Below are 278,153 nucleotides of genomic sequence, written 5' to 3'. Positions count from 1 at the left end.
AAAGAATAGCAGTAGCTGGAGTATGTTGTACTTAGAACATCCTTCAAACCTTCCATTCTGCCTTTTTAAAATGATAAAACACATTAACTTCTAATACCCTTTTGAAGCCTGTCCCAATTGATTCAGGTGATCTCTGTGAAGTGATATTGTGTTCTATCATTGTTGGGAACTGACGGCAGCCATTCACAGAGCGGCGGGGACCAGGCAGGAAGCGAAAAGCTCACGCTCTTGCCGCCTTCGCCGCTCTGCAGCAACAAGGGAGGCAGCTGTCCAGCAGGAGCGTGGAAAGCTCCAGACGAGACCATGCCGGACCACTGGCATTTAAAAAAAGGTATGGGGGGCTGCCTACCATCAGACGCACCTACGTATAGAGGAGGAAAACCCAAGAAGAAAAAATTCTGAACCCAATTTTTTTTTTTTCGTGGTTTTTCCTCCTCTACACGTCAGGTATGTCTTATATGCCGAAAAATACGGTATGTTGCTTAGTATCCTCTTTGTTTTGGCATTAGTGGCTTAAACAGTGCTGCTTTTTTTTTTGTAAATGATAGGTGCTGACCAGTTTAAGGTTTAGGAATCTGAAAATGTTTTCCTAGAAGTGAATGTGAGATAAATGTTTAAATTAGAATATATATTTTTTTAAAGACCAGTCTTATCTTTAGATCTTCAAACTAGATTCATTTCTTTTGCAAAGAGAGCTGCCCAGTTCTGTGAGGTGCTATTCTCAGCCAGACTTCCAGTCAGGATTAAAGCAGGGCAAGAGACAGACTTGTCCTGGAACGGAACATGCGGCTCTCTGGATTGTGTTGGCAATAAAGATTGGGTTTCCTGGATCAAGATTTGATATTCAGTGAGAATCTGCTGAGTAAAAGGATGTATATGTCTAAAAATGGAAAGTATATCTTGCTCACTAGTCAATCTGTGAAGCAAAGGTACATAATAACCAAGTGAAATATTGGGAAAGGGAAGTATACAAAGAGGCCTTCCTATGCAGATAGGCTGAAGTAGTAGTAAATTAGAAGTCATATAAAAATGGAAATTAGAAGTCTATGACTTAAACAGCAAGGCAGCTGGCAAAGTAATGGGAGAGTTAGCTGAATTTCTAGGAAGGAACAATCATTAACTTAGAAACCAGTATGCTGAAAGAGGATATAAATGTGATTGCAGCGACTGGATCATTAATAGGATTAAAGAGGTGTTTGTTCCTGGATCTACTTTTCAGAAAGGACATTCTCCATTTTTTTTTAAAGAACAAATTCCACTGTGGCTCTTCATCTAGCTATTTTCGAGGCTCCTAGTAAGGGCTTCAGTATTTACTAATTCTGGTTGATCCAATAGCTGCCATTCTTTAACCAAAGATATTAGTTAAGACTTTAGTTTGCTCATATATATTTCTCCATGGGCAGCAAGGTCACCGAAACAGCTGATTTAGGACCAGCATTCCTGCACTCCCTTTAATCAGTTGATTCTAGCTTTCATCCATTTTCAACTTTTCACGTTCCATTTAAAAACTGAGTTCAGTATAGCTGATTTGTTAATATGCTGGAACTGAATATAGGATTTGAAAGGTGTTCTGACTGCAACAGAAAGACACCTACAACTACTATGTCCAATGTAATATATATCCCATACCAAAATAGTTTTTGTAGTTTAAATCTAATAAGTTTTTAAGGATTCAAATTAATAAAAGAGGAGACACAGTATTTAGAATTATTTATTTATAAAAATTAATGTAATGTACTTTAAAAAATAGAGAATTAGAATAAAATAGTTAATTTATCTATGTTGGTAGGGAGGTGGGGTAATAGCCGGTGATGTTATAAGGAGATAAGAGAGTAATGTAATCCCATTTTGGGAAACATGTTCTCCTAAGTCTGAGGTTTGTCCCAATTAGAAGTTAATTAATGTAATGTGATTAAAAGTTAACAGTCATACTATTAAATCCAATTACTGAAGTAGTAAATCTTAATTAATAAGTTGGAATATAGAAGTAGTGTCCATTTATGATATTGTGCAAATGATTTTCAATAGTTTCATATTCAATGTATAGGGCTGTCACATAAATGACTGCTAAATGCACTCGTATGTCACTCAGGCCTGCAAAATTAGAGAATTGAAATGTAAGGAATATCTCGAAAGGAATCAGAAATTCCTGACTGACATTTCTAAGCTGGACAGTGAATAACTAATACTTAAGAGCCCCTTTTACACAGCCACATAGTGATTCTCCCGTGGCAAATGCACTGAAGCCCATAGGTATTGAATGGGCTCTGGTGCATTTGCTGCAGGAGAATTGGTACTGCAGTTTTGGAAAATGAGCTCTTAATGAGCAGAAGAAGCATTCTGGAAAGGACTTCCACTCTGACAGGCATACCAATAACAGTACAAGACAGAACAAGAGTGCCACAAACTTCAAAATATCCAGCTGGTACAAATAAAGTGTTGAATCACCTTGTAACGGAATTCTTCCTAAGCACCAGTAAGTCTACCCCTAATACATGAAACCTACCAAATTAAGCAGCAGTGTTCATAAGTACTTAAGAGTAGCCACATGGGGACAGACTGAAGGTCCATCAAGCCCAGTGTCCTGTTTCCAACAGTGGCTAACCCAGGTCATAAATACCTGGCAAGATCCCAAGGAGAAAAATAGATTTTATTTTGCTTAGCCTAGGAATAAGCAGTGGATTTCTCCAAACCATTTTAATAAATATCCAAACCTTTTTTAAACCCTGCTAACCTAACTACTTTTACCGCATTCTCTCTGGCAATGAATTCCATAGTTTAATTATAGTTGAGTGAAGAAATATTTCCTCTGGTTTGTTTTAAATCTACTACATAGTGGCGTCATCACATGCCCTCTAGTCTAGTCTTATATTTTTGGAAAGAGTAAACAAGCAATTCACATGTACCCTTTCCACTTCACTCAGCATCCTGTAGACTTCCATCACATCTTCCCTGAGCCGTCTCTTCCCCAGGCCAAAGAGCCCCAGCTGCTCTAGCCCTTCCTCAGAGGGAAGTCATCCCATCCTTCCAATCACTCCTTTTGCCCCTCTCTGCACCTCCTAATTCCACCACACCTTCCCTGAGACACAGTGACAAGAATTGCACACATGACTTGAAGTTGGCATCACAACACTGATGAATTGTGCTGCTGACCACTATCAGGCGCCAATCAACACAGTTCCAAGGGAATTCCCTGCAGTTACATCCTCCAGCTTCTGTGGATTTGATAATCAGATTACTGAGCCTGTGTCAGAAAAACTCCTCTCACTGACCAGTGTTGTAACCAGGGGTGGGTCTCAGGAGGCCTGGGCCCCCCCACAGTCAGGGTCAGGCCCCCTTCAACAATATGGCAGCCAGTACTTGGCTGGCAGGGTTGTTTCCATACTTAGATATTAGGCTTCTATCATTTTTGTATCTACTTACATTTTAAAAAATAAAACTCTTGAAACTCTAGATAGTTTGGTTCAATAGCTATTCTGAAAATATAGAACTTACAGATCAGAGACACAAATAGCAAGTGAAAGATGTGGCTACATGTAGGCTTCTCATTTGAGCTATATAAGCTTATGCTAACACCATTGATGTCAAAGCAGAGAAAGTTTAGAAAGTACCATATATACACTGTTAACATATTGATCTGTCCATCCTGCAGATGGCGATATTTCTCTACAATGAGTTTGCTGAAAAAATTGGACTTACAGTTAACCATGGTGAAAATGGGGGAAGGAAATTTATTTGCGATTTAAAGGGAATGTTTTTAGATTTAACTCAGGTCTTTTCTGCAGTAGATCAAGGCAAGTATCTAATGTTTTTCTAAACCTAGAGAAGGAAACCTGACAAGTACATGATACTTGAATATAACTATGGCAATTCCTGCCCTAAGGAGATTTCTGGTTATTTGGAAGCAGACGGAATATATTGATTATAGAATATAAAGTGGTTAACAGCTAGGATGGCAGAGCTCATTTAGGAGCCCTTTAGCCAAACCATGGTAAAAATGTGCAGTTACTATGGATTTTACCATACAGTAGCTGAAAATTGAACGCAGCACCTATTGGGGGTGCTTGCAGCTCAGATTAATATACAGGATGTTCAAAGGCCTTCTCTTCATCTAGGGATACAGAAAAGGCCGGATCTTTCATGGCTTTTGTTAAATATAACATATGAAAAGCCAATCTGGTATTATTGGAAAAATGTCTCTGAGCAACAAACCCTGTTTGTTGCATACTAACTATATAAGGGAGACAGTTTTATTTGGCATGTCTTCCAAAGCCAAATATCTTCCAAAAATAATCAACTTTTACTGATTCTGACAGGAGTTGCCATTCAGCAAATAATGTATAATTGGAAAAGATTGAATTATAGTTTTTGGTGAAGATCAGTGTGTCATATTTATAAAATGGAAAGAGCATTAGCTGTTCAAAAAGGATATTTTAATAAATTTCAGGATGTGTGGGGGCCATTAATAAATTATTGTAATGAATAGATATCATTTATCCCTGATTAACATAAATGAAAGAATGGGGAGGGGGAGGTTGATTTTCATAATTTGTTATGAAAGGAAGGAAATAATTTATTATATTATATTATATGTAATATTTGATATTAGTATGGTGGGAGGGAGGGGAATAAATCTTATTTAATGAGGAAATTTGTGGAATTGCAAGTGATGTATTAAATTAATTGTTGTTACTTTCTGTGCACTTGATGTAAAATATAAAATGAATAAATAATTTTTTTTAAAAAACCAACTATTTGTTTAAGAATGACTCGGCACTATAAATTACCTCTTCCCTCTCTACGTCAAGTTTGGAGGAAATCACTCTTTGAATCCACCTTCGAGTTTCAAGGCCCCAAAATTTGGAACTGCCTCCCGACTTGCTTATGTCAGATCGCCTCCTATCTTCAATTTAGGAGAGTGCTAAAAATGCGTTTGTTTTCATTATAGTCTTGCCGCGATTCATAACCTTATTAATCTTATGTAAGCTGCAATGATTCCCAGTTGACATTTGTGGGGTAGAAGAAACAATATGGTTTGGTATGGTATTTAGCAGGTGGTAAGTGGTCTACATCAACTCTGCGTTAGCACATGGATAGTGCAGCGTGTTAACTGCCAAATACCTTCACCACTTCCCTGAAACAAAAACCACTTAACACCCAGTTTATCAAGTGATAACTGCTGCTCTAGCAATTAACATGGAGTAATTATGCGCTCCGATGTCTATTCAGAAAAGGATTTCCTTCCAATCTCTCCTGCCTATATTAGATCGGTGAGGAATAAAGCTGTTTTAATTAAGGATTGGCTTATGGAGGAGCAACCAAGGTGTCTGTGGAGGATCTTGTTATTAATGACCTCTGCCTTCCTGGCTAGAAGACCATTCCCTTATGTAGGAAAAATAAACAGGAAGGTATTGCAATTATACTTAAGGAATTTATTGAATTCTCTGTATTGGAGTTGGCGCAAGTAGGGGATTTGGAGGTTTTATCATGTCAGCTTTCAGACTTATCCTTGACAGATTGTCTCACTTGCACTCTTTTTTTATGTGGCTCCAGAGAAGTGGTCCACTATTAAAAAAAAAAAATGATTTCAATGACTTTGTTTTTAGACGTTCTCTTTCAGTTGCTCACTGCTTGCTAATAGGCAACATTAACCTGTATTTAGAAAATAGGAAAGATAATCTGGTCAAGAACTTGTTACTTTTTCTCCAGCAATATAAATTATATATGTCCTCCATTCTCATCAACACATTCAAAAGGTCATCATCAATTTAGTAGTCTTCTCCTCAAAAAAGATGCGGGTTTCTCTGTCTCTCAGATGTGGTCTGGTCCCCCACCTTGTGGTCAGATTATTATGTGTTCACATTTAATTTGAATTGGCAATGAGAGATGAAATGTAATCCAGTAATAAGGACGTAAAGCTTATACCAGAGGATTCATAAATGAATCCGCTTTTTGGGCTCAACATGATTCTTCTTTTACCTTGTTTGAGACTGATTTTTATTCTTCCTGGGACTTGTTCAGTTTAAAAGTATTGGATGAAAGAGCTCCAAGATGATTAAAAGCTAAGCTGGTTTTGAAGTGAGGAGTAAGATGCCTAGAATGTGCTTAGCGTAAGCATAAGGGAGATGAAGCGAGAGAAAGTGTGGGATTATTAATATAAAATAAAAGAGAAGCATAGGCTATATTCTAATTTGATAGGTAAGAGTGTGCTTGATACAAGAGAATTTAGACTAGTTTCAAGCCTGACAGATGTTTCTGATTGTAGAGGCAACCAAATAATTCAAGGAGTATATAACAATTGAATTTTGGATTAGTTTGGGGAATTTTATTATCAAGCAAAATTCAAGGAAACATTCTGAATAATAAATATTAAATATGCAAATAATAAGCAAAAACCACAATCATATGTAGTTAAATAAATTTGGGTGAAAGTGCTCAGCATCTGTCTTCTGCAATAGATCCGCACAGAGATCAATTAAGGACCATCGTTGCACCTTTCCTGTCCCTTTGGTTGCTTCAAACACAGCAACCCTCACTTCTCAAGTGCACAGTTCTTCTAAATTAATCCCAAAAAAGGAACACTTATCTGAAATCAAATGGTAGTAATGAGGACAGCATGGCTCTGCAGGAGTTATAACCACCAGTGCATCTCAAAGTGCTCCAAAACTCTTATTTGAAGCAACCAAGGGGACAGGAAAGGTGCGACGATGGTCCTTGATTGATCTCTGTGCAGCTCTTTGCAGGAGACACAGGTACTGAGCACTTTCACACAATTTTATTTAACTGCATATGGGGCTCCTTTTACGAAGCCGCGTTAGCAGCTTTATCGCACGTGACTTTTTATCATGTGCTAACCCCTGCGCCAGCTAAGCAGGCGGTAGCGGCTAGCGCGTCCGGCAGTTTAGCGCGTGCTATTACGTGCGTTAAATCGCTAACGTGGCTTCGTAAAAGGAGCCCGTGATTGTGGTTTTTGTGTACTATTTGTATATTTAGTATTTCTTCCGATTTTTGCCTTGAAGTTTGTTTGATAATCTAATCATAGATGTTCGTCTCAAGAAATTCATCCTTCTGATTTTTTGGGCATCTCACTTTTGTTCAAAAGTGAGAAATTTAAGAGGTACCCTTGTTCAATCTTCTGAATGTAACTCTCATACACTTCCACCTCCGCGGTTTCGACACTCGTGATTTCACATATTCGTGATTTTTTGTGGGGAGGGGGCAAACTCCCCCCTCCCATAGTTTAGCACATTCCCGCCTCTCTCCAGCCTTCTTCCCGGCATCCCGGCCTTACCTGGTGGTCTAGCGGGCTTTCGGGGCTGAAGCGATCTTCCTATGTTCCTTCCCCGTGTAGATCGCCAGTAGGATATGGCTGCTGTGAGCTTCCGTCGTAGTCTTGAGAGACTACGGGAACTCACGGCATCAACCCCAACCTGCTACTTGTGCCAGCGTCAGCTCTTCCTCTGACGGAGGAAGGGAAGGGGTGGATGGGGGCAGAGGAGAGGGCGGGGAAGGGGCACCACTGCCAGGGCGCCTCTCACCCTCCGTACGCTATTGCTTACATCCAGCATTCTGTTTATCTCAGCACTCCACTCTCTCCCCAGTACGAAATATTAAAGGAAACCAATAGTTAGAATGGCAGCACAATACACATTAAAATACCTTAATAGGATGAGGTTTAAACATAGCAGAAATTGAAATTAAAGTAAGAACGTCAGTCCATTTTTAGTTAAGATTTTCAGTGGAAGGTTATTTATTTTTTTTTTGTTTTATAAATCTTTATTCATTTTCTTATGTTACAACAAGTGTTTCAAATAAATTCATTATAAACTTGAATAATCACACTTGATTAACTTACAGATTAATATCAGATTTAAAATTTCTTTAGAAAATCAATATTTTATAAAGTTATAATATTATGTAAGAAATCTAAATTAATATAATGAATATAATAATCTCCCCTCCCTCTCTCCCTCCCTATCAATATTGAATGAGAAATCTTTATTCATTTTCATGTTACATCAACAATATAAATTCATACTAATATTTCAGAAAACTAAATTTATATAATTCTTAGTTAATATAATAATATCCCATCCCCTCCCCCCTCCCTTCTATTCAGTAATACATGAATAAAATTTTTAAATGTTATTTTATCCATATTTCATATTATAAATCTAGTATTAATATATTATATAATATTTAGAGATATGATCTCTTTTTCTTCTAATCAAATTCTATACATGGGAAAATTAATCATTCTTTACAATATTCAGTTAATGGTCTCCATATTTTTTGAAATTTATCTACATGTCCTTTTTGTGTTGCTATAGTGAGCTCCATTTTGTATATATGACATACAGAATTCCACCAGAATGTATAATTTAATCTGTCATGTTTTTTCCAATTGAATGTGATTTGTTGTATTGCTATTCCAGTTAAAATAAAAAGAAGTTTGTTATTACTTGATGATATTTGACTTTTTGCTCTCATAGTTGTTCCAAATAATATTTATTCCAAATAAAGGTTATTTATTAATGCGTTTCTTAGGTTATACTGTAGTGGAATATACAGTAATAGTATAATGGGTACGCCTCATGTCAAAATGATTGACAGCTGTCAAAGATAAGGATCGACCAATCAGCGTTCACTTCTGACTACTTACAGTATCTGACTGGGAGTTAGGAAACCCGATCTGGATTATGATTTCATGACAATGTAGAACTGTCTCTGTGAAACCATGACTAAAGTCACTAGAAAAAAAGAAAGAAGAGATTTTAATGAATTCTGTTAGAGCACAAAATTTGTCATCTAGCAGGAGGTTCGAAAATCACAGATTAGATAACTCACTAAGCACGGAACTCATTAATTCAGGTTTGATATTTTGGACCCACGGCTTGAACGTCAGCCATTCTCAACATTTTGGATCTGCGAATTTAGTCATGTGTTTCCCTGAAGTTGTGGGTTCAATCCTAGCACTTGCCCAAGGCCCCATAGTTAGATTGTGAGCCTGCTGGGACAGATAGGGAACAATGCCTAGAGCACCTGATTAGAAAAACAAAGTTGTAAACTGCAGAGACACCAATTGTGGATATGTTGCAGTATATCAAGAGCTGAAAATAAATAGATAACTAAATACGAACAGACCTTGTTGACATTTCTGTCTTATTATAGCAGCGGTACCACCTGTATGTATAGAAACTTTTAGACATACAGAATTCAGGCACCAAAAATCATCATAGAAACATAGAAAAAAGCAGCAGAAAAGGGCTATAGCCCACCAAGTCTGCCCATTCCAAGTATCCCCTCCCCTGAATTTACTCCCTTAAAGATCCCACGTGAGTATCCCATTTTCTCTTAAAATCCGTCACGCTGCTGGCCTTTATCACCTGAAGTGGGAGTCTGTTCCAATGATCCACCACTCTTTCGGTGAAGAAGTACTTCCTGGAGTCGCCATGAAACTTCCCTCCCCTGATTTTCAGCGGATGCCCTCTGGTGGTCGAGGGTCCCATGAGCCAGAAGATATCATCTTCTGACTCGATGCGTCCCGTGATGTACTTATATGTTTCAATCATATCTCCCCGTTCTCTTCTTTCCTCAATACTTTAAATATTTTAGTTATTTTATACTTAATACTTTAAATAGTTGAGATACAGATACTCATCCTTATCAACGCGGGTGGGGGAAGGCACTCCGACATAGACCTATGTTTCACCAATAAGGGGGAATTCCTTGATAAAGCCCTTATAGGCGAAACATAGGTCTGTGTCGGAGTGCCTACCCTCACCCGCGTTGATAAAGATGAGTATCTGTTTCTCAAGGTCGGGGGAACAAAAGATAAGGGTAGAAAATGGATTAGGATTACCCTTATCTTTTGTTCCCCCGACCTTGAAAAAGAGATTTGAAACGCGTTGGGAAGGGGAACCGATAAGGATTTAAGATAAGTGATGCACTTTTAAATCTATTTAATAAATTATAAATAAGTTATAAAAGCTCAAAATAAATAAGAATATAATAATAATATCTATCCAATAGTGGGGAATAATGAAGAATCCCATTACCACTGACTCTGTTTGAGTAGGTGGAATCAGAATTCCCATTGGATAAGAATTGTTTGCACTGAGTGGAAGTTGTGATTGGTATTTCTGTTTAAGTAAAAGTAGTGAGTCAATTGTAGTTATTATAGCAGCAACAGAAATGAAAACGCCATGTGAGAAAATAGATGGATTTCAGATTGCAATCTTCCCCTCTGTCTGACTTCTGCATATAATGTTCCCCCCTCCCCCCCAGGCCTGGAAGTGAGACAGGAAGGTGGAAGGGTTTGAACCCGTGTCCTCAGGAAATTTTCAGAACTTCTGACTGGGCCTTGGTCCTAGTTAGACAGACCTGGAAGAAGCTGCAAGCTTCCTGACAGACTGCAAGTTCACAGCAGCAGCCAGTTGGCAGGCGCTCCCTTGCTAATCTGGGATTTCTATGCAAGGAAGTGAACACCCTGATCAAGTGGCAGCTGTGCACAAAAGCTGGGAAACGTACGGATTGATCCCTTGAGAGCTCTGAAGTGCAACTGCTGTTGAGCTCAGTACAGAGACTCCAGATGTTAGACTAATGTCACCCTCTGCCCAGGTTGCGAGGCCACAGTATTGCACTCCCCTTAGGGTCTTAGGTCACTGATGCATTCTGTGCTGGGTGCTCTAATACCCAAGTGCTAGGGATGGTCCCCTTTCTGGGGGTTCTGAGGCTACTGTGTCACCCTCTGCTCAGGGCTTTGAGGGCATTGATGCATTCTCAGCTGGGTGACAGATGCTCCCCTTTGTTGGGGTTCTAAGGATGCTGTATCCCCCTCTACTGAAGGCTCTGTGGTTGGAGTACCATCCTTTGCCATAGCTCTGATGCTCTGTGCCACAGTCTGCTGCACAGTCGGTGACTATATGTAAAGTACCTTGGCAATTGGACCAATGGCATGCTTTCCATCCCTTATAGGTATTAATATTCAGGGCCCCTTCTTTCTCCTCCCACAACTAGTCAGGGGAAGGGGTTTGTAAATGATCTGGCACTCTGGGGGGAGAGATGTCTTGGTTTTCATTGTTGATTCTGCATCATAATTCAATCTTGACTATTTCCTGGTTGAGTTTATGAGGCAGTAGAGGGGAAGTCATCATCTCATGGCACACGCTGCATTTCTATTCACTGATGGCCTCCCTCCCACATGCTATATTAATGCCAACGGTGATAAGTGCTTTGCCCAATCTACAAATGAGGCCTTGCAGCAATGGAAGGGTGGGCAAGTGGTAACAGGAAGGGGCGGGGGGGGGGGGGCTAGTGGTTAGAGCTACAGCCTCAGCACCCAGAGGTTGTGGGTTCAAATCCCATGCTGCTCCTTGTGACCCTGGGCAAGTCACTCAATCCTCAATTGCCCCAGGTACATTAGATAGGTTGAGAGCCCACCAGGGCAGATAAGGAAAGTGCTTGAGTACCTGAATGTAAACCAGTAATGGAGGGAGGGAGACAACAAAGGTAGGGGGGAATGATTTTATTTCTGAATTTAGTGATTCAATTATGTCAATTTTGAGAATTTACATCTGCTGTCAGTGTGCTTTGTGTAGTTTAATTTTGTGGTTAACCATTATGTGTTGTTAATAAGATTATATTGTGTATCTGTGAAAAATGAATGGAAAAAATAGTGTTACAATTAGTACTATTATGGCGGGCAGGGTCTGGGTTGGAGATTGAGTAGAGATGGGCGAGGTCCGGCCCATGACTTAGCCCAGTGTTCTTCAACCGCCGGTCCGCGGACCGATGCCGGTCCACAAAATAATTATTTTATTTCTGTTGATCCATAGGTGTAAAAAGGTTGAAGAACACTGGTCTAGCCCATGATCACATGAAAAGATAGAGGTGCAGCACACAACTTCATAAAATTATTATATTCCTCTACCTCACCTCCCAAAATTATTCACCCCTCTCCATAGGGGAAGAGAATACTCAAAACCTAAAACAGAACTCCCCCCAACCACCCAAATTACCCATACTAAATCTGTAAGCAAAAACTCCTCCAGATACGATCACAAGCTATGCCTTTTCCCACGTTGAAGGGCAGTCAGTTAATACATCTGCCAATTTGGTGCCACAGGTTGATTCCAGTGAGCTGCAATCACGATGCGTGCAGCCGTGAGAGCTTATTTACAAAAGCTGGACTCTCCCTGTTCCGAATCTAGCTCATGCCAAGACAAAAAAGCGCATGAGGCCATGAGGTGTAGGCACTTCCTAACCCAATATCCTGGAAAGTTCCCCAAAGACTTTGCCCCCAAAACCCACAACCAGCACACAAGCCCACCATATGTGGAGGTAGGACCCCCACCTCCCCACATCCTATCTTCCCCTTCCCAGGGGCAGGGACAAGGGCAATGACAAAACTCACGGGGACGAGGCGGGGAAATTGAGTTCCTGCGGCAACAGGGAGAAATGTGTCCCCATGTCATTCTCTACTGGGAACACACCTAGTCCCATTTTTGAAGCCTTTTCACATGCTAACCTTTGTATATCAAACATTGCCAGTAAATCTCACTAATTGGAGCAGGGCTCTCTTGGCATCTCTGGTTTGTACCAGAGGCAATGGAAGGTGAAAATGGCTTGCCCAACTTCCCTGGTTCTCAGTCCATTGCTCCAGAGCTGCCAAGTTAGCCAATAGCCAGTTCCAAGAGGGTTAATTTTTGGCTAGTCCTGTTTTTGCATTTACATTCCCAATTCAGTGGGCTGTTTTTAGTCCCTGATTCTATCTATTGAAATTCATGCTACAGGTTCAATAATGCACCAGGAAAAGGTTGTCAGAAATCCAGGACTAGTCTATAATCTCCCTCTGGAATCTACTTCTTGGAACTTGGCAGCTCTCCAGCTCTAACCATTAAACCACTCCATTTGAAGCATGTGCTTGCCTAGTTCCCAGGTTCACTCACAAACTATTACTGTTACCACACCCTCAACTGGTGTCTGTATTTTTCCCTTCTGCTTCTAAGATGAAATATTTGTGTATGGGGGGGGGGGGGGGGAGCAGCTTATTAAAGAAATGACAATTTTGCATGAGGTAAAACTCTTTATAGTTTATAAATCTTTCCTTTTGTCTAAGTCTTAATAATAATATTGTCATTTATAGCTAAAGAGACATTTGATCAAGAAACAGTTTTATTTTACTTTTGTGATTATGATAAACATGCCGAGGGCCTCAAAATAGCACCTGGCGTGCCGCGAGTTTGAGACCACTGAGTTAAGGGGAATGATTAATCTGCTGGCTGGGTTGGAGGGCAGAGGGGAGAACAGGACAATCAAGCCATTGTGACATCACTGATGAGGTTGGCTCTTATTGGTGGAATGAGGCATTATGACATCACAATCTTGGCTCTGCTTCCCAAAGACAAACAGGATGTCATGGATACAGTTAAGGAGTGGTCTCAAACTCAAACCCTTTGCAGGGCCACATTTTGGATTTGTAGGTGCTTGGATAGCCTCAGAAAAAAATAGTTAAATGTCTTATTAAAGAAATGACAATTTTGCATGAGGTAAAACTCTTAATAGTTTATAAATCTTTCCTTTTGGCTAAGTCTTAATAATAATATTGTCATTTATAGCTAAAGAAACATCTGATCAAGAAACGGTTTTATTTTACTTTTCTGATTATGATATACATAATCAAGGGCCTCAAAATAGTACCTGGCGGGCTGCGAGTTTGGCAAAGTGCAAAGTCTATTGAGATCTCAGTCATGTTTTATGTGATACTCGTATGTGAGCAGCCTAAAAAGCCATGTACATAGCTTTCTTCTTTTTTTTTTTTTTTTTTTAGTATATTTATATATTCAATTTTTTAGCCTGTCCTCCCAAAGGCGCTCTGAATGGGTTACGCATCAGCATTTTCACTGTGCTGGCCACTGGCGTAGTGAGGGGAGGAGGCACCTCCCCCCCAAGCGCACTTCTCTCTGCCCCCTGCTCCTTCTGCACTCCCACGCCACACTTGCGCCCTCCCTACCTACTCCGTATCTCTTTAAATCTTCACCAGCACAAGCAGCTTCTCCAATCTGCTGCTCGCACGGGAGTTGCCTTTCCCTCTGAAGTCATTTCTTGGCCCCATGACCTGGAAGTGATTTCGGAGGGAACCAGGCTAGCACGAGGAGGAGACTAGAGTAGTTGCTGGTGAAGATTTTAATGAGATAGCGAGGGGGTTGGTGGTGTGGGGAAGGGAGGGCATGAACATGGCAAAGGGAGCCAGAGAGGTGCCATTGTCCAAACAAGACAGTGCCCAGGGCAGTCCATCCCCTTTTACTATGAAACTGGCCCTGGCAGACTCACAATCTATCTAATGTACCTAGGGCATTGGAGGATTAGGTGACTTGCCCAGGGTCACACGGAGCAGAGTAGGGTTTGAACCCACAACCTCAGGGTGCTCTGGCTGTAGCTGTACCTACTACACCAAACTTTTCTCCCAGCAAATCAATGAAGAATAGGGAGTCGGATGAAGGGTAGGGACAGAATTCTTTCACTTTTCAGGTGCTGGAAATGTTCTTCCTCTCCATCCTCTGCTAGGGTTGATGCTTGACTCTACACTAATCCTGGATTTACCCAGTCGTTTGCATGGACTTGTAGCTCAGATGGAATTCAAATATTTAATACATCATATGTATCATTTTCCATTTATGATTTCCAGTCATGTTAGTTGTTTGTTTGTTTGATTTCAAAAACTTTTTTAGAAGGACTTTTTTTTTTTTTTTTTTCCTTAGTTCCCTTTTCATAAAAGGGAACTAGTCTTGCCAGCATAAAATAGATTTGATTGTGTCATTGATTTCTTAAGAAAATCAGAGCTTCAAATCTCGGTGTGCTCTGGGTAAAACTAAACCGGATTAGCCTGTTAAGAAATGGTGGCAGATGCCCACCCCCTAATTACAGCCTTGGATAGGGTTTTCCCCGTTATCCATAGAAATCAGCTTGTGAGCCTGAAAGGCGGGGGGAATGCCAAAAGCAGCCCATTTCCATTGAGCATGCCCAGACCTTATCCCCTATTATGGGCACATTTGCTAGAATGTTGGGGCAGATATTCAGCTGTTGGATGGTAAGTGTTATACTCACAGCTGATAGCGTTATTTCTAGGATTACCAGATTTTTTCTTCAAAAACAGAGGGCATGTAGCTCTGCCCTGTTCTGCCCACAGCCTCGCCCCCATTCCGCCTACAACCCCGGTCCCACACAAACCTCGTCTCTTTGGGGCAATGTCTGGAGGGTCTCTACACATGTGCGCATGCGTCTGATATCATCGTATCACATCCATGCATGCTTAGAGGTCCTCCATACGCGGCCCCGAACTCACTTTTCAAAACCCGGACAAACTGCTGGGTTTTGAAAACCCATATGGACACCCAGACAGTCCTCTAAAAAGAGGACGTGCCCAGGTAAATCCAAACATCTGGTAACCCTAATTATTCAAAACCAGGACCTGTGTGGGTTTCAGTTTTGAATATCTGGGTTTTTTTTAACCCAGTTAAGATAGATAGCTATTGAATTTTATGGAGCCTATGAGTAGAGTTATCATATGACTCCAGAAAAAGGAGGACGGATTGAGACATCCATGTTTTACTTCCATTGCATAGCACTTGGACTTCTTGCAGTGATAATTGAACCTTTCCCAGGACCAAACAGACGTTCGGAGCTAGACCTGTTTTAGAAGTGTCTAAATGCCAAAAAGGTACCCAAACTATCTAGATGACCACTGGAGGGATTAATTAATGATCCCCAACACTCCCCCAGTGACCACTGGCCCCCTCCCATCCCCAAAGATCTGAATAAAACAGTACTTACCTGTCTCTAGAACAGTAACACCTGGAATGGGAAAGCCTAGTAGAGCAGAAAGCAGGTGTCTGAAGTAAGTAACCTGGTGGGTGATGTAGTGAATTATAGAGAGGGGGACCCAGGCCTATATCCACTCTATGGTAGAAAGTGTGAGCCCACCAAAACCCTACTATACTGCCTTATAGGTGCCACCTGGAGATATAAGGGCTACTGGGGTGGCAGACAGGTGGGTATAGTGGCAGGCAGGTGGGTATAGTAGTTTTTCAGGGACTTTTGGAGGGCTTACCATATTTATAAGGGGGTTATGGAGAGATGTATACCTGTTACCTTTATGTAAAGTTCACAGCAGTGCCCTCTGTACTGTCCTCTACAGTGCCCCACTGATCTGCTGGCATGTCTGTGAGGCCAGTGTGGTCCAAATGGTGGACCCGCCTATATCCAAATGGCTTGGGTTTGGATGTTTAGAACATGGACACTTTTGTGTTCAAAAATAGCCAAAAATGTTAGGTGTCTTAAGATTGGACATCCTGATGGCCAAGATGTCTAAATAGGCAATTACCAATAATAATAAAAAAAAAAGATGGACGTTTGGTGATTTTTTAAATGAATGTTTTTTGTACACACTTCTCAGGATGTCCAAATTGGACTCAGATGCACTGTTGAAAATGCTCCTCCATGTCCAGCTTATTCTTGCTGTACACCACCACACCCGTACTATGCCACTGCACAAGATTGTCCCATTTCTCTTTAATTTCTCTTTAAGCCCAGAAGCCCTTAACATTTGGTATGTGTCATTTAACACACAGGTAATACTCATTCTGTTCTTCCAACAGTTGGACATCATGATGGCTGAAGGTTTGGAACAATGTCAAGACAAGAGGGCTTTGTATATCGTTTGTGAGTTCATGACGAGATTCATCTCAGGTAGTCTTCCATTGACAGTCATTGCCATGTGGATCTGATGCTGTGATTGTGAAGTCACTAGACAAAATGGAACTTCAGGCAAGGGCTGCCTTTAGGCCACTTTTGTGTGACACTCCCACTTTGTATGGCATCAACGGCAATCGCCTTCTTTGCCTATCATTTGCAACAGCCCTGATTATGATCCTTTGGCTAGCTTGATAATGTGTAGACCCCTCTTTACGATAGCATCATAGCGGTTTACAAAAATAAAACTGAAAAGGAAAACAACTCCATTATCATAAGGAAAGATAAAGAATAAGAAACTTAAAAATATAACATAAAAAAACAGAATATAAAAGACACAATTTTAAATATAATGCATGGAAGGAATCTGCCTGTTGCAGCTACTTTATTCATTGTTAATATCTTGGACTGTGTGTGTCAGACTTGCTTAGAATGACCTTTTCTTCTTACACAAGTGACGCTCGGCATGCTTGACTTGGTCCAAAGCCAGTGCTGTGATTTCCACCCAAGCAGAACACAATAACATAGGAGATTTGGAATTAACAGGTGATTTTTATTTTTTTATTTTTACAAACTCTGTATCTGAATGAAATTTACCTTGAGCAACTATGATACATAGAAACATAGAAACATAGAAATAGACGGCAGATAAGGGCCACGGCCCATCCAGTCTGCCCACCCCAATGACCCTCCCCTACCTTTCTCTGTGAATAGCTCCCACGTGTCTATCCCATTTGGCCTTAAAATCAGGCACGCTGCTGGCCTCAATCACCTGAAGTGGAAGACTATTCCAGCGATCAACCACCCTTTCAGTGAAAAAGAATTTCCTGGTGTCCCCGTGCAGTTTCCCGCCCCTGATAAAGCATGAGCGTAAACCAAATAAATACTATTACTATTTAACATTTCTAAAGTGCCAATGGACATACGCAGCGCTGTACATCAACACATTTAAGAGACGGTCCCTGCTCATTAGAGCTTACAATCTAAATTAACAGACAACAGGACAAGTAGGGGCTTAGGGAGTTTCTCAGGGTGCTTAGGGTAAGGGGGACCAGGCACATCGAAAAACTGGATAACTGCAGGAAGTATGATGCCAGCCGCGGAAGCCTAAGGGAATATATAACCCAGCTTCACGGAGAGAACATCTTTGAACTCATCAAAGAGACCAACTGATTTATCCACCAAAATTCAAATCTGTGACCAACGGGATTTCCCACTATAATTCAAATTGGGGACTAATGGACTTTCCTGCCTCATTCATGTCAAGCTCCAACCAATCGAGTTGGAGGACCCACCATATATATATATAAAGACAAACTGCAGACCTCACAGTATACCCTGATGAAAGCCACAGCATGGTGGGTGAAACGTTGGTTCTACCTGACCAGACGCGGTGAAACATTTCAATTGAGCCAATGTACCCTGGGGTTAATAGAAATGTCTTTCTAGATGGCTGCCTAGTGTATTTTTGGATCATAGTCAAATGCGCACAAGACAAATGCGTGCGAACAATTGCACGAAGACATTTGAGCGCAAGACAACTGAGTGCGAAGACATCTGAGCGCAAGACAAATGAGTGCGAAGACATCTGAGCGCAAGACAAGAGGCTAGGTAACCATAGTGATTAAAAATGCTCTTGCAAAACACAGTCTCGTATGACAATGATGTATCTTACATCCTTTTGACAACGTCTTGCACGTGATTGTGTTAGCACGTAAGACAACAGCACGCAGGATTTTATAGTGTAAGGTAAATGGGCGTCGTTGCATGTACACATGTGTTGTAGTTCGCTGCGCACAATTGTCCTGAGCTAAGTTATCTTGCGCTCAATTGTCATTGCGCTCAATTGTTTTGCGCTCAATTGTCGTTGAGCTCAATTGTCTTGCGCTCAATTGTTGTTGCGCTCAATTGTCTTACGCTCGATTGTCTTACACTCAATTGTCATTGCGCTCAATTGTCGTTGCGCTCAATTGTCTTGCGCTCAATTGTCGTTGCGCTCAATTGTCTTGCGCTCAATTGTCATGCGATCACTTGTCTGTGTGCAATTGTCTGCGCGCTTTTGTCTTGCACGCATTTGACTTGACACCGTATTTTTAGTTAGTCATTTATTTTATTCTTTTTCTATCCCGTTCTTCCCGAAGAGCTCAGAAGAGGTTACAGGTTAACATCCATAATATACAATTAACAGGTTACAATTTGCCATAGCTGCAGTACGAGCTTTTTCGATACAAGTTTTTATCCTAAAGCGACACATACTGAGGATCTAGTACCAATATACATTTCTTTGCGATTCATCGGTCGTGGGCAGGGAAGTTAGGTGATGAGGTCTGGTTTTATTGCTTTCCAGGAGTCCTTCAAGGGATCTGACCTGTGAGGGCAGTTGATGCCAGTGGCTTGGCATGAAGTGGGAGTAGGAACGTCGTTTGGCGGTTTCCAGTTGAAAGGCACAACCCAAATGTGGTATCTCCTACTATATAAACAGATTTGTATTTTAATTGGAACCAGGGCCAGGATTGGTGGACATCAAGAGGCCAATAAGCAGCTTCTATCAGATTTTTTTTTAATCCCATCCACTCAAGAACTCAGCCAACTCCAGTTATAAACCCATCCAAAAAAACCCAACAACAAACTAAGGTATAGGCAGCGGAACGCTTTTTTGTTTGGGGGGGGCCACTTCTCCACTGAGATTCAAAAGGGTGGAGAGGATTACCTGTATCTTCTGCCATCCAGCAAAAGATGGTTCTCTCTCTATGCACTCTTAACTACTTCCGTTACTGTTAATATATTGACTCTAGTATACTAGCTCAGGTTTAACATAAGAACATAAGCAAAGCCTTCGCTGGGTCAGACCTGAGGTCCATTGCGCCCAGCAGCCCGCTTGCATGGCGGCCCAACAAGTCCAGGACCTGTGCAGTAATCCTCTATCTATACCCTTCTATCCCCTTTTCCAGCAGGAAATTGTCCAATCCTTTCTTAAACCCCAGCACCGTACTCTGCCCTATTACGTCCTCTGGAAGCGCATTCCAGGTGTCCACCACACGTTGGGTAAAGAAGTTTATCACCACCAGTTTATATATTATCTGGCCTACGAGGCTAACAATTAGGCTCAAAGGCTTTCCCATAGTAATTAGCATCAGTGGCTGAGAAAGAACTGTAAAAGCCAAAGACAGGATTTCAACATAGTCAAAGGAGTTACTTCTTGTGACATAGCTATTGGGGGACTTTGTAGGCCTGCCCCCCCCCCAACACACACACTTTGGGCTTGCCCAAGCCCTGCCAGCTGCTGCCTGAACCCCACCCCCAATACTGCCTCAGCAGTGAGGAAGTTGGCGATGTGCTTTCCAGTTTGTGATGGGCCAGCACTCCTCACACACGCTCAGTTTATGCACGAAGTAAGCCCTGCATGAGGAATGCTGGTGTTGGCAACTGGAAAGCACACCACTGACCTCCTCACTGCTGAGACAGCACTAAAAGTGGGGGTTTGAGCTCTTTGGCTGATGGAGCTTGGGCATCCTCGCCAGCAAAGGTAAGCATTTTAATGTGGGGAGAGCAGATAAGAAATCTTTGGACCCACCAGTCTCCCCCCAGGCTCCCCCTTCAAAAACTGGACTGCTGGCTACACCCCTGATTCCTTCTACCACTAATTCCTCCTTCTGATTATATTAGATCACTCCCAACTCCCCCCCCCCCGCCCTCTTTCTAGTAGCCAGCAGGGATCTTTTCCAGATAAGCCCCGCCAAAAAGTTAACCCCCGCCACAGTTTTAGCTAACACCATGCTAAGTGAATATTTGGGGAAAGTGATATACAAGGGGGGGCGGAGCCCCCCTTGAAACCCCCCCAAGTCATTATTCAAATCATGTGAATAATTTCCTTGGAGGGCTTCAATAGTTTAATAATTTATAAGGTGGCGGTGCTTAAGTTTTCGCCCGTGCAATTTTTGCATTAGTGGCGGGGCTTATCTGGAAAAGACCCGCCAGAATGTCCAGCTAGTCAAATATGTGTATGCTTGCCTATTGCTGAGGTCACACAAGAGATATTATCCCATTGGTTAAGACAGTGGCCCTGTGAATCTGAGCAATCCTCCTTGACTGCTAGATTCTCAAGTGCCCAACAACATAGCAGATTTTCTTCTTATTGTCTGGATGTAATTGCTCACACTTTTTTTTTCCACTGGTAGCTCCAGGTGAGTTACATTTTGGTAGAGTAGTCATTTCCCAGTCCCCAGAGGGCTTACAATCTAAAAGCCTCATTTACTAACCTGTATTAATGCACATTATTTAATACAAGGCCCATTATTCTTAATGAGTCCTATTTACTAACTAAGCATATCATTCACATTAAAGTGCAGAGGAGAGGGGCAAGAAGCTTGCACTGCCGCTGCTTTATTTCGTGCATTAATATGTGGATGCAACTTAGTAAATTGATACCCTTAGTTGTTTTTTTTTTTATACATGAGGCAATGGAGGATGAAATGACTTGCCCAAAGGTCTCATGAAGTATTAGTGGGACCAGTGTTTTAGCATATTCATAAATTAAATGATCCAGAAAAGACATCAACAAGCAAATTGATGAGATTTGCAGATGACACAAAAATATTCAAAGTAATTAACTTTAAAGCACTGCAGACTGGAGATCTAGCCATAGGCACCTAAATAGTAGAAAAAATATAATGTGGACAACTAAAGCGATGTGTTTGGGGAAAACCAGGTCCTTATTATGTAATGCTGGATTCAATTTTTGGAGTCATCACCCAGGAAAAGGACCTTGACATCACTGTGGATAACATGCCGGAAAGTCATTCTTAGTATAGTGTGCAATATCAATCAAAAAATAAATAAAACGTTAGGGATTATTCAGAAAGGAAAAGAGAACAAAGCAGAGAATATTATTGTAATGCCACATAATAGATTCATGAAGGGGCATTTTCAAAACATATGTCTAAGAGTGATTTGGATGTATGGCGCTGGACATCCAAAGTCAGCAGTAAAAAAATGCCCATTTTGAAGGACAAACCACCATACGTCGAGATATATATATATTTTAAATCCTCTAGCTGGTTGTCCAGGCCATTGGGATGCCCAGATCGTCAGGATATCACATTTTCGACCAAAATTTCATCCAAGTCCCAAACGGCCAGAACAAGACCATTTGGACATGGGAGGGGCCAGTCCTATAATGGACTGGCCACCCAAACATGGCAACAGAGCTGTGGGGCACCTTAGAGGGCACTGCTGTGAACATCACATAAAGGGTGCCAGATACACTCACCAGAACTCCCTTATAGGTCATGGTAAGCCCCTCAAAACACTCCCAAAGCCCACCTGTCAGCAATCCCAATAGCCTTAATGGTTGCAGGTGGCACCTATATGGCAGTACAGTACGGTTTTGGCGGGTACACATTTTCTACCATAAATGTAGTAGTTAGAGTGGCTTATGGGCCTGGGTCCTCCTCTCTATGCTTCACTAGCCCAACCACAAGGCTACTTAAGATACCTGTGTGCAGCTCTACTAGGCTTCCCCATACCTGATGCGGCTGATTTAGAGACAGGTATGTACCTTTTTGTTCTCATTTTTGTGTGGTGGAAGGGGGGTCAGTGAGCACTGGGGGAGTATGGGGGTGTCTTACCTTGATGCATGCAGTAGTCATCTGGTCAGTTTGGGTACCTTTGTGGCACGTAGACCCTTCTAAAACAGGTCTAGTTCTTAACATATAAGTTACTTGCAAGATATCTTGCAAAATGTTTTATTATCGCTGTTAGATGTCCATGGCTAACCTACCCTTGACACTGCCCAAAGCACACACAGAACATAGAAACATAATGGAAGATAAAGGCCAAATGGCTCATCCAGTCTGCCCATCCACAGTAACCATTATCTCTTACTCTCTTTAAGAGATCCCACATGCCTTTCTTAGACTTTCTTGATTCAGACAGTCTCTGTCTCCACCACCTCTTCCAAGAGACTGTTCCATGCATCTACCGGTACCACCCTTTCTGTAAAAAAGTATTTCATTAGATTACTCCTGAGCCTATCACCTCTTAACTTCATCCTATGCCCTCTCATTCCAGAGCTTCATTTCAAATGAAAGAGACTCGACTCATACGCATTTACATCACGAAGGTATTTAAACATCTCTGTCATATCTCCCCTCTCCCACCTTTCCTCCAAAGTATACAGATTGAAATCTTTAAGTCTGTCGTCATACGCCTTAAGAACGTAGATCACACACCATTTTCATAGCCTCCCTCTGACTCCATCCTTTTTATATCTTTTTGAAGGTGCAGCCTCCAGAATTGTACACAATATTCTAAATGAGGTCTCACCAAAGGCATCAATACCTCCTTTTTCCTACTGGCCATACCTAGCATCCTTCTAGCTTTCGCCATCACCTTTTCAGTCTGTTTGGCCACCTTAAGATCATCAAATATATCACACCCAAGTCCCACTATTCTGTTGTGCACATAAGTTTTTCACCCCTAAACTGTACCGTTCCCGTGGGTTTTTGCAGCCCAAATGCATGACCTTGCATTTCTTAGCATTGAATTTTAGCTGAGAAATTTCAGACCATTCTTCAAGCTTCGCCAGCACTTTCTTCATGTTATTCACACCATCCAGCGTGTCCACTCTATTGCAGATTTTGGTATCATCCGCAAAGAGGCAAATCTTACCCGACAACCCTTCAGCAATATCATTTATATAAATGTTAAAAAGAACAGGCCCAAGAACAGACCCTTGAGGCACACCACTGGTAACATCCCTTTCCTCAGAGCGATCTCCATTGATCACTACCCTTTGTCGCCTTCCACTCAACCAGTTCTTGACCTAGCGGGTCACTTTGGGACCCATCCCGAGGGCACCCAGTTTATTTATTAGACATCTGTGTGGAACACTGTCAAAGGCTTTGCTAAAATCTAAGTACAACACATCTAGCGCACATCCTCAATTCTCTGGTCACCCAGTCAAAGAAATTGATCAGATATGTCTGACAAGACCTACCTCTAGTGAATCCATGTTACCTCCAGTCCTGTAATCCACAGGATTCCGGAAACTTCACCATTCTCTGTTTTAAAAGCGTTTCTATTAATTTACTTACCACAGAAGTCACCCTTAACACGCCCCCCCACCATTCCCATCTTGTGCTCTGAATGTACAGAAGCTATAATACCTTGCTAGACATACAAAAAGACAATTTCGATTATCGGCACTCGGACATCTTGGCAATTAGGGCGTCCAAGTGCTGATTTAGACTGCTTTTTGGACGTTTATATTTTTGATTATGAGCCTGATAGGGAATGATAATTTGAGTGTTCTGTGCAGTTCTGGTCATCCCATCATATGCAGAGGAGCTGGAACAGGCTGCCTAGTGGTTGGTTAGTGCAGCAGCCAAAGAACCAGGGGAAGCCAGGTTCAGATGCCACTGATAACCAATGAGATCTTAGGTGAATCATTTAACCTGTCATTGCTTCACTTACAAGACTAGACTGTCAGCCCTGTAGGGACAGGAAAATACCTCCTTTGCCTGAAAGTAACTTGCTTTGAGCGACAACTGAAAAAGGTATGAGCTCAGGGGGGTGGGGGGGGAGATTTCATGGGGACACCAGGAAATACTTCTTCACCGAAAGGGTAATTGATAAATGGAATGGTCTTCCACGCCAGGTAGTTGAGGCCAGTACAACGCTCGACTTCAAGGGACGATGGGACCGTCAGGTGGGATCGCTCCAGAGGAATGCTTAAAAGACGGTTTCTCCAGAAGGGAGGGTTCTTGAGCGGGCAGACTTGATGGGCCGTCGGCCCGTTTCTGCCGTCATACTCTATGTTTCTATGAGCTAAACCCGGGGCTAGCGTTAAATATATTGGACCCAGGGCAGGAATTTGGAAGGGATTTGTAAAGCCCACTATCAGGTTTTGCCCTCCCCCCCCCCCCCCGAGGCATGGAAGTCCAGGTTAGCTGCCCTGATTGTCACACCTAATGCCAGCCCCAGCTAAATCCAAAGGTATAGAGAAGGGCAACCAAAATGGTGAAGGCCCGGAATGGCTCCTTATTAAGAAAATCTGGATATGAGGATATGATATATGTTTATAAAACCAGAATGGGCTAGAAAAATAAGTGGGGAGAGTTATTTACTGGTTTTGTTTGAGGTAGGTATTGTCGGGTGATTCTGATCAATTTCTTTCGCTTTGGCCAGAGAGTTGGATCAAGGGAGAGCACTAGATGTTGTGTTAGATTTCAGAATAGTCTGACATGATTCCACATAGGCAACTTATAAATAAACTGAGGATCAGTAGCATAGTAAGAGGGGGGGGGCAGTCCGCCCCAGGCACAGTCTTGCTAAGGATGCGGCACTCCTCCTCCTCTCCACACCTCCCCTTGCCACATGTTCGCACCCCTTGCCTTCCCCCGTACCTTTTTTTACTTCCCCGGCGTGAGGTTGCTGCCCACGTCAGCACTGGCGCTCTGTCTGATGTCACTTCCGGGCCTCGCGCCTAAGAAGTGACATCAAAGGGCGAGCTGACACCGACGTGGGCACGCTGCTCACCCTGAAGAAATCAAAAAGTTATGGAGGAAGGGCGGGCGGGGGAGGGACACCACTGCCCCGGCGCCAGTCACCCTTACTATGCCACTGCAGAGGACCCTCGATATGGGCACTAAAGCATTGACCTGATTAGAAATTGCTTGAGTAGTAGATGACAAAAGTAGTGGTAAATGAGGTTTACTTTGAGGATCATGGTGCTGCCAGTGGTGTGCCACAGGGATTGCTCTTTGTTTCCTTTCAGTACTTTTGTTATCGATATTGTGAAAAGGCTCGGTGAAGAACATAAGAATAGCCTTACTGGGTCAGACCAATGGTCCATCAAGCCTAGTAGCCCATTCTCATGGTGGCCTAGTACTTGGCCAAAACCCAAGGAATAGCAACATTCCAGCATCTCAAAGAATAGCAACATTCCAGAGCTGAGATTGTGATGTCATAATGCCTCTTCCACAGTGCCTCAGAGCCAACCTCATCAGTGATGTTACAATGGCTTGATTGTCCTTACTTGGCACATGTAAATCGACTGGCCACTGTCAGAGAAACGATGCTGTAATAGTAATTATAGTAACTTAAATACCACAGAAGCCAAAAAAGATGGTTCAGTGTGGTTTACAGTAAGATCAACCTAGTAAGTTCCAGGGAAAATACATCTTTTGTCCTTGTATTTGAAACCTGGCTTCCCTGGTCCTGAGTGTACTGTGTTAATCTAGGGCTAGCTTAATCAGTAGGCAAGGCCTGGGTGGCAACCTAGGGCAGTAGCTTCTGGGGAGTGGCAAGAAACAGCTGCAGTCAAAACAAAACAAGGGAGCAACGCAAGCTCATTGAATAATCAGCACTTTTTTTTTTACCTGCAGGGAATGAGGGCAATTTGGAAATTACCCTCATTACACATATGCATATATAAACAAAGTTTAATATTTAAACATAGGATGTCTAATTATACATTTGTACAGGATTATTGTGGATGGTGTGGTGTGGGGATAACATGACTGTTGAGTTTAATTGGCAAAATCTCAGGGGAGAGGGGATCTAGGGGCTGGAAATTAATTGAAAGGGGGTATAAGGATGAAGAAACCCTGTGCTAACCATTAGTCTTCCCCTCCTCTCAACAAGATGGCCTTTTGGTAAATGACTGCAAATATTTGATGGAATTTTCTTCCTTATGCATGGCCTGAAGAGGAATCTCTAACCATTCTGGTGAAATAATTGTCATTGCCTGATATTGGGGAGAAGAAAGAACAATATTAGCTTACATGGCTGTTCAAAGACTGTCACGTCTTATATCACTTTAAAATTGTGTGTCTATATGTGTGCTTAGCCCAAATAGACAATAAATATGGATGCCACCTAGTGGCCGGACTTAACAACACACACCTGGTGGTGCTCAGCATTTGCTTACCGCTGCTGGTGTTAACACCTGGAAATTCAATGCCAGGTCATATCTAGGCTCTGCCATTGAATTTCTGAGTTTACAGAGCCAGAAAAGACATAACTGGTTAAGTGCAGCATTTTGCACCTCCTCAGCTATGAAGAACTGCATAAAAATAGGACTGCGTTATATGTGATCGTATTTATGTGGTTATCTTAAATGGTTAAGTGCTAAAACTAGTCACTTAGGCCCAGATTTTATATAGGGCGCTGATAGGCAGCCACCAATCACATGATGGCACCCTATAGAGAATCTCACCTCCATGAAAAATAGGCACCGGAAATATAGGCCAGGGTTTTCTGGGCCTACATTTCTAGCACCTATCTTTGTTGTGAATCGTGCCTACGTAGGCGCTTTACAGTACCTAATGCCAATTCTGGTGTTAGCCACGCCTATAGTGGCGTTAAGTACCATAAAGTGCCTGATTCTGGCACCTTTAATTTAGGTACTATAATTTGACCATTTATTGCCATTTTAAATGGCGTTTCTTGATTAATTTAGGCACCAGTAGGGCGCCTACCAGCACCTGTGTTTTGGTGCTGTTTTATACTGTCTCAGTGCCAACTCTACCCGGAACATCTACTCTAAAAATAGTCGGTTTTGGCTTGGGCACTTAGCAGGCATTTTTAGCAGCACTGTCCATTTAAATGCCGAAAATGTCTAGTTAGGCTTCGCGAAACCATTTAAATGGTTAGGAGCCTTTCCTAGCAGATGAAATTTTGAATATCGAGCCCTAGGGACTTGATGAATTGCGGATCCAAAAAGAAATTGTTTTTGTGCTAGTCTGGCAAGGTCCTCCTCCAGTGTCATCCCTGTGATTGTTTTCAATGTGTTCAGCCATCTGATTGCAGGTAACCCTCTTCAACTGGTTCCTTTGATCTTCAGAAACACGATGTCCTTCTCCAGTGATCTCTCTTCTAATGGTGTGGCCAAAATAAGACAGTCGTAACTTCATCAATTAGATTTCGAGTGACATAGCCGGTTTGATCTCTTACAGAATCAATTTGTTAGTTCTTCTGGCAGTCCACGGCACGCCTAAAATCCTTCTCCAGCACCAAAGCTCAAATAATTGCAGGCAGACCATAGGAAATTGGAAGACTGGGTGTCCAAGAAGCAGATGAAATTTAATGTGGACAAATGCAAAGTGCTGCACATTGGAAAGAATAACCTAAATCATAGTTACCAGATGTTAGGGTCCACCTTGGGGGTTAACGCCCAAGAAAAGGATTGGGATGTTATTGTATACAATACGATGAAACCATCCGCCCAATGTGTGGCGGCGGCCATAAAAGCAAGCAAGATGCTAGTTATAATTTAAAAAGGGATGGTTAACAAGATTAAGAATGTTATAATGCCTCTGTATCGCTCTATGGTGTGACCTCAATGGAGTATTGGGTTCAATTCTGGTCTCCTTATCTCAAAAAAGATATAGTGGCATTAGAAAAGATTCAAAGAAGAGTGACCAAGATGATAAAGGGGATGGAACTCCACTCGTATGAGGAAAGACTAAAAAGTTTAGGGCTCTTCAGCTTGGAAAAGAGACGGCTGAGAGGAGATATGATTGAAGTCTACAAAATCTTGAGTGGAGTAGAACGTGTACAAGTGGATCGATTTTTCATTCCATCAAAAAAAAAACAAAAAACTAGGGGACACTCGATAAAGATACAGGGAAATACTTTAAAAACCAATAGGAGGAAATTTTTTTCCACTCAGAGAATAGTTAAGCTCTGGAACGCGTTGCCAGAGGATATGGTAAGAGCGAATAGCGTAGCTGGTTTTAAGAAATGTTTGGACAATTTCCTGGAGGAAAAGTCCATAGTCTGTTATTGAGAAAGACATGGGGGAAGCCACTGCTTGCCCTGGATCAGTAGCATGGAATGTTGCTACTCTTTGGGGTTCCGGAATCTTTTATTACTCTTTGGGATTCCGGAATCTTGCTATTCTTTAGGATTCTGAATGGAATGTTGCTACACTCTGGGTGCTTGATGGACCTTTGGTCTGGCCCAGTAATCACTATTCTTGAGTCAACCTTCTTTCTGTCTTGTTTCCATATTTACAAAAGCGCTAGATGGTACTGGTGGTGAATCTTGCACTAGTGTTGCACGTGTCATGTGAAGGATCAAAGTGTGTGTGAAGCTGCTGCTTCTGTTGTACCAGTCCTGTAGTGAGGCAGTGTGTGTATGGATCTTGCACTGTTACCGCCTGTGCTGTTCTCGGCTTATGATGAGGGATGAGGGGAGGGGCCGACGCTTGCACTGTGGCTAATCTTTGAAATAAGAGAAGACTCTGCTTTCTGTTATGTCACTGTTAAGCCCGCCACTAATTGCAGATTCTTATACATAGGAAGCTCTGTTTGATGCTGCAGCCACTCCCTAATCTAGGGCGTTTATTACTCACTTAGTCACTGGACTGTTGCTGCATGTGAGGTTTACTGAAATTCCAGTTCTATTCATCATGCTTCGTTGGGGGGGAGGGGAAAGGAAATCCATTTTTAACTCTATCTCCCCCCCTGCTATGTGCTGACACACATTAATAGCTGTCTGGCTCAAAGATAAGCCTTGAGTATCCTGTGAGTGGTATGGTGGGGGGAAATGGTGGCGCTTTCTTGCTTTCTCTTTCAAAGACAGTTTCAGCATATGTAAAATTTGTCTCTCTCCATCTCAGCTGTCATCAGTTTTAAGATAAATGGTACTGTGAGGATCCATGAAATCTGGGTTTTAAGATGTAACTATTGCATTTGTAATTCATGATATTTGTATAAAACCTGTTTGTTATATTTTCTGTATGTTACTTTTGTAATGCCGCTTAGGAATATGCGGTTGATAAATTTTTTTAATAAATAAAGCCAGCATGCACAGAGTCCCATCATCCTCCTTCCCTTCTCTTAACCGGAACTGGATTTCAGACTCTGTGTTTAAGGTTCAGATATTGTGTAAAGGTCTTTCACTCACAACTCCATTAATAGCACTGGCTCCTACTACATATCAATTCTAGTACTGACACAAAGAAATGGGTTGGCAGATAAAGGCCAAATGGCCCATCAAGTCTGCCCATCCACAACATCTACTATCTCCTCCTCTCTCTATAGGCTAGGGCTCTTAACACCTGCATTGTGAGGTCATGGAGCTTTATGGTTATAGGCTACGGCTCTTAACACTTGCATTATGAGGTCATAGAACTTTATTGTTATAGAAACATAGAAACATGATGGTAGATAAAGGCCAAATGGCCCATCAAGTCTGCCCATCCACAGCATCTGCTATCTCCTCCTCTCCCTAAGAGACCCCACATGCCTTTCCCATGCTAGCTTGAATTCAGTCTTTGTCTCCACCACTCCCACAGGTAGACTATTCCATGCATCTATCACCCTTTCTGTAAAGAAGTATTTTCTTAGATTACTCCTATCGCCTCTTAATCCTACGCCTTCTCCTTCCTGAGTTTTCCTTCATGTAAAAAAGACTCACCTCCTCAGTGGCGCAGTAAAGGTGAGCGGCGCCCCTCCCCGCCCCCTCCTGCTATGTGCTATGTGCCCCCAAACCTTTTTTTAAATTCTCTGGCATGAGCAGCATGCCCAGGTCGGTGTCATCTCGCCCTTTGACGTTACTTCCTAGGTGCGGGTCCCGGAAGTGATGTCAGAGAAAGCGCCAATGCCAACACGGGCAGCAACCTTGTGCCGGGGAAGCAAAAAAGACTCAGGGGAAGGCAAAGGACGCGTGTGCGTGGCAAGGAGAGGAGCAGGGTTGTGGGGGGAGGGGGGGCAGAGAGGAAGAGGGGTGTCATGCCCGGGGTGGACCCCCCCAGCACCCCACTGCACCTCCTACACATTAATGCCAGGGAGAAATTTAAACATCTCTATCATACATATCCCCTCTTTCCCATCTTTCTTCCATATGATTTATGACAAAGACCATTAACCAATTTTGTAGCGGCCCTCTGGACTGACTCCATCCTATTTATATCCAAATGGGGCCTCACCGGAGACTTATACAATGGTACTATCACCTCCTGTTTCCAACTGGCCATTCCTCTCCTTATGCACAAGAGCATCCTCCTGGCTTTGACCGTTCCCTTTTCTATCTGTTTTGCCAGCTTAAGGTCATCAGACACAATCACCCCAAGTCCCGCTCTGCTTTCAGACACAGAAGTACTTCGCCCCACCCAAGTGCAAGGCCTTGCAATTCTTTTAGCATTAAATCTTAGTTGCCAATTACTGGACCATTCGTCACGCTTCGCTAGATTCTACCTCATCATGTCTACCCTATTACAGAGTTTGGCATCATCTGCAAAAAGACAAACTTTGCTAGACAGTCCTTCCGCAATATCACTCACAAAGTTGTTAAAAAGAGCCGGCCCAAGGACAGATCCCTGTCAATGCACCTAAGTCCTAACCTGCACTATCCGTCCTGCTTGTTATTCTAGTATTCTCACCACCACCATCACCACCACCACCACCACCACCACCACACACATACATACAAACCTGCCAAGTCATCTCATGTTTGCCCACTGATTATTTCAGGATAATTCCTGCTATTCCAGTGCTGAGACCCCATGCAAAGATCTGCTAATACCCTACTCCTGGTCTGCATGCCTTTTGGGTGCACCTAAGGTATCAGATGTACACAGAATCCCCTAAACGTAATCTTTTCCTTGTCCTGACTTTTAAATATGCAAAATCCTTGATCAAGTTTTGCATATCTCTTCCTCCCTATTCATGTTAATGTATTTACTTGTTTTAGCTCGATAACCTCTACGGAAAGCAGCAATGCATGCCCACAACATGTAGTGGGCTAGTCAACAAGAAGAAGAATGAATCATTAAATAAAAATGAGAAGAATTACTAGTATAGGCAGTCCCCAAGTTAAGAACGAGTTACGTTTTTAAAGCTGCTCTTAAGTCGGATTTGTATTTAACTCAGAACTTGTAGATTTTAAGATTCTTGCTGCTTACCTCTGCTCCCAGCTGACAAAAGGGCCAACTGTCCCTAACCAGTGTTCCCTCTAAGGTACTTCACACACTAGCGCCCAATCGAAATATACCCAATCACTCTTTCTAGGATACTGGAGCTCTTTTAAGAGCCATTTAAGAGCTCCAGCGGTATTTGAAAGGCTAAGTTATCTAGCTTTCACTCTTTGCTCTGGCAGTATCCCCGACCCTGAGGAAGTAATGAAACGCATTGGTGGGGGCTGATGCAACAACATTTCATTTACAATGATATAAAATAAAATAAATAAATAAGTTAATGATTTTGATGAAGCTGAAAGAAAGAAAAAGATGCAAGAATTGCTTATCTCCAAGGATTAATGAGGAGTGCTGCCACACTGAGCCCGCTGCTTGGGTGGCGTTCTGAGTATCCTAGAAAGAGTGATTGGGTACAGTTCAATTGAGTGCTAATGTGTGAAGTATTGGTGAATCATCATATCATATATTATTGCCAGAAATTATTTGTGACTCTTCTAAGGTACAGCATGCACAACTACACACTGATCTTAATGTGGCCATGCATTATTCCTGAATCTGCTACAGGAGAAGTGTAGGAATCTATGCCATTGGAAATACTGCTCAGTGAAATCAAACAAAGCCGCAACCGCGTTCTTAAGTACGAGTCATACTTAAGTCAGGCATCTGTAACTCGGGGACTGCCTGTATTGCATTGCTTAGCAGCGTAAGAATACAGAAGGATGAATTCCAATTTAGTTTACCTAAAAAATGATCAATCACTGATTTCCTTTGGTTCTACAACTGGTTCAGCTTCTTGTGCTGTAATCAGAGAAGTGATCTCCCTTCACAGTTACTGGATCAAAGATCTGAGAACACCCTCCTGACAGACAGACACTGGAGTGCGAGGTTGCCTCCCTGCGCAGGCGGAGCGACAGCAAGCTTAAGGCTAAATGCTACCGGAAAATGTTTAGCTGTGATTCATGGTATTTTTACTCTGGAAAAATAATTACCGCTTTAAATGACTTTTGCAAAATGTAATCTCTTCTTAGTTGATAGAATCGGTTCTTTGAAAGAATTCTGTGTCAGTTAACAGGAGCAATTTCTTTTCATATCTGGCCAAACTGCGTTCCTACTCCCACTTCATACCAAGCCATTGGAATCAATTGCTCCCACAGATCAGATCCCTTGAAGGTCTCCTGAACTTTAGGAAAGCAATATAAACATACCTCTTCACCTAACTCCCCTGCCTGCAGCATATACTGGCATAAAATACACATCTTTGTCTTTGTACATCCCCAAAATGGATTACAAAGAAACAAACAGTATATTGGTACTAGATCTTCAGTATATGTCATGTTAGGATTAAAAAAAAAACAAACTTGTATTTTTTATTTTTTTTTAATCTTTATTGATTTTCAAACTTTGACAGTGCAATACAATTAATTGAACATAAAATACTACATAAAACGCACTATTAACTACACAAATAATACATAAAACAATCATTTTCTCCCACCCTCCTCCCAATTATTAATACAATATGACATATAATGTGATTACAGTATTATACTTAAGTAATTTTAATCCTCAAAATACATTTCCCTCCCCCCACCCACCCACCCTGGTTATTTTTTATTACATAGGACTTTTTGGACCTCAGTTCGTTTACAAAAACTAGACAGTTCTAAGTCTAATAGATGCTGGCATTGTCGTATTAATATAATAATAATAATAATAACTTTATTTTTGTATACCGCAATACCACAAAACAGTTCAGAGCGGTTTACAGGAGAAGAGACTGTACATTTACAGCGAAGATGCAGAGTCAGATTAACCAGGGTAAAGTAACCAGTAAAAGTAACAATTAAAATTAAAAAGTAAGATAGGGACTTTGGATCATCTATTATATTTTTGTCCATTGATACTTAATTTCTGGAGGTCAATTTGGGGACAAATAAATCTTATTCTTGAGTCATCTATTCCCTTAACTTATGAAGCCATAATTTGTGGTACGTTACTGCACGTTAAGCCTACTTTGGATAAATATAAAAGCCGTCTTTTCTCGATCATGATGGGAACAGCCATCCAAATGGTCACACATAACTGGAAGAGCCACGACAAAATAAATTACACATTTTGGTGGGCAAATGTGTGTACCACATATATATATGAGAGAATGAATGTGGAATGTATGGGGTTTAGTAGTTCATTTAATAAAGTGTGGAGCCCATTGACTACATTTGTTACCTCGCAATAAGGGTCATATATCTCTCCTTTTCTTAGATTTCCTTAAAACAAACTTGTATTGAAAAATCTTGCATGGTAACTATGGCAAACTGTTACCTGTACATCACGTATGTATTCATAATCTCCTCCACACAAGCACCTTTGTCACAAAACCAGGAAGCAGCCAGGAGCTTTTCCAGGCTCATGCCTAGAACAAGGCTGTGTGGAAGTCTGTAGTTTTGATTTCTTAAGCTATCAGCTGCCTTGCCCTCTCTTCATGCAGAACTGGCTGTCGCACCAGAGCAGAAGCGTTTCGATCTATTCCAGAGCAGTAAAACAGTTCATGGAAATGTGTCACTGATGCAAACTGCCCTGTAGAGCTAGGCTTTACTGGGAAGAGAACCGGGCCTTTCTTTTTCTCTGTAATTTGCGGTTTGGTTTCTGTTGGGAGCAGTACAGTAGTTCCCCTTTGGATGGGGTGATGGTGTGCCAAACTTCAGCTGAGTCAGCCAGGGACACTCCCCAACAGGCTGAGCCGGCACTAGAGTGTGTGTGTGGGGGGGGGGGGGGAGGGATAAACTCAGCAATGTGTTTAGCGTGCAGTATTTTGCACTTGTTTAAATTGCATATACTGTACATTACATTTATTGTTTCATATTTGGCCGCATCCAGAATCTACAGACATAAAACAACTTCTTGTCTAAAAACACTTATGATGTGTAGTGCTGTGCGCTGAATTTATTTTCCTTTCTGCGAGCACATTCTTCCGGAGCTTTCTAGAAAAGTATGCAAGTCCTTCGCTGCTCAATCACAGTCGTTCCAACTTTTTGTGGTCCTCTGGGTCCCCTCAGTTTTGTGTTGTTTTTTTGCTCTTTGAGACTGCTGGATGTGTTTTCTCTCTTTCCTTCACATCCCATTACTGTTTCAACACAGAAGGATGATCTAACCAAACCGTATCGACCCTTCCCAGATCCCGACACATACTATAGCTATCAACCTTGTAATCTCCCTTGGAATGCCTAGGCTAATTTCTTGTTGTAAACCGCCTAGAACTGAAAGGTATTGGCGGGATAGAAGACATCAATGTAATGTAATGTAATATAGATGGTATTTGGAGAGTATATTCTCCACGGTTTCTTGTAGGGGGTAGAACTTCATTCAATCAATCCCAGTGTTTCTCAAACTGTGTGCCCCAAAGAGATTCCAGGTGTGCTACAAGAGATTCCAGAATTTTGCTTTATTTTTAAAAATTCCCTTCATAAGTATACACTAGAATAGATAGAAACATAGAAACATAGAAGATGATGGCAGAAAAGGGCTATAGCCCATCAAGTCTGCCCACCCTACTGACCCATCCTCTTAAGTCTATACCTAGCGACCGATATTCCAGTTTGACCCTCGTAGGGATCCCACATAGGTATCCCATTTATTCTTAAAGACCAGCACGCTGCTGGCCTCAATCACCTGCGCTGGAAGCTCATTCCAACGGTCAACCACTCTTTCTGTGAAGAAATACTTCCTGATGTCGCCATGAAATTTCCCGCCTCTGAGTTTGAGCGGATGCCCTCTAGTGGCAGAGGGTCCCATGAGAAAGAAGATATCATCTTCCACCTCGATACGTCCTGGAAGATGATATCTTCTTTTTCAGGGGACCCTCTGCCACTAGAGGGCATCCGCTCAAACTCAGAGGCGGGAAATTTCATGGCGACATCAGGAAGTATTTCTTCACAGAAAGAGTGGTTGACCGTTGAACATCAAATACACAAGAGTCTATCAATGTTAGGAGCGTCTGTGTGCGTAAGGATACAACCGCCCAGACAAGCATCATTCTTTGACGTGATTGGTCCTTGAAAACGGCAAGTAATTTTAGTTTTATTTTTTTACGCAGTTGTTATCCTAACTTGAGCAACAAAGCAATCAAGGCTTTGTTACCATTTGTATCTTCTTATGTTTGTGTACTTAGATTTTCAGCTCTGACAGAAATGAAATGGAAAAGAACGACTGCAGATGGTGGATGATGAAATGCGTGTTTGCTTGTCGACTATCGAGATGTTTTGAGTTTAATTTGCACTCAAAAACAAGCCTATCCATCGCATTGAATAGCAATAGTTTGTTGCAATTACCCATTCACACATAGCTTAAAGAACTTTAAATGAATAACTCTCAAATTTAATATTTTGTTGATTTTACAATTTTATAATTTCAATTATAATGTGATACGAAAAACATTTGCTCTGTTTAGTGTGCAAGAGACACTGATCTATCCTAAGGCCATTTTAGTTTTTCGAGTTACTTTCCTGTTTAAACACAACATAGACATCTATTTCCCATCTATTGACAGTGTTTGATGTTGTTTTCTTCCCTTCCCCTCTTGTTTTTGTTTACTGAAGACAACCCCTTAGCTCTGGAGACCCACCTGAGTGCTTCGCTGCTTCTCTTAGTTCTCTGAACAAGCAGTTCACCAACCATACATAAGAACATAAGAAGTTGCCTCCACTGGGTCAGACCAGAGGTCCATCTTGCCCAGCGGTCCGCTCCCGCGGCGGCCCATCAGGTCCGCGACCTGTGAAGTGGTTTCTGACCACTTCTATAACCTACCTCTAGTTTCATCCGTACCCCTCTATCCCCTTATCCTCCAGGAACCTATCCAAACCTTCCTTGAACCCCTTTACAGAGTTCTGGCCTATCACATCCTCCGGAAGTGCGTTCCATGTGTCCACCACCCTCTGGATAAAAAAGAACCTCCTAGCATTTATTCTAAACCTGTCCCCTTTCAATTTCTCCGAGTGACCCCTAGTGCTTGTGGCACCCCACAGTTTGAAGAATCTGTCCTTCTTCACTTTCTCTATGCCCTTTAGGATTTTGAAGGTTTCTATCATGTCCCCTCTAAGTCTCCTCTTCTCCAGGGAGAACAGCCCTAGCATTTTTAACCTGTCAGCGTATGAAAAATTTTCCATACCTCTTATCAGTTTAGTCACCCTCCTCTGCACTCCCTCGAGTACCGCCATGTCCTTCTTGAGGTACGGTGACCAGTATTGGACACAGTATTCCAGGTGCGGGCGCACCATTGCGCGATACAGCGGCATGATGACTTCCTTCGTCCTGGTTGTGATACCCTTTTTGATGATGCCCAGCATTCTGTTTGCTTTCTTGGAGGCTGTCGCACACTGTGCCGATGGTTTCAGTGATGTGTCGACCATCACCCCCAGGTCACTCCTTTCTTCCCTTCAGAGTTGTTCATTCCCCACTCAAAGGTATGATATACTGGAGGGGCTGCAGAAGAGTGAGAGTTACTGCAAATGAACATGAAAGGCTTCAGTGTCTTTCTAGAACGCTCTGGGAAAATCCAGGGACGATGGGACAGACAGGTGGGGTCGCTCCAGAGGAATGTTAAAAAGATGGATTCTCGAAGGAGGGAGGGTTCTTGAGTGGGCAGACTTGTTGGGCCATCGGCCCTTTTCTGCCGTAATACTCTATGTGTCTATGAGCACAACCATGTGACACACGTATGTGTCTGGTGAACAGATGTCTTTAGAGAACAAAACTACAGCTAAGCAATTTTACTGGTTTAGGATATGCAGTGCACTAGGTGCTGGGGGTTAGAAAATCATGTGTGATCCACAGATGTATGGTTTTCTTACTCCACTTGGCGTGGATCTGATCAGGACTGGGACATTACTTCAGCAAAATAATTCGCCCAACAGCTTCTGCAAGCTTATCTCAGTCGCTTTATTTTCTTGCGTACAAAGTTTTCTGGACTCCTAACAAGATGTATATGGCTGGCATTAGGGACTCCAATAAGTGCTGGCACTGTGCTTCGGAATTAGGGGACCTTCATCATATGATTTACGCTTGTTCTATCCTTCAGGACTTTTGGACACAAATATGGCGTCTTATTCAATGCATTCTCCCTATTTCATCGGGATTCTCCTTTGATATCTTGCTTTATAGAGCGTTAGCTGTGTCGGATCCCCTCTCCACCAGTCAACAAGCTCTTCTCAATATCTTAATTGCTTTAACTATTCAAATGATTCTGCACAACTGGAAGTCCGCAGATTTGCTTAATGTTGTTTTCTGGTGGAACACAGTTCTCATGATTCATTCCTATGAACTAAAAGCTGCTGAATTTACAAACCGATTGCAGCGTGTCTCCAAGATATGGGATCCTATCCGACACTACTCTCCTTAACCGTTGTCTTTCCTCTAATTTCTTTTGATCTAGTTCAGTCCAACTTTCTCTCTCCTTTTCTTCTCTAACCATTATTATAGGTTGGCATGGGATGTCCACCCCGTATTTCTCTCATTCATTTCCCCTTGTTCTTTACTTAATACTCTTTACTCACTCCTGCTTCATTACGGTCCCTCTTTTCCATTTTCTACTTGATCTACCTCTCTCTCCTCTTCCTCTCTTAACCTCCCTCTTTTCTCTCTTTTTCCTCTCCAGGTTCTACAGTGGGTTCTTTCGAGCCTCCAGGTTTTCTTGTGTTTTCTCTTTTTTGCAATGAATCTTATTAACACCATATCATATGTATTCTGTATTATGTATCCTACTGTTATCTGGTTGGTTCGGTTGAACCTCATTGCTCATTTGTTCATTATGCTCTTTTTTTTTCTTTTTGTATCTCTGTTTTGGTTACTCAAAATTCAATAAATATATTTGAAATCATGTGTGAAACTGTATATTTATGTGGATAACATACCACGTCTTCTCCTAGTGGGTGGTGATGGGGGTTGATGCTCCACTGAAAATGAACAAATGTTTTGCTCTAATTTTAAATGACAAAGCTTAAATTAAATTCTCCAAAAAACCAAAATCCCCTGGAAATACTATGAATCAGAAAACCCTTCATTATGTTGAATAGCCTTTAATTAGACTTGACAGCATTGTACTTTCACAGTCTTTTACAATATTTCATGCAGGGCGGAGGAGAGGGTACTTTGGCAAAAAAAAAAAGTTTCAAGAAAAGAGGTAGGATCATCACTAGAAAAATGGCCAGTGCTCTAGAAAATGTGGGGGTGTCTTTCGCTTTCAATGAAACAGATAGGGTTGCCAACTGGATCCAGATTCACCTAGCATGGTTAATCCAGTCCCGGGTTTACCTTGCTGCATGCAAGGACTTGTAACTCTGATTGATTTCTCCACTGTAGTCTCTTACGAAAGCAAGACTACAATTCCCTGCGTGCCCTGAGGTAAACCCAAGACTGGATCAACCTGTTGGGTGAAGCTGGATCCAGTTTATCAATCTTAGAAACAGACAACGTGGCTGCTCAAACCCACTCAGAGCAGTGGGTGGGCTATATGGCACCTCTCCTCTCACTTTGGATTTGGGCCCAGACAGTCAGGAGTGCTGGGGGGAGGGCAGTACCAACATCTCTGCTACCTACTGGCCCATCCATGTTAATCTCAGTCCTGGCTAAACCACTGGTCTAGTTAAAACACAGTCTGCTCAGGTTTTCTCCTTCGACCCCAGCCCTTCTCCAATCACGTGCTGTCCCTCAACCCCATTCCAGTCGGTGTTTACCCCAACCAACCTCTCCTACGAGTCAGTATCTGCAATCCAGGCTCCACATCCTCCATCGCTTCTAAACTACCTTTCCTTCCACATCAAGCCTTCATCACCTTCTCGTTTCTTGTGGCACTGTGTAGTGTCTAAATTCCCATGCGGTTCTCACAATCCTGAGAGATGCACAAGAGTTTGGGACCACACATCTCAAATTCGCTGAGAGCTGTGCAGTTCTTGAAGGAAACGGAACAGCTGTGCAGATTCAGCACCAGTATCGCATGCCTCAAGAGAAATAAGAGAGGAATAAGAGAGTCAGGAAGACATGTGTATGCTTGGCCTTTCAGTGAAGAACCTGCCCTACCATGTACAGATTAAGCTGGGATTCTAGATTTCAACATTAAAACTGGGTAAGCAAATCTCAGCAATGATGAAAAAATTCTGTTGTTGTTTTTTTTTACCTGTATTTATTGAATCAGGTTACCGTATTTCCTTAAAAACAGAAACCTGCCTCTGGTAGTCTGAGGTTGAAACTGAGCTACTGTAAAAGATTATAGTGTGACGTGCCAGGTTTGGCACTTCTCAGACTTCAGCTTATTCAAAACAATGTCGCCCATAGAGAATGTCACGGTGACAGAATTTGTCACTGTCTCCATCCCCACAGATAACCGCGGGAAACCATCCCCATGTCATTCTTTAAGGAGAGAGGGAAGAATCAGAGTATGAATGGGTCCAGCCACTGACCCTCAAGCCTTGCATTGAAGAATGCTGGTGTAGAAGGACTGAGATAGACACTGCAAAATGATACAGGATGGTTAGAACATAAGACATTGAAATACTGGTCCATCAAGCCCAGTATCCTATTTCCAACAGTGGCCAGTTCAGGTCATAAGCACCTAGCAGAAACCCAGATAGTATCAACATTCCAGAGCTGAGATTGTGATGTCATAAAGCCTCATTCCACCAATGCCTAAGAGCCAACCCCATCAGTGATGTCACAATGGCTTCATTATCCTACACTTGGCTCACATAAGAATCAGAGTATGAATGAACCCAGCCACTGACCCTCAAGCCTTGAATTGAAGAATGCTGGTGTAGAAGGACTGAGGTTGAGATAGACACTACAGAATGACAGGGGATGGTTTCCTGTGGTTATCCACGGGGATGGTGAAAAATTCTGTCACCATGTCGTGAACACTTTTGCAATCATATTCTGCTCAGGTTCCAAGAACAAAATTGACTCCCTGATAGTAGGACCCAGTTTAAAGGTCTATCTTATTCGATAGCATTCAAGGCACTGTGTGGCCTGGTTCTAGGACACCTGGAAGATCTATTGGTATCTCAGAGACCAGGCAGAGCTTTGTACTGTGCTACAGATTTCTGTGTTTTCCCTCTTTAAGGAGCCCTGACCTTTGGAATCTTTGAATGATATTTCATCATTTCTAAACCATTTGACCTTCAGGAAACTTATAACTCCCTATCCCTATTGATTTCATGGTAGACCACTTGATTTGTGCAACAGTAAAGGTCAACACGAAACATAAGATGGTACCGGTTTATTAGATTAAAGTATATATGTCTTAGCTAAAATTTTCTATTCTCAGTTTAATGCCTTTCAAAAGAAAACTGTACTTAAAATATGTTGGAAATAAACATAATTCAACAGAATGCAATACAACATTATTTAGCATATCAAGAAACCTAATAAAAGTAAACAGCTAACAAATATAGGCCCCCCCTTTTGCTAAGCCGTGATAGAGGTGTCTACCGCAGCCCAGGGCGCTAAACGCTCCGATGCTTATAGGAATTCTATAAGCATCGGAGTAGCGTTGGAAAATTTAGTGCTCCAGGCCGTGGTAGAAACCTCTATCATGGCTTAGTAAAAAAAAAAAAAAAAGGGGGGGGGGAGAGAGGTAAAATATAAATAAACCTCACTCAACCCCAAACTAACTACGTATAAGAATCCACCAGCATTATATGTATCTCCTCCTGCCATGGGTTTCACAATAGTAACATAAGAATAGCCCTACTGGGTCAGACCAGTGGTGCATCAAGCCCAGTTCTCATGGTGGCCAATCCAGGTTACTAGTACCTGGCCAAAACCCAAAGAGTAAATGACAGCATTTTTGGACTAATCCGATCATTTTATCTCTAAGACTCCTGAAGCAGGCCTTCTCGGCCGAAACGTGTACATGTCGGGTCATTGAGTTTTTTGGATTAATAAAAGGACATTTCCACTCATTTCTTTGCATCATTGAGTTTGTGGATTTGGCTCTAATCACTGCGCTCTCTCCTAGGCAGGGTGTTTGTTGTAGCCGAACTGAACACACTTCAAGCATAATCAGGTCAGGGCAAAGGATGATGCCTGAAGATAAAAATGAATCAGAGATGACATTAACTTCGCCCCGCCTTTGTCTGTTTTATATTTTGTCTGTTTAAACCGTATACAATTAAAACTGTGTATGTAAATTGTGGGCCGCTTTGGACTAAGGTGGGTTATAAATGTTCTAAATAAATAAATTACAGTGGTGGGGAGAAAGATAACAGAAAATTTGACTTTCTCACCACCAGAACTAATTTTGGCAAATCTTCTTATGAATGTGTTGAAGTGTCTGATCATTTGAATTTCCAGAAGTCTTACAGAATAGTTCTGGATTTCCCTTTCAGCAGCTGGATCAGGAGATCATTAAGGCACAGAGGAGAGGCCTAGTGGTTTGTGTGGCAGCCTGAGAGCCTGGGGAATTGGGTTCAATTCCCAATACAGCTCCTTGTGATTCTGGGCAAGTCACCTCCACAACTCTCCATTGACTCAGGTACAAAATAAGTACCTTTATATGATATGTTATCCATTTCAATTGTAACCACAGAAAGACACTATATCAAGCCCTATTCCTTAATAAAATAGTCTGGTCCCAAACTGGAAATCAATGTCTTGCTTTACTTTGTGATGACATAATAACAAAGTAAATGACAGACGATAAAGGACTAGATTCACTACGGGCACGGATTGGATCCGATCCGTGAGTGATCCAATCCGTGTCCTGGAGGCTGATTCACGAATTGCCCTCATGCAGATGAGGGCGATCAGAATCACGCCCCCAACCGACTGCCGGGATTGCTCTCTAGCGATCCCGACACACGTGCAGATCATCTGTAGATGGTCTGCGCATGCGCTGGCCCTCCGTGCCCGGCAGAGCAGCAAAAAAAATCTTTTTTTTTTCTACTTTTTTGCGAGCCCGTGGTTTTAACCCGCGGGTTAAAACCACGGGCTCGCAGTGCAGGGAAGGGCAGGAGAGTCGGGGTGGCAGGAGAGATTTGAGGCAAGAGCAGGAGATCAGGACTGACAGGAGCAGGAGATAGGGGCAGAAAGGAGCAGGAGATCGGGGCTGACAGGAGCAAGAGATCGGGACAGAGAGCAGGGTGGCCAGAGCAGGAGAATCGGGATAGAGAGCAGGGTTTTTACACAAGCGACCGGTCCTGAGCAGTCGCTTGTTTTTGGATCAGCCAGCCCACTCAGTGTGCCTGCTTTTTGTTAGTGAATCACGGCCCTTCCTACTTTGCACGCCGTTTCCCCTCATTTGCATGTGCGGATCGGAATCGGATCGGAGGTGATCGGCCATGAGGTTAGTGAATCGGGTCAGAGGGAAATCAGGTCGCAAATTGATCGGTTCACGATCGGTTTGCTTAGTGAATCTAGCCCAAAGATCAGTATGGCCCACCTCATCTGAGGTGCGCACATGGACTGTCTAATTAGATTTACAGTTCCTATTATTTTCTTTTAGCTTTTAGCTATTCTTAACCTCTTTATTGCTGCTGCTTTGTCAATATAACTTTCATCTTCACATTTCCTTCATTTGAAAATAATATCCCCTTAAGCTTAATGTCTTTTCTAAGAGGGTCCCAAGAAATGTGCTGGCATAGCTTGCGGTATATCGTCTTACACAGTCCTGTGCCATTTTTTCTTTGTTTTGGGTTTTGCTTCTTCCTGGCTTTTGCTTCAGGTGATAGTTAATGGAAGATGTAAGCTGTATGTTTTAAAATGACACTTTGCAGCTGAAAAACTTCAGAAAAATGATAAAAGGTCTTCAGCTATCGCATCTAAAGAATGAATCATTGAGTGAAATATTCCCTGTTCCTCGGCTACCGGCTTTCCAAGTCTCAGGCTAAAATGTGTTGCAAGCCCAGATTAAATGTGGTAGTATTTAGGGCGTTTTTATTTTGCAGGCCTTGAGCTAATTTTTTCATTTGCAGAAAAAAAATTAACACAATACAATGCAACTTCTTGTATCCCGCAATTTTCTACATGGAATCAAGGCAGCTCCCAGCATGGGAATTTTACATTAATGACTCATGGTCTAGAGATAAGCAAAGGGTAAAGACAGAGAAGAAGTCCATGAACAGCATATATAGGCATTACAAGGGGACTAGGTATGTCTTTAACTTTATTCCCGAAGTGACAGTGTGAGGTGGGTTGCCACTCATACCATGAGACCTCTCTAGTTAATGCTTTCATGCCCATTCGGTGCCCATGATACACCATCTCTAAAAAAAAAAAAAAAAGTTTAAAAAAACAGTTAACAATGCTGGACACATGCTAACAGGCAATATACTGCACAATGCTATAACACATTTTGTGGTAGCCTGTTTTATTCATGTGCTAACCCCTAAATTCTGTATATAGCGCATAAACCATTGGCGTCAATCGAGAAAGCGCTTAGTGCAATTCTATAAAGGGCACTTGCTATATATAGAATGACGGCATGCCCATTTAGGTCAATGAAAAGCAGACCTAACTATCTGTGCCTAAGTTGTATGCCAATCAGGCGTATTCTGGACCTGTTGGGCTGCCGCGTGAGCGGACTGCTGGGCACGATGAACCTCAGGTTTGACCCAGCGGAGGCATTGCTTATGTTCTTATAACAGTGTGCCTCACTATGATGATGGCAGATAAAGACCCAAATGGTCCATCTGGTCTGCCCAACCTGATTCAAGCTAAAAATTTGTTGCTCGTTGGTTATCCTTCTTCTGCTTAGCTATTTCTGGGCAAGAATCCAAAGCTCTGCCCGGTACTGTGCTTAGGTTCCAACTACTGAAGTCTCCGTCAAAACTCCCTCCAGTCCATCTACACCCTCCCAGCCATTGAAGCCCTCCCCAGCCCACCTCCCCCACATGATCCACCTATGTTCCTCCCCTGGCCATGCCCCCTTTTGAGATTCTCACACTAGAAGTGACCTGCACCACTTTATAGAATGCGCTTAGAAAGTTGGGCGCAAAACGTCTAATTAGTACCAATTATCAACAATTATTAAGTGTTAATTGCCAATTATCAGCGCTGATTAGCTTGCTAAACAAGTTGTGTGTGCAACTTAGGTTCTCGCTGTGCAGAGTATGGGCCTCAGCATGCATTAGGGCTTAACACTCTTGCTACACCACAGGCCTGGAGCAGACTGCCTGAGTCGGCGCATCAAGCTCCATCCCTGGCGGTATTCAAATCCAGGCTAAAAGCCTACCTTTGCGAGGTGGCTTTAAGCTCCTAACCCCCCACTTCTTCTAAAGCACCCATGCCTAAGGTTACCGGATTTTCCATTCGGAAAATCTGGACCGCTAGAACCTCCCCCTAGGCCTGCCCATCTCCGCCCTGTAAAGCCCTAATCCTGCCCTAGCTCCTTCCTCCTGCTGCCTGCTCTTGTCCTGAACCAATGCGTGGCATCTGCACATGTGCAAACTTTCTCCCTGCCCGACGCGACTTGAGGAGGCTTTTCAAAACCCGGACAAAGTGCCGGGTTTTGAAAAGCCATCCGGATCCCCCGGATATGTCCTCAAAAGGAGAACATGTCCGAGGAAATCTGGACGTCTGGTAACCCTACCCATGCCTTAGAAACTCCCTAAACCCCTACTTGTCCTGTTTGTCTGTTTGATTAGACTGTAAGCTCAGCTGAGCAGGGACTGTCTCTTGAATGTTTTAACATACAAGTTTATTTAAAATTTGTTAAATTGCCTATACATAGTTTCTATGGAATTCTCTTCCTATATATATACGATCTGAACACAATTTACAGAAATTTAAAAATAGTTTAAAATGTTTCTTTTTTTAAAGAATAGTGCTTAACAAGATGTCTGTGCAAATTCACACTGTTGGCAAATGAATGGCAGTAATTGATAGCACCCAATAATTAGAGCTAATTGGCTCATTACTCAATTAAATTCCATGTGTAAATTGGGCACACCCACTTTTGAGCACTATGGGGCTCATAATCAAAAAAATATAAACGTGCAAAAAGCATCCTAAATCAGCACTTGGACATCTCAATCACTGGAACATCCAAGTGCCGATAATCAAAACCGCCTTTCTGGATGTCTGGCGAGGAGTCTGGACCTGGAGGGAAGCTGCTGGGCAAGGAAAAAAAAGGGACAGCTGCTACTGGAGAGGGAGAAGGAGAGATGCTGCTGGGAGGGGAGGAGGGAAAGGAGTCTGGGAAGCTGCTGGGCAAGGGAAAAAAAGGGACAGCTGCTACTGGACCTGGAGGGAAGGAGAAGGAGAGATGCTGCTGGGAGGGGAGGAGGGAAAGGAGTCTGGGAAGCTGCTGGGCAAGGGAAAAAAAGGGACAGCTGCTACTGGACCTGGAGGGAAGGAGAAGGAGAGATGCTGCTGGGAGGGGAGGAGGGAAAGGAGTCTGGGAAGCTGCTGGGCAAGGGAAAAAAAGGGACAGCTGCTACTGGACCTGGAGGGAAGGAGAAGGAGAGATGCTGCTGGGAGGGGAGGAGGGACAGCTGCTACTGGACCTGGAGCGAAGCTGCTGTGTCCAGATCTCGAGAAGGGTGTGGTGGAGACATGTTAGGGACAAGCTTTGGGCATGTACAAGCGCAGGTTAGACTTGGACATCTTGAAGCGATAACTGAATGTTTTGCAAGACGTCCTGGATGAAACTTAGATGTTAGGAGCTAGACATAACATAACATACTTATAAACCGCAAAACCGTAAGTGCTACAAAGGTGCCCAAACTGACCAGATGACCACTGCATGCATCAAGGTAAGACACTCCCACACTCCCCCAGTGCTCTCTGATCCCCTTCCACCACACAAAAATGAGAACAAAAAGGTACCTGGCTCTGGAACAGCAGCATCTGATATAGGGAAGCCTAATGGAGCATCAGGTGTGTAGAGTTACCTGGTGGGTGGGCTAGTGAACCATAGAGAGGAAGACCCAGGTTCATAAGGCACTCTAACCACAACATCTATGGTATTAAGTATGAGCCCATCAAAACCCACCCAGTCCCTACTATACTGCCATCTAGGTGCCACCTGCAGCCATAAGGGCTATTGGGATGGTAGGCAGGTGGGTATAGTAGGTTTTCAGGACATTGGGTGTGTGGGGGGGGGGGGGAGGACAGCATCAATTATAAGGGGGTTATGGTGAGATATACTTCTGACACCCTTTATGTGAAGTTCACAGCAGTGCCCTCTAAGGTGCCCCACAGTTCTGATGGGATGTCTATGTGGCAAATCCATTACTATACTGGTCCCTCCCATGTACAAATGGTCTGGATTAGGACATTTTGAAGATGGAAGTTTTTGTGTTTGTAAGTGGCCAAAAAGATTAGATGACCTAAAGGCCAAGATGTTCAAATAGGTCATTTAAAAAAAAAAAAAAAAATTGAACATCTGGTGATTTCAAAAATGAATATTTTATCGCTCCGATGGTTATTTTACAGGACACATCCAAAGTCGGATGGACACACTATCGAAAATGCCCCTCTATGTATAGAATCCAGGCGATACTGTACAGTGAAACCAGACAAGGAGCTCAGTTTGCATTTTCTACTTGAATTCCTTCTTTCTTCAGTACAGAAGTCCCTGGATTTTTTTTTTTTCTGTCACTATTAAATACCAACCTATCACTCCACTGAGCTCCTTTTTCCATTAGCAAGTTATACAGATAACAGCCAGGAGTTATGGAGCATCAACACACAGCGACTCAACTTTTCAGAAACTTACCACTGGAACACCCTTTGAAGACATTGTTACACAGTGTTTACATATCAATACCGGTGCATTTAAAGTTAGGCAAACAGCTCTCTAAGGCAGCCAGTGAGGATTTATTTACAGTAACATTATGGATGGCTTTTTGATCCTTAAACGTTTGGAGATGGGTTCAGTCTAATCTTTTAAAAAATTATGTACTGAAGTTAGTCCATGAAATGTGCAAAGAATCCAGCCTTCTATTTTACTGCTCAGGTGTTCTCATTAAAAGTTCGTTGCACCATTACAAGGTTTATTGCAGAAGTGCAGCCATAAATCATTGGTCACAGCTTGCATAACGAAATTCCAATCCTGGGCCCTCTCTGTACAAATGAAGCTGAATGAGTCCAAAACAAAACTACTCTGGCTTGGCCCAAAATTAGATCACTTACCCACGCTCATTCCACTACCTTCTGGTCCCACACTGCAGATCGAATTCTCAAGCAAAGTTTTGGACATCATTATTGACTCTACACTTTCCTTTAATGATCATCTCAATTCTCTGGTAAAAAACTGTTTTTTTAGTCTTCACATGTTGAGGAAAGTGAGATCCTGCTTCCGCCAACAACATTTTGCAGTCCTTGTACAATCAATCATTCTTTCTAGACTGGACTATTATAATTCCATCTATCTAAGTCTAACCAAGAAAAATCTTCAAAGACTTCAGCAGATCCAGAACACTGCGGCTAGGTTGATCTTCGCAAAAAGCAAATTCGATAATGTTTCCCCACTTCTGTCAAAACTTCACTGGCTTCCGGTGATTTCTAGGATTCACTTTAAATGTACCTGCCTAATTTTCAAGATCCTACATGGCATTCTTCCTCCCCTAATCCCACTATCCTGGAATTCTTTGAGACCTGACACTACCAGATCCGCCCACATACTCAAACTACCTTTCCCCCTCGTTAAAAGGCGTCATGTATGCAGGTAAATTAGGGAAATCCCTTTTCTTCAAATTCACTGAGCTTTGGAATAACCTCCCTGCCCCGCTGCGGATGCGGAACCTAGGCTCATTCCAATTATTCCGAAAGCATCTGAAAACCTGTCTTATCTCCAAAATGTAAAGCTACCTATTTAAAATGTAAAGCTAGCTATCCTCTCCATAACCTCTAATTTCTTATGTCCTTCCCTCATTTATTGAATTACCTGTAAACCGTGCCGAGCTCTATCTTTATGGAGATGATGCAGTATACAAACTTAAGGTTTAGTTTAGTCATTGAATGGCCAAACTGAATAGGAAGACGGTCAAATCTAATGCCCACATTTGCAGGGGAAGCACAGTTGGATCTACAAAATGTGATTTGTCCTGCAATGACCTGTGTGATAGTGTGCAGAGAACAAGTGAATTGTGATTATACAGGAACAGGCGTGATATTGTACAGAAAGCCTGCCAGTCATGGTGGCAAGAGGTGTCAAAGCTTCTGAGGGCAAGGAGAGGCAGTGTTACTAAGCTGTGGTAGCGTTTTTAGCGCGCGCTAACCCCCGCGCTACACGGAGAAACTAACGTCAGCTCAATGGAGGCGTTAGCATCTAGCGTGGCAATTTAGCGCACACTAAAACCGCTAGCGCAGCTTAGTGAAAGGAGCCCTGAGTATCCTGGACCCCTGAGGATGAAATGTTATTCAAAACACGGACTGTGTCGGGTCCTGTTTTCTTACAAATGAGAATCATCTTTTGGAAAACAACATTTCATTGGCCTCATTAAAGTCCCTGTATCCTGTACATCATCTCTGCAGTCCTTCTTTTGGTTCTGTGGTTCGACTTTCACTGCAGACCCGTTGGATTCTTCTTTGCTTTGTCTTTTTACCACTGACCACTACGAGTAGCACCTCCTTTTCTAGTGAATTCACCCTTCTCACATGTCTAAAAATAGGCTAGTGTCTGTCTGATAATCTTGCCTTCCAGGGACAACTCTGGGTTTGTATGATCAAGAACATCTTTGTTGGTGATCCTAGCTGTCCACTGGGATCTGTAGAAGGGTTCATAGACAACCCCGCGAAAGACAAAGGTGCGTGCCGACAACTGAGCGCAAGACGGAGGCGTGCGCCGAAGAAAATTACAGTTTTTAGGGGATCCAACGGGGGGGGTTTTGTTGGGGAGCCCCTCCAGTTTACTTAATAGAGATCGCGCCGGCGTTATGGGGGGTTTGGGGGGTTGTAACCGTCCACATTTTACTGTAAACTTAACTTTTTCCCTAAAAACAGGGAAAAAGTGAAGTTTTCGGTAAAATGTGGGGGGTTACAACCCCCCAAACCCCCACAACGCGGCGCAATCTCTATTAAGTAAAGTGTGGGGGTTTTTTCCCCCCCATGCCCTCCCGTCGGAGCCCTAAAAACAGTAATTTTGTGTGGCGCGCGCCCCCACGCTGCGCTCAATTGTCTGGGCGCGCCTTTGTCCCTGCGCGCTTTTGACCTGACACCCCGTAGAAGTCTTCTGCAGCACCACAGCTCGAAGGCGTTGATTTCTATTCTATCTTCTTTCTTGAGGGTCCATATCATGCAGCCATATGTGGCGATTGGGAACACAATGGCACGGAGACATCCTTGCGGTGTCATATTTGGTCCACGCTCATCACGGCTGCACGCCTCGGTGCTCATGGATGCTTGATCTCTTTTGTAGAACCGCTTGCATAGTGTTGCGTGATGATTCAGCCGGCCAGGGTTTACAAGAACCAAGGATGGTCCCAATGTGATAATGTGCAGGACTACAGTGAGTCATGGTGCATGTGACAGCAAAGAGAAAACAAAAAACAAACAAACAACCAACTCTGTGGAGCAACTATAATCCTGAAATGGACTTTAATAAAGACACAAAGTTCCAAATGCACATCAAAACATTCCACAGAAAGATGTGCAAATCAGCGGACTAGGTCCTATAGGGTTTTATGTGGATTATTTCATCTTTCTGTGGAATGTTTTGATGTGCATTTGGAACTTTGTGTCTTTATTAAAGTCCACTTTGTTGCTCCACAGAGTTTTTTTTTTTGTTGTTGTTTTCTCTTGGATTTTCTTCTCTGTGGATTTTTGGGGTCAATTTCCTTTGGCTTGCACATGACAGCAAATGCAGGGTACAGATCGCAGGGAACTTGTGACAGCGTGCAAGGCTGAAGAAAACCAAAACCAAAACCCCCCAGCCTGACAGCATGGGCTATATAGCAAGTTACATAGTAACATAGTAACATAGTAGATGACGGCAGATAAAGACCCGAATGGCCCATCCAGTCTGCCCAACCTGATTCAATTTAAATTTTTTTTTTTTTTTTTTTTTTCTTCTTAGCTATTTCTGGGCAAGAATCCAAAGCTTTACCCGGTACTGTGCTTGGGTTCCAACTGCCGAAATCTCTGTCAAGACTTACTCCAGCCCATCCACACCCTCCCAGCCATTGAAGCCCTCCCCTGCCCATCCTCCACCAAACGGCCATACACAGACACAGACCGTGCAAGTCTGCCCAGTAACTGGCCTTAGTTCAATCTTTAATATTATTTTCTGATTCTAAATCTTCTGTGTTCATCCCACGCTTCTTTGAACTCAGTCACAGTTTTACTCTCCACCACCTCTCTCGGGAGCGCATTCGGAAATCCACTTTGGTACAAGTGCACCGCGCTCACGTATACCTGGTGCGCGTGCAATCTTGGGGGAAAAAAAAAAAGCCTGGGTTCGTGTCAAATGCCCCCTGGATCCATGCCCTGGGCATGGGCTCTCCCACGGCTGAAAGCTCGGCAGAGCGATGCAGAGGGAAGACGCGAGACGCGCATGAAAGGAGAGGAAAGAGACAGCAGAGAGAGAGAGAGGAAGAGGGCGTGGCTTGCGCAGCCACTAGTTGCACGGACTAGCAGCTCCTTCCTGGTGGCCCTGCCATTGGCTCAGGTAGCGCGAGCTGGGCAGGAGACGGAGCCCCGTTCCAATCCCGGCCCCCCCTCCCCCTCCCCGCCCTGGGGCTCCTGCTGTGAACTTTGCCGGAGCCGAGTGTGGGCAGCAGCTCCGAGGGAGCCAACATGTGCGAGATGGCCAGCTTCCTGCATGTGGGGGACATTGTGTCGCTTTACGCCGAGGGCTCGGTCAGCGGCTTCATCAGCACCCTGGGGTGAGTCCTGGCGGGGGAGGGAGTTATGGGTTTGGGGGGGGGGATGCTGGGGAGGGAGGGGGGGTTTGGCGCTTTGAAACGGTTTACCTGCTAAGGAAGTGAATTCTCTGTGCCGTGTGCGGATGCAAGTGGCTTCTACGAAAAGGCTGGACTTAAGTTCAGCTGCTGATCCCGGTCTAACAAGCATAGGATGCGGATCCTGTTTTGGTTTTCCAACTTGAATGCTGCTTTATGCATTCTGCAGGGAAACCAAAGACTGGGTTAAGGGCTTCTGGAGTTAGGCTGGGTGTAAAGTATACTTCCAGTGGGAACATATGGGTATGCATAGCATCAATCTGGTTTTCTTTAGGGAAGTAGTAATTAAAGGCAGGAGTAGACTCAGATTAGAAAATCTACAGCAGCCAGCACATATGTTCAATAAACAGGATCCCTGCTCCTAAGAGCTTAGAATAAGAATGTTCAGTTAAGCCTCTGCTCGTGAGTTAGAAAACTGAGCAAGAAAGCTGCTAAGCTAAGACAGTGTCGTTACTTACCTGTAACGTAGGTTCTCCGTGGACAGCAGGATATGTGGCGGACTCATCCTGCTTGTCCTAGGAAAATGACGATTAGAGGTTTCATATAAGCAAATCTCTGCATAAGTCCATATCAGATGAAGGTGGCTCTGCTTGTGGAGAGATTATGAGGAAGTGGCCCAGGGCCTGGTCCTCGCTGAGTGCATTTGGTAGATCTCCAATAGTTGAATGCTGTGGAGTGTGTGACTAGGGTCTCTCATCTGGGCTGTAGAGCACAGGATCCAAGGGAAGCTAGATCCCCCATCAAATGGCTTCCGTGTTCTCCATATGTCTGGTCTCCAGCTCTGTGCTGTTGCCTTTGAGCATCAGTGAAAACGGTCTTCTCCATAGGTCCTATCTTTCATACGTACAGGGCCATAACATCACGGCAGATGGAGTTCTAGTTACTTGTGACATGGATTGGCCGCTGTTGGAAGTAGGATACTGGGCTAGATGGACCACTGATCTGACACTAGTGTAGCTATTTTATGGTTTTAGGACCAGGTCAAAGGTTATAGCTACTAATTAATTCTATAGCGCATGTACGCAGTGCATACTTTCTCTGTCCCTAGCAGGGTCACAATTTTAGGTTTTTGAGCCTGGGGCAATGGAGGGTTAGATGATTTGCTCAGGGCCACAAGGAATTGAACCCGGTTCACTAGGATTAGAGAATGACACGGTGACAAAATTCATCACCGTCCCCGCCCCCGCGGATAACCGCAGGAAATAAACCCATGTCATTTTCTAGTGTCTATTTCAACCTCAGTCCTTCTACACCAGCATTCTTCAAAGCAAAGCCTGCGGGTCAGTGGTTGTGGCCATTCATACTCTGATTCTTATGGGAGCCAAGGATAATGAAGCCATTGTGACATCACTGATGTGATTAGCTCTTAGGCACTGGTGGAATGAGGCATTATGACATCACAATATCTGCTCTGGATACCAGAGACTGTCATTCTGTAGTGTCTGTTTCAACCTCAGTCCTTCTACACCAGCATTCTTCAAAGCAAAGCTTGCGGGTCAGTGGTTGTGGCCATTCGTACTCTGATTCTTATGTGAGCCAAGGATAATGAAGCCATTGTGACATCACTGATGTGATTGGCTCTTAGGCACTGGTGGAATGAGGCATTATGACATCACAATATCTGCTCTGGATACCAGAGACTGTCATTCTGTAGTGTCTGTTTCAACCTCAGTCCTTCTACACCAGCGTTCTTCAAAGCAAAGCTTGCGGGTCAGTGGTTGTGGCCATTCATACTCTGATTCTTCCCTCTCTCCTTAAAGAATGACATGAAGATGGATTCCCGCGGTTATCCGCGGGGATGGGAATGGTGATGAATTTTGTCACCGTGTCATTCTCTAACTAGGATCTCAGTCTACTGCATTAACCATTAAGTTAGGTCCCAAAACAAGCCGGGAAGTCACTTTTCTTATACAGTTTTGAAATGGCACAACTTTTGTCTCAAAATTGAACTTTGCGAAACTACTAAAAGGGAAAAACGCCAGAGAAATGATTATGCGGAAAAAAAATGTTTTGTAAAGCATGCTAGAGAAGAGACACCCGATGTTTAAATTTAAATCTTGGCGCTAGGGCCCCGAAGCACTCTCTGCACTGGGTTTTTTTTTGACTCTTATAAAATTGGACTCCTGTGGAGTCTTGTGTCTCTTATAAAATTGGACAAGGGAAGGGTGTGGACCTCGGGCAAGGACAGACATAGTATGAAAGGCCGCTGAAAAGTTCTCAGCCCAACCAAGAAGAGAATGATGTGGAACCATGAAACTTACAAGTTATTCCACACTTTCCTTGACACTTTTCGTTTCAGCGGACCCTCGTAGCAGGATGTAGCTTTCTATGAGCGAATATATGAGAAAGGATATGATAGAGACTTACAAGATTATGAAGGGCATAGAGAAAGAGAGAGAGAAAGGGAGACAGAGAGAGAAAGAGATAGAAAGAAAGAGAGAGAGAAAGGGAGAGAGACAGAAATAGAAATAGAGAGAGATTGATAGAGAAAGATTGGAGAAACTGGGACTCTTTTCCCTGGAGAAGAGGAGAGTTAAAGGGGATATGATAGAGACTTACAAGATCATGAAGGGCATAGAGAGAGTAGGGAGGGACAGATTCTTCAAACTTTCAAAAAATAAAAGAACAAGAGGGCATTTGGAAAAGTTGAAAGGGGTCAGATTCAAAACAAATGCTAGGAAGTTCTTCTTTACCCAACGTGTGGTGGACACCTGGAATGCGCTTCCAGAGGACGTAATAGGGCAGAGTAACGATACTGGGGTTTAAGAAAGGATTGGACAATTTCCTGTTGGAGAAGGGGATAGAAGGGTATAGATAGAGGATGACTGCACAGGTCCTGGACCTGTTGGACCACCGCGTGAGCGGGCTGCCGGGCACGATGGACCTCAGGTCTGACCCAGTGGAGGCATTGCTTATGTTCTTAAGGAGTTTGTATAGGCTGGCCCTGTGGTTTAGGTATCCAATTCAGTATAATCTCTGACAGCTGGGCCAGGGATGTTGCAATATTCATAGGGAGGGGATTGGGTGAGGGATTCCTGGTCATTATTAAGGGCAACTCCTGCTGGCTGGATTTAGAGCCCATGATTAAGGTTACCATATGGCTCCAGAAAAAAGGGGACGGATTGAGACATCCGGGTTTTACTTCCATTGAAAGCAACCAAGATGTTTCAATCTGTTCTCCTTACTTCCATTGCTTTCAATGGAAGTAAAACCCAATCCCCTCCCCTCCCCAAGGGCTATGAATATTGCAACATCCCTGGCCCAGCTGTCAGAGGAGTTGCCCTTGTAAACCGTGCTGAGCTCTACGCTTGCGGAGATGGCGCGGTATAGTTTAGTCTGCGTTTTATTAAAAAGGAACCCTTAATTGGCTAATGAGTTCTTAACCATCAATAATTAGATGCTAACAACCAATTATTGATGTTAATTGGCACCAATTAGGATTTGCACGTGCATCTGACTGCCCACTATTCTATAATACTGGGTACCTAAATCGCATAGTGTATAAGCTAAAAGGGGTGTGGTCATTGGCAGGGGCATGGGTGGGTCATGAGCATTCTAAAACGTCGCATGCAGTGTTATAGAACAGTATTTCTCAACTTGTCCCTGGGGGTGTCCCCTTGCCAGTCAGGTTTTCAGGCTATCCATAACGAATATGCATACACTTGATTTGCATACACTGCTGCCATTATATGCAAATTTCTTTCATGCATAATCATTGTGGATATCCTGAAAACCTGACTGGCAAGGGGGGTACTCCAGGACCGAGTTGAGAAATATTGCTATAGAATATTGGGTTGCTGCACCCAACTTAGGCATCAGGATTTACACCAGGTTTTAGCAGACTTTCGCCCGGTCCCAATATTTTTCCACTGCCTATTCTGAGTGCCCTTTATATAATTCCCCATTTGTCATCTTTTGCTAATTTTTTGACCCAAGGAAGAAGATGTTGCCTTTGAAAGCTAGTCCAAAAATACCATTTTAAGTCAGTCCAATAGAAAAGGTATCATTTTGTCCTTATTTTGACTTGGTTTATTTCTCTTTATTGCCAAATTCTTTTCTTTTTTTTTTTTTAAAATCTTTATTCATTTTTAAAACATATACAATAAGTGAAATACAGAGTAAATTAATCTTTTTACAATATAGACATCACTTAAAATTTTTCAAATATTCATGCTTATTAATACCCTCCCCTCCCCCCACCAAAACTTTCCAACCATTTTTCCAACCTTATTTACCTCCCACCCCCTCCCTGGATGTGCTTATTATCAAATAACAAACCATAACTATAGAGATTCTACAAAGGACATAAATGGGCCGCAAATTAATTTAAAATTTTCATTATTCCCTAATATAGCAGCATTCATTTTCTCATATTTATATATTAGACATAAACTTGCCCACCAAAATGTAAAGTTGAGACGATCCCAGTTTTTCCAGTTTCGTGTAATCAATTGTATAGCTGTACTTGTCATAATTAAAAAGAGACGCCTTTTATGTTTATCTAGGGGATCTCTGATATGCAAAATAGTACCACAAATTATTATTTCATAAGTTAAAGGAATCTCAGAATTTAAAATATTATTAATATGTCCCCAAATTGATTTCCCAAAAAATCAGAATTCTAGGGCAGTAAAACAATAGATGGTCTAGGTGACAGTGCCAGCATCTATTAGATCTAGAATTATCTAATTTATTCAACCTAACTGGGGTCCAAAAAGAACGATGTAACAAAAAGAACCAAGTTTGTTTCATAGATGCTGACGCTGTACACCTCATCCTCCAAATTCCTAAAAACTCTAGTGAGGGTCTAAGTGATTTTTTTTTCTGTGGTACACTAGGGAGCAGAAGTGGAAGCCTGAGCTGGGGGATTCTTTCTAACCCTGGCCTCTGATGTAGCAAAGCAGAATGTTAACTGCTGTGGAGGAGCCTAAGCTGAGACCAAGACTCAGGTTTGTAGCTTGGCAGGGCAGAGCACCAGCTGCTGCAGAAAATGTTCTTGCTGTGGGGTTTGATGTAACTTTTTTTTGAGGTGAGAATGGGAGTCTTTCCTCTTTATGGAGAACAGTTTACTGCCCTGGAAAGCAGTTAGAGGGGGTTCTGATTAGAGAATGACACGGTGACAAAATTCATCACCGTTCCCGTCCCTGCGGATAACCGCAGGAAATAAACCCATGTCATTTTCTAGTGTCTATTTCAACCTCGGTCCTTCTACACCAGCATTCTTCAAAGCAAAGCTTGCGGGTCAGTGGTTGTGGCCATTCATACTCTAATTCTTATGGGAGCCAAGGATAATGAAGCCATTGTGACATCACTGATGTGATTGGCTCTTAGGCACTGGTGGAATGAGGCATTATGACATCACAATATCTACTCTGGATACCAGAGACTTGTCATTCTTTAGTGTCTGTTTCAACCTCGGTCCTTCTACACCAGCATTCTTCAAAGCAAAGCTTGCAGTCAGTGGTTGTGGCCATTCATACTCTGATTCTTATGTGAGCCAAGGATAATGAAGCCATTGTGCCATTGTGACATCACTGATGTGATTGGCTCTTAGGCACTGGTGGAATGAGGAATTATGACATCACAATATCTGCTCTGGATACCAGAGACTGTCATTCTGTAGTGTCTGTTTCAACCTCGGTCCTTCTACACCAGCATTCTTCAAAGCAAAGCTTGTGGGTCAGTGGTTGTGGCCATTCATACTCTGATTCTTCCCTCTTTCCTTAAAGAATGACATGAAGATGGTTTCCTGCGATTATCCGCGGGGACGGGAACGGTGATGAATTTTGTCACCGTGTCATTCTCTAGTTCTGATGCTTTCAGTTACCTCCCTCCCCCACCCGTCTAATCCATCCCTGCAGTACACTGGACATTTCAGGACAGAACAACATCCAAGGAAGTGTCTGGCTTAAATTGACATGGTTAGAAGTTTTGCTGACTATGTTGAAGAACAGAAGCTATGCCCCCCCCCCTCCCCTGTCCCCATAGCAGCCCGCCCACATCACTTTCTCAAGTAAAGGCGGCACTCACTTTGCTTTCCTTGAGATGCCGGGCCTTTTATTCTCTGGAATTGATCTTGTGACTCTGTGCCAACGTTTCCTCCCCTAAATGCAAATGTCGCCTTGTGTTTAGTGGCTGGACACAGTAGGGCTGTGTCTCTAGTGCCTGTTTTGAACCCTGCAGCTGATGTGGGAGAAATTGTTCCCATTTGCCCACTGCAGTGAGCATTCTTTGGTGGCTGAGGCCTGAAGTGAGGGAACAACCGTTTCTGAACACATCTACAGTGTGTGTGTGTGTGTGGTAGAACGATTTCCATGTTGCTATGAGAGTGTGCGGTGTCTCGTTTGTATAGCATTTGTGACTGACTGTCTGTCTCTGGGAAAAGGTGGCTAAAGTAATGGATCCAAAACATCGAGAATGTCTGATTTTCATATCATGGGTCTGTAAGCCGTCTGAAAAAATTACATTTGAACTGTACATTTTTTTTGTATTTGCACCTAGAAGGATAAGGTTTGGACTGTTGAATTACAAATCATTTGCTGTAACAGCATTCATTAAAATCTCCTTTTTTTTGTTTCTGGAGATTTGTCACCGTTTCCTATTTATTTATTCATTCATTCATTCAATTTTCTATACTGTTCTCCCAGGGGAGCTCAAAACGGTTTACATTAATTTATTTAAGGACGCAAGCATTTTTCCCTGTCTGTCCCGGCAGGCTCACAATCTATCAAATGTACCTGGGTCAATAGGGGGATTAAGTGACTTGCCCAGGGTCACAAGAAGCAGCAGGGTTTGAACCCACAACCTCAGGGTGCTGAGGCTGTAGCTTTAACCACTGTGATACTCTAGAAATTAAAATGTAGTAAAATTGAGCCAAGTATAGCAGGACAATCAAGCCATTGTGACATCACTGCTGAGGTTGGCTCTTAGGCATTGGTGGAATGAGGCATTATGATGTCACAATACCAGCTCTGGTTATCAGAGGCTGAAACTTGTCACACTATTTACTTATTCAATATTCTATCCCGTTCTCCCAGGGGAGCTCAGAACGGTTTACATGAATTTATTCAGGTACTCAAGCATTTTTCCCTGTCTGTCCTGATGGGCTCACAATCTATCTAATGTACCTGGGGCAATGGGGGGATTAAGTGACTTGCCCAGGGTCACAAGGAGCAGTGTGGGTTTGAACCAACAACCCCAGGGTGCTGAGGCTGTAGCTTTAACCACTGTGCCACACTCTACCCCCCTCCCCTATGCAGCTATGGACAAACATATAGAAGGCAATTTTCAAGTGCCATGCACCCGGGTTAATACACTGTATGAAAATTGGCCACCCTGACTGTGAGAACAAGTCCACATGGGGATCACCATTCATACCTGTACCTGTGGGAAGCCAGGTGGGCTCAAACATGGGGCTGGTGCGGGGAGGCAACAGGATATAGTTGTTCCTTTGCATTTTCAAAGTATCTGCCCAGGTGCAAATCTCTGTGGGTGCTTTTTTCTAAGCGGTATTCAAAGGGAATTAGTGCAAAAGTACCTGAGCACCTCTTAACTGTCTGCATCGTTTTGGAAATAGCTCTTATAAGAGAATTCTATAAAACAGTTAGTAACACGTTCACACTGATTATATAGAAACATAGAAGATGACGGCAGAAAAGGGCTACAGCCCATCAAGTCTGCCCACTCTGCTTACCCACCCCCTGTCTATGCCCTAATGACCCAATTTCCTTATCTTGACCCTCGTAGGGATCTCACATGGGTATCCCATTTATTCTTAAAGTCTGGCACGCTGTCTGCCTCGATCACCTGCACTGGAAGCTTGTTCCAATGATCAACCACTCTCTCTGTGGTGTCGCCATGACATTTTCCGCCCCTGAGTTTGAGCGGGTGCCCTCTTGTGGCCGAGGGTCCCTTGAGAAAGAAAATATCATCTTCCACTTCGACACGTCCCGTGAGGTACTTAAATGTTTCGATCATGTCTCCCCTCTCCCTACGTTCCTCGAGAGTGTAGAGCTGCAATTTGTTCAGTCTCTCTTCGTACGAGAGACCCTTGAGCCCCGAGATCATCCTGGTGGCCGTCCGCTGAACCGATTCAATTCTGCGCACATCTTTACTGTAATGTGGCCTCCAGAATTGCACACAGTACTCCAGATGAGGTCTCACCATGGCCCTGTACAACGGCATTAGGACTTCAGGCTTTCGGCTGACGAAACTTCTGTTGATACAACCCAATATCTGCCTTGCCTTTGATGAAGCCTTTTCCACATAAATAATTAGAATAATGGCACCTAGGGACTTGATTCAGTAAATGATGCTGAAAAAAAAAATGCAGACTGAATGCTATTCTACAAATGACACTCCGAGGGGGAGATGCTCAGAAGCTTGCTCTGCAAGTAAGACCGGATGTAGCCAGTCTTACATGCAAGGTAGATCGGCCTCTGATGCACAAAACGACTCTCAAGAGGGGGGGGGGGGGGAGAGGTTTGGGGCTTTTGCCAATCACATTATTAGCAGCCACGGGGAATCCTATGCAAATGCATTACAAGGAGCTCATTAGTATTAAAATGAGCACTCCTTGTAATGAACAGCAGGGAATGTCCACCTCTTTCCATGCAAAATTTTCCAGCAGGCCCAGAGCTGCTGGTAGTTGCTAGAGCTTGTTGTGTGTGCATGTCCTGCGCCTAATAGTTGCATTCTGACTAGGGTTTTCAAATGTCTAGATTTGCCTGGACATGTCCTCTTTTCAGAGGACTGTCCGGACATCTGAACAGCTTTTCAAAACTCGGCACTTCGCCCGGGTTTTGTAAAGCTGGTAAGATTGGGGCTGAGTTTGGTGTGCATCTGCGCATGTGTGAATGCAACGCGGTGATGTCACACGCTTGGGCGCGATGTCGTCACGTCACATCTGCGAATGCGCAGATGCATTCCAGACCCGGCCCAAAGAGATGAAGTTTGCGTGGGGCTGGGGTTGGAAGGCAGAACGGGATGGGGGCGGATCCAGGGGCAGAATGGGGCGGGGCCACGTGTCCTCCTTTACCAGATGCGATATCTGGTAACCCTAATTCTGACTATAGGCGCAGGACGCACACACACATAAGAAAAGCACAACAGCTGTGTCCAAATTGTGTGTGAAACAAACAAACAAAAAAAAAAAACCCCTCAAAAAAGAAAATAGATTTGCTGGCGAGCTCCGGTGAACAGGAGCTATTTTGGGCCTATGGACAAGAGCTCAGTTCTTGTGCACAGGTGCCAGTTCCTCCCTCTTTCACCATATATAGTAACTTAGACAATGTCATCACATTAACCATGTGTTTGCTGCCGCTGGTGGGGACCTCGAAGATCCCTTTGAAAAAGATCTGGAAGCCTCGTCTCACAGGGCTTCTGATGCTGACTCCACATTTCTCTGGAGCCTCTCAGCTCTGTCTGTATCCAGAACTGAATACACTTCTCCCTCCGTATTCGCGGTGATTAGTTGCAGAGCCGGACCGCGAATATTTAAAAAACCGCAAATAATATTCAGGCCGGTTCTGCCCCTAACCACCGCTTCCCCCCGATTATTTTAAGCCTTGAAAGCTCCCCCCTTAAGCCTTACCTGGTGGTCTAGTGGGTTTTCGGGGCAGGAGCGATCTTCCCACGCTCCTGCCCCGTGCAGATCGCTCACAGGAAATGGCTGCCTTGAGCTCCTGTAGTCTCTCGAGCCATTTCCTGTGAGCGATCTGCACGGGGCAGGAGCGTGGGAAGATCGCTCCTGCCTGAAAACCCGCTAGACCACCAGGTAAGGCTTAAGGGGGGACTTTCAAGGCTTAAAATAGTCAGGGGAAGTGGTGGTAATCTTCCGTTATTATCGAAACTAACGGAAAAAATCGTTCACACTCAACTATCTGAATTTATCGAAAAAACTCACGCCTTACATCCCTGTCAAACTGGTTTTCGCTCATCACATTCAACGGAACTGTCTCTGCTAGGCCTCATCTCAACCATACACTATTATCATGAACACCAAAAATCCGTCCTTCTTATATCTCTCGACCTCTCAGCAGCCTTTGATACCATCGACCATTCTCTCCTTTTAAATAGACTCAAAGACTGTGGTATCACCGGATCTGCACTATCATGGTTCACGTCTTATTTCACAGAACGCAGTTTTAAAGTTCATGCAATGAATGAAACTTCGATTTCTTTAGCTCAAATCTATGGTGTTCCACAAGGTTCCATTCTATCACCATTACTATTTAATATCTTTCTATCTCCTCTTTTAAGTCTAGCTCAATCTATTGGATTTACGATCTTCGCCTATGCAGATGACATTCAGCTTCTTCATCCAATCAACACTTCCAACACTTCTGACATAAAAGATATTAACAATAAACTGGATTCCATAAACGACTGGCTCTACTCTAACAAACTTTCCCTCAATGTCAACAAAACCTGTGGCCTCTTATTCTCAACCAAGAATACTGAATCTTTACCGGAAAAAATAGCTATTAAATCAGTTCCAATTCAAATGGAAACAAAAATAAAACTTTTAGGGGTCATTATTGACAAAGATTTATCATTTCATGATCACATCAGTTCTACAATAAAAACCTGTTTCTATAAACTCCGTATCATTCGTTCATTAACTTCAATCTTGCAGATCGAATCAATTACAATTCTGGTTCATTCTCTGATCATTTCTCACCTAGACTATTGTAATTCCCTTCTTAACGGTCTTCCCCAAAAAGAAATCCGATGTCTCCAATTGATTCAAAATACAGCTATAAAACTCATTTATAAACTGGGTAAATACGATCATGTCACTCCAATTCTGAAAGATGCCCACTGGCTTCCTGTGGCCCACCGAATTACATATAAAATTATTCTCTTGACCTTTAAAATAAAATCCTCTCATCTGCCTTCATTTCTACATAAACTCCTCATACTCCAATGTTCATCTCGTACTCTGAGATCCACAAATCAAAATCTCCTTCTGATCCCCTCTATTAAAAACTTTTACTACACACGGAAAATAAATTTTTCTGTCTCTGCTCCAATGCTATGGAACTCTTTACCACAACCTCTTCGCGACGAACAACAACTGGATAAATTTAAGATAGGCCTAAAGACTTTTCTATTTCGCGATGCATTTATTTCAGTTTAGTATCTACTTCTCGGTTATTTTCAAATTATTTAACCTTCAAAAATTATTTCTGAAAGACTTTTTCCCCACCCAAATGTTTTTTTCCCATTCCCTCTTTCTCCCTTTTCTCTTAATAATGTAACTTTACCCTTCCACAAACCTCTTCCCTCACAATCAAGTTTGTCTTGTTTATGTTTTAATATACACTGTTTGTACTTCTAAATATTGAATATATTAACTCCCCTTTCTTATCTATATTTTTTATTGTAATGTAAACCGGCCAGATATTTATTTGATGGTCGGTATATTAAAACCTAATAAACTTGAAACTTAGAACCGGCCCGAATATTATTTGCGGTTTTTTAAATATTCGCAGGCCGGCTCTGCCCTTAACTACCGCGAATACGGAGGGGGAAATGTATTCAGTTCTGGATACAGACAGAGCTGAGAGGCTCCGGAGAAATGTGGAGTCAGCATCAAAAGCCCTGTGAGACGAGGCTTCCAGATCTTTTTCAAAGGGACCTTCGAGGTCCCCACCAGCGGCAGCAAACACATGGTTAATGTGATGACATTGTCTAAGTTACTATATTCTTGACATAGTGTACTCGTCCCCTTAGCCAGTACTGAGCAAATGTCCCAGCAGTGTGTTATGAGGTTCTCTGTTGCTATGTGTTCTGTACTTTGTGATGGCTTTTTTCCCACAGTTTACCAATAGCCTTTCAAAGCCACTGGAAAATTTGTATTGTAAAAGCATGAAATGTGTTTACAGGTTGCTGCATAAAAAAAGCCCAAACAAAGGGACTGAGTTAGCACAAGCTTGAATCTTATGGGCAACGGCGCCAACCAAGCGTCCGTTGCTTGGAAGCTTAAAACGTGTCCTAACTCATTCCCTTTGTGTGGGCAGTAGCATGTGTCTGGTATATACACGGGAGCTTTAAGGGCTGAAAATTTAAATGGAAGGATGCTACTGAAGGTACTGTGACATGCTTTTACATACATGTGCACATTACATAATGGTCTAGATTCAGTAAATTGCGATCAATAATCAGTGTCGAAAAAAAAAAAAAATCATTGCACTCAAAGATAAGCACCCATTATAGAAATTAGCGCTGCGAGGAAGATTCTCAAAACTTATCGTGCCCTTAACGATGGTCGCTCAACCGGTTCCAGCCGGTTTAGCGTGCATGTATTTTCAAAACGGCTCACTGCGGTCTTTTCCGAGCTCCCTGGCGGACTCCGACTCTGCCATGCAAATGTATTACAACCAGGTCAAAAATATTAAAATGGTCGTAAAATGGGCTCATCGATATTCAAAGGAGCACTCTGGGCGATTCTCTATCATCGCCGTGTGATTCGCCAAGCGCGGTGTCAGCTTTTGGCGACCAAAAATCACCGACGGGTCCGGGGGTGCCAGTATTGTGAAAAGTGCATCTCAGGCGTGTGTTTCTGACAGTGGCTCATGATAAAATTTCAAACAATAGGAGTCTAATTTCAATAAACCCTATACACTTCTCCCTCCGTATTCGCTGTGCTAGGGGATTAACAGACCCGCAAATACAGAAAAACCGCAAATAACTTTTTTCATATGTTATTCGCTGTTTTCTATTAAAACCCACCATGAATATGGTGAAACCGTGAATAATGCACTGGCTGCCATTCGAATCCAGGGTCCTATTTAAGTTCTCTTGCATCTGCTACAAAACCGTATCAGGTATGTCACCTGACTATCTTTACCCCCACTTCAACCTGAACTATAATAATAAGAGCTCCCGCAGAATAACTATGTTTGCTTTCCCCTCACTGAAAGCATGTCATCTTAAAAGATTCCTTGAACGAACCTTCTCTTTTCAAGCGGCCAAACTAAACTCATGGCTCGCCCAAATTACACTTGATGCCTCTTCATACCTCCACTTTAGAAAAAAGCTCAAAACTCTACTTTTCAATGGACCAAATCTTTAATGCTCCCCTCTTCCGCCTTAACGCTCCCCCTCTCCACATTAGAAAACAGATCGAAAACTCTTCTTTGCATCAGACCAAATCCTTAACTCTCCCCTCCCTCCCTCAACACGGCCCACCTTTCTTTACTTTTTCCCCCTCCTCCCCCCCAAGATCCCTGCCCCCTCCCTCTCATACAATATGCTTTGTTCCCCCCTCTCATAAATTCAATTGTACTCTCTTACAGTACATACCTTATGTGCTCTGTATTAGCCCTTCCTTCACTTAAATTGTCAATGTAAACTAGTTTTGACCCTTTCATTGACTTGTTATGTTCTTCTTTTTTCAACTGCACTGTATGTAACTCTTCTATTTGTTGTGAACCGCCTATTTGTTGTGGCGGTATACAAAAATGAAATTATTATTATTGTTATAATATGGTGAGAGACCTGGCCTGTTCCTGAAGGAGAGGCAAAACACGGTAAAGAAAGTGCTGGGAATCGGCGATTTCTCTATGCAAGCTGACGTAATTTGGGGGGGGGGAGGAGCCAGCAAGCTAAAAACCACAAATCATCGAAACCGCGATTGCTGAAACCGCGAATATGGAGGGAGAAGTGACCACTCAGAATCTCTATATTTTTTATAGTATAGGATATACTTCAATAAACATTATTTAAATTTCTATGTGTAACCATGTGTTTCTAAATGTATGAAGTGTTCAGTACCACTGAAGGGGTTTAAGGCAGCATGTTTATCACACGAGTAAATTACTCCACAATGGGAACAAGCCAACTTAATCTCTCGATTATCCAAACAAAAGACCTGTATAAATGATTATCTCCAATCGTTGTTAGATTCTTAAGTTACTGTGCTCTCAGATGCCTGCGCTGTAAAATCATGAACGATTTTCTCTACAGCCTCTGCAGGAAAGAGGTATCTTTCATCGAGCTCAGTGCCTCTAATCAAAAAAGTGCTAATGCTTTGTGCTTAGAACTTATATAAAGTGCTATTGTGCAGAATTAATAACTGAAACTGGCACTTATCTCTTTATAACTTTAGTGCCAGTGTCGTTGTTGTAGCAATATGAAACTCTTAAGAACATAAGAACATAAGCAATGCCTCTGCTGGGTCAGACCTGAGGTCCATCATGCCCAGCAGTCCGCTAACGCGGCAGCCCAACAGGTCCAGGACCTGTGCAGAAATCCTCTATTTATACCCTTCTATCCTCTTTTCCAGCAGGAAACTGTCCAATCCTTTCTTAAATCCCAGTACCGTACTCTGCCCTATTACATTCTCTGGAAGCGCATTCCAGGTGTCCACCACACGTTGGGTAAAGAAGAACTTCCTAGCATTTGTTTTGAATCTGTCCCCTTTCAACTTTTTCAGATGCCCTCTTGTTCTTTTATTTTTTGAAAGTGTGAAGAATCTGTCCCTCTCTACTCTCTCTATGCCCTTCATGATCTTATAAGTCTCTATCATATCCCCTCTAAGTCTCCTCTTCTCCAGGGAAAAGAGACCCAGTTTCTCTTGCTGCCCAACGGGGACTCGTTTCACCTATTGGCGGCTTCTTCAGGGGTCTACTTTATAGCTACAACAAAATCAGATAATATGATAATTAATGTTATTTAAAACATATCAAAGATAATTTATGAAACTCTACATGGTTACTCACTGTGCAGCCATGCTCTGGCTGAAAAGCAAAATGGCGCTGTCAACTATCAGACGCCAACGCATGCGCTTAAAAGCACTCGATGTAATTGCTCTCGTTGTTAAAAATCTAAGCGCATGTGTATTGAAATGTGTTGATTCGCTTGGGGGCTTCATGACAATGAAGCCGATGGCACAGTGCGCAGCGGCCGCTAAAAGAGCAAATAGAATGCTAGGTATAATCAAGAAGGGTATTACTACCAGAACGAACGAAGTTATCCTGCCATTGTATCGGGCAATGGTGCGTCTGCATTTGGAGTACTGCGTCCAATATTGGTCGCCGTATCTTAAGAAGGATATGACGTTACTCGAGAGGGTTCAGAGGAGAGCGACACGTTTGATAAAAGGGATACGCTGAGAGATTGGAGAAACTGGGTCTCTTTTCCCTGGAGAAGAGGAGACTCAGAGGGAATATGATAAGAGACTAACAAAATCATGAAGGGCATAGAGAGAGTAGAGAGGGACGGATTCTTCAAACTTTCAAAAAATATAAGAACAAGAGGGCATTCGGAAAAGTTGAAAGGGGACAGATTCAAAACAAATGCTAGGAAGTTCTTCTTTACCCAACGTGTGGTGGACTCCTGGAATGCGCTTCCAGAGGACGTAATAGGGCAGAGTACAATACTGGGGTTCAAGAAAGGATTGGACAATTTCCTGCTGGAGAAGGGGATAGAAGGGTATAGATAGAGGATTACTGCACAGATCCTGGACCTGTTGGGCCACCGCTTGAGCGGGCTGCTGGGCACGATGGACCACAGGTCTGACCCAGCGGAGGCATTGCTTATGTCCTTATGTTATTACAAAATTTGAATCAAAGCAGAAATACTGTTGAAACATAAAATTGGAAAAAAGGAAATAAACCAGAAAAATGAACTAGAAAAAAGAACCCCAAACTATGGTAGTGTTCAAACCTCTTGGTTTCAAAGTGCCTAATCTGAATATCCAACGTGTCTCCCGTTGGAGAAGACTTCTTTGGCTATCACCACCCCGGATGTTCTGTGTCTGCTTGTCAATGCAAAAACATCTCAATTCTGAAACTTTGTGTTGTAATTGTCTGCAATGTTCTGCTAGTGGTCATATGTTATGCTCACTGTTTATGTAGGGGTAAGGGGACTCGGAAGTGTCATGATAGACCTCAGTAACAACTAGCAGCGGCTCGTATGCAGCTGGAATGGTACTGAACACTTCATATGTTTAGAAACACGAGCTTGCGTATAGAAATCTAAAATAAAATAATGTTCATGATAAAAATTTACAAGATTCATATGAATTATATTAGTTTTGGGGGAGGGGGTTTGGGGGGACCAAAAGCACGTTTCTTGAGCGCGTGTATTATAGGTGTGACTTATGTATTTCTGGCTGTGGCTCATGATAAAATTTGACATTAAAAAATTTCAAGATTCACTTCTCCCTCCAAATCCGCAGGTTTAGTACCTGCAGATTCAGTTATTCGCGTTTTTTTGCCCCGGATCTCTCCCTAGTTTTTATGGCTGAATCACTGCCTCCCGGACCTCCCCAGACCTTACCTGGTGGTCTAGTGGTGACGCGGGCCAGGAGCGATCTTCCTATGCTTCTGCCCCGTGGCAGAGCCGTCATCAAAAATGGCTTCTGTGAGGTCCCGTTGTAGTCTCGTGAGTCCAAAGGAACTCATGGCAGCCATTTTTAATGCCGGCTCTGCACGGGGCAAAAGCATAGGAAGATCGCTCCTGGCCCGCGTCACCACTAGACCACCAGGTAAGGTCTGGGGAGGTCCGGGATGCAGGAGGGAGGCGGGGGTGGGTCAGAGTCAGCCCTAAAAGTTATCCGCGGTTTTTCAATATTCATGGGCCAGCTCTGCCCCTAACCCCCGTGTATACGGAGGGAGAAGTGTAGTAGTTTTATTTATTTATTTATTTATTTTTTTTTGGGGGGGGGAATCAAAAGCATGCTTCTTGAGTACGCGTAATAAAGGCATGTCTTACCCGCGACGCTTGCACCTCCCCTCCCTTCCCCTGAATCCAATAGCGCTGGCTTGCCTATGGTGTTGCTTTTTTGGCGCATGCACACATGTAAGCCTCTTTTTGTGGTGCATGTGCCGGTCGCTATCACCAGCGACTCATCGCATGTAAATTTAGCAAACCTCATTTGCATGTATGGTTTTTTTTTGAGAATGACTCATCTGTCGAGGAGTGTGTGGCGCAGTGGTTGGATCTACAGCCTCAGCACCCTGGGGTTGTGGGTTCAAACCCCGCGCTGCTCCTTGTGACCCTGGGCAAGTCACTTAATCCTCCATAGCCCCAGGTACGTTAAATAGATTGTGAGCCCACCGGGACAGATAGGGAAAATGCTTGAGTACCTGATTGTAAAAACCGCTTAGATAACCTTGATAGACGGTATATAAAATCCTAATTAAAAAATAAATAAATAAATAATCGTTACAATAATGGCTGTGACAGCGGCCTGTCGGGTTTTACCTTGAATATTAGAGAACCTAGCCCTGAGTGCCGATTTTGGTGCCCTGCTGAAACCAAATATAATTCCTGGCACCCAATGGGTGCACAGCCTCGGTATTCTATAACACTGCATGCAAATTTTAGGAACAGCCTTAAACCACCCGTGCAGTTCCCACACTATAGGATTTGGGTGCCCATTGTTATGGAACAGCGCAGAACGAGATGTGCGTGCGAATTCAAATGGGTGCCAGTTAGCACCCAATAATTGGCTAATTTACTCCCCCTTTCACGAAGCCACTTAAGGCTTTTTTATTGCCGGCCGTGGCGGTATTAGCACCGATGCTCATAGGAATTCTATGAGCTTCAGAGCTAAGACCGCCACGGCTAGTGACAGAAAAAAGCCTAACACAGTTTTGTAAAAGGAGCCCTTAGTTGGCTCACAACTTGGATCGGTGCCCAAATATCAGCGCACAATTTTGGGCACCAAATATAGAATCCGGAGGAATGTTATGACCACGACAGTGATCAAGTGCCATCAAGTCGAGCATGATTCCCGAAGACCATATATATAGGTCTTCTGTCTTCTGTCAATATACACGAACACCCACAGTCGTTTCATCAGGATTTAACTTTCTTCTTTTCAAAGTGCTCTGCAGGGGTTAGCGCTCTGGAAACAAAGAGCTCTCTGTTACTGGCTCTTCCTGTACTGAATTTTTGGAGCAGGCTTTTTCCCGGGGCTCTGTTTCCACGAACAAAAAAATCTTCTACAAGTACCTATCCTTTCAATCTTGTTTCACAGTTTATTTAATTTACAGCGGAAAAGGCACCCTCCCCCCCTTCTCCCTGCACAAGGAATACAGAACTATTTATTTGTCACAATATCCCCGAGATAAAAATGTTATTTGTAAATGACATCAGATGCTGCTGGTCAGGAATGAGGTGTGTTGGCAGAGCCATGTGTGAGCGGTCTTGGTACTGGAATAGCCGGGGGTACTTTGGTGTCGGGATTAGTAGTGCTGTGTGTGGGAGGTTGTCAACATAGCAATAGAATATGGCAGGACTCCGGTGCCTTGTCAGAACTATGTGGAGGCATCTTGGTACTGCAGCAGCAGGGGGTGTTGCAGAGCAAGATTAAGGTACACTGGTAAAGCTGTGTAGGTGGTGGTGGGGGGGATGGTCTCAGTACAGGAAAATAAGGGAGTCCTGCGTGGCAAGATTGAGGTGCATTGGCATAGCTGTGTGTTGGAAGGTCTCAGGACTAAACTAGCAGGGGATGCTGCCAGTCAGGTTTAAGGGGCACCGGTAGGGCTGTGTGGGGTTTATAATCATGACTCAGACAATATCATAATTTGCCTAGAACAGCAGGCCTGGGAGAGGCACCTTCGTCAGTATTACCAGCCGCTGTGTCATGCTGGCAGCGAACGGGGGTGGGGGGACTTCAAATTAAAAATGCCCTGCGCTGCCAGGAGAGCTTTACCCAGCCCTGTGGTTGAACAGTCATGTTGGAAATCCAGACCTCTGGGCTGCGTCTGAGTGTGCTTTTCCAGATTATATGTTTCAAGTTTGCTTAACCACTTTTTTTTTTCAGTTTTAGTTTCAAAAGGGTTTATTCCAAACATCTGTAGAAACCCCCCCCAAAAAAAAAACTTTAGTTGGTGGTTAACCACCAGCAAAGACTGCTTTGCTGATGGAGGTGTGGAATTTGCTTGTATGTTAGAAGCAGTTAGTGTATTAAGCTGATATCTGATATCGAAAGCAAAAAAGGAAGGTTGATTTTCATAAGTTGATGTCACTGTGCAGTATTCTCTGAAAGGCTTAAAGAGCTGTGCCTGAGGTACCAGGGAAGGCTAGTGGCAAGTGGGGGCTCCAAGCTTGTCCTGTCTATTAGAAAAGGCAAGACTTGGTTTGGCTGTGGCCGTGATCCTCAGAAGGTTCAGGAGCAGGAACTTCCTGCTATCATTAAGAAGGAACTGAAGGATTCACAAGGAGCAGATAAAGAAAGCAAAGTCTAGTAACATTGCAGATGATGGGGTGGTTTGTTTATAGGGTTACCATATGGCTCCAGAAAAAGGAGGACGGATTGAGCCATCCGGGTTTTACTTCCACTGACAGTAAAGGAAGTAAAACCCGGATGTCTCAAGCCGCCCTCCTTTTTCTGGAGCCATATCGCAACCCTAGAAAACCAGCAGGTTACAACTTCCCAGAACCCACCTGGGTCAATGCTGACAGGTTAGTGGTGGCGTTGTTCTGTCCATCAAGACTATGGAGCTCATTTTAGGAGGCTTATTTATGATTTCCAAGAGGAAGTTCTGACATTTACAGGTGGAAACCATCCAGGCGTAACTGGTGATTTCAGAGAGGGCTTACAGAAATTTGCATGTGGATGTCCATGTAGCAATTGCAGGGTGGGGGAGAGGTTTGGGCATGGCCTGGATGGATCAAAAGTCAACAAACGTATGCGCTATTTCATAATTAACTAACTAACCCTCTCCTTTACAAAGCCGCGCTAGTGTTTTTAGCGCCAGTCACCGCGGTAACAGCTGCGACGCTCATAAAAATTCCTATGAGCATCCGAGCTGTTACCGTGGAGGTTAGTGCTAAAAACGCTAGTGCGGCTTCGCAAAGGAGGGGGGAATAAATGTATAAAATAATATTTCTATGTGGGGATGTACAGCTGATCCCTTTCAGATTTTTAAAAAGTTCCAGATAGTTTTTTATAGGAGGGAGGTATCCTCCTAAATCCCCCGTTGTTTATTTCCCCTTGAAAACTGAAAATTAATATAGATTGAGGCTTCTGTAGCTATTATTATTATTACTTAATAATTGGGATTTATTAACCACCTTTTCATGAAGAGATTCACCCAAAGCAATTTTTTTAAACAGCATTTCTATGTATAAGAATTGCCGCTGCTATACTGGGTCAGACCAATGGGCCATATAGTCCAGTATCCTGTTTCCAATCCAGGTCAAAAGCCCCTGGCAAGGAGTATCCAGGTCAAAAGTCCCTGGCTATTGATATCAGGGCAAGCAGTGGCTTCCCCATGTCTGTCTTAATAGGAAACTATGGGCTTTTCCTCCAGGCACTTATCCAAACCTTTTTTTAAACCCAGCTACGCTAACCATTTTTACAGCATCCTCTGGCAATGAGTTCCAGAGCTTAACTACTTGTTCAGTGATAAAGTATTTCCTCCTATTTGTTTTGAAACCATTTCTATGTAACTTCATTGAGTATCCCCCTAGTGCTTGTAATTTTTATATAAGAATATAACATAAAAGACGCCAGAATGGGACAATTTTGGCCTTCAATTAGGGTTACCATATGGCTCCAGAATAAGGAGGATGGATTGAGACATCCGGGTTTTACTTCCATTGCTTTCAATTAGAAGTAAAGCCCAGGTGTCTCTATTTGTCCTCCTTACTTCCGTTGCTTTCAGTAGAAGTAAAACCCAGATGTCTCAATCCGTCCTCCTTATTCTGGAGCCATATGGTAACCCTATCTATGGAACACCTGTTGTTTTCCACGCCAGATGGACACAACATATGGGTTTGGGGATGCAGAACCCAAGGTGAGAGGAGTTAGGAGCTGAAAGCGCTCTCAGAGAGATGGGTTTTTAACTGGGCCTTGAACACTGCCAGAGACGGAGCCCGTCGTAGGGATTCGGGCAGCTTGTTCCAAGTAGTTTTATTTATTTTTTTTTTTTATCCCTAGTGGGCTCACAATCAAAGGTGTTTTTTTGTACCTGGGTCAGAAGGAGCTGAAGTGGGAATTGAACCCACTTTGCCAAGATTGCAGCCCACTTCACTAACCATTAGGCTACTCATACACTATTTTGAATAGTGGAGGGCTATTATTCTGTGCTGTTCCTGCAGTATGGGAACTTTTCACTACAGCACCAGCAGGGCTGTGGAGTCAGAGTCATGGGTACCAGAAACTGAGGAGTCAGAGTCGAAGGATATATCTACCGACTCCACAGCCCTGAGCACCAGTGCTTTGAGCATTGGGGCCCTGGAAAAGGAGTAATATGCTGTTGCAAATGAACACATTTGTATGGCTGGGAGGTAGCCTTAGCAGCATAGACCAGAACAACTGGTAGGACTGGATAGATTAAGTGGTCTTTATCTACTGTTATCTGCATTAGAGGAGGAGGTGTTCCTTCTGCTCCTAATCACCAGTTCATACCTGAATCATCCAGAGTGATAACCCTGGTAAGGGGATTCTAGAACATAGGAACTGGAATGCCAGGGGGCAAATCCAGAAATGATCTAGAGCAGTGGTTCTTAACCCAGCCAAGTTTTCAGGGATATCCACCATGAATATGGACGAGAGCTATATATATCCAGTGCATGCAGATCTATGTAATGTATTCATGGTGGAAATCCTGAAAACCAAAGCAGTTATGAGCAGTGGCATAGTAAGAGGGGGTCGGGGAGGACTGCTCCAGGCGCTGTCTTGGTGATGGCACCGGCACCCCTCTGCCTCCCCCCCCCCTTGCCACACTCGCACCCTCCCTTGTACTGGCCCTGGAAGGGAGGAAATACATTTTTCTGGTAATGTTTGAGAAAAACCTGTTCCTTGTTAAAGTCTCTTTGTGTCTGATTCAAAGTACTGAATCAATTTACAGTAGTTTCAAAGGACTTCCATTCCTGGGGAATTCTGAAATTCCGTTCTAGAATCCTGAACATAAGGTCATTGACTTTACCATGTTAAAGTAGATTTTTTTTCTGATTTAATTCAATGAAATTATGGAACAATTTACCAGGAGACGCAAATTCAGAAGTAAATTGAAGCTGCTGGTGGGTGTGATTACAGAGCCACAAGCTCAGTATGTAGGAACAATCAAAAGAGCAAATAGAATGCTAGGAATTATTCAGAAAGGGATGGAAAATAAAATGGAGAATATTATAAGGCATCATGGACTGATAAGGAGACAACCTCACCTTGATCATTAATTGTACTTCTGGTTGCCTTATCTTAAAGATATAGCAGAATTAGAAAAGGTTCTGAGAACAGCAACCAAAGTGAATGGGGGCTCTTGTATGAGGAAAGGATCAGTGGGTTAGGGCTCTTCAGCTTGGAGAAGAGTTGCCCGAGAGAATATGATAGAGGTCTATAAAGTCATGGGTGGGCTGGAATTGGTTGAAAGGGAGTGTTTGTGTGCCCTTTCAAATTGTAAAAGAGCTGGGGGCCATGCCATGAAGCTAAGTGCTAGAGATTTAAAACCGATTTAAGAAATGATATGGATGTGTTTCTAGAGGACAGATCCATTGCTGTTCCATTAGGATCTGTTGGGTATTTAATAATAATAATTATAATAACTTTATTCTTATATCCCGCCTGTAATCTTGCGACTTCTAGGCGGTTTACAATAAAAGAAACTGTAAATACAATCAAGAGAAGTTTTTCATACAGCGAATTAGAGAGTATAGCAGTGTATATCTCGTACAACTACTTAAAGAGAATAGCATTGTACTTCTGATAACATTGGTAATGTTAACGTCAGTTTGTGTGTTGCAAGGCCAGGAAGCGCCAAGTTGTTTACACAGAAGTAGAAATATTCCGTAAGTTCATATAGTGTTCATGTTTAGTGATTAGGGGTTTGGGGTTAACAGTTGCAAGTTCAGGTGTGTGGTGATGTTACGAGGGGGGTTGATGTTCCGGTTCGTTACCTAGGTATTTCAAGAATAGGTAAGTTTTTAGGTGTTTTCTGAATTCTTCATAGTTGTTTGTGTGCGCAATTAGTTTTTCTAGGTCTTTACCCCATATGGCAGCTTGATATGATAGCAGTTGTTGATGGTGTCTCTTATATTTGCACCCTCTAGCCGGTGGGGAGATAAATTTCATGTGTGTTTTTCTTTCATGTTTGTTGGTTGGGAATGAGAAGAGGTCTGTAATGTATTTATTTCAAGTGACCCAGATCAGTCAGTCAGAGACATGAAGCTGAGTTCAATGGCTCATTGGTCTGACTCAGAATGGCATTTCTTATCCCTTAAGAGTTTGTTATTTTTGGTTCTAGGAGTTTTCTTTTGCTCCTTTGGCTTCCAGCTCAGTCAGAACCAGGGCTGGGATCTGCCCCGTTGAGCTTTTATCTGTAATTAGTCTAGGATTCCCCCTCCCCCTCCTTCTGTATCTCTTTCCTAATGCAGTGTTTCTCATTTCTACTCTGGCTACTCTAGTGAGATATTGAGCTGAGGACCATATAGGACCATGAGGACCTTCTGGAAACTCCCCCACCTCATTCTATAACTGGTCACCTGAATTTATAAAATGGTAGCACTTATGTGTGAGATCATGGTACTTTTAAAATGAATCGGAGGAAATATTTTTTTCACTCAAAGAATAGTTAAGTTCTGGAACTCGCTGCCTGAAGATGTGGTAACAGTGTGTGTCTGGGTTTAACAAATGTTTGGCAAGTTCCTGGAGGAAAAGTCCATAGTATCCTATTGAGACAGACATGGGGGAAGCCTCTGCTTGCCCTGGATCAGTAGTATGGAATCTTGCTACTCTCTGGGGTTCTGGAATGTTTGGCCACTGCTGAGCTCTTTGTGGAGGATGGGATAGAAAAGAAAATGAATAAATAAAAGAGAATATATTTGGAATTGCTTATAACCTTGATACCTCCCAATGAAGTTTGAAGGTGGGCTGGTGGGTTTGGATGTCATTGATACACACTGGTCAGTAGTGTCAAGGCCCCTTATGGGAAGATATTTGGCAGCTCTCCTTCAGCTCATTAGAATTAGAGATCAGCGCCCTAAACTGTGCTTCTCCTTTGGGGTTTTGAAGCCCAAATGCATGACTCTGCATTTTTTAGCATTAAATCATATCTGCCAAATCCTGGACTATTCTTCAAACTTTGCTGGATCCCTCCTCAAGTTATCACACTATCAAAAGGTATCTATCCTATTGCAACATTTGGTATCAAAATCTTTTGGGTTGTTTCTTTTTTTTAATTTATATCCTTTTACAATTCAACATCAAGCAATACAGTCTTGAAAAGAGATCAAAATATCCAAAAATGAGAACATTTTAACATATATACTAGGAAATTCAATCAACTATTCAGTCCACAAAATTTGGAATCAAGAAAGAAAATAAATTTCAATTAATTTGAACAAGATTATACAGATATAGAGTAACGACAATGGATACCCTCCTACATCCAGTAGACAGGTCATTCATCCAAAAAACCAACCCTTCTTTTGGCCCTAAAAAATCTAATAACTGTTTGGGCTCAAAGAAAAGGAAATTTTTTTGGGGGGGATGTTTCTTAGGTTGCTCCAGTAAAGGCCAATCTTCAAGAGATCCAGTTTTCGTTCAGCACCAATGTGTCTGCTAAAAATCGGCCCAGCAGGATAAAATGGAATAAAACAGAGACCAGAGTTAAAAATAATTCCAGAGCTTGCCATCACTGCTTCTGAAGTGGTTCTCGTTACATGAGAGAATTGATGTTGAGGATAGCAAACACTAGAGAGCAGAGCTCTAGGGGAGAACATTGACACCCAAGAATGGAGAGCGCCAGGCAAAAAACATTAGGTGGAATATGCTGATGGTCAAGGATGGAAAATGCTAGATGGGAGCAGGGGGCTCTAGTCTAGTCTAATGTCCAACAGTCTAATATTCAAGAGTGGAGAACCTAGATGGGAGTGCATTAAATGGGGAACACTGGTACCCAAAGATAAACGATGGCAGATGGAGAGAACTGACACTCAAGAAGGGAGAACATTAGATACAATATGATAGAAGTCTATAAATAGGGTTACCAATTTGTGAAGACAAAAAAGAGAGGACACATGACCCCATCCATACTCCACCCACAGCCCCGCCCACACTGTCCAGTGCCCCCTCCCCCACCTTTCACCCATTTCCTTGATCCCCCTTCCCTGTACCCTTTTAGTGCTTCTCTTTCTCCCTCCCTCCAACCCTCCTGCCCCACAGGTCCTTTTCTGTCCTTTCAACCTGTGAGTGATTCTTTCTTTTTCCTTCCAACCCCCAACCCCCTCCCCTGTGAGTGCCCCCTCTCTCTTTTCCTCCAACCTCCTCTCCTGCTGTTTCTATCTCTCCCCTCCCATCCAGAACTATCCTACTCCATGCTCTTTTCTCCAGCACTCTTCTTTCCATAATGCTTCTCCAGCCCTCCCTCTTTGCTGTTTCTTCCTTTATAGAATTATACTTAGCACTGATTTTGTCTGCCACCGAATTTCCAGTGCCATTTATACAATTTCCCACTATATAGATAGTTCCACTAAAAATTTACACACAGGGGTTTATATGTTTGGGGTAATTGTATTATATGCAGATGCCATTCGGTGAGAGCTTATTCTGTAATGGTATTTGGGTGCTCAGATTCCATTATAGAATACTATCACAAACTGGTATCGGGTTGCCTAAATCCTAGGTGCCCGCTGTTATACCAGCTGTTCATAAGAGTTTCCGTACTGGGACAGACCGAAAGTCCATCAAGCCCTGTATCCTGTTTTCAACAATGGCTAATGCAGATCACAAGTACCTGGCAAGGTCCCACAAGTACCTGTCAAGATCCCAAAAGAGTAAAACAGATTTTATGCTGCTTATCCTTGAAATAAGCAATGGATTTCCCCAAGTCCATCTTAATAATGGATTATGGGCTTTTCTTTTAGGAAATTATCCAAATCTTTTTTAAACCTTGCTAAGCTAACTGCTTTCACCACATTCTGTGGCAACAAATTCCAGAGCTGAGTGAAGAAATATTTTCTCTGGGTTGTTTTAGATCTACTACTTCGTAGCTTCATTGCCTGCCCGTAGTCCTAGTATTTTTGGAAAGAATAAAGAAGCAATTCACATCTACCTGTTCCATTCCACTATTTTATAGAACTGTGCTATGTCTCCCCTGAGCTATCTCTTCTCCAAGCTGAAGAGCCCTGGTCGCTTTAGCCTTTCCTCATAGGGAAGTCATCCCATCCCCTTTATCATTTTCCTTGCCTTTTATCTTTTTTAAGTTGTGCTGACCAGAACTGCACACTGCTGTAACTGTGGGTGCCTAAAATAGGGCTAGGGCATCCGTGTCTTACAGTGATTCATAAGTGTAAGCCCAGCCAGTGTTCTTGTGAATGCCCCCTTTGCAATTCCATGCTGTGCCACTTACGTGTTTTAAGCGTATGATTCCCACGAAAGGGGCTGTTTTTCAGTACATTTACATGCGGAAATCGCATGTACGTGTGAGCACCTGGTTGTAGAATTGCCCTTTCACAGCCAGTGTTAAACATATAAGCTCTCTTGAATAGTGACACAAAACGCTTTTACCGCCGTGCTCTTTCTCCTGCTGATGATGTAAACTTGTAGGCTTCAGCTGATGTCTGAGCCGGCCAGCTGGAACTGCTCCTGTGTGTCATGTGCTGAAAATATGGTGAGCCAAGAACACCTTCTTCAACTGATCAAATGACTGTTCCAGAACAAAATTAATGAGAATATTAATGAGCCCCTACCTTACTCACTTACCTATCCTCTCAATTCAAATTGCACAAGTCTAATAAGAATACTCGAAAAACTTGCTTGTTTATGTATCCAGCTCCAAAAGCTTGTTGATATAAGAGATTTTTAGAAAAGACATTTGCATTCCAGGCAGGAAAAATGAATTCCTTGTATTCCTCAAGCACAGTCTTTATAATCTTTTAGAAAGTTGTTGAAAACTTACTTGTTTGATCATTTTGTAACTTGATTATTTTGTGCTATATTTCCCTGATATATATATGTTCACTGATTGTACAGTCTTCTTTGATGTGAACCGCCCAGAACTATGTGGTGGGGCGGTACACAAGAATAAAGTTATTATTATTATTGTTATAACTAGTCTTTATGCCCGTTACATTAATGGGTGCTAGAATAGATGTGTCTGTCTGTCTTTCTTTCTTTCTGTCTCTCTCTCTCTCCTTGGCTGCTTTCTCTCTGTCTGTCTGTTTTTCTTTCTGTCTCTCTCTCTCTCCTTGACCGCTGTCTGTCTGTCTGTCTCTCTGATCCCCTGTCTGTCTGCCATTCTTTCTGTCTGTGTCTCTCCCTGGCCCCATGTCTGTCTTTCTTTATTTCTCTCTCTCTCCTTGGCCACTGTCTGTCTGTCATTTTTTCTGTGTGTCTCTCTCTCCTTGTCCGCTGTCTGTTTTTTTTTTCTTTCTATCTCTCTCCCTGGCCCCCTGTTCTTCTGTGTGTGTCTTTCACTCCCACCTACCTGTCTTTCAGTGTGTGTGTCTCTATTTCTGTCTGTCTGTCAACATCCCTGCCCACTGCCTGTCTGTTTATCGTGCCTCTTCTTCCACCTACCTTTTTTTTTATCGCGTTTTATCACGTTGTATTGTATACAGTGGAAAGGGCAACCGGCACACAGTAACTGCTGCTGGATAAAGTAAATCGTCATGTGCGCACGCTCCAAACGTGCGCACGTGCCAGACGGTTTAATATTTCTTTGCCGCAGGCCATGGAGCTATGGATCACGGAGGCAGGGATCACTCAGGTAGGAGTGCGCAAGCGCGCTTAGGGTTTTATTATTAGTGATAGCTTAATATTTTAATGGAGACTAAAGACTAAATGCAGTCCTTTGACGGAGGTGGAATCTACCAAAGGTTAGCAGTGTTTTAGAGGTGTAAGTGTTTATTGCTAAGTATGTGTCCAAACCCTAGGAATTCAGAACTGAGCCAGAAGCCTTAGGGATTCACTTTCCTGCAATATGCAGCACCTTGTGGAATAAACTCTAGAAAACCAGGGGGAGACCTACTGTGGATGGACCCTGCAAGTAATTGGGAAGTTGCTCTCAGTGCTAGGGATATGCTGCATACCCTGAGCAGCGGAAAAGCACTCGTGTAAGGATGTCCATGCTTTTCCTCATGATGTTAGAATTAGCTTAACCATTGGGCAGATGAGGTGGGAGTGGTGGTGGTAACATGTCCGGGGTTCCGGATGGCTTTTCAAAACCCGGCACTTTGTCCAGGTTTTGAAAAGCTTCCCGACAAAATCGCATCAGGAAGGGGCATCCGCGCTTGTGCGGACGCAACGTGGTGATGTCATACGTGAGTACACATGATGTCATTGCGTCGTATCTGTGCACGTGTGGATGCCATCTGGGGATGGGGCGGGGGGGGCGGAAGAGGACATGATAAAGACCTAGAACAATTGCTTTCGCCCACTACTTATGGGGAATTTAGGAAACGTCTAAACCCCCCCCCCCCACTTGTTCCTAAAGCATCTAGACAACTGATTGATCCTCTCTTCTCTCTCCCATCTATAGCGATTAACTTGTCCTTTTGATCAATATCTTAACAATGAATTTCCTGTCCTATTAATTCTCTTTCTTCCTCCCCTCTTAAAGTCAATTTCAATTTGTAATCTTTGCTTAATCTTCTGTAAACCGCATAGAACTTCACGGTATTGCGGTATATAAGCTGTTATTATTATTATTATTATTATGATATAGGCAGAACTGGGTGGTCCTGGGGGAGTGGCCATGGGTCTAGATTTTCCCAAAGGGAAATCTGGTAATCCTACCCTTGCATCTGCCTTGCATAATAGTATGGGCACATATCTCATATAAGACTGTGCACTAGTCTTCCTCTTTCTCTCCCTCTTCTGCTGGCAATAATTCTTTCTCATAAAATTGTACATTCATGACATAAGGGAGATTTTTTCTTATACAAAGCTGCTCTCTTCCTCTTGCTGTTAAGTACTTCTATCTCACATAAAGTTGTGTCCTTAGGTCTCTCTCATGTTCTTAGGTAATTTTTTCTCACATAAAGCTGTGCTGTTATGTCGGTCTTCTTGAGCTTGCCAAAGAGGGATGGGCATTGTGTACACAGAGCTGAACAGGCACGGAATGCTTGTTTGAAATCAGGCCTTTAGTAGCAGGTGGATTTAAGGGGTGGAGACACTTCAGGTAAATGGAAGGAAAGCATGTGGAGGAACGGCCTGTTGATAAATGATGATAGATAAGAGGTTGAAGGAGACACTTAATTTCTTCACTTAACCCAGCCCAGACCCTGCCAGATAAAGTTCCTATGCAGTCGGTGTAAAATACTTTGGCTGAGGCCAAGACCGGTGTGGTCTAGGTATGTAGACACTGCCAGGCAAAAATGTGATCAGGATAAACAGAAAGATGTGATGCAGTTTATTATATCCAATGATAATGTAGATGGACAGATGACTCCTACCCTGCCTACAAATTTACAGAACAGACGATTGCACTGCTACTTTTACCTCCAATAAGGGGTTGCAGAAGAATGTCTTGGTTGAAGGGGTCAAACAAGCCAATCTATGACTCCTGCCCCTGAGCTCTCTAATTGCTGATGCTGTGTTGGGCAAAATGTTGGAAGGGCCACGGCCCCAGTGACCCACCCTATTCTGCTCCATTGCATGCTGGGACATATGGTCCGGCTTTTCTTTGTTGACCCAGCCATTTCCTCTTGCTTCTTTGGGCTTCCAGCTCAGTTGGAGCCAGAGCCTGAATTTAGCGCCGTGAGCTGTCATTTGCATCTACCTAAAAATATTTCCCTTGTTTATATGCCTCCTTGCTCCCTCCCCCAACAATATTCCTAATCTGGTAACTGCAGTGATGAGTCTCAGCTGGGAGCCACATGTGAGAGCTGTTTTAGATCCCCGTAATTTGGAGCCCTAAATTCAGCTACTAGATATCACCCTTGAGTGATGACCATGACTTCTTCCTCCTCTCACAGTAGGGTTATCATATAACTTCAGAAAAAGGAGGACAGATTGAAACATCTGGGTTTTACTTCTGTTGCTTTCAGGATTTTCCCAATGAATATGCATGAGATCTATTAGCATACGATGAAAACAGTGCAGGCAAATATATCTCATGCATATTCATTGGGGAAAACCTGACTGGATTGCGGCCCTTGAGGACTGACATGTGACACCCCTGCTATACAGCAACCTAGCTGACCTGGAGAGCAGAAGACCTAATTGGGGACTGAAAAAAAGGATCTTTTACAGAGAAAGGAGCAACATCGTCAAATGTTGAATCAACCAATTTGCTTTTTCTTATTGAAATGAGAACTACTTTTTCATGCTGTATAAAAGCAGGGCAGACTCAGGTTCTCCTGCAAAAGAGTCAGCTAGTCAACCCACTTGCTGAACTCAGCTAGCATATATAAACCCCCCTCCCCTCCTTTTACAAAACCACAAAAGCGGTTTTTAGCACAGGCTGGCGTGCTGAATGTTCTGCGCTGCTCCTGACGCTCACAGGAACTCTGAGCGTCGGGAGCAACGCAGAGCATTCAGCGTGCCAGCTGGCGCTAAAAACATACCACAAAAAGAAAAAAGGAGGTTACAAATTATCCAAAATACCGCAATCAAACTAATTTACAATGCAAAAAAATTTGACCACGTCACCCCTCTGCTGATAGACTCTCATTGGCTTCCTATTATCCATCGAATTACGTTCAAAATATTACTGCTAGTTTTCAAATCTATGACCTATAATGAACCCCAGTTCATTACTAGAATGCTCATTCCATACAACGTTTCACGGACCCTCCGATCAGCTTCAAACAATCTATTAACAGTTCCATCCCTGAAAATAATTGGAACTAGAAGACAAGACATGTTTTCAATTATTGCCCCTTTTTTGTGGAACTCTATGCCCCAGTACATAAGAGACATAAAGGACCTCTTTTCTTTTAAAAGAGCTTTAAAAACTTATCTTTTCAAGGATGCTTTTAATATATGACCCCCAGACTTAGAATTTTTTGTCCCTAGGCTTGACATCCTACAATTTTTTTTTTTCCCCTTCCTTGAGTTATTTTCCCTTTAATGTATTTTTTCTTCTACAAACATATTGTAACTTTCCCCCCCAATCCTCACGATTCATGTATGTTAACCCAGTATGTTTTTATTTAAAGTCATTGTATTTGTCTTTCTATTTTATTTGAATTGTACATCGCTTAGATATTCAATAAGCGATTTATCAAGCACTAATAAAACTTGAAACTTGTAACAGGGGAGGTTTGTTAGAAATCTGATCTGGAAATACTGTAATATATCAATGTATAGAAATTTGTTGCCCATGCTGTAGGGGTGAGCTCCACACTGTTATGCACCCTTCACCCATCAAAACAAAATAGAGTGGCCTGATGGTTCCAGGTCAGTGGGCACAAGTTGAACTAGTCCTGGTTTTGACACATGCACTTACAGACTTGTCATCCTGGTTGATTTAAAGAAAAATTAAGATGATAATTCCATTCATGCTGTGGAGGTGAAACTAGAACTGGCTAATTTCTACTTCTGACATGGTTATTTTCACAGTCCCTTTTCAGAGAGATCTGCGACAGCTTTGGAAACGTGGGCTGAATGATGCTTGCCTCTAGAGAGAATTAGCATGGAAGGATTGTGTCTTGCTGGGAAATGGCCTTCCAGCTCTGCCAAACTGACTCTGTCTTGTGGAACCTCTTTCTGAAAAAGGAGAGATGAATGTTCAAGATTAAATGTTAGATAGTTTTTAAAGGATTTCACGAGCTCCAGGTGCCCTTCTATTAGCGAGGAGCCTGAGGCAGAGGAGGGGGAGGAGAAATTCCTTTTATGAAATAATTATTGCACATCAGACAGGACAGAGGCGTGAAGCCTCTGATATTTATAACATGCTATTTCCTTGCATTTGTATAAATATTCTGCCTGGGAAGGTTGAAAACTGGCACAATGGGAAATGGAAACTATGTGTTTCTCCATCTGTACAGAGCTTCAGCCTTGACTTGGAGTGATTGACGTCTCCAGAGGTACAAGGGAGTTAAAGCTCAGACTCTGCTAAGCTTGCTACTGACCTGACCAGCAGCTCAGAGAGACTGCCCTGACTTGGAGCGACAGTCATCTTTGAGGGCATGCATTGATTCTCATTCCAGCTCAGTGCTGGACAGTCACAGGCCTACCTGTAGCCTGTTATCACAGTGGCCAATCCAGGTCCCTAGTACCTGGCCAAAACCCAAAGAGTAGCAACATTCCAGCATCTTAAAGAATAGCAAGATTCCGGAACCCCAATGAGAGCAACATTCCAGAGCTGAGATTGTGATGTCATAATGCCTCAGAGCCAACCTCATCAGTGATGTTACAGTGGCTTAATTGTCCTACACTTGGTTCACGTAAGAACATAAGAATAGCCTTACTGGGTCAGACCAATGGTCCATCAAGCCCAGTAGACCATTCTTACAGTGGCCAATCCAGGTCCCTAGTACCTGGCCAAAACCCAAAGAGTAGCAACATTCCAGCATCTCAAAGAATAGCCAGATTCTGGAACCCCAATGAGAGCAACATTCCAGAGCTGAGATTGTGATGTCATAATGCCTCATTCCACAGTGCCTCAGAGCCAACCTCATCAGTGATGCTACAGTGGCTTAACTGTCCTATACTTGGCTCATAAAAGAACATAAGTATAGCCATACTGGGTCAGACCAATGGTCCATCAATCCCAGTAGCCCGTTCTCATGGTAGCCAATCCAGCTACCGATCCAGGGCAAGCAGTGACTTGCCCCATGTCTTTCTTAATAACAGACTATGAACTGTTCCTCCAGGAAATTGTCCAAACCTTTTTTAAAACCAGCTACAGTATCCGCTCTTACCACAACCTCTGGCAATGCGTTCCAGAGCTTAACTATTCTCTGAGTGAAAAAAATATGTCCTCCTATTGGTTTTAAAAGTATTTCCCTGTAACTTCATCGAGCGTCCTCTAATCTTTGCAAATTTTGATGGAGTGAAAAGTCGATCCACTTGTACCTGTTGTACTCCACTCAGGATTTTGTAGACTTCAATCATATCTCCCCTCTGCCGTCTCTTTTCCAAGCTGAAGAGCCCTAACCTTTATAGTCTTTATTTTTATGAGAAGAGTTCCTTCCTCTTTATCATCTTGGTTGCTCTTCTTTGAACCTTTCCTAGTGCCGCTATACCTTTCTTAAGATAAGGAGACCAGAGCTGAATGCAGTACTCTAGGTCAGTGGTTCCCAACTCTGCCTGGAGGACCATGAATATGCATGAGAGAGATTTGCATATAATGGAGGTGACAGGCATGCAGATCTGTTCCATGCATATTCATTAGGGTTATCCTGAAAACCTGACTGGCTGGTGGTCCTCCAGGACAGCGTAGGGAACCACTGCTCTAGGTGAAGTCTCATCATGGAACGATACAGAGGCATTATAACACTCTTGGTCTTGCTAACCATCTATATTTTAATAATTCCTAGCATTTTGTTTGCTTTTTTGGCAGCCACCACACATTGGACGTAAGGTTTCATTATATTGTCTACAATGACACCCAGATCCTTTTCTTGGGCGCTAACCCCCAAGCTGGACCCTAGCATCTGGTAAATGTGATTTGGGTTATTAATCCCAATGTGCATAACTTTACATTTGTCCACATTAAATTTCATCTGCCACACGGAAGCCCTGTCTTCCGATTTCCTAAGGTCTGCCTGCAACTTTTCACAATCCGCATGCATTTTAACAACTTTGAATAGTTTAGTGCCATCTGCAAATTTAATCACCTCACTTATCGTTCCAATTTCCAGATCATTTATAAATAAGTTAAATAGCACCGATCCCAGTACAGACCCCTGTGGCACTCCACTGTTTACTCTCCTCCATGGTGAAAAATGATCATTTAACCCTACCCTCTGTTGTACTATCTGATAACCAATTTCTAATCCACAACTGAACTTTGCCACCTATCCCATGACTCTTCAATTTTCTCAGGAGCTTCTCATGAGGAATTTTGTGAAAAGTTTTCTGAAAAATCTAGATGCATTACATCAGCTGACTCACCTTTATCCACATGTTTATTCATACCTTCAAAGAAGTCAAGCAAATTGGTGAGGCAAGATCTCCCTCAGCTGAACTCATGCTGACTCTCTCATTGAATCATGTTTGTCTTCGTGCTACAGTAAAATAAACAATGTTACAATAGTCTAATACAGATAAAACCAAAGATTGCACTAACATTTGAAAAGCATAATCATGGAACCAAGCCCTCAATGAGCGCAACTTCCAAAGTCCGAGACTCTCTCCTTGAGCATCGTATCAACCTGTGTCCTCATAGTCAAATTTCTCTCCAAACGGATTCCTAGTATTTTTATAGTAGAAAGAATAGTTTAGTTGGAGTAGCAAAAAAGACTTTTGGTTTTCCTTATTTAACTTCAGCTTGAATTGTTTCATCCATTCTTCAACTGCCAACATCACACTGTCTAGATCAGGGGTGGGCAACTCCAGTCCTCGAGGGCCGGAATCCAGTCGGGTTTTCAGGATTTCCCCAATGAATGAATAAGCTGTCTGGAAGTGGAATGAAAAGAAAATAGCGGGGGTCTTAACTAGCTAGAAATGGCTCCTGGAAGGAGTGGCCTAGGGGGTTAAAGCTGCTGTCTGTCAATCCCAGCCCTGCTCCCTGTGACTCCTCCCTTACCCCACGTATCGCAGTTAGATTGTAAGTCTGCCGGGACAGAACGAGAAAATGCTTAAAGAGTCTCTGATTACTATTCAAAGTATTGTAAACTGCTTTGGGTGAATCGTAACCTGTTAACTTTATATATGTTTAACCTGCAACCCGTCCTGAGCTCTTTCAGGAAAGCGGGATAGAAAACGAAAGAGATAAATAAACAGACACGTTGCAGGTGATGCTGTTTATTAGCTCAACCTGCCACATTTGTAACCTGCATTTGAGTGTTACACCTCCTTTGCCAGGGCACCGCGTCACGAGATCTACAAAATTGCTGGGGATAGGGGAGGATTCTGAAGGCTGCCAAGGAGGAATGGGAATCTGTGTGCAGTGTGTGCAGTGGTGCAGTGTGTGTGCAGTGGTGATGGGGGTGAGGGTGGAGATAGGCTAGCCTCCTGGAAACTGGTAATGTTGGATTTATGTCTTTTCCTAAGCAGACACCCAAGTCTTGGAGAAAGTATAAATTCCAGTGTCCACATTTCTCCACATCTTATTCTCCAAGAGATTTCTTGCAATTTTTCAATGTAGGATTTTTCTTGCTGCAATCCGCGCTGAATCAATTGGAAAAATTGTTTATTGTGAGCTTCTATACCGCTGCCAATGACTGGGGAGTCAATTCAGAGCGATTTGCATGAGCTTCTGTAGAGGTGTTACAATGCAGAGTTACAAAGAGCTTATGAGAGGTGTTACAATACCTGGGCTCTATACAGAGTTACAGGGGCTTTTGTAGCGGTGTTACAATACAGAGTTAATAAGACCGGCATAATTATGGCCTAATCTATCATCCTACTTATGTTATTGGCACGTCGATTGTCCTTCTTATTTGCATATGTTCGTACCAAATCAATCGTCCTGCCTATTGTGGAATATAAAACATTTTAGCATAGCATATCAAATGTGTAATAAGGAATGCATGTCTGCATTGCTGTCCTGCCTAGACCCTTCCTTTTCCCTGCCCTTCTTACACCCCCTTGCCATTTAGATGCAGTGGTCTCCCCCATGTAGGCCCCTGTTCTGAAATGATATGTAAACGCCTGGGCCATTCACACATGTTTAAGTGCTGTCATTTAGATCTGGGGAAGCCTCTAAAATATCCACCCTAGGCATCTATGTGGTTTTATAACATAGGCTGCTTATAAAACCACCCTCATAGCTTCTACATCTGGCAGGGAAAGATGTAAAAGTTCCAATATTCATAGCTTTTACTTGTACAATAGAAGGACGGGGCCTATGTATATCTACTATATTATAGTACTGCTGAATATATGAATAATTTGAAAAGTCTAACCCCCCTCCCCACACTTTTACTAATCCCTCCCTTCCCACCACCCCCTGGGTCCACCAAATGCCCTCCCATCCAGCATCTCTTCATTCGTTTTAAAATCAGCTGCTCCATGGGACCCACATGGGCCGGGACGTGTATACCCTTCTCCCCGCCGGGTTCCAAAGCCCCCCTTACCTGTAAAAATGCAAGGAGGTCACTGACGTGACAGTGATTCTCTATCACTGCCCGTGACTGCCTTAGCACTGTTCGTTTATCGTGGTCCGTCCCCCTCTGATGCAACTTACTGTCTCCGCTTGGGTAGACCGTGGCCGAGGAACAGCACTGAGGAGGCTGCAGGTCACGTTAGAGGGCCACTGCTGCACCAGCGACCTCCTTGTATTTTTACAGGCGAGGGGGGTTTTGGAACCAGGCAGAGAGAAGGGAAGGATGGGATGCCATAGGGGGCCTCTGGAGCTGAGGGGCCCAGGGCAGCTTCCCTTCCCCCCCCCTAAGGCTGGCCCTAGGCACAGAATTCAGCTTCATGTTTGTAGCATGTTTTACTGTAGAGAATAAAAGGAGCAGTAGAGAAGGTCAGGAGGTCATTCAGACTCCAAAGTGGCTCCAGGTAGACTTCAAAACCAGTTAGAAAAGCCCCAACATGTTTCGGTGTTACAGTACCTGCAATATAGGCAAATATCAAAGGGAAAATACAGTAATAGGGAATGCCTGTCTGTATTTCTGTCTGATAACCATATCTATCCACCTCTTAAAGTCAACCACTTCAAAAGAGCCCTTGAAGTAATGAAAAACCAACTTTTTAAGCACGTAGCAGCATGTCCAATTGGATTCTCAATAAAACTGCCTCACTGCTCCTTTTATTCTCCACACGTGTTTTGCGGTTGGCTGTCGCCTCTTCCTTTTTGTGACTTGTTTTACTGTTCCAGGTTAGTGGACGATCGCTGTGTGGTGGAACCAGCGGCTGGAGATTTGGATAACCCCCCCAAGAAGTTCCGAGGTACATTTCCTTTTTCTTTTGGAGTCACCTGGAGGATAAGGTTGGCCAGATTCCTGAAGGGCAGATGTGATTTAAAGAGTTGGAAGGCTGGCAATTTTATTAAATCAATTTGAACCACCAGTCAGGAAGATTCTGCAGTGATTAACAATAAAACTGTACAAGGAATGCCTGCTTGTTTTATTTTAACTGTATTAAAAATAATAGCTTGTGCAAAGAACAAATCAATCATGTAAGGGTAGTAGGAAAAATCACCATCAAAAAATAACAAAGGCTCCAAAAGGGACTCACCTACTATAATTGTCAATCAAAAATACTTTAACACATTAATCACTTCATCATAGCCATTCAATAAGAGCAAAACCAGAGGGTAGGAAGAGCTTCAGATTTGGTTCATAGACAAAATCGCGCAGGACAACGGCGTGCCGACAACTGAGCACAGACAACTGAGCGCAAGGTTGACGGCGCGGAGAAGAAAAGCACTATTTTAAAGGGTTCTGATGGGGGGTGTTGGTGGGGAACCCCCCTATTTTACTTAACAGACATCGAGCTGGCGTTGTGGGGGGTTTGGGGGGTTGTAACCCCCCTCATTATACTTGAAACCAAACTTTTTGCCTGTTTTTTAGGGAAAAAGTTCAGTTTTAAGTATAATGTGGGGGGTTACAACCCTCCAAACCCCCCACAACGCCAGCGCAATGTCTGTTAAGTAAAGTGGGGGGGTTCCCCCCCCAAACCCCCCCCATCGGAGCCCTTTAAAATAGTGCTTTTCTTCAGCGCACTGTCAACCTTGCGCTCAGTTGTCTGCGCTCAGTTGTTGGCGCGCCATTGTCTCGCACAATTTAGTCCCGTCACCTCAGATTTACAACAGGAGTCATATAGAGAAATTCTCCAAAACTCCCTTTCTCAGTCACCGGAACAAAAACCTACCCTCCGGCGCTCCAGAATTTTCAAAATGGATTCAAAGGAATCTCCAGTTCTTCAAACATGCTCTTTCGTGCTTCTACTTTTGCTGTATATTGGCAGCGCTTGCTCAAAAGTTTTCGAACGATTTGCTGACACTTAACCAAAAACCTGCAAAAACAGTCACTTTCAAATAGTACTTGCTGTGGTCAGTTAAACATTCAAACCCGCATCCCCGGAGTTTCTTATAAATCTCCACAGACTCCGACGCTGACAGCCCAACGTGTGCTGCCGAAGGAGCAGTCGTCTTGCCTGGGAACTGGCCCGTTCATCGGAGGGACCCCGAGACCTTTGGGAGCAGCTGTCGGGTCTGATGATGATGGCGGTTGGCTGTTTGATGCAGCTGATGCACCGAGATGATAGTGGCGGTTGCCCGGCTGATTCGGAGTGCATCTGATCCAAATGACAAGCCTGCATTTTGGCACTCAAGACTGCATCCTGTGAAACCTCATGGCCGAAATATTGTGTGGTGGGCGGGCTTCATACTTCAGGGCTCAGCTTTCGCTCCTTGACATGTCATCTTTACGAACTTCTAACATCAGATCCTATTGCCTGACTGGAATTTACTTTATTTTTTAAATTTATATTTTATTGAAGAAATCCAGTAAATATACAATAATATAATACAATAAAATAGTCATTACATTTAAATTCACCAAATTAATTTCCATCAAATGTCTTTCATTTCTTCAAAATATATTTCCAAATTACCCATTACATCTCTCAATACCCTCCCCCTATTTCCTACCCCTTCCCTTCCCCCTATTTACCTCTCCCCCCTTTCCCTCCCATTATTTTTAATTATAACATTGTAATAAATGAATTAAACAAAATACAATTCAAATAAGTCCACATATATTACTATCATCTCCCTATTCCCACCCCGACTTTATTTTATGTATATTTTTTTTAATTCTAATTTTTAATTTTAATTTAATTTACTCACTGAATACTTGTTGGGATGTACATATCTTGTCTCTATCTCTTATCATTATCTTTTCTATCTGAATATGTTTAATGGATTTCCTTTCAGTATTCAATTGTTACATTGTAAACCGTTTAGGAGCGATATATCAAAAATCTTAATAAACATAAACATTTTGTGGCCTCAGTCGCCACTGCGTCAGAGAGATCAACACGTTTTTTTAGAAACCGGTCCCCCGGGTTAATTCAAGAATCCTTTAGCAACAGCAAATCAACCTTTTCTACTTACTTTTAACGTCCGCTCTATATATTCCTGGCTTCTCATCGTCAAAAATTTGAGTAACCTGCTACACATCCTGGCATCAACAGTAGGAGGGGCCAAACACTCCAACCTGCTGAATAAAACTTTATTGACTCTCCTGCCACCTGCAGTCAGACACCACACATCATACAATGCATAGAGCTATTTCTCCGTATCAAAAATAATTTCTCTATATGACTCCTGTTGTAAATCTGAGGCCTTTCCCACCCTCTGGTCTTGCTCTTATTTGAACGGCTATGATGAAGTGATTAATGTGCTAAAGTACTTTTGATTGACAATTATAGTAGGTGAGCCCCTTTTGAAGCCATTGTTTGATGGTTAAAAACAATAGCACCATAAAGTAAAGACTCTAATTTTGTACAAACATGAGAATGCAAGTAATAACGTCAAAAGCCTACCCAGAAAGCTTTAGCTAGGGAAGATGGCATTTGTTAAGACAAAAGAATGTTTGCTGCCTTGAAGATCCCACATGTTCAGACAAGCTTCCATCATCATCTTCAAAGCCCGAGCAATTCTTGTGATGCCGTTCCAGATTAGCAACTAGGCCTTGCATTTTTCGTACTGTTTGCATTTTGCATACATGCTTGTTTTACACGTAGGTACAGGAACTTCATTAAACTATTTCCAAATGGGGGCTCTTTATAGCCCACTGTCATAATAGGATTTTAATCCTACAATTTCTTTAGTAGTTCTCAGCAGAACTCAGACTTTGTGGTTATCAGATAATTCTTCTGATACTTTAGTGTAGGTAAATTCCGGTCCTCGAGAGCTGGAGCCAGGTCAGGTTTTCAGGATATCCACTGCATCTCAAGAAGGCAGTGCATGTAAATCCATCTCATACATATTCATTGTGGATATGCTGAAAACCTGACCTGGCTCCGGTTTTTGAGGACTGGAATTGCCTACCCCTGGTATAGTGTTACCATATGGCTCCAGGAAAAGGAGGGGATGGCTTGAGTCATTCAGGTTTACTTCCATTGCTTTCAAGGAAGTAAAGTCCAGAGGTCTCAATCCGTCCTCCCTTTTCTGGAGCCATATGGTAACCCTACTTTAGTGCCTTCTGAATTAATTATGGATGATATCAAAATTCCTACTGTTACAGAACTACATTATTTGGAAGTACAGTAATTATTGATTCAGCAGATTTATTTTTCAAGCTCAGATTATTGAGAAGATTGAAAGATTGACTCACCAATTTCAGGATTGTTGTTCGGGTTTTTATTCTACCTTTATTTGATTATTTCAATTCCTTATACCTGGGTTTTTCCAGTTGTGTATTTAGGGCCCTTCAAATGCTTGAAACGCTGCAGCTTGCGTGCTGCATGGACTGCCAAAACAGTCATATATTTCCTTTAAATTGAAAGAGCTTCACTGGCTTCCTCCAATTGTTTGGTGTGTGAAATTTAAATTTTCTTTAATTCTCAAGGCTCTGAACAGTGAAGCACCTATCAGTTTGGCGTCCTTTGTAAAGCTATATCACCCTTATGTACGTCACAATCACCTCCTAAATTCCTGTCAGAGGTCCTCTTTTTTTTTTTTTAATTGTCAGACTGTGTACCTGTGGTTCTTCAATTGTTTATATAGGTGATACAGTCTTATGAAATTCATTTACATTTGAGATTAGACAAATTATTTCTATCATTCAACTCAGGAAACATTTGAAGACTTATTTTTCTGCAAAGGCTTTTTGGTACCTTACGGAGTCCAAATCCTTTCAGAATCCAGCTGGGTTGGCTATCTCTGCATAATTCAGGGGGCGTCCAACCTTGGCCCTCACCAGGTCAGGTTTTCAGGATTTCCCAAATACCAGTAAATATGCATGAGATCTATTTGCATACAAAGGAAGCAGTGCATTCAAATGGATCTCATGCAAATTCATTGGGGAAAATCTGTCTGGAATGAGGCCCTCGAGGACTGATGTTGGACAACCCTGGTGTAGTTAAAATATTGGTTGAAAATGCCTTTTATTTGTACTTGTTGTTATGTCTTTGCTAGACTTTAGTCCATTTTATGATGGTGTATGTCTATATGGAATATGTAGGGTTACTAGATGTCCAGATTTCCCTGGACATGTCCTCTTTTTGAGAAATCCGGGCTGCTTTTTAATTTTGCAACTTATGTCCTAGTGGCGTAGCAAGGGTGAGAGGCATCCAGGGTGGTGGCACCCCTCCACCCGCTTTTGTCTCCATCCGCCCTGCTCCTTCCCTGATCCCCCTGCCGCACACATGTCTCCTTCCCTTCCCTTCCCTTGTACCTCTAGTTGTTCATCGCTACGAGCAACAAGAACTTCGACGTGCCCCTTGCGACCCCGTTGGCTCTCCCTCTGACGTCACTTCCTATGCATGGCGCCCGGAAGTGATGTCAGCGGGAGAGACGACACGGTTTCGAGGAGCATGTTGAAGCTGTTGCTCATGGCGGTGAACAACTAGAGGTACGGGGAAGAGAAGGTGGTGCACGTGTGGCGAGTGGAAGAGTGGGATAGAGGGGTATAGATAGAGGATTACTGCACAGGTCCTAGACCTGTTGGGCCACCGCGTGAGCGGACTGCTGGACCTCAGGTCTGACCCAGCAGAGGCATTGCTTATGTTCTTATGAATTGGGAGCCAGTGTGAGGCGAGGTTTGCCTCGGTGATGTGGTCATGTTTTCTTAGTGAATAGATTAGTCTCAGGGCTGTGTTTTGTACTGTTTGTAGTTGTTTATCATTGTTGCAGGGCAGGGGAGATATAGGATGTTGAAGTAGTCAAGGAGACCTAGGACTAGGGACTGGACCATGAGCTGGAATTGTTTTCTGTCGAAGAATTTTCGAACTTGCCTTAGGTTTCTCATGACCGCGAATGATTTCTGTATTGTTTTGTTGATTTGTGGTTGCATGGTGCAGCATCTGTCTATCGTCATTCCCAGAAGTTTTAAAGTGGGTTGAATGTGATATGTGATTGAGTTTATTGCTAGGTTTGTTATGGTTGGGATTTTTTTTTTTTTTGAGAAGTTTGAATTTTGTTTTGTCTGGGTTCAGTTTTAGTTTGTGGTCTTTCATCCATGTTGCCACTGTTTCTAGAGTTCTGTGTAGTGTGTCTGTCATGATGGCTGATCAAAAGGAAGGAGAATGGTGAAGTCGCCTGCATAGCTATAGGAGGTTAAGCCTATTTTGTCTAGGAAGGTGCTGAGGGATGCAATGTAGAGATTGAAGAGTGTTGTAAGCTTGAAATCTTTTGGTAGTCCTAAGAGCTTTCTCCTATTCACACCACGTCCCTTTATGTGAAAAAAAGGTTGTTGACCACTGCTCTAGAAGTTCCCTGAATCAGGAAAATTGCTGAAAACTTCCTTTTCACTTCTCTACCTCTTTCTTTTATTTGTTTGATCTTCCTATGCTTTGTGTAAGCTCCTTCCTACTCCTTTTCTCCCCACTGCTTTCCTGAGATTCAGCTCCTGCCCTCACATGTTGAGAACGAGATAGGGAGTGTTGTTCAGACCCATCCTGCACACACAGTTAATGCCACCAGCTGGTGCTATAACGACCAGATGTATATTTGTGTGTGTGCATGCACATGGGCGTGTTTGGCCCTGCCTTCGTTGTGGTGGAATCCTAGCTGCAAATCCCAGAGCACTCAGGAAAATTACTTTGGAAGATGGGTTTCCAGCTATATCTGTGTTATCGAGGAAAAGCTGTCAGTCCTGGTTTTGCCTATCTGTAGACTGAAGTTCCTGTTTTTCTAAGGGGAAATATGATATAAATAGTCACATTTTGAGTAGGGTTTCAATAAATATAGAACACTAGTCTTTAAGCCTGTTACATTAATAGATGCTAGAATAGATCTGTCTGTCTGTCTGTGTTTCTTTATCTCTCTCTCTTTGGCCGCTGTCTGTATCCTTCTGTCCCCCCCCCCCCCCCGAGCAAAGCTGTCTGCCCCCAGGACACACCTCCCCCTGAAAGCATCCCCCTTTCCCTCTCCCTAACTGTCTCTCCATGGTCCTCTTCTGTCGTCCCCCCCAGAGCAAAGCTGTCTGTCCCCAGCACACCTCCCCCAAAGCAGCCCCCTTTCCCTCTCCCTATCTCTCCATGGCCCCTTCTGTCTCTCCCCAGCACACCCCTCCCCCACAAAGCAGCCCCCTTTCCCTCTCCCTGTCTCTCCATGGCCCCTTCTGTCTTCCCCCCAGAGCAAAGCTGTCTCTCCCCAGCACACCTCCCCACAAAGCAGCCCCCTTTCCCTCTCCCTGTCTCTCCATTGCCCCTTCTGTCTTCCCCCTGCCCCCTCCGAGCACAGCTGTGTGTCCCAAGCACACCCCTACCCCCCAAAGCAGCCCCCTTTCCCTCTTCCTGTCTTCCCCCTCCCCCCCTCCGAGCACACCTGTCTGTCCCAAGCACACCCCTCCCCCCAAAGCAGCCTCCTTTCCCTTTCCCCCTGCCCCCCCCCCTGTGTTGGCCCCATTCTTACCCTCTCTCCATTCCGGCATCTTCTGGCATGCTCCTCTTCAAAGCAGCCTGCGATCGTGGTGGACGACTTTAGCGAACCTAGCAGGCCGCTCTCCAACTCGGTAGCACGTTCCCTCTGACGCGATCCCGTGCGGCTGTAAGGGAATGTGACAAAATACTACTTATGATTTCTATAGTGCTGCTAGATATACTTTTCATGAGAGGGTGTTAGACACCTGGATCAGACTTTTAGTGCCAAAACAGTGGCAGAATTCATGCATGAATGCAAAGATACAAAAGGATGGCAATGGCCAAAAGAGGATGAAGACCGCAGATAAAATAAGGCCTATGACAGCAGAGAAAGCAGGCATATATATATATATATATGTAGTGCACCCCGAGGTTGTAGGTTTGAACCCTGCTCTGCTCCTTGTGACCCTGGGCAAGTCACTTAATCCCTCATTGCCCCAGGTACATTAGATAGATTGTGAGCCCACCCGGACAGACAGTGAAAAATGCTTGAGTACCTGAGTAATTTGTAATCCGCATGGAATTGTAGGATATGCGGCATATAAATGATAGAAAATAAAAAGATTCCCAATATTTTTTTTGCCTGCAAATTTCTCCTTTTGTTGGATTCGCAGCTCAGTCAGAACCAGCATCTATTGGGTTCAGTACCATGTGCCGTGGCCATATGATTACCTTCCAAACTCCACTGAGCTATCACAGTAACGGTCCTCAGCCAGTGATCCCAAACAACAGAGCCCCCTCTCCCCCCCGAACTCAGCCAGTGCAGTTCATACCACTAGGAGTCACATTTCTGGAATGCGTTAAACTGTGCACCCCTCTGTGCACTGGCTGGTCTTGCAGAAACTTGTCTTTTCGAGTCAAACCCACATCCCGCAAACGGCAGCACCACAGCAGCCGCCTGACCCGTCCCGCAGAAAATTCTGTATACATTTGCTGCCATAAGCATAGTTTTGGGTTGGCATGGAAGGGCAGAGCCCTCCCATACATTGCGGGCACTAATGTTGAGTCGGTTCCCTCTCCCCACTGCCAGCATGATTTTCTCACCATTTGCCCACCTCTCCCTCCTCAAAGTAAGCTGGCAAATTGCACCTGTGATTTCCAACGTAGACATAAGTCATCTGGAGGATTCGAACAGTATATTGTACAATATAGGGCCCCTTCTATTAAACTGCGCTAGCAGTTTGTAGTTCGGAGAGCCACGCTAAATGGCCCGCGCTGCTCCCGACGCTCATAGAGTTCCTATGAGCGTCGGGAGCAGCGCGGGCCGTTCAGCGTGGCTCTCTGCGCTAAAAACTGTTAGCGCAGTTTAACAGAAGTGGGGGTTAGTTTATATTACATCATATTAGTATCAGAAACCATAAAATGCCAATATTTGTACAGTTTCTGCAATTGAATCCTCCCAGAACAAATATGAACAGTAAAATTACCCTTGGACAAACATTTGACTTCATGAGTTGCATTTGGAAGACAGGAATCCAGCATTCAGCGTTATCTTCCCACACCCTGCATTTCCCATGAAAGACCTTATTTCCTTCCAGTTGGAATGCAAACATGGATCTAACAGCATGTATTGGAAATAATTCTTTAGAATATGAATCACCTCCCTTTTCCCCTTGACTCATTCTCTTTCCGTCTCACCAGCTCACTTATTCCAGAAATATTTCAGCATTTTCTTCCCCTTTCTTTAAATATTTTTGTTGATTCATTTATTCAATGTACTAAACGTATGCACGCCAAAATTTTGTAAGAATTGATTATTAGTTTTGCCCTTTGATTCTGCACATCCAGGATGGGGGTGGGTATGTAATTAATTTATTATTTGATTGCAAGGTTGTTTATCTTGATCATTTGCATTATATTAAGTGTTTTTTACACTTTTAGGAAGGTTGGGTGGGGAGGGGGAGGGGGTTATGGATTTATTGTATCATTTGAAGGAATTGAGTGCTGTCTATTGTGTTAATTTTGCACTTTGTGCTGGTTTTAAAATGAATAAAGATTTAACAACAAAAAAAAGAAAAGAAAAAGAATGGCATTCCAGGCATCTGTCACCCCTCTCTGTGGAAAAGTACTTCCTGATGATACTCCTAAGTTGTTCTTCTTACAACCTCAGTTCATGTCCTGCTCCATCTCTCTAAAGCTGTTGTTGCCCCCTAATTTAAGACAGTTGAGTCCTTGATATAATTTCAGACAGCTACAGATTATGTGTGTTGAAAATCACTCCAACTCATCCACCCAGGACAGCACTGATTTTCCATACACATCAGGAACTGCTAAAATTAGACGTATCCTCCTTTTGGAGACCAAAGCAGTCAGACCTGTCCCACCAGAGAAAGGAGCAGAGGATTTTACTTCCTGGTTTCAAAAATAAATGGATAATACCGTACCATCTTAGACCTACGGGGCATGAACCAATTTCTTCTGTAAGAAAAGTTCAAGACTTTTTGCCTTGGACACTAGAGAATGACCCATCCCTGCGGGAACTCATTTTCCTGCCCCATCCTGGGACTGTTTGCCAAGTCTCTTCCCTGAAGAAGCCCTTTCTGGAAACGTCAATCGCTCCTCCTAAACTTACTTGCTCCACTTCATCACTGACGCTGAAACCGTGGATTGAAGACAAAGTTTTATTTTATTTTTCTTTCCAGCTTATGATTTATCTTTAATCTTATCTATTGTTTTGCCTTTTGTCTTTGTTTTGTTCTATTTCTATCATTTAAATTTCTCCAGAATTCTACTGTTCAACGGCTCCCCCTTCTGCTTCTATTCCTTTCTCTCCTCTCTTCTACCTTCCAAAGTATTTAGATCAATGCTGTCTTGTTAAAATGTTTATTTTATTTTTATTTATTTTTCCTCTAACTCTACTTTTCACTTCTCTATTACCCTCCAGGTACTTTAGTTAGATTGTGAGCCTTCGGGACAGTAAGGGAATTTTTCAAGTACCTTTCTTATTTCTAATCTTAATGTATATTTTCTGTAAACCGCTTAGAACCTAACGGATGTAGCGGTATATAAGAAATAAAAAAATAAATTACATTACATTCTTTTCCTGCCCCATTCCTGCAAACTCTGCCTTCAAGTGTTCGAGGCTTGTGCGGTTAAAGTACAGCTTACAGGATAGGGACAGCGGCAAAACTCACGGGGGTGGGGTAGGGAAATTGAGTTCCTATGGGGATGGGGGAAAATGTGTCTCAGTGTCATTCTCTATTGGACACCTTAATATGCCTTATAAACAAAGGAGCAGAGGATATTACTTCCTGGTTAAAAAAAATAAAAAAAACCATGGATAATACCATACTATCCTAGACCTATAGGGCATAAACAAATTTCCTATGTAGGAAAAGTTCAAGACTTTTACCTTGGACACTAGAGAATGACAGAGGGACACATTTTCCCCCATCCCCGCGGGAATTCATTTTCCCGTCCTGGAGAGTTCTTTTCCTGTCCCTGCTCCATTCCTGCAACCTCTGTCCTCATGTGCACCATCCGTCCGGCCAACTAAAACAGATAGGGAGGGTGTCTGGGCTAGAGGAGGTCCAGCTGAGCTAGGGGGTAGGGTTCCAACTGGGCTAGGGAGTGGGGGGGGGTCTATCTGGGTTGGGGGGTAGGAGTCTGGCAGCCGCCCTACCTTTTGGAGGGTGGGGAATGTCATAGAAACATAGAAACAGGAGAGACTGACATCCCTCCTGCCGATGATGTTTTCGGGGAGTGTCCAGCAGGAGGGATTAGGCATCCCTCCTACTGGCGTTGTTTTATTGTTTTCGGGGTTCTTGGGGTGGTGTCTAGTAGGAAGGATTGGGCATCCCTTCTGCCAGCGAACCTTGTGGGCAGCTTTGGGAGTGTCCGGTAGAAGGGATTGGGCATCCTTTCTGCTGGTGACCTGTGGGGGTGGGTGGGGGACAGGTTCCCTAATTCTCTAACCGGCGCTTAAGACAGATGCCGGTTAGAGAATCGTGGTGTTAGGCGAAAGACTTCTACGCCTGAAAGGTCTTGTTTTGGGCATTTGGGTCTTGGGCAATATTTTTGGTCGGGAATATGTTGCAAAGATAGACGTAGTGGTGGTCTGGGCGATTAAACACCTGGACATAGAAGTAGGCCATTCTCGAAAAAGCCACATTTTGGATGTTTTTTTCAAGAGTAGACATTTTCTACTGCTGACTTTGTGCGACTAGCGCCTTAGTCCAAAGAAGGCTTGGACGTTTTTTTTAAATTATGTGTTTACCTGAGTCTAATCCCTCTAAGGATTGGCCATGTGAGTGACAAGTTTTTTTGTTTTTTTTTAGTGACAAGTTCTAAAATTTTTTATAATGTAATCAACAAGTTCTAAAAATCAACAATTTTCTAGATTTGCAAGTATTTTTATGAGCCACCATGTAAACTCTGTGAGTGATACTCCTTGAAAGTATGAGCAATTGCTCATGTTATCAAATTAGAGGGAACACAGCTCTGAAGTAGAACAACAAACCCTCCTGGTGCCTGGGATTTTGAACATCCTTGTCCTGCACTTTGGAAAATGTTAGCAGTTGGATGCCAAGCCAGGGAACTTTGTGAGCTATGAGTGGTTTTCCCTGTTTCTGTCTGTCAAGGAAGTAAGTGCTGAAAAGTATATTTGAATATTATCGGAGCTTGTATTTACAGCTTACTTAAGCCTCTTAACACAGAAGGTCAAGTGCTAAGTCCGCAATTAACTTCCTACTGAGCTGTCAAGTGACTCCATTCCTGGAGGGAGACTTCAGGACAGTTCTTGTTTTCCAACCTTCTTCTGATGCATTCTGGTTCCTGAAAGTCTGATTTCACGTGGAAGAAACTGGACTTCAAATCTTACATTGCACTGGAATGCAATTTAAAAACAAATCTCCTGCCAGAAATGAATTTAGCTGGCAACTCTGTCTTCATGATATTGAAATAATTGATTCTGAAATCCTCACTAGTATTGAATTAGTGTACTCGGAGGCACGGAGAAACCATTGCTTCATTAGCTGCAGAGCTGCCAAGTGATCTTTACATAGAGAGCTACTCCTCCACCTTTATGACCATCTCTGTCCTTCCTAAAAAGATTATATCCCGGTATGTTTGCATCCCATCCATGTGATTCACTGAACCATGTCTCTGTGATAGCAACAATATCTAGATCTGCCTCTAATATCAGGGCTTGCAGATCATGAACTTTGTTGCTTAGACTGCGAGCATTTGTGGTCATCGCTTTCCAGCTATTTTTCAGCGATAATCTCCTTCTTCGTATGGATTTTTGTGTCGTTTCACTTTCCGTTGCAATACTAAGAAATGAGTTGCTGATATTGCTTATGTTGCAGCCTTTACTACTATCACATCTTTTCTTTTGCCGGGGGTGGTCTTTATAATTGTCCTTCGTACATACACCACCCCCACCTTCTAGTTTAAATGCCTGGAAAAATATTGTCTAAATTTCTCTGCAAGGTTTCTTTTTCCTGCTGTAGTAATATGTAGCCCATCAGTGCAATATAGCTTCTTGTCCTTCCATGTATTTCCCCATCCTCCTATGTACCTGAAGCCTTCTTGATGACACCAGGCTCTGAGCCATCTATTAAAGTCCTCTGTGTTTTTCACTCTTTGCTCTCCTTTTCCATATGCAGGCAGTATTTCAGAAAAAGCTAAAGCACCAAGCTCCCGAAAAGCTTTCTGTGCTGCAAGTGTGGAGTTGTTGGCCAGGTCATTTGTTCCCAGATGGATAACAACATCAGTGTTAAAATCCTTAGTTTCTTCCTTAACTATAGTCAGTATTTGCCTGGAACTCCTGGTAGCTGAGGATCCTGGAAAATAGTGAAATGTCTTCCAGGATCCTCAGCTACCAGGAGTTCCAGGCAAATACTGACTATAGTTAAGGAAGAAACTAAGGATTTTAACACTGATGTTGTTATCCATCTGGGAACAAATGACCTGGCCAACAACTCCACACTTGCAGCACAGAAAGCTTTTCGGGAGCTTGGTGAGGGCGTGAAACCTTTTGTAAAGACTTTAGCTTTTTCTGAAATACTGCCTGCATATGGAAAAGGAGAGCAAAGAGTGAAAAACACAGAGGACTTTAATAGATGGCTCAGAGCCTGGTGTCATCAAGAAGGCTTCAGGTACATAGGAGGATGGGGAAATACATGGAAGGACAAGAAGCTATATTGCACTGATGGGCTACATATTACTACAGCAGGAAAAAGAAACCTTGCAGAGAAATTTAGACAATATTTTTCCAGGCATTTAAACTAGAAGGTGGGGGTGGTGTATGTACGAAGGACAATTATAAAGACCACCCCCGGCAAAAGAAAAGATGTGATAGTAGTAAAGGCTGCAACATAAGCAATATCAGCAACTCATTTCTTAGTATTGCAACGGAAAGTGAAACGACACAAAAATCCATACGAAGAAGGAGATTATCGCTGAAAAATAGCTGGAAAGCGATGACCACAAATGCTCGCAGTCTAAGCAACAAAGTTCATGATCTGCAAGCCCTGATATTAGAGGCAGATCTAGATATTGTTGCTATCACAGAGACATGGTTCAGTGAATCACATAGATGGGATGCAAACATACCGGGATATAATCTTTTTAGGAAGGACAGAGATGGTCATAAAGGTGGAGGAGTAGCTCTCTATGTAAAGATCAATATCCAAGCGACCGAAATGCAAGGGACCTGGGGAGAGGAAGAAGCGATATGGATTGCTCTGAAAAGAGAAGATGGAACTTCTATCTACGTGGGTGTAGTCTACAGACCTCCGACTCAATCGCAGCAAATTGATAAGGATCTGATTGTGGATATCCAAAAGTTTGGAAGGAAAGAGGAGGTTCTGCTGTTGGGAGATTTCAACCTGCCGGATGTGGACTGGAATGTTCCGTCTGCGGAATCGGAAAGAAGTAGGGAGATTGTGGATGCCTTTCAAGAGGCTCTGCTCAGACAAATGGTGACGGAACCCACAAGGGAAAAAGCGATATTGGATCTGGTCCTCACAAATGGAGAGAGTATCTCTAATGTTCGAGTGGGTGCTCACCTGGGTAGTAGCGATCATCAAACGGTTTGGTTTGATATAACGGCTAAAGTGGAGAGCGGCCGCACGATACTTAAAGTCCTAGATTTAAAACGTACGGACTTTAATGCAATGGGAAAGTACCTGAAGAAAGAGCTGTTAGGATGGGAGGACATAAGAGAAGTGGAAAGACAGTGGTCTAAGCTGAAAGGAGCGATAAAAATGGCTACGGACCTTTATGTGAAGAAAATCAATAAAAACAAAAGAAAAAGGAAGCCGATATGGTTCTCCAACCTAGTGGCTGAGAAAATAAAGGCGAAAGAGTTGGCGGTCATGAAATATAAAAAAACCCAAGAAGAGGAGAGCAGAAAGGACTACAGGGTGAAACTGAAAGAAGCCAAGAGAGAGATACGTTTGGCGAAGGCACAGGCGGAAGAACAAATGGCTAAAAATGTAAAAAAGGGAGATAAAAATTTTTTCAGATATATTAGTGAAAGGAGGAAGATAAAAAATGGAATTGCTAGGCTAAAAGATGCTGGGAACAAATATGTGGAGAGTGATGAGGAGAAAGCAAATGTGCTAAACAAATACTTCTGTTCTGTGTTCACAGAAGAAAATCCTGGAGAAGGACCGAGATTGTCCGGCAAAGTTACACGAGAAAATGGAGTAGATTCTGCGCCGTTCACGGAGGAGGGTGTTTATGAGCAACTTGAAAAACTGAAGGTGGACAAAGCGATGGGACCAGACGGGATCCATCCCAGGATACTAAGGGAACTCAGAGAGGTTCTGGCGAGTCCTATTAAAGACTTGTTCAACAAATCTCTGGAGACGGGAGTGATTCCTGGGGATTGGAGGAGAGCGGATGTGGTCCCTATTCATAAAAGTGGTCACAGGGATGAAGCAGGAAACTACAGGCCGGTGAGCCTCACTTCAGTTGTTGGAAAAATAATGGAAGTGTTGCTGAAAGAAAGGATAGTGTATTTCCTTGAATCTAATGGGTTACAGGATCCGAGGCAACATGGCTTTACAAAAGGTAAATCGTGCCAAACGAACCTGATTGAATTTTTTGATTGGGTGACCAGAGAGCTGGATCGAGGACATATGCTAGATGTAATTTATTTGGATTTCAGCAAAGCCTTTGATACAGTTCCTCATAGGAGGCTGTTGAACAAACTTGAAGGGCTAAAGTTAGGACCCAAAGTGGTGAACTGGGTCAGAAACTGGCTGTCGGACAGACGCCAGAGGGTGGTGGTTAATGGAAGTCGCTCGAAGGAAGGAAAGGTGACTAGTGGAGTCCCTCAGGGTTCGGTGCTGGGGCCAATCCTGTTCAATATGTATGTAAGTGACATTGCTGAAGGGTTAGAAGGAAAAGTGTGCCTTTTTGCAGATGATACCAAGATTTGTAACAGAGTAGACACCGAAGAGGGAGTGGAAAATATGAAAAAGGATCTGCAAAAGTTAGAGGAATGGTCTAATGCCTGGCAACTAAAATTCAATGCAAAGAAATGCAGAGTAATGCATTTGGGGATTAATAATAGGAAGGAACCGTATATGCTGGGAGGAGAGAAGCTGATATGCACGGAAGGGGAGAGGGACCTCGGGGTGATAGTGTCCGAAGATCTAAAGGCGAAAAAACAGTGTGACAAGGCAGTGGCTGCTGCCAGAAGGATTCTGGGCTGTATAAAGAGAGGCGTAGTCAGTAGAAGAAAGAAGGTGTTGATGCCCCTGTACAGGTCATTGGTGAGGCCCCACTTGGAGTATTGTGTTCAGTTTTGGAGACCGTATCTGGCGAAAGACGTAAGAAGACTTGAGGCGGTCCAGAGGAGGGCGACGAAAATGATAGGAGGCTTGCACCAGAAGACATATGAGGAGAGACTGGAAGCCCTGAATATGTATACCCTAGAGGAAAGGAGAGACAGGGGAGATATGATTCAGACGTTCAAATACTTAAAGGGTATTAACGTAGAACAAAATCTTTTCCAGAGAAAGGAAAATGGTAAAACCAGAGGACATAATTTGAGGTTGAGGGGTGGTAGATTCAGGGGCAATGTTAGGAAATTCTACTTTACGGAGAGGGTGGTGGATGCCTGGAATGCGCTCCCGGGAGAGGTGGTGGAGAGTAAAACTGTGACTGAGTTCAAAGAAGCGTGGGATGAACACAGAAGATTTAGAATCAGAAAATAATATTAAAGATTGAACTAGGCCAGTTACTGGGCAGACTTGTACGGTCTGTGTCTGTGTATGGCCGTTTGGAGGAGGATGGGCAGGGGAGGGCTTCAATGGCTGGGAGGGTGTAGATGGGCTGGAGTAAGTCTTAACAGAGATTTCGGCAGTTGGAACCCAAGCACAGTACCGGGTAAAGCTTTGGATTCTCGCCCAGAAATAGCTAAGAAGAAAAAAAAAAAAAAAAAAATTTAAATTGAATCAGGTTGGGCAGACTGGATGGACCATTCGGGTCTTTATCTGCCGTCATCTACTATGTTACTATGTTACTATGACTCCATTCCTGGAGAGAGACTTAAGGCCAGTTCTGCATTCTAGAATGTGCATTGCTTTACAAGCTGCAGTACTGAAACATCTCTGCTCATTGTTATTTTGGAGTCGTATTTAAATTTAACTGATGGACAGATCTACAGATGGAACCGAGATGTGGAGCTATCCACCAAAATAGAAACACAAGAAAAAGAAACCTTTTCTTCTTAGTAGATCTCACATTCACTAAAGCTGTGGAAATAGTGCTGAAAATGGAAATGTCAGAGAAAGGAATAAATTACCCGAGTTTGTCCGTCAAGCCTCTTCCCTTGTTTAAAAGCAGACTCAAAACCCACCTTTTGGATATAGCTTTCAATCCTTAACCCTACTCCTCTGCCCTCCAACCCAGCCAGTTGATTAACCGTTCCCCTTAACTGTATCCATGACATCCTGTTTGTCTTTGGGAAGCAGAGCTGAGATTGTGATGTCACAATGCCTCATTCCACCAATAAGAGCCAACCTCATCTGTGATGTCACAATGGCTTCATTGTCCTGTACATCGGTTGAGTTATATGAACTCACCACCTTAATCTTTTCTCAATACTTTGCACTTCGCTGATTGACCAGTTTCACTTCTGTGTAAATCGCCTAGAAGTCAATTGATTATTAGCAGTATAGAAGAATAAAGTTATTATTATTATAAAAGATGACTATAAAACAGCCAGTTATCAATGTGATCCAGGGAGCAATTTCTATAAGATAATGGGACACTTGGTTCCTGTTATAAGATGCATGAGTAAGGACTCTGTGTGCCAGGCGCATCCCCAGGTCATGAAATGGAGCATCATAAGTTATGGTGTGCCAAACTTTCCAAGTTGAGCCATTGTTTGGAACATAGATACAAGTCTGCTTTGCCAGACTGATCAAAGGGTTGGCTACTAGAGTCAATATGCAGCAGTTTCCTTATCTATGAAATTAGGATGGGTTTGATTTGTTTGTATGATGACATGTAGCCTGATGGTGGTTCGTACTTTGATATTAGTATTTACAGATCACTAATATGCCCCAGAAGGAGTTCAATGCGATTTACAGTTTAGAAGAGCTTGGCCTTATACAGGGATTACATGATTTCTTTAGGGGTCATGACACAGATTTGTGTTTGTGTAAGCATATGATTATGGCATATGGTTTGGAGAGATTGGTGTAGTCTTGATATTATAGGTTGTCTCTTTTCTGATATTATGGAGATGTGGCTTGTTTCTTGTTTGGTTTTCCGGTGGTCGTAGTCTGTTGTTTGAGGTTTGGGGGGAAGGGGGGGGTTAACATATTTTCCAAATTTTGGTAGGAGGAGGTGTTGCTTAATTGTGCTGGTAAAGGATTCCACCATTTTGCTGCCAGGTATGGGAAGGTTGTTTCACCACATTCTCCAGCAACAAATTCCAGAGTTTAATTACACATTGGGTGAAGAAATATTTTCTCCGGTTTGTTTTAAATCTACTACTTAGTAGCTTCATCGCACGTCTTTTAGTCCTAGTATTTTTGGAAAGAGTAAACAAGCGTTTCACATCTACCCTTTCTACTCCACTCAGTATTTTATAGACCTCTATCATATCACCTCCAGGCCATCTCTTCTCCAAGCTGAACAGCCCCAGCCGCTTCAGCCTCTCCTCATAGGGAAGTTGTCCCAAACCTTTTATCATTTTCGTCGCCCTTCTCTGTACCTTTTCTAGTTCCACTACATCCTTTTTGAGATACAGCAACCAGAACTGCACACAGTATTCGAGGTGCGGCAGTACCATAGAGCGATACAAGGGCATTATAACATTTGCATCTTTGTTTTCCATTCCTTTCCTGATAATTCCTAACATTCTGTTGGCTTTCTTAGAATATAATGGGGGCGTTAGCATTTAGCTAATCTTTAGCGTGCGCTAAATTGGTTATCACGCCTTCGTTAAAGGACCCCTATGTTTTAGGTTTAACAATTTTAACACAGAAAATTGCTAGGTAATAACACTAAAATGTTGGTAACATCAACATATCTTAAGATATAAAATGTTTAATATTAGTACATAAATATAATGGCTAAATAAATACATAAAATTTCTCATTGAAATTCAAAGTGGTTGCTGAGAAAATGACAAAAATATATATATATATTTTTGCTCCATCTGTATATTGTATTATTTCCCTTCTAGAATTGTAGATAGATCGGTTATGAATTGTTTTAAATTCATAAATAAATAGCCAAAATAAAGGGACAGCATCCCATAGAAGGCAGAAAAAGTTTTCGGGTAATCCAGGTGGACGGGGATAATATTTGTTTAAAATATTTGCAGTGAACATATTAAAAACAGTTGCTAGAGGCACTTTTCCAGAATGCCAGAAGAACCTGCAGAACAGTATCTGGAGCCAAACCAAAATGTGATAAGCCACGACCTCATATGCTTTAAGGCACTAGTGAGATTGGATTAAAGAATGACACAGGAACAAATCTGTCCCTGTCTCCGCGGGAACGCATTTTCCTGTCCTGTCCTGACGAGTTCTTTTCCCGTCCCTGGCCCATTCCTGCAAGCTCTGTCCTCAACTGCACAAGCCTCAAACACTTTAAAATTATAAGTGACAACATTCTAGAGCTCAGATTGTGATGTCATAATGCCTCATTCCACCAATGCCTAAGCTCTTCCCTCATTTGCACAAGCTTCAAACACTTTCAGATCATAAGTAGCAACATTCTAGAGCTCAGATTGTGATGTCATAATGTCTCATTCCACCAATGCCTAAGCTCTGTCCTCATCTGCACAAGCCTCAAACACATTAAAATCCTAAGTAGCAACATTCTAGAGCTCAGATTGTGATGTCATAATGCCTCATTCCACCAATGCCTAAGCTCTGTCCTCATCTGCACAAGCCTCAAACACTTTAAAATAGTAACATAGTAAAGGTGGATTTTTATAAGGCATTTGACAAAGTACCTTATGAAAGACTTCTAAGGAAATTAGAAAGTCATGGGATAGGAGGTAATGTCCTATTATGGATTAAAAACTGCTTCAAAGATAGAAAACAAAGAATAGGGTTAAATGGTCAATATTCTGAAATACCAGAATTATATCCATAAGCTTTCCTTATAGCAGTAACAGTGAATAAATATATCACATAAGAACATAAGATTTGCCGCTGCTGGGTCAGACCAGTGGTCCATCGTGCCCAGCAGTCCGCTCACGCGGCGGCCCTCTGGTCAAAGACCAGCGCCCCAACTGAGACTAGCCCTACCTGCATACGTTCTGGTTCAGCAGGAACTTGTCTAACTTTGTCTTGAATCCCTGGAGGGTGTTCTCCCCAGAATTGGACTGCTCACCAGCATATGAACAGATGGTAGTGGGTAAGGGCTGCAAACCATATTTTGGGCAAAATTGAAAACCAAGATTTCTTTTAGTATTCCAAATGCACCAGAACATTTTTCATCCCAGTGGTACAAACTCAGATTGCGAGCCCTCCAGGGACTGCAAAATACCTACGGTACCTGAATGGCCACTGCTTCCCTCCCTTTCAGGCAGCATATAAGACATTAAATTAAAATAAATTTAATTACATTGGTCATGGAACATATTTGGCATGCGCTCAGTTATGTCATGTGCTGTCTAGTAAATAAGGAAGAATGAACAAGTCCAAACAATACTCTATCCAAAAACAAGAACAAAGCAGAAAACAAAAAAAGCACTTGTTTTTCTTGAACTGTGTCAGAGATCATCGACTTACTTGACAAGAGAACTTATGAGCCCCAAATTAGTAGGGATGAGCTGATGTTCGTAGCAGTATCGAAAATGTCAACATGTCCCAAGCAGAAAAAGCACTTTTTTTTTTTTTTTTTTGCCAATAAGAGTGTGGCCTCTTTTCACAGAAAGAGCGCGTGCCCTTTCCTGACAGTGTGCCAGTGTTCAAACTGGCAAGCATGAATGCAAACCATCATGCATACTACTACTATTTATTATTTCTAAAGCGCTGAAAGGCGTACGCAGAACTGTAATAATAATAATTTATACCGCCATACCCGAAAGTTCTAGACGGTTCACAACAATCAAGCACAGTACATACAATGCAATATATACAATGCAAATGCATACATCAAATTAAAAACTTCTGAAGATTCAGCAAAATAAAATGCTAACTATATAAGGAAATACAAACAATTTAAAATAGGATAAAAAGTTGGGTTAAGAGAATGAACAACATTAACGGCTCCTTTTACGAAGGCGCGTTAGCGGTTTAACGCGCGTAATAGCGCACGCTAAACCGCCGGCCGCTCTAGCCGCTACCGCCTTCTCATGAGCAGGCAGTAGTTTTCGCGGCCAGGGCGGGGGTTAGCGCGTGATTAAAAGTCGCCTGCGCTAAAGCCGCTAGCGCGGCTTTGTAAAAGGAGCCCTAAGATTCTAGCCTAATAAATAATTGTGTTTTTATCTGTTTTCTAAAGAGGAAGCTTCTAAAACAATTTTTGCAAGCCATATATTCATTTTGGCCGCCTGAAAGGAAAAGGTTCTCTCAAGGAACCTTTTATAATGGCAGAGTTTTATTGAAGGCTATGCGAACAGGTGCACTCTTCGGGAGCTCTTATTAGAATAATTCAAGGTAAAATGAGGGATGAGATAACCTAGAAGCATGCCATAAACTGTTTTAAAGCAGATACATGAGAACTTGAATAATATTCTGGATTCAAATGGCAACCAATGGATATGCTCCCTTTTTTAAGACCAAAAATGAGGCGAACAGCCGTATTCTGAAAGACTCTCAGTTTATTGAGATTTTTTTGAAAGCACCCAAATATATGATGTTACAGTAGTCTAAAATACTTAAAATAGAGGACTGGACTAACAAACGAAAAGAAGCTTCGTCGAAGTACTTCTTGATGGTACGAAGCTTCCAGAGCACTGAGATACCTTTCTTAAATATTAAATCGGAATGTTTTTCCAAAGTGAGGTGTTTATCCAGAGTTGCTCCCGATATTTTTAAGGACTGTTCGATGTTATAATCCAACCCATTCACATGTATCATTGTATCTTTAATTTTGTCACTGGAAGTTACTAAAAAAATTTTACACCCAAATCAAACAGGTTTTAGACAATATCACTCTACTGAACATTCGCTGATTGGCATGTCTACTTCCATACTTTACTACTTAGATCATCATACATCTGTTCTTCTGATTTCAATAGATCTTTCATCAGCATTTGACACAATTGACCACAATCTTTTAATAGATAGACTTCAATCCATAGGTATTACGGACCAGGTCCTTCTTTGGTTTAAATCCTATTTTGAAAATCGTTCAACTGTGTCTTTTTTTTTTTTTTTTTTTAGTTCAATCATCTTTATTAGCATTTTAAAGTATACATCAGTCAGAACAATACAACTTCTGAAAGTTTCTCGGCATCATACGGTATTCCGCAGGGTTCCATTCTTTCCCCTCTTTTGTTTAATATTTTTCTCGCACCTCTCATGACTCTTTGTCAATCCATTGGTTTTACCGCATTTGTTTATGCGGATGATATCCAGTTTTTACACCCGCTGGATCCCAATAGCTCCTCTGAAACATCAGCAATTAATGAGAAACTTGAGCAGATGCATCAATGGCTTGACACCAACAGATTAGCCCTTAACATTAATAAATCAAATATTATGCTCTTCCCCTGGAAAGATAGTTATAAACTTATCTTTCCAATTTCTATTAAAGGCATCACCCTAAAGTTGATAAATAGAATTAGGATTCTAGGGGTTATCTTCGATGATAAATTAACCTACCATGACCATATTAGTAGCGTTGTTAAATCAACTTTTTACAAACTTTGCCAAATCCATTCGGTATCAAAATTCTTATGTCCAAAGTCTTTGAATATATTAATTCAGTCCTTGGTTATTTCAAAAATCGATTACTGTAATGCCCTATTTAAGGGAATGGCTCAAAGGGAAATCAGACGTTTGCAGATCATCCAGAACGCTTCTATTAAACTTATTATGAAAGCCAAGAAATTTGATCATGTGACTCCTCTACTTAAAAAAGCACACTGGCTTCCTGTTGCACATCGCATAATGTACAAATTAAGTTTGCTTACCTTTAAATCTCTGATATCTAAAACCCCAGCTTTCATTTACAAATCATTGATTCCTTATACCGCCACCTAAATTCAGGATGAATGGTTAAAGAATCAGGTCCTTAGTGATCATTGTTATCAGTGCTAATTTTCGGTGCCATATACAGTACAGAATTCGGTCCTAAATCTTAGGCTTATGCAAAGGCGAGAGTGATATTCCCATCCACTCTGTTGTAATGATATGTACATGATTGATTTCTGATATGCTGGTTATTGATTGACTTTTTAGGCTAGATTCACTAAGCCCACCGATCAACTTCCGACCACTTAGCGACCCCTTTACGACCCGATTTCCCTCTGACCTGATTCACTAACCTCTGTCCCAATCATCCTCTGATCTGCGCATGCAAATGAGGGGGAACGGCATTCAAATATAGGCAGGAAGCAATTCACTAAAATAAAAAAGCAACACCGACTGGGCAGATTGATCCAGCAATAAGCGACTGCTGAGGACCAACTGCCCTGCCTTCTGCCACCCTGCTCTCTGCCCTGCTTCTCTGCTTTCAGCCCCGATCTCCTGCCTGCCCCGAATGAATCTCCTGCTGTCACCCCGAATCTCTCCTGCCGCCCCGACTCTCCTGCCCTTCCCCGCACTGCAAGCCCATGGTTTTAACCCGTGGACTTAAAGCGGGTTAAAACCACAGGCTCCCCCAAAAGTTCAAAACAGTTAAAAAAAAAATTCTCAGTCGGGCTCGGAGGGCCAACGCATGCGCAGACCATCTACAGATGGTCTGCACATGCGTTGAGATCGCTATAGAGCGATCCAGGCAGGCGGCTGGGGGTGTGATTCTGATCGCCCTCATTTGCATAAGGGTGATTCGTGATCCGATCCGTGCCCTTAGTGAATCTAGCCCTTTAAATAGGCTATTGTTCAGACCTCCTTTCTTTCTTTTTCATATTTAAGTGTGGGATATATTTGCTTTTCTTTGGTTTCAATGTTCTGTAGAGGTATGGATTTATACAAGCGCTGAAAGTGCTAAGGACCCAGACTTGAAAGGAATTTTCTCCCACTTTAGGGTTGTCTATTAGTGCTACTTCAAAGAGGCATCCTGAAGCACTTTGGCCCATCACTCTCATCCTTCCTTTTCAGGTTTCAAGGCCTCTCCCTTCAACTATTTCAGTTCCAAGGGAGGATTCCTACCTCCACTTTTTTATCCTGCCTATGGGCACCTAAATCTTAATTGTAGCCCTGGCCTTATGAATTTCTGCTTAGTCACAAGAACCAAGATGACTATTCAGAGATAATGAACACGATCCTATATACAGTGGCTTGTGAAGTCTAGCGTTGAAATACGAGCAGCTAAATTCTAGTTTATGCAAACTCATCTAGATCAGAGGTTGCAAAACCTACTCTGGGGTTTTCCAGATATCTAGAATGTATTTACATGGGATAGATTTGCTTACAATGGACACAGTATATACAGATCTATCTCATGTATATGAAAACCCAAGTGGCTGAAAACCCCAAACCGGTTTGCAGAGCCCTGATCTAAGTCATGCTGTCGATCCAGGAAGAGGGGGGGGGGGGTACAACCGACGCACGAAAATATCAAAGCCATTACAGAGGCTTTCAAACCCAGTGTGGATCCTTTTGGGAATAATACACTCAGAGAAGTTCTTGCTAAACCTGTCCACCCTGCTGCACCCGTCACCTAACTGTTGAAAGATGAAATAAGTGAGCATAAAGAATCTCATTTAGCCCTCACAGCAGTTTAAAGCATCTCAGTTTTTTGCCCCGTTGTGATGCCAAATTGCCAGTTCGTCTTACTTGTGCATTTTCATGCTGGGGAAAATGGTTCAAAGGGATTTCCGTGGTTACTGTAACCCGTTCTGAGCTCTGAGGAAAACGGGGTACAAAATGAATTAAATAAATGGGTGTTTAGCTGTAAAACACCACCCCCTGAAACATGACCTCTAGTGTACGTATAAAGCAGTGGTCTGAAACTCGCGGCCCGCCAGGTACTATTTTGAGGCCCTCGGTATGTTTGTCACAATTACAAAAGTAAAATAAAACCGTTTCTTGATCATATGTCTCTTTAGCTATAAATGACAATATTATTATTAAGACTTAGCCAAAAGGAAAGATTTATATATATATAAAGAGTTTTACCTCATGCAAAATTGTCATTTCTTTAATAAGACATTAACTATTTTTTTCTGAGGCCCTCCAAGTACCTACAAATCCAAAATGTGGCCCTGCAAAGGTTTGAGTTTGAGACCACTGGCCTATAAGAAGAGAATATGCAAATGTTAAGAGCCTTAGCCAATAGGGAGAGGAGGAGATAGTGGATGCTCTGGATGGGCCATTTGGCCTTTATCTGCCATCATGTTACAATGTTTCTATAATCATAAAGTTCTATGACATCACAATGCAGGTGTAAAGAGCCTTAGCCTAGAGCAGTGGGTTCAAACCTGCGCCAGGCACTATTTTGAGGCCCTCGGTATGTTTATCATAATCACAAAAGTAAAATAAAACAGTTTCTTGATCATATGTCTCTTTAGCTATAAATGACAACATTGTTAATAAGACTTAGCAAAAAGTAAAGATTTATAAACTATAAAGAGTTTTACCTCATGCAAAATAGTCATTTCTTTAATAAGACATTAACTATTTTTTTCTGAGGCCCTCCAAGTACCTCCAAATCCAAAATGTGGCCCTGCAAAGGGTTTGAGTTTGAGACCACTGGTATACAGAGAAAAAAGCACATGTTTTGTCCATAGGCCACATATTCGAGGGTAAATCAAAAAGTAAAGGCAAAATACATTTAACGGTTTTAATAGAAGTAACTGTGCGCAATAGAACATATCACTTTTCCACATTGTCTCCATGCAAAACGATGCATTTGTTGTATCATTCAACTAGCTTTTGCATTCCTGCGGAGAAGTAGTTTTTCGACTGCTCCCGAAAGCCAGGTGAGCACTGCTTCCTTTACGTCATCATGTTTTGTCTTTTGCTCTCCGGGTTGCAGTGATGCGCCCGTGTCTCGTCGCCGATGACAATTCTCTCCAGAATACTCGGATCTTCTTCATACCGTCTCAGGAACCGGGTTACGACCTCCACACGCTGTTGCTTGTGCAGAATCAGTAAGCCGTTTGGGAATCCATCGTGTACAGACTTCCCTTTATCCCAAGTCGTCATGCCGTATAGCAAACGCAGATCCACAGCTGATATTCAAGTTTGCGGCCAAGTGAGACGCCATTATCCGTCGGTCTTCTCTAATCAAGGCATCCATCCTGTTTAATGCACTCCTGTGTGCGATGTTCATGGGCGACCAGAACAACCTTCGTCAGTAACACCTGTTCTTCCCGCTTTAAACCTTTTTTACGCACTCCGTTGATTCATGGTGTTATCTCCCTACTGAGACAATATCCGACGGTGAATTTCCACGGGTCTCACTCCCTCTGCCCGAAGAAAGAGCACTACTGCACGTTGTTCTTCGATGGTGCAATCTTGCAATGCAGCGTCCATGTTTCTGACCTCTCGTCTGCCAGACGACTAAAGACCGAGCGCTGCACTGTACGTGGACAAACTATCCAACAGGCAATGTATGAGTACATATGTTGCATTTTGGTTATCGCGTAATTTAACAATTGTTTCAAGTTTAATAAAATCTTTGATTAATTGCTTAATCACATTTCTAAGCGATGAACATTTTAAAAATATTACAGTCTTTGGGAAACAATACAGTACGTTAACAATTTTACATCCAAACGGACTAAAAGACATACTTAACAAACAGTACACACAAGGAAAACGGAGAATGAAATACAAATTCCTTAAAGAAAAGTGAGACAATTAGGGTAAAAAACAAAAGGCAGGGATAACAAAAAAAAACAAAAAAAAACAAAAAACAACAAACTCTATAAGATAGGATTTTTTTAACCAGCAGATTGTTAACTAATTATCAAAAGCATTCTTAAAAAGAAAAGTTTTTAGATTACTCTTAAATTTCTCCAGATTGCGTTCTTCCCTTAAATAAATAGGGAGAGAATTCCAAATTTGAGGTGCAGTGACTGAAAAAATGAATTGCCGTCTTGTATTAACAACCCTAAGAGACGGAATCGTCAATAGATTTTGTTCATTAGATCTCAGCGTTCTAATTGGAATATACGGGATTAATAATTTATAAATGAATGCTGGAGTTTTATAAAATAGGGTTTTAAAAGTAAGTATGCATAATTTATATGTTATCCGGTGAGCTATAGGTAGCCAATGCGCTTTCCTAAGAAAAGGAGTTACATGGTCAAATTTCCTAATTTTAGTTATAAGTTTAATGGAGGCATTTTGAATAATTTGTAAACGTTTTATTTCGTTCAGAGAAATGCCCTTAAAAAGGGCATTACAATAATCAAGTTTAGAGATAACCAAAGAATGAATGAGAATATTAAGAGATTTTGAACATAAGAATTGTGAGAGTGAACGAATTTGACGCAGCCTGTAAAAGGTAGTTTTAACAATATTACTAATGTGGTCATGGAAGGTCTTTAATTTTTGATGTGCCCTCGTATTTCCAATGAGAAAAAAGAGGGATGGGATTAGGGAGGGATGAAGAACACATAGAGATTTGATTGAAATCCCTACATGTTGTTTACCATGCTTACTTTGTGCTCACAAAGCCTGGGGGGGGGGGTGAAAATTTATCTCCACAGCACTGGCTAATGAGAGAATTTCAAAGGGTAATTTCATTGGGGAGGAGGGAGGAGAGGGCAAGTGAGAAATAGTCATGGTGCCTACAGGATATAGGAGAGGTACAAGGGGTGAAAATACCCATCCCAATGTAATCTCATGCTTTCCCATGCAACTAAGAAAACCAACAAAAAAAAAACCTTCCACATTGGTATCTTTTGACTTAGTAGCTTTGAGAAATGCTAAGCCCAGGTAAGGAACTGGTCAGAGCAACCATCGTGATAGACTAAGCTTGGAAAGAGCTTTGTTGTGAGTACCCTGCATGGAAATGATTGCGCAGTTAGTTACTCTAAGGGCCAGTATTAGGTAACGATAAGGAACAGGTAATTCAGAGCTAGCAAGTCTGTCCCTTCAGCCGGAACCAACCATCCCCGATTCCCGTGCAAGTGAGCAGGGACTGTCTTCTTTATGACTCCGGACAGCGCTGCATACGTCTGGTAGCGCTTTAGAAATAATTAATAGTAGTAGCAGTAGTAAGTGAGGAAAAGGCCACCCAGAATCCTGGCTGTGTTGCCTGTTGATCTCTTGGAAGAAAATCCCAACCATTTAAAAAAAAAAAAAAAAAAAAATTGTTTTAGCAAATGTTTCAGACCATATTTTCTATTACTTAACAATAGAGGGGGTGCTGAAAAGTTCTCAGCCCAACCAAGGCGAGAATGATATGGATATGGCTCAGTCAATGATCTGAAACAATATCAAACATAGAATTTTGTTTCTGCAAATTGGTACTTAATGAAATAAGATAACACTCTTTTCAGTTACAGTGGCAAAATAACAGAATTTAGGAAGTTGTTTGTATGTAAGATTAGAAATGTGTAAAGGACCTTCAGTGGTCAGTTAAGGATGTGAAAACTGGACACTACGGATGCAAGACAGAAAGAAGATTGACTCATTTGAGCTTTGGTGCTGGAGAAGGATTTTAGGCATGACTGGACAGCCAGAAGAACTAATAAATTGATTCTGGAAGAGATCAAATCGGCTATATCACTCAAAGTAGAGAATGACACGGTGACAAAATTCATCACCGTTCCCGTCCCCACGGATAACCGCGGGAAATAATCCCATGTCATTTTCTAGTGTCTATTTCAACCTCAGTCCTTCTACACCAGCATTCTTCAAAGCAAAGCTTGCGGGTCAGTGGTTGTGGCCATTCATACTCTGATTCTTATGTGAGCCAAGGATAATGAAGCCATTGTGACATCACTGATGTGATTGGCTCTTAGGCACTGGTGGAATGAGGCATTATGACATCACAATATCTGCTCTGGATACCAGAGGCTCATTCTGTAGTGTCTGTTTCAACCTCAGTCCTTCTACACCAGCATTCTTCAAAGCAAAGCTTGAGGGTCAGTGGCTGTGCTTATGTGAGCCAAGGATAATGAAGCCATTGTGACATCACTGATGTGATTGGCTTTAGGCACTGGTGGAATGAGGCATTATGACATCACAATATCTGCTCTGGATACCAGAGACTGTCATTCTGTAGTGTCTGTTTCAACCTCAGTCCTTCTACACCAGCATTCTTCAAAGCAAAGCTTGTGGGTCAGTGGTTGTGGCCATTCATACTCTGATTCTTATGTGAGCCAAGGATAATGAAGCCATTGTGACATCACTGATGTGATTGGCTCTTAGGCACTGGTGGAATGAGGCATTATGACATCACAATATCTGCTTTGGATACCAGAGACTGTCATTCTGTAGTGTCTGTTTCAACCTCAGTCCTTCTACACCAGCATTCTTCAAAGCAAAGCTTGCGGGTTAGTGGTTGTGGCCATTCATACTCTGATTCTTCCCTCTCTCTTTAAAGAATGTCATGAAGATGGTTTCCTGCGGTTATCCGCGGGGACGGGGACGGTGATGAATTTTGTCACCGTGTCATTCTCTAACTCGAAGCCCAAATGATGAAGGTACAACTGTCTTATTTTGGTCACATCATCAGAAGAGAGAGGTCACTGGAGAAGGACATCATGTTTGGAAAGATCGAAGGAACCAGGCGAAGAGGGCGACCTGCAACCAGATGGCTGGACAAATTTAAAAAAAAAACCATGGGGATGACGCTGGAGGACTATTCCAGACTAGCATAAAACCGATTTCTTTTTAGATCCGCAATTCATCAAGTCGCTAAGGACTCGACGAACACGAGTCGATGGCACCTATCAACAAGGAGTCTTTTACCACAGCTTAACTGCAAAAGTTAAGATGAAAATGGCCAGCATCTGCCCTGCATTTGACACATAGGGCAGACACAAAGGGGTGATTCTACAACTGGGTGCCTCCCAGAGGCATAGCCAAGAGCCCATTTTATGGGGGGCTCTGGGACGGACTGGGGGATCACTCATTCCTCTGTTCTCTCTCTCACCCCTCCACCCTAAAAATTTTATTTTTGCTGAGCCATGGCCTGAACCTCCCCTGGTGCGAAGAAGTCAGTGATCTGCTGTCAGGTGGGGCAGAAGCAGAGGGGATCCACTCCCACCCCATGTCACTAGACTATCAGGAAACCGCTGAGTGAATCCAGGGAGGACAGTGTTGGGTGATGCCATTGGGTGGGGGAGTTTGCTTGTGTGGGGTATTGTTTGAAGGTGATGTGCTTTCAGGGGATGGGGGGATCAGGTCAGGGTGAAATACTCAGAACTGTCCAGGGGGAAGGTGCTGAAGTGCTGTGGGGATTGAGAGGGAGGAAGTGCTGGGGAGGATTGAGAGGGGGGTGCAACCATCATTGTGGCTTTTTCATTTTTTTAACTTTTGAGCAATGGACAGGCTACCAAATTACCTACAGCACATCCGCACTTAGCACCACATATGAGGCAGCATTGATGGCAGCCACGTTATCAGCAGTCATGACACCTAGCTTCAACCCTTGCATTAGTTGTCATGATTAGCCATTATCTGTCACTGTCCCTGCACTACTTAGTCTTGCCCCTACTTCCTCCCCGCCCCCAATTGAAGAGCTAGCATGTCTTTTTTTATTTTTTTACTTCACTGGCTGTTTTAATAGAAACATAGAAACATGACGGTAGATAAAGGCCAAATGGCCCATCTAGTCTGCCCATCTGCAGTAACTATTATCTCTTCCTCTCTCTAAGACAGTGGTTTTTAACCTGGGTTCGACCGAACCCCAGGGGTTCGGTGAGTCAGTCTCGCGGGTTCGGCGGAGGTCAAAACACACCTCCGACTCATATAGTGCTTCGGTCACGTTCAATCATCTATCATCTATCAGTTATTCAGTGATTTTGATCAAGACTGATTGTGTACTCAGTTTCTTGATCTATCAATCTGTAACTAACGCCTTATATACATCAATCAATTCCTGATCAAAATTTGTGATTTAACTGATAATGATTGAACGTGAACGAAGCGCTTATGATTCGTGATGATACGCCCCGATTGTCCATAATTGGCTGCAGGTGATCACGCAACATCGCTTGGCCTATCTGTGCTGCAGGGGATTTGATGCGCACTGTAGTCGAATTGTAACTGTTGTGATGGTACATCGTGTGATACCTATCTTAATATTTTAATCCCTTACTAACTATGTCGAGCAAAATACGAAAGTGGTCGGATGAATATGTACAATATGGATTCACATGTATAACGGAACGTGATGGGAGTCAGCGTCCTAATTGCATGATTTGCAATGCCAAGTTGAGTAATTATAGTCTAGCTCCGGCAAAACTAAGGGAATAAAGAAGGGTTCGGTGAACACGCATATGAAACTGGTGGGGTTCAGTACCTCCAACAAGGTTAAGAATCACTGCTCTAAGAGATCCCACGTGCCTATCCCAGGCCCTCTTGAATTCAGACACAGTCTCTGTCTCCACCACCTCTTCCGGGAGACTGTTCCGCACATCTGCCACCCTTTCCGTAAAAAAGTTATTTCCTCAGATTACGTACTCCGGAGCCTAATGCACAATAGCCATTATCAGAGGTCCACACTAAGAGCTATTGCATGGTAAGGCCCCACTAGCTGATAAATGGAGCTTATTAAGAGGGCCCCTAAGTATCCGGTAACAGGTGGGATAATTACATATAGCTTCAAATAGAAAAGTAATTAACAGAACAAAGCTGTGTGAAGAAACAAGAAGACAAATTTAGATGTCCAATTTCTTCTGAGTTGTTAAAGTAGAACCAAAAAAGGGCAGACAAACCGAATTATTCCAGAGCTGGAATTTGAAGAATCTTCTTCACAAGCTCCAGGCGTGTTGCTGTGAACAAGTGGAAAAGTTGCTCTGGGTCTCAAAAATGATAAGCATTGTCTCTGTGTATCTTATCTTGCACTTCATTGCCCATCTCTTAGCAACACCAAGGGCAGTTTACTCAGCCTAAGGGTCAGAAAAGTCTTTCTCTGGAGTGGCTCAAGATAAAATCAGGAAACGGGCTGGAAAGGATGAGGCCAGTATCTGAAGTGACATTTTCAAAATCTAGTCTCGGTCTAATTAAAGAGAACCCCCCCAAGCAGTGTGGCATTCTCTCCATGGTAAAATTAATTAAACTGTTAGACTTCTGAGTTGAATTTAGAGAACTGGCGGCTTGATATAATAGGCCTTTATATTTGGGTCTTCACAGACACTGCCATATAATTTTTAGTTTATATTTATAACTTTTACAAATAATTAAGATTTACATCTTGTAGGAAAAAAAGCAAGAATTAGACAGCTCTATCATCCTTTGCCAAAATCTACCACAATGGGGAGTAAGACTTGTCCAAAAACCAAGAGAAAAAAGAAACCAATCAGGAACATCAAGCAAACAAAATATTCTTAGAGGGAGAAGACATCTTAGTATGTTCTTCATGGAGACATTTATCAGATAGGAGCAGAATTAGTGGAGCAGTACAAAAATACTAATTTCACATTCATATATCTAATAAGATATCTGAATGGATAATTTGAGAAGAGCAAAATGCAAATCGGTATGGCCCTAGGTCAAAGCAACAAAAATTGTCTCTGTTTCTTCTGAATTGCTTTTAAAAAGGTCATTTCCTCATATTAGTATCAACTGGAGTAAATTTACAACCATAAAGATTTGACTCTTTATATTCCAAGATCCTGCACTTTCTCTGCAAAGAGATACTTCCCTGTTTAATTGTACCTGTTATAAGCAATTTAGTTTATCTGTGGCCCAATATTTCGACTATGGGAGACAGCTGGCTTTCTCTTGCAGTCTGTGGCGAACCTGGAATTAAGAACATAAGAATTGCCATACTGGGACAGACTGAAGGTCTAATAAGCCCAGTATGTACAAATGGATTAAATGTTTTTTTGAGGGGAAAATGTCACAGATGAAGAGAGGTCAGGGTGGCCAGTAACGAGCAGAACTGATGAAAAACAGTGCAAAAATTTGTCGAATTGTGCGTCAAAATCATTGGCTGACTTTGAAAAGTATAGCGGGCCAAGTAAATGTTGATAGAGAAACAGGAAAATCTTATCTGAAAATCATGGCATGAGAAAGGTGTGTGCAAAAATGGTCCCTCATGGCTCTTGCATCACGACAATGCACCAGCTCACACGGCACTGTCTGTGAGGGAGTTTTTAGCCAGTAAACAAATAACTGTATTGGAACACCTTCCCTACTCACCTAATCTGTCCCCCCCAATGACATTTTTCCTTTACCTAAAGATAAAGGAAATATTGAAAGGAAGACATTTTGATGACATTCAGGACATCAAGAGTAATACGATAACAGCTCTGATGGCCATTCTAGAAAAAGAGTTCCAAAATTGTTTTGAAGGGTGGTCTAGATGCTGACATCGGTGCTTAGCTTCCCAAGGGGAATACTTTGAAGGTGACCGTAGTGATATTCAGCAGTGAGGTATGTAGCACTTTTTCTAGGATGAGTTCATGAAGCTATGAGGTTGACAAGGAATTCAGATTTTCAAACCAAAGTGAAATTGGTCATTAAATTGATCTGGAACATTGTTTGAGACCTTAACCTTCTTAACGCAGAAGAGACCTGACCACACATAGACCCTCCTTTTCTGCTGCTGCTGCTTCATCTTTTTTAGTAATAAGATCCAGGAGCTGTTGACTTTCTTTGATTGTGTCTTTTCCTCAAATAATGTCTGTGAAAGTGGCGCTTCCGTTGGGGGGGGGGGGACCCCTCATCCCCATTACAGAGGAAACAGTAATTTCTTCCCTAAAAAACAGGGAAAAAGGCTGTTTCCTCTGTAATGGGGGGTTCCTCCCCCAATGGGAGCACCAACATTTCTAACTAAAGTGTGTGTGTGTGTGGGGGGGTTTCCCCCCCACATCACCCTCACAGCACTTTAAAATACTGTTGAAATCCAGCGCGCTGACTCCTGCACGCGATTGTCTCATGTGGCTTCGTCTATGAGCCCCATCCACTCTTTCTCCACCCCATCCTGCCGGGTGCATGTGTGCCCTTCCCTTCCTCATTAACTTTCACAGCGTGAGCAGCAATACCAACCTGCTGCTCACACCAGCATTGGCTCTTTCTCTGACGACATTTCCTAGGTGCGGGCCCAGGAAGTGACTTCAGATGACGAGCTGACACTGGCGCAAGCAGCAGGTTGGGGTTGCTGCTCGTACCGCGAACATTAACGAGGTATGGGGGATGGGAAGCAGCACACGTGATAGTGTGTGTGTGTGTATGGGGGGGGTGACGGGGAAGGAGCAGAGGGGTGGAGAAGAGGACATGTGCTGGCATCCCCACGAAGGGTGAACCACCCCCCCACCTCCCTCCTTACTATGCCACTGGGTGTGCAGATTGCTCAATCTTAACAGATCAGAAGTTTGGGGATTATTTTGCACTTGATGCTTTTCATGAAGCCACACATAAGTGATGTAATGTAATGTAATGCAATGTAATTTATTTCTTATATACCGCTACATCCGTTAGGTTCTAAGCGGTTTGAAGAAAGTATACATTAAGATTATAAATGAGAAGTAAGAAGGTACTTAAAAAATTCCCTTACTGTCCCGAAGGCTCACAATCTAACTAAAGTACCTGGAAATTAATAAAGAAGAGAAAATAAAGATGGTTGAAAAAAGAAAAATTCTATGTGAACTTATAGGATGGAAATTAAACTGACAGTGAAGAACTGTATGAAAAATACATATGGAATGCAGTTAGAGAGGGTAGGTTACAATCTATTTATGGTATTTGTTTAATTGGAAGGTGTTAAGGTGGGTAATTTGGGGGAAGGTTATCTGAAGGTCGGTGAATCTTCTGGAGGTAAAAGAGGAGGGGTTAAGATATTTGGATGAATTTTTTGAAAAGCAGGGTTTTGATTTCTTTTCTGAATGTTTTGAAGTTGTCTGATATTGTCAGCAGATTGGAGATGGAATGGTTGATTTTTGCTGCTTGTGTTGCCAGAAGGTTGTCAAACATTTTCTTGCGTTGTGTGCCTTTGAGTGGGGGGAAGGCGAAAGGGTTCGAGGTTCTTCTGTGTCTTGAGGTGGAGATTTGGTTTAAGCGGTTGTTTAGATAGATAGTGATGTAATGCATTCTGCCTTTGAAACCTATGTTGTGTTTTGATCATTTTAGAACTGTGCTTCAAAGTTTGATTTTGACTAAATTGGACTCCTACACGAGGGGGTGCTGAAAAAATTCTCAGCTGAACCAAGAAGAGAATGATGGACCTATGGTTCAACTAGAGAATGACACAGGACAAATTTTTCCCTGTCTCCGCAGGAGCTTAATCTTCCCATCCCTATGAGTTTTGTCGCTGTCCATGTCCCAGCCCCATTCCTATAAGCTCTGCCTTAACTGCACAAGCCTCAAACACTTATGATTTTAAAGTGTTTGAGGCTTGTGCAGATGAGGACAGAGCTTAAGCATTGGTGGAATGAGGCATTATGACATCACAATCTGAGCTCTAGAATGTTGCCACTTATGATTTTAGTGTTTGAGACTTGTGCAGATGAGGACGGAGCTTAGGCATTGGTGGAATGAAGCATTTTGACATCACAATCTGAGCTCTAGAATGTTGCTACTTATGATTTTAAAGTGTTTAAGGCTTGTGCAAATGAGGATGGAGCTTAGGCATTGGTGGAATGAGGCATTATGACATCACAATCTGAGCTCTAGAATGTTGCTACTTATGATTTTAAAGTGTTTAAGGCTTGTGCAGATGAGGATGGAGCTTAGGCATTGGTGGAATGAGGCATTATGACATCACAATCTGAGCTCTAGAATGTTGCTTCTTATGATTTTAAAGTGTCTGAGGCTTGTGCAGATGAGGACGGAGCTTAGGCATTGGTGGAATGAGGCATTATGACATCACAATCTGAGCTCTAGAATGTTGCTACATATGATTTTAAAGTGTTTGAGGTTTGTGCAGATGAGGACGGAGCTTGCAGGAATGGGGCAGGGACAGGAAAAGAATTCGATGGGATGGGAAAATTAGTTCCCATGGGGACGGGGAAAAATTTATCCCCGTGTCATTCTCTACTTCAATCAATGATCTGAAACAACTTCAAAACACAGAATTTTGTTTCTTCAAATTGGCACTTAACGAAACAAGATAACACTTTTCGGCTACAGTGGCAAAATAACGTGCAGAATTTAGGAAGTTGTTTGGTTGGGCTGAGAACTTTTCAGCAACCGCTCGTAATTTATTATACTTGGGACTTTTGCTATTTTCTTTTAAGGCACTATACCTAAAACCAAATTTCACACCTAGATTACTTACTGAGGCTTCACATTTCTATCACATTACTCTTCATCTTTTCTTGTTGCATTAGGTGCCCATCTTTGAAAATCCTTAATCTTATCTCTGAAAGTCTTATTATAGATTCATAAAGCCTTACAGAATGATGTTCTTTCTTGAAGATTTATAAACCCTGTCAAGCTTTTTGCTCTGAGAGTATGCAACTGCTTTTTATTCCACCTTTACAGAAAATATATTTTCTTGAAACAATGAGTTGTTCATTTTCCATCACAGGCATGATTGAGTAGAATAGACTTCTTATTGAGCTCAGGTTGATGATGGATACCGCTGCTTTTAAAAAGTGGCAAATGTATTTTTGTTCACTCAGGATTTCGGCGGCCTTTTCTTTATTCTGTAATTGGTTATAAGTGTTTTTGGAATATGAGGATTTTGGCAAAGCTGGGGCACCTGGCTTGATGAGGCTCGACCACTCAGATATCTTTGCTATGTAATATTTTAATTTTATTTTGGTTGCTTGTTGGGTTTTACTCAGTTCTGGTTTGTTTTTATTTGATATTTTATGAATGCTGCTAGAGGTTTTTAGCGCAGGCCAGTGAGGTAAAGGCTCTGATGCTCGTAGCAATTCTATGAGCGCTGGAGCATTTACCTCACCGTCTTGTGCTAAATACCTCTAGCGCTGTTCAGTAAAAGGAGTCCTTGGTTTGTTATTTTGACGTTTTCTTTGTGTTATGCATGTTTAGTTGTGCTTCACTATTGTGCTATTCCTTCTTTAAAAATCATTGGAACCCGCCGTCAGGATATGTTTTCTGTAGTAGCACCTCAACTCTGGAACTCTTTACCTTTACACTTAAGAGAAATAAATAACTTAAACGATTTCAAAAAGAATTTAAAATGCTTTTTATTTAAAGACGCTTTTAACATTTAAAATTAATCATGTGCTCTTTTTAAATGTTAAGATCCGTTATATCATTGAATTATTATTTTAGTATATAATTGTTAAGTTAAAATTTCTGTAATTTTATGATTTTTGTATCTCATAATATGTAATTCGTAATTTTATATTTTACAAACATGTTTTATCCAATTATTTTTTTTTTTTAACTAATCTATAAATTGTTAAATTTTTAATATTTTATGTTATTTACTGTTTTAATATCATGTTTATTTACAAACTGTAACTCGCTTAGAAATAATTTAATTAAGCGATTAATCAAATATAAATAAAACTTGAAACTTGAAACTTCACGCAGATGTGTTACAATGAGTAGATTGTAATACGTCTTTATAATTTTCTGATTCTGTTGGTTTTCCCTGTAAGATTAGAGGTAAAAATGTCACGTTTTGTGGAGAGTAATAAAGATCTGCATACTTCCTCTGAGCCAGGAAGGTCAGAGGTGTAGTAGCCTCAAAGCACCTTGCCATAAAAAGTAGAGATGCCTCCAAGTCCATCAGGTACTTCAGAGAATCCCTAGTCTTCTTGCTTTGGTGGAGAATATGCTGCAGGACTGTCAATAATGAAATTTCATAAGAACATAAGAATAACCTTACTGGGTCAGACCAAAGGTCAATCAAACCCAGTGGCCCATTCTCACGGTGGCCAAAACCCAAAGAGTAACAACATTCCATGCTACCGATCCCACGTAAGCAGTGGCTTCCCCCATGTCTTTCTCAATAACAGACGATGGACTTTTCCTCCAGGAACTTGTCCAAACCTTTCTTAAAACCAGCTACGCTATCTGCTCTTACCACTTACTCTGGCAACGCGTTCCAGAGCTTAACTATTCTCTGAGTGAAAAAATATTTCCTCCTATTGGTTTTAAAAGTATTTCCCTGTAACTTCATCGAGTGTCCCCTAGTCTTTGTCATTTTTGACGGAGTGAAAAATTGATCTACTTGTACCCGTTCCACTTCACTCAGGATTTTATAGACTCTAATCATATCTCCCCTCAACCATCTCTTTTCCATGCTGAAGAGCCCTAACCTTTTTAGTCTTTCCTCATACGAGAGGAGTTCCATCCCCTTTTCCATATTGGTCGCTCGTCTTTGAACCTTTTCTATCACCACTATATTTTTCTTGAGATAAGGAGACCAGAATTGAACACAATACTCCAGGTGAGCTCGCACAATGGAGCGATACAGAGGCATTATAATATCTTTAGTTTTGTTAACCATCCCTTTTTAAATAATTCCTAGCATCTTGTTTGCTTTTTTGGCTGCCGCCACACATTGGGCGGAAGATTTCATTGTACTGTCTACAATGACACCCAGATCTTTTCTTGGATACTAACCCCAAGGTGGACTCTAGCATCCGGTAACTGTGATTCGGGTTATTCTTCCCAATGTGCATCACTTTGCATTTGTCCACATTAAATTTCAACTGCCATTTCCAATTTCCCAAGGTCTGCCTGCAATTTTTCACAGCACCCCTTCCCTGCTCCCCCCTGTCCTGTAGCAGGCCAGCCATCGGTAGCATTTCTCATCCCCCCCCCCTCCTCCCAGGTCTCACACAGCCGTTGGCAGGAAGCGACGTCGGCAATGGGTAAAATCGGCACTGCAGGCTCCTCTTACGCGCCGCAAATCAAACCGCCACAGACTCCACCGCCGCGCATGCGCCGCACATAGAACACGGCCATGGAAGCAGAAATCACGGCAGCAGGGATTACGCCGTTTCAACTACGCATGCGCGGATAAGGGTTTTATTATATTTTATTGATTGATTGAGATTGTCACTGATACCTAATAAGCCCATCACATTATTAGTCTTGCAGGCCAAGACGATTCCCATTGCAGAACCCATGATTAGTTAGGATCCAAGGCTAAAATGACATCATGGTTTTTTGGTATAGTTCTGCTCTTTGTGAGATTGGGGGTTGGTGTGTTCTGTTATTGGTGTGTATATTTGAATTAAGATTGTGGCGTGAAATGCTTTCTTGTGCTATTTGTGTATATTGATGTGTGTGAATGACTGACTGATGAATGTTGTGTGAAAGTGTGTGTACTCCTACATACTTGTGTTATATTTTTTTCAATTTCTTTGTGGGGGGGGTTGTATTATTGAAGTTCATTGAAAGGCAACTGATAAACTTTGTAATTAAACTTGGACAATGGCAGGGAGAGCTGGGATCTGCATTAATCCTGGGCATTCTTTCTTCAGATGGTTGGGATGTTATTAGAGAGAACACAAGGGAAAAGAAGCAACCAATTCTGCAGTGAAGGGTACAGAAGCAAAACAAAGGAAAACTGCAGAAACCTGTACAATGATGTAGGCTAAGTTTATTGAAGTAAAAAACCGGTTAAAAACAACACCTTAAAACCAAGGAACCCAACACGGTCCGTGTTTCGGAAAACACACCTTCATCAGGGGTCCGGAAAAACCAGAAATAAGTTGAAACCGCCAAGAAACTGTAGCCTGTAAATAAAACGAGCGCCGAAGGACAATCAGTGTGGCGGTTTCAATTTATTTCTGGGTTTTCTGGACACCTGATGAAGGTGTGTTTTCCGAAACACGGACCGTGTTGGGTCCCTTGGTTTTAAGGTGTTGTTTTAACCGCTTTTGATTCAATAAACTTAGCCTACATCATTGTACGGGTTTCTGGGATGTTATTAGAACAAGGATGGATGGTGTTGGAAAACATTCTTCTGTGGATGATGCTGGCTGAGGTCTCCTTATTAATCCTGTACTCTCTCTCTCCACAGATTGTCTATTCAAGGTCTGTCCTATGAGCCGTTACTCAGCACAGAAACAGTATTGGAAAGCCAAGCAAAGCAAACAAGACAAGGACCAAATCGCTGATGTTCTCCTTCTTCAGAAACTCCAGGTGAGACAATGGGAAAGAGATAAAGAATATAGAGGGAAGAAGAAATGGAAAATGGGGAAGGAAGAGAAAAAAGAGGAGACAGGAAATGACAGAAGAGGGAAAGAAAGGAGGGGGGGAAAGGTGGCAAAGATAGGAAAGGAGAAAGGGAGAGGAAGAAAGATGGAAGAAGAGTATGGAAAGTGAGGAAAAGAAAGGACAAGAGGCAGGAAAGAGAGGAGAAGAAAGCAAGAAGTAAAGAAGAGGAAGAAGAGCGCCTGAGGAGAAAGCAGACTGTACTTAGGGCTCCTTTTACTAAGGTGCGCTAGCATTTTTAGCGCACGCTAAAGATTAGCGCGTACTAACCATCCGCTAAATGAAAAATACTAACACAAGCTCTATGGAGGCGTTAGCATTGTAGCACGTGGTAAGCGTGCGCTAAAACCGCTAGCACACCTTAGTAAAAGGAGCCCTTAATAAAAGGAGCCCTATTACATTACATTACATTAGGGATTTCTATTCCGCCATTACCTTGCGGTTCAAGGCGGATTACAAATGGAATGTCAGGACATTAGAAGTAGAGAATGACACGGGAACTGTTTACCACGGTAAACTGCAGGTCACTGCAGTAAATCTGCAGGAATGGAGACATTTGTAACTGGTTTACCGCAGGAATGGGGACAAGACCTTTCACTGCCCCGTGGGAGCGATGAAAAGTCTTACTCCTGTGGTAAAAAAAAAAATGGGCCCGTGTCAGACTCGGCATCTTCTCCCCAGCTCCTCTTGCACCTATTTTACCTTCAGGAGCCAGCCATGTCACAATGAAGACATAAGGAACTTAAAACCAAATCCTGAGACCAATGTGATTTTAAGAATAAAATTACCAGACAACAAAAATAAAAAAAATAAATTTATTTTATATTTTGTGATTAGAATATTCAGATTTGAAATATGTATCCTGCTAGAGCTGGTATTAGACATAACTAACACGGGCACAATTTTTTTTTTTTTTTTACCACAGGAGTAAGACTTTTCATCGCTCCCACGGACCATCATTTTGGGGCCCATCCCAAGGGCTTTATTAGATGCCTGTGTGGAACACTGTCAAAGTGATGCCCAGAATCACAGGAAGCTGCAGTGGGAATTGAACCCAGTTCCCTACTAGGTTACTCCTAAGAGTTCCCTCTAAGCTGAGCAGTAGTCCTACCATGCTGTCAATGGGGGTTCCTACTTCACTATCACATTTTCAGGTGGTAGAGACAGGCAAATTCCCTGGAGTCTAGCAAAACTTGCCTGTCACTCACAATTGAAAATGTGATAGTGAAGCAGCAACTGCTGAAAATTCACATATATGGCACGTATTTATAAATAAACAAATATTTGTATAGTGGATGCTACTTTATGGACAAGTGCTTTTGAATAGAGCAGTGTCCTACAAACTTTCTCGAGACTGCGACTTGCATTAAATTTTCAATGCTCAGCACTTTTCATGAGCAGGTGACCAAACTCCTGTGCTGCTGCCGCCTCTGCTGGATCCGAGAGGGGGAAGTTGGAGAATGACATGGTGCCAGTACTCCAGATGCAGGGTTATCCTGAGATCCGGGTAACTGTCTAGTGTCTTGCACCTCCATAGTAGCTCTGCTCCCTGCAAATGGCTGCAGAGCTCAGTCGCAGGATGATCCAATCCAGTACTCTTGGGAGCAGCCTTCTCTCTGCCACCTTGGAGACATGAGAAAGCTCCAGGCGGGAGAGAGGCATCACATAATTTGTGCAGCGCTTAGATATGGGAGGCATAGAAGTTAATTAACCGTAACCCATAATAGTGCCAATAGCGATACTGTAATTAAAATGGCAGGGTACTGAAAAGTTAATAGTATGAATAATTAGCAGGTCCTGGGGCTCTTCTGCATTGTCACAGCATCCAGGGCTGGAGCTCTACGTCTATTAGCCAGTGTCTTGCAGAGAGCAGTCTTCTGCTTTCTGTTCTACCTAGCCCCCGACCCTTCCGGCTGGGACCGCTCTTGTTCAATATCTACATAAATGATCTAGAGGCGGGAACTAAGTGTGAAGTCTAGAGGCGGGAACTAAGTGTGAAGTCATTAAATTTGCAGATGACACCAAACTATACAGCAGGGCTCAAACCAAGGAAGACTGCGAGGATCTCCAAAAGGATCTAACGCAGCTGGAAAAATGGGCCGAAAAGTGGCAGATGAGCTTCAACGTGGAGAAATGCAAGGTCATGCACGTGGGGAAAAAGAACCCGATGTTCACATACAAAATGGGGGGAACACCACTAGGGGTTAGTAACCTGGAGAGAGACCTGGGAGTGATGGTAGACGCAACACTGAAGGCATCGGCGCAATGCGCCACAGCCTCTAGGAAAGCAAACAGAATGCTGGGTATCATTAAGAAGGGTATTACGACCAGGACGAAGGAAGTCATCATGCCGCTGTATCGTGCAATGGTACGGCCGCATCTGGAGTACTGTGTCCAGTACTGGTCGCCGTACCTCAAGAAAGACATGGCGGTACTTGAGGGAGTACAAAGAAGAGCAACCAAACTGATAAAGGGAATGGAAAATCTCCCATATACCGACAGATTGAAGCAGTTGGGACTTTTCTCCCTGGAGAAGCGAAGACTTAGAGGAGACATGATAGAAACCTTCAAGATCCTGAAGGGCATTGAAAAAATAGACAGGGGCAGATTTTTCAAATTAAGGGGCGCCACAAGTACAAGGGGGCACTCGGAGAAATTGAAAGGGGACAGGTTTAGAACAAACGCTAGGAAGTTCTTTTTCACTCAGAGGGTGGTGGATACATGGAACGCGCTTCCAGAGGCTGTTGTAGACAAGAAAACATTAAATGGTTTCAAAGAAGGTTTGGATAGATTCCTAGAAGAGAAAGGGATTGGGGGGTATAGATAGGTATAGACCATTGCTCAGGCAATGGGCCTGATGGGCCGCCGCGGGTGCGGACCGCTGAGCAGGATGGACCTATGGTCTGCCTCAGCGGAGGCAACTTCTTATGTTCTTATGTTCTTAATAGAACAGGGAAAACTTATTCTGCTCTGGAATCCAGCTCTGGAGCTTCCCGAGCCAGAGTAATGGCCTCTGCAACGCACCTCCTAGCACCCCTGCTTTGGCTGCTACAGGGGAGACAATGGATAGGGAGTGACTTTTGTTCCCTCGACTCCCTCGCACCCTGTGCATGCACACCGCTCACATAGCCCTCGGGACAGCCCCAGTCCAGCTCTTCTCCTTCTCTCATTGCTCAGGGGCTGTTGCAGAGAGAAAAGTGTTACCCTCAAAATTCTGCGGAAGAAAAGCCCCTCTTCTGTTACGGTGGGACAGTATGCGTGTGTATGTTTGAGAGAAGCTTGACAGTGCAGCTGTCTGTGCCGTACCTGCTCTGTGACCAAACTGCAGTGTTCAACTTCCCGAGCTGCAGGCCATTAGCTTGATTGAGCATTTAATTCACCATAAATACTAGTGAAAAAAAAAAAGAATCAGTTTCAGCTTTGTTTGCATTCAGGAGGCGCCTGTATGTTCTGTCCTTCTGGTTGTGAGCCAGTGATTGAACAGGTTCGGCTATTCTTCCTTCCTGCGGGGGTGTAGTTTCCAGTTCAAAGGGTGTTTGGGGTGGGGGAAAGAGCTTTGTAATTATTTGTATATACAATATATATTATTCTAATTTCAGATAAGCATGAGAAACAGCTGCTTCAATGGGGGCTGTTTGCAGAAAACACAGCAGGCATATAGCTGCCGCCAAAGTTAGTTGTCTTGGGAATTATAAATAAGTTTATCAAAATTTGTCAGCTACCTGGTTTTGATATCAGGATGTCTGAACCTTTCTCCCCCTTTGGATTGTGTGTCTGGGCCCAGTCCTGCCCTGTTGTCTCAGGGTGTGTTGCTGATTTATTCCTGGTTCACTCCTAAGAACAGGAAGTCCAGGATCCTGCTATAATTACCCAGGGTGCTGAATCCTTCTTTCATGTGTGGCGCTGTAAAAGCCTTTTTGTGTTATCCCACTTCTCAGAGCTTTTTCCCAAATTGTACTGGATTTGGAGCCTTATGAGTCGCAGAGAAAGCTGGAATGCATGCAGACTGGAGGTGACCCGTTTAGGAATTATCCAAAGATGAGTTTATATTTATATCAAAATTTTGCAGAAATAAAATTCAATCCAACACTATGAGGTCATACCTTTTGATTAGACTACACTTCCCCCTCCGTATTCGCGATGATAGGGGAAAAACCAACTCAGCGAATACAGAAAAACCGCAAAAACTTTTTGCGTGTTATTTGCGGGTTTTTTGTTAAAAACCCTCGCGAATATGCTAAAACCGCAAATAACCTGACCTGTTTCTGTGAAGAAAGTGTAGCGATTTCCTCTGTGCAACGCTGGGAGCAGCAATTTTCCGCTGCTCCCAGCGATTTTCTCCGATGTCATTTTGGGGGCGGAGCCTGCAAACAAAAAAAACTGCGAATAACCGAAACCTCGATTGATGAAACTGCGAATGCAGAGGGGGGAAATATAGTTCAATACATTTTTGACCATATTTTAAGGGTTAGAACTCTCTTCCTCAGCGGAAAACCTGATGTGGCCTGAGTGTACACATGAACCACAGATGACATGATATTGCTGGGATATAGGGGAGAAGAGTGAGGATTAGTGTTTTAGAATAGTGATAGAGTGACAGGGAGGCAGCAGAATGAGTTCTATAAGGTGTTTGAAACATACAAGTCTTTTCCGCAGGTGTCACCCAAGATCACGTTCACCATGTAGATGATAATTCTGCGCATGCAAGGAAGATGCAAAGGATCCTGGGTTCTCCTATTCCAGTGTATCTCAAACTGTGTGCCTCTTGAGATTTCAGGTGTGCTGCGGCACACTGGGGAGGAGGAGAGGCACCGGATGACTGAGTACAGGACATGCCTCGTGCGGTGAGAGGCACGTCCTGTAGGCAATCAGCCAGCGCCAATGCCTCTCCTCTCCAGCCCTTTTCCCTGCTGACACCCCCCACTGGCGTCTTGGGGCCCGTCTGAAGGTGGACATCGACATGATGATGTCACACATGTGTGTGACATCATCACGGCGATACCCGTGCACTTCCGTGCATCTCGAGCTGTGGTCACTACCGTTTGTGTGCCGCAGCTCGAGAAAGTTTGCAGGACACTGCCCTATTCAAAAGCACTTGTCCATAAAGTAGCATCCACTATACAAATATTTGTTTATTTATAAATAATTGCCGTATATGTGAATTTTCAGCAGTTGCTGCTTCACTATCACATTTTCAATTGTGACAGGCAAGTTTTGCTAGACTCCAGGGAATTTGCCTGTCTCTACCACCTGAAAATGTGATAGTGAAGTAGCAACCCCCATTGACAGCATGGTAGGACTACTGCTCAGCTTAGAGGGAACTCTTAGGAGTAGCCTAGTGGGGAACTGGGTTCGATTCCCACTGCAGCTTCCTGTGATTCTGGGCATCACTTTGACAGTGTTCCACACAGGCATCTAATAAAGCCCTTGGGATGGGCCCCAAAACGATGGACTGGGTCAGGGACTGGTTGAGTGGAAGGTAACAGAGGGTAGTGCTCAATGGAGATCACTCTGAGGGAAAGAGATCTTACCGGTGGCGTGCCTCATGGTTCTGTTCTTATTAAAAGAAAAGTTTGGATAATTTCCTAAAAGAAGCCATTATTGAGATGGCTTGGGGAAATCCACTGCTTATTCCTAGGATAAGCAGCATAAAATCTGTTTTACTACTTGAGATCTAGCTAGGTACTTGGGACCTGGGTTGACCATTGTTGGAAACAGGATACTGGGCTTGATGGACCTTTGGTTTGTCCCAGTAGGGCAGCTCTTATGTGAGCCAAGTATAGGACAATCAAGCCATTGTGACATCACTGTTTGTCTCTTAGTCATTGGTGGAATAAGGCTTTATGACATCACAATCTTATCTCTGGAATGTTGCTATTTGGGTTTCTGCCACTGTTGGAAACAGGACACTGGGGCTTGATGGTCCTTTGGTCTGTTCCAGTTTGGCAATTCTTATGTTCTAACAGCACATAGGGGAGAGCGGGTGGTAAGACTGGAGCCAAACCATTGTATGTGTCTGTAAGCAGCGCAGGAGGCTTGGAGGGAGCGGTTGGGTGATGAACAGCTACTAATAAACCTCTCTCACTTGGCACCCAGCTAATAATCGCCTGACTGAGGGAGGGTCAGATCTCGTTCCCCACTATGTCCCTGAGCTCCCTGTGCATTTTTGCATCCTTTCCAGACCTGACCTCTAGCCCCCTACAGACAGCAGGTTTGGAAAGTGCTACAGAAATTGCCGAAATTGACCTATTTCTCACTCTCTTCAGGTCACTCATTTTGTACCTAAGAACATAAGAACATAAGAACTGCCATCTCCGGATCAGACCTTCGGTCCATCAAGTCCGGCGATCCGCACACGCGGAGGCCCTGCCAGGTGTACACCTGGCGTAATTTATAGTCCACCATATCTTTATATGCCTCTCTTAAGGAGATATACATCTAGTTTGCTCTTGAAGCCTAGGACGGTCAATTCCGCAATAATCTCCTCTGGGAGGGCATTCCAGGTGTCAACCACTCTCTGAGTGAAGCAGAACTTCCTGACATTAGTCCTGAACCTGTCCCCCCTTAGCTTCATTACATGTCCTCTAGTCCGTGTCAAATTGGACAATGTAAATAATCTTCTCTGCTCTATTTTGTCGATTCCTTTCAGTATTTTGAAGGTCTCGATCATATCCCCACGCAGTCTCCTTTTCTCAAGGGAGACTGCATGGGGATTACCTCTTGTAATCTTTTGTAAACCGCATAGAACTTCACGGTATTGCGGTATTACGGTATTGCGGTATATAAACTGTTATTATTATTATTCCCAAACCCAACTTCCGACTTATGGGTTGTGCACCACCTCCGGGAGCCATGGACAGCACTCTGCTTCTGTTCTAGGCCTTATCTTCTCTTTAATGCCTCTTTCTCTTTCTTTGCCAGCATGCTGCCCAGCTAGAACAAAAACAAAACGACACCGAGAACAAGAAAGTGCACGGTGAAGTGGTGAAATATGGAAGTGTCATCCAGGTATGAGCAGGCGTAATGCACCCAGTTCCCTTAACCATGTATGGGGTAAGACACACGCTTTCCCTTTCCAGTCACAGGGATACATATAGGATAAGACACTCTTGGATGTGTATAAGAGCCATCTGTCTTCTATGCCCATAGATAGATACAGATACACCTTCCCTCATCCATCTCACCAGGTATGTATACAGTAAATTAAAAACCTTCCTTTTCCTGTTGCACATACAAGTGTGGAGTAAGACAGTCAACTTCTGTTACCCATCACACAGGTGAGTCTTGGACCTTTCTCACCCATCACACAGGTACATATGGGCTAAGATCGTACCTTGTCACATATATATGTACAAAGTAAGACATCTGCCTCACACTATCTTTTCAGCATCTCCCTCAGATTCAATAAGCTCTATTGGCAAGATAATCAATGCATGTGCTGCTAAATTGAAGTGTATAATGGTGATAATTAACCCCCCCCTGTTACAAAACAGCGAAAAGGTGAGAATTCTCTCCTTATTTAAGCCAGGTTTCAGTCAGGCATAGGAAGTCTAGATTGTTAATTGAAAGCAAGTCGCAAAGGGCAGGAATCTTAGGGCTAGATTCACAAAGCAAACCGATGGTGTACCGATCGATTTGCGACCCCTTTACTATCGAATTTCCATCTGGCCTGATTCACTTACCTCTCCTGCGATCTGCTTCGAATCCGTGCATGCAAATGAGGTGAAACGCATGCAAATTGGACAGCGACCCGATTCACTACACCAAATTTCTGATCTGACTGGGCTGAAGAAGCGACTGCTGGGGACCAGTCGAAAACGTCTTTCCGACTGGAAGCCCTGCTCTCTGCCCTGCGATCTCTCCTGCCTGCTCGCCCCGAATGCTGCCCTGCTCTGCCCTGCTTCTTATCTCTGCTGCTCGCCCTCATGCCGCCCTGCTCTGCCTTGATCTACCCCGAATCTCTCCTGGCACATCGCCGTTCTCCTGCCCTTCCCTGCCCAGTGAGCCCGTGGTTTTAACTCGCGGGTTTAAAGTGGGTTAAAACCATGGGCTTGCGGGGATCGCTATAGAGCGATCCATGCAGGAAGATGGGGGCGATCGCCCCATCTGCATATTTTTCGTTCCTGAATTCATCGAACCTGCCCGATCGGGCAGGTTAGTGAATCCAGGCCTTAGATTTAAGAGTTTTACAGTTTTATCAGGCCCCATCTGAGAGGTTGTGAGCATGTTAGCTGGGTTTTAACAAGAGGATAGGGGACTGGAGCATATTTGTGAGGTCAGTATCCAATGAGGACAGGAATCCATGGTTAAGGTCTGCTGATGTCTCCCATGTCTGTGGAGCTTGGATAGGGTCTTAGTAGGGCTAAGTGATGAGAGGCATAGAGTAGGGAAAGGAGAATCAGTCAAGATAGCTCATCCCAAGGAGCAAGCCCAAAAAGCATGACCTGCTCCGTGGTCACACACTGCAGTGGAGCGAATGCCACAGTGATGTCGTTTAAATAGTCCCAGATCTGATTCAAACGGTGAGCACTTACAATGCCTGACATCGCAGGGTCACATCGGAGGGGAGCGCAGGAGTCAGAAGTGTCTCAAGGATCAGGAGGCAGGAACGCTTTACTTGTGGACCCTTGAATATCAACCACATAGATTTCTGCCTGATCTTTCTGTGACTAATTGTTTTGCTTAAAACAATCCCTATAGCTTGGGGTACCTACATTATAAAACTCCCTTCTCTGTCCCCCCTCTTCTGCCCTTGGGGATGCCTCTACACAGTGTGAGGCAATTGTATTTTTTCTCCTCTGGAGGGTGGACAATTTTCTAAAAACTCCTTACTCTGGGTGAAATCCTTTTAAAAAAAAATCTATGGCAATGGCTTTTATTATGGGCCTCAAAGTGGTTAAAATAAAAGGAGAACTATTATAAATGTACATAAAGAATAAAAGAATGCCAATTTCTGAACTCTGAAGCTCTTCCTGTCTCTTATAGGTCATGGGGTCAGGGGTCAGGGGCCAGAGGCTCTCCTTCCTTCTACACACACCAGTTCACTCACATACTTTTTTCTTTGGCAGGATCTCTCCTCTTTCGTACATACATCGGTCCACCCTCTCTCACACTTTTCTCTTTCTGTCTTGCTCTGATGAGGTCCTGGATCTACTCATTCTTTCACTCTATTTCAGTTTCCTTCTCTCTCACTCTCCCTCACACACTCACACATATATATACATATGCACACACACGAGGGATCTTTAAAAACTTTTTGTGTTTTTTTTTAACGCTATTTATTAAATATCTCAAAAGCAAATGATATCATTTTTCCACCATAATCACCCTGTTGCCTGACTGACGAGTCACATGACATTTTACGACACGCCCTCTTACCACTTCTCCCGCCCCAACCATTTCCCGTGAAAATATTAAAGTGCAGAAACTTTTTGAAGAACCCTCGTATATACACACGTGCTTTCACACTCACATTCGTAATCACACCTTTCTCTTTCTGGTCTCTGTCTTATAGGGTCTTCCCTTTCTACTTGGATCTACTTACCCTTCCACCCTTTCAAAGGTAGATCTTCCCCTCCCTTCTCTCACGCAAACACACGTACCCACACTCACATTTACACTTACATATTTCTCTTTCTGTCTGTCTCTCTCACATACTCGCACACATTCTCTCTCACACACATTTCTCCCATGAGGTCCTCCCTTTTCCAGCTAGATCTGCTCACACTCTCAGTCTCTCCGGTGGATCTTCCCTGTCTCTCTCTTTCATGAATTTCTCTCTTTTTTTAGCTGCTACACATGAAGAGTAATAAGTATCTAACAGTGAACAAGCGGCTGCCTGCACTCCTGGAAAAGAACGCCATGAGAGTGACGTTGGATGCCACAGGAAATGAGGGCTCCTGGCTCTTCATTCAGCCCTTCTGGAAGCTGAGGAGCAACGGGGACAATGTGAGTGCGAAAGAGATATTTGTGGGGGAATTGAACTTTAAGTGATTTTGCACATGGTTTATGTCATTACAGTGTTCAATCTGGGTGTCAGCCGAGATCTGTCACACAATGCTTCTCATATGAGCAAAGGCTTAGGTTAAGACTCTTCAGCTTGGAGAAGAGATGGCTGAGGGGGGGGTCATGATAGAGGTCTACAAAAATCTGAGTGGAGTAGAATGGATAAATGTGAATCAATGGTTTATTCTTTCAGAAAGTATAAAGACAAGAGGGATACACCATGAAGTTAAGTAGCAATACTTTTAAAACAAATAGGAGAAAATGTTTTCGCTCAACACCTGATTCAGCAGGAAGGAGAGACTTGAGAGAAGGAAAGATGTTTAACCAGAAGGGATGAGGGGGTGTTGGGTGGTTCTTAGATGGGGTTGGATTCTTGAAAATGAACTGCCAGTTTGCCCTGGCATGGCTGAGCACTGCAGGCTGCTTACTGATGCTTCCTCTCTTGATTGGACTTCTTGTGTTTACTTCTGTTTTGGACCCTTGTCTTTTTCTTCAGAGAGCATATGTTTGTTGCGCTTTGGCTGTACTGTTTGCTCCCAATAAAGATATTAATTAAAAACAAACAAACAAACATAGATTTGGGGGGGGGGGGACAGAGGAGAGAAATACCAAATTGTAGAGGTAGAAGAACACCAATTCAATACTTGGCCCAGGGTGCCATAGTCCCTTGAGTCGGCCCTGCCCCCACTGGCTAGGGTTACCATATTTGAAGACGGAGAAACGTGGATGCATGGCCCTGCCCTGTTCTGCCTCTAGTCCCCCATCCCCAAAACCATATCTCTTTTTTTTACCTCCGGCCATATCTGGAGGGCCTCCAGCATGCACGGATGTGTGAGACATCATCCGTGCATGCTTGTTGAAGGCCCTCCAGATGCGACCGCAGCTCGGGACTTTCCAAATCCCGGAAAAAAACTGCTGGGTTTTGGAAAGTCCGTCTGGGAACCTGGACATCTGAAAACCTTTCCCCAGACGTCTGAAACGTTTCCCCAGACGTCTGAAAACCTTACCACTGGCAGCAATGCAGTTGGAGGACATTCCACTCAACTTAAAGGGAACACTGCGTGGAGATTAGTTCCGCGGCAGTCTGGCTCTATATTTTCAGGAATCCCGGAAAAAACTGCTGGGTTTTGGAAAGTCCGTCTGGGAACCTGGACATCTGAAAACCTTTCCCCAGACGTCTGAAACGTTTCCCCAGACGTCTGAAAACCTTACCACTGGCAGCAATGCAGTTGGAGGACATTCCACTCAACTTAAAGGGAACACTGCTGGAGATTAGTTCCGCGGCAGTCTGGCTCTATATTTTCAGGAATCCCGGAAAAAACTGCTGGGTTTTGGAAAGTCCGTCTGGGAACCTGGACATCTGAAAACCTTTCCCCAGACGTCTGAAACGTTTCCCCAGACGTCTGAAAACCTTACCACTGGCAGCAATGCAGTTGGAGGACATTCCACTCAACTTAAAGGGAACACTGCGTGGAGATTAGTTCCGCGGCAGTCTGGCTCTATATTTTCAGGAATCCCGGAAAAAACTGCTGGGTTTTGGAAAGTCCGTCTGGGAACCTGGACATCTGAAAACCTTTCCCCAGACGTCTGAAACGTTTCCCCAGACGTCTGAAAACCTTACCACTGGCAGCAATGCAGTTGGAGGACATTCCACTCAACTTAAAGGGAACACTGCGTGGAGATTAGTTCCGCGGCAGTCTGGCTCTATATTTTCAGGAATCCCGGAAAAAACTGCTGGGTTTTGGAAAGTCCGTCTGGGAACCTGGACATCTGAAAACCTTTCCCCAGACGTCTGAAACGTTTCCCCAGACGTCTGAAAACCTTACCACTGGCAGCAATGCAGTTGGAGGACATTCCACTCAACTTAAAGGGAACACTGCTGGAGATTAGTTCCGCGGCAGTCTGGCTCTATATTTTCAGGAATCCCGGAAAAAACTGCTGGGTTTTGGAAAGTCCGTCTGGGAACCTGGACATCTGAAAACCTTTCCCCAGACGTCTGAAACGTTTCCCCAGACGTCTGAAAACCTTACCACTGGCAGCAATGCAGTTGGAGGACATTCCACTCAACTTAAAGGGAACACTGCGTGGAGATTAGTTCCGCGGCAGTCTGGCTCTATATTTTCAGGAATCCCGGAAAAAACTGCTGGGTTTTGGAAAGTCCGTCTGGGAACCTGGACATCTGAAAACCTTTCCCCAGACGTCTGAAACGTTTCCCCAGACGTCTGAAAACCTTACCACTGGCAGCAATGCAGTTGGAGGACATTCCACTCAACTTAAAGGGAACACTGCGTGGAGATTAGTTCCGCGGCAGTCTGGCTCTATATTTTCAGGAATCCCGGAAAAAACTGCTGGGTTTTGGAAAGTCCGTCTGGGAACCTGGACATCTGAAAACCTTTCCCCAGACGTCTGAAACGTTTCCCCAGACGTCTGAAAACCTTACCACTGGCAGCAATGCAGTTGGAGGACATTCCACTCAACTTAAAGGGAACACTGCGTGGAGATTAGTTCCGCGGCAGTCTGGCTCTATATTTTCAGGAATCCCGGAAAAAACTGCTGGGTTTTGGAAAGTCCGTCTGGGAACCTGGACATCTGAAAACCTTTCCCCAGACGTCTGAAACGTTTCCCCAGACGTCTGAAAACCTTACCACTGGCAGCAATGCAGTTGGAGGACATTCCACTCAACTTAAAGGGAACACTGCGTGGAGATTAGTTCCGCGGCAGTCTGGCTCTATATTTTCAGGAATCCCGGAAAAAACTGCTGGGTTTTGGAAAGTCCGTCTGGGAACCTGGACATCTGAAAACCTTTCCCCAGACGTCTGAAACGTTTCCCCAGACGTCTGAAAACCTTACCACTGGCAGCAATGCAGTTGGAGGACATTCCACTCAACTTAAAGGGAACACTGCGTGGAGATTAGTTCCGCGGCAGTCTGGCTCTATATTTTCAGGAATCCCGGAAAAAACTGCTGGGTTTTGGAAAGTCCGTCTGGGAACCTGGACATCTGAAAACCTTTCCCCAGACGTCTGAAACGTTTCCCCAGACGTCTGAAAACCTTACCACTGGCAGCAATGCAGTTGGAGGACATTCCACTCAACTTAAAGGGAACACTGCGTGGAGATTAGTTCCGCGGCAGTCTGGCTCTATATTTTCAGGAATCCCGGAAAAAACTGCTGGGTTTTGGAAAGTCCGTCTGGGAACCTGGACATCTGAAAACCTTTCCCCAGACGTCTGAAACGTTTCCCCAGACGTCTGAAAACCTTACCACTGGCAGCAATGCAGTTGGAGGACATTCCACTCAACTTAAAGGGAACACTGCGTGGAGATTAGTTCCGCGGCAGTCTGGCTCTATATTTTCAGGAATCCCGGAAAAAACTGCTGGGTTTTGGAAAGTCCGTCTGGGAACCTGGACATCTGATAACCTTTCCCTAGACAAACAAGATGGCAAGTCCCTGTTTGCAGTGAGGGGGGGTAAAACCAGGATCAAATTCCCTCCTGAAAATCTGGAACCAGCCACAATCCTAATAATGGAGCCACCCCGCTCCCATCCATAAAATTTTCTTTCTACCGTTCCTTGAAATACTATACTGGCTAAATTTTTCTTGGACGTATTACTAAATACCTTGTTATTATTTTCAGAGACATTTTCTGTGTTTAAGAGGGGAAAATAGTCAAAAAATGTTCTCTGGCTAAACGTGTATTTATGTGTATAAAAACAAGGTATGATTACTGCCCCTCCCTTCCCGTTATTGCACTCTTGAGAGGGAGGAAGAAGAATGTTGATGAGGTTATGGGCTCCTTTTATCAAGTAGTGGGGTTAATGCGCGTGACTTTTCATCACGTGTTAACCCCCGCGCTGGCTTGAAAACTACTGCCTGCTCAAGGGAGATGTTAGCGACTAGTGCGGCCAGCGGTTTAGTGCGCGGTATTCCACACGTTAAACCGTTAGCGCGGCTTGATAAAAGGAGCCCTATGTCCTGGGATGCTGTCAGATTCACATTTTAGAAGTTAAGAATCGTTCACATTTCTGAATCTGGAACCGTTCTTGAAATAATGGGTCTCAATATTTGAAGACAATGAGCTGGTGTGTTTTTTGCACGTGAATGTGACTTAAGACATGAAGCTGGTAAAATACTCACGCTTGTAGCTATAGGAACTTGTGTTACCAGAAACAAAGAATGTATTACGGATTAATGTCTGTTTATTTATTTATTTAAAATTATTTATAACCTGCCTATCTACAAATCTAGGCGGGGAACAATACACACATACAAAATCAGTCGAAACTGCAAACAATAAAAGGCAGTAAAAAACAGAAAAAGAACCTACTCATCTATACACCGTCACATAACATACACCCCAAAACACAATTCAATAACAGTACAACCCTCTGCCTGAAAAGGAACAAAAAAACAACTTTATATCCTCACATTATCACATGACTTGCACCAAAAGTGTGTTCAAACAAAGCAGTTTGTACTCCTTCTCTAAATTCCCAAAGCACAAGTCAGTTGAAGCAGTGACAACGGTAAGGCATTCCACAGTACAATATATCGGAGATTATTTCTGGATATGTTACATAGGAAATTATTTCTGATTACATTTCATAAGAAATAACGTTACATAGGAATTACATAACATAATAAATTACATTTCATGGGAAAATTAATTCTGGTTACATTGCATAAAAGCTTATCTGATTATCATAAAATGTTAAGTAGAAGGTTATACTGGAAGATAATATGGATTACGTTGATTATTTGGAAAACCTGTTGCTTAGAATATTGAGAGGATGATGCCAGGGAGTAGACTATACATGGGAATGTTATAAAGAGAGTAGGCGAAGGAGGAGTTTAAGTAGGTTGAATATACTTTAAGAATAGGAAAGTTTTGATTTCTTTACGGAAAACTTTAATGTCAGATGTTGTAGATAACAATTTGGAGATAGAGGATTCTAGTTTTGCTGCATGTGTTGCTAGGAGGTTATCATATTATTTTTTGCGCTGAGTGCCTTTTAGTGATGGATAGGAAAATATGTTCTGTGATGCAATTACAGCTAGGAATGATTAAGAAGGGGATCACAAACTGATCTGAGAAGGTTATCATGCCGCTTTACTGGGCCATAGTGCGCCCCCACCTGGAATACTGCGTCCGACACTGATCGCCGTTCATGAAAAAGGACATAGAACTACTCGAAAGGGTCCAGAGAAGAACGACGAAAATGGTTAAGGGGCTGGTGGAGTTGCCGTACAACGAGAGGCTAGAGAAACCGAGCCTCTTCTCCCTTGAAAAGAGGAGACTGAGAGGAGAAATGATCGAAATATTCAAGATATTGAAGGGAATAGACTTAGGGCTCCTTTTTACGAAGGTGTGCTAGCGTTTTTAGATCGCACTACAATGCTGCGTGCGCTAACCCCGTGCTACACGGAAAATACTAACGCCAGCTCTACGGAGGCACTAGCCTCTAGCGTGCACAGCATTGTAGCGCACTCTATGTGTGCGCTAAAACTGCTGGTGCACCTTCGTAGAAGGAGCCCTTAGTAGAGAAAGAGAGATGGTTCACCCTCTCCAAGGTGGAGAGAATGAGAGGGCTCTCTTTAAAGTTAAAAGGGGATAGATTCCGTACAAACGTAAGGAAGTTCTTCTTCACCCAGAGAGTGGGAGAAATCTGGAACGCTCTTCTGGAGGCTGTTATAGGGGAAAACACCCTCCAGGGATTCAAGACAAAGTTTAGATAAGTTCCTGCTGAACCAGAACGTACGCAGGTAAGGCTAGTCTCAGTTAGGGCACTGGTCTTTGACCTAAGTGCCGCCGCGGGAGCAGACTGCTGGGCACAATGGACCACTGGTCTGACCCAGCAGCTGCAGTTCTTATGTTCTCAGCGGCAATTCTTATGTTCTTATGCCGTACAGTGAAAGATTAGAGAAACTGGGCCTTTTCTCCCTCGAACAGAGAAGATTGAGAGGGGATATGATCGAAACATTCAAGGTACTGAAGGGAATAGACTTAGTAGAGAAAGACAGACTGTTCATCCTCTCCAAGATAGGGAGAACGAGAGGGCACTCTCTAAAGTTAAAAGGGGATAGATTCCGTACAAACGTAAGGAAGTTCTTCTTCACCCAGAGAGTGGGAGAAATCTGGAACGCTCTTCTGGAGGCTGTTATAGGGGAAACACCCTCCAGGGACTTAAGACAAAGTTAGACAAGTTCCTGCTGAACCAGAACATAAGCAGGTAGGGCTAGACTCAAATAGGGCACTGGTCTTTGACCTAAGGGCCACCATGCGAGCGGAATGTGGGGCACGATGGACCACTGGTCTGACTCAGCAGTGGCAATTCTTACGTTCTTATGTTTCTCTAATACACTTTAGTAAACGGATTTGCGAGTAGGTAACAAGGGGCTTGTCTTATGAGTTGGATACTGAGAAGTGGGAAGGATTAGTAGAGTCCTTGAAAAAGAAGGGGGGGGGGGGAGGAAATAGAAGTGGATTTTATCAGTATCTAGCATGATTTTTCAGAGATCATCCCAGCAGACATAAAAAAGGTTGAAAGGAGCTAACTTGCAACTTTCAGTAAATTAAACTAGAGTCAAAATCATACTAAGTGTCCCGCAAACCTTTCGGCGCACTAAACCCAACGCCCCGGTCAGAAGGCATCTGGAAGTGTGCAGATGTCGATGCAGTGACGTTGTGCACATGAGTGATGTCGTCACGTTGATGTCCACACCCTGAACCGGTCACTCCACTGGTGGTGGTGCTACGAGAGGCACGTCCTGTAAGCAGTTGGCTGGCACCGGCGCCTCTCTCTTCCTTGCCGGCATCTCGCAGCACACCTGAAATCTGCCCGGCACGCAGTTTGCGATACGCTGTACTATGTAGTAGAGGAAAAACTTGCAAACAGCGTAGGAAGTCTGGAAGATTAGTTGAGTTCTAGTTTCCTCTTTCCTTCTCTTTTAATTTTCTTTTTCTTGTCTACCTTTCTCATTTCTGCTCCTTGAATCTTCTCATTCTTCTCCTTTTTGTCTCTGAATTTCAAGATTCTTGTTTCTTTTTTTTTTTTTAATGTATTTTTGCTAACTTTTGTATCTTGTAATTGAATGTATTGTTGTTTTATGTGTCGACATATTACATTGCATTAGTGATTTTTATTCCGCCATTACCTTGCATTTCAAAGCGGATTACAGAAGAGGATTTCGGGACATGTCCAGAAGTGTTACAGAGTAGAGCGGGTTGCTTCAGAGGATTGAAATGTTTCATACGGTGTTAGTTAGTCTTCATGGACTTATTGAATAGCAGGGTTTTTATTTCTTTTCTGAAAGTTTTGTAGTCTGGGGTCGCGATTAGTAGATCGGAGAGTTGGTGGTCTAGTTTTGATGCCAGTGTGGCTAGAAGGCCATCGTACAGTTTTTTCCGTTTGATGTCTCTGATTGGAGGGTATATGAATGGTGTCTGGGTTCTCTTGTGTCTGGTTGTGGTAGTTTGGATTAGGCGATTGCTCAAGTAGGCTGGGCTATCACCATTTATGGATTTAAATTAAAGACAGTCGAATTTAAACAGTATTCTTGCTTGAATTGGGAGCCAGTGTGAGTCGAGGTATGCCTCGGTGATGTGGTCGTGTTTTCTTAGTGAATAGATTAGTCTCAGGGCTGTGTTTTGTACTGTTTGCAGTTGTTTTATCATTGTTGCGGGGCAGGGGAGATATAGGATGTTGTAGTAGTCGAGGAGACCTAGGACTTGGGACTGGACCATGAGCTGGAATTGTTTTCTGTCGAAGAATTTTCAAACTTGCCTTAGGTTTCTCATGACCGCGAATGATTTCTATATTGTTTTGTTGATTTGTGGTTTCATGGTGCAGCATCTGTCTATCGTCATTCCCAGAAGTTTTAAAGTGGGTTGAATGTGATATGTGATTGAGTTTATTACTAGGTTTGTTATGGTTGGGGTTTTATTTTTTTCGAGAAGTATGAATTTTGTTTTGTCTGGGTTCAGTTTTAGTTTGTGGTCTTTCATCCCTGTTGCCACCGTTTCTAGAGTTCTGTGTAGCGCGTCTGTCATGGTGGGCGTTGGCTGATCAAAAGGAAGGAGAATGGTGATGTCGTCTGCATAGCTATAGGAGGTTAAGCCTATTTTGTTTAGGCAGGTGCCGAGGGATGCATTGTAGAGATTGAAGAGTGTTGGGGATAATGGCGATCCTTAGGGTACGCCACAGGGGTTGGACCATGGTTCTGATTTTTCTTTGTTTGTTTTTGCTCTGTAGGTCCTGGATTGTAGGAATCCTTGAAACCATGTGTGTACTTTGCTTGTGATCCCTATTGTATCTAGTATTTGTAGCAGGATGTCATGGTCTACTAGGTCAAATGCTGCGGTGAGATCTAGTTGAATAATCAGCATTTTTATGCCTGTGCTGAGGTGTTGTCTAGCTGTGTCCAGAAGGGATCCTAGTAGTGTCTCAGTGCTGAAGTTGGTTCTGAATCCAGACTGTGTAGGGTGGAGCAAATTGTGGTTTTCTAGGTAGTTGGTGAGGAGTTTAGCTACTCCTTTGTGCCTTGATTTAATACAGTAGGAGCTAATGACAGAGATTACATGTGTCCCCCAACTGATGTCCTCTTGATTATATCCTTGTATAATCTTACAGGTCACTGGATTACCCTTGTTTCCTGTTAATATCCTCTCACTGTTCTCCTGCATAAAACTGACATGTTCTTTTATTAAACACATGCACAGTCGAGTCCCTCTCATGGTTTTGTTTCATTTCCTGGCACAGGTGGTTGTAGGAGATAAAGTGATCCTGAATCCAGTGAATGCCGGGCAGCCGCTGCACGCCAGTAACTATGAGCTGAGTGACAACCCTGGATGCAAGGAGGTATGGATTTGGCGGTGACAGGGGCTCGCGCCCTCTTTTCTCACTCCAGCCTGTTCTAGGTCCATAAACTGATACGTCTGCAGTGTCCCTGTCTCAAACCTGATTCTGTTACGTAAGACTATTGGAGAAGGTGTAATTTGTCTTGCATCTTCTGTAACTCTGCTTCGTTTCTTCTCAGGTAAACTCTGTTAATTGTAACACCAGCTGGAAGATCAACCTTTTCATGCAGTTCCGGGATTACATGGAGGAGGTCCTGAAAGGGGTATGTGATCTGCTCTCTGTACTCAGGACACAGGGGAGGCTAGGACCACTCAGGGCTATATGACACATACCTACTGCAGCCAGATTGGACACAGAAGTGAAATGTGTATGTGTGTCTTGTTTGTGTGTATACACTTCCCCCTCCCCATTCGCGGTTTTCACACTCGCGGTTTCACAAATTCGTGATTTTTTTGGGGGGTGGGAGGAAAAAAACATATTTTATCATATTCCCACCTCTCTCCCGCCTTCCTCCCGACATCCCGGCCTTACCTAGTGGTCTAGCAGGCTATCGGAGCAGGAACGATATTCCTACGCTCCTTCCCCGTGTAGATCGCCAATAGGAAATGGCTGCCGTGAGCTCCCGCCGTAGTCTCGAGAGACTACGGGAACTCACGACAGTCATTTCCTATTGGTGATCTGCACAGGGCAGGAACGTAGGAAGATCGCTCCTGCCCCGAAAGCCTGCTAGACCACCAGGTAAGGCCGGGATGCTGGGGGGAAGGTGGGAGGGAGGCGGGGGTAGGTCAGAGCCGGATGAGAAGATATTCGCGTTTTTTCTCCATTCACGGTCTGGCTCTGCCCTTATCCCTCGCGAATACCGAGGGAGAAGTGTATATCATGTGTAATGTAGTGCATAGGTATGTAAGCATGTGTAAATATATATGTTTGCATATACATAGGGTTACCACATTTAATGACGGACAAACCCAGATGCATGGCCCTGCTCCATTCTGCCCCCCAGCCCCGCCTCGTTCTGCTTTCAACCCTGCCCTGTTTTGCCTTAAGCCCCGCCCCCCAAAAGCCTTATCTTTTTTCTCGACCTCCAGGCCATGCCTGGAGGGCCTTCAGCATGCTTGGATGCATGTGACGTTATGTGTGCAAGTGGGAGCCCCGCCCCTCTGTATCTGCCCCATGTAAATACATCCTATGCAAATTAAATGGTGTTTGCAGAATAGTGCTTAGGCACATGCTGCCATATATTTGCATATATCCTAACATTCTAAAGATGTATGCACATGATGCACGCACAGATATTAGCACCTAGTTTATGGAATTGCCTTGCTAATCAATCAGTGAGAAGAGAAAAAAGAGGGAAGAGGACATTCTTTTTCTGAGAGGAGAAGACATATCTTTGGCCAGGGTTTTTAAGGCCTACGTTTCCGGCGCTTACCTTTTATTTGAATCGCACCTATGGAGGTGCTTTAGGATGCCTAATGCCACTTCTGGGGTCAATAAATAACCTGAACAAAAATTCCACTCAGAACAGGCTGTACAATCCAATGGGAATTCTGATTCCACTTCCTCAAAACGAGTCAGCGGTGTTGGAATTCTTCATCATTCCCCACAAATGGAAAGTACTAAATTTGTATATTTAATTTTTTCTTATTTTCTTTTCCCTTTATTTATAATTTATTAATAATTTATAGCTTAGTTATAGCTTATTTATAATTTAGATATAGATTTAAAAGTGTATCACTTATCTTAAATCCTTATCGGTTCCTCTTCCCGACGCGTTTCGGAACTCTTTTTCAAGGTCGGGGGAACAAAAGATAAGGGTAATCCTCAACCATATTCTTACTGCCGCTGGCTATCAATTCCAACACCGCTGACTCGTTTTGATGAAGTGGAATCAGAATTCCCATTGGATTGTACAGCCTGTTCTGAGTGGAATTTTTGTTCAGGTTATTTATTGATAGCTTGAAGTGAGTCAAATAAGTTTGGTAGACTTCCGGGGTCAGCCACGGCTACAGTGGCATTAGGCATTATAAAGTGTCTCCGTGGATGCGATTTTGGCACCATTTTATTAGGCTCCAGAAGGTGCCTGCCTACATATTTCTCATTTATAGAATCTAGGCCTCAGGCCTAGTAAATTTTCAAAGAAGTCAATTTTGGAGTATAATGCTCAGGAGAGCATAAATCTTTTGGACATTGGGCCCATGGTATGCATTGACTGACATGAGCCAGGCTTTGTAAATTGTTTCTGCCTTCACTGCAGGCTCATAAGCTAAGCTGGAGGGCTGAAAGTAGCCCTCCAATGCTATGGAAGCGCAAAGGTAAAAAAAAAAAAGTCGCTCTCTCATTTTGGCACCACCACCTCCCTCTCTCCTTGCCACATTTTCTGTCCCTCCTTGTGCCTCATCCTGCCCTCTCCCACTCTCCCTCTCTCCCTCTCTCTCTTGTTTTGCTATTTCACACTACTCTCCTCTTCTCTCCGGTCTGTGTCTACAGGGAGATGTCGTGCGACTGTTTCACGCAGAGCAGGAGAAGTTTCTTACCTGTGATGAGTATAAGTCCAAGCATCATGTCTTCCTGCGCACCACGCTGCGCCAGTCTGCCACGTCTGCCACCAGCTCCAATGCACTCTGGGAAGTTGAGGTAAGAGATGGAAGAACCAGCCACTGACAGAACTCACAAGGCAATTTTGAAGGAAAATATTTGTAATGCATGTTTCGGGGGGTAGGTTGGTCAAAAAATGTTTCTTTAACCTGCGTTTATTGAGGAAGGGTTAGACATCTCTTTCATCATCGACATTTTTCCGTATTAGTTCATTCATTTATATATATCTACCTCAATATCACAAAAACTTGTCTTCATAGATTGCAACTGATTCAAAATGCTGCTGCAAAATTGATCTTTGGGAAACGTAAATTTGATCATGTGACTCCGTTGCTCCTGAGTCTCCATTGGCTCCCGGTTTATTTTAGAGTTCAATTCAAATGTGCTTGTGTTGTCTTTAAAATCCTATATGGTATCTTTACTCCTCTCCTTCCTTTATCTTGGAACGTTTACAGATTCTCCTTTGCAAGAGGTAATCAACAATTTAAATTATCTCTGCCTTCCAAGAAAGGGATTAAAGGAGTCAAGATTTTTAAGTTTTCTTTCACTCCTTTTAAGGAGTTCTGGTTCATTTCAACGTTTTCGTAAATCTTTAAAAACCATTTTATTTGTGAAACACTTTGAAAATTAATCTTCCGAAACTTAGTCTTATTTTTTATGGTTTTTATTTGTTAAGTAAACTATTGTAAACCGAGTCGAGCTTTCTTGGAATGATGTCTCGGTATATAAAGCCAAGCCTTAGATTAAATTAGATTAGATTAGGAGGAGAGGGTATACTGTATTTCCCCACATATAGGCCACCCCCTTGTATAGGCCACTTCCATATATAGGCTGCAGGAAATGCCGATTTAGGTTTCTAAAACTCTTAGATAAGCTGCCCCATGTTACTAGCCGCGGCTTATCTAAGAGTTTTAGAAACCTAAATTGGCCTATACATGGGGGCAGCCTATACCTCTACATCATTCCCCCCCCTTAAATACCTCCTTCAAACACGCTGGCTGCCTCCTCCTCGACACGCTGGCTGCTGCCTCCAAACACGAGAACTGATGGCAGCCAGTCTGGAAGAGGGGCGTGGCTTGAGATCACAAACATCACTCCTGCACTGCACAGTGTGAGGCAGCCAGCGTGTTTGGAGGAGGCAAGCGTGGCCGTCAAGCAGGTGTTTGTTTGTTTCTTAGGTCAAATATCCGGTGAACAATTTTTTCTTTAATAGGATTTTACAAATCTGTTTCCGCAGGGACTCAAACAATGTTCTCACTAAGCTGCGCTGGCGTGTACTAATGTGCAAATTTTAAGGTCTCAGCTCAGAAGTTTCTATAGTATCGAATGCTCCCACTTCTGTTCCATATTCCTGCACTTTCTAAGCGTTTTCTACAGTATAAAGTAGTGCATGTAAATTCTAGTGTGGAGATCTCAAAAGGGGGTGCGACCAGGGAAGGGGCATGGGCAGGTCATGAGCATTCCCTAAAAGTTTTGCACACTGTTATAGAATACGCACAATTCACGCACAAGATAGGCGCAGGCATTTATGCTATGTTTTCAGCAAAACACACCTACTTTCATTTATTCTGAATTATGTGCGTTGCTTTGCCCAGAAAAATTACCACAGAGAGGGCGAGCACAAATCTGGGAGTAATTTTTCAGTTGGGAATAATGAAGGCAGAAGTAACCGGGAAGGTTTTTCATTATTGCTGTGGGTTAAAATTCCGCCTGGGGTTTGCAGGAGGCTGTGGAGACTGATTATTCCTATTTGAGGTAGATGCGCAGTCCAAATCCCTTTTGTTTTCTTTGCCATGTCATATGTAGCATTATTTGTTCTCTTTTCTTTTCTTTCCATGGGCAATGGTAAGAGTGCATGCTCTTTTAAAATGGAAATGCCTCTTTTCAAAGAGCACACACCATTATCAGTAAATGTTAAAACACCAAGGGACTGATATTCAGGCTGCAAGAGGCAGACTACATAAGCACTGACCCCGGCTATTCAATGCTGGACCATTTCTGATGACCGACATTAGAATAACGGGGGTATTTTTTGGCTGGAACTAACTTAACCAGCGAATGCTGGCTTTTACAAGCCCCCCAATATATCTCTTCACTTATCTCCCCCTATGCTCCTCCCCGTGATCTCCGTTCATTGGGCAAGCCTCTCTTATCTGTACCCTTCTCTTCCACTGCCCACTCCAGACTCCGTCCCTTCTTATGGCGCCCTATGCCTGGAACAGGCTGCCTGAATCAATTTGTCGTGCAGGTAAACAGCAGTCCTGGTTAGGCAATTACATTAATGGAGCCAGGTTGACCTATGGCGCATTTCGGAAAAAAATTAAGACTGTATTGTTTGATAGATTTATTTCCTAAACAGAAGTCATACTAATTACAATAATTTTACTCTGACTATTCTTAAGAAATATGTTGTACTTTTGCTATTTGTATTTTGTATTTCGCTGATTGTCCAGCTCTCTTCAGTGTAAACCGCCTAGAAATTGTCTGGATTGTGGCAGTATAGAAGAATAAAATTATGTTATGTTAACTATCTTTGAATATCAGGGGGAAAATATCTTGGGTTTTTTTTTGCTCATTTTCATATGTTAACTAAATGTAGCGACGTGGGATATAGCGTTGAGATTTCCTATGCCTTTGCAAACAACAGCCTATCCCTAACCTCAGCAGGGAAGCGTGTGGCGCAGTGGTTAAAGCTACAGCCTCAGCACTCTGAGGTTGTGGGTTCAAACCCACGCTGCTCCTTGTGACCCTGGGCAAGTCACTGAATCCCTCCATTGCCCCAGGTACATTAACTAGATTGTGAGCCCGTCGGGACAGACAGGGAAAAATGCTCAAGTACCTGAATAAATTCATGTAAACCGTTCTGAGCTCCCCTGGGAGAACGGGATAGAAAATTGAATGAATAAAATAACCTGAAGCATTAATTGAGGTTCCTAAATTATTTTTTTTGGGGGGGCTCATTGTTTTCAGGCTATCAGCATCCTCATCTTGAAGTTTCTTGAAGGAAGCTGGGCATGGTCTTTGTCTTGCTCGCTCCTAGAGGATAAAGGAATTGAGGGGTACAGATAAGAGTAGCGGTAGGTTATAGGGATAGTCTGGGACCATTGCTCAGGAAATGGGCCTGATGGGCCACCGCGGGAGCGGACCGCTGGGCGAGATGGACCCTCTGGTCTGCCTCAGCGGAGGCAACTTCTTATGTTCTTATGTTCATTCCTTCTTTTCTCTCCCAGGTCGTTCACCATGATCCCTGCAAAGGGGGTGCCGGCCACTGGAACAGTCTCTATCGCTTCAAGCATCTTGCCACAGGCAACTACCTGGCAGCGGAGGTGAGAAGGGAGAGGTGATTGGGAGGGGAATGAGGAGGCTCAATGAAGTGGGGGAGGGGGTTATAAAGGACAGCAGAAACGAAAGATCTATCATCCACAGGGAAGGTGGGTAAATTTCAAAGAGACAGATGCAAACATACTACGTGCATGTACAAAAGGTAGATAACTGATATGCTGCAGCTCTTCCTAAAAATGTTTTATTGTGTATCAAAGGACCATCATATATGCTATAAAAGTGATGGCTTTTGCAAGTATTTCACTCATTTTCATCACACCTTAGCCTAAAATGTAATGATTTGGTCCCACACTGCTTAACAATATTTCCCCCTCCTTTACAAAGCCACGCTAGCGTTTTTTAGCGCTGGCCGTGGTGGTAAAAACTCTGACATTAAAAGTACGATGCTCAGTTGTTTATTTTTAAAGGATTGCTCTGGAGGGGATGCTGTTTCCTTGACAGCCTGCGGCTTTTCGCTGATAGATTTCCTGCATATCTAGAGATGAACCATGAACTATCCCCACAACACTGCTTCTGTATCTTGTGTAACTTTGGGGGTTTATTTCTCTTTTTGCTGGTAGGAAAACCCGACTTACAAAGGAGATGCCCCAGAGTGTAAGACCAGAGCCTCGACTGGCGATGTGAGTAAGCCTTTGTGTGTGAGCAGTGTCTCCCAGTATCTGTCACTCACTGACTGCCTGACACTCAGTCTCTCTGCCTGTCTCATTTTTTCTTTCTTTGGTCCTTAGCTGAAGGTTACCTTTTTTCTTGTTGGGCAGATAGCATGGGCTGTATAGGTCTTTATCTGCCGTCATCTACTATGCTACTATATTACCTGAGTAACATATTTGGGCCGAACATTCAAAGTTGTCTGTTTAACTGTGTCCACAAGCAGCTGGCAGAATACTGGTCCTATAATATATAACATAGCCCCCCAGGTATAATGCTTGCGTGAGAACTATGAGATTCCCAGAAGAAGACTATAGCGAAAGAATTAATCGTTGGGTCAGTATTCAACAGTGTTTTTTGTAGATACTGATCACCACCAGCTATCTTAAACCTGGATTCTCAGTGCCAGGCCACATCCGAGCGCTTGTCAGTGGACCTGGAAGTTACGTGGGTGTTAGCCAATATTCAGAGCCAATGCCCACATAGCTAACCAGGTAAATTTAGGATTTTTTTTTAATGTGATCTATCTGGCATTGAACGTTGCCAGTGCCTGCAGGTCTTCTGGCTGTGACCTTTCTCCACCCCTGCCTGCTTTGTGCCAGGCAGCAGAGCTATCTGGTAATCCTACTGTTATAATGATTAGACGGCCTTGGCACTGTGTTCCATGTGCCCCGATATAGAGAGGGGGGAGATCCTCAAATGAGAGGATCACTTTTGCAAAGTGCACAGATCCCACCAAACCTGCTCCATAACAGTACTGGTCTTCTGTGTCTTGTATAGGGAAGCAGTAGTCGGGTCAACAGGCGGAATGTAGGCGAAAAGATTAAATACAGGCTGGTGGCTGTACCCCATGGCAACGATATTGCTTCACTCTTTGAACTGGATCCCACCACTCTGCAGAAGACAGACTCTTTCGTCCCACGGTATGTACAGCAGGAGTTTGCAAAGAGACTTGCATTTTAGTGCCTGTTAGCTTTAGATATCCATGCTGAAGGATAGGGCTGAACGTGCCATAAACTCTCACAATTTTTCTCAAGCCGCAGTGCACTAATCAAATCTAATCTAATGCTTAGTTTTGTATACCGAGTCCTCAATCCAAGAATGCTCGACTCGGTTTACAGTAATTAGATAAGGTAATGAAAATATAAAACAGTAATTAAATTAAGTACACAGTAACATAGCAGAGGTGGGAGAGGAATTAATTACCAAAGTGTTTGGTGAACAGGGTGGTTTTCAGAGACTTGCGGCTTGAGGCAACCGGAAGCGCGTGACATCGCCTTGATGATGTCACGCACATGCGTGAAGGGCTTTCAAATAGGCCCTGAGCTACCAGTGGAGGGGGGGGGGATGTCAACAGGGAAGAGGGCTGGAGTGAAGGAGAGGCGCTGGCTGATTGCCTACAGGACGTGCCTCTTGCGGTGAGAGGCACATCCTGTAGGCAGTCAGTCAGCGCCTGTGCCTCTCTTCCTCCCCAGTGTGCCACGGCACACCTGAAATCTCAGGAGGCAAACAGTTTACGATGCACTGCCCTAGAAGAACCTCCAGCCAATTGCGGAGCATGCCAGAGGAGACCCCGGAAAACAGGACAATTTTAAAAGGGACTTCCTGGGTGGCCAAGTAGTTACCAGACTGAAAACTGCACATCTCTCAAGAGAGAAAAATATGTCTCCTGTTTCATAGCATCAGTCCTTTAAACATGTCTGGGGGTTGCACTTTGAAGCGTGTATGTAGAGTGCAGGTGATAAGGAGAATAGGGTATGAAAGAGAATTTGACAGCCTGAATGTTAAGTAAACTAGAGAATAGATGAGGGTAGGCTCAAGTGTCTTCTGAATGACTAGGACCACGATGCCCAGTTCCAGCTCTTTAAGGAGCAGATTCAGGAAAGTGCGCCAAAACTTGGCAGCAAATATGCATGAAATTACCGTGGTAGAACAGAGCATACGTTAGCAAGCACATGCCTAAATTTCAGCGTGAGCACTTATGCCATGTCAAAGGCCATGCTAAAGTCGGCAGTTGCATATGTAAATGATAGTATTCTATGACTTAAGCATGCAGCTACAAGACATGCCCCTGACCCTTCCATGTCTACACTCCCTATGTAGTTGCTATCGCATTTAGGCAATAAGAGGTAAATATTTACCCAGCGGCGGTTAACTTGCCAGAATTATTGCTGCCAGAAATATTCAATGATGGTCATGTCGGGACACCAGCATTGAATATCTGAGTATAGATGGCAGGCTAAAACGTAACAGTTGGTGCCGCAGCCTTTCCTTGGATATACTTGAATACTTCATAGCAAAATCGTCTTGTCCTTCAGATTTGTTCCTCTATCAAATTACTACTGTATACCCCAAATCCAAGAGCAGGCAAGGAGGCAGAAGCTGGGAACTAAGGCAAGCCAGTTTGAAGATGAGATGCCATAGCATCATTGGCAAGTCTTTCATGCTGATCTACTGTGGGCCTTGCTCCTCCCTTCTCATTTTTACCCATGTTTCCTTTGCTTAAATGATTGTAGGAACTCCTTCGTGCGACTGCGGCACCTCTGTACCAACACCTGGATCCAGAGCACCAATGTGCCCATTGATGTGGCTGAAGAGAGACCCATCCGTCTTATGGTCTGTGAGAGCATGCGCTTCTGGGGAAAATTCTCATTAGAATGTCTGTCTTTCTGTCTCCTCAAGAGCCACCCCCCAAAGTCCATTTCTTGGAAAACGGAAATATGTTCAGGGTTTACTCACAGTTTAGAACACACTTCTCTAACTCTGCATCTTTTCTTCCCACTGGATATACTAGAGATATTACTAGCTTTTGTGACTTTGTTCCTTGTACATTAGAATATTGTACTCCAATCCTGTTTTTTCAGCTTGGGATTATATTTTTATTGGCCAACATGCAAATCACAGCATGTTTTGATATGGCTACTATATGGTGGTCTGGTGTTCATAGAGTCATCTTATTCTCTTGTTTAAGTGGGCATAGAGATCTGTACTGGTTGTTCGACTCTGGTGGCTTTTAGAGTGATTGAATTTTCTTTTTCAGCTTGGCACCTGCCCTACTAAAGAAGATAAGGAGGCTTTTGCCATTGTGTCCGTTCCAGTGTCAGAGATTCGAGATCTGGACTTTGCCAACGATGCCAGCTCAATGTTGGCAAGCATTGTGGAGAAGCTGAATGAGGGCTTCATTAGCCAGAATGACCGGAGGTAAATTATATTACATTACATTAGTGATTTCTATTCCACCATTACCTTGCGGATTACATAAGAATTGTCATGGTATTACGAAATATATAAGGCGGATTACATAAGGATAGTCGTGAAATTAGGAAATACAAAGGGGTAATTTGAACATTTTAGATTTGCTAAGGAGTAGATAGTATTGTAGGTGAAGTTTGGGGTGGATCTGGTTGTGTTAAATAGGTTTTATGTATTTTTTGAAGAGTAGGGTTTTTGCTTCTTTTTTGAAGGTTTTGTAATCTGTGGTTGAAGACAGCAGGTTGGTGAGTTGTCCGTCTAGTTTTGCTGCTCTGGTGGCCAGTAGGTTGTCATATAGTTTTCTTCGTTTGACATTTTTGGTTGTTGGGTGTGTGAATAGTGTGTGGGTTCTCCTGTGTCTGGTTGAGGTGGATTGAGTTAGTCGGTTATTCCAGTAGGTTGGGCTGTCTCCATTTAAATAGTAGGCAATAGAATTTGAAGTGTACTCTTGTTTGTATTGGGAGCCAGTGTGAGTCGTGGTATGCCTCTGTGATGTGGTCGTATTTTTTCAGCGAATAGATGAGCCTTAGGGCTGTGTTTTGTATTTTGTTTCTAGTTGTTCTATTATGGTCTCTGGGCAGGGGAGGTATAGTATGTTGCAGTAGTCTATTAGGCCAAGGATTAGAGATTGTACCAGAAGTTGGAATTGTTTCATGTCGAAGAATTTTCGAATTTGTCTTAGGTTTCTCATAGTTGCGAATGATGTTTTTATTATTTTGTTGATTTGTGGTTGCACGGTACAGCCTCTGTCAATCAGTACTCCAAGAAGTTTTAGCGTGGGTTGAATGGGGTATGAGATCGAGTTTATTACTAGGTTTGTTAAGGTTGGGGTTTTGCTGTTTTCCAGGAGGATGAAGTTTGTTTTGTCAGAGTTAAGTTTTAGTTTGTGTTCTGTCATCCATGTTGCTTCTGTTTCAAGTGTTCTGTGTATTGTACCTATCATGGTGGGCGCTGGATGGTAAATGTAATATCAGAGTGTGTGGAAATGTTTTTGAAGCTAGTATCACATAGACAGTTCTTATTTCTAATCTGTTGTATCCAGCACAACCCTTCATCACACAATGCACGCGAAAACATTTGTGTGCTGCCCAAAAACAATTGTTTCATTTAGTCTGCCAGAGCTAAAAAAGTTTGAGAGATACTGGTTTAGACAAATGATGAGGTAATCCACCAGGGAAGGATTGTTGTTTCTATTATGCAACCCAGAAAAGTTCCCCAAATAGCTGGTCAAGCTTTAAGCGCTAACTGGTCATTTTCAGTTGCATTAACCGGTTAAGTGCTGCTGAAAATGACTGGTTAGTTCCTAACAGGTGATTTAAGCAGCCAGGAGACATTTCTGGCTGGTTAAATCGATTTCAACATTGATCCCTAATAATTTTCACACTTTAAAGAGGAAAAATAAGAGAAAAAGGTGTGTGTGTTTGTTTGGGGTGGGTGGGTGGGTATAGACTGTACCATGCGTCAGTCACAACCCTAAAGCCAACAGGGAGGGGTAACCTGTACTGACTCTCAGGCTGTCTTTCTGGATGAGACATGCTGGTCTTTATCTGCCATTAAGGACTATGTTATGTACTATGTGATGGACAATGGGTTTGTCTGTTCTGTCAAGCTTCTGGACTTTATCTCCTCTTCCTGGTTTGTTTAGAGGACTATAGATCTGTCATTTACACTGCTGGTTCTAAACTGCCTTTCTCTGTAAAATCAATGAGGAATCTGGAGAGTTTCAAAAGGGATTTGAAAACTGTTTTATTTCAATGTGGCTTTGGTGACAATCTGAAAGATATAATGAGGTGATTTTTGCCTTGTGGGATATTTTGGCTCATTATTTAAGCTGCTTTTAATGTTTTGATATGTTCCTGTAGGTGATTATGTGATTTTATTATGTATATATTTATTTTTGTGCTCTGCCAAAGATTGTAGATTGAGTGCATTATGAATTTGTTGAATGAATGAAATATTCCTAGATCTGATCTAATCTAATCTAATCTAAGGCTTGGTTTTATATACCGAGACATCAGTCCAAGAAAGCTCGACTCGGTTTACAATAGTTAACTTAACAAATAAAAACCATGAGGAACGAGACTAAGTTTCAGGAGATTAATTTTCAAAGTGTTTAGCAAATAAAATGGTTTTTAAAGATTTACGATAAAGTTGAAGTGAACCGGAACTCCTTAAAAGGAGTGGGAGATCATTCCAAAGTTGAGAAAGCTTAAAAATCAAAGATTGAGTGAAAATCTTGACTCCTTTTATCCCTTTCTTGGAAGGAAGAGATAATTTAAATTGTTGATTACCTCTTGCAAAGGAAAATCTGTAAAGGTTCCAAGATAAAGGAAGAAGAGGAGTAAAGATACCATATAGGATTTTAAAAACAATACAAGCACATTTAAATTGAACTCTAAAATAAACTGGGAGTCAATGGAGATTCTGGAGCTACGGAGTCACGTGATCAAATTTATATTTCCCAAAGATTAATTTTGCAGCAGTATTTTGAATCAGTTGCAATCTATGAAGACAAGTTTTTGTGATACCTAGGTAAATAACATTGCAATAATCGAGATGAGATTATATAATTGACTGAACTAATATGGAAAAATGTCGATGAAAGAGATGTCTAACCTTCCTCAATACTGATTCTCTGCGCAGCCTTGGGTGAATCCTAGTATCCTTGCACATCTGTTTACTCTCTTCCTTTCTTCCTCTTTTGAAATATTCTCTCTATCTAGGTGCCTGAAATATGCAGCTTGTCTTCTACTTAGATGTGACTCCATCTAGCAGTAAATAGATAAATATGAATAAATACAAAAGGCAATATATTAAAAATGGATAAATATGAAAGGCAATATATTAAACATAATAAACCATGGTGTCTTACTGTAGATTTGCTATCAAGCTGTTGGAGGACCTGGTCTTCTTTGTAGTTGACGTTCCCAACAATGGACAGAATGTTCTGGACATCGTAATGAGCAAGGCCAACCGTGAAAGACAGAAACTGATGCGGGAGCAGAACATCCTGAAGCAGGTAAGTGAAAGAATGCATTCCACGTCAAATGAAAGAATCCATTCCGATTCCAAGTGAAAGAGTGCATTACAGTTCCAGAAAAGGTGCGTTCCAATGTCAAAGAATCCATTCCGATTCCAAGTGAAAGAGTGCATTACAGTTCCAGAAAAGGTGCGTTCCAATGTCAAAGGATTCATTCCGATTCCAGCTGAAAGGGAGCATTTTAATGCCAAGCAAAAGGATGTACTGTATTCTAATGCTGTTGGTCATTAGCTGTGGGACACATCTCCACCCAGGTCAGTGGCTCAGTGTTCCTCCTGCGTGATACAGCTGAAAAAGCACAGAAAGGACCTGGACGGGTTCCGGCTTTGAATATCCAGGAATAACGCCTTTGGTGGTGAGGCAGCATATAGACTCCCTTAGCCTTTTTTTTTGAATATTGGGCCCTAAATTTGCACTTGAGGCAATGGGGAGTTCCCCAAGGTTTCAAGGAGCATCAGTGTTCTTTGAACCTCAGCCTATTTCTCTAACCAATAGGCAAACTCCTCCAGTTTAATTTCAGTTATACAAAAAATAACCTCAGCACCATTCAAACCCCCACCCACTTCAGAGCATTAATCTACATTTTATGAAACCTATATTTATATAATGGAACTAGGAAGTCTGGGGCTGCAACCCCCTCAGCACCGCCCCTTGATTTGGGCCTTGGGTTTACTAATTCTGTTCTCCGTTTTCTTTATTAGGTGAGCTAATATGTCTGTTGGTCTGTATATTCTTAAATGACGAGAACACTGACCCTCCATGTCTCCGGCTCTTCATTCATTACTAGATATTTGGGATCCTAAAGGCTCCATTTAAGGATAAGGGAGGTGATGGCCCCCTGCTGCGGCTGGAGGAGCTCTCAGATCAGAAAAATGCCCCTTACCAATACATGTTCCGCCTCTGCTACCGCGTTCTGCGCCATTCTCAGGAAGACTACCGCAAGAACCAGGTATGCGCCTCCCATTGGAATGAGCTCCTATGCTCTCTTCAGCGATTCAGATCATTATTGACACAAACGCATCACTTTCTGTTGGCCATAACGATGGAGTGGGCAACCACAGTCCTTGGGGGCCACAACCCAGTCAGGTTTTCTAGATTTCTACAAGGAATATGCACGAGATCTATTTGCATACAGTAGAACAGTACATGCAAATCAATTTCATACATATTCATTGGGATCATCTTGAAAACCTGACTGAGTTGTGGCCCTCGAGAACCGTGGTTGCTCACTCCTTGTTTAGAATAATGGAATTTGCGTGTATGTATAGACATGACCATGTAAATACTAACATCCCGCATAAGCATTCTTCTGCAAATATCTGCTTAACTTACATTGCAAGAGGGGCATACAAATGAGTGGAAAACAAAGATGAAAATGTTATAATGTCCTTGTATTGCTCTATGGTTTGGCCGTGCCTCGAATACTGTGTGCAATTCTAGTCGCCATATCTCAAAAAAGAGGTAGCAGAAATAGAGACGGTACAAAGAAGGCTGACGGAAATGAGGAAAGGGATGAGACGACTTCCCTATGAGGAAAAGCTAAAGTGGCTAGGGCTTTTCAGCCTGAAGAACAGACAGCTCAGGGGAGATATGATAGAGGCCCATAAAATACTGAGTGGAGTTGAATGAGTAGATGTGAATCGCTTTGCAATGAAGCTACTAAGAAGTACAAAACAGGAGAAAATATTTTTTTCACTCAATGTGTAATTAAACTCTGGAATTTGTTGCTGGAGAATGTGATGAAAGCAGTTAGCTTAGCAGGGTTTAAAAAGATGGTTTGGCTAATTTCCTAAAACAAAAGTCCATAAGTCATTATTAAGATGGCTTGGATAGCAGCATAAAATCTGTTTTTTTCTCCTTGGGATCTTGCCAGGTACTTGTGACCTGGGTTGGCCACTGTTGAAAAACAGGATACTGGGCTTGATGGACCTTCGGTCTATCCCAACATGGTATCTCTTATGTTCTTATGTAATTTATATGCATATCCTCAACATTTAGGTGCTGATGTAAGCACTTGTGCCTAAATGTTAAGTACATGTATTTATTTATTTGGTTATATATCTCGTCTTCCCAGGAAAGCTCAGAACGGGTTACATATATAATAAACTGTATTTATACAAAGCGATGGCAAACATGGCATAGCAGGACATTATCTCGTAAAGATGGCAAAATATAGTTAACAGAGCATGATAAAAACATGACATGACAAAATATAATACGGTGAGACATAGCATCACGCGCATAGTGTGGCAAAATATAGCATGGCTAACCTAGTATGACATTAGAGTATGACACATAATATGACAGAACCTTACATGGTAGACATGGGATGGCAAATGTTGTGTAGTACGAAAAACAAAAAAGAAAATCCAACACAATCTGCAGTGAGGAAGAAACAGCACAACCGAAAACAAAGAAAAACTACATTGCGGTTAATATTACCACCTTTTACCAAACCCAGGAACCCGACACGGTCCATGTTTCGGTTAACACGCCTTCATCAGGGGTCCTAATAAATGAAAATAAAAATAACTAAAGGTGTGCATGGACCAATGTATGAATGCTTGATACTTAAAAGATAGTACACGTCTCTCTCCGTGTTTGCGGTTTCCAGCATGGTCGCAGCGATTTTTACTGCTTTACGACTTTTCCCTTTAGCAGTCGCATTTTGTGGGTGCGTGTATTTCTGTATTCCATACGATTTTTCAAAATACACCCGTCGAAGACTCACAAGACGCCTGAGGCAGGCCGGTTAAGCCGAAACATGTGCTTGTCGGGTCATTGAGTCATTGGATGAATTTTATGAGGCTTTGGATGAATAAAGGCATTTGGATTTATCAGATGAGTTGAAGGACACTTTTGTTTAGTGTGCACCATTCTGATTGGGACAATTCCACTTTGGTGCTGTGCTTTCGGTTAACACGCCTTCATCAGGGGTCCTAATAAATGAAAAGTTTCCAAGTTTCCAAGTTTATTGGTTTTTAATATCCCGACCATCAAACAATTGTCTGGCCGGTTAACAATCAGCTTAAAAAAAAGAATTAATAGTAATAGGATGTGAATGGAAATATCTTAAATTAAACATAAATGACAAAGACTTGACAAACTTGAATGTGAGGAAATTGTGGGGGAAGGGAAAAAAGTTACATTGTATAGAAGAAATGGAGAGAGTGGGGAGGGGATGAACATGAGGAGGGGGGAACGTTAATGTAATGAATAATGGATACTTGTCTAATGAATGAAAAAGAGCATTTTTTTTTTTTTTTTTTAGGTTTGGTTAAATGCATCCTGAAATAAGAATGTCTTTAGATTTATTTTAAATTTAGCAAGTTGTTGTTCATCTCGGAGATGTTGTGGCAGTGAGTTCCACAATGTTGGGGCGGTAATAGCGAAATTGGTTTTACGAGTATAATAAGATATAAAAATAACTAAAGGTGTGCATGGACAAATGTATGAATGCTTGATACTTAAAAGATAGTACACTTCTCCCTCCGTGTTCGCGGTTTCCACAATCGCGGTTTCAATTATTCGTGGTTTTTTTGGACTTCTAGCTCCCCCCACCCGAATGAGGTCATCCATGTTTGCAGAGAAAAATTTTGCCACGTTTTTCCAAGCACAGAGTGACAGGGTGCACCGAGAAAATCGCAGATTACCAGCCTCTTTTCAAGAATCAGTCAAAAGAGACCAAGTCACACGCATTTGCGCTCTCCCCAGTCAGCATGCCTCCCCCCGTCCACGGTCCGGTGTCTTTCCCTCCTACTGCGACCGAGGTCTGGCATCTCTCGCTCATTCTCAAACCCCACTGGTTCTGCCTTCAAACTTGTCTCTGAGGTTGCCGGCAGTGGCGGTAGTTTACATGGGGTTGCCTGTGGCGGCCCTGGAGCTTTCCCCTCCGCCGCATCCCGCCCCGCTGGAAACAGGGAGTTGAGTCAAGAGGGGAGGCGGAACGTGGCGCAGGGAAAGTGGTTGCGTCAGAGGGGGAGACAGGATGAAGTAAGGTTGGAATAAGGTTGAGATACCGGAACGTGAGATTGTTATTCGCGGTTTCACCCAATGCGGGAGGGTTTTTAAAAGAAAACCGCGAATAACATATGAAAAAGTTATTCGCGGTTTTCCAGTATTCACGGTCATGTTGATCCCCTAACCCTCGCGAATACGGAGAGAGAAGTGTATACACGAAGACGAACACAATATAGTGAAAGTCAGGACAAAAGGAAGGAAACAAGCCCAAGTGATATAGGGTACCGAGTTTATGAGACAACAAGACGAAATATAGTGCATATGTGTGTAATATTGATAATAAACCTGATAATAAATCAAAAACAGTGACGTGTGAGTTAAAGTGTGTAGTAGACATAGCATGGGAAATGTAGTGTGAAAGATATGACGTAGAATAGAGTGAGAGAGAAAAGGTGACAGTATGGCAGATATGGCAAAGCGTTGTATGCCAAAACGTGGCCCGGTCAGATATAGAATACAGTACATTGAATGGTGGGATCTTGAACAGTGGAGGCTATACATATATACTTGGTTAAGGCAGTGAGCACCTATATTCATTTATAGAATAGGTTTCTATCATGCGCCCTGTTATAGAGCTCCTTTCTCAGTGTCCTAAGCCAGTGTTTCTCAACTCGATCCTGACTGGCAAGGGGTTACTCCAGGATCGAGTTGGGAAACACTGTCCTAAGCTAAGGTTAAGATAGACTTGGTCTGTAGTGGAGCAGTGTGCGTTTGGGAAGGGGGAAGGCGGGAAGCTTGTGCTGTCGCTCAGAGAATGACACGGTGACAAAATTCATCACCGTTCCTGTCCCCGCGGATAACTGCGGGAAACCATCTTCATATCATTCTTTAAGGAGAGAGGGAAGAATCAGAGTATGAATGGCCACAACCAGTGATCCGCAAGCTTTGCTTTGAAGAATGCTGGTGTAGAAGGACTGAGGTTGAAACAGACACTACAGAATGACAGTCTCTGGTATCCAGAGCAGATATTGTGATGTCATAATGCCTCATTCCACCAGTGCCTAAGAGCCAATCACATCAGTGAAGTCACAATGGCTTCATTATCCTTGGCTCACATAAGAATCAGAGTATGAATGGCCACAACCACTGACCCGCAGCTTTGCTTTGAAGAATGCTGGTGTAGAAGGACTGAGGTTGAAACAGACACTAGAAAATGACATGGGATTATTTCCCGCGGTTATCCGCGGGGACAGGAACGGTGATGAATTTTGTCACCGTGTCATTCTCTACTGTCGCTCTCCATGCTCTGTTTGCTCAGTGGTGGGACAGCGAATTTGGGAAGTTTGCACTGCTGTACTATGATTGAGAGAAATTATTGCTATGGAATTAGGAGGGGCAGAGTTTTGGGGTACTGTATTCCATGATTGCATTCTCTGACTGCATTATGGAAACAGGTGCATCCTGTCCTTCATCAGAGGCAGAATTAGAATCTCAATCTCACCCCATTGCAGAGGGAGGGCTTCGGTGTGAGTGGCATTGCATTTGAAATTTTAACTTGACTGCAAATCATTCAAAAAAGAGGGGAAAAGACCTCAACTACTGTGTCATTTCAAAGCAGCCGAAGTTGGTCAGTTGAACAAGACATCATATGTAATCATAGGTCACAAAAACCCCAAATAGTGGTATTTGCCGGGCAGGAGCTGATTATGCTGGTGAGCCTTTGGTTGGTGTTATAATGGGGAGACTGGTTTAAGTCCAACTTCTACCTTTTTGGTCTTGTACTGATTCCCTGATGAAGCATTGAGTGAAACGGGCCCCGTTGGATTCAGAACTCTCCAACCTAAAAGCTAAGATATTTGATATGATTATTGCTATTTTGACCACGTTAAGTTAAATATATAAATGCATAAGAGGGTGTTTTGTGACATGATTCCAGTGAAGTTTTGTTCAACTGACCAGCCTCGGCGGCTTTGCAATGACACAATAGTTGTCTGAGGTCTTTTCCCCTCTTTTTTTTGAATGATTTGCAGTCAAGTTTGATGTGATCCTGTTTGGGAATCGTTTCATGTAGACTGCACTCTGTGTGTGCATCATTTGAGAATTTAAAACATGCTGCTTCACGCAGCCATCGTGGTCCTGCCACTGTCTAGAAGCTGCAGCATCCTTTCTCCCGCGTACATGGACCATGCCATCTGCATTGCTGTTGGCATGGTGGCATCCTCTCGTGGCCTCATCGTGCTCTCTCTTCTCAGGAGCACATTGCCAAGCAGTTTGGGGTGATGCAGTCTCAGATCGGCTATGACATCCTGGCGGAGGACACAATCACCGCGCTCCTGCACAACAACCGCAAACTGCTGGAGAAGCACATCACCAAGACCGAGGTGGAGACGTTTGTGAGTTTGGTGCGCAAGAACCGTGAGCCAAGGTGGGTGTCGGGAACCCTAACGCAATATCCACCTCCTGCAAGCTGGGAGCCTACGTCAAAGGAAAGCTAGAAAGGCAATTTGGGGGTGGACCAATGGCTAGGCCGGGTGGGCATGCAATGCATTCCTGTTCTTTCCCCTCGCAGCCCTCCCCCGACTTAAAAAGGAAATACACTTCTCTCTCAATATTCGCGAGGGTTAGAGGCAGAGCCAGCCCACGAATATTGACTATTCGCTAATCTGCCTAGAACCGCAAGGTAATGGCGGAATAGAAATCCGTAATGTAATGTAATACCAGTTGGGCCTGCTCTGACCCACCCCCCCGCCTTCCCCCGGCATCCCGGACCTTACCTGATGGTCTAGCGATCTTCCTACGCTCCTGCCCTGTGCAGATCACTCATACAAAATGGCTGCGGGGAGTTCCCGTCGTAGTCTCAAGAGACTACAAGAACTCAAGACTACGACGGGAACTCCCCGCAGCCATTTTGTATGAGTGATCTGCACGGGGCAGGAGCGTAGGAAGATCGCTCCTGCCCCGAAAGCCTACTAGACCACCAGGTAAGGTCCGGGATGCAGCGTTTCTTTTTAAAAAAAAAATCGCGAATAACCGAATCCGCGGATACTGAAATCGCGGATTCGGAGGGAGAAGTGTACCTTATTTGCAGGGAACCCCCAACCTGACCAACTGAAGAGTCAGGCGGCTTGCCAACCCCCTTCAGAAAACCGTGAGAGTGAGCATATGAACTGAGCATGCACCAGAACGGAGTATGCCCATGACCTGTCAAATGGATGCAGGACAATGGCATGTCGTCAGTCGTGCCCCATCAAATGTGCGCACTGACAAGCACATGCAGGACAATGGCGCGCTGACAAATTTTTGTCTTTTTGAGGGTTACAAAGTAACCCTCTTTTTTGAGGGGTAGGATGGGGGGGTGGAGAACCCCCCTCACTCCACTTACAATAGTCACGTGTTATCTAGTGTTAGGGTAATTGACAGGGCACCATTGTCCAGCGTGCATTTGTCGGTGTATCAAGTATGCCTACGGTGCCAGCATCAGTCATAGTGCTGCTGCCGCCGAGTATTCAGCTGGTGGGGGTTGGGGATCTCTGCCAGCTACATAAATCCATAAAACTACTAGGAATGACCTTAGACAGAAGCTGTACCATGCAACCACAAATAAATAATACAATCCAGAAATCCTTCACAATCATGAGAAATTTGAGACAAGTCCGGAAATTTTTTGAAAGAAATCAATTCCAGCTTATAGTACAATCTTTAATCCTAGGACTGCTAGACTATTGCAACATCCTTTTCCTCCCATGCCCTGCTACTATGATCAAACAACTTCAAACAATCCAAAACACAGCCTTGAGACTCATCTTCTCATTAAGAAAATTTGACCACATCACAGAAGCTTACATCAACTCACATTGGTTACCAGTCCAAGGAAGAATACAATTCAAATTCTACTGCATGCTATTTAAATCCCTAAACGGAGACAGTCCTTCCTACCTGAATAACCGCCTCAACCAAGCATCCACACTCAGACACAGAAAAGCGCACTCCCCATTCATACCCCCCCGATCAATGAAGTAAAAAGATCAAAACTTCACGATGGCCTCCTAGCCACTCAAGCCGCAAAAATGGATACCCGAATCTCCAACCTACTGATGACCACATCAGACTACAAGACATTCAGAAAAGAAATAAAAACAATACTTTTTAAGAAACTCCTAAATCAGCCCTAACTTTACCTAATTTTACCTCCATGTACACAATTTACTGTAAACTGTAATTATCCTTACCTCGAAATTACCTAACTACCACTCTAATGTATCTTCGATTCCTACATTGTAACCCCGTTTTATAAATCTTTTGTAAGCCGCCTTGAACCGCAAGGTAATGGCAGAATAGAAATCCCTAATGTAATGTAATGTAATGTAATAAATGGTTTGCTGCTATTGAGGTGGATCTGAGGTGAAAGGGAATGGGCCCGTGCCCAGGTTCAGGCCCACCTGTGGCTACTCCCCTGATGGTGACAGTATAACACTGTGATACCTCCTCGCACTTCCCAGCGCAGGGTTTCCGTGCTGTATAGAACGAGGATCCCTTTGCTACAGAGTTTTCTGTGACGTTTCTTTTTGCTTGTTACAGATTTTTGGATTATCTCTCTGATCTCTGTGTGTCCAATCATATTGCCATCCCAGTAACCCAGGAACTGATCTGCAAGTGTGTGCTTGACCCTAAAAACAATGACATTCTTATCAAAACTGAGTGAGTATTTGTAGCATTGGAACAAATCTAACTGACCCCCAGGAGAGGATACCATGAGAGATGGGCCTCATCAAGAAGTGGAACAGTAGCCTAGTGGTTAGCTGAAGCCAGGGTTTCAATCTTACCTTTCCACAAATGCTTCTGGTGACTTTAGTCAAACCACCTAATTCTCCTTTGCTTCAGGTCCAATTTTAAGGGGCAGTATTCAGTCGGTGGTAGTCAGAATTGGTCCCTGATGTTCAGTGCTAACACCCATGCAGGTACCAGCACTGAATATTATCCAGGCTCTGGCTAGTCTTTGCCCCTGGCCAGAATGGATTATGGGCAAGTGCGATATTCAGCCCACTACCTGGAAAGTTAACCAGGTAGTGGGCTGATTATCAGGTGATTATATTGAAGCCCTTCAACATAAGCCATATCCCTTCCCAAGATCAGACCCTCCCCATAGGCCTTCACTCTTGAACCCCCTAACATAAGCAGTACTTCCAACCCACCCACAACAAAAGCACCATCCCTCAGAGGCCCCCACGAGTCTACTTCAAAATATTCTGTGGTCTAGTGGGTTGAGTGGGACTCAGTGCCACATGGGCAGGAGTCAAAATGCTGACCTCTAGTGGTAGTACCATGAGTCTGCCACTAGAGTGTGCTGTTTTGGGGGCCTGGCTCCACAACTGCAGGAGCAACTAGGCATCACTCCTGCCCAGATAACCTACTAGATCACCAGGGATGTTTTGAGGTAGGTCCATATGGGCATCCGAGGGGCTTTGCTTATGTTGGAGGGTGTGTGGGAGGAGGGATGCCACTTATGTTAGGGGATGTTCAGGAGGAAAGGTTAAAGAGCACTGGATATATTGGGTAGGGGGTCTGATCGTGGGTGGGATGGGGTTTGGAGATGATTTTTGTGAGGGGGAGTGTTAGGGGATTGCAGCTGGGGCTGGGAGTGGTAGCGATGGCAATCTGGAAGTTATATGGTTGCTGTTTGATAGTCTGTTTCAGTACTCACATAATTAAGTGGCAAATGTTAGGACTGCTAGAGGTAGAACTGGGCGGGGCTTGGGCAGAATGGGGCGGGGCTGGAGGCAGAATGGGGCGGAGTTTTCATTTTTTAAATATGTTAACCCTAGCTGAGGTTCTCCTGAGACACTACAGGCTTTTCTGGACTGTGCAAGTGAAGGATTTCTACAGCTCAGGTGTACCGGAAGCTCTGATGGCATTGTGCTCCTCCTTGGCAGGTTGCGACCCGTGAAGGAGATGTCCCAGTCCCCAGAGTACATGAGCATAGAGTACTGCGAGGAGGAAGTGTACCTTATTTGGACTGACAAGAACAACGAGCTTCACGAGAAGAGCATCCGACAGCTGTCCCAGGAGGCACGGGCAGGGAATGCCCATGATGAGAATGTGTTGACCTATTACAGGTGTGTGCTGCGCTCCCTGACACGCTCCTGTAGCACAGGCAAGTGCCGATATGTTACAGAGGGCAATAATTAAATGCCCCACATTGGTGCTAGCTCTGTTGATACCTTTTTCCTGCCGAGTTTGCATCAGTAATTAAAGCAAACTAATTGGGAAGTTTAGCTATGATTATAGCCCCTGGGAGATTTTGCCACAGAGATTTGCACCTCCTTTTCTTGGGTGTGCTTTCTCCACCCAAACCAATGGGTATGGCTGTGGATGTCGCTTTGGAAATTGTGACACGCTGATACAGTGCAGCTATCATCCTCCCCTGTTTCAGAGATAACGTAACACCTCTTTTTGGTTTGGAAAGGAATAGACCAGGGGTGTCCAACCTGCGGCCCGAGGGCCGCATGTGGCCCAGTGAAGTATTTTGTGCGGCCCTGGTCGAGGACGATGCAGTGTTTTCCTCTGCTGCCCCCTGGTGTTTACCATCTTGCCAGCTCCCTCCTCTGTCTTGCTGCAGAGTTTGCACGTTTGTGCAGCCCCAGAAACATTTTTTTTCGACCAATGCGGCCCAGTGCAGCCAAAAGGTTGGACACCCCTGGAATAGACTTTGGGGGAAAGTTATCCACGTAGGCCACCATTAGGAAAGGTTAACCCCAGTTATTAGTAACTAGATCTCAGTGGATAAAATGGGACCTGTGCTAAAACCTTCGTTAGTGGTAAAATAACACATCTTAACAGTGGCCCACGCTGACAACTTCCCCCCTTAGTGTGAAAGAGTTTCAATCTCTGGTAACCAGAGCTGGTATTGTGATGTCCGAATACCTCAGTCTCCGGATACTTAACAATCTCATCAGTGATGTTACAGTTTACTTTTGCATTACTTTTTGATTTATATTCCACCATACTTCACAGTTCTAGGTGAAGTACATAATACAAGAGGCTGAACATCGGGAATTACAATTAAAAATGTATCAAATGACACTGGTATTATAATTAATTAATCATAAATCTTCAAAACAGCAATGTTTAAAAGCGAGTGCAGCACCCGGCAGTCTCAAAACTTCCTCATGCAATTTAGCTGCCTGATAACCAGAAAAGGTCTCTAATAGTTTTCAGTCTTTTCGTCCCTTTAACACTCCCCTCCCCCCCTTTTTCATGGCATAGCGTTGGAGCTGTTACCGCCACAGCCATCACTAAAAATCGCGCTATGGGTTAGTAAAAAAAAAAAAAAAAAAAGTGTGGGGGGGAGGGCAGGGGCTGGATAGCTAAATAATCCGTGACCCCTATGAGATTGTATATTTTCCAGCCAATTAAATCTGGAAGTCAAATCTAAAGGAGCTAAGCCTCGTTGGAAGACTTAAGAGGTTAGGGCGGTTCAGCCTGGAGAAGTGACAATGAGGGAAAATATGATAGAAGTCTATAAAATCCTCAGTGGTATAGAACGGTGGAATTATATTAAATTGCCCTTTTTCTTTCTCTTTCTAATTTATCGTCTCTTACTGTTTCTCTCTGGTCCTCTCTCCCCCATCAAATTTCATCATGTCACTCTTTCTATTTCTCTATCCACTCTCCATGCAATCCCACATTCCTCCCTCTGTATCCATCCTCTCTCACTACTTGGCTCCCCTTTCATTTCTACCTTCTGCACTCCTTCCTACTTTTTTACATTCTCTGTTCATCCCCTCTTATATCTTGTTCTTCCCTCTCTTCACCCTCATCACTTTTCTCTTCTTCTCTGCATTTACTGTTCTATCCTCCTTTGCTCTTTTCTCTCTTTATACACTCCCATTCTTTTTGTCTCACCACTTTCTCATATCTCTTCTCTCCTTTTGGCCTTGTTGCTTCTCCCACATTTTGTCATGGTTTGCTTATCTCACTTTCTTTTTCCTGTCCTTTTCACTTTCCTTTTTTTTCTTATCATCTTTAATTCTTTTCTTTCCTCTTTTCTTCCTCTGTCCTGTTCCCCTCTCTACCATCCCTTTGTCTCTCTCCCAATTCCACACTATCTCTCCTTTCCTCTATTTGCTCTCTCCTTTCCTCTATTTGCTCCTTGCCTGTATATTCCTCTTTCTTGTCCCTTTCCATTGCCTGCATCCCTCTCCTTTGCCTTGTTCTCTGTCTTATGCCCTTTCCTACATTTCCCTTCCTCCCTCCTCTCCATTTGTCTTGGCAGATACCAGCTGAAGCTCTTTGCCCGCATGTGCCTAGACCGCCAGTATTTGGCCATTGATGAAATCTCCAAGCAATTGAGTGTGGACCTCATTTTCCTGTGCATGGCAGATGAGATGCTGCCCTTTGACATTCGTGCCTCCTTCTGCCACCTCATGCTACATGTTCACGTGGACCGTGACCCCCAGGAGCTGGTGACCCCGGTGAAATTTGCACGCCTATGGACTGAGATCCCCACCACCATCACCATCAAAGAGTGAGGCACTGTCCATCTTCCTCCTTTCTTTTTCTTACCTCCCACTGAAAATTCTCCATCTGTCACTCCAGAGCTTTCTAGGAGGTAGTGAAAGACGTGTGCCACATAAATATAAAATGACCTAGAAATGGGAACAGCAAGTAATGTGATGAAATTTGCAAATGAAACAAAATTATTCAAAGCTTTTAAATTGCCTGCTGCCTGTGAGAAATTGCAGGGAGGACCTAACGAGACTGAAAGAGTGAGCATCAAAATGGCAGATAAAATTTATCGTGATATGATATGTAATAGTGTAGGTTAAAGGAGAAAATGTATAACTGCTGTAGTGAAGTTGATAGGCTAGAAAGAATTTTGATTGTACAGTGCTACCTTGGAATCCGAACTTAATCTGTTCCAGAACCCCATTCGAGTTCCAAAACGTTCGAGTTCCAAGACAATTTTTCCCATTGAAAATAATAGAAACTGGATTAATCCATTCCTTGGTCTCACAAACTCAGCAAGATTGGCCACCCCAACCGGCATAGACAGCAAGATCGAGCCCCCCACCGGCAGAGATAGCAAGATCGGGCCCCGCCGGAATAGGTATCAAGATCGGCAATGGCATCTTCAAGCGTTGCTCAGCCCAAAGCTTCCCTCCCAGGCAGAAACAGGAAGCTGCGTCAGAGGGGAAGCTTTGGGCTGAGCAACGCTTGCAGTTCCCGTACGTTCGGATTCCAAAGCAGCGTTTGGATTCTGGGGCAAAATTTAATTTTAAAAAAAGTTCGGATTCCAAGCTGGTTTTAAGAAAGATTTGGATAAGTTCCTGGAGGAAAAGTCCATAGTCTGTTATTGAGAAAGACACAGGGGAAGCCCTGTATCGGTAGCATGGAATATTGCTACACCTTGGGTTTTGGCCAGGTACTAGGGACCTGGATTGGCCACCGTGAGAACGAGCTACTGGGCTTAATGGACCTTTCCATAGCAAAGCAGCAGATGAATCCAGACTAGTGGGTATAGCTCACATCGACCAGCAGGTGGAGATAGAGAACTGATTAACAGTTGGCCTTAAAGCCTGGTGTTCCTCTTGTTACTTCAGTTTTGCTCTATCTCCCAGCAGGAATGGAGCTTACTCTACTAGCTCCTGGATTCTGGCTGGGGCCGGTTTGGTGGTGTTCCTGTGGCTTCCTCTGTTGAGACTCGGTCTCTTCAGTAGGACAGGGATGCCTGGCTGAGCGGTGCCGGCTTTGGGAGCTACACCTGGGCCCTCCCAGGTCCCTTCTCCACCCTCCCCTCCATTGGTTTGAGTGGGTTCTTGGGCCACTGCAGGAAGTTCGTCTTGGAGTTCTTCATTCCAGTACAAAAAAAAAAAAAAAAAAAAAAAAAAAACAGCGTCTTCCTGCTTGTGCTGAGCCATGCTGTGTGGCTTGCAGTGCGATTACCAGCTGTAACCCGACTGCAGTTAGAACGGGGACCGGTTGGTGAGTTACTGTGTTTGCTGTCTGCCTCCTCTTTAGTCAGTCGGTCGTTCGTGTTCGTTCCGGCGGTCGCGGGGGGGGGGCGGAGTCAGCGGTCGGCGGCGTGGGGCCGCGCGTGTGAAAAAAAAAAAAAAAAAAAAAGTTTTTGAAGCGCCGGTTTTAGCGATGGCAGCAGTGGCGGCTCAGCGGTGCTCGCGCTGTGGGAAGCGTAGAGCACTGTCAGGCTTCTGCTCTGCAGGGTGTGGGGACACACCGGCAGAAGATGCCTTCCTGCAAGAGGGTGAAGTAGCCATCTCCCGTGTCAGTGAGGCACGGTCTACGTCCCCGGGCCTCGAGGGTGACTCGGGGGGACTGCAAGGCTCTTCCGCGGCTGAGGGGAGGTCAGCGGAGGTCGGGGAGCCGGGGTCGCTAGGGGACAGCGCGGCTGCGCGCCCTAGCATTGATCAGGCTGGTTCAACTTTACTGGGGGTGAGTTCCTTCTCCCCGGAATTTGTTATGTTATTGCACCAAGCATTTTTGCTACAGGGCTCGCAGTCGGCCCAGTCGGTGCAGGCGACCTGTCCGTCCCTCCCGGGGCCTTCCACCTCCACGGGTTTAACCGGGGCTAAGGCCGGCCCGTCTGCGGGTCCTGTACTGTCGCCTGGGCGGTCGCAGGGGGCGAAGAAACGCAGACTCGCGACCGTGGACGCTGAAGGTCATCTTCCCTTTTCTCCTTTCTCCCTTCCTGAATCATTAGAGGAAGGGGAGGTCTTAGATTGGGAGGTAGAGGATCCCCCGGGCAGGGAAGTTGATGATCCTTCCGCGCTCCGGCTGTTTCATAGAGAGGAGCTGGCGTCCTTGATTTCCAAGGCTTTGCAGGGTTTAAATATCTCTCAGGAGGATGCTAAGGTGTCGGGTAACCCCCTGATGGCAGGTACGCGTAAGCCACCTAGGTCCTTTCCGGTGCATGAAGCCATGCAGGAGCTGATCTCGGCGCAATGGGATACGCCGGAGGCCAGTTTACGAGTGGCAAAGGCCATGCGGCTCCTGTATCCGGTTGACCCGACCGAACTTGAAAAGTTTAGGTTACCTAGGGTGGACGCTTTGGTGGCAGCGGTAACGAAAAAGACTACCTTGCCGGTGGAAGGGGGGGGTGACACTAAAGGATGCGCAGGATAGGAAGATTGAATCTTCCCTAAAAATGTCCTTTGAAGTAGCGGCGGTTACCTTACAGGCCGCTATTTGCAGCTCGTATGCGGCGAGGGCATGTTTGCAGTGGTCACAATGGATGACCGATAATTTAATGGAGTCCGGGGGTTCTGTCCCTTCGGAACTGGCTGATTTGGAGTCAGGCTTGGCCTATTTGGCAGACTCCTTATATGACATTATTCGAGCATCTGCGAAACAGATGTCTCTGTCAGTGGTATCGCGCAGATCCTTATGGCTCCGACATTGGGCAGCAGATGCTGCATCCAAGCTTAGGCTGGTGAGACTCCCTTTTAAAGGAGGTTTATTATTTGGAGAGGACTTAGAGAAATTGGTGAAAGATTTTGGGGATACCAAAACACAGCGTCTACCGGAGGATAGGGCTAGGCCCCCGGTGAGGTCCTCCTCGTCTAGACCGCGCTTCAGAGATGTGAGGCGGTCCAGGCCTGGTAAACCAGTCTTCAGATCAGCATGTGGTTCTTTCTCTGCGTCGAGGCCTAGGTTTCAGCAGAGGAGTTCCTTTCGTACGACGAAACCCTCTTCAGGTCAGCCAACACGTACCCCACCAAGTCGCACTCCGCAATGACGGTGGCTTGGCTCCCTCCGCCCTTCCCTTAGGGGGCCGGCTTTCGGCGTTCCGGGCGGAGTGGGCCACAATCACGTCGGATCAGTGGGTGTTGGACATTGTTCGAGAAGGGTACAAGTTGGAGTTCGCCTCTCCCGTCGAAGATTCTTTCTGGGTGTCCCCGTGCCATGGGGCGGCCAAGGGAGAGGCGGTCCGCATGACTCTTCAGGGGCTGCTCGATCTGGGGGCGGTGGTACCGGTACCCCCGGAAGAGGTAGGCCGCGGGATATATTCCCTTTACTTCATTGTTCCAAAGAAGGGGGGGTCGTTCAGACCGGTGCTGGACCTCAAAGTGGTCAACAGATTTCTCAGTGTTCGCCATTTCCGGATGGAGACGGTACGCTCGGTCATTGCGGCAGTTCGACCGGGAGAGTTCCTCACGTCCCTAGATCTCAAGGAGGCGTACCTACATATCCCGATCTGGCCTCCGCATCAGCGGTATCTAAGGTTTGCGATTCTTGGCCAGCACTATCAGTTTCGGGCAATGCCCTTTGGCCTGGCGACGGCTCCCCGCACCTTTTCCAAGGTCATGGTCGTGGTAGCAGCCTCTCTTCGCAAGGAAGGGATTCGGGTACACCCCTACTTAGACGACTGGCTGATCCGCGCCTCGTCCAGACAGGAGAGTTTGTCGGTTACTCAGAGGGTAATATCTCTCCTTCAGTCGTTAGGGTGGATCGTCAATTTTCCCAAGAGTTCTCTGTCCCCGTCGCAGTCTTTGGTACATCTGGGGGTCAGATTCGACACTGCTCTGGGGAGAGTATTTCTACCCCGAGACCGGGGAGAGAAATTGCAGGCTCAGATTCGCCTACTTCTCGGGTCGCCCAGACCTCGGGTTTGGGATTATGTGCAGGTTTTGGGCTCCATGGTAGCGACTCTGGAGGTGGTCCCCTGGGCTCGGGGCCACATGAGACCCTTACAACAGTCGCTTCTCTCTCGCTGGTCCCCAGCTTCTCTGGACTACAATGTGCGTCTCCGATGGAGTCCTCGGGCGGCTCGCAGCATGCCGTTAGCCACACCGGAGTGGGTGGTGGTGACGACGGATGCCAGTCTGAGGGGCTGGGGGGCCCAGTGCCTGCAAGCGTCGGTGCAGGGAGTGTGGTCCTTAGAGGAAGCACAGTGGCCCATCAATTTGTTGGAGTTAAAAGCGATCAGATTGGCGCTGAGGGCTTTTCAGTCCCTGATTCAGGACAGGCCGACCAGAATCTTTTCGGACAGTGTCACGGCGGTCGCATATGTCAATCGTCAGGGGGGCACTCGGAGTCCGCAGTTGGCCGAAGAGGCAAGGAAATTGTTTCAGTGGGCAGAAGGGCATGTTCCGCTTCTGTCGGCGGCATACATTGCAGGTCACGAAAACGTGCAAGCGGACTTCCTCAGCAGAAATCTTCTAGATCCGGGCGAGTGGGAATTGTCGGCTCGAGCGTTCGACCTGCTAGTCCGTCGGTGGGGGTTGCCAGAGTTGGATCTCATGGCTTCGTCCCGCAATGCGAAGTTGCCTCGCTTCTTCAGCAGGCGCACGGAGAAGGGCTCGGAGGGGGTGGACGCGTTGGCCCTCCCATGGCCTCCAAATTCCCTTCTGTATGTGTTCCCGCCTTGGCCCATGATAGGGCGGGTATTACAACGCATCGCTCTCTTTCACGGCAGGGTGATCCTGGTGGCTCCGGATTGGCCGCGTCGACCGTGGTACGCAGATCTCGTTCAGCTTTCAGTAGGCGATCGGGTGACGTTCCAGGTAACTCCGGACTTACTAACTCAGGGCCCAATCTGGATGGAAGATCCGGCCCGCTTTGGTCTTACGGCCTGGCTCTTGAGCGGTCAAGGCTAAAGAAGAAGGGCTATTCGGAGCAGGTGATTGCCACGCTTCTTAAAGCTAAGAAGATTTCGACTTCGACCTCCTATGCGAGAGTCTGGAAGATTTTTGATGCTTGGTGCGGTCGACAGGGAATCGCGCCCTTCCATGCATCTCTGGCGGCTATTCTTGCCTTTCTGCAGGAAGGCGTAGAGAAAGGATTAGCCTATAACTCTTTAAGGGTTCAGGTGGCGGCCCTTGCCTGTTACAGGGGCCGGGTGGCTGGCGCGTCGCTGGCGTCGCAGCCGGACGTGGTCCGTTTCCTCAAAGGGGTTCACCATATCCGCCCGCCGGTAAGGCGTATTTGTCCTTCCTGGAATCTTAAACTCGTCCTGGGGAGGTTGCAGGGGGCACCTTTTGAACCCCTGTCAGCGGCCACTTTGAAGGATGTCACGCTGAAAACAGTGTTCTTGGTGGCAATGGCTTCGGCGAGGCGAGTATCGGAGCTTCAGGCGCTTTCTTGCAGAGAACCCTTTTTACGTTTTTCTGAGACGGGGGTGTCAGTGCGGCCGGTGCCGTCCTTCCTGCCTAAGGTGATTTCTTCATTTCATGTGAACCAGAGTGTATTCCTCCCGTCCTTCCGGAAGGAGGATTGGGGTAAACGATTTTTGTCTTTGCGTCGACTGGATGTGCGGCGTATGCTTCTCCATTATTTGGGGGTGACGAATGATTTTCGTAGGTCGGACCATCTCTTTGTATTGTTCGCGGGTAAGAACAAGGGGATGGCGGCGTCTAAAGCGTCCATTGCGCGTTGGGTCAAGGAGACGATTGCTTCGGCTTATGTGTTGACAGGTAAGAAAGTACCGGAGCACCTTCATGCTCATTCCACTCGGGCATTGGCTACGTCTTGGGCGGAGTCCGGGGGGATGTCTTTGGAGGAAATTTGCCGAGCGGCCACTTGGTCGTCGGGTAATACCTTTTCGAAGCATTATCGCTTAGACGTAGCAGCCAGTGCGGAGGCAAGTTTTGGTACTGCGGTACTGGCGGAGGCGGCGTTGGCGTCCCACCCGGTTTGAGTTTGCTTTGCTACATCCCACTAGTCTGGATTCATCTGCTGCTTTGCTATGGAAGGTAAAATTATGGTCTTACCTGTTAATTTTCTTTCCTTTAGAAGCAGCAGATGAATCCAGAGCCCCTCCCCAAGTGCACTGTATGTGTGTAGGGTGTTTGTTTATGGTTTCAGTTGGGATATGGTTGGTAATTGTATTATTTAGGGGCACATTTTCTACTGGAATGAAGTTTTGTGGATGCTCATGCTCCTTTCGGGCTGCTTGGGCAAAAGGCATAACTGAAGTAACAAGAGGAACACCAGGCTTTAAGGCCAACTGTTAATCAGTTCTCTATCTCCACCTGCTGGTCGATGTGAGCTATACCCACTAGTCTGGATTCATCTGCTGCTTCTAAAGGAAAGAAAATTAACAGGTAAGACCATAATTTTACCTTGGTCTGACCCAGTATGGCTAGTCTTATGTTCAAGTTCTGGGGCTTTTAGATGCCGAGGCACCACTGTATTATCATTTATTTTTCTGCTCAGGAAAAAGATCTACGTGCCATCATAGTATAACAGAATTTGAAAAGATACAGACAAGGGCAACCAAAATGATTAAGAGGATGGACCTCTTCTCGTTTGAAGAAAGTTAAAGAGGTTAGGGTTCTTCAATTTTGAGAAAAGACGGCTGAAGGGAAATATGACAGAGGTCTACAAAATCCTGAGTGGAGTGGAATGGGTAGATATACTGTTTCCGAAAGTACAGGGACTAGGGGACACTTTATGAAGTTACATAGTAATACTTTTAAAACAAACAGGAAAAAGTATTTTTTTTTCACTCAACAAATAGTTAAGCTCTGGAACTCACTGCCAGAGGATGTAGTTAAAGCAGTTAATGTAGCTGGATTTAAAAAAGGTTTGGACAAATTCCTGGAGGAAAAGTGCATAAACTGTTATTAAGGCACATCTGGGGAAAGCCATTGCTTATCCCTGGGAGTAGGAATCTTGCTACTTCTGGGGATTCTTCCAGGTACTTATGACCTGAATTGGCCACTGTTGACAAGAAAGATGCCGAACTAGATGGACATTTTATCTGACCTGAGGTGGCAATTCTTATGTATAGGTGAAAAGCGCAGTGGTTAGAGCAACAGCCTCAGCTCCCTGAGGTTGTGGGTTCAAATCTCATGCTGCTCTTTTGACCCTTGGCAAGTCACTAATTCCTCCATTGCCCCAGGTACATTAGATAGAGTGTGAGCCTACCAGGACAGATAGGGAAAAGTGCTTGAGTACCTGAATGAAAACCACTATAAATAATAAATAGCTTTGACAATTGCTCTTTCAATGTCCCGAAGCAAACTTATCTCTTTGCAAATGAGAGGAGAAGACTCAGGATGGCCCTCTCCCACTCCAGCCCCTGGTACTAGGAAGCCACATCTCTTTGTAGTGACAGATGGTGCACAGACTTCTCTCTTTCCCATTTTTCTGCTGTAAATGCTCCATTCTCTCCTTGAGGCAGGCAGTGCTGCCCTCTTATGTCCTGATTTTTTGTGTTTTCATCTTTCAGTTATGACTCGAACATGAATGACTCACGAGACGACAAAAAGAACACATTTGCCAACACCATGGAGTTTGTGGAGGATTACCTGAACAATGTGGTGAATGATTCCATGCCTTTTGCCAATGACGAGAAGAACAAGCTTACCTTTGAGGTAAGTCCTGCAGGAACACTTTCACTTTCATAGGACAGCCGTACCAGAGACAGTAGCCTTGGCAGGCTGAGGGTGTTTCTACAAGATTCAGTTGAACCTCCCCTCGACAAAAAAAAAATCTCAAATACAGAAGAATTTTCCAATCCATGTTCACCTTCCTTGGAGTCAAAATCTGAAATGATATCACAGAAACTATCCCACTCTTCCACGAAACTGCGCTAGTGTTTTTTTTTAACGCAGAGAGTGTGCAGAGAGCTTTGCTGAATGGCCTGCGCTGCTCCCAACGCTCATAGAGTTCCTATGAGCGTCGGGAGCAGCGCAGTTCCCAACGCTAGAAACTGCTAGCGCAGTTTCGTAGAAGAGGGGATATAAGAACTGAAGCTGACCAAGCCCTATTCTGGAAGAGACTGAAAACCTCTCTCTTTGACAACTAATTCCTCGAAGCTCGCCATACGTGCCAGTCCTTTTTACTTAATATGTTTAGGATCTTTTTTCCTGTCCTCCTCCTGTACCCCCACTTCCCTTTCCTTCTTCAAGTCGCCTAGAGCCTGTTTGGGTGTGCGCGACACACAAATATTAGATTAGATAACTAGGCATCTCTATTTTGGGAGCATAAGTTCCAGGACCCAACAACAGAAAGGACGCACGCAACTTACAATATTCCAAAAGTTTTCTCATTAGTGAGAGACCCATCCGTGTTCTGCCATTGTCTGCCCCCAATGTACCCTGCTTTGTGGCAGCACTCTAGAAATAATTAATAGTAGTAATCAATTGCGCTGAAGAAGACCTTTTTGCATTTATGCACAAACACGCACTTTGCCCTGTTGGTGAAGAGCCCGAGGCCGAAGTCTTTCCCTGAGGACACTGGATGACAACCCCACTTGCGCCTCAGTAGGGAAGGCTGTGTGTTTGCAATGTCACCACATGGTTCAAAGCTTGGGGACCTGTGAAATTGAGAGACATGGGGCAAAACCTATTCATGTCACCAGCTCACTGTGAGTCCTCTTGGGACCCTCATTTGGTGATACTGTGAAAATGATGTCTGGGAGGGGGGGTGTCTCCCTTATAAATTCTAGTTGTTATATGCTCAATAGATGTGTTAGAGAAGACATTTTAATTTCAACTACTTCACCTAGATATTGAAGAAAGGAACATAAAGGGAAGCTGAGAATTAGAGAATGACACGGTGACAAAATTCATCACCGTTCCCGTCCCCACGGATAACCGCGGGAAACCATCTTCATGTTATTCTTTAAGGAGAGAGGGAAGAATCAGAGTATGAATGGCCACAACCACTGACCCGCAAGCTTTGCTCTGAAGAATGCTGGTGTAGAAGGACTGAGGTTGAAACAGACACTAAAGAATGACAGTCTCTGATATCCAGAGCAGATATTGTGATGTCATAATGCCTCATTCCACCAGTGCCTAAGAGCCAATCACATTAGTGATGTCACAATGGCTTCATTATCCTTGGCTCACATAAGAATCAGAGTATGAATGGCCACAACCACTGACCCTCAAGCTTTGCTTTGAAGAATGCTGGTGTAGAAGGACTGAGGTTGAAACAGACACTACAGAATGACAGTCTCTGGTATCCAGAGCAGATATTGTGATGTCATAATGCCTCATTCCACCAGTGCCTAAGAGCCAATCACATCAGTGATGTCACAATGGCTTCATTATCCTTGGCTCACATAAGAATCAGAGTATGAATGGCCACAACCACTGACCCGCAAGCTTTGCTTTGAAGAATGCTGGTGTAGAAGGACTGAGGCTGAAATAGACACTAAAAAATAACATGGGATTATTTCCTGCGGTTATCCGCGGGGACAGGGACGGTGATGAATTTTGTCACCTTGTCATTCCCTACTGAGAATGATGGTTTTTTCCTGTTGTCCAAAGATGTCTTTTTATTTATAGTCCGCCTTTAACAAAGCGGATCATATATTGACATATATATATAAAAAACAGGCACAACATATAAAGCAAATTACAAAATATAGCATCCTTGGACAACAATGTCCAGTTTCCTCTGCTATATACTGTATCTACACTTCTCCCTCCCTATTTGCGGGGGTTAGGGGCAGAGCTGGCCCGCGAATAATAAAAATTCACGAATAACTATTGGGCCGGCTCTGACCTACCTCCGGACCTTACCTGTTGGTCCAGCGGTGACACGGGGCAGGAGCGATCTTTCTACACTCCTGCCCTGTGCAGAGCCGAGCTGTGAGTTCCCATGGTCTCACGAGACTACCACAGTCCTATCTAGAGGATTTGATTGGTCAAATGTGTAAGGAAACAACTTCATATTATTATTGTTTGCTAGTACTGTGTGCACACAAAGCTTTGTCATCAATAAGAACATAAGAATAGCCTTACTGGGTCAGTCCAATGGTTCCTCTAGCCAAGTATCCCGTCTTCGCGGAGGCCAATCCAAGTCACAAGTACCTGGCAAAAAACCAAATAGTAGCAACATTCCATACCACCGAGCCAGGACAAGCAGTGGCTTCCCCCATGTCTGTCTCAACAGCGGACTATGGACTTTTCCTCCAGGAACTTATCCAAACCTTTTTTTTAAAACCAGCTACATTAACCCCTCTTACCACATCTTCTGGCAACACGTTCCAGAGCTCAACTATTCTCTGAGTGAAAAAATATTTCCTCCTATTGGTTTTAAAAGTATTATATTGTAACTTCATCAAATGTCCCCTAGTCTTTGTAAATGTTGATGCAGTAAAATATGGATCCACTTGTACCTATTCCACACCACTCAGGACCCTGTAGACTTCAATCATATCTCACCTCAGCCATCTTCCTTCCAAGCTAAAGAGCCCCAACCTCTCCAGTCTTTCCTTACACAAGAGGAGTTCTTCACCCCTATCATCTTGGCCACTCCTCTTTGAACCCTTGCCAGTGCCGCAACATCCTTTTTGAGATAAGGAAGACCTGAACTGAATGCAATACTCAAGGTGAGGTTGCACCATTGAGTGATACAGAGGCATTGTTACATTCTTAGTCTTGTTTACAATCCCTTTTTAAAAAATAATTCCTAGCATCTTGTTTGCTTTCTTGGCTGCCGCCGCACATTGGGCAGGTTTCAACGTATTGTCCACGATGACACCCAGATCTTTTCCTTGAGCGCTGACCCCCCAAGATGGACCCTAGCATTAAGTAACTATGATTTGTATATCCGTCTGTCTCCTACAGGTTGTCAGTCTTGCTCGTCACCTCATCTACTTTGGATTCTACAGCTTCAGTGAACTGCTGAGGCTGACAAGGACCCTGCTGGGCATCATAGACTGCGTTCAGAACCCACACATGTTGCTGCCAACCTTGTTTAATGACGATGTGACAGGTGAGGATGGTGAGATAGGTGTGAGGTTGCATATAATTTGTCAAATAAAACGGGGAGTGTAGGTTGTGAAAGATGATGATGGTACATGATGGGAGGGTGGGGCCTAGGGGAGAGTGAAAGGTAATGGTGAGATGTGTCCAAGATATGCTAGGTATGGGGGGAGAAGAAAGAAACATAGAAACACGATGGCAGATAAAGGCCAAATGGCTCATTCAGTCTGCCCATCTGCAGCATCCACCATCTCCTCCTCTCCCTAAGATGGTAGCACATGGGGGAAGATGCCAGGTGAAAATGTTGGGACATCGTATTAGAAGACTGCTAGATGAGGGTAGGAGAACATGGCAGATTAGAACAGCAGGGGCACGATCGGAGCAGGTATGACTTGTTTCTCTTCTCTTTTTTAAATTCTCTTCCCTGCATGGCGGGGGCTCTCAGGGAAGAATGTAAGAAGGTCCATCCAGGGCGTGGGACAGATAATGTCTACCATGGTGCTGAGCCGCAAGCAATCTATCTTCTCTGCCCCCATCATGAGCTCTGCCAGCAGCTCTGAGACACCCCCAAAGCCCAAGAATGTGCAAAGTTCTGACATCTGTGTGATGGAGACCAAGCTGAAGATCCTGGAGATCCTACAGGTTTGAAGGGCTCTCAGGGACAATGGGCCTTCTCCTCTTTGCATTCTTGCATTTGCATTTTTTAATACCTCTGTCATCCAAGCGAGGGCCCTGGTGCTTTCCAGCTTAATACCTCAGAAATGACCATTCGGGCACCTCTGAGGTGTATGGAATGAAAGCATACTCTTGAGTGTCGGGCCGTTATCTCCCACATGCTCACTGTACTGCCATGGGAGAGACTGGGCAGGCCTGGGGTGAGATTGGCAGGCAGGACCTGCCCAGGCCTGCCTGTAACTACGCCCTTGCCCCCTACATCTACCATTTTCTCAGTTATAGCACCCCAGCTTTGGAACAATCTACCTATTTATATTCGTAATGAATCTTCTTTAGACAAATTCAAGCGTTCCTTAAAAAGTTTTTTGTTCAAGGACGCTTTTGAAAAATAGACAACACAATTTTATAAATTACTAAACTTCTTAGATCTAAACTAGATTACTGTATAGATTACAGATACATCCTTTTTCTTTCTTTTTTTTTTTTTTGTTCCTTTTTTGTGTTACCTACCAAATGTTCTCCCCGCTAAATGTTTTCTTTCTCTGTTTAAAAATTTGTAGTTCATCCCTTTCACCTTCCGTTCCAGTTATGTATTAGAATGGATATAATTTGACTGTAACTATGTAAATGAGTTTTGTTCTGCCCCCCATTTTAAAATGTTATACACTTTGAAGCTTTTGATATTGCGTACATAACAAAAATTTAATAAACTTGAAACTTCTTTCACTGTCTTTCTCCATTTACAGCAACCTTGTCTCCCTCGCTGTCCCTTCTTCCCATCCATCTTATTTTTGCCTCCCTCATGGCCTGCTTCCTTCCTGATTGCTTGCTCCTTTGCTCTCTTTGTGGTTCTTTCTTGGCCTCTTCCTGTCTTGTCTTTGTGCCTCCCCTGTGACCTTCTGCCTCACCCTTGGTTTCCCCAGTGGCTATCTCCTGGTCTCCTCATCTCATTTTTGTGCTTTTTCCTTTGTAGTTCATCCTGAATGTGCGTCTGGACTACCGGATCTCTTACCTGCTCTCTGTCTTCAAGAAGGAGTTTGTGGAGGTTTATCCTATGCAGGACAGTGGTGCTGATGGCACTGCACCAGCTTTCGACTCATCAAGTAACCATCTTTTCTAACCTGCAGCTCAGATACCTTCTGTGCTGTGTCATCCTCTAGTCTAATGAAAGTTCCTATGCTCTTTACATGGGAAATGTCTGAAGGGAGCCAAACCATTCTCCTGAACCATGTGTTTATAGAAAGTCTTCTTTAAGACAGCCTCATTTTAGGTCTCAGTACACCCCTCCCTTTGAATTCTGTGATATAACATTATCCCAAGAGTTCTTCAAAGATTATGTATCAGGGAATCTTGAGGTCACTGTGGCAGCAAAAGCAGGGAATCTTTGGAAGACTGTGACATCACAGCCTTGTGAGCAGCAAGGAATCCTAGGTACAGTGTGACATCACTGACCCTATAAATGGCAGGGAATCCTAAGGAGACTGTGACATCACATGCCTATGATTAGCAGGGAATCCTGAGTACATTGTGACATGACAGAGTCTGTGAGTAGCAGGAAATCCTCGAGAGATTATGACATCACAAACCCTTTGAGCAACAGTGAATCCTGGGGATAGCATGCAATCAGAGTCTGCACCACTGTTCTACCTTTGTCCTTCCCTCCAACCCCCAGTGCCTCTCTCATTGAGTGCATTGTATGTACTGGGGATCAGACTTCTGCCTCTCTCACTATTCTTCTTTTGGAAAGGACCCTGATGCATTTTGCATTGAAATCCATTTTCCCTTACGTTTTGGCCTGTCTTTCATAGATAAGCCTATTGTCCCCACGTTTTGGTTGGAGGTTATTACGTTACAAGTAAATAGGTTCTGCACCATTAGTTTGAGCATTCCTACACCTTTTGCCTCACAGGTGCCTCACTGAATCTGGATCGCATTGGGGAACAGGCAGAGGCGATGTTTGGTGTTGGGTGAGTGACCTGCTGCCCATCTCCCTTTCTGGACTTCAGCAGCCAGGCTCTCTTGCAATTTTTCTTCACCTACTTGTGTTTAGTCTACTCAGTCCTTGCCTCTGAAACAACTATCTGCAGCCATCTCCACTGTATCTTTGCTTCTCACTTTCCTACCCAGGATAAAAGTTCCCCAGCTACCTCCTGCAGTCTTGCACTCCTTAAATCTTGCCCTCTTTATCCTGACTATCTGCTGTCTAGATAAGTTCACTCAGGTATAGTCTGCTTTGTGCCACCCTTGTGAGGGACCATGGGTAGGCACCAAGAGTTTAAAATGTTCACCTATATATCTGTTATTCCTGCAGAAACTCATACTGGCAGGCTGTCTTTACATACATTCCCTCTCTTGCACAGTTCTTACATCTGGCTCTCATCAGAAGCCATCCTGCATAGGCATTTTAATTCTTCAATATCTGGCTTTTTTTTTTTTTTTTTGCTTTTCATCTGTTCTGGCGGTCATTAGTACTATACATACAGTACTATGAATACTCCTTGCACCAAATTTGTAATTACATCCACCCACCACTAGGGTGTCCGCAATACTCTCTGTGCTTCCACCATTACATTCACCTCTCCTTCAGGGAGCTATCATATCCATCCTAAGAACTTCCATATGTCTCTAATCAGGTAGTTTTCACAGTGGACCTCAGTCCTGATCCCTTCCTATCTGGAGGACGGTGCTTTACCGGTTCTACGACTGGCTCTTAATCTCCTGATTGTGGGTCCCTGCCTCCCCCTGCTCACTGTGTTTCTGTGAAGCTGCATCTCCTCTGCCTCCTCTAATTGTGATGTTGAGAGGTTGTGGCTCTTCCTCCTGCCCACTGTGCTAATGTTAGGCAGTTACTCTCTTGCCTTCTGTCACTCATTGTGGTGATGTTGTGACCTCTGCTGTCTCCCCCTCATTATGCTGTGCTTTTGTGCTGTGCTTTTGTGGGTTACCATATTTTCAGCAGTGTTATGGAATGTTGTATGGCTGTGATTTTCCTGCTTCCCGAAGCAGTCACTCTCCTGCTTCCTCTTCCAGTGTTGTGTTGTGAGTTTGTGGCCCCCATGCATCCTTTTGCACTTCTGTGTTGTGTAGCTGGGACCTCTTGCAGTGCTGTGCAGTGTTGTGTGGCTGTGTCTCCCTTGCCTGCTCTTGTGGTGGTGTGAGGCTGTGACTCTGCTTGCAGGAAGAACACCAGTATGTTGGAGGTTGATGATGAAGGAGGACGGATGTTCCTGCGAGTTCTGATTCACCTGACAATGAATGACTATCCCTCGCTCATCTCTGGCTCCCTGCAGCTCCTCTTCAAGCATTTTAGCCAGAGGCAGGAGGTCCTGCACACCTTCAAACAGGTGGGTATCAAGATAGGAGCCCATCACACCTAAACAGAAGTGACAGGCAAGGGACGCCATGATAAAGGTGACAGGTAGTGACATAGTTCACCTTCTGTAAGTGACTGGCCAAGGACAAAGTGCAGTTTTTTGCAGGTGTCAGCTAAGAGTTGCATCTTTAACCAGGTGTTAGGACACATTTTTATGGAGAAACCAGATGGTTGCGGTATACCCTTCTACAGGTGACCAACAAATCTTTATAGAGGTGACAGGAAGAGAGCTGTGCATTTGTATGTAGGTGGCAGTAAGGGGCACAGCACATTTCTACAGAAAGCCCCAAACCTCTCTTCCAATGAAATCCAAGCAAGATTCAGGAACAAATGGATATGTTTTTATGATGGTATGCATATATTCATCTTTTTGCTTGTGTGGAATTATTTGAACATACAGGTAGGTGTATGGGGTGCTGGGATATGGTTCATTATCCTTTACATGCCTTATGATAGCAGGGAGTTGGTGGACCTGACAGACTCACTCTATCCTCTGCTGTCTTCTCTCACCTGTTCTTTCCTCTTTTACTTGTTCTTTTGCTGCTACTTCCTGGTTAACTTTCCTTTTTGTTCCTTACCTTCTTTTCGGTCATTACTCTTTTTCCTCTGACACTCCCCCCTTCCTTGCCTCTTTTACTCTCTTTTCTTTCTGTTCTATTTCAACTTCTCATTCGTTGTCTTTTTCCCTCCTTGGATTCTTTGTGCTCCTCTCTGTATCTTTCTCACTTTCTTTTTCTCCGTTCACTCTCTCTGCCACAGGTTCAGCTTCTCATCTCTGCACAGGATGTTGACAATTACAAAGTCATAAAGTCAGATCTGGATCGTCTTCGCACCATGGTGGAGAAATCAGAATTATGGGTGGACAAAAAGGGCATCTCAGGAGGCAATGGGACTGGAGAGGGCAAGAAGGAGAAGAAAGAGGTACCGTGCTGGAAAGATATTGCAGGGATGGGGTGGGGGTGGAAGGCTGAAGCGACCTTAATTTCCGTTCCAGTTGGATACAGAAATGTATTCCACTCTGCTTCTTGAAAAGTTTCATCCAGAAATCAGAGTTATGGGTGGACAAAAAGGGCATCTCAGGAGGCAGTGGGACTGGAGAGGGCAAGAAGGAGAAGAAAGAGGTACCATGCTAGAAAGATATTGCGGGGATGGGGTGGGGGTGGAAGGCTGAAGCAGCCTTAATTTCCGTTCCAGTTGGATACAGAAATGTATTCCACTCTGCTTCTTCCAGTTTCATCCAGAAGGTAAACAGAAATGGTCCCTTTCCCCAGAACTAAAAATTCAAAAGTGAAACAGGAAATGATACATTCCTGTGGTCCTTTCTTGTTTTAGTAGGATGGTCTTCCCCGGTAGTGGAATAGACTTTCCAAAATTGAAACATTTATGCTCAAAAGATTCGTAGTAGAGGAAACTCTACCGCAAATCCAGCACTGAAAAATCGGTGTGGCACGCTCAGAGTATTGAGCGTGCAAATTCATGCTGCATTGAAATCACGGCAGTAATTTGTTGCTCATTATTCTGAACTAACTTTCCTGTCCGTGCCTGAGCACTGACCGGTTCATGCATTGACAGGAAAGTAAAAAAAAAAAAAAGCATGCCAAAGCATGTTGACCCCCCCTTCCCTGAGACCGAGCCTGTGCAGACCCACTTGGGCCTTGCCCCACCCCTAGTTATTACTTGCCCTGGTGGTCTAGTGGAATCCCAACCCAACCCTACTCCTTGCAGGCTAAGTTGAGCCTAGCTCCCAAGCTACTACTGGCCCTGGTGGTCTAGTGGAATCCCCACCTCTCCACATACCTTACTTGTAGGATTCAGGTGTGAGTAGGCATTCCTCCTGCCTCTGGGTCATCCTCTTCAAAATGGCAGCACCCCACACCTGTCTGGTACATCCTGGGATGCTTCAGGCGGAGCCTAATTACCAAATAAAGAAAATAAATTCTAATATGGTCGGGTCAGATAAGATTGGTTGAGGATTACACTAGATCACGATGGGGTTGGGCCTGGCCCAACATGGCCAGGGGTGATCAGATTGAGAAAGGAGAGAGCCCATCTGGTGTGGCAGCGTGGTAGGGTTGATAGGAGAGAAGAGTTGCCCTTAGACACCTCTTTTCTCAACCAACTCTCAATACTGTCGCAGACCAGGGTCCAGACAGACCCCTCCCTTTCTAATTACCGCATTTAAATGTGATCTGCTCTAATGGTTTCAGCACCGGTTCTATTCAGGTGCTAATCACCTCTAGCGCCAGCATTGGGTTCTGAGCATTGGCCCACTAGACCCTCTGAAAGTAGCAAGAGCTCTGCCCCAGTCCGTGCTCTCCTGATTATTCACAGCATGTAATGTCATTTTCACTTCTGGTTGTAGCAAGCATATCCCTCCTGCCCCTCATCTTCTCTCTGAAGGTATTACTCCTGTCTCTCACCTCCTCATGCCGTCTGTTTCAGGGCACTGCAGATGAAGAGGGTTTCTTGAAGCCTGTTGGTGAGAAGAGTAGCGAGAACTACCAGATAGTGAAAGGGGTAAGTGACACAGTCCTGGCAGAAGTTATGGTGAAAGCCAGGATCACGGCTTATGATTTCTGAAGCAGACAGTGGAAGGGGCCACACTTGCTATTCTTTTACAGTTCTCTATCTGCTTTGGATTGTGTTGGATTTTTTTATAGCTTCTCATCTGGAAATTTGATAACATGTCACGTTTGACCTCACACAGAGCTGTAAGCACTGTGATGCTGTAAGCGGCACTGGCCAATAAGATCCACAGTGTGTGAGGTAATTTATAACTTCCAGGACATGGCTGCTCCTGGAGGATTACCCAGTAAAGATATTGTTACCAGACACTGAGCAACAATTGTCAATTATTGTGTTCTTCTAAAATTGTCCCTTGTAAACAGAGAAAATGTTTACTTTAAACTAGGGCTGTACTGAATATTTATATTTTATCTGATTCGTCTCTGAATGGTGCACAGAATACATTATGGGCCATATGCTATAAACTGCATCATAAATTAGCCGGTGGTAGGTGCTAGATAATGACACAGGGACAAATTTTTCCCCGACCTACAGGAACTCATTTTCCCATCCCGTCCCCACGAGTTCTTTTCCTGTCCCTGCCTCATTTCTTCAAGCTCCGTCCTCATCTGCTCAAGACTCAAACACTTTAAAATCATAAGTAGCAACATTCTAGAGCTCAAATTGTGATGTCATAATCCCTCATTTCACCAATGCCTAAGCTCCATCCTCATCTGCACAAGCCTCAAACACTTTAAAATCATAAGTAGCAACATTCTAGGGCTCAGACTGTGATGTCATAATGCCTCATTCCACCAATGCCTAAGCTCTGTCCTCATCTGCACAAGCCTCAGACACTTTAAAATCATAAGTGTTCGAGGCTTGTGCGGTTAAGAAGATCTTACAGGAATGGGACAGGGACAGTGACAAAACTTGCAGGGATGGGTCGAGAAAAATTTGTCTCTGTGCCATTCTCTAGTAGCTGCCGAACTTAATTGTTCTAATTGGCACGGTAATTGACCACATTGTTTAAAACCGATTAAAAACTCGTTTAAAAAGTAGGTTCTGGGACCCATCTACATTAAAGGCACTGTAATTGCGTCTATAACAAGATGCCTAAGGGTGCCTTACACCTAAGCAGGCGTGGTTAGGAGGTGGAGCGGGACTCAGATGCCATTAGATGCGATTCACTAAAGAACTTAGGCATCTGTAATGTAGGCCAGTAAAACCCTGGCCTAGAGTGCAGACATCTATGTTTTCTGTTAGGCGCAGTTAGCCGAGATTCTGTAAACGGTGCCTAAGAGTGATTGACGCACAATTTTGTAGGTGGCCTGCCGATCTAGGCGCTGTTTACAGAATCTTGCCCTATTTGTATTTGGCCAAATAGTGATTTAAATTGAATTCAAATATGAATAATCTGGGACTCCACTGTGCTAAATCCTACGGAAATAAACACTTGATCTCTGATTTGATGTTGCTTTTTTTATTATTTATAATGTTAAATCTCAATGCCCATGATTCATGATTCGGCCATTAGGGGAGAGTGTGGTGCAGTGGTTAAAGCTACTGCCTCAGCACCCTTTGGTTGTGGGTTCAAACCCATACTGGTCCTTGTAACCCTGAGCAAATCACTTAAGCCCCCCATTGCCCCAGGTACGTTAGATAGATTGTGAGCCTGTCGGGACAGACAGGGAAAATGCTTGAGTACCTGAATAAATTCATGTAAACCATTCTAGCTTCCGTGGGAGAATGGTATAGAAAATCGAATAAATAAAATATTTAGCCTAATAATACCCCCCCACCCCCAATTTACAAAACCATGAAAGCAGTTTTTAGTGGAGGCTGGCGTGCTGAATGCTCTGCGCTGCTCTCGACACTCATAGAGTTCCTATGAGCGGTGGGATCCGGCCTAAGCTAAAAAACCGCTATTGCTGTTTTGTAAAAGGGGGGGATAAATATGTTGTTTGGTAAAGCGCTGCTTTAAACCAGGATCATTTCCTGTGGTCCTCAGAATAATAAAGCTTAACAAATAAACCTAGAAACATAGAGTATGATGGCAGAAAAGGGCCGACGGCCCAACAAGTCTGCCCACTCAAGAACCCTCCCTCTTCGAGAATCCATCTTTTAAGCATTCCTCTGGAGCGACCCCACCATCGTCCCTTGAAGTTGAGCGTGGTACTGGCCTCGACTACCTGACGTGGAAGACCATTCCATCGATCAATTACCCTTTCGGTGAAGAAGTATTTCCTGGTGTCCCCATGAAATCTTCCCCCCCCCTGAGTTTTAGCGGATGCCCTCTTGTCGCCGTGGAACCCGTAAGATAAAAGATTTCTTCTTCCACCTCAATGCGGCCCGTGAAGTATTTGAATGTTTCTATCATGTCCCCCCTTTCTCTGCGCTCTTCAAGAAAATATAAGCGCAGCCTGCTCAAACATTCTTCATATGGGAGATCTTTGAGTCCTGAGACCATCCTAGTGGCCATTCGCTGAATCGACTCCATTCTCTTCACATCCTTTTGATAATGTGGCCTCCAAAACTGAACACTGTATTCTAGGTGAGGTCGCATAGTAACATACATACATAGTAGATGACAGCAGATAAAGACCCGAATGGTCCATTCAGTCTGCCCAACCTGATTCAATTTAAATTTTTAAATTTTTTTTTTCTTAGCTATTTCTGGGCAAGAATCCAAAGCTCTACCCGGTACTGTGCTTGGGTTCCTACTGCCGAAATCTCCGTTAAAACCTACTCCAGCCCATCTACACCCTCCCAACCACTGAAGCCCTCCCCAGCCCATCCCCCACCAAACGACCATATACAGACACAGACTGTGCAAGTCAACTTCAGGCTTTCAGCTGATAAAACTTCTTCTAATACATATCTTCCAGCTTATGGCCAAATTACTATATAAAAAAACCCAGTTTGGGTGCTTTTTCTGTGCAGATTCCATGGTGTTGATTGGAGTGTCAGAAGGCAGATATTCCCTGCTATAAAGAGGAGACTGTGCCTGCAATAATAAATTCCCTCCCAGAATTACTCTGGGGGCAGCAGGTCTTCTGTTGTTTCCTGGAGGATTTCCTTTTTAGTGGTTCTTTTGGGGCCTGTTTTACAAAGCCACACTAGCTGCTGCCGCGCGGCAACAGCCCCGAAGCCCTTTAAATCTCTATGGGCTTCGGGGCCTTTACCGTGCTGCAGCCACTAGCGCAGCTTTGTAAAACAGGACCTTAGTTGTTACTGCAGTTGTTTGACTGGAGTGCTGGACTGTTTCCAGTGAATCACCTCCTTTCATTCACAGAGTGATCCTCAGTCACTCTCGAACGGTTCATTTTCATAGCTGTAGTTGGGATCTGTGCAGGTAAGGTGATGCAGGTAGTGTGGTGGAATCCATCTACATGTATATTTAGTTGGTGAGAAGTAGCCATGTATAATTTCACAGTGCACGTACTTTTAATCACAGAGAAAAGAAGTGTTTTGACACGCCCTGGTCTGGGAGAACAAAAGGCTATAAAAATAGCCTTACTGGGTCAGACTAATAGTCCATCTGGTCCAGTATTCCATCTTTACAGAGGGCAATCAGGTCACAAGTACCTGGCAAAAACCCAAATATTAGCAACATTCCAGTATCTCAAAGAGTAAGCAAAATTCTGGAAGCCCAGAGTAGAAACATTCCATGCAGAATCCCCAAAGAGTAGCAAGATTCCAAACAGAATTCCAAAGTGTAGCAGCATTCCATGCTACTGATCCAGGACAAGCAGTGGCTTCCCCTATGTCTATTTCATTAGCAGACTAATGACTTTTTCTCCAGGAACTTTTCAAACCTTTTGTAAAACCAGCTGCTTTAACTGCCAAAGTTAAAAAGGTACGGGGGGGGGGGAAGAGAAGGGGCGTGCAGCAGGGGGAGGAGTGGGAGAGGGCAGAGAGCAGGAGGGGTGCCAGTGCCCCGAGAAGAAGACCACGCCCAGCGCAGACTGTTCCCCCCCCCCGCACTCTCCTTACTACGCCACTGATTAGAGGATTAGACTCAGCATTTCACAATTTGCCCTTGCTTAATAACAAACCTACATGTGTGCTTTCACAGCTTGTATACTTTGAATTGATTTAAATGAGTTATTTATAGGTCAGAGGATGAACGTAACTTGAATGCCTGGTTTTTCCTATGCACAGACACTTGTATAACTGCTGTACCTCTAGGAAGATTTATAAAGAAAAACTAAGTAGGCTATTTCTATCTGAAAACATGCCTGCGAAAGGTACACGAATTCAGGAGTTGTTGTCTCCACCCTATGTGGCTTTATGAAAATAGCTTCTCGTTACATTCTGCCTGGAAGGACGTGGGATCAGGAAGTGTCTCCACTGCCTTAGGCAGAATTGGCAACTCAGATCAGTGGTTGGTGCACCTTTAAGCACTCCTCAACCTCTCAACCTGTGCAATTTATTACAGATCTTGGAACGCCTGAACAAGATGTGCGGTGTTGGCGAGCAGGTGCGGAAAAAACAGCAGCGGCTGTTGAAGAACATGGACGCACACAAAGTGATGCTGGATCTTTTGCAGGTCCCCTATGAGAAGGTGAGTGCTCAAGCGGCAAGTCCCTTTTAAGGAAGTGAGGTCAGTAAGGTGGCCACTGACACATTCCCAGAATACAAGAAATCCCCTTAACCAAAGCCATATCAAATATTACCATATTTAAAACAGCCAGTTATCTTCTGCCTTCTCTACCCTCTGGCAGTCAGACTGGTGGCAGTGTTGGTAGGCCAGCAGTATGGAACATTAATCACACGCTCCTAATGACTGTGGCTCCTACCCCTCTGTCCATGTGTCCTGATTACAAAGGAACTTCTTACCATGAGGAGGAAGCAGCTGAGGAGATTGGGGACACATACTTACAATGTCCAAATTTTGCTGATCTGCCATTGTTCTGTTCATAGTAGTGTACCAGAAAAAACAAACTGGAAGCTGAAGGGGAAGAGAGGGAGATGGAAGGAATCTGGGGGCTGTCGAGATGAAGAAGAGAGATGGTAAAGGATCTGAGGGAAAAGCGAGGCACAAGTTAGAGGAATCTAAGGGCAGCAGGAGAAGGAGAGGAACCCAGTGTGGGGAGGAGATGAATTTAAGAGGTAGAGAGGAAGGGAGATGATGATGTACCTATGCATCTCCCTGTAGAAGGTCCTCGCTTGGTTCAGTGTTTGAGTTGGGTCAACTGAAGCAGTGGAAGAAGGGTTCACAAATCCTGGGGGAGGGATTGGGGTGAAAGTCATGCACCATTGATCGAGAATGACATTGAGTGGCCAGATTTCAGGCTCATAGTTGAAGGGAATGAGAAGGAGTCCATGGTTCATGGCCCCCAGACAGAGACTATCAGTGCAGTGACTAGACTGTATATGTTGGGGGGTGGGGGAATAAAAAAATGGAGGAAAAATCCTAGGGTAGTTGCAAATAAAGACTCAGGAAGTGGGAAGGGGTCCCAGCCCTAATTCTAGTAGACCCAGAAACACAAAAAAGTAGGAAGAAAAGCCATTGGTTCCCCTAAAAAATTTTGTATGACATCAGGGGCAGACTGAACAGCAATGCCCAAATGTCCACAGCAGCTCCACTCTTTTCTAGCCTTCATCTACCTTAATCAACTGTCAAAGACAATGACCCTTATTGCTTGGGGGCCCAGATCAACTCTGTATATGTTCAGATTTTTTAAAAAAACAGGATAGTTGCACACTCTGATGTTGGATTGGATTGGATTAGATTTTATTTCTTAATATCCTGCAATTTAGTGTCATAGTGGTTTCCATGTAATATTTGAAGCATACACAATTGTATAAAACATGACAAAATATAAAATCTCAATAATGTCTCCTTTCCATAATACTTCAGTCCCCACTTCCTATTAAAAATAAAACTGCTAAAATAGTAAAGTTTTAACAGCTTTACGAAAAGCGAAATAAGAAGGCTTCGCCTGACTTATTTCTGAGCAGGAATTCCGTAACAAAAATCCAATGTAAGAAAAAAAAGCTCTTTTCCTAGTTGATGACAATTTGATCACATCTAATCCAGGTATTGCAAGAAGTCCTTTTTGTGAAAAATGCAAAGTCCTTGAAGGAGAATAGTTGCACAATTTTTATGAAAGATATAATGGACTACTTAAATTAAGAGCTTTGTAAACTAAACATAGGGTTTTAAATTGCTTAAGCAGGACTGCTCTGTATAAAGCAGGACTCCTGGTCATTCCATTCCATTCCTCTCCTCAGCTCTGCCTCTTCTCCCTCTTATTTCTTTATTTGAACATATATTGGGCATAAAGAGCGCAGATACTGTCTTACTGGCCAAATATGTACAGCACCAGGTTTTAGTATGCAAGTTTAGCCCTACATAGAGCTACAATATGGCTCCAGAAAAAGGAGGATGGATTGAGACGTCTGGGTTTTACTTGCATTCCTTTCAATGGAAGTAAAACCTAGATGTCTCAGTCTGTCCTCCTTTCTTCAATGGCTCTCAGTGGAAGTAAAACCCGGACGTCTCAATCTGTCCTCCTTTTTCTGGCTCTAAGCAATCCCAGGACTCCCACGGAATCCCCCTCCTCCCCTACCTAGTACAGTTCAAGAGGAAGAACCTGCTCCCGAATCTATATTTTCTCCTGATCACCCTAAGCTCTTGTTTTCTTTTCTCTTATCTGTTTTCAGAACGACACAAAGATGCTGGAAATCCTAAGATACACTCATCAGTTCCTGCAGAAATTTTGTGCTGGAAACCTGGAAAACCAAGCGCTGCTGCACAAGCATCTCCAGCTGTTCCACACGCCAGGGGTAAGAGGCAGAGACAGATCCCCGCATGGTTTTACTGGGCCCAGACCCAGGGACCCAAAAGTCTGAGGGGGCCTTCTCATTATCAAGATGGGATTTGCATGGCTGCCCATCTGTACAGTCCAGCTTTTGTGCTTTTCAGAGAGATTAATTAGTTTCAGAAACTTGATACATGTTTTTTTTATAAACTCTGATGAAGCCCTGACATCATTTATTAATGCTTGTGTCAATACCCTGTAACGCTGGTTTGTTCCTGCTTATGCTACTTCCAATCCCAAAATGGCTGCCAGGACCTCTTGTGGCAGTCTTGGCAGCCATTTTAGCTGAGGAATCTGTGGGGGCAAGAGTGTCTGGGGATTATTCTTGCTCAGAAGCCACTAGACCACCAGGCCATTTATAGCAAAAGTAAAGGCCTAGGGAGGGCCTGTGGTGATGGGAGGGTGGAGGGATTGGAGTCAGGTGGCCGGCCTACTGTCTGGCCCTTTTCCCAAAAAAGTTTGCAGTGAAAGCAGCTGGCCCAGAAAGACCCATGAGGTGCTGTTTTCGATTCTGTTTCTCGCCGAAATGAGTGGTGAATTTTGGCCTCAAGATTTGTTTTTCGTTGGCCTCTACTGTGCATCTGTATGTATAAACCCTGTTAAGCTAGAATTGTAGAAAGGAAAGTAGGTACCTAGTTTCCTTTATAGACTGTGTACCAATCAGTGCCTTTTGTGTGCCTGTATATAAGCACACTGTTTTAAAATTACCCCCAGTTGGCTAAATCAGAGGTTCCCAACCCAGTCCTTGGGACGCACCTAGCCAGTCGAGTTTTCAGGATACCCACACTGAATATGCATGAGAGAAATTTACATTCACTGCCTTCATTGTATGTGGATTGATCTCATGCGTATTCATTGTGTGTCCTGAAAACTTGTCCGGCTGGGTGTGTCCTGAGACCCGCTAGACTAAATGTAGGCTGATGGGTTTGTCTGCCCAAATATCTGACCTAAATTTATTGGGATAACTTTGATCAGCTATTTGGGAGAAGCAGTAGGCTGGGGATAGAGACCAGTTGCGGAGCGTGCGGACAACTCTGCGGGTCCTGGCGCTCGGCTCGTTTTAAAGGGCTTTCAGTCTCTCCACAGCTAATGGAGGCAGAGACAATGCAGCATATCTTCTTAAACAACTACCAGCTGTGCTCCGAGATTAACGAGGCAGTGCTGCAGCACTTCATCCACTGTCTGGCCACGCATGGCCGCCACGTGCAGTACCTTGACTTCCTACACACCATCATCAAGGCGGAGGGAAAGTACATCAAGAAGTGCCAGGATATGGTCATGACAGAGGTGACGGTTCTGCATGTGTTAATGGTGTGGGGGAGGGAGTTCTGAGAGAACGGGTGCACCTCAATAGCCAGCTTACCCCAGAGTGTGTGATCTAGAATCAGACAAGGGACCAGAAACAGGATCTTTTAAAAAAAGTATTCCCCCGTACTGGATTAATTAAAAGCAGCGAGGGAAACCCCAAGGCGCTGTGCTTTTTCACTTCATTGGGGACCAGGCCTGTGCATGTGGCCCTGTGAGTTTCCATGAGCTGATTTGAGGAGTATGATTAAAAGAATATCAGATTATACCTTCTTACTACACTAATTCATATATTTTTGACTACTTTTTGAAGGTTAAACTTTTTTCCTCAGGTCAGGACAGTATGAGTAAAATATGAGAATACTAGAATATATAAGCGAGTCAAAAAAATATTCCAATGACAGCCTCAAGGGGAAAAGGTTGGGGGAGGGAGAGATGGATGGGTGATCAGAAAGCGCCAAGCAGTAGAATTTCTGGGTTTTTAACATGTGGTAGGAAATCTAGATTTTTCTTGAGTCCTTTCTTATTGGTTTGAAAGCCCAATATTCAAAGCGATTTAAGCAGACAGGAAGGGCTCTTTCCCACTTAAATTGCTTTGAGCTGCTGATATTCAGCAGTACTAAACCAGGCAGTGCTGCTAAATATCATTTCTGACTGCCCTTGATGAAACTGGGTGAGTCAGGGGCAGTAGGTACTGGGGAGGAGCCAGTGGTTTTGTGGGTGGCAGCATTATTAAGTGCTGGGACCTGCATAGCGAAACAGCCAAAAGCTGTCCTAATGACAGCCATTTTCTTGGGGTAGGAGTGAGTGGCCTTTACTCCTGCCCCATCGCACCTACCATACCACTAAGGCAGTGTCTCTCAAACCTTTTTTTTTAGCTCTGGCACACTAAACGGAGCAAATGTTTTTTGTGGCACACTATAATTGAAATGATAAAATTGCAAGACCAACAAAAAATTTAATGTGAGAGTTATTTATTTAAAGTTCTTTAAGCTATGTATGGGTAATTGTAACAATGCTGAAACTAAAGTAGATAGATAATGCGATGGATATACTTGTTTTTGAGTGCAAATTAACTCAAAATTCACCTTGATAGTCGACAAGCAGACACACATTTCAACATTCACCATCTGCAGTCGTTCTCTTTTTTAAAATTTAATTTCTATCAGAGCTGAAAATCCAAGTTCGCAAAGATAAAAAGATCCAGACGGTAACAAAGGACCAATCGCGTCAAAGAATGATGCTTGTCTGGATGGTTGTATCCTTACGCACACAGACACTCGTAACAATGACAGACTCTTATGTATGCAATGTACATGTCATCCATTCTAATGTATACTTATGAAAGGAATTTTTAAATATAAAGTAAAATTCTGGAATCTCTTGTGGCACACCTAGAATCTCTTTGGGGGCACGCCAGAGTGCCTTGGCACACAGTTTGAGAGATACTGCACCAAGGATAAGAGGCAGGCCTTGAGGGCCTATCCAGACACGAGGGGGGAATGTTCCTGGGGGAAGGGCATTTCTTACTGTTATAAACTGGGGAAGGGTATATAGAAAGAGGAGGGATGGTTCAGGGGGCCAGGAGGGGACTCAGAGGAGGATAAAAAATTATGTGGGTCCCGGACAATATTCAGCTGGCGCCCACATAACTGTCTTATGCAGCTGAATATTAGCTGCGACCTGTATAAGGTCTGGGGTCAGAACCCTTTGAATTAGCTCCAGGTGTTCAGTGTTGCTACCTGGATATGGCTCAGCACTGAATTTTGAGGGCTAATCAAGCTGGTAACCCCCTCTGGCTGAATATTGAGTGGAAAGTATCTTATCATTTTAACTTCAACAGTTTTATGTTGCTTGGTTGTTTTATTTATTGTTTGTTCTGGATTTAGGCGCAGAGCATCTTCTTACTTTTGTTTTCTGTTTAATTGGTACTGTTGCATATTTCCAATACACAGGAGTAGGATTACCAGATTTTCCCAAAGGAAAATCCAGACCCATGGCCCCGCCCCATTCTGCCCCATTCCGCCTGTGTCACACCCCGTTCCGCCCCCCAGCTACCATCCACGCATGCGACAGACACAATGATGTCACCCATGCATGCGCTTGACGTCGCCACGTTGCGTCAGTGCATGCATGGATGCCCCTGCCCGATGTGATTTCGAGAGGAAGCTTTTCAAAACCCAGACAAACTGCTGGGTTTTGAAAAGCCATCCGGACCTCTGGACATGTCCTCAAAAAGGAAGACACGTCTGAGTAAATCCGGATATCTGGTAACCCAACTCAGGAGACCATTATCCAAAGAGAACCATTGGCAGTTAATCTTAGTGCTTCCTCTTGCTGCCAGGGTTCAGATGTTGGCTGATCGCTATAAAATATGGATGCACATGTAAGATGCACTGAGATGGGGATGTAGCTGTCATGAGCTAATCTCCTCTTCTTGCTGCTGGGGGGTCATACAGAGCAATCCCTGCTTTGCTTTTCTCTGTACTGCAGCTGACCAACTCAGGAGATGATGTGGTGATCTTCTACAATGACAAGGCATCCTTCGCCAACATGTTGGAAATGATGGCGGCTGCACGAGAAGGTGTGGAAGAAAACAGCCCTCTCATGTACCACATCTCACTGGTGGAGCTGCTGGCCGCATGCGCCGAGGGCAAGAATGTATACACGGAGATCAAGTGCACCTCACTGCTGCCGCTGGAAGACGTAGTGCGCGTTGTCACCCATGAGGACTGCATCACCGAGGTATTGTGAGGGGAGAAGAAGGAAACCAAGAACAGTCTGGTACTACTGGTGTTTACCTCAAAGAATGAGAGAGAAAGGGGGGGGAGAGAAATTGACAATGAGAAGAAATTGGAGATGAAGGGAGAAGGAGAGGAAGGTGCAAAATGCTGCAGTGAGAGAGAGAGGGAGATGAGACGTATGAGAACTGGAGATGAATGAAGCAGAAAATGAAGATGAGGAGAATGACATAATGGAGTAATAGAGGGCAAGGAAGATGAAGACGGGAGAAGGAAATTCATCTCCTGTTGAGTATGTGGTCTGTTGGGAAAATAAGGGAGTGGCCCAGGAATGAAATGTCAGCTCTGTGAGTGACTTTGCTTATCTTTGCCTAACGTTACCCAAATCTAATTGAATTTTGATGTTAACAAGAATAATTACTAAGAGGTTGAATATAAAGCGTATAGAGTGCCTCTGTAGATAGTCCTATATTTGGAATGCAAAGTATTTCATCAAATTTCTGAATATAGTCACCTAACTTCAAGGTACTTACAATTAAACAAGGCTTCCAAGTGAAGGCTCATAAGTTAAGTACTTGGATCTGGAATTAAACACTGAGCCCCTAACTTCACTCTTTTGCCCTAGCCCTGCTCCCTTTTTAGCGTGCTACAGTTTAGATATTCTGTGATTTAAGTTAGGTGCAAAGCCAGCAAATTTTTAAATTCCAAAGCGTAGACATCTAAATCTAAAAATCAACCTCAAAAGCTTTTCATTTTCACTGTATGTGTTGATAGTGGCGTAGTGTGGGAAGTTTGCACCCTGGGAAAAGGTGCCCAGCATCACTTCACTTTATGCCCTCCTGACGTATTCTTTCTCACACTTTGAGTCCCCCTAAAATGCACCTTCCTTGCGGTCCTCCACTTGTATCTCTTTAAATCTTTGCCAACCACGAATAGCATCTCTTACCCGCTGCTCATGCTGGTCTCATCCTTTTCTCTGATGTCACTTCCTGGTCCCAATGAACAGGAAGTGACATCAAACGGAGGGATGAGGCCAGTGCGAGCAGTGCGTGAGAGATGCTGCTTGCTGCCAGGGGAGGGAGGGGGGTATAGGCGAGGCGTTGGTTCCTCTGCCAAGGCTCCTGGAGCGATTCGCCCCTCCGCCCCGCCACCTTACTATTCCAGTGTGCCCTGATTTTCTCATGCACAAAAAACTGTGGATGGGTGAAAAATGGGTGAAATAAGCTAGTGGTTAAAGAACCAAGTTAACAACCAGAGGAGCAAGGTTCAAATCCCATTGCTGCTCCTTGTGACATTGGGAAAGATACTTAACTCTCCATTGTCTCAGGTCAGGGGTGTCAAAGTCCCTCCTTGAGGGCCACAATCCAGTTGGGTTTTCAGGATTTCCCCAGTGAATATTCATGAGATCTATTAGCATGCAATAAAAGTAGTTCATGCAAATAGATCTCATGTATATTCATTGAGGAAATCCTGAAAACCCGACTGGATTGCGGCCCTCGAGGAGGGACTTTGACACCCCTATCTCAGGTACAAAATTAGATTGTGAACCCTCCAGGTATAGAGAACTACCTGAATCTAAGTCATGTTGAGCTACTCCCAAAAATGGTGTAAGATAAATCTAAATAAATATATAAAAGTACAGTCACTATAATACATTACAATAAAATAAATTATTCTAAAAAATATCTTCACTAATATCAGTATAAACAATGGGTTCAGTTAAGATTAACCTAACTCAAAATTCCTTTCCACCTTGCTAAACTAGAGCCAAATAGCTCTCAGACTAAAGATCTTCTTGGAGATCACAAGCAAAGGGGCTTACCCCTTTAGGTCACCCCTTTGGCAGCAATCTTTCCCTGGAGCTAGGCCGGCTCTTCATCATGACTTGAAGCTGCAAAGCTTACCCCATGATAAACACAAGAAGGAGTGCGTTGAGAAATGGGGGGGGAGGGGTCTGCAGATATATGATAGATGTAGATCAGTGGTCTCAAACTCGCAGCCCGGGGGCCACATTCGGCCCGCCTGGTACTATTTTGAGGCCCTCGGTATGTTTATCATAATCACAAAAGTAAAATAAAACAGTTTCTTGATCATATGTCTCTTTAGCTATAAATTACAATATTATTATTAAGGCTTAGCCAAAAGGAAAGATTTATAAACTATAAAGAGTTTTACCTCATGCAAAATTGTCATTTCTTTAATAAGACATTACCTATTTTTTCTGAGGCCCTCCAAATACCTACAAATTCAAAATGTGGCCCTGCAAAAGTTTTGAGTTTGAGACCACTGCCTTTAACTCTATTTTTGGCATCCTGTTTGCCTTTGGGAAGCAGAGCCGAGATTGTGATGTCATAATGCTTCATTCCACCAATAAGAGCCAACCTCATCAGTGATGTCACAATGGCTTGATTGTCCTGTTCTCCCCTCTGCCCTCCAACCCAGCCAGCAGATTAACCGTTCCCCTTAACTTAGTGGCCTCAAACTCGCGGCCCGCCAGGTGCTATTTTGAGGCCCTCGGCATGTTTATCATAATCACAAAAGTAAAATAAAACAGTTTCTTGATCATATGTTTCTTTAGCTATAAATGATTATTATTAAGATTTAGCCAAAAGGAAATATTTATAAACTATAAAGAGTTTTACCTCATGCAAAATTGTCATTTCTTTAATAAGACATTAACTACTTTTTCTGAGGCCCTCCAAGTACCTACAAATCCAAAATGTGGCCCTGCAAAGGGTTTGAGTTGGAGACCACTGATGTAGATGAAGGTGGCGGGGGGTGGGGTGGATATCAGGAGCGTAGGATAGTATCAAAATGGAGCAGTGAGCCTGAGGGGACAGAGCAGAGAGCTTTGAAACTCCTATCTTCAAGCAGATCCCACTTCAGAAGAGGATACATCTTGACCTGATTTTTACTTTTTTGTCTTTCAATGTGATGGGATACATCGCCCTTTCAACTACAGGTGAAAATTGCCTATGTAAATTTTGTGAACCACTGTTATGTGGACACGGAGGTGGAGATGAAGGAGATTTACACCAGCAACCACATTTGGACCCTCTTTGAGAATTTCACTCTGGATATGGCCAGGGTAAGTGCTTTTTTTCCTCATTCACCTTAGCAGAACTGCTCATAATGAAGGCAACTTTCAAAGCGCTTTTCCTGCTATTAGAGAAGAGAGATACTGAAGAGCTGTGGAGTGAATACACTTATAGGTCAGTAAGAAGAGTCTGAACTGTTTAACTGGATTTTACACATTGAGTTAATAAAGCGAGCGGCTAGTCACAAGTTTATCCCAGTAAAAAAGGTATTTCCTACAATGTTCGGGTAAAAACTTGTACTAGGAAAATTTGTAGTGTAACTACGGCTAATTGTAATCTGTTAATTGTATATTGTGTGTGTTGACCTGTAACCTGTCCTGGGCTCTTTGGGGACGGGATAGAAAATGAATTTAATTAACTGATTAATTAAAATCCACAAGTTCTTTTCGCCAAATTGAAAAGAGGCATTCCAGGAGTCATGTTTAGGCAGCGAGAAGATTGCATTTTCAGATCCAGCCATATACGTCTCGCCTAAATTTCTACCTACTCAAAATGTAGGTGCAAGTGACCATATGTCCTCTAAGGGGTAAATTCAAGGAAGTGCGCCATAAGTACGGGAGCTAAACACCAATTGTTTCCTGGCAATTGTGTGTGAGATTGCTACCGGTATTATACGAGAGATCTTCAAAACATTTCTGCGCTTTTGTTTTTTTTTTTAAAAACACCATGAGGCTCATAATCAAAACTTTTTGGACGGTTCAGCGTTTTGATTCTGCCCCCGCCACAATGAGACATATAGGCAAAAGAAATGAACAAAAATACATGAGAAAAGGCAAAGCCTGCAAGTCAGAAGCTCAGAACGGGTTACAGGTAGACATTCACAATCATTTGAAAACAGACTAGTCATGATAAAAAATAGGTTACAGTAGACAACAACAGAGCTTATTCTAGAGACCAGACTGGTCATAGCGAAGAGTACTAGGAGAAGTATATTGAGGCAGTTTTTAATGGCCCGATTGGCGGAAGAGGAAGGTCTTTACTGCTCTGCGGAAGGTTATTAGTGAGTCTAGAGACCTGATCTGTGTGGGTAGTCGGTTCCATAGCTGAGGTAGGAAATGGCGGAGGGATCTTCCTGCGGGAATGCGGAGTCTTTGTTCTGCTTTGGAGCCAAGGGGGCGGTTAGGGGTGTATGAGCGTAGCTTGGATGCTATGCAGGCTGGGGGTTTTTGGTAGAATCTCTTGTGTGTCATGACCAGGGCTTTGAAGATGTATCACTTTTTGACTGGTAACCAGTGAGCTGCATAGAGCGCTGGAGTAATGGGGGTCATGGTAGCTGAGGTTGTATAGGAGTCGAATTGCTGAGTTCTGGACTTTTATGTTAATCAAGTTTTCTATTCTGTTTTTACCTATTCAGTTCAAGGTCAGCTTACATTACAAGAGGTTGGGTCAAGTTGCCCAGGAAATTGCAATGGACAGTTTGACAGGGACATTCAATAAAGTTGCTAATATAAGTAGATCAGTACTGCTTTTAATACAGTTAGGTCATAGTTACAAATGCATAGTTATAAGTGCAAGTAGGTCATCGTTGGTTCTTTGTTTGTCCCAGGAGTTGCATATATGTGTGGATGGTTTGAAAATTGCCCCCAAGTCCCCAGCTGAAGTAATTTTCAAACCCTTTTGTCCAGCCCTCCTGTCTCTGTGTCTAAAATGACCTGTGGTGTGGGTACTCTACTCTCACTGTACTATAAAGAGAGACAGGACTGGGCAGCAAAAGACATACATGGTTTCCATTTTGTCACCCCTGTGTGTGTCATTTAGGGCACAGATTTTGCACCTGCTGTAAAGCAGGTGCAAAGTTTGTGGGTACTGAAGTACTTGCAACACCAATCAGCTTCCAGTTTTCGAAAGATAATTTTGTGGGACATTCCCCTTTCAAAATGTGCCTGTATCAGTACTTGGCACGGCCAGTTTTTAAAAATGCCACCAAATCACTCTGCATGCCAAAGGGATTTCCTAAAAATATGCCCAGTACATCTGTCCTTGACTCCTTTCCTTCCAGAATATGTAATATGATCTTGGGTAATGTTCTTTCCTTTAGGACGTACCATTCATTGAATTAGAAAATCCTTCCCTTACTCACACTCCTCAGAAGAAACAATAGTGTATCTTCTTCCTTACCCCCTCTTTTATTAAACTGCGGTAGCAGCTTTTAGCGCAGAGAGCCGCGCTGAATGGCCCGCACTGCTCCCGACGCTCATAGGAATTCTATGAGCGTCGGGAGCAGCGCGGGCCATTCAGCGCAGCTCTCTGCACTAAAAACTGCTACCTCGGTTTCATAGAAGAAGGGGTTAGTCTTCCCAAACGACCTCTTCACCCAGAATGTGACTTTTCTTAATAATTCAAGGCATTCTGTGAGGGAAACTTGCACATAGCTTTTCATGATGGAGATTCAGTATAATATGTTTGTTGGCTGTGATATTATATATATATATATATATATAATATAAGATAATTTTTATATTTGTGATATTTGGTGCAGTGCCTTGTTTGTGAGGGAGAGGAGCCCACGACAAATCTGCATGTGCTTTAAGTTTTGCCCCAGTAGAGAAGTTATATCTGTCTCCATTACTTGCGCATAATCTATGGTTGTCTCCCAGGTGTGTAACAGACGGGACAAACGATTATCAGACCCCACCCTGGAGAAGTATGTCCTGACTGTCGTACTGGAAACCATCCGATCCTTCTTCAACTCTCCTTTCTCTGAAAATAGCACCTCCTTGCAGGTAAGGAATAGGTTGGACCACTGACAGAACCAATTATCTAGGCTCAGACCTGAAGGAATCAGGCAACAGGTGTGTTGAATCAACTCTCATCCTCAAGTGTTATCTCAAATTTTTCCCTGTAATGGGAGGGCCTTGCATGGGGGGGGTCACACAACATTCACTCCACTTCCAAGTCACACTTTATTTTAATTACTGAAAAGCATACATCTCTTAAGCAGATATTACCAGCTATGATATGAAATAAAAACCTAGGGGTTGATATTGAAAATGATTTAACTAGCTGAAGAGGTCCCTATGTGGTTAAATCACTTGGACTGGCTTTACAATTGATATTAGTGATATTTAACAGGAGGGTGTCAATAAATATCTGCTCTAACCACCAGCAGACCCATAAGTTATCTGGGCGCTACTGATATTCAGCGCTGATGCCCAGGTAATTATCCATTCCTTTTCTCCTTCCTACTACAATTCCACAGACCTGGCTTGGTCTCTGGTTAGGGTTGCCAGATTTTACGATTGTAAAATCCGGACACCCTAGACCTGCCCCCCAGGCCCGCCCATCTCTGCCCCCATCTCTCCTCCCCCCCCATCCACCCCCACCCCCCGCCTGCTTTGGTTGGGCCGGAGGCAGAGGCAGTCCGCGTGTGCTTCCTGCCCGAGGAGGCTTTTCAAAACCCGGACAAAGTGCTGGGTTTTGAAAAGCTATCTGGACCCCCCCGGACAAGTCCTCAAAAGGACGTCTGATACCCCTATCTCTGGTTAATGCCTCATTCCCCCTCTGCTAAGGCTCCTTTGTGCTTATCCCAAACTTTAACTTCTCATTCTGTGTTTCCCTTCTCTGCATCTGGGTCTCTTTCACTGAACTTTCTCCTCTTTGCCCCCAGCACAGATATGAGTCACTTGGGCTTCTTGCCCTGGAACAGATGTGTTGCCTTGTAGTGGAAATACAGTACTTGCCCTTGTTTCCAGTCTTTTGACCCACTTAGCTGTTTCACAGGTTTTTGAAAAATTGAAACCCCTTGGTATGCGGTAGAGACAGATGCATTTGGGGGACTGAGGGCTGATATGGGAGAGGGGCCAGGAAAGTGATCTGTCTTTCTCTTCTCCTGCAGACCCACCAGACCATTGTGGTTCAGCTCCTGCAATCCACCATGAGGCTTCTGGAGTGTCCCTGGCTTCAGCAGCAGCACCGGAGCTCTGTAGAGGCCTGTATCCGGGCCTTGGCCATGGTCGGTAAGGTGGAGACACAAAGTCCGTCTGACATTTCCTCGTTTGTGCATCTTTGCCCTGTATATTCTGTAGCCATGTTTAGAAGAGGACTATACCTGATCTGTGGAAGAATTCTCTTCCTGAAGCCATTTTTAAAAAGGCAATTTTTGCCAGATACTTAGAGCTATTTAACCGGCTAGGACAGTTCCTAGCCGGTTAAATAGCACTTTACTGGCTAAGTGCTAATATTCAGTGCAAGATGGCTGCTGAATTTTAACGCTTAGCAGCTGTGAAATTTAAAGTGCTGGCTGGCTACGTTTAGAGGCCAAATTGGCCACTTAAATAACTGATCTATCTTTGGTTGCTATAAATTTAGCTGGCCAACGCTTAAAATTAACTTAGCCGGCTAACTTTATAGTGGCTAAGAATAGACCATTTGAATAAAACATTTCATTATTAACCTCCTAGATCAGTGGTTCCCAACCCTATCCTGAAGGACCACCAGGCCAGTCGGGTTTTCAGGGTACCCCTAATGAATATGCATGGAGCAGATTTGCATGCCTGGCACCTCCATTATATGCAGATCTCTCTCATGCATATTCATTAGGGCTATCCTGAAAACCCAACTGGCCTGGTGGTCCTTCAGGACAGGGTTGGGAACCACTGTTCTAGACCTCCAGAGACTAGTGTTCCTCCTTGTGCTTTTGGAATTTCGACGTTAGTCATGCCTCACCATTCCAGGTGGGCTATGAAATGAGCAGGATACATCTCACCCTTCCTAATGCAGTGTCCTGCTCCAGCTATTATTCATGTCTTACTTTTTTTTTATGTGATTTTCCTGCCTCAGTTGTTACAATCAAATTTCACTCTTTCAAGTGCTCTGCATCTTCCTTCCTTCTGCTTCCAGCCAAGAGCCGCTCCATTGCTCTCCCAATGGACCTGGACTCGCATGTCAGCTCCTTGCTGAATAGCTCCAACAGCAGTTTACAGAGAAACCCGTCCACCTATAAGACCACCTCAACCAGAGCATTCCCACGTGTCACTGCAACACAGAACCAATGGGACTACAAAAACATTGTGGAAAAGCTGCAGGTATGGAACAGGAGAAAATTAGTAGAATGGGACAATAAGAGAGAGCTCAGGAGCAGCAAGATTACAGGGGGTAGAGGGGAATGCAGGAGCACAGCCTGAGTACAGGGGGAGGGGAAGGCAGGAGCACAACCAGATTATAGGGGGAAGGGAAGGCAAGAGCACAGCCTGATTATAAAAGGGAGGGGAAGGCAGGAGCACAGCCAGATTATAGCGGGAGGGGAAGGCAGGAGCACAGCCAGATTATAGGGGGAAGGGAAGGCAAGAGCACAGCCTGATTATAAAAGGGAGGGAAAGGCAGGAGCACAGCCAGATTATAGGGGGAGGGGAAGGCAGGAGCACAGTCCAGAGTACAGGGGGAGGGGAAGGCAGGAGTACACCCAGATTATAAAAGGGAGGGGAAGGCAGGAGCACAGCCAGATTATAAAAGGGAAGGGAAGGCAGGAGCACTGCCAGATTATAGGGGGAGGGGAAGGCAGGAGCACAGTCAGACTGCAAGAGAAGTGGTTCAAACAGACAGAATAAATGTGGGAGGAAGAGAGAAAAGGTGATACAACCAGAGGAGAGTGAGAGAGTGACATTCAGATAAATGTCAGTCCATAGTTCAGTTTCCCTGGGTAAACTTGTCTTGTCTCCCAGGATATCATTAACACCTTGGAAGAGCGACTGAAGCCCTTGGTGGAGGCAGAGCTCTCTGTGCTGGTGGATGTCCTGCACTGTCCAGAGCTGCTATTCATGGAGGGAACCGATGTTCGAATTAGATGTGAGAGTGGGGGCTTCATTTCCAAGTAAGAACTTCGGGCTGGGGTAGGTGGGGGGGGGGTGAGTGAAAGATGGTAAAAGCTTATCAAAGAGCTCTATAATCAAAGATGATAGAAGACAAAATTCAGATGTGCTTGGGACAAAAACAGAGGAGGGTGGAAAAGGCAGAGGAGGGAGATGACTGGAAACTAAGTAGGGTTGGTGGCAATCCATGATTTTATTTATGTAGCCCTGGCCCTGTCACACGGCCACCTCGCGGGCGCTACTGTCCAGAGGAAGCTCTCAAAAGAAAAGAGGGTCTGAAGCAGTTTCTTAACATGCAAATAACTGGTGGTCAGGTTGTTCCGATCCAGACGTGAGAAAGAATGCAAGAAGAATCCTATTTCCTTGTAGATATCTGATGAACTTTTTAAAAGTAGGGTCCTTTGGGAGAGCACTTTCTCTAGAACAGTGTCATTGTAGGAGTGTAAAATGCAAACCATCACCACCTTGAAATGCTTTGCATTTTAGACAGTTGATCTTAAATCTGAAGGGTACGATACTGGCAACCTCCGTAATTGAGCAATATCTAGGAGCATAAATTCCCTGTAACCAGTATTCAGAACTAAGTGGAGGTAACATATCTATATCTAGTTGATGACATAATTAAAAGGGAATTACAAAAGTCAATGGTAGTACGAGTGTCCGCAGCAGGCTGGAGGCAACTGGACAGACTAAATGATATTGCTAAAATACTTTATTGTTCCCTACCATGCTGTACTGCACTGCTTTATCCATGTCGTAGAAAGAGAAGTAGAACTTGAGAACCTTGAAGGCTAAATTTCCAAAGCTTAGGGTAGGCTCAGATGCTTAAAATGGGGCTGATGTATATGTCTGTTGCTTATGTGTTCAGAGTGGATTTTCAGTAGCTGTAAAAGGAACATAAGAACATAAGATTTGCCGCTGCTGGGTCATACCAGTGGTCCATCATAGAAACATAGAAGATGACGGCAGAAAAGGGCTACAGCCCATCAAGTCTGCCCACTCTGCTTACCCACCCCCTGTCTATGCCCTAATGACCCAATTTTCTTATCTTGACCCTCGTAGGGATCCCACATTTATTCTTAAAGTCTGGCACACTGTCTGCCTCGATCACCTGCACTGGAAGCTTGTTCCAATGATTAACCACTCTCTCTGTGAAGAAATACTTTCTGGTGTCGCCATGAAATTTTCTGCCCCTGAGTTTGAGCGGGTGCCCTCTTGTGGCCGAGGGCCCAGCAGTCCACTTCCGCGGTGGCCCCCAGGTCAAAGACCAGCCCTACCTGCTTACGTACTGGTTCAACAGGAACCTGTCCAACTTTGTCTTAAATCCCTGGAGGGTGTCTCACAGCGTTATAAAAGCCCTTCATGAAGGCAATTTTCCCCTTAAGGAACCTTAATGAGGGCAATTTCTGAAGCTTCTCTTAGGTTTTCTGTGGCTGACATCATGATCATTGCAGTGTTTCAGTCATGTCACCAGTGGCGTAGCAAGGGTGAGAGGTGCCCGGAGTTGTGGTGCCCCTCCCCCACCATCTCTGCCCTCCCCTGCTCCTTCCCAATCCCCGCGTCACGCGCACCCCTCCCCCTTCCCCCATACTTCTCATTGAAGTTGCTGCTCGCGGCGGCCAACCGCGTGCTCCTCACGACCCCGTCGGCTCTCCCTCTGACATCACTTCCTATGCACGGCAACCTAGAAGTGACGTCGGTGGGAGAGCCGACGCGGTCGCGAGGAGCACGCAATTGACCGCTGCGAGCAGCGACTTCAACGAGAGGTACGGGGGAAGGGAAGGGGGGACGTGCGCATAGTGAGGAGGAGGAGGAGTGGGAAGAGGCTGGGGGAGGGGGAGAGGAGAAGGGGTGCAAAAACCCACGCTATGGTTTCATAAAAGAGGGATATAAAAACGAAAATTGCTGCAAAACGCACACAAACTTCTTGGAGTAAAAGCATTAGCAGACTGTTTGGCACTCTGATTCTTATTAGCGTTTTTCAGTTAAAACACTTCAATCCAGAGAGCCGTCCTTCATTGATAACTTACTTATTCCTCATGCCCCACTTAGAACACTCAGATCTTCTTCCCAAAACTTACTTTTCGTGCCTACACTTAATACATTTGGCACTCGCCACGTCACCTTTTTCGCCGTAACTGCTCCCCTCACTTGGAATGCTCTCCCCCCTTAACATTAGAGAGGAAGCAAGCCTAGAAAAATTTAAAGGAGCTCTTAAAGCTTTTTTATATAGAGACTCCTTTGAACAATGATCTAATCGCCTACTTCCCTCTTTCTCCATTCCGTGCGGATAATCAACCGTTTGAATAAAACTCCTCTCCCCTCCCCTTTGCTCTCTCCTTTACTTTACCTTATTGTAGTTCACCCTTAGTCCTTTTGTGCCATGTTAGTCCGTCCTGTCTTTGTACCCGATAATATGTATTTTTGTTGTTCACCCCCCAGATTTTAAATATTTTGTATAATCGCTTAGTATTACGATGGTCGATATATCAAATAACCATGAAACTTGAAACAGTACCTTCTGCCTAATGTTCAATGTGGAATTTTCTTCTTCCTGAAGCTTTGGGCGATGAAATCTGTGGATACAATCTGTGCTCTTTAAAGGCTGCATGAGGACTCCATTTTCTTGGCTGTGCACCTTATTGTGCCAAAATCCTAAAGATAATCCTTATTTATAATATTTATATTCCATATTATCTGTACATTCTAAGTATATCAGAATCCTACAGACATAAATGTTATAACATACCAATCAGCTGTTGTCCACGGCCTTTACCATCGGTTCCCAACTTCCAGTCCCTCTCAAGTTCCATCATCGCCACTTGAAAGATGAATCATAAGAACATAAGAACATAAGAAATGCCTCTGCTGGGTCAGACCCGAGGTCCATCGTGCCCAGCAGTCCGCTCACGCGGTGGCCCAGCAGGTCCAGGACCTGTGCAGTAATCTTCTATCTATACCCCTCTATCTTCTTTTCCAGTAGGAATTTGTCTAATCCTTTCTTGAAGCCCAGTACCGTACTCTGCCCAATCACGTCCTCTGGAAGCGCATTCCAGGTGTCCACCACACGTTGGGTAAAAAAGAACTTCCTAGTATTTGTTTTGAATCTGTCTCCTATCAACTTTTCCGAGTGCCCTCTTGTTCGTTTATTATTCGAAAGTTTGAAGAATCTGTCCCTCTCTACTCTCTCTATGCCCTTCATGATCTTATAAGTCTCTATCATATCCCCTCTAAGTCTTCTCTTCTCCAGGGAAAATAGACCCAGCTTCTCCAATCTCTCAGCATATGACAGGTTTTCCATACCTTTTATCAGAAGCGTCGCTCTCCTCTGAACCCTCTCGACTAATGCCATATCCTTCTTAAGGTACGGCGACCAATATTGGACGCAGTACTCCAAATGCGGGCGCACCATTGCCCGATACAATGGCAGGATAACCTCTTTCGTTCTGGCTGTAATACCCTTTTTGATTATACCAAGCATCCCCTTTGTTTGACCACTCTCGGTTGCGAGATGCTTGGTCTTGCGATCTTGCTGTTGAATTCCCTCTGATGTACTCCTACAGGCTGTCCGCAGACTGCCTGCTTTTCGTAAATATACTATCTTTTGGGAACAACATTTTAAATGGATTTTTCGTTTATACATCTCTCCTAAAAGGGCTTATTTGTCCCACTTTCGTCTTAACGCTGCCTGCCTTCGTTGCCAGGCTCCGGAAGCGGGCTTGGGACACATGTTTTGGACTTGCCCTAAAGTTCAACTTTTTTGGACTGTTATCTGTGCTTTTGTGGAGAACATTTGGCATGTTACCATTCGCAGCTCCCCTTTGCTTTTATTTGGAACTGTTCCTCGTTATTTTCCTCGCTTTAGAGGAGTTGCAGCTTTCCTCAAGTGGACTATCCTGATTGCTCTGAAATGCATTTTGTTGAACTGGCTTGAGGCTGATGCTCCGGACTATTCCCTCTGGAGATGCCGAATGATTTCTCTCCTGATGTGGGAGAGGAGGGACGTGTCAAACCTTTCTTCTCTCCGGGGCCGTGTTTTTTCAGCGGACTTGGGAACCTTTTTGGACTACCTTGACTCCTCTGGCTCGTAGCCGGGTACTTAACTGTTGATTTTTCCTTTGTGATTTCTTTTTGTCTTTTGGTGCATTACCTTTCTTTCCTATTTTTTTTTTTTTTTTTAGCTGTTGTATATTTGGATGGAGGACCCGTGGGTGGGTGGTGATGGTGGTGGTGGTGGTGGTGGGGGGGGGGGGGCTGGGATAGGGGTGGGGGGGGATATTTTGGGGGGACTCTCATACATGGAAAACCTGTTGAGCTGATTTTGTGCTTTCTATTTGTGCTGTGTTACTTTCTTGTTGGCTCAATATAATATATTTGACTATAACATACCAATCAGACAAACAATATCAACACAGCCAAACCTAATAATAAAATTATACCCGTACTATAAAATTCACTCCACTCTAAAATGCCGATTGAAGAAATAACAACCTCCCCCCCTTTACAAAACCGTAGCACAGATGGCGCCAAAAACCGTGCTATGGTTTTATAAAAGGAGTTTGGGGGGAGGGGGTAAGTCTTCAAACCCTTAAAATCTGTCACTGTTTGTAACTTCCACAGCTCTGCTGGGAAAGAATTCCAAAGTTTTGGGTCGGCCACACCAAAAAAATTGTTGACCGATATTTCTCCATTCTTACACTTTGGACAGAGGGAACATCCAAAAGGCAGCCCTGGGTGGATCTTGAGGCTTGATGCCAGTAACACAGAAAAATTCCCCGATAAAATTTTTTTAAAAAGTCAATAATCTATACCTTAAAATAAATTCCGCTCTCGATGGGTAACCAATGCAACTTCTTCAAAACAGGTGTCGTATGAAAATATCTTGAAATTCCCCCAAATGACCCTAGCAGGGCCATTTTGCGTCACTTGCAATCCCTTCAAAAGATTATACAGTGCTAAAATGAGGGATGTTGAGCAGGCAAGAGATGACCCTGTGCTTTGCTGCCCTGTCCAGGCTCATCCAGCACACCAAGAACCTGATGGACTCTGAGGAGAAATTGTGCATCAAGGTGCTGAGGACCCTGCAGCAGATGCTCATGAAGAAGAACAATTATGGAGACAGGGTGAGCAGCAACCCGGGGAGACCCCGTAGGATGGGTCTGCAAAGATGCAGAGGACTAGTTGGAGATACTGTGGGGGGACCTCACGGGAGGGTGTCTGCTCAGACAAAGGGCTCCTTTTACTAAGGTGCGCTAGCGTTTTTAGCGCGCGCAAACCCCACGCTAAATGAAAAATACTAACGCAAGCTCTATGGAGGCGTTTAGCGTGTGCGGCATTGTAGTGTGCTCTCAAACCGCTAGCACACCTTAGTAAAAGGAGCCCAAAGTGTTGCATGGAGAAATTGCAGGTCGCTGTTACCTCAGTGCAAGATCTTTTGAGATCTGTGAATCAGTTTTTCTCTCTTTGGTGACAGGGCAATGCGTTGAGGAAAATGCTTCTGGCGAATTATTTGCAAGCCAAGAAATCCAGCCCTAAAGGAGAAGTGATAGACGCTGGGATTGGAGGTGAGAAACACCGGTGGCAAGCAAGCCTCATGTCCTTTCTGGTTTTCTAGCATTCTTCCTCACTCCGATTTAGGGTTTCCAGATTTTACGTCAGTAAAATCCGGAACGCCTAGCCCTCCCCGCCCAGTTCCACCCAACCCCAACCTGTTACGCCCCCGGCTCTGCCCTCAGCTCCTCCCCAGCCCCATCCCCGCTGTCTGTCGGGCAGGAAACTATCCACACATGCACGGATGCCCCCTTCCGATGCAATTTCTTTTCAAAACCCGGACAAAGTGCTGGGTTTTGAAAAGTTGGCCGGACCCCCCAGACATGTTCTCCGGGGAAATCCAGACGTCTGGTAACCCCACTCCAACTCCCTCTCCCTTTTTTTTTTTTTTCAATACCTTCTTACTGTTCTCATTCTAGGAAAAAATGTTCTAGCAGGCTGCACTGGGTAAAAGGCTACAGAGAGAATGTATATAGAAACATAGAAGATGACGGCAGAAAAGGGCTACAGCCCATCAAGTCTGCCCACTCTGCTTACCCACCCCCTGTCTATGCCCTAATGACCCAATTTCCTTATCTTGACCCACGTAGGGATCCCACATGGGTATCCCATTTATTCTTAAAGTCTGGCACGCTGTCTGCCTCGATCACCTGTGTTGCAGCTACCAGCACCTGCTTTCTCTGCAGGCAGAATTATGCTGGAAAAGTGTGTGCAAAGATTTAAAGACGTGATCTAGGCACCTGGTTTTTTTTCTTGCTGGATCTAAACAAGAATGCCTCTGTCTCCTCCTCAAGGAGGTGTTTATTGGCTTTTTATCCAGCTCTGCAAACAATTCAAAACTCCTCTTGTTGATGTACAAGTGCATTCACTCTGCAGCTCCTCAGTATCTCTCCTCTCTTATCTCTCCCTATACTTCTTCCCCGGGAACTCTGTTCATTGGGCAAGTCTCTCTCATCTGTACTTTTCTCCTCTACTGCCAACTCCAAACTACATTCCTTCTCTCTTGCTGCACCATATGCCCAGAACCGACTGCCCGAGTTAGTACGTCGAGCTCCGTCCCTGATTTCACCACACTCTCCGGTAACTACCGTATTTTCACTTATATACCGCGCACCCGTGTAAAACGCGCACATGGGTATAGCGCGCGGGAAACTATAATTTATGTAAATAAATTTTTATATACCGCGCACACCCGTATACCGCGCATGCCACCCTGACTCTCCCGTCGCTGCCCGACTCTCCTTTTGCCCGCTCCGACTCTCCTCTGGCCAGCCCGATTCTCCTTTAGCCCGCCCCGACTCTCCTCTGGCCAGCCCGACTCTCCTTTAGCCCACCCTGACTCTCCTCTCCCCCTTGAAGTCCTGTCCCCCCTTGAAGTCCTGTCCCCACCCTGAAAGCCTGATGCCCCCCCCCCGACGTCCGATTCACCCCCCCGCACCCCGCAGGACCGCTCGCACCCCCACCCCGAAGGACCGCTCGCACCCCCACAGCTTCCCCACCCCCCCATCATATAGAAGCTGCCTACCGTCGTCCTGCTGCTTCCTCTGCCAGCGATCCTGCCGCTTCTCTTAGCCCTGCGTCTACGCTGCTTCCTCTTCCGGCGGTCCCGCCCTTTCTCTGACGTCAGAGAAAGGGCGGGACCGCCGGAAGAGGAAGCAGCGTAGACGCAGGGCTAAGAGAAGGGGCAGGACCGCCGGTAGAGGAAGCAGCAGGACGACGTTAGGCAGCTTCTACATGATGGGGGGGGGAGGCTGTGGGAGTGCGAGCGGTCCTTCGGGGTGGGGGGGTGGGTGCGTGTTCGAGCACGAGCGGTCCTTCGGGGTGGGGGTGCGAGCGGTCCTGCGGGGTGAATCGGATGTCGGGGGGGGAACTATGTAAAAAAAAAAGGGGATAACGCGCTCACACGTATAACGCGCACAGTTATGCACGGTTTGTTAAATCGTGTATAACGCGCGCGTTATATGCGTGAAAATACGGTAATTCCAGAGTTTAATTACACATTGAGTGAAGTAACATAAGGAAGCATTTCCTTCTGCACTCAGGAGAGCGGCACCCGGGTATCTAACTCAGGAAAGATTAACCCTTTGGGAAAGTGAAAATAGGCAGCGTTACCTTCTGCTCGTTTTCTGTAACTTAACCTACTCAGTTGGAGTATAACTTTAGGTGACCTTATGCAGAGCGAGGGGGACTTTGTATAAAAGCAGGTGCAGTTTCCGTGTGCTTGATTTTCGTGCACAAATATTCCACAATGTTAGAATGGCTGTTTTCCGGGTGTAAAACATGCTTTATAAAATTTTTCCCAAAGAGGGCAGTGTGCAGTCCACTCTGAATCATGCATCCATGGGCCTGAAAGCCCAGTTTTAAAGGGAAATGCGCCAAAGAGTTCCCCTTTGAAAATTTCTCATCTGGCAGGGACAGTGGAATTATAAATATTCAAATAGTTTGTGGAGGCTCAGATTCCACTGGATAACACAAAATAATCGGAATTCTTTACTGTGAAAATGAGTAAGAATGGTGTCAGTAACAAACGTTCTGAACACCTAAAACACACTAGGTAAAAGGTCCTTTAGAGAAAATTTTTTTATGTGTGATTAGAGTCCTCAGTTATCACAACTCTTGCAGGGAATCCCTGTACATAAAGAGTTGTAGATTGTACTCAAGCCATATGAAAACATTCCAGGAGCTCTCGATTTTTGTGATGAATAAAAAAACAAAACAAAAAAAAAACGGCGTGCAAGTGAAAAATTAAATATATCACTCAACTCACATAAAAAAAATTTTCTTTAAAGGACTTTTTACCTAGTTTCAGGAACTCAATTTGACCCATTTTAAAAGTAATTTAAAAAGCTTCCTTTTTAAAGATGCTTTTAACCCTTAAAATACCTTCAGTTCTTATACAAAATTCCTTTTCTAATTGCACCTTTTTAAAAATTTTTCCTTTTTACTCTTCTTTCTCTTTATAGATTCCCCGTCCTACTGTTCTTTCCATACATGTCTCTCCTCTGAACTTTAAAAATACTAAATTGTAGTTCTATCCCCTCTCCCCTTTTTGTTTTAGTTGGTCTGTTTTTATTTATTTATTTCAATTTCTATCCCGTCCTTCCAGTAGCTCAGAACGGGTTACAAGTTAACATTCACAGTGGGTTACATTGGACAGTACAAATGACAATACAGCAACTTAAGCACAAGTTTGGAAGAATAGTGATTTGAGGACAGCTTGGGAGGGGGCGTATTTAAGGGGACTACATTGGTTAGAAGAGTTGACACTGTAGTACAGGGATGTCAAAGTCCCTCCTCGAGGGCTGCAATCCAGTCGGGTTTTCAGGATTTCCCCAATGAATATGCATGAGATCTATTAGCATACAATGAAAGCAGTGCATGCAAATAGATCTAATGCATATTCATTGGGGAAATCCTGAAAACCCAACTGGATTGTGGCCCACGAGGACAAACAGGTGGGAGTACTACAGAGTTATGCTCAAACAATAGATACTCCAGGGAAGAAGGGTTCTTGAGTAGGAAGAGTAGTTGGGAGGGAGGGTTCTTGCTTGGGCAGACTTGTAGGGCCGTCGGCCCTTTTCTGCCGTCATACTCTATGTTTCTATGAGGAGGGACTTTGACACCCCTGTTGTAGTATCTTAAACCCTAGCTTGGAAGAGTAGTGTCTTATAGTCTGCTTAAAAGGAGGCATTCAGAGGGAATTCCTGGGGGGAATGTATTTCCAATTGTCTACCCCATTACTTTAAATTTTAAATTGTGTGTATATTTTATTAATTTTTGTATCTCGCTTAGTAAAACTAAATAAGCGATTCATCAAAGTCCAATAAGAAACTTGAAACTTTGTAGGTGTGCCTTTCGAAAGAATTCTGATTATTTAGTGTTTTGCTTATTCTTTCCTTTTTTGGGGTTTGTTTGTTCATATTCTACTGGGACATATTTGCAGGAGTTTAAAGGTAAACTCCATACATGTACTTTGCTGTGACAACAGCTCCGCTCCTTTGAAAAGGGCTTCCTCTGCGGCTAAACACCCATTTACCCAGGGAAAACTCCTCAGAAAATGTTCCCTGTATTCCCTCAGATCTGGGAAATGTACATACCCAAGAACTGACCTGACATCAGATCCAGCTACCGAAACTGTGAACAGCTGCTGTGCATATACTGCTGGGATGAAATTGTATGGTTGAGGGGAGATATGAGGTGTATTTGGAGTAGATCTGTCTTGGAATACGAGAGTTTCAGAACATCCTCAGCGTTCCCCCTTCTCTCTCTCTAGGCCAAGACCAAGACTGGTCTCTCATTGCTGCGATCCAGTGCAAGCTGGACAGGGAGGGAGCAACTAAGCTGGTAGCTGACCTTATCATGAACTCCAAAAATGACAAGATTTTCCAGGAAAGCATCCTGTTGGCTATCAGAATGTTAGATGGAGGGAATACAGAGATACAGGTAAAGTAGGAAGTACCAGTAAAACTCAGGTGGGGAGGGGAGGGGGGGAACAGATACAGGTACAAAGGAAAATACCACTAAAACAAGAGAGTACACAGGTACAGTGAAAAATGCCACTGCATCCAGGGGGTTCCCAAAGCTTTAAGTAGGGTGAAAGGTATCCCTATAGTTAGTTAGTCACGTGCAAGTAGGAGGGAAGATAGAGTAGGAGCAATACAGAGATCAATGTAAGGAAGAAGATACTATTAAAGTCAGGTGGAGGCACCCAGATGCAGGTAGCATGGAAGGCACCTTTAGATATGGGAAATGCAGACAGAACGGTGGATGGAATGTACCATTAGAAGCTGTGGAGATGGAGATAAATAACGATTGAAAAATCTTTTGTAAGCCAGAAATAGGAACAAAGAGAGGAGGGATGGAAGAAACCAAAGTAATGTACTCTAGAAGTGAGGCTCTAGAAGTGAGGAAGTGAGGAAAGGCTGGTAGGGGTAAGGGAGGCATATAATCTAGCTCTCGATTCTGGAGTCTTGACCCTTGTGATCCAACTCTGCAGAATTCCTTTTACGACTTGATGAAAGGAGACAACAAGTCTGAGAAGTTCTTCAAAGTGCTGAATGATCGGATAAAAAGCGCCCAGCAGGAGATCAAATCCACAGTCTCTGTGAACATGAACGATCTGGGAAGCAAGCCTCGGGAGGAAAAAGAACCCAACAATGAGCCCAGCAATGAGCCTGCATCCAAAGGTGAGTAGAAAGGGAACAGGACAAGAAAGTGCCAGAGACCCTGCTCCAGGTTGGAACTAGAATTTATGGGGAGGGAAACTTTCAGGCATTTTCACAAATGTGTTTTGAAAATTGTTTCTAACCCCTCCATCCACAAAAAGGGTAAAGGGGGGATGTAGGTTTGGGTAGGGTTGCCAGATGTCCTCTTTAAAATAAAGAGGACATCTGGCCCTGCCCTGTTCTACCTCCAGCTTCGCCTCATTCAGCTCCTAGCCCTGCCCCCACACGAACATCCAGTCTCCTTCCCCGAGCTTGCGAATACATGGACATTGACGCAATGATGTCATTCGCACGCATATGATGGCATCATGTCGATGTCCACACATGTGCAGATGGCCTTCAGACACGACTCCGAGCTTGGGGACTTCCAAAACCCAGGCAAACTGCTGGGTTTTGGAAATCCCTCCAGACATCTGGACAGTCCTCTAAAAAGAGGTCGTGTTTGGGTTTTCCCCAGAAGTCTGGCATCCCTAGGCTGAGGCTTTCACTTAGAAATCCCTGGACTTTCAAACGTGCACTGTGCACCTACCTTATTCCTTTGCCAGCCAGAATATTCAAAGATCACATGATTATGGGTCATTTTCTTTGAAGAATTCTTTGAAGAATAGCAGCTATAGGTAGGTAATGACCCTTGTTTTCTTTGCTGCTCTCTGATATATTAGTTTCAGTATGTTAGTATTGCTTTAGAGAACATAAATTGCATTTGGAATATCGGGTAGGCCAGAAAAAGGGAGGGAGAGAGGAGCATTCATCCATCAGCTTCAACTGAAATGTGAAATTCCTTGCTGGTGGCATTCTGACCCTTCGGTGATGATATTAAAGCCATCAGGACAATTTTCCTAGGCAAGTAATAGCGAGGCATGTGAGCCCAGCCTGTTACCTCTACTGCTTGCAGCACAAGCTCCACTGGGAAACAAATTCAGATTAATTATCAGTGCACTCCGAGAAGGCTGAGGAGATGAAGAATTGCCTTTATTCAGTCTGAGGCCTCTGCTAAAATTGAATTCCACTCCCCATGGAATTTAACCAGTCTACAGGTTGGGTCGTTGCTCAACTAATTTATTTATTTATTCAATTTTCTATACCGTTCTCCCAGGGGAGTTTAGAATGGTTTACATGAATTTATTCAGGTACTCAAGCATTTTTCCCTGTCTGTCCCGGCGGGCTCACAATCTACCTAATGTACCTGGGGCAATGGGGAGATTAAGTGACTTGCCCAGGGCCACAAGGAGCAGCGTGGGTTTGAACCCACAACCCCAGGGTGCTGAGGCTGTAGCTTTAACCACTGTGATACTCTAGAAATCAAAATGTAGTAAAAATGAGCCAAGTGTAGGACAATCAAGCCATTGTGACATCACTGCTGAGGTTGGCTCTTAGGCATGGGTGGAATGAGGCATTATGATGTCACAAATACCAGCTCTGGTTATCAGAGGCTGAACCTTTTCACACTATTTATTCATTCAGTTTTCTATACCATTGTCCCAGTGGGCTCACAATCTATCTAATGTACCTGAGGCAAAGGGGGGGATTAAGTGACTTGCCCAGGGTCACAAGGAGCAGCGTGGGTTTGAACCCACAACCTCAAGGTGCTGAGGCTGTAGCTTTAACCACTGCACCACACTAGAAATCAAAATGTAGCCAAGTATAGGACAATCAAGTCATTGTGACATCCCTGATGAGGTTGGCTCTTAGGCATTGGTGGAATGAGGCATTATGACGTCACAATACCAGCTCTGGTTAACAGAGGTTGAACCTTTTCACACATTCAATTTTCTATACTGTTCTCCTAGAGGAACTCCAAATGGTTTAATGAATTTATTCAGGTACTCAAGCACTTTTCCCTGTCTGTCCTGGTAGGCTCACAATCTATCTAATGTACCTGAGGCAATGGGGGGATTAAGTGACTTGCCCAGGGTCACAAGGAGCAGCGTGGGTTTGAACCCACAACCCCAGGGTGCTGAGGCTGTAGCTTTAGCCACTGCGCCACACACTCCCCTTTAATTAGAATGTTCTAATCCCAAGTGCTGAATTTCTCCTCAGGGCGCAATAACCAGTTGCTAGCACTGAATGCCCATTCCCGCCATGCTTTGAGCACTACCTTCCGGAAGGAGGCTGGAGACCATGGCGAGAGCAATGAGATGGGGCCTGTAGTACTGATCATGGAACCCATCCTCCGCTTCCTTCAGCTTCTGTGTGAGAACCACAACCCAGACCTGCAGGTGAGTGACCACAGGATCCAGTGCCAAGTCTCCTCTATGTAGAGCAGACAGGGTTCAATCTAGCGGTATAGTGACTCTTGTGCTGCAGTCTTTCATCAAGTGTGGCTAGGGCCAGCCCAACCATTAGGCAAAATTAGGCAGTCACCTAGGGCAGGAACTTCTTGGGGGTATGGCCATGTGTATGTTTCTGATGTATTTTGTGCTAAAACGTGCTGTTACTGTATATATTGTACATCATTCTAAGGTTCCTAATAGTCATCCCTAATATTGCCTGTTTTGGGGACAAATTGTTGAAGTTCCACATCAGAGACAGACAGCAGTTGATTTTCAGATCGTGGCTGTTGGAGCAGTGTCATTGGTCATTACTATGTAGGGTGCTAGACCAGGGGTGGGCAGCTCCGGTCCTCGAGAGCCGGAGCCAGGTCAGGTTTTCAGGATATCCACAATGAATATGTATGAGATGGATTTGCATGCGCTGCAATGAATATGTATGAGATGGATTTGCATGCGCTGCCTCCTTGAGATGCAAATCTATCTCATGCATATTTATTATGTATATCCTGAAAACCTGACCTGCCTGTGGCTCTCGAGGACCGGAATTGCCTACCCCTGTGTTAAACAGACTGACTTGCTCATACTTTTGTGTGCTGAGTATAAGAACCAGCTCTTTGCAGGCTTCTTCCCAGGGCCAGCACAGGTGTATCAGGTGCCCTGGGTGAACTTCAGCCATGGAATGCTGCTACTATTTGGGTTTTTGCCAGGTACTTGTGACTTGGATTGGCCTCTTTGAAGATGGGATACTGGGCTAATGACCCAGTAAGGCTATTCTTATGTGCTTACCTCCCTCAGTTAACTTTTAAGTCTGTTGGCTCTTCCATTTTCCCAAGGTTTGGATAGTTATTATCTTCTCAGTGCCACCACAAAAATGATCCTGCAAAGGTGTAAAAGTACACACCGATAGTCTTCGAGGAGCTGTCATATCCCTTCAACTACACTTGCTCTCTGCTGCCCTAGGCAATTGCCTATTTCTCTGAATGGTTAATTCGGCCCTGCTTCTACCCCATGGACAGAGCCCCATTTGCCTGTTGTGCGGACACACAGGACTTTGCTCCCCTAAGCACAGGCTCAATCTCTCTTGGCTGTTGGGACCTTTGGTCTCTGGGTGCTTCAATAGTTTACTCTCCTTTTGCAGGATTTTCTACGGAGCCAGAACAACAAGACAAATTACAACTTGGTGTGTGAGACTCTGCAATTCCTGGACATTATGTGTGGGAGCACCACGGGAGGCCTGGGGCTACTTGGCCTTTACATCAATGAGAACAATGTGCCCCTCATCATCCAGACACTGGAGACCCTGACCGAGTACTGTCAGGGCCCCTGCCACGAGAATCAGGTACAGTACTGCCAGGGCTCCGAAAGATCTCTCAGCTGCTTTCCACCCTTATGACTTATGTGTCTATGTGAATTCCACATTCCTCTATCTGAATATGTTCTCCATGCCTGTATTTGGACTCCATATACCTGTAGCATGTTCACGTGAGCACCATTTCTGTAATGTATGTATTGCCCATGCCTACAAAGCATGAATATTAGGGGTGATTTTTGATAATAAATTGAATTTTCATGATCACACCAGTAATATTATTAAAACTACCTTTTATAGATTACGTAAAATTCGATCTATTTCCAAATTTCTGTGTTCAAAATCACTTAATATTCTTATTCACTCTTTGGTGATTTCTAAAATCGATTATTGCAACTCTCTTTTCAAGGGAATTGCATTGAATGAAATAAAGCGTCTTCAAATTATTCAAAATGCTTCCATCAAGCTTATAACTAAATCCAGAAAGTTCGACCACGTAACACCGCTTCTTAAAAATGCACACTGGCTTCCAGTTATTCATCGAATTACATATAAGCTTTGTTTACTGACTTTTAAATCTCTTTGTAATAAAACTCCAGCATTTATATACAAATTATTAATTCCATACTCTCCAAATAGAGTTTTGAGATCCAATGAACAGAATTTACTGACTATTCCTTCGTTGAAGGTTATTAATACAAGACGGCAATTTATTTTTTCAGTTACCACACCACAGACTTGGAACGCCCTTCCAATATTTTTAAGGGAAGAACAGGAACTTGGGAAATTTAAAAGTAACTTAAAAACATTTCTTTTCAAGGATGCCTTTGAAAACTAATTTTACTATCCCATAGTCCTAATAAATTTCATCTTATAATGTTATATTGTTATTTTGTTTACCTTTTGTATTTTTCCCTTATTGTTTCTATTTTACTTTATTGAATTGTATTTCACTCCCCCCCTTACCCAATGTTATGAGTATGTTAAGTTAAATTTTAATCCCTTGTCATTATTTAAACTTTGCTTTTTATTGTATTGTTTCCCTTTAAATGTAATTTTTAAATTGTTCATCGCTTAGAAGTATGATTAAGCGATTAATCAAAAAAACTATTACACTTGAAACTTGAATATGTGTGTGACACATTCCTACAATGTACACATGCATACTCTACTTGTAATGGACATGTATAAGGCCTTGTTAATTATGCACGCATGCTACACCTGTCGGTAACATATATGTATATTTTCCACAGAGCTGTATCGTGACTCATGAGTCAAATGGCATTGACATCATCGCTGCACTTATCCTGAATGACATCAGCCCCCTGTGCAAGTACCGAATGGACCTGGTGCTCCAGCTGAAGGTAAAAGGTGGTGCATGTGTGTATGCGTGAGAGAAAAGCTGCATGTAGGTTCCCTCATGCATGTCTTTGTAAGTGTGCTCGTGTGTGAGAGCTGTACATGATTGTGTGTGCAGATATGTGAAACTAGGGTGAAATCACCGAGAGAGTGGGGAGGAATATTATATACCAAGTACAGTTTCTGGCTTGCAGTGTTAGCTGGGTGTAGCTAGGAGGCACTAACCTTTCACCTAGGTGTCTGTTTCCAGGACAATGCCTCCAAGTTGCTACTGGCTCTGATGGAAAGCCGCCATGACAGCGAGAACGCTGAGAGAATTCTCATCAGCCTCCGGCCTCAAGAACTGGTAGGAAATACCGAGTGTGAATCATGGAAGCTAGAGCAGGACTTCTTCGTTATCTCTTAGGATGCGGCTGTGATACCTTGCACTATCTTTCCTGGGGGGCTACGTATCGTATTTCATGACAGTAACACATTATACCAGTCTTTTTGCATAAAAAGTAGGCACCCCTGGCAAGTTCAGAGTGAAAGTACATGTGCACTTTTACTTGGAAAACTGGTATAAGGTATTCACAGGAAAACAGGCAAAAAATTGACCCTTGATCCCACAGACGAGGCAAATCCAGCGAACACGAAAAACTCTGTGGAAATGGTGATGTTCAAGATGCAGGCTTTATTAAAAGATATCCAATTTGATAATCCACATAAAATATATCTAGGACCTAAAACATTGAGAACAGTGGACCCAACACGGTCTGCGGTTTCGACAATGCTGTCTTCCTCAGGGGTCCCTAAAATTCCTGATATGAGAGCACGTGGACTTTTAGGAACCCCTGAGGAAGACAGCATTGTCGAAACGCGAACCGTGTTGGGTCCACAGTTCTCAGTGTTTTAGGTCCTAGATATATTTTATGTGGATTATCAAATTGGAAATCTTTTTATAAAGCCTGCATCTTGGACATCACCATTTCCATGAAGTATTCACAGACTTTGCTCTGCTGTGAACAGTTTGAAAATTGCCCCCACTTGTGTGATATGCACAGGTGGCAAGGCCAGAGAGCTTGAAAGGAGATCCCTCTGTGACCTACAGTCATATGACATGTCTGGATAATCGGACTTGGTCCAAGCTTCCTGCCACATGTTGCACTGACCACCAGTAGATCAGTGGTGAGGAGCAGATCAATTCTCTTTCCCTGCCCCAAGCATTACCTCTTTGTATTAGTACTGTGCATTTCCCTTCACTGCATGCCCTTGATCGGTAGCATGGAATATTGTTACTCCTTGGGTTTTGGTCAGGTACTAATGAGCAGGATTGGCCACTGTGAGAACGGGCTACTGGGCTTGTTGGACCATTGGTCTGAGCCAGTAAGGCTATTCTTATGTTCTTAAATTTCCACTACTTATCTCCCCCCAACTAGCATTACAGAATGTAAATAATGTTACAGATGTGCTTTTTACTCTTTTCAAATCAGTCCTCATTATTACGAATCCCTAAATTCATGTCTTGCTCTTGGTGAACAATTCTTCACAGGTTGATGTGATTAAGAAGGCCTATTATGAGGAAAATGAATGTGAGAACTCGGAGGTTTCTCCCCGGGAAGTTGGACATAACATCTATATCTTAGCATTGCAGGTGAGTACCTTAAAGTTGGTCCTGAGCACTGGTATTGAAAGATCAGTACCCTGGACTTGGTGCCTGGGGATTGATACCAAGGGTGATATTAAGGGCTAGTACTTAGAGTTTAGGTAAAGGGGCCATTACTGAGGGGTTGGTTTTTAGGGATTAGTATCAAGATTGACACCAAGAGATCAACTAATTTGGCAGCTAAAATTCAATGCTAAGAAATGCAATGCAATGCAATGCATTTGGGCTGCAAAAGCTTGAAGGAACGGTTCAGTTTAGGGGGTGAAGAACTTATGTGCATGACAGAAGAGCGGAACATGGATGTGATTGTATGTGATGATCTTAAAGTGGCCAAACAGGTTGAAAAGGTGACTGCGAAAGCTAGAAGGATGCTAGGGTGCAGAGGAAGAGGTATGGCCAGTAGGATGCCCCTGTATAAGACTCCGGTGAGGCCTCATTTAGAATATTGTGTACAATTCTGGAGACCGCACCTTCAAAAAGATATAAAAAGGATGGAGTCGGTCCAGAGAAGACTATTAAAATGGTGTGTGGTCTTCATCATAAGGCGTATGGGGACAGATCTCAATATGTATACTTTGGAGGAAATGTGGGAGAGCAGATATGATAGAGACGTTTAAATATCTACGTGGCGTAAATGTGCATGAGTCAAGTCTTTCATTTAAAAGGAAGCTCTGGAATGAGAGGGCATAGGATGAAGCTATGAGATGATAGGCTCAGGAGTAATCTAAGGAAATACTTTTTTACAGAAATGGTGGTAGATGCTTGGAACAGTCTCCCGAAAGAGGTGGTGGAGACAGAGACTGTGTCTGAATTCAAGAAAGCCTGGGATCGGCACTTTGGATGTCTTAGAGAGAGAAAGAGATAATGGTTACTGTGGCTTGGCAGACTAGATAGGCTATTTGGCCTTTATCTACCATCCTGTTTATATGTAACTATGAGTGTTAGTACTAAGGGCCAACACCCCGGTTGAAACAGACTGAGTAATTGCCATTTCTTTAGCAAGCAAACTATGATGACCATTACTGAGCTCTGAGACTAAGCCTTGCTACAGCTGATGTGTTCCATCTACCCCAGCTGATTGCACTGTACCTACTCATGCCAACTTGATGTCAGACCAGCCCCCTCCCTATTAATGTATTCTAGGGAAGCCATTCGTTCTTATAGGAGTGATCTTAAAGGGGAAGTTTCTTCAGAAGTGACCATGGAATCAGAAGCTTGGGGCCTTTTTTTTTTTTTTTTTTTTTTAATTCTCTAGGGTTATTGAGTCAATATGAGGGTTTGTGAAGGTGGGTTATTTTGTTTTCTTTCCTTAGCTAATGTGAATTATTTGATGGGCTAGATTGAGACCCATCCTACCCTAATAACATTGAGGTCAATAGATTCACAGTTTCTAGACTGCTAATGGATTATTTATTGATGTATTTATGTTTTAGGATTGTTTTTTGTACCTCTTACTGTATTTTATTGATGGATTGTGATTTATTTTGTTTGATAAAACCATTTTTGGGATAGGCCTTTGTTCAAGGAAGACAGTATGTAGGTATATTATAATATAAAATGCAACTCAAGCCCGTGATCACAAAATTGGATAGATTAAAAAAGAACTCACCAGAGATCCACTGAATTCAACTTTCATTGCATTTGAGATGTCTCTACTCTGCTGGAGGGTTCCAGATAATTCCGGCACTGTGCTCTTTCTCTGACTTTTGTCCTGGTGTTTTCTTCCTGTGGGATGTTGTCAGATTAGCTGTAAATAGATACTATAAATTACCAGCTGCAATAGCCACAGCTGGAAGAATTTCCTATGATCCTGCCCAAAGAGAAGCTTAAACTGGACTTTCCTGCTTCCAGGTGTCGACTTGGCATGAAGAAGCTAAAGAAGTTTGAGTAAATGAGATCTATATTGGATGTCTCTGGCTCAGGGCTGGCTTAACCTATGAATCAGGAGAGGCTGTGGCCTAAGACATTGATTCTAAAGGGTGCCAGATATCTGGAGCCATGACGTCACTGGCCCTTAAGTTAAACTATAGGATGTGGTTTGAACACTGTCCCTTGACGATGCTGCCCAGTCCTTACAGGATGCGACTTCATAGGCCAGCTGCCGTGAGAGGGGAGAGCCACTGGCATAGCGAGGGTGGGAGGTGCCTGTGGTGGTGGCACCCCCATCCTCACCATCTTCCCCCCCGCTCCTTCCCCGCCCATCCCCTGCTGTGCATGCGCCCCTTCCCTCCCCCTGTACCTGTTTAGCTTTCTCGGTGCAAACAGCATCTCTAACTCGTTGCCCGCGCCATTAATGGCTCTCCCTCTGACATCACTTCCTAGTCACGGGACCCAGAAGTAACGTCAAAGGAGAGCGCTGAGGCTGGCGTGAACAGAATGTTGGATCTGCTGCTCGCGCTGGCGAAGAGCTAGCGGTATGGGAGTGAAGTGAAGGTGCGCATGCGGTGGGGGACGAGTGGTAAGGCGCAGGGGTGGGCAGAGAGGAAGACAGGTGCTGGTGCCCCCACCAAGATAGCGCCCGGGCCTGTTCTCCCCCCCTGTCCCCCCTTACCACGCCACTGGGGAGAGCCAGTGTCAGTGTTGTCGGCCTCGGAGGAGGAAAGGGGAAAGTTCATCACTTCCCTACTCCCTCCGAATGCTGCTGCTTGATATCGATGCTGGCCCTTCCTCCTTGCGGCAGCTGGCATACGAGGCTGCAGCCTATCGGGATTGGGCAGTAGCATCAGAGAAGGGAGGAGGGAACTGGGGTGGGGCATGGGGGTCACCAAAACAGAAGTGAGTCCGGGGCGCCATCATTTCTTGAGTCGTCCCTGGTCCGACTGCAGATTTCTTCCTAGGGTGTTTTTGAGAAGCTGAGATCTCTGAACTCGTTGCATTTGTGACGTTAATGACCACTCCCCCTCACCACGATCCCCTTTCTCTTCCCAGCTCTCTCGTCACAATAAGCATCTGCAGCATCTGCTGAGGCCTGTGAAACGCATCCAGGAAGAGGAGGAGAGCATCTCGTCCATGGTAAGGCCTCACGGCGTCTTTTTTCCAGCACTGCCAGTACTTAGCCTCGGACTGGCAAATTTTGTTTGGGGGGGGCTGTTTAGGGGAGTTTTACCCAACATTTTCTTCCTGTTCTTTTCAGTTGCTTGCTCAGTCTGAACCCTTTCCCTCGTGAGCCTATCGCAGGCCTCTCCCCGGTCCTACCTTAAGCCCTGCTGATCTAGTGGTGACCCAGGGCAAGAGCGACCTTCCTCTGCTCCTGCCTTGTGCAGTTTCACTACTCAAAATGGTTTTGGTGCGAGTTTATTTATTTAGATTTATTAACTGCGTTTTAATGAAGAGATTCACCCAAAGTGGTTTACAATGCATTGAATGGGAATCATGTACACTCAACGAGGGCGGGTAATGCTAGAGGTGGTGGGGCCCCCTCACCCTTTTCTATGCCCCACCCCCGATCCTTCATCATCCCCTTCCTGCCGTGTGCTCTCCCCTTCCCCTGTACCTGTTTAGCTTGACGGGTGTGAGCCGCATCTCTAACCTGCCGCCAGCACCAGCATTGGCTCTCCCTCTGATGTCACTTCTTAGTCGTGGGACCCGGAAGTAACATCAGAGGGTAGCGCCGAAGTCAGCCTGAGCAACAGGTTGGAGCTTCTGTTCACACCGGCAAGCGCTAGAGGTACAGTGGCGGGGAATTGAAGGCACGCATGTGGCAGGGGAGGAGTGGTAAGGAGCAGAAGAGGAGGAGAGGCGCCGGTGCCCCCACCAAGTGGGCAGCTCTAACCAATAGGCCACACCTCCACTCCACGGTAACCTTATGAGACTGCCATGAGTTCAGTTTATATTCGAATCAACCTTTCCCCCCCCCCCCCCCCCTTTTTGAGGAGAAAAGTATACCTCGGTTTATATTCGGATGGGTTTATATTTGAGTATATACGGTAGCCGGTCAGCACCAATATTTATTGGCTGACCAGCTACGTCTAGTGGCCAGATAGAGCCACCTAAATGGCAGGTCTATCTTTGGCCACTATGACTTAGCCAGCCCAGCCAATAATTGGGTTTGGTTTAGGGGTCATTGACCCTTATTGAACTATTCCCCTCCTCTTCCCAGTTTTTGGGGTGCTGTGCTGGCTACACTGTGTTCATGCCTGGCCTTTCTGATTAACAGCATTGCTTGTGTCTCAGCTCAGACTAAACAACAAACAGCTGTCCCAGATGCTGAAGTCTACGACGACACCTGTGCAGGAGGAAGAGGAGGACCCACTGGCTTATTATGAGAACCACACATCTCAGATTGAGGTAGGATCTTCTCCACTTCACAAGATCAGCCGTACCCCCAGCTGCAGTGCAGGGAGGGATATTGTCATCAAGTAAACTTGACCTAAAGATCAGACAGTGCTATGTACCTTCCCTCCCTCTCCACCCCCTTGGGTATCTAACTGGGGAAATTTTCCACATGGGAAAGTAATGTTAGGGAGCATTTCCTTCTCCATTCATGAAAGCGAAACCTGAAGCCCAGCAGCCAGTCTCTTGGACGCAGCTGCAAGGATCATAGGAGCAACAAATAACTGCTAGGAAGGGTGTCTATAATGAGGATTTGGTACAGTCTTGCACCCCTTTGAGGGAATAGTTTCAGATAAGCTGGAGCATAAGGGCTACTTTAAAAGATTCACTCACAGTTAGTGGAGAGACTATCCGAGGGGCTGGTGTGCTTCATGAATGTACACAGATGGGTCATTGCATACCTCATGTGGGACCCAGCAAGGCATCCCAGAATTCATCCTCTCCTATCACCAAGGCCAACCTTTTTGCTCTAAGCCTCTGCTTCATTTTGCTTGTGCCTGGAAGGATCTTCTCATCGTCAAGCCAATCTTTTCTTCATTTATTCTAATCCTCTGTTTCTTTCTCTAGGCTCTGTCACTCTCTTCAGGCTGGGCACATTCCTCTCTGGGGCTTTGCTGCTTGAGGATCTGCTTTGCTCCAGAGAAGGCAGTTACACATCGATCTTGTCTGAGCGTCGTTCAGACTTGCTGGGCTCCACTTCACACAGCACTTGTCTGAAAGCTCGTATGATCTAGTTGGTGATGAATCTGTTGGGTACTGCTGTTCAAGTGCCGTGGCATCTCGCTTCTCATCTCTACCCTGAATTAGGGTTACCATGTGGCTCCGGAAAAAGGAGCAGGGTATCCAAAAAGTTATACTGGGAACGTTACTTCTTCCACCCTGGTGTATAATACTACAAATGGATTCAGTTGAAATGCACCGGGACTTACAACAATTTACCTCCGTAAAGGTAACTAATAAGTGCTCAGAGAACCGTTGTTACTAAGGGACCGTTGGGTGAGCAAAATTTGCCCCTTGCTTAAAAGGCTCATTTCTCCATCACTGCACTAAATGTTTCAATCAAGTCGCCACCAAAAGCTAAGTCTGGTTATTATCTATTAAAATTATAAAGCAAGTTCTGCCTATGAAAAGAAGGCCTTTTTTTCCAACATCTTAAAGGTACATTTAGCGCAGTGATGGAGAAACGAGCCGTTTAAGCAGGGGGCAAATTTTGCTCCCCAACGTAACAACGGTTCTCTGAGAAACTTATTAGTTACTTTTACGGAGCTGAATTGTTGTATGTCCCGGTGTATTTCAACTGAATCTGTTTCCAGAAAAAGGAGGACAGATTGAGACATCCAGGTTTTACTTCAAGTGAAAGCAATGGAGGTAAGTAGGACAGATTGAGATCTGGGTTTTGCTTCCACTGAAAGCAATGGAAATAAAACGCGGATGGCTCAATCCATCCTCCTTTTTCTGGAGCCATATGGTAACCTGAATGCTTCCCTCTGCTCACCTCTATCCTGAGTGTTCCTCTTTGCTCATCTGTACCCCTTTTACTAAGCTGCGCCAGACGCTGGCGTTAGTTTTTCCGCGTAGCCCGGGGGTTAGCGCGTGCCAATCTGCAGCGTGCGCTAAAAACGCTACTGCAGCTTAGCAAAAGGAGCCCTAAGTGTTTCCATTTTCTCTTCAATACTCCACATTTTCACTTTATAGTCACACATTATTTCTAGTTTGCTCGTGCTGAAGACTTTAAGGATAATATCCAGCCAGATATTAGACGATTTTATTTGGAAACCTTTAACGGTATATATAAAAGTAAGAACATAAGAATTGCCGCTGCTGGGTCAGACCGGTGGTCCATCGTGCCCAGCAGTCCGCTCACGCGGCGGCCCTTAGGCCAAAGACCAGTGCCCTAACTAAAACAGCTTTACCTGCGTACGTTCTGGTTCAGCAGGAACTTGTCTAACTTTGTCTTGAATCCCTGGAGGGTGTTTCCCCCTATAACAGCCTCCGGAAGAGCGTTCCAGTTTTCCACCACTCTCTGGGTGAAGAACTTCCTTAAGTATGGCTGGCTGAGTCAGCGATACTGAATATAATAGGATAAAAATATCTGTGGATCTTTATCCAGATATCTTAGGCCTACCCCCCTCTGCGTCAAATTATCCAGAAAAAAACTTTAGCTTAAAGTTGCTGCTGTTCAGCTAAGTTTCAAGTTTATTATCACATTTGATTAATCGTTTAATCCGAATTCTAAGCGATGTACAAATTAATAAAAATTACAGAGTAAAGGAAGACAGACTTAAATGATAGTTACCTATATGACTAAAACATAATATAAAACAAAATTACACATACAAATTGAAACTTAAGGAAAACTGGGAATGAATTACAGTTTGATTATAAAGTAATACAATTAGGGTTAAGAACAATGGGGAAGGGAATAGCAAAAGTCAAAATGGTCAAGGTTAAAAAAGGAGCCATAAGCAATTCAATTAATTGTTGAATGCATCTTTAAAAAGAAGACTCTTTAATTTGCTCTTAAAATTTTCAAGGTTCTTTTCCTCTCTTAAATAAATTGGAAGGGCATTCCAAGATTGGGGAGCCATTACAGAAAAAATAGACTGCCGCCGCGTACTGATAATTTTAAGAGAGGGAATGACCAATAAATGTTGGTCGTTCGAACGCAAAAGTCTAGATGAGGTATATGGGATTAAAACTCTATAGATAAAAGCTGGGGTTTTAAATATCAGAGATTTAAAAGTGAGCAGGCATAGTTTATACATAATACGGTGAGCGACTGGAAGCCAATGAGCTTTTTTTAGCAAGGGAGAGACATGATCAAATTTTTTGGCTTTCGCAATAAGTTTGATTGAGGCATTCTGAATAAGTTGCAAACGTCTAATTTCTTTTTGCACCAGACCTTTGAAAAGAGCATTACAGTAGTCGATTTTAGATATAACCAGGGAATGAATTAGAATATTCAAAGATTTCGAGCATAGGAATTTAGATATTGAATGTATTTGACGGAGTCTATAGAAAGTTGCTTTGACAACATGACTGATATGGTCGTGATATGATAGTTTATTGTCAGAGATAATCCCGAGAATCTTGCCAGCCTCAAAGATGTGGTTGGAGCAGGTTTACATGCACTCTAGAGAATGACACGGTGGAGGTTTACCCGCAGCTACCGCGTTTAGCCGCGGGTAACCCGCCAAAACAGGGAATGAAAAATAGCAGCCTCTGCGGGGACGGGGACAAGGCCATTCACCGCCCCGTGGAGCGGTGAATGGTCTTGTCACCGCAGTGAGGCATCAAGGATTGCGCGGTCCCTGCAGCCCCCACCCGCACGCTGGCTCGATCGTTTAACCAGCTTCCTCTCTCTACCTCACCTTAGTTTGCCGGCTTTCTTTTTTGGCGACCGGCACGCTTTCAAAGAGCCGCGCATGCGCGGCTGCTCAGTATTCAATCTTCTGCTCTGACCCAACCGAAAACAGGAAGTTTCAGCAGAGCAGAAGATTGAACTTTGAGCAGCCGCGCATGCGCAGCTCTTTGAAAGCGTGCCAGTTGCCGAAAAAGAAAGCTGGCAAACTAAGGTGAGGTGAAGAGAGGAAGCTGGTTAAACGATCGAGCCGGCGTGCGGGTAAAGTAGTATATTAGTTGTGTTGATAAAAATTTATAAACAAAGCCCTGCCAGCTGAACATCTCTTTCTCTAGTTCAGCAGCCAGAACTTTGATTTATAAGAAAAGAATAAGCTAAATATTGCAGTACTAAGGCTTTTATGGATGCTTCGGGGACGGTGACGGGGCGGTGAATGGGAGGGCAGGGGCGGTGAAAGGGATGGCGGTGACGGTGACGGGGCGGTGAAGGGAACAGCGGTGACAGGGTGGTGCAGAGAATGGTGGGCCAGGGACGGTGCAGTGACGGGGACAGATTTTTTCCCCCTGTCATTCTCTAATGCACTCCACTGCTCAGTTTCTATTCAGTGGCACGGTGACTGTGGGCAGGACTCTCAAGACTAACCGACAGGAAGTACTAGGTCACAACGCCAGCAGTTACTTAGACAGGTGGGCCTGCTGCAGGAAGTGGGTGGGGGGAGTTTGTTGCTTCTGGGAAACGAAGAGAGGAAGGCGGCAGAGGGCAAGTGCTAAAAAAATTCTCCCACTTAAGCTTTCTCCCTCGGCAGCTCCGCAGATAATACATCTCATTTCTTCTGTGCACAGATAGTGCGCCTGGACCGGAGCATGGAGCAAATAGTCTTCCCTGTTCCTAACATCTGCGAGTTCCTCACCGAGGAGACCAAGCACCGTGTCTTCACCACCACCGAGCAGGACGAGCAGGGCAGCAAAGTCAGTGACTTCTTCGATCAGTCGTCCTTCCTGCACAATGAGATGGAGTGGCAACGGAAGCTGCGCAGTAAGAGCTGACGGTGTGCGCCCGCCTTACCCTCCATGACCCTGTGGATAGAGTCTCCTTCCATGGGTTGCGCAGGAGGTGGAAAGGCTGTAGAACTAAGTCGAACTAGCACGAATGGAGAGCTTTAGCTGATCCACTAATACTAACGCTGTCCTCCTGCTTTTCTTTACGCCCCAAAGGTATGCCTCTGATGTACTGGTTCTCTCGGAGGATGACGCTGTGGGGAACTATCTCTTTTAACCTGGCTGTCTTCATCAACCTCATCATTGCTTTCTTCTACCCCTATCTTGAGGCTACCTCAATGGGTAAGTGCGCCAAAGAAATTTCTCTGGAAATAGGACCAGCAGCATCCCTGCCTCCCCCAATCGCTGAGCAAATAATAATAATAAATAATAACTTTATTCTTGTATACCGCCATACCCAGTGAGTTCTAGGCGGTTCACATTAATTAAACATGGTTACATGCAGTTAAGTATTAATTGAACAGATTTACATTAATTAAACATAGTTACATGCATAGTTACATGCGGTTCACATTAATTAAACATAGTTACATGCAGTTAAGTATTAATTGAACGGATTTGCATAGAGTTAAGTGTTAAATTGAACAGGGATGCAGGCAACGGAGTAGATGAAATTGAGGAGTAGGATAGGGTGGATCGGGGGGTGGGGCGAGATAAAAAAAGGGGGGGAGGGTGGGGTTCTTTGAGGAGGGGGCAAATTAGGTATCGTGGCGTTGGAAGAGGTGTGCTTTGAGTAATTTTCTAAAGCTGAGGTAGGTTGGAGCCTCGAGGATTAATTGGGCTATCCATGGGTTTAGTTTGGCGGCCTGGAAGGCGAGGGTTTTGTCGAGGCGCCTACGTTGAGCAGTCTCTCCTTATAGAGCCTTACCTCTGTGGAGAAATTTAAAAGGCAATTTTGTAAGCTGGTGGCTGCATGTAGACATAATAGTAACGCTGACACACGTGATTGGTAGTAACGCACCAGTTATTAAGCACTGGGCGCTCTTCTATAAAGAATGCGCTTAAACTGCATAGTACACAACTTGCAGGGGGGCATAGGTGTGGACGGAGCAACGGCGTGTCGCCAAGTGCCGTGCCACTTATAGAACACTTTCAGTTGCGCATGTCGCACGGTGCTCGGTCTCCTCAGCGTTGGTGCATCCACTTATACCCGTCATTGACCTGCCATAAGCGGGCGCGCTGAACTGCAGACATGCCGGTGCGACTTTGCATTAGTGCTCTATAATGGCTTAGGCGCTAAATCCCTGATTATATAAAAAACGCTTACAGTTAGGCGCCTTCGTTGGCATGCATGGCCGATCCGGGTTCCTAACTTAATTATTCAACTAGGCTTAGGCCCTCTCTTACAAAGGTGCGCTAAGCGTTTTACCGCACGCTAAATCAACACGTCCGCTAACGCATCCGTAGGATAACATACACACGTTAGCGTTTAGCGTGTGATTAATGCACGCTAATATTTACCGTGCGCTAAAAAGCATAGCGCACCTTTGTAAAAGAGGGGGTAAATGGGCACCATTAATTGATAATTGCAATTAAAAGTGATTTAAAAACAATTAATTAGATGGTAGGTGCTTAATTTGGTAGGCACCTACAGTTTCCAGGTAGACACCTAGACGGAGGTGCCTACCAGAGTGTAGGTGTGGTTAAGGGGCGGATCTTGGGCATGGTTTGCACGTAGGTGCCTAAATTGGACTTAGGTATCGGTATTTAGGCCAAAATAGGGGGCGCCTAAGGTTTTGACACCTATCGGCATCTAAGTCAATGTAGGCATGGCTAGATGCAATTCTAGAAATGATGCCTAACTCAAGATTGACAGCCACTATGCCCTGCGTTGCTCAACACCTATGTTTTAGGTGCTGTTTATAGAATCAGGGCCTATGTGCGTCTCTTCATAGTACCTAAAATTGATGCCAGCCTATAGAATTTATCCCTTCCTTTCAGCTCCTTGAAAAGTCATGAGGACGAGGTCCAGGTCGCCAAAGTCGATGGAGACTCAGTGGGTACCTCTAACCCGCAATCTTTGCACCGGCTTTCGCTTAGATCAGGGGTGTCAAAGTCCCTCCTCAAGGGCCGCTATCCAGTCGGGTTTTCAGGATTTCCCCAATGAATACGCATGAGATCTATTTGCGTGCACTGCTTTCATGGTATGCTAATAGATCTCGTGCGTATTCATTGGGGAAATCCTGAAAACCCGACTGGATTGCGGCCCTCGAGGAGGGACTTTGACACCCCTGGCTTAGATGATTGTCCTGGGTGCAAAGTGTGTGCGGTGACGTGCACTACTGTATATCCGATAGCTTTCTGTCTTTATAGATGTATTTAGTTTTTTGTGTGCCATATTTGCAATCTAAATGTACAGTACAACTCCCTTATATCAGGATAGCACACTCCTTGGACAACAGGAAGTTTCCTTTTTAATGATGCTTTTATCTCTCTTTATTTTACATTTCTTTTTTTTTTTTCTTCATGTTTGTCTTCCCTCCTAATGTTTTTACCTTAATATATTAAATTTAACATTGATTGTAACCACTAAATAATTTCCCTGTTGTTTTGATATTGTATTTACAAACTATTTAATTTAAATGATTTAATCTCTGTATAAGAATGTCCATATCTTTTTTTTTTTTAAATTCAATAAGATATACTGTATGTCTATGTAATATGTTATACTCATGTGTCTAATAATAACCACTTAATAATATACTCTGTATCACACTGAGGCCTCAGATTCGGAGCATACGAATTTTGTTCGGAGCATACGTTTTTTGTTAAAAACCACTTGGGTTTGGTTATTTAGTATGTAATATGTTACCCATATTTTAGATATTTTTAACAATTTGTACATCGCCTAGAATGTAGAATAGGCGATTAATCAAACTATATAATAAACTTGGAAACTTGGAAGGAAAAAGCCTCAGAAACCTTAGTTGAGAAAAGTGTGAGAAGTGTGTCAGTCACTGGATGAATATTTTAATTACGTATTTGTTCAGTTTTTGGTTAATTCTGTTCTCTAAAGAATGTGTTATCCTGATATAAGAGAGTTGTATGTTTAGATTTTGATCATCCTTATGAACTTTGGCGTGTTTGTCTGTTTACAATCTAATCCATTCTCTTGCCAAACAGTTTTGCCAAGCGGTTGTTCAAACAGGTAGATGGTATTTTATCTCAACAGTGAACCATTTTTCAGGAAAAGGACGCATGCAGATTTGAAAATGCAATGCTACGTACCTACTTATCCCCTTCCTCCTTAAACACAGTCTGGGGTGCCTTTCCCAGGCTGGCTACAAGTTCATGTGTGGGCTGTTAACTCCAAGTTTATTTAAAACTTCTTATACCGCTTAATCAAATTTCTAAGCGGTGTAAAATTAAAATAAAATTCAATACAACAGTTATTAACAGGGATTAAAACATGATTGTACATATCATAAGAGGGGGTAATTAATACTATGAGGACTTACAGCACAGACAATCTAAAACCTTTTTGGACATCATCCTTTGCAATGGCAGCAGCCCCCTGAAGAATTCACTATTGGGTATTTTGAGAGATTACCTTTAGGAAACGTGCTTCACATTCAACCCTCTCCAGTTCAAAGATTTTTATTGATTTTAATAAAATACAATAAATGTTAACAAGGCAAGATACAGAGAAGTTGTACAAAGCAAAGAATCATAAAATATTATCTATGCAATACAACAAGCTGACCCCTGCCTATCTAAAAAACAGAGTGTCAGCACAGAGAAACACCGGAGTTATACCCCCGTATAAATATGGAGAGCGAGCCATGATATAATACATAAGTTCTGTTGTAGACATCTATATCCTAGCGCAATAACTGAATGCCTTCAGTCTGTATTGCAATAAGAGTTGACCGGACTCATAGACTTGTGCCTTTCCGCTATGACACTTTCATATTTTAATGTAAGGCATAACGTATTCCACCAATTAATATAATTCACCTTAGATAGGTCTTTACCGATGCTGCCTTTGCATCCTCCCCCATTATAATTAATATTTTCTCTGTGCGTATCTTTATCTAGGAGTCCTGGACTCCCCCCTGACCACCTTGTTCTTCTGGATCCTGATCTGTTTCTCCGTCATGTCCCTCTTCACGCGGCGCTATGGCCTCAGACCTCTCATTGTGGCGTTGATTCTGCGCTCCATATATTACCTGGGCATCGGGCCTACACTCAACCTGCTGGGAGCACTCAATGTAAGTCACTGCGGATCAGAACAGCAAGCTGTTGCTCTGGAAATGATAGTCCCAGGTCAGGATATTTTATGCGTGCAGAGTTAATTGGAAGACCTTCCTTTTAGCCAGTGGTTCCCAGTCCTGTCCTGGAGGACCGCCAGCCAGTCGGCTTTTTGTGATAACCTTAATGAATATGCACGAGAGAGATTTGAATATAATGGAGGTGACAGGCATGCAAATCTGCTCCATGTATATTCATGAGGGCTATCCCGAAGACCTGACCGGCTGGTGGTCCTCCAGGACAGGGCTGGGAACCACTGCTTTATGCTTACTGGATACTCTTCTAAATGTATCCACGTTGCAGAGGCTGAAAGGTGCAGAAAACTGACACAGGGTTTAAAAACCAGTGTACTTAAGTATTAGAGGATGGGCATTTCTAGAGCTGTGCCGACATATTTGCAATCTCTTTACTACCGTCCTAGACAAAGAATTTCAGCTTCCAGAACAATCTAAACTCCTCTCACGGGGGTCAATTTCACTTTTTTTTTAAAAAGTGATCCAAAATGAATGAATGGTTGCAGCTAACATGTGTAATCAAACCCCAGATTGCCCGTTGAAACCATCTGCAGCTCCCCCTTTCTACCTCTGTTGCATCTCTCCCCTCCATCCCATCTCCACTAATTCTTCCTCTCTCCTCTTCTCTCTCCCCCCCCCCATGTGCAGCAGTTTTTCATCCCTGCTATTCCCTTGTGCATCACCTCCTGACCAATCTCCCCCCCCCTTTTGGGCCTCCTAAAGTAGCAGCAGTGGTGGTGGTGACTGGCTTGGCAAAGGCAGCGCGGTGAAAAGGCTTCTCACAGCCTGCCTGCCAGGGCTTCCCTCTGCTGTGTCATCAGTGATGTCATCAGTGACATGGCAGAGGGAAGGCCCCGGCAGGGCAGGCCAGGAGAAGCCTGTGCACCACACTGTGTCTGCCAAGTGGCAAGTCACCGCCAGCGCTGCTGCTACTTTAGGAGGCCCGGAGGTATGTCAGGAGCCAGGGCTCACTGAATCAGTGAGTTCAATTTTTTTTAGAAAGTGAATCGATTCAAATCAATTCACTGAGGTGAATTGGGCAACACTACTCTTCAGCTCTCTTGCACATGCACTTATAAAGGTGACTGAGGAAGAGCTCAGAATTAGATAATGGTAATATTGTAAATTTACCTCTGAAAGAAAATCCTTCTCACGGTTCTCTCGATCACAATTACAGGCTGGTCTGTTATTAATACCCTCTCTTTCTTTACCTCTCTCTCAGCTGACCAATAAGATTGTGTTTGTGGTGAGCTTTGTGGGGAACCGAGGCACATTCATCCGGGGGTATAAGGCTATGATTATGGACATGGAGTTCCTGTACCACGTTGCCTACATCCTCACCAGTGTCCTGGGAGTCTTTGTGCACGAGCTGTTCTACAGCATCCTGGTGAGTGCTACACCAAGAAAGAGGTGCCACACTCTCACTCAAGCTTAGGGGTCACATTATCATACTCAGGTGTAAAGTGGCATCACCTCTTCTCTGAGGCCTGACACATCCTCCTCCTCAGTTATAGGCTGCTGTGCCTCTGACCTCAGGTGTCACACCCTCAGCCATAGGCTGCCGCGTGTCTGACCTCAGTTGTCACACCCTCAGCCATAGGTTGCCGCGTGTCTGACCTCAGGTGTCACATGCTCAGGCATACATGCCTCAAATAAGCTCTGGTAATTTTCATGGGTTTTATTTCTTTTGGAATATGTTTTACCAAGAAAATCTCAGGACTTTCCATGTTCAATAGCGGAAATCTTACTGATGGGAATTTTGTGGTTAAAGAAGTTTGAAAATCGCTGGGCATTCATTGTGTGAGACTGAAGAGGCTGTTACGATTAGTGCAAGGGATGAGCTAAAGGGGTTGATTGCATTATACTTTGGGTTTCTGATTTTCTGTTTTAATTGAAAACACAATACACCCCAATGCAAGAAATAACCCTAATACCACCAGATCCTCCCACAAATTAAAACTATCCTTCCCCTCGCTAAAAGGCATTTCCCACACAGGAAAGCTAGGGACCTCCCTCCACTTCAAAATCACTGAGCTCTGGAACAACCTTACCTCCCCTCTTCGGAACTTGAGCTCTCTCCAAGTTTTCCACAAACACCTGAAAACCTGGCTTTTCTCAAAAAATGTAAGTCTCCCTCCAACTTAGGAATCAAGGAAACTCTTATAGCTTGGCATCCCAAGTCCTGTAAATTTTCTTCACACTTCTACCTCTAACTCTCTGTTGTAGTTCTTTCCTATTTCTCCTACTGTAAACCGCGTCGAGCTCTACGAACGTGGAGATGATGCGGTATATAAACCTAAGGATTAGATTAGAAATAAATAGGTGCTTATTGGATAAACACCAGAAAACTACCTCTTCCCCCAATGCTCTCTCACTTCACCCCTTGCCTGGCTTGGATCTTCCAGTCTCTGGTTAATATTCAACCATCAACATTTATTTATTTAATTCATTTTCTTTCCCATTCTCTCCCAATGAGCTCAGAACGGGTTATAGATTAACATATACAGTGTGTGTGGGGGGGGGGGGGGTAGGGGAGGGAGAGGTAATTGAAAAATTGATATTAATTCTTCGTATCAATGTAATAAAGTTGTCTTGTATTATTAATAATTGATAGAAGGGTGGGTGGGTAAAGTTATGGTTCTATATACTAATTGTGTAAAATGGTGTAATCGCTAATATTTTTCTGTATTCAATCACATGTACTACACTGTTGTAGTTTATAAAATAATAAAATTTTTACAAAAAAAAAAATATACAGTATAATATACAGTTAACGGGTTACGATCTTCATAGTTACAATACACAATTCAATCCTAACTCAACATAGATATATATATTCAGTGGGTTTGGTTTTGTGTTTTTTTAATACAGCTGAATTATGCACAGATATTCGGTGTCTGCCCTTTTTCTGGATAATAGCACTTAATACCTGGGTGCCTGGTGGTCCGCCAGAGTTACCTGGAAATTACCAGTATTTAGTAATGAGACCTGGATCATTACCCAGTTAACTCAGGAGAGTCTGTTTGCTGTCCTGAGTTAACTGGCTAGAACCAGGTGTCACCACTGAATATTGGTGATGCCGTGATAACTCCTGGCTCTAACCGGAGGGTTTCGGCAGTGATGGCTAATATTCAACGGCACTCACTGGTTAAGTGTCATTGAATATTTCCATGTGGGCTGGCCAGCATGATTGAACCGGGCATTGCTGCTTAATATCCCCTCTGCAGTGATGGTTCTCTCTGGGCAGAGCTGAAGTGGTTCTGTAAGTTATGTGGGCACCAGCTGTATTCAGTGTCGGTGCCCAATTAACTAGCCAGGCTAGTAGGTCCCTTTAATTAGAAGTCCTATGATTGTTGCTGTTGTCCGTGTCTCGTTGTGTCTGGGTAGGGTAGAACCCACGTTTCAGCCGTCATGTTGTGGCTGAAATATCAGTTCTACCTACTCAGACGCGTTGAGACCCAAACGAGAGCAACAATCATGACACCAACTGTGGAAGCCTAAGAGAACATAGCAGTCCTATTTTTGTCTGGTGAGCTATGTGAGATCAGAAACCCTCATTCTAATGAAGGAAGATGCCCAGAAGATGATGAGGTGATGACCACACCAGAGAAATTCTCCTGGACTCCTCCTTCCAGCTTCCACAGCAGTAGACGATGAAGGTTGAGGAGGTGTTATAAACTGGTGTGTTCTCCCCTCAAGTCTCTTCTCTTTCCACCTTTTAGTTGTTCGATCTGATCTATCGGGAAGAGACGTTGTTCAATGTGATCAAAAGCGTGACTCGTAATGGACGCTCCATCCTACTGACCGCCCTTCTGGCCCTCATCCTTGTCTACCTCTTTTCCATTGTGGGATTCCTCTTCCTGAAAGATGACTTCATCATGGAAGTGGACCACCTGCCCGAGGCCAGCACAAAAGGTTCTTGCTTGCATTTATATGCCTACACCAGGGACCTGGTGGATTTGTGGACACCAAGATTTTCTGTTCTAGCATTAGTCTTAATTTTCAAAAGGATTTATGTGGATAAATGGGACTTTTGCAGAATACCCTTCAAAGCCCCAGCCCCATGCAAGGAAAGAATCCACTGTCTGCAACATATGTGCTTTCTCCAATGGGGAAAAGAGGCAGTGCTGAGAGCAGGATAAGGGTGGGAACAGCAAAGTCATTTTGAAATACCTACAAAGTCTATGGGATAAAGAAAGTAGTGGCACTGACCCGCTGTGAGATTTTCAGAAGGAAACTCCACAGAAACCTTGAAACTTGACTTGAAGTGTTATAAGAAAGAATTGCCGCTGCTGGGTCAGACCAGTGGTCCATCGTGCTCAGCAGTCCGCTCACGTGACGGCCCTCTGGTCAATGACCAGCGCCCTAACTGAGACCCTGGGGGTGAAAGTATACACATTGTGGCACCCCGTAGTTACTTTTACCTGTGTACAGTGAGGGCAGTAATCACAAAGACCATTGCCATGGGTAAAAAAGTATTGTAACTGTGAGAAAGGTTTTCTGTTTTGCCCTCATAAATTGGAAACTCTTAAACGTCAATTTGCTCTGATGTGTTAACTGCCCGCAGCGGGTGTCATGGTGGTACTAACCGTCTCCTGTGTCTTGTGCAGGTACACTGGGCATGGCGCAGACTGTAGGTGGGGCTGCATTTGTCGACTCGTGCAGCGGGGACAGCTGCGGCTCTGACGTCACTGCATTGGAGTCCCCAGAAGGTATTCAAGGGGGGGGAGGGGAAAGAATGGGGAGCGAATCAGCCCAGTTCCCAGGGAACATCCATCCAATCGAGTGGGAACCTCCTTGGGGTAGAAATCTCTCATATATATTTATTGTGGATATCCAGAAAACTCAACTTGATGGGTGTGCTGTGAGATCTGGATTGAGAACCACTGTACTAGAGTGTGGTGTATGAGTTATCTACTGACAGTGAAAAGAAGGTTCATTTGTTGTTATTTCACAGCAAGTCGACTGGGTTGATATCACCAGATTCAGTGAGTTAAGAATAAGAGGACGTATCTTTTCATCTGAGTGCCAGAGAGGAGGCTTGTTGGTATGCGTATGATTAATGAAGTCCTTAAGCCAGGGGTGTCCAATGTTGGTCCTCGAGGGCCGCAGTCCAGTCGGGTTTTCAGGATTTCCCCAATGAATATGTATGAGATCTATTAGCATACAATGAAAGCAGTGCATGCAAATAGATCTCATGCATATTCATTGGGGAAATCCTGAAAACCCGACTGGATTGCGGCCCTCGAGGACCGACATTGGACACCCCTGCCTTAAGCTTATAATTTTATAGTGAATAGAAAACGCAGAAGTAAATTACCTAAACAAGGCAGTTTTCAGAAAGCAGCCTATGGGAACATATATGCAAAGAAAAGCCCAGTTCAGGAACGAGGCCAGGGCCAGCCCTGTCACTAGTTAGAGAAGGAATCTTCCTAGGGTGGCAGAGTAGCAGGGACAAGACTGCCCTAGGCTGCGGAATCAGGCTGCAAAGAGGAATCTGTGCAGCTATCGGGTATCCTTTAAACAGGAAGTGACATGGTGGCAATAAAGACTGTGTCTGAATTCAAGAAAGCATGGGACAGGCATGTGGGGTCTCTAAGGGTGAGGAGGAGATAGTGGATGGGCAGACTGGATAGGCCATTTGGCCTTTATCTACCCCGTGGCGTAGTAAAGGGGGAGGCGGTCCACCCTGGGCATCTTCCTGGTGAGGGCGCCGCCACCAATCCTCCTCTGTATCTCCCACCCCCACCCCGCACCTACCCCCACCACACATGTGCCTTCCCTTCCCCCCCATACCTCTATCTCTTCACTGGTGTTGGCAGCAACTCCAACCTGTTGCTTGCGCCACATCGGCTCTGCCTCTGACGTCACTTCCAGGTCCTGCGCCTAGGAAGTGACATCAGAGAGAGAGGCGATGCTGAAGTTAAAAAAGTTTCAGGGTAGGAAATGGGTTCACATGTGCAGCCGGGGGGGAGGGGGGTGGGGGGGGTGAGGAACGGGGCAGGGGTACCACCACCCTGAGCGCTTCTCACCCTCGCTACGCCACTGTATCTACCATCATGTTTCTATAACCATAAAGTTCTATGACATCACAATGCAGGTGTAACCTTAGCCAATAGGGAGAGGAGGAGATGGTAAATGCTATGGATGGGCCCTTTGGCCATTATCTGCCTTCATGTTTCTATAAAAAAAATAATAAATACAAGCTGAATATATATAGTTCACTTCACACAAAGTCTATTCAGAGAAACCCCCACTGTACCTGAGGTAATTAGAGACAGCTTCCTATCACTTAACGGAGAAAAGACCTCAGTTCTTTCCAGGGATAATAGTCGCCTGGAAAAACTCTATGTTAGCTGTGCTCTGCCATACAGCTACATAGGAAAAACATCCTTGGTCTACAAAAACTCCGTGTATTAATCAAAAGTTCATATATTTTAACTGATATTTCATCAAAACGTTCAATAGCAATTCATAGGAAAACTTATCTTCGAAAGCACTTCAAAAGTTTTCCTATGAATCTGCCACTTGGACGCTCAGTCTTCCGATTTCCTAAGGTCCGCCTGCAATTTTTCACAATCTGCATATGTTTTAACAACTTTGAACAGTTTAGTGTCATCTGCAAATTTAATCACCTCACTCGTTGTTCCAATTTCCAGCTCATTTATAAATAAGTTAAATAGTACAGATACCTGTGATACTCCACTGTTTACTCTCCTCCATTGAGAAAAATGACCATTTAACCCTACCCTCTGTTTTCTATCCAAAAACCAATTCCTAATCCACAACTGAACTTTGCCACCTATCCCATGACTCTTTCATTTTGTCAGGAGCCTCTCATGAGGAACTTTGTCACGAGCTTTCTAAAAATCTAGATACATTTCATCAGCCGGCTTCACCTTTATCCTTCAAAGAAGTCAAGCAAATTGGTGAGGCAAGATCTCCCTTGGCAGAACCCTTGCTGACTGTCTCATTAAATTGTGTTTGTCTAAGTGTTCCACAATTTTATTTTTTATAATTGTTTTCACCATTTTGCCCGGCACTGAAGTCAGGCTTACCGGTCTGTAATTTCCCAGATCTCCCCTGGAACCCTTTTTTAAAAAAAAAAATCGGTGTAACATTGGCCACCCTCCAATCTTCAGGTACTAGAGATGATTTTAGTAACAGGTTACACATCACTAACAGTAGGTCAACAATTTCATGTTTGAGTTCTTTTAGTACTCTGGGATGCATACCATCCAGTCCAGGTGATTTATCATATTATAGACAATTGTGTTTTCTTTTCTTTAAAAATAATCCGAAATACAAGATTCCATGTTTCAAAAATCTGTAAAACCAGGATATGTTCAATACAATCTCATGGAATCATTCATATATTACCACTGCTAGCTGGAGCTCTCTGCTGGGTTGGCCACAATTGATATGTCTGTAAGGCAGATGGGGGATTGTCCATTTTAGCCATGAATTTAATTTGATGGGTGTTAGTCAAGCAAAGAGTTTATTTAAAGTGAACTTATTTAAAGCAGACACACTGGTCTAAAGTAAAGATGTTGTGACATCCCTAATGTATTTTCAGGAATTTTTGTTTATCGTTTCGGGGCTAAAGGGTCTCCCGTACGAAGAAAGACTGAGCAAATTGCAGCTCTACACTCTCGAGGAGCGTAGGGAGAGGGGAGACATGATTGAGACATTTAAGTACATCACGGGACGGGTAGAGGTGGAAGATGATATCTTTCTTCTCAGGGGACCCTCGACCACAAGAGGACATCCGCTCAAGCTCAGGGGAGGGAAGTTTCGTGGAGACACCAGGAAATACTTCTTCACGGAGAGAGTGATTGAGCATTGGAACGAGCTTCCAGTGCAGGTGGTCGAGGCACGCAGCATCTCAGACTTCAAGAACAAATGGGATACCTATGTGGGATCCCTATGAGGTCATGCCAAGGGATAGGGTCACTAGGACTGAATGATCGGGTCAGTAGAGTGACAGTATAATTACAATTATTCTTTAGGGGGTCAGTAGATTTAAGAGGGTGGGTAAATAGTGTGGGCAGACTTGATGGGCTATGGCCCTTATCTGCCGTCATCTTTCTATCTTTCTATGTTTATTCTTGACAAAGCAAAGAAGTTGTGGTTCGGGGAGCTCACGTACGTTGTTGTCATGGGATATTTATTAGACTAGTGTAATCAAAGGTGCAGATGAAGGAGGGCCACTCCCAGCCACAAAGTACAATAGAAAAGTCATGTTTGCAGAGCATGAAGCTTTCTCCAGGACCGATGTGGCCACTGTTTGTATTCTGTAAGATTAGTGAGATTATTGGGCCCATGGGAAGCGTGCAAGCAGGGGGCGTTCAAGAGGCGTTCAAGAGAGAGCAGGATTCTCTGCAGGCTGTGATACTTTTTATTTGCCCGGTCGATAAGAAATATCCAAGAATAGTGCAGCATATGCATTCTGTTCCTCTGTGGATCATACAAAAAGGACCTCCAAGGTCTGTTTGTGGGACAATTTCTTCAAATGATTCTAATGTTGAACATAAGAACTGGGTCAGCCCAATGGTCCATCAAGCCCCCATTCTCACGGTGGCCAAGCCAGGTCCCTAGTACCTGGCCAAAACCCAAGGAGTAGCAACATTCCATACAGAATCTCAAAGAATAGCAAAATTCTGGAATCCCAGAGAGTAACAAGATTCCGGAACCCCAAAGAGTAGCAACATTCCTTGCTACCGATCCAGGGCAAGCAGTGGCTTCCCCCAGGTCTTTCTCAATAACAGACTATACAAAGGATAGTCCCAAAGGCACGCCCAGCAATGAGGCCACCTTGCAGTGCCCAGTGTTTCCTGGCAGTGACTGTGAGGAGCGAGGAGGCGGTGCAGGCATTGATTAACCCGGGATGCACAGTGCAGTATATGAACTGAACCCATGCATCCTAGCTGAGAGCACATTATCAGGAAATGCATCCTGGAAGCTCTTTTCACCATGAACTCTCCAGGCACATTTTCCCTCCCCCACCTCTTTCTGACCTGGCTAAAACTAGGAATATTTTTGGTGCATTAAAGGAGACAGTTTTCAATCATTACTGTTACTACTGCTATTATTTCTATAGCGCTACCAGACGTACACAGCACTGTACAGAGTCACAAAGGAGAAGAAAACAGTCCCTGCTCGAAAGAGCTTACAATCTAAACAGACAAACAAACAGGATGTCATGGATACAGTTAAGGGGAACGGTTGGTCAGAGTGAGGGAAGGCTGGAGACATGCTGGAAGGGGGGGCTCACAAGCAGTGCTCCCCCTAAGCTGAGCAGGAATCTTTAGGGTCACCAGATGTCCGGATTTTACATTATATTACATTACATTACTGATTTCTATTCCACCTCAACCTTGCAGTTCTGGGCGGATTACAAAAGAGACATCTGGACATTTCCAGGATGATTACAAAGAGACTTCTGGACTTTTCCAGAAGAGTTACAAGAAGATGAACATTTCCAGAGGACTGTCCAAGCGGCGGCTTTTCAAAGCCTGGCACTTTGTCCAGGTTTTGAAAAGCTTTGAGCGCGGGGGCCGCATCTGGAGGGCATCTGTACATGTGCAGATGCGACACGGCGATATCACACACACGTGCGCAGTGCGTGTGACATCACCCCACTGCATCCCTGCCTGCGCAGAGGCCCTCCAGATGCGGCCCAGAGACGAGGTTTGTGTGGGGCTGGGGTACAGAACGAGGCAGGGACTGTGGACGGGATGGGGCGGGGTTGTGGGCAGAATGGGGCAGGGCCAGGGGTAGAACAGGGCGGGGCCAGACATCCTCCTTTGCCCAGCAAAAATCTGGTAACTCTAGTTAAATTTTCAATGGCTAGAGACAGGCGGGGTTCCTTGGAGTCCTGCAGAACTTGCCTGTCCCTCACTATTGAAAATGTGATTATGAAACCGCACCACTCGCAGGTAGAATTGTAGGTGGAGGACTCCTGCTTAGCATAGAGCAGGGGTGTCAAAGTCCCTCCTCGAGGGCCGCAATCCAGTCGGGTTTTCAGGATTTCCCCAATGAATATGCATGAGATCTATTAGCATACAATGAAAGCAGTGCATGCAAATAGATCTCATGCATATTCATTGGGGAAATCCTGAAAACCCGACTGGATTGCGGCCCTCCAGGAGGGACTTTGACACCCCTGGCATAGAGGGAACAGTGCTCACAATGACGTCTTCTGTTCTCTTATGAAAACAGATCTCGCAGATTGGTTCAAGAGAGAGCAGGATTCTCTGCAGGCTGTGATACTTTTTATTTGCCCGGTCGATAAGAAATATCCAAGAATAGTGCAGCATATGCATTCTGTTCCTCTGTGGATCATACAAAAAGGACCTCCAAGGTCTGTGTGTGGGACAATTTCTTCAAATGATTCTAATGTTGAACATAAGAACTGGTTCAGCCCAATGGTCCATCAAGCCCCCATTCTCACGGTGGCCAAGCCAGGTCCCTAGTACCTGGCCAAAACCCAAGGAGTAGCAACATTCCATACAGAATCTCAAAGAATAGCAAAATTCTGGAATCCCAGAGAGTAACAAGATTCCGGAACCCCAAAGAGTAGCAACATTCCTTGCTACCGATCCAGGGCAAGCAGTGGCTTCCCCCAGGTCTTTCTCAATAACAGACTATACAAAGGATCATCTTCTTAGGTCAAGAAGATCAGGTGAGAGCCGTTTCCAGGGCAAGTGATAGGGGATGCAAAAAGGGCTATTGGCCTAGATCCCCATACTATATAGATCTCCAGCCTTTCTGAAGCTGAAAGAGATACAGTCTGTAGGTGAGCTTTGGATTCCCTCCCACATTTCTGCCCTGGGTTCCAGCATGTTAATCATCAGTCCTGGATGCTTCTTAAGAAACCAGCAGCACATTACTGCTGCCCCTGGTGTTAGGGAAGCTGGATCTCTTCATGCCAGAGAGAGGTAAATTCTACACCATTTCTTCTCAGCTTCCCTTCTTCTTGTCTTGCAGATGAGGATGACTCCACAGAACGAGCCTGTGACACGCTGCTCATGTGCATCGTCACTGTTCTGAACCATGGATTGCGCAATGGGGGAGGAGTAGGTGACATCCTCCGAAAGCCATCTAAAGATGTGAGTTTGCCTGGCATCCCTGCACTCCGGAGTGAACAATGACTTTCATTATATCTGCTCCCTTCTAATTTTATGCAGGAGAACAAAGCTGCTAAGTTACCCAGTTCCAGGTTGAAGATTTAGGCTTATCCTGGATTTTCAAGAATCCTATCCTGGTGCATTATGGAACCTGTAATGGGTAGAATCAAGGAATGCAAATACCACACTGCTTTAGGATGTAAGTTTAAAACCAGGACTGGTCAAAAATCTCTGCCCTGGAACTGGGTCATTTGGCTGCTGTGTGACTACAGTTAGAAGCTTGTAAAGAATCAATTTCCCAGAGATTCCAAGTGATCCAGCTCCAGGCTGCAGAATTGAGAGCGTCCTGGATTTCTGGTGCATTATAGGAACTTCAGCACTGATTTCAAAGGACAGGATTGGGCACTAGAAATCCCACATTGTTTTGGGATGTACTGTAAGTTCAAAACCAGGACTGGTCAAAAAGTCTCCATCCTGGACTGGGTGCTCCGTGAATACAGTTAGAAGCTTGTAGAGATGCCAAGATACCCAGGAATTTTAGGAAATTATCCAAACCTTTTTTAAAATCTGCTAAGCTGTTTGTTTGTTTGTTTTTTGTTTTTTTTTAACACATTCTCTGGCAATGAATTCTAAAGTTTAATTATGGAAAGGGATTGGGACTTGTATACCACCTTTTTGTAGTTACATTGTAGGCGCCTAAGTTTTAGTTAGGCCCGATTCTGTAATGGACGCCTAAGTGTGATTGCCATGAAATAGGTGCCTAACGTTAACCGCCTGTCTTTTAGACCGCCCCCAGTTAAAGAATCTGTCCCATAATTTCTTGGCGAAGCTTAAGTTGCTGTTTTGTCAGAAGTATCCTGCTACCTTGCCCCTTGTCAGACTTCATGAGTTCCAATAGTAAATGTTAAAATAGGTCCGGCTGCATGTCATATTGTATTAGTAATTGGGAGGAGGGTGGGAGAAAATGATTTTTTAATGTAATGTAATTTATTTCTTATATACCGCTACATCGTATTACTTGTGTAGTTAATAGTGCGTTTTATGCAGTATTTTATGTTCAATTAATTGTATTGCACTGTCGAAGTTTGCAAATCAATAAAGATTTATTGTATCAATAATAATAAATGCTAGAGGCGCATGCGCTCTTGAAAATTCGTGAGTGCTGGCGCCCTGAAGTGTGCTTCTGTGGCAACATTCTAAACCTCAGGGCGCATGCGGGGGCTGAAGGCGCACAACTGTGCTCTCTCTCTCTCTCTCCTAACCTCCCGGCTCCAGCGGCGTAGGCAGCACCAATGGCAGCAACTGAGTGGTAGACAGCAGCCCCGCTCCGGCCGTTGACCCTCCACAAACCTCCCGGCTCCAGCAGCGTAGGCAGCACTATAAACAAGCTGCTTCGCGCCCTTCTACTGCCGATTTCCTCTGCCGCGTCTCTGATGACATCATAGGAGACAGACGCGGCAGAGGAAATCGGCAGTAGAAGGCCGCGAAGCAGCGTGTTTAAAGTGCTGCCTACGCGGCTGGAGCCCCGAGGTTTGTCGGCGGTGGGAGGGTCAGGAGCAGGCCAGATCGAGCAGGACAACGGCAGTAAAAGAAGGGGGAGGGGCCGAACGGAGCAGGGAAGAGAAGGTAAGAGAAGGGAAAGGGGGGTGGGGGAAAATGCTGCTACTGCTTCTGCACAGGAAAGGGGGGGATAGGAGGGAAATGCTGTTGCTGCTGCATAGGGAAGTGGGATGGAAATGCTGCTGCACAGGGAAATGGGGAAAAATGACAGACAGACAGCGGGAGGGAGGGAGACAGAAAGAAAGAAAGACACAGGGGCAGGGAGAGGAACAGAAAGACAGACAGAGAAAGGGGGCCAGAGAGAGAGTCAGCGGGAGAGGGAAAGGGGGCTGCTTTAGGGGGAGGGGTGTGCTTGGGGCGAACAGCTTTGCTCTGGGGGGAAGACAGAAGGAGCCATGGAGAGACAGGGAGAGGGAAAGGGGGCTGCTTTGGGGGGAGGGGTGTGCTGGTGGAGACAGAAGGGGCCATGGAGAGATAGGGAAAGGGGGCTGCTTTGGGGGGAGGGGTGTGCTGGTGGAGACAGAAGGGGCCATGGAGAGATAGGGAAAGGGGGCTGCTTTGGGGGGAGGTGTGCTGGTGACAGACAGCTTTGCTCTGGGGTGGGAAGACAGAAGAGGGCCATGGATAGACATTTGGAGGGGAGGTGGGTGCTGGGGGCAGACAGCTTTGCTCGGGGGGGGGGGAGGGGGAGACAGAAGGATACAGACAGCGGCCAAGGAGAGAGTGATAAAGAAACACAGACAGACAGACATCTATTCTAGCGCCCGTTAATGTAACGGGCTTAAAGACTAGTTTCTTCAATAAAATGTTTCAACATAAAAAAAAAAAACATACCCAAAGTGGTTTACATACAGGTACTTCAAAGTATTTTCCCTATCCGTCCCAGTGGGCTGAGAACCTTTCAGTTCCCTTTTGTAGTTTTAAAGGTGCCTTTGTAAAAGTCTCCTCAAGAACTTGATAAACACCGAGAATGCAAACTCTGGAAGAGAGAGTAATTCAACATATGCAAAGAAAAAGTCTACTGGGAATAAATAACTTAAAACCGGTTGATACTCGGCCAGTGGCCATCAGTATTTTTATGTCCACTACCAGCCGTATTCAATGCTGGGACATTTCCAGGTGCCAGCACTGAATATCCGGTTATAAGTTGTCTGCCAAATCTTATGCGGTTAAGGGCGATATTTATTTATTCAGTTTTCTATACCGTTCTCCCAAGGGAGCTCAGAACGGTTTACATGAATTTATTCAGGTACTCAAACATTTTTCCCTGTTGTCCCGGAGGGCTCACAATCTTCCTAATGTACCTGGGGCAATGGGGGGGGGGGGGGATTAAGTGACTTGCCCAGGGTCACAAGGAGCAGTGTGGGTTTGAACCCACAACCCCAGGGTGCCGAGGCTGTAGCTTTAACCACTGCGCCCTTGACTGCATGAGCTCAACCGCTTAAAGATAGTACTGCTATTTCTGCAGCCCAGTTTAAGTGGTTCTCTTAATGCTGTCAAGTGGGGTGTACACAGGGGATAGAGCTTGGCTGGGACATAGGCTCCCATATTTGCATCCACAGCAATTTAGCCATAATTGCTGCCACATTTTCAGCAGAAAAGGTGAAAGCCTCTCAATGTAAGGCCATCTTTCCATCTCCGAGCATCTGGCTAAGTTTCAGGGAGCTGCTTTCTCAGCATCAGCCACCAGGATACAGGGAGTCTCTAAGCATTGGACCAAAGGTCTCACAGATTTTGTTTGTTTCTGATCATTAGGCAATAGATCTGGGGCATTCTCTCTGTTTTTGCGCCTTGCAAGTTAGATCTCAGGGCCACTCTCTTGTTTGCCGTGTTTCAGGAACTCCCCTTTTTGGGCCGAATCTTAGACACCCCAGTTTTGTGCGTTGTAAGGGCTACATCCCAGAAGCTCCCTATTTTTCTCATCGGTCATGCTGGGTCTTGGCAACTCTCCTTTTTTGTGCAATCCTTTACATTTTGTTCTCCTCTTCTCTCCCTGCAGGAGTCGCTGTTTCCTGCACGAGTGGTCTACGATCTTCTGTTCTTCTTCATCGTTATCATCATTGTCCTGAACCTGATCTTTGGGGTTATTATTGACACATTTGCTGACCTGAGAAGTGAGAAACAGAAGAAGGAGGAAGTCCTGAAGACAACCTGCTTCATATGTGGTTAGTGAGGGGGGGGGTAGAGGCCCGAGAGTGCATTACTCCTTCCTATAGAATGTTTAGAATATAATGGGGTGACAGAGAGGTAGGGTGCACCTTTGGAGACCATCTATGTAGGGGGTAATATTCAGCTGGTGGAAGTAAACGACTTCCATCCACAGGCTGACTTAACCTTGGATGTTCAATGCCAGGCATATGCGGCACCTGGCACTGAGTATCCGGGTATGTGTGTTAACATGGAAATTAACTTGGCACCGACCGATATTCAGACTTATGCCTGCTTAACCCGGTGCATAGAGTTAGGACAGATTTTTTTCTGTCATAATCTTATGCACTTACTTAGACAGGTAGCGAACTGAATATCACCGTTAACTGACTAAGTGCTGGCTCTGTACAAAGGCCCAGTTTCTATAAATGGTGCTTGAAGTTAGGTGCCTAACTTAATTTTCTTAATTGGCTTAATCGGTGCTATTAATTGAATAGCAAAAAAAATCACAAAGGGCCTCAACGAACAGGGACTTTTCTTTATTGACCCAACACGAGCTGTGTTCCTCCGTACAACGCCTGCATCAGGGCTCAGGCTTTAGGACTGATTCTGATCCCAGAAGTTTGGTAATCGTATTTTGCTCATTGGCTGACCCCCTGATGCAGGCATTGTATGTCGAACATGCTGGTAATCAAGGGCTGGGGGGTGGGGTAGAAGGATGATGACCTGTATGTGCTCCTTGTTGAAGCACGCATATTGTTGGCTTTGTATTTCATCTTTTATAAAATCAATAAAACTTTTTGAACTAAAAAAAAAAAAAAAAAGAATTCACTGGCACTCACCTCTTGCCTATAAATCTCTGCTTCTCCCCTCCCCCCAGGCCTAGAACGGGACAAGTTTGATAACAAGACAGTGTCCTTTGAAGAACACATTAAAGAGGAACACAACATCTGGAATTATCTGTATTTCATTGTACTTGTCCGGGTGAAGAATAAGACAGACTATACAGGTCCAGAGAGTTACGTCGCACAGATGATCAAGGTGAGTTATGGGCAATGGAAGAGAAGATTTTCTTTCTTTGTATAGTTTCCTGATTTCATGGAATTGGGCTGCTTTCCACAATAGTGGAGAAGTGGCATGGAAGTTATAGCAGTGGGCTGGGAACCAGGATTCAAATCTCAGTGTCTGTGTCCCCCCCCCTACCTCCCCGATGCTTGTGATCTTAGGCAGATCTTAGAGCTCGCTTAGGGGACCTTTTACTAACAGGAATTAAACCATTAGTGTATGGTTAGTAAACGAAAAACAGGCTAAAACACAAACTCTTTGAAGTATTTTGTGGTATTTGTCCTGCTTCTGCAAGCCGAACTGTGTGCTAGTGAATGAGGGCGTGATATGGGCAGAGAATGGGCACATTACACTTAACGCACGCTAACTAACTGATGCATTATTAATATGTGAGCACGTGGAGGGGCATAATAAAAAAAACAAACATCTAAGTCCATTTTTGGCCTAAGGCGCTAAGTGCCCAAAGTAGGCAGCAGGGAAATGTCCATTCTCGAAAAAAAAGTCCAAAATGTGTGTTTTTTTTTCAAGAATGGCCTACCTGTATGTTCAGGTGTTTAATCACCCAGACCACCACTACGTCTACTTTTAAGCCCTATTCCTGAAAAAAAATTTGCCCAAATGCTCAAAACAAGACCATTTAGGCATGGGAGGGACCAGCTAATTCAGAACGCCGCGGCCAAGCTTATTTTCGCAAAAGGCAAGTTTGATCACGTCTCCCCACTCCTCTCCAAGCTTCACTGGCTCCCAGTATACTCCAGAGTCCTCTATAAATGTGCCTGCATAGCCTTCAAGATCCTACATGGCGTCCTTCCTTCCGTTATCCCACTCTTTTGGAATTCCTCAAACCCACACTCCACTAGACCCTCCCAAAAACTGAAACTATCTTTCCCCTCTATAAAATGTATATCCCGCGCAGGAAAACTTGGAACATCCCTCCCCTTTAGAACCACAGAACTCTGGAACAACCTCTCATCCCCGCTCAGAAATTCAAGCTCCTTCCAATCCTTCCGCAAACACTTGAAAACTTGGCTCTTTTCTAAAATCTAATCACCTCCTGTTCTCTAATACCCTGTCCCTCTCTATCTTCTTAGCCCTCTCCCATATCCCTTCATTGTAGTTCCTTTTCCTCTTAACTTCTGTAAACCGTGCCGAGCTCTGCGCTTGCAGAGATGGTGCGGTATACAAACCTAAGGTTTAGTTTAGTTTAGTCCTTTGCCTAAAATCATGATTCTGTAACCGGCATCTGTCATAAGCGCTGGTTAGAGAATTGTGGAACCATTCCCCCTCCCCCCCACAAGCATCGCGGCAGAAGGGATGCCTAATCCCTCATGCCCAAACTTCCACAAACCCCTCGAAAGTTTGCTGGCAGGAGGGATGCCCAATCAATACATCCATACAGTGGTTATAAATAATACAAATTACAGTAAAACCACCTAAAGTCCAGCAAAAGTAAGTTCAAGAATCCATGTCTTCAAAGCCTATTGGAATCCAAGATAACTTAGCAAATCAGTCATTTGAAGGTAAAGTATTCCATAAAAACGGACGGGTATAGCAAAAAACTAAAAGTTCTATTCCGAGTAGAAGTTAGTTTCACAACCTGAAGTGCAATAGACATTTTTGAGATGACCCCAAAATATGACAAAGCTCTGGTATAATTACATATAGTGGACAGTCTTTTCTGGGATTTGGTTGGTCCTCATTAATGGATGAGGGGGGGGGGGTTAGAACTTGGTTTGTTCATTTCTGTGAGTCTCTCTGAGCCCCTGTCTCTCTTGCAGAGTAAGAACTTGGACTGGTTCCCTCGGATGCGAGCCATGTCTCTGGTCACTAACGAAGGGGAGGGTGAGCAGAATGAGATTCGCTGCCTGCAGGACAAGCTGAACTCCACTATGAGACTAGTGACGCATCTCACCTCACAGCTGAATGAGCTGAAGGAGCAGGTAATGTCTCTCTGTGGTGGCGGTTGGGGAGAGAAGGATCGTACCATTGCTGCTCATCCAGAGGAGCTACGGATGGTTGCCTCTTTGTGCTTCTAAAACAGATCATGTCTTAATGCTAGGCCCAGGAGAGAGAAGCACTGAGAAATTCCACTCGGCAGTCAGCATTAATCCAGACTCTTATAAAGGGCACAAAGAAGGAGATTCTATAAAAGGCTTCTAAAGATAGGTGCTAAGTAGGCGCCTAATTTAATTAGTATATTGGCTTCAATTATGAGCTTTAATAAGCACATAATTGAAAAAAAATTAAATGGGTGAGAGGAGCCTCTCTTATGGCGCCAAACTCCAAAGTATGCATTTATGGATGGAGAACTAAACTAAACTAAACCTTAGGTTTGTATACTGCGCCATCTCCGCAAGCGCAGAGCTCGGTACGGTTTACAGAGTTTAGAGGAAAGGAAGTACAATGAGGGGATATAGGAGAGGGACTAAGGAGATAGAGAGGGACAGGATACTGGAGAACGGGAGGTAATTAAATTTTTGAAAAGAGCCAAGTTTTCAAGTGTTTGCAGAAGGATTGGAAGGAGCTTGAATTTCTGAGCGGGGATGAGAGATTGTTCCAGAGTTCTGTGGTTCTAAAGGGGAGGGATGTTCCGAGTTTTCCTGCGCGGGATATACCTTTTATAGAGGGGAATGATAGTTTCAGTTTTTGGGAGGGTCTGGTGGAGTGTGGGTTTGAGGAATTCCAAAAGAGTGGGGTAACGGGAGGAAGGACGCCATGTAGGATCTTGAAGGCTAAGCAGGCACATTTATAGAGGACTCTGGAGAAGGACTTAGGTGCATCTAGGCATGATTTTCTAAAGCACTTAGGCGCCTATAATGTAGGCTTTTTAAACCCTGGCCTAAATTGTAGGCGCCTAAGTTTTAGTTAGGCCCGATTCTGTAATGGACGCCTAAGTGTGATTGCCATGAAATAGGTGCCTAACGTTAAGCGCCTGTCTTTTTAGACCCCCAAGTTACAGAATCTGTCTCATAATTTCTTGGCGAAGCATAAGTTGCTGTTTTGGCAGAAGTATCCTGCTACCTTGCCTCTTGTCAGGCTTCATGAGTTCCAATAGTAAATGTTAAAACAGGTCCGGCTGCTGTTTCCCTTCCATGACGACACTGAAAACTTCATGTTGCTAACAGTGTTAAAACAGCACATATCCCTGTATAGGACCAACCAACTGCATCATTATTTACTGTAACCCTTACTGCACTAGTAGTGAATTAGTATCGAGCAGGATTTATTAATCCCCTTTATGAAGTGATCCACCCAAGGCGGTGTACAATAGGGACAGCTTCAGAAACAACTCATGTTCTGCAAACATTACATTAGTGTCTTCTATTCCGTTAATACCTTTCGAACTCTAGGCAGATTACAAAAGAATTGGTCTGGGCATACCTAGTGAGATTACTCAGAATGCATTGCCAGAGGTTGTGGTAAGAGCGGATAGCGTTTGCTGGTTATAAGAAAGGTTTGGACAAGTTCCTGAAGGAAAACTCCATAGTCTGTTATGGACAAAGACAGGGGGAAAGCCACTGCTTGCCCTGGATCGGTAGTATGGAATGTTGCTACTGCTTGGGTTTTGACCAGGTACTCGAGAAATGGGCAGCGACATGGCAAATGAGGTTCAATGTGGATAAGTGCAAAGTGATGCATGTTGGTAACAAAAATCTCATGCACGAATACAGGGTGTCCGGGGCGGTACTTGGAGAGACCTCCCAGGAAAGAGACTTGGGAGTTCTGATCGACGTCGGTGATGCCGTCCATGCAATGTGCGGTGGCGGCAAAAAGGGCGAACAGAATGCTAGGAATGATAAAGAAGGGGATCATGAACAATCAGATAAGGTTATTATGCCACTGTACCGGGCCATGGTGCACCCTCACCTGGAGTACTGCGTACATGAAAAAGGGCGCGGTACTACTCGAAAGGGTCCAGAGAAGAGTGACTAAGATGGTTAAGGGGTTAGAGAAGCTGCCATACAGCGAAAGATTAGAGAAACTGGGCCTCTTCTCCCTCAAACAGAAGAGATCGAAAGGGGACATGATCGAAACATTCAAGGTACTGAAGGAGATAGATCGAATCATTCAAGGTACTGAAGGAGATAGACAAGGACAGGTTGTTCACCTTCTCCAAGGTAGAGAGAACGAGAGGGCACTCTCTAAAGTTGAAAGGGAATAGATTCCGTACAAACGTAAGGAAGTTCTTCTTCACCCAGAGAGTGGTAGAAAACTGGAATGCTCTTCCAGAGGCTGTTATAGGGGAAAACACCCTCCAGGGATTCAAGACAAAGTTAGACAAGTTCCTGCTGAACAAGAACGTATGCTGAAAGGGCTAGTCTCAGTTAGGGCACTGGTCTTTGACCAGAGGGCCGCTGCGCGAGCAGACTTCTGGGCGTGATGTACCACTGGTCTGACCCAGCAGCGGAAATTCTTATGTTCTTATTGGTCTGACCCAGTAAGGCTATTCTTATAATTAGGAGAAGCATTAGGGTCCGGGGAAATCTTGAGAAAGTTAGTAATGTAACAAAAGTAAAATGACCACATGGAAGCATAAAATACAACCAATGGGAAATGAGACAATTAAATCCTGGTAATAGCAATGACATGTTACAGTATTATAGTTTATGGTTTGTTTACTTATAATCCGCATTTCTCAAGGCGAAGTACAACAGCGCACTCCTAATAGTACTTCACAGACATGTCAGACATCTTACAAAACAACAACAGCAATAATATACATTATATTCAGCATAAAATCAAAATAAAATGCCAGCCTGACAATAATAGCAATACAATCACTTTTCCTAAACCAGGAATTCAAGGTTTTATTAAAATTTGATTTAATCTCTTATCTAATTTTGAAGCGAGTTTACAATATATAAAAAAAGAGCATGAACATAATAAAAATGCCATTAACAATACCATTAATAATTAAAAAAAACAAAACAAAACAAAAAAACAAATTACAAAGAAATATCTACTAATAATTGGCATATTAAAAAGGGATAAATGAGACAGACAGACTGGAGACAAAAGGAAATAGGATTAGAAATACAATTTGGATATGAACGAAAGACAAATAAGGAAAAAAAAAACAAAAGGAAAGGGCTCGTTGCTGCTTAATTCCTTAAGGGAGTTTAAAAAGGATACTGTAAAATTTAAATCAAATGTGAAAAGCTACTTTAAATCAATGACTCTTGAGTAGGCTTTTGAAACGTTCGAGATTAGCTTCTTCTCTAACAAGTGCTGGTAGGGTATTCCAAAGTTGAGGGGCTACGACTGAGAAAATGTCAGGCCTTTTGGTTCCTATTATATGAAGGGAGGGGATCGTCAGCCATTTACGATTAGATGATCTAAGACTGCGGGGTGGGTCATATGGGATAAGATATTGATTAACCCTTTCAGGACCAAGGGACATATTTGTCCCATAACTTTAAAATCCTATAAATTTTGATTGGGATAGTCTACAGTTCTAAATTTGATATGTACGGATTCCATATGATACTGCCTTTATGTAAACAAACTGGTTCCGACATTCATTCATTAGCGTCGTTGCCAGATTGACGAGAAGATTCACTTGCCACACTGTCCATAAGCCAGAAGTGTGATTTTTAAAATAAAAATAATGATATTTCACAAAAAAAATCAATTTTTTGGCATCTGCAAGCCCTTTTTACCATAAAAATGGTAAAAAACCACAAAAATTGGCCTACGATCCTTATGGTCCTGAAAGGGTTAATAAATTGGGGCAGTTTAGAATGAATTGTTTTTAAAAGCAAATACATAATAAAATACTCATATAATAAAAATAGAAACACATACAATCCTCATAAAAATACCATAATGTGGATGAGCTCATAGATAATTCATTAGTTTTAGCTGAGATGACTAAAAAAAGGCATCTACGAATCCTCTATAATAAAACCCTAAGCGCGCATGCGCACTTACAATGCCGTGATCCCTGCCACCGTGATGTGTGCCTCCATGGCCGTATTCTATTTGTGGTGCGCGGCACACGCGGCGGTTTCAGCGACCTACACAAAAAAAAACTGCCCACGGAGACAAACAGGAAGCGAAGGACCGCCGCACGCAGTTGCGCAATCAACTCTAACGTCTGTTTCGGGGGTGGGGGGGGGGAAATCGAGCACCCTGGAACAGGAGGACAGGGAGAGAGTGTGAGCGTTGGAGATAGCTCCACATAAGGTGCCACTGCAGCTACCCCAGCAATGGGAAGAGGAGGAGAGGGCCCGATGATAGGGAGAGACCACTGAAATTTGGAACAAACGGTGCTGCTGGACAGGGGGAAGGTAAAAAGAAGGGATAGTGGCTACTGTTGGACAGGGGGAGCAGGGAAGGGGTGCTGTTGAACAGGGGGAGGTAAAACCAATGGAGAAGCACTACTGCTGGACAGGGGGAGCAGGGAAGGGGTGCTGTTGAACAGGGGTAGATAAAACCAATGGAGAAGCACTACTGCTGGATAGGGGGAGCAGTGAAGGGGTGCAGCTAGACAGGGGGGAGGTAAAAGTAAGGGAAAAGGCCTACTGCTAGACAGTGGGAGCAGAGAAGGGGGGGATATTGCTGGACAGGGGGGAGAAAAAAGTAAGGAAGAAGGGCTGCTAGCACCCATTAATGTAACGGACTAAAAAACTAGTAGCTGTATATGATGTGAATGATCCGATGATATATGTTAATAGAAGAAAGTTTTTGACAGTCTTAGAAATATACATATTAAAACAGCACAATAGAGCATTCATATAAGAAATGTGTGATATGTCTGCAGAATAACAATAGTATCCCCTGCTAGCCAACAGTAGAGGATGAATGGACTGAGGAAGGAACAAAATGCTCTAATCCAGTGGTCTGAAACTTGTGGCCCACCAAGTACTATTTTGAGGCCCTCGGTATGTTACCATTGTTCTGGAAAGCTGCCCGCCTCACTGCTGCAACCTCACGCAAGTGCTTTCCTGAGTGTGAGGTGGAGTGGAGAGGAATTTCAGCTATACACAGCTGAAAGCAGTGCAACATGCAGAAATTGAAAAACTATATAAACAATTAAGCAATTAAGGAAAGATTTATAAACTAGAACGAGTTTTACCTCATGCAAAGTTGTCATTTCTTTAATAAGACATTAACTATTTTTTCTGCGGCCCTCCGAGTCCCTCCAAATCCAAAATGTGGCCCTTCAAAGGCTTTTGAGTTGGAGACCGCTGCTCTGACCTGACTGATCTCTTTCTCCTGCTTGACTTACAGATGACGGAACAGCGAAAACGTCGACAGCGTATGGGCTTTCAGGATGTGCAGAACAACTCAGGTGCCCAGATGGCCAGATCCCAAGCCGAAACCAACAGATAAGCGGCCCCTTTATACAAGCATCTGTGCCAGTAGTGGCTCTCATTGGGACCATCTGCTTGGGACATGGATGTGCAGCCTCTGAGGCAATTCATGACAACCACAGGATGGCATCCCAAATGGAGCCCGCTGTACCTAGAGATACTTTGAATATTCCCCCCACACAGCACATTGTATGGTTCCAGCTTTTGCTGTGACTTAATTAGGTACAGATGGGTTTCATTGGCCCAGGTACAGCTAAGGACATCTTAGGTCTTCGTATATGGCTAGTTAAGTTTCTATGGAAAGCTTGGATGACTCAGACTGAGGTATACTGGAATTCTTAAAACTTTTATCTAGCCATACCTGTAAAGTACAGCAAACGGTTACAGAAATCATCTGTAGCCCATGGATACACCAGAGAAATGCCATATGGAGCTAGCAGGGAAAGTTACCTTTGTGGCTTGTACAAAAATAACTTATTTAATGACAATTTCCTCACTCAGGTGCCTTGCTTATCTGCTTTAGTACATTGCATGGGTGACCAGGACGGGTTTATAGGTTTTCTTTCGACATACAGCACACTACTACTTTTTCCTGATTAGCAGCGAAGAGGCTGGTGACACAAAGTTCTCAGTAGCTGGTACGAGGTTTGTATCTTATCCATTGAACTTGGTGTTATTCCGGCTGCCCTGCCTTGTGGGAGCTCAGAGAACCCAATCCAGACATAGGCATAAAACCGGAGTTCTGCGGGGACTTTCCTGCTCAAATAGGAGCTGGGCACGGATGGTGGGCATAGATGGTCTGTCTGGTCAGTAGAACATACGAACGCTGGGTGGGGAGGGGGAAGTAGAACTCCAGGGGCTCACTATGAAAAAGGGGTGTAGATGTTATGGTTTTTCTTATTAAGGATATTTTATAACACTTTTTAGCCTATGAATGCATATGTAAATTGCTTTGACAAAAAAAACAAACAACAAAACAAAGATTTTAAAGTCCTAATAAAACTAAGTGGATGAAAACACTACAATATTTGTTTAATGGCTGGTGAACTGACAGATGAGGATGAAAAGCAAAAAGCAGCTGCACTAGTCTTGAAAATCAGTTCTAAGTTTGTTTTCAAAGAAAGTCTTTCTGATGTTTTTCCTGCCTTGGGCTGTTGTTGCACACTCTTTCCTCCATACAGGTGATTTGCTTCCCATTACTCTGTTCATTGTTCTCTATGCACAGTACTGATAGCAAACAGAGCAGAAGCACCCACATCACTAAAAACACTGCTGCTGATAAACAGTGCAGCAACATCACCAAGTTGGCACCACCCGCTTCATCTTTTCCATAGAATGAGATTCTGTAACATTCATCCTGCATTACACATGGTCTCTGGACCTTGTCACCAAATGGATCCCTTTAAAGACAAAAAAAAGAAAAGCAACCTCAGGTGGACATATCCAAAAAAATGCGGGCTTTCTGGGCACAGGTAATAGAGGTTCTGACCACTAAAGGAGGAGGCAAAGCACCCTAAAACTGTTTGATCGCATGGATTACGGAGAAGTGGGAAAAACAACTACACAGAATGGGGCTGGCAGCAGCTAGGTGCAAAACTCTCTGTGCCCTGGCAAACTGGAGAGAGCTCCGCAATCCGAGAATGGAATGTTAACCTTTGAGCATTATATGAAGGATGTTTTACCAAAGGGTAAAGAATGGCATTACCTTGAAAAGTTGTTGGGGGAATAGGGTCATCAGGGGGAAGGGAACCTATAAGTATAGGGATTTCTGAGAAGGAGGGGATGTAAAGTGGGGAGAAGAAGAGGGGAGGAAGAGAGTGAGAATGACTAGGGGGGGATTAGGAGGGGGACAGGTGCCTGAAGAGCCAATTGACAGCTGGTAAGAGGGAAATGTGAAGGAATTTGTAGGTGGGAGGTAGGGGATAAATTGAGGGATGAGGACAGTGGGAGAGAGAGGTATGGGGGTAGGGGATTTAAAGTAACATTGAGGCAGCAATGATTAGCAAATTAAGGTCCCCTTTTATCAGGCTGCATTAGGGAATTTTATCACAGGTCGCTGCGGTAAAACTCTGATGCTAATAGGAATTCTACAAGCGTCGGAGCTTTTACCGCATCGGCTTGCAATAAAAACCCTAATGCAGCTTGATAAGGGGGGGGGGCCCTAAACTATGCTGAAGACTTATGATTGAATAGAGCTGGATGTTACTTTAAAATATGTATAAAAAGCTGTTGAAACAAACAAAATAAAAGGAATCTCTCAGAAAAAGGTGTACGATATAATACGGGGTTATACCCGCTCAAATGAGCCCCCAAATATGTATAGGTTGGGGATGCATGGAGATACATTCCCTAAGGGAAGCCCCACCCCTCTCATTGGGTTTCTGTTGTCATCAGGCAATGAAACTACTGAAGCGTTCTGATTTCTCAGTGATTTATTAGTAAAATATAGCTAAAACTTGCAAACCAGGTAATTATTTCTCAGCAGTAACTTTGGTTTCTGTTACAAACACAGCTCTAATATCTATACAGCTGACAAACTACTTGATATTATTGTAATGTGCAAGGTAGAGGTCTGCACGGGAATGGGGATCGCACGGGAATCCCCCCTTAACCCACGGGACTCCCACGGGGACCCCCCTCTGGCCCACAGGACTCCCATGGAGACCCCGCTCTAGCCAACGGGACTCCCACGGGGATGGAAGGCTTTGGAAGCAGAGTTCATCCATATAATATAATGGACACTTCAGCCTTAGTAAAAGAGGGGGTTTATAAGTTAATTACCTGAACAGAAAACAAAAAAAGGGTTCCACCAAAGAGATTCCACAAGGAAAACAGCAGCGCAAACACAAAAGAAACTGTGGAATTGATGATCCTGTCAGAAGTAATTGCTGCTTTTTATGGGGACAGGCGGGGATGGAGGTAATTCCTTGCGGGGATGGGTGGGGACGAAGAGGATCCTGACGGGGATGGAGAGGATCCTGGCGGGGACGGGTGGGGACGGAGAGGATCCTGGTGGGGATGGGTGGAATTTCTGTCCCCGCGCAACTCTCTAGTGCAAGGTAGAATTTGTGGTATATTGATATTCAGAATTCCTAAAGGAAATGTATATTAGTTAATATATATTTCCTTACTGAATTCTGAATATCAATATACCACAAAATTTTCCTTGTACATTACAGTAATAAAGGTGATTTCTAACTAACCAACCTAGAATAGCAAGAAATAATTGTAACCACAAACTTGTGGAATCCAAGAATGGTACCAACTCCAATCTGAATATTGTCTGCAATTCCGGAAACCACACCTTCAAAAAGATATCAACAGGATTGTTCCAGAGGATGGCTACTAAAATGGCCAGTGGTCTTAGTCATAAGGCATACAGATCTCAATATGTATACTTTGGAGGAAATCAACAGCGCAGAAAAAGAAGTGGCTTCTAAAGTGAAAATCCAATAAGTATATACTATAATCCTCAATATTCGCGGAGGTTAGGGGCAGAGCCGGCCCACAAATAGGGAGAATCGCGAATAATATTTTGGGACGGCTCTGACCAACTCCCGCCTCCCTCCTGTGTCCCCGACCTTACCTGGTGGTCTAGCAGTGACGTGGGGGCAGAAGCGATCTTCCTACGCTCTTGCCCTGTGCACAGCCGTGTTGTGCACCCGTGCTGTGAGTTCCCGTGGTCTTACGAGACTACAACAGGAGTTTCCGTTGTAGTCTCGTGAGACCACAGGAACTCGCAGCACAGCTCTGCGCGGGGCAGGAGCGTAGGAAGATAACTGCTACCCTGCGTAGGTAAGGTCTGGGGGATGTCCGGGGCAGCGTTTCTGAATTAAAAATCAAGGAGTAAAAAAATTGTGATTAACCAAATTTGCGATTGGGGAAACCGCGAATCGGGAGGGGAGCTGTACATAGCTTAATGGGGTTTTTTTTTTTTAGTGTGCTCAGAGGTGATTTGAATTTCAGACCCCGGGACAAGCCCGGACAATTGGATGTGTGTTGATGCCACCTATAATCACAGCACTTTTTTCATTTATAAATGCTTTTAAACTTCAAACAGATTAATGGTGAAAGAATAGCATAAACTGTATGAACTTATCTGAAAAGCTCTTTAAATAGGTTCTGGGTTCTTTGGAGGAAAGGCAGGAGAGGGGTGATATGACAGAAACATTTAAATACCTACGTAGCATAAATACGCATGAGGCGAGTCTTTTTCTCAAGAAAGGAAACTGGAATGAGGGGGAGCATAGGATGAAGGTGGAAGGGGAGTGATGCAGAAGTAACCCCAGAAAATACTTTTTCACTGAAAGGGTGATGAATGCTTGGAGCGCCCCCCCCCCCCCCCCCTCCTCCCAGTAGAGGTGATGGAGACAAAAGTATATCTGAATTCAAGAAAGCTTGGGACAAACACATTTGATATCTAAGGGAGAGAAGGGGATAGCAGATGGCATGATTAGACAGACTAGAGAGGCCATATGTTTCTGTTTCTATGATGCCTTGGCACAGTTGCAGCTCCAGGATTGGATAGGGAAAATTACTATGCTTGGCTTGAACTACAGGTAGTCGTCGACTTACGACCGCAATTGGTTCCGACTCTAGGTCGTAAGTGGATCAGGACGTAAGTCGGCCTATGTTAAATTAAGGCAAGGATATTAGACTGGGTAATGATATTTTTATCATTTTAACCATCTTAAAGCAATCTGTTAACAACGTTTTCTTTCTTCGGAGAGCGGAAGTCGCGTCGTAAGGTCGAACTGTCGTAACTTGGATAGGTCGTAAGTTGACGACTACCTGTATATCTTTCGAACAGTGAGCCACATAAGGAACACAGATAGAGGCCAGGGTAGTTTTCGAATGTGGCTGTCTTTGTTATAAGGCACTTTATGGTTTATTACCGTGTGTTGTTTTCTGATTGATGAGTTTGCTTTCAATATATCGAGGCGCCCTTCACATTTTGCTGCTTTTTTTAATGGTTTCTTTTTATTATTGTAAGGGGCTGCTCTAAATTGAAATGGAACATGGTTGCGGCTTCTTTGGATTTCACTGAGCAGTATTTCCAGTGGCATAGACTCCTACACTTCTCCTGTGGCAAATTCAGGAATGATGCATGGCCACATTAAGAACAGTGTGTGGTTGTTCATGCTGTACCTTAGAGGGAACACTGGCTTAGGGACTGTTAGTCCTTTTGACTGCTGGGAGCAGAGGTAAGCAGCAAGAATCTTAAAATCTACAGGTTCTGAGTTTTATATGACTTAAGAATAGCTTCAAAAACGTAACTCATTCTTAACCCAGAGAATGCCTGTATAGAAATAATTAAGCCATTGTGATATCACTGATGAGGTTGGCTCTTAGGCATTGGTGGAATGAGGCATTATGACATCACAATCTCAGCTCTAGAATGTTGTTACTCCTTAGGATCTTGCCAGGCACTTATGACCTGGGTTGGTCCTTTTGGAAACAGGATACTGGGCTTGAGGGACCTTCCCAATATGGCAACTCTTATGTTCTTATGCGAGTCAAGTACAGGCAGTCCCTGAGTTACAGACGTCCGACTTAAGTACGAATCGTACTTAAGAACGCAGTTGCAGCTTCAATTGATTTCACTGAGCAGTATTTCCAGTGCATAGACTCCTACACTTCTCCTGTAGAAGATTCAGGAATGATGCATGGCCACATTAAGAACAGTGTGTGGTTGTGCATGCTGTACCCTAGAGGGAATACCAGTAGGGACAATTGACCCTTTTGTCACCTGGGAGCAGAGGTAAGCAGCAAGAATCTTAAAATCTACAAGTTCTGAGTTACATACAATTTTGACTTACAAATTTGACTTAAGAACAGCTTTAAAAACATAACTCGTTCTTAACCCAGGGACTCGTTCTTAACCCAGGGACTGCCTGTAAGGGAATAATCAAGCCATTGTGACATCACTGTTGAGGTTGGCTCTTAGGCATTGGTGGAATGAGGCATTATGACATCACAATATGAGCTCTGGAATGTTGCTACTTAAGAACGTGGTTGTGGCTTCATTTGATTTCACTGAGCAGTATTTCCAGTGCATAGAGTCCTACACTGCTCCTGCAGCAGATTCAGGAATGATGGATGGCCAGATTAAGAAGTGTGTGGTTGTGCATGCTGTAGCTTAGAGGGACCACTGGTAGGAGCAGTTGTTCCTTTTGTCAGCTGTAGAGAATGACAAGGTGACAAAATTCATCACCATTCCCGTCCCCGCGGATAACCACGGGAAATAATCCCATGCCATTTTTTAGTATCTATTTTAACCTCGGTCCTTCTACACCAGCATTCTTCAAAGCAAAGCTTGTAGGTCAGTGGTTGTGGCCATTCATACTCTGATTCTTATGTGAGCCAAGGATAATGAAGCCATTGTGACATCACTGATGTGATTGGCTCTTAGGCACTGGTGGAATGAGGCATTATGACATCACAATATCTGCTCTGGATACCAGAGACTGTCATTCTGTAGTGTCTGTTTCAACCTCAGTCCTTCTACACCAGCATTCTACAAAGTAAAGCTTGAGGGTCAGTGGTTGTGGACATTCATACTCTGATTCTTCCCTCTCTCTTTAAAGAATGACATGAAGATGGTTTCCCGCGGTTATCCACGGGGACGGGAACGGTGATTAATTTTGTCACCGTGTCATTCAGCAGCAAGAATCTTAAAATCTACAAGTCCTGAGTTACATACAAATCCGACTTAAGAACAGCTTTAAAAATGTAGCTCCTTTTTAACCCGGAGACTGCCTGTACTGGTCTGATTCAATGTGGCTATTCTTATGTAACCTGCGATGGCTTAATTCTGCCATTACATAAGTTCACAAAAGGTGAGCTAGCCTGTGGCCTGACAATGTGTTGCAGGTAGCCGATTTCTTTACTCGCTGCATGGTGATGCTGAGTGTAGCAGATCTGCCTATTTGCAAAATACCACTGCTAGAAAGGGGAAATAATTTTGATGCGATTTTTCATTAACGACTCACAATAGTACAAAAAGCCAAAGGAAAAGTTCAAACAGAATTCAATCCATCAAGAAATAACAAAAGATATAATGAGATCCTGAAAGCGAGCTGCAGAGCATCCAAAATGCTGCGTACGGTGTTGCGCAGGCCGTTAGCTGCCTCTTTCTTCAGGCTTTGCTCGCCGAACTTCGCTCTCAGTTTCTTCCAGAGAAAAGGAGTAGCCTGATTAAAGCAGTGGCCTGAGAACCAGGGAAGCCAGTGTTCAAATGCTGCTTCTCAGTGGCGTACTAAGGGTAGGGGGCACCCTGGGAAGAGGCGACCCCCCCCCCCACACGCCTTCCCACTCCACACTCATGCTCTCGCTCCTCCCTCCCCGTACCTCTAAATCTTCTAGTGCGAGTAACTTCTTCAGCATGCTCCTTGGGCCAGCATTGGATATCCCTCCAACGTCATTTCCTGGCCCCATGACCTGGAAGTGATTCAGAGGGGAACCAGGCTGGCGTGAGCAACAGGCAGGAGAAGTCGCTCGTGCTAGCGAAGATCTACACAGGTCCAGGGGCAGGGGGAAGGGATGGCGCAAGTGTAGCATAGCGTGGCAGAGAGCTGCCGGCACCCCCCACCAACATAGCTCCAGGGGTGGGCCGCTCTCCACCCCACCCCCCCACACACTTTACTACACCTCTGCTGCTTCTCCAAGGCAAGTCATTTTTAACCCTTCATTACCTCAGGAACAAACTTACCCTCTCTTTTACAACGCCGTGCTAGTGGCAGCTGCACGGCAAAAGCTTCGAAGCCCTTGAAATCCCTATGGGCTTTTGGGGCAGTTACCACAGCAGCAGCCACTAATATGGCTTTGTAAAAATGAAGGTGAGGGTGGGGGGTTAGAAATGTGAACTCCCCAGGGACAGGGAAATACCTAGTCTATCTGAATGTAACTTGCCTTCAACGACTACTGAAAAAGGCATGAACTAAATCCAAAATTCCCTTCCTGTATAAAAAAAATATCCACTTTTTCCACATAGCCTTACTGCTGGGTCTCTATTTTTGGGGGGCTTTTTCAATACATGGAGGAAAAGTACTTGTGAGGTGATTTAATCTGTCCATTTAGAGCAGACATGTTAAAAACTCTGGCCCGCGGTGTAGTAAAATTTGGCCCGCCAAACAGTTCCACATTTCCATTAAGGTGGCCCGCCGACAGGTACAAGCGCCAACATCTTGCTCATATCATTTAGGAAAAGAGCGCAATGTGACAACGCTTTGTATTCTGGGGTTGATCTCGCCGTCGTAGTCTCGCGAGGAAAACGTCAGTGCAGGTGTCCGCGCGCGGTGGGTCTTTGCTTTATACTGTTCGGGACAATGCAATGGAAAGTGATGGAAAAGTTGGTCGAGCTGGGGCCTGTGTGGTCAATCCAACGCACTCAAGTTCTTGCTAGTTGGAGACAGTGATATTGGGAAAGGACAGATCCTGGAGAGCCTTCAGGGTGGCACATCGGAGTCCCCCTATGCCAGTAATGGTAAGAAAATGTAAGCGGGAAGGGGAAAGTGGCAGTCCTAAAAGCCAGTAAGGTTAGGGTTATTTTTAGGGAATGAGTGATTCGTCTCACGGGGATGGAACTCTGCCTGAGCGCTGGCAGTAGGGTTCAGATACAGCATAAACTATTTTTCCTTCTGTTCTAGGCTCCTTTTACTAAGCTGTGGTAGCATTTTTAGCACGCGCTGCAGATTAGCGTATGCTAAGCCTCAAACTCATGATTTTAAAGTGTTTGAGGCCTTGTGCAGATGAGGACGGAGCTTGCAGGAATGGACGTGGGGAGCGGAAATAAGCTTCTGAAAAAGACTGATGGAACTGGTACAACACGGTTGGAAACGTAATGACTGCACGGAAAGAACTTGATCAACATATGATCAGTGCTCCAATAAGATGGTGTACATGTCTTCACACGTGTGTCCCCCCTTGGGGAGGACATTGTGTACAAACTGACAGAAATTAACCCTATTATTTACTTTGTGAGAGTAGCTCTAGGTTTGACAGCAGTATTAGGGTGTGGTAACAAAGCTTTATTATTGTCTGGTTTTCAATAAATTTCAATAAAATTCAGTATTCAATAAAATTTCAATAATTCAATAAATTGGTTTCCAATGAACATTTTAATTAAATAGATGTGCAAAAACTCATGAGGTAATAATATGTGCAGGTTTCCTTTTCCCATATGCCGTGTCGTATAAACAATGACATCACGCTGATGTTACTTCTACACAGTAGATAAACCAGGTAAACAACGAGTTCTGGTGGTCAATTATGCGAAGTATTGCATGGCATTTATTTTGGTACAAATCACCCACATTTGCTTAAAACTGCACCATTACGCAACACAGATGTGACAAAATCTATGAGTTCCCTATTTTTGTTAATCACAGTCTATATATTACAAAACAAAAGTGGCCAAACAGGTTGAAAACGCAACAGCAAATGCTACAAGGATGCTAGGGTGCTTAGGGAGAGGTATGGCCAGTAGGAAAAGGGAGGTATTAATGCCCCTGTATAAGACTCTGGTGAGACCTTATTTAGAATATTATGTACAATTCTGGAGACCACTCCTTCAAAAAGTTAAGAACAGGATGGAGTTGGTCCAGAGGAAAGCTAGTAAAATGTATGACATTGGTACTATCCATATTGGACTATTGTAATATTGTTTACTTGGGCCCACCAAAGAAAGTTGTGAGAAAATTGAGAATAGTGCAGAATACGGCTGTTCGCCTGATATTTGGGCTGAAGAAAAGCGATCATATCAGCCCTTATTATCGTTTATTACACTGGTTGCCAGTGGAAGTACGTGTAATGTTCAAATTCGCATGTCTCTGTTTTAAGTTGGTTTGGGGAGTGGCCCCTACCTACTTGTTATCTCATTTTGTGCTATATAACCCCGTGAGGATAACCGGGAATTGTAACCTATTTGCATACTCGAAGATTTTAGGTTGTAAAATTAGGTCTTTTTTTAGATAGAATGCTTGCATTTCAAGCAAGTAAACAACAGTCCTGGTTGGGTAACTATATTAGCGGAGCCATGTTATCTTACAGCGCCTTTCGAAGAGAAATTAAGACAGTATTATTCGATAAATTTATCTCTTAATTTGATGTTTTTATTCTTAATATAATAATTTTACTGTTTTACTGCATTAATTTAAATTCTTATTGTCTTTTTAGTCAATATGCTGTATTCTCAGCTTATTATTTTATATTTCGCTGATTGTCCAGTTTTTCTCTTTTGTGTAAACCGCCTAGAATTCTTTTGATTGTGGCGGTATACAAAAATAAAGTTTTGTTATGTTATATGGGAACAGACTTACAGAGGAAAGGCGGGAGAGGGGAGATATGATGGAGATATTTAAATACTTACATGGCATAAATGTGCATAAAGTGAGTCTCTTTCATTTGGAAAGGAACTCCAGAATGAGAGGGCATAGGATGACGTTAAGAGGTGATTGGCTCAGGAGTAATCTAAGGAAATACTTTTTTACAGAAAGGGTGGTAGATATGTGGAATAGTCTCCAAGTAGTGGAGACAAAGACTGTATCTGAATTCAAGAAAGCATGGGACAAGCATGTGGGATCTCACAGGGAGAGTAGGAGATAGTGGATGTTGCAAATAGGCAGACTGGATGGGCCATTTGGCCTTTATCTGCCATCATGTTTCTATAACTATAAAGCTCTATGACATCACAATGCAGGTGTAAAGAGCCTTAGCCAATAGTGAGAGGAGGAGATAGTGGATGCTGCGGATGGGTCATTTGGCCTTTATCTGCCATCATGTCTCTATGTTTCAAAGTTTAATATTTAAAATCTCTGTTTTTATAGGATTCTTCTGGGAGCGATTTTATTGGGATGATCACCATTTGAGTTCAATTATCATAATTTGGAGGGGGTTACTAGGTGGGAGGTGCAAAACTGAAGGTTTGCCTAAGGCACTAAAACCCTTGCACCAGCTCTGAAAAAAAAAAGATCAGTTTGGTATATATACATTTAAGAACACTGTAATAGGCCTGATGAGATCTGGCACCAAATTTCAGAAAATGTTACTGATGCACCTAACTGTATACAGGGAAGAGAGAGAAACTGCAAATTAAACTAATTATCTTAGTCATCTGATGCAACATTCTGTCATCTTATACTATTTTTGACCTCCTATTTGGATCCGCAAAGAGGAAGCCTAGGCCATCATTTGCTGGATCGTTTCTGGTCATGCATTGTTGAGAGTGAATTTCATTTGGATTTTTGCAAGTAATAGCACCACCTCTTGGCTGTATAGTGAGTAACCCTCCTTCCTTTTTCCGATAGCCTTGTTGATCGCCTCGATTTGCTTAGCGAAGTATGCAATTTTATCAGATATTAATAAACCATTAATCGATTCTGTGGACTTGTGCTGCGGCTTCCCATTTTATCATACAAGGAGTCATCTCACACATTTGTCCATAAAACCATCATGATCCCTTGACTGTTGTTCTTATAGAGAACAATATTCAGCCCTTTAATATCACAAATTCTGCAAAGAAATTAAACAAGCAGAAAAAGCACTTTTCATTTGATTGCTGTTTGTTAAAATACCCTTCAGTCAACATTATCTGTCATAAGCAAAATTTTGATAGCTCCTTATCAAGCTATAACTGCTCCTTTGATGATTAAACAACAGCTTTCATATTTTGCTTTCAGAAAACATCTTGAGATGTTTTTATTTTGCAAATATTTGATGCAATGAAATTGTGTAGCATTTCTTCGTGAGTATTTCTTATTTTGTATTACTGTTTTTATCCCAGTATATTAACTGGATTCTTAAATGTAATCTGTCATGGATCATTTGAGGCAAAGGGCAGAAAATAAATGATTGGATTAAATCTGAAAGTGGAGAGATAGTTTGCTTACGATCATCATACACATTTCTTCAGCTGCCACGGCAGGAGACAAACAGATGTGCTTCATCTCTCAGATAATTCCCTTTACTTCCTTCACGTGGGTGATGTGCTTAGAACTACAATTAGTTCCAGATTTACTGGGTAAGGTTATTCCCAGTGATTTTATATACTGCCTTTCTCTGGGTACTTGCAGCAATAAAGGGTTAAGTGATTTGCCCAGCATCACAAAGAGCTGTAGTGGGCATTGAGGACCCTTGTTCCCCTGAGTCTCAGGCCACTGCACTAACCATTCCCTCCATCCAGAACATAAGAAGGCTTGAAGCGGTCCAGAGGAGGGCGACAAAAATGGTAGAAGGTTTGCATCAAAAGACGTAAGAGGAGAGACTGGAAGCCCTGAATATGTACACCCTAGAGCACTGTTCTTCATCCGCCAGTCCGCAGGAAATTTCTGCTGGTCCGCGCAGGGCTGGCAAGATTGACTAACTTCAATTTCCTGCCGGTCCGCGCAGGGCCGGCAAGATCGACGAGTTATTTTCATCTGGTCCGCGCTGGGCTGGAGAGATCTTGGGGAGCCTCCAACAGTGGCTTTCTCCCCTCTCTGTAGCTCTCCTTTACTTACCAGCGCAGCGATTCAGGAAGGCAGCCTTGGGGCTTTTGCTGAGTCACAGCTGCCTCTGATGATGCAACTTCCTCTTTCCTCAGAGGCGGCGCGACCCAACAAAGGACCCGAGGCTGCCTTCCTGAATCGCTGCGCTGGGAAGTAAGGAGGGGAGAAAGACACTGTTAGAGGCTGGGAAGCTGCTGGCATGGTAAAAAAAAGGGACAGCTGCTACTGGACCTGGAGGGAAGGGTAAGGAGAGATGCTACTGGGAGGGGAGGAGGGAAAGGAGTTTGGGAAGCTGCTGGGCAAGGGAAAAAAGGGACAGATGCTACTGGACCTGGAGGGAAGGAGAAGGAGAGATGCTGCTGGGAGGGGGAGGAGGGAAAGGAGTCTGGGAAGCTGCTGGGCAAGGGAAAAAAGGGACAGCTGCTACTGGACCTGGAGGGAAGGAGAAAGAGAGATACTGCTGGGAGGGGAGGAAGGGAAGAGAGTTACTGCTGGACAGGAGGAGGAGGGAAGGGAGAAGGAAAAAAGGAAGGAAACAGCTGGCAGGGAGATTAGAGGAGGGGAAGGGGAGAGATGGGCATGAGAAAGTAGAGAGCTTGATGATGGGAAGGGGTCAGCAGAAAAATAAGCAGAGAGGGACAACGATGGTAGATCTGGTGTAGGAGAGATAAAAGTGAAGAGAGCAGTGAAGCTGGAATGAATCATGTAAAAAGGAGAGAGGGGGCGCAGGCTGGATGGAAAGGGGAGAGGGGCATAGAAAGAAGACAGATACCATATGGAAGGGGGAGAGGACAGACAGTGGGTGGAAGGGGCAGATGCTGGATTGAAGAGACAGAGAAGGCAGACGCTGGAAGGGAGTGAAAAAAAGTAGAAAGCAGAAACCAGAGACGACAAAAGGTAGAAAAAAATAATTTTATTTCTATTTTGTGATTAGAATATATCAGATTTGAAATATATATCCTACTAGAGCTGTGTTAGACATAACTGGAGACTTCAAAGCCCAGGCAATGCTTCTTTAGCTTCCAGCAGGCTTAGGACGCTCTCTGACCAGGGGGAATTGCCCTAGTTGCACTCCCCTAAAACTATTCCTGTCATGTGTGACTGCAGTATTCTATTAGCATGATATTTCTGTGTAGCATTCTGTAATAATTTGGCTTGTTCAGTTTTCTTGATAGTAGAGGGGATATATGTGAAGGGGAGGGGAGACGGGTTTTGTTGATCCTTGCTCTGTATTATTTGTATTTATAAAATGACAATTGTACAGAATATTGTTTCTTTTTATACTTTAATAAAATACATTCAATATAAAATCATAACCGAGGCTTGTGTGGATGGGATCAGATGATTTGCGGGGGGACCGAGCTCGCAGAGATGGGGCGGAAACGGGGTTTTTAAATTTTAGTCCTAGTAGTTTGCCGGTCCACAAAATAATTATTTTATTTCTGCTGGTCCATGGGTGTAAAAAGGTTGAAAACCACTGCCCTAGAGGAAAGGAGATATGATTCAGATGCTCAAATACTTAAAAGGTATTAACATAGAACAAAATCTTTTCCAGAGAAAAGAAAATGGTAAAACCAGAGGACATAAGGGCAAATTCTATAAGAAGCGCCCAAAAGTTAGGCGCCTATATAGGCACTGTTCAGCGCGATTCAAGTAAAATTATGTGCTGTTTAGGGAATCACGCTGAGTCGCACCTATTTTGGAAGCGCCCATTAAATAGGCCAACTCTAGGCACAACTAATAGTTAAGTGCCCATGCGAGCGCTTAAGCACGCTTAAGAGCAGCGATTCTGTAAGAAGGCGCCTAACACGTAGCCACGCCCACGCCTAACATGCATAGCACCTATTTTTTTGAAGGCCGCCTAAATTTTTAGAGGCACCTTCTTACAGAATCACTCTTTCTTGATAGGCACCTAGGTTTCAATCAGTGCTAATTAAAAAGCTTAATTAAGCTTGTTATTCAATTTAGATAGGCGCCTATCTAGATGGGCATCTCCGAAATAGGTGCCTAACTTTAGGCGCTGGCTACAGAATTTGGGCCATAATTTGAGGTTGAGGGGTGGTAGACTAAAAAGCAATGTAAGGAAATTCTTCTTTACGGAGAGGGTGGTTGATGCGTGGAATGCGCTCCCGAGGGAGGTGATGGAGAGGAAAATGGTGACAAGAGTTGAAAAAAGCGTGGGATGAACACAGAGGATCTCGAATCAGAAAAAATGAAGGTCAGTACTGGGCAGACTTGCATGGTCTATGTCTGTAGATGGCTGTTTGTTTGGGCTAGGGAGGGCTTTGATGGCTTAGATGGGTTGGAGTGAGCTTTGATGTAGACTCCAGTAGATGAAACCTTAGCATAGAACCAGGCAGAGCTTTAGTGGCCCAGCAATAGCTAAGAAGAAGGAAAATTTAAATTAAGTCATTAAATTAAAGAGTGGGTAGGGTTG

The 278,153-nt window shown here is 43.9% G+C and overlaps 1 protein-coding gene across 3 annotated transcripts; it reads left to right on the top strand.

Annotated features, from left to right (window-relative positions):
- The first annotated feature begins 51,249 nt into the window (after positions 1-51,249).
- Positions 51,250-264,251, top strand: ITPR3 (inositol 1,4,5-trisphosphate receptor type 3). 3 transcript variants are annotated; one of them, XM_033917436.1, is made up of 58 exons: positions 51,250-51,486; positions 88,404-88,474; positions 127,733-127,854; positions 134,848-134,934; positions 137,716-137,874; positions 146,688-146,786; positions 146,965-147,048; positions 149,277-149,423; positions 152,615-152,710; positions 153,287-153,346; positions 154,155-154,297; positions 155,891-155,990; positions 156,415-156,575; positions 159,504-159,645; positions 160,454-160,615; positions 165,879-166,051; positions 168,205-168,324; positions 169,557-169,739; positions 171,899-172,150; positions 179,813-179,957; positions 183,165-183,312; positions 183,748-183,944; positions 184,951-185,080; positions 185,887-185,944; positions 187,156-187,321; positions 188,110-188,271; positions 189,793-189,867; positions 194,297-194,422; positions 196,528-196,650; positions 197,772-197,972; positions 200,484-200,735; positions 203,694-203,819; positions 206,427-206,552; positions 207,665-207,785; positions 208,669-208,853; positions 209,490-209,638; positions 214,651-214,759; positions 215,110-215,200; positions 219,460-219,629; positions 220,183-220,372; positions 222,452-222,630; positions 223,823-224,023; positions 225,247-225,357; positions 225,603-225,698; positions 226,884-226,985; positions 229,926-230,009; positions 231,171-231,284; positions 235,533-235,725; positions 235,905-236,030; positions 239,787-239,959; positions 241,236-241,400; positions 243,736-243,928; positions 244,624-244,725; positions 251,003-251,124; positions 254,702-254,867; positions 255,731-255,891; positions 257,694-257,855; positions 263,149-264,251. In XM_033917436.1, exons 1-58 carry the CDS (start codon positions 51,398-51,400, stop codon positions 263,248-263,250), a joined length of 8,052 nt encoding a protein of 2,683 aa, XP_033773327.1. In that variant the 5' UTR covers positions 51,250-51,397; the 3' UTR covers positions 263,251-264,251. The 3 variants fall into 3 exon arrangements, with proteins under 3 accessions (XP_033773327.1, XP_033773328.1, XP_033773326.1); XM_033917435.1 differs by lacking the exon at positions 51,250-51,486 and adding an exon at positions 72,202-72,320; XM_033917437.1 differs by lacking the exon at positions 88,404-88,474 and having other exon boundaries at positions 51,259-51,486.
- The last annotated feature ends 13,902 nt before the right edge of the window (positions 264,252-278,153 follow it).

This window comes from Geotrypetes seraphini, chromosome 13 (genome assembly GCF_902459505.1).
Source record: "Geotrypetes seraphini chromosome 13, aGeoSer1.1, whole genome shotgun sequence".
Lineage (NCBI taxonomy): Eukaryota > Metazoa > Chordata > Amphibia > Gymnophiona > Dermophiidae > Geotrypetes > Geotrypetes seraphini.
Note: the sequence above shows the minus strand (reverse complement) of the source record. Positions and strands in the feature narration are given on the sequence as shown.

Bases quoted from the DNA above. Each gene is read 5' to 3' on its own strand.
- ITPR3 (XM_033917435.1), top strand. From the start codon at position 72,205: ATGTCTCAATCCGTCCTCCTTATTCTGGAGCCATATGGTAACCCTATC. The intron at 208,854-209,489 runs GTATGGAACAGG...CTTGTCTCCCAG, and splicing joins ACATTGTGGAAAAGCTGCAG to GATATCATTAACACCTTGGA. The intron at 243,929-244,623 runs GTTCTTGCTTGC...TGTCTTGTGCAG, and splicing joins GCCCGAGGCCAGCACAAAAG to GTACACTGGGCATGGCGCAG.